Source organism: Chiloscyllium punctatum, chromosome 8, assembly GCF_047496795.1.
Source record: "Chiloscyllium punctatum isolate Juve2018m chromosome 8, sChiPun1.3, whole genome shotgun sequence".
Taxonomy (NCBI): domain Eukaryota; kingdom Metazoa; phylum Chordata; class Chondrichthyes; order Orectolobiformes; family Hemiscylliidae; genus Chiloscyllium; species Chiloscyllium punctatum.
Window position 1 is genome coordinate 47,858,823 of NC_092746.1, and position 211,409 is coordinate 48,070,231.

General features: G+C 40.1%; 1 protein-coding gene across 3 annotated transcripts; it reads right to left on the reverse strand.

Annotated features, from left to right (window-relative positions):
- Positions 1-6,784: 6,784 nt before the first annotated feature.
- Positions 6,785-188,109, reverse strand: vps50 (VPS50 EARP/GARPII complex subunit). Of its 3 annotated transcripts, XM_072575489.1 has the most exons (28): positions 187,981-188,109; positions 178,443-178,514; positions 153,939-154,061; positions 149,934-150,005; positions 146,705-146,758; positions 138,676-138,746; positions 125,726-125,843; positions 125,605-125,640; positions 118,810-118,892; positions 105,866-105,908; positions 104,850-104,948; positions 97,399-97,539; positions 85,897-86,029; positions 77,866-77,957; positions 76,003-76,097; positions 75,799-75,897; positions 72,034-72,124; positions 67,727-67,903; positions 66,286-66,404; positions 59,494-59,600; positions 43,702-43,823; positions 41,083-41,163; positions 18,224-18,372; positions 15,846-15,942; positions 15,519-15,677; positions 11,663-11,784; positions 7,814-8,003; positions 6,785-7,566 (listed from the first exon to the last, which is right to left on the reverse strand). In XM_072575489.1, exons 1-28 carry the CDS (start codon positions 188,011-188,013, stop codon positions 7,447-7,449), a joined length of 2,898 nt encoding a protein of 965 aa, XP_072431590.1. In that variant the 5' UTR covers positions 188,014-188,109; the 3' UTR covers positions 6,785-7,446. The 3 variants fall into 3 exon arrangements, with proteins under 3 accessions (XP_072431590.1, XP_072431593.1, XP_072431591.1); XM_072575492.1 differs by lacking the exons at positions 153,939-154,061; positions 178,443-178,514; positions 187,981-188,109 and having other exon boundaries at positions 125,726-125,839; positions 149,934-150,002; XM_072575490.1 differs by lacking the exons at positions 146,705-146,758; positions 149,934-150,005; positions 153,939-154,061; positions 178,443-178,514; positions 187,981-188,109 and adding an exon at positions 141,245-141,295.
- Positions 188,110-211,409: the final 23,300 nt, after the last annotated feature.

Here is a 211,409-nt window from a genome sequence, read left to right on the forward strand (position 1 = left end):
ACCAACTCCCATTCCTAAACGTGATGGTAGAGAGAACACCGAACGGAGAATTTACCACAAAGGTATACAGGAAAGCCACACACACAGACCAAGTCCTGAACTACGAAAGCAACCACCCCAACACACACAAAAGAAGTTGCATCAAGACACTGTTCAAAAGGGCCACAACACACTGCAGTATACCAGAACTGCAAAAAGAGGAAGAAGAACACCTATACAATGTATTCACCAAAAACGGATACCCGCACAATTTCATCAACAGATGCCTAAGGGAAAGACAACGGAACGAGGACATGCCGCAACCCAAAGGACTAGCCACACTACCATACATCAAGTGCATTTCCGAACTGACAGCCAGACTACTGCGACCACTAGGACTCATAACAGCACACAAACCAACAGCCGCTCTCAGACAACACCTCACCAGAACGAAGGACCCGATACCCAGCATAAGCAAAACCAATGTAGTTTACAAAATCCCATGCAAGGACTGCACAAAACACTACATAGGACAAACAGGAAGACAGTTAACGATCCGCATCCATGAACACCAACTAGCCACAAAACGACACGACCAGCTATCCTTAGTAGCCACACATGCAGACGACAAGCAACATGAATTTGACTGGGAAAACACTACTATTATAGGACAAGCCAAACAGAGAACAGCCAGGGAATTCCTAGAGGCAGGGCACTCATCCACAGATTCAATCAATAAGCACATCGACCTGGAGCCAATATACTGGCCACTACAGCGGACAGCTGGAACTGACGACCGGAAGAGGCAGATTCAAACCACTATAAATGGTGGAGGAAACATCACAGAAGCGCTTCTCAGGAGGCTCCCAAGCACTGAGGATGTCACCTAGACAGGGGATGAAACGTCTGCAACACAAATTCCCAGCTCGGCGAACAGAACCACAACAGTAAGGAAACAGTGCTAACCACTGAACCGCCCCAAAGTAGACGCTTCAAGCGAGAACACGCAGCATTGAATTCATAGCTGCAAACCTGTAGACATCTCATTTTGATCCCCAGCTTTCTTCATACCTCATGCACTAGCCTTGTATTAAGCTTATAACTTACATCCGAAGTCATCTTTTCTGTGCATATCTACTTATGTGATAGGGCTATTATTTCATACCTGGCACTCCCACAAACATCACAAATTCTGTCCAGCTTTGAAATTCTTGCTGCTCAGCATCTTTTATTAATTTGTCTTCTAGTTTGTTCATGGTTACTAAGACTTTCTGATCATACGGGCTCTGCTCCTGTTAGTATTCCTGGTTTGTCTCATATTTTTTAAGTTATATTCTCTATCTTGCTTTCTATGTCTTCCATGACTGCTACCGCTTGACCTCCCCCTCCAATTAATAGGATTCCTTTCAGTGGTTCATGATCTCTTTCTAGGAACATGTTTACTCCCAGACTAATTCTTGAGCTTACATGGCATTTTCTTGTCTTCCATCTTTGCACTTTATGTTTCCTACCTATGGTATCCTGCCGCTCATCCCATCCACATATACAGCTTTTATATTTTCCTGTGTTCTCCACTGCTTGACTTTTAATTGCCTAATTTCTCAACTAACCAGCTGCTTTTGTTAAAACAAATTGATTTTAGTACCACTTTTGGTTGCTGCTCTTTGGGGCCAACGGCTTTGTACAAACCATCAGAACTGACATATCCATCATCAGAAACTGTTAACTGCAGTGATTTGATCCACATTGCTGTGAAACATTTGGATAGGAGGGGTACCTGGCTCCTTCCCAATCTGCACATTTGTAATCCATTTCAAATGACCTAGAAGAGTGGACATCAACAGTCTGATTCCCATTCTGCATAATAATTATTTTTTCATCTTTATCAATAACTTTACCCTTCCCTCTCCATTCTTTAAGTTCCCTTCTTTAAGAATAAGCCAAAACTGCCTGCATTTGTTCTGGTAGCCTTACTTGTATCTTAAGGCTCATCAAATCCTTTCTGAGTCTTTTTTTTTATAAAAGAAAGAGCCTTTCTACATGAATGCTGTGTATTGAAATGCTACAGAAAAGTGGAACTAATTGCTGCTCCTTTCAAGCTGTGGGCTGATTACTTATTACCATTGGAACTTTAAGATTCCTTCCATAGACTACTCGAAACAGACTATATTCTCCATCTGCAACAGATTCTTACCACGCTAGTGCTAAATGCAATGCAGACTGCTAGTGCAGATAGGAATCTGCAGTGTGGCTGATCTGCCAAACTTTTATGAATTTTTTTATTATTACATCATTCCGTTCACAGCTCCCATTGCTAGAAGAGCTTTCTATACTGCCCTATTTTTAAGTGTTGCCTTCTTATTCAGATACACATCTCTAAATTCATCATTAGCAAATTAACATCCAACCCCCTCTCCTATCCCTCATTATCAGGGAGAATACATATCAATTGTCTTGTTAAATTCTGTGATGTGTCTTTTAATATTCCTTAAAAATCTCATCTATTATTTATGCTTTCTGATAGCTTAATGTATGCCCCTTTCCTTACCCTGCAGCCTTTATTGAAGATTTTAACCTTCAGAAGGATGGATGAGCAAACTGCCTGTGTAATTTTAAGATAATTGATTGATATTTTATATTTCTCACATTTAATCATAGAATCATGATGTCAATAACAATTCTTTAATTTTTTTTAGTGGAGAGCTTGTTAGCAAGGTTTTGAGAAGATTTGTAGCTCAGGTTGAGGTTCTGGATGTAGGTTTGCTCGCTGAACTGGAAGGTTTGTTTGAAAATGAATCTTCTATCTCAGTGAGCAAACCTACATCCAGGGGAGCTTTTGTTCCATTAATGGAATACAAGTGTCCTGACTATGTAAATTACAAATTCACACATTTTCAAGTACGATAGTGATATCAGTTTCCATATTCAGTTTCAGCAGTGAAAAGACTACTTGATAATAAGGATATTTCACTAGACACTACATTTGTGCCAGTAAAATGATTGTAAAGTAGCCTGAATCAAGGAATAAGTACTGTCTCCAAATGTTATTGTGCTTTATCATCACCAAATTGGAACCGGTCAGAATTCAAATTCTTGAACTGGGTTCGGATCCTTATTACTCAGACAGTGAAGACAGCATTTTAGTCAATCGATTCCACATACTGTCGATCAGCATCTACATTCTAATATAGCACGTCGGAAAGACTGCCATCTCACATTCACCACTGCGCTGAAACCTCTTGTGACAAAAAAAACGACTTCACTTTGATCTGTATCTCCATTTTCTTTTCCTTGTGAACCTCCTATTTGGTATTTAGTTTGAGTATTTGATTATAGTGTTTGGGACAGGTTATGGTATAATGGTATTCTGAATCACTCCCAAAACATTGAATGACTACACCCTGAGCATTTCTGGGATTAAGTTTCTTCTTGCAAGTCCCAAATTTTCTCCACTGCTCAAAGTTATCTGTAGAGTTTCAGTCCTTAATTCTTTTAGGTATAGTTTTCCTTTCATACTACAAACTATACCTAAATGGTCTCTCCAAATTGTTAACATTGTGTCCTCCATTTTCTGTTCTATTACCCTCATTGCCCTATGAGCATTGCTGGGAAGGAATGCTTTCCTCAGAACCTTTTTCAGTGCTTCTGACATTTGTTCTGGCAGTGTGTCTTTAATTGCAAATTTAGCTCCTGTCAGAACTAGAAGTCTATCTGTATTTGATATTTTGATACAATCTCATAAGTTAAATGCCAGCACAGATTGGGGAATTTCCAAATAAGACTTCTGCAGTCTTGAGTACAATCTACAAAATTCCATTATATACACTTACATAGTAGTACCCTCAGCTTTACTAAATTTGTTAAAACCTAACCATGCCTCTAAAGCAGTCAATAAATTATTGTTCAATTTTGTCCATGAACATTAATAATCTGCTCATCAATTTTTAATACATCAGGATCCAATTCTGAGAAACAAACTTGCTTCTTATGCTGTGTCTGTACAGTAAAAGAGCCAATGCCATACTTTGTGACTTCTTTGGTAAAGATGTGACCCAAGTCCACAGTGTGACATCATTCTTCCACTGATTATACAATTATGCAACCTAAAACTTTCCATTTTGACTCAGTCATCATCTGTTACCAATGGTACACACACTAGAACATAACTATTTTTAAACTGATTCCAAGTTAACATGTAGTGAGTTTTATTTGTTAACCACACCTATTAAGATCCATACACTATTGGTCCCTAGCTCCTTATTTTTAAGATATCTTCTAATCAACCTATTCAAGGATATTACTACACACCTCTGGAGCAGTTGGAATTTCAACTTAGGTCTTCTGGCTTAGGGATAGGGACACTACCACTGTCACAAGCACCTAATCGCCATTTTATATAACCAGTTCAGACCCATTAACCTTTAATTTACAATGTACATCAATTCTCTTATTCCCTTAGGCATCCCTTCAGACCACATTAAATGATAAAATCAACACCAGGTCTTGCTGCAAAAGGACACAGACTGTTTCTGTATCTGGGAAGTCAAAAATGGCATTAAACACTGTGTAATCATCAGGGATCTTGCCTACTTCTAGCCTTATGGACGGAAAGTCATTAATTCAGCATCTAAAAGTGTTTGGTTAAGACACTACCCTTAGAAAATCCTATTGTAATATCCAGAGTGCGAAATCTTTGGTCTTCAATTACCACAGTTATCCTTCTTTGTTTTTGATATTACTTCAGCCAATAGGAAGGTTTCTCCTTATTCCCAATGACTTCAATTTTGCAAAGACTTCTTGGTGCCACACTTGGGCAAATCCTGCCTTGATGTCAAGGGAATTACTCGCAAATCACCAATAGAGCTCAGCTCTTTTGTCCGTGTTTAGACCAAAGATATTGTTCTGCTTCATTGGGGTGCCACAGTGGAAATCAACCCCCACTATTCCAAGAGTTATCACAGGCATTGAAGTCTTTAAAAATAATGTGCATAATCCACAAATGACCTGATTTTCATACCTAAGTTGATAGAAACACAGACCAAGTTTCTGTACTTAACAAAAATCATTATTTATTGCATGTACTAGATTCTGGCTACAGATCAACAATTAAATTAAATAAGGCAACCCCTACAAATTATTACTCTAAATTACTTATAAACCACTACTTCCCACTGACAGAAAACCATAAACAGGAGGGAAAAAAAACCACAAGAGTGCAGGACAAATGATGAACAAGTTCCTAATCCTTATTCACAAGATCTGATGTAATGGAATGTGCAAGTAATGTTGCTCTGACATAGTGGAGCAGGGCAAAATAAGTGAGACCCCCTAACATGTAATAGAGAAGGCCTTTGACACAATGTTAGCGAGCTGCACTCAGTAATATGTAAATATATAAGACTTGAGGAGTGAGCAATTCATACCAGAGGATAAAAACAAATTAGGGATGCTCAAGGGTGGTATTCCGGTAAAAAGAAAGCATCCTCAAAGACTATATGTGAGCATCCAATACCCAGAGATACATAGAAATATGTATCAAACCATAGCAGCATTATATCAAATTATGACGATTGGTATTATAGCATGTGGGTTGATTAAAAATAAGGACTACAAATATAAAATTGATAAAGAGAGCGACAACCAGAAAACATTAGCAGATGAGACGGGCCAATGTGCCAAGGAGTGGCTGAAGTAGTTTGATTCAGATAAATGTGAAGCATTGCAATTTGGTAATGCAACCCAGGGCAGGACTTATACAGCTGATGGTAGGCCAAATGAGTGTTGCTGAATGGAGACCTGGGGGTGCAGGTGTATACTTCTGCAAAAGTGGAGTTGCAGGTAAGCAGGGTGGTGAAGATGGTATTTGGCACGCTTGCCTTCACTGGTCAGAGCATTGAATATAGGAGTAGGGATGTCACGTTGCAGCTGTACAGGACATTAATGGTTCAATTCTGGTCTCCCTGCAATGGGAAAGATCCTATTAAACTTGAAAGGATGCAGAAAAGATTCACAAGAATGCTGCCGAGATTACAGGATTTGTGGTATAGTGAGAATACTTCCCTTGAGGTCTCTAACCCCCCCAATGCATGTTTAAGTAATAAATAAGGAGCATTCTGCTTAAGACATACACGAAAAAGAATTCCTTCTCTCAGAGGTCCATGAGTCTTTGGAAGGAGCTACCACAGAGAGCAGCAGAGACTTACAGACTTTTCATCTACAAACAAGTCAACAGTTGATGGTTAGCCAGGAAAGTGAAGGTCAGGCCACAATTAGATAAGCCAGGACATTAGTGAATGCTGCAGCAGGCTCGATGAGCTGAATAGCCAACTCCTGCTTCTATTTCTTAAGATAATTAAAAATTAGCCCCAAAATCAGACTTTCAAATAGATGCTTCTCATTAGCACAGCACCCATGGAGACTCATTTTTACCCTCTGCCCATTACGAAACCAGTCTCAGTTGCAGAACTATACATACCTGAAAACACAACAAAAAGTGCTGGAAAATTGAAAAAAATACATATAAGGAATATATACCTTAACAGTCATGGAAAAAAGTGAAACTATTAAAAGGGTGGGGTACATCAAATAATGTGCAGCAACAAGGTGGTGGATTAAGTTTACTGTCACACAGTAAACCTAGTGATAACACAGTGGAAGTCTCTGAATGATGACTTATTTTACAATGATTTTATTCTTTTAAAGAAGCTGGTCATATCCATTTCATGAAAATTGTCATGAAAAATCAAATTTTGCTGTCCACACACAAAATCTCCAGGTAACATTATGACTAATTCAACACAAGTCGTTGCAGGGTATAAAAATTCTCCCAGTTTGAGCTTTTTTTATTGTTGAGATACCAATCCATGATACACTTTTAACAAGGAACAACTTAGCTTTCAAATTCTAATATCAGAACAAATTAAATGAGGATGTACAGAATTTAACTTGTGTTTCTTTACTTACAGTAGTTCTGTATGAAGCATAAGCAGCCCTCATTTATTAATATTTACTCTTTTACATATTGAAAAATGATTGTAAAATCAATTTCGTTAACATTTGCTTCAATACAGAGTACTTCACACTTAGTAACACTACTAAGATACGGTTTCCTTCTGTTACAATATATAATCCTTACAACCCATACTTCAACAGATAAAAAAATTATAGCCTGCTCCCACCAAGTATAAGTAGAACATTTTGAATCGTTTTCATATAGATTCTAAAAACAGGATTACTAGGAGGATTGGGCATATCAAACAAGAAAGGAATGAAGCTAAATGTTAACACACATTAGACACTAAAGCAGCAGTTCCCAGTTCATCATGTAACATTGCTTTTTTGATCAGAAAACAAGTAACATGCATCATAAATGCGTGTAACACAAAAAGCCATTATTTATTTATTTCGAGTGGATTTATTTATCCCTGTGCCAGCTTGAACAACAGTGAGCACAACAATTGGTAAGGGCTATCTTTTAGGCCTGTCAGTTTCATCAATAGCTGCCATCAGCTTCTGCCGTGCTTTTTTATTTATATGCGAGCCCAAACAAACATTCACTAGGTTGGTTAGCTGCTTGGTTGAATATTCCTGCACAAAGAAAACAGGTCAGATTTTAGAATGGAAAAAGAGTCAGTCAACTTTGCAAAACAAATTTATGTAAACAGAAAATAAAGTACGCTTACATAAAAGTTGTCGGTCGATATTTAAAATTTTAACAGAAGCATAACGGTTTTATAGGCTGTGAAATTATTCATGTTTAACATCTAAAACTTTGCAGCTGCAAAAATATTTTTGCAGTTGTTCAAGAAAAACTTCAGCCTTTTTCCCTTCTTACCCTGTGTTCTTTAATCCATCTTTCCATGTCATTTTCAGTCAAATAATAGGCTTTAATGTAGGTTTCTACAAATTCTTTATCCGGAATTGGCCTGATGTCTGTCAGCTTCTCCAACTTCATTAAAAACTGTTGAAAGTCCAGCTGCATCAAAGCACGTCCCTCATTACTGCATTTTTTTGCATTTGCGTAACTAATAGTGGAAAGGGAAGGAAGAAAACGACAACTCTGTAAATATAACTCTCAGAAATTATGGAAATGATGAATCGTTCAATTATGACTTGCAGCAAAGTCTAAATTTTGTTGCCCCTCAGCCTTCATTAGAAAGGATTATTTGAAAATATTCTCTAGTGCCAAGTTGATGTAATCTTCTAGTCCGATATTAAAATTTAATTGGCACACCAAATTGTGCACAATTCTTCAAAACAAATTGCAACTTGGTGGCCATGCACTGCAAAATATTAATGAATTGTTGGGTATTAGTCATACTTATTACTGGAATGCAAGTGCGAATTACCTTCAAGGAATTTTCTTGTTTTAAAATATTTTCCCTGGCAAGTGACAGTTTGATCTTAAGGAAAGAAAGTGATCATAGAGGACTTATTTCACAGGAATAACTATTCTTGAATATTCAAAATTGCTTGTTCCCACAATGTTAAAAATCTCACAACACCAGGCTTTAGTCCAGCAGGTTGGACTATAACCTGGTGTTGGGTGATTTTTAACTTTGTCCACCCCAGTGCAACACCAGCACCTCCACATCATGTTTCCACAATGACAGACAGATATGGCAACATCCTTAGCTATGGGTATTAATACATTGAGATTTAATAACTCATGGTTGTAAATACATTAAATAAGAATAATCCATTTCTCTATGCGAATTGATCAATAAGATAATGCAACATTTTCAATAAAATTGATTCATCTCTTCAGATTTAACTATACAATGTTACCAAATTGCTTCACATTGATATACAAAAATATGGGTGCAAAGGCTAAGATGACTGCGGGTGAAAGGAACAAAGTTGATAACTACGTTGAAGGCATTTGAGGTGGTACAGAAGCAGATAGAGGGATGGAATTTCACCCAATAAACGAAAGAATTTACCAAAGACTTTCCACAAGCCTGTTCTGTTCACTGGACATCACCACCTTGATCATCATATTGTAGCTACTGAGACCACAATGCTACCTAACCAATGAATGTTAGTTGTTTCTGTGATAATAATGAACATAATTCAATTCTCTCAAAGCAACTGCAAATTACTAATAGTTTTAATTAACTTCCTATAAATATGTTACAATTATAAACTCCTTGTGTATCAGACTTTAATAGCTTCATATGAAGTAATCAAGTAGTAATTACATTAAAAAAAAAGCATTTCAAAAGTACTCATTAGCTATCTGGGATCTCCACACTATATAAAATTCAAATACCTTTTTTTCTGAAGTTTAAGGGCATATCTATTCTGTTATTTCACATTTTTTTAATCAATGAGTCAAACACTATTCAAATGATTTACTTAGAGGTCTCTCTCATCCAGTAAATTCAGTTTGAATTCAAACTAGTATCCTAAAGTTGACTAAACCGTGTTAAAGCACTGAATAATGTATAAATTTGAATCTGAATTGGGGTTTGTTAGTGAGATTTGAATTTGGCTTACTACCACAGATATATAGTATATGTAAATATATTGCTCTATCAGCCAACTCCGCTGAACGTGTAATTCAAATTATCCAAGCTTACACTGATAGCAGGACTCACCTCTCATCAGCACTAGTTGGACATGCAAGCAAAACAAATATTCTGATTCTTCTTTTTATTGGTTGAGAAATAGCAGTGTGTGTATAACAATTTCTATTTTGTGCTGGTTTTGATAGTATGGACTCAAAATTATCCTTTAAGATAATGAGCCGCAACTGATCCCAATATCCATTATTCTGATGAATGATTACTGATTACCGACTTGTAGTCCACAAAAAAATACCTCTTGTAAGTACTATAAAGTTCAAGTAAACATGATTAACAAAATACAAAATTAATAGACTTAAACTCATTAGCTCTGAAATCTGCAAAGGTTCCCGTCACCTTTGTCTAGACATTGTTGATTCTGGATTAGTGGTGGGAAGAGCACAGCAGTTCAGGCAGCATCAGAGGAGCAGTAAAATCGACATTTCGGGCAAAAGCCCTTCATCAGGAATAAAGGCAGAGAGCCTGAAGGGTGGAGAGATAAGCTAGAGGAGGGTGGGGGTGGGGAGAAAGTAGCATAGAGTACAATAGGTGAGTGGGGGAGGGGATGAAGGTGATAGGTCAGGGAGGAGGATGGAGTGGACAGGTTGAAAAGAAGATAGGCAGGTAGGACAAGTCATGGGGACAGTGCTGAGCTGGAAGCTTGGAACTAGAGTGAGGAGGGGGAAGGGGAAATGAGGAAACTGTTGAAGTCCACATTGATGCCCTGGGGTTGAAGTGTTCCGAGGTGGAAGATGAGGCGTTCTTCCTCCAGGCGTCTGGTGGTGAGGGAGCGGCGGTGAAGGAGGCCCAGGACCTCCGTGTCCTCGGCAGAGTGGGAGGGGGAGTTGAAATGTTGGGCCACAGGGTGGTGTGGTTGATTGGTGCGGGAGTCCTGGAGTTGTTCCCTAAAGTGCTCTGCTAGGAGGTGCCCAGTCTCCTCAATGTAGAGGAGACCGCATCGGTAGCAATGGATACAATAAATGATATTGGTGGATGTGCAGGTAAAACTTTGATAGATGTGGAAGGCTTCTTTAGGGCCTTGGATGGAGGTGAGGGAGGAGGTGTGGGCGCAGGTTTTGCAGTTCCTGCGGTGGCAGGGGAAGGTGCCAGAATTGGAAGGTGGGTCGTAGGGGGTTGTGGACCTGACCAGGTAGCCACGGAGGGAACGGTCTTTGCGGAAGGCGGAAAGGGGTGGGGAGGGAAATATATCCCTGGTGGTGGGGTCTTTTTGGAGATGGCGGAAATGTTGGCAGATGATTTGGTTTATGCGAAGGTTTGTAGGGTGGAAGGTGAGCACCAGGGGCGTTCTGTCCTTGTTATGGTTGGAGGGGTGGGGTCTGAGGGCGGAGGTGCGGGATGTGGACGAGATGCGTTGGAGGGCATCTTTAACCACGTGGGAAGGGAAATTGCGGTCTCTAAAGAAGGAGGCCATCTGGTATGTTCTGTGGTGGAACTGGTCCTCCTGGGAGCAGATCCGGCAGAGGCGGAGGAATTGGGAATTCGAGATGGCATTTTTGCAAGAGATAGGGTGGGAAGAGGTGTAATCCAGGTAGCTGTGGGAGTCGGTGGGTTTGTAAAAAAATGTTAGTATCAAGTCGGTCGTCATTAATGGAGATGGAGAGGTCCAGGAAGGGGAGGGAGGTGTCAGAGATGGTCCAGGTAAATTAAAGGTCAGGGTGGAATGTGTTGGTGAAGTTGATGAATTGCTCAACCTCCTCGCGGGAGCACGAGGTGGCGCCAATGCAGTCATCAATGTAGCAGAGGAAGAGGTGGGGAGTGGTGCCGGTGTAATTACGGAAGATCAACTGCTCTACGTAGCCAACAAAGAGACAGGCATAGCTGGGACCCATACGTGTGCTCATAGCTACCCCTTTGGTCTGGAGGAAGTGGGAGGATTCGAAGGAGAAATTGTTAAGGGTGAGGACCAGTTCGGCCAAACGAATGAGAGTGTTGGTGGAAGGGTACTGTTGGGGATGTCGGGAGAGGAAAAAACGGAGAGCTTGGAGGCCATGGTCATGGCGGATGGAGGTTTTTACTTAGACATTGTTGATGTCAATCATGCATGCCATTTTGTAACTTTGAATTTTAGAAATGTGTTTAATAAAAGGACAACCTACCCTTCGACAATGGTTCTGTTTGCCAGCCGAATACAATGCTCCCAGAGGACATTAGAGACCTGCAGTGGTATACGCACTCGTTTGGAAACCTCAGATAGCTTCTTATTGAACTGCTCAAATTCCTGCAGTGACAGATAACAATCGCAATCATAAACATATCCTAGACTAAAATTATACACATCTTATTAACTTATATATTATCCCACTTTTAGTGCAGTAAAATATCACAAAGCACTTGAAAGTGGTCCAAAGGGGAGCTGGTGGGGTGGGGGGGAGCCGCAGTACACAGGGGTGCAAAGCTATAAGCAGAGATATGAAGAAAACCTTTGTGAATAAACAGATTTTAAACAGGGTCTTTCAGAAGGACAGGAGAGTGGACAGGTGGAGAATTGCCCTCCTTGAGTGGTAATTGAATGTATGGCTACCATTGGTGAGGCAAAGTGCACAAAAGTCAGGTTCAATGGAACAGAGAGCTTGGAAAGTGAGTTGGAGGGAGGGGTGAAACAGCCACAGATAAGGACCACCTTGAGGACACAGGTTTAAGAGTTTAAATTTATGGTGTCGAGAGACTAGGAAATAATGTAGTGATGAAGATTTCAGTTACAGGTAGATACTGCAACAGTTATGATCTTACCAATATAAAGGAAATGGATTTGCAAACTCATTCTTGGGATTGAGAAGGAAATTACAATTATGATCAACCTAGTAACAAAATATATTCATGTAGAACTCTGAGCTCAAAAACTGCATGAATTTATGTAAAACTCTGTTATCTCACTTTTTAGATTGGAATCAATCTAAACATCAGGTCATAGACAGAGAACACAGGGGGCTAACACCTTCAACATATTGTCTAGCTATCACCATTGTTAACAGCTAACCCGAGAATGCAACTTTTAAAAATAAAAGGGTTTTGTGATTTACACATGACAAAAGTGAAACTATCACTGTATTCTAACAGATGAAAGGCTTAACAGACAATCAATTCTTCAATGTATAATTTCAGTTACATCACACTGCAAATTTTTGCTATAAATCCTGTGTTACGATCGAGCCCTCCACAACCACCTGATGAAGGAGCAGCGCTCCGAAAGCTAGTGCTTCCAATGAAACTTGTTGGACTATAACCTGGTGTTGTGTGATTTTTAACAAAATATAGAGTTGTGACAGGAGTTTTCAAATGTTCATCTGGTAGTAATACTGGCTGATTCAAGAATGGATAGAAAAAGTGGAAAGTATCGAAATAGAAAGTATTGGGAATGTAGACTTTGGTGTCTGGTTCTGGATTAGTGGTGCCGGAAGAGCACAGCAGTTCAGGCAGCATCCAAGTCGCTTCAAAATCGACATTTCGGGCAAAAGCCCTTCACCTTATTCCTGATGAAGGGCTTTTGCCCGAAACGTCGATTTCGAAGCTACTTGGATGCTGCCTGAACTGCTGTGCTCTTCCAGCACCACTAATCCAGAATCTGGTTTCCAGCATCTGCAGTCATTGTTTTTATCTTTGGTGTCTGGTGTCATATGTGTGGAACAAATGTAAATTGACCCCTTGTCAGTGGATTATTTCATGAAACGAGTGACAAGAATGAAATTTTGCAAGTCCTTTCATAGAAAGAGCAAGAATGGAAAGGTTGGTAGAGATGCTACACGTGGAAGGTAAAAGTAGAACATTATGCAAACAATGTAATTGAGTCAGACAACAGAGGATAGGTATTGGATGATTTGGTAAATCTCAACGTTTGCAGAAAGATCAAGGGTCAATAATGTGCCTTGCCTTACATGTAAAACAAATATTTGTAATCTTTGTTTGGACAGTTTTAGGACTTCTGGGTATTGGGGATTTGATTAAGGTATTTCAAATAAGTAGTTTGGGAAGAAATAGTTACGGATCTGGGAAGAGGAGCTTGTGAAGAGCCTACAAATCGTAACATAGGTGTATCAGTTGTCCTCTTGGCAAAACAGTCAAAGCTATTTTCCTGAATTAAATATTTGCCTTTGAATGGAGGTTGTATCATTGAATATTTTCAAAGTTGAGTTAGACAGATCTTTGATTAATGCAGAAGTGAACGATTATGGGAGCAGCCAGAGAAGTGGAGTTAAGTCAAGTTCTGCGGTACCTGACAAGCAGGTTCACAAGGCCAAATGGTCTGCTCTTACTCCCATTTCTCAGGTTATGATTTCAAAGGTCCAGCTAGGTCCCCAATGTGGTCTCTTGACCTTTGAAGAGTGTTCCTGCCCTCTGAAACTGGACCGATAGCAGTAAACAGAAGTTCCACCATTCTCTAACATTGGAACTTCAAAATTAAACAGACCTGGTGTATAAAGGTATCAGTCTAATTTCCAGACCAAGTCTCACTGGAGATACAGTGCCAGATTTCTGTACATTGTTTATTACAATTAATTTATAAAGATCCTTTTTCCAGTAACTTATGCTGAAAGTTGCCTATTAGCTAATTGAAAAGTTCTGAATTTGTTACATTGGCGACCTTGAAATTTATCTGAAAGTTTAAACTTATGGATAATCTTCTGTCAGCCTGAATTCTGTAATAAAGTCTCCAGTCAGAGTTGAGTTACAGTTGGAGACTTTCATGAGCTATAACTCATTCACCTGGATAGTTACTCAGCAAAAGATCTGAGAGATTGAAACCTGCTCTATCTCCCAACTATAAAACCGACAACTGTATGGTCCTCACCACGATTGACTACTTACCCACCCTGACCTGCCCTAATCTAATACCCCTTGACTTGACCTGACCTTCCCACTCCCATCAATACAATCCATCCCCTCATCCACTTACAAGATCCAGACCCCTCAACTCTTGGTTGTCAGTTTTATTACCATAAGGCACTTCCATCTCTCCGTAGCTTTTCAATGAAGCTTTGGAACATTTAAATGCTTCACTTACAGGAATAAGGTAGTTAGTGCTGTAAAAAGAAGGCACGGTTTGACTTCTCCCAATGCTCTTACACCATGAGGATTCAGTGGGATTGAAGTTAAACCTACACAGTTAACAAATTGGGCCCAAAAACACACAGTGCCGACGCCGGGTAAGAAAATAGCAACAAACTGATAGTGATTATGGCAGTCAGAAGATTCAGGCTATCGTGGGTTTGATGCAATCACATCACTACACTACAGTAAAATATTCTACTTTGGAATGATTGCAAACCAGCATATACTACAAAAATATTGCATTCAACTTAAACACATATGAAAAGGTATTCTACAGGAATGCACGGGGGGGGGGGGGGGTGGAAGAGAAGGTGGGTGGGGGAGGTTTCAGGATTAAAGAGACTAGTAAAAAAATTATCCTCAAATGAGTAGTTGGGAAAAGGAATAAATGCAATTTTAAAAAAAAATACATTATTTAATTAACTGCCTAAATAAATTGAAAAGATTATGGAAATGGAGATGAATAATTATACAATGTAATTTGTTTCAACCCACAGTCAGTAGTAAATTAGACTACCTGGCTACCTTGCATGAAGGAAAGCAAGTGGATACTCAGCTAGTTATCCAATTTAAAAAAAAACTCATGATGCTTGATTTAAAACTCATTTTCAGTGTTATTTATTTAACATACAGTTGAAATTAATTCACAAGGTATATCTAGCCATTAATTAATAAATACATTCTAGTATAAATTGCACAGATTTTATTATTTAAGATCAAAGCAAGCAAATACTATGTTTCTCATTAATAAGCAACTCAAAACTATTCAACTGTACTGCATTAACTGAAAAGGCAAAGCAGGAGTTCCAGAAACATCCCTGTAATACTGCATAGTAATTTAAATATCGGTCTGATTAATATATTGTAATACTTTGCCATTACAATAATTTTCATGTTTTCACTTACCTTAAGAAGAGTATCAATATATACATTGTGCTGTGACATAATTTCTTTGATATCCCATTTAACATTAGCCATAAGATGCAGCATCTGTTCATAATCAATGGCTTTGGCAGCCACAATCCAGTAAATTGGTTTGCGCAGCTCACTTGCAGTTGACACAGTCTATTTGATGTCAGAGCAGAAGGGAAGAAAAATAGCCAAATATAACAAACCAACCAATAACTGGATGAGATCTTATTTCAGCAGAAATAGGCATTTTAAAATTAGCAAAATTCTTCTCTACATCACAACTGTAGTGCTCTTATTAAGTTAGAAAACTTGAGTCCTGACCTGTGAATAAAACTGCTGCAAAAAAGGCTTCTTGGCTGAAGGCATCATGGCATCAAGATGCGGCTGCAAACATTCAAATTGATCAGCTAGAAATACCCTGAGAAAAGATATAAGGCCAGTTATTCATTAAGCAATTGTTGAAAGCTTTGAGGAAAGTTGATAAAACTGTGGAGATAGAAACAGCACAGCAGGTCCAGCAGCATCAGAGGAGCAGGGGAGCAGCAGCATCTGCAGTCCAAGCTATCTCCGAACACTCTGAGAAGGTATTGTGTCAGCTGTCATCTGGAACATTACAAGAAATTATGGAAGGGGTATTTCTATCTGAGAACTCTGAAGAGGTGCATCTATAAAATACAACTTCAAACTGTGAATTCACCTTCACATTTATTCTCAAAGCAAATCATTAATTCTACCCAATCCAAGAAAGGAACAGATTTCATAAGAATGGTCAGGAGATTTGATAAGAATGGGTTAAAAGGGGCAAATAATCGAGTCATGCTGGTTTGGTTACAGTCCTCCATCTTAACACTGAATCACTGATTTTAAATCCAAGTTTTGCAATAAATATCTTTAGTTGACTGCTTTCATCAATTCTCAATCAGATACATCTGACAATGTTATACAGTTTTTTACATAGTCAAAGTCCAAGAGATTCATACCTCGTCAAAGATACTTCTGAATGGAAGAGATAAGGATTGGGAAGAATCCAGTTGATGACTGAATGAAAATGGCTGGCTACTGCCTCAGCTAAATTATTTACACAGCCTTTACATTTCATCCATTAGACTGCCAGCAAATTTCGTAAACTTACAAAAAAATGTTCATGTAGAATTAGAATTAGAATTTACTGTCACATGTTCTCAGGTACAGAAGTACAGGAATACAGTGAAAAGCATACAATGTCGCCATTCCCAGCACCAACCTAGGCACAAAAGTACCTAGGAGTACAATCATAGGTACACAATCTTAGGTACAAAGTAGAAAAATAAAGAAACAAAGTTAAAAGTTAAACATGACAGTCCTTCTTAATATTAAACAGTAAACAAAACCAAGATAAAAATTCAAGTCTTTCTAAATGCTAAGCTCGCACTCCCTACAAGGGCACGATCTCCTCTACTTTGGCCCATTCTCCAGGAAACCACCGCCTGCCTGCGCTCACCATCACTGCAGATGCTGGGGGGGGACCTCCCTAACCACCGCGCTGGGCTCATTCTTCTAGCGTTGGGCTCGATCTCCAACTGTCAAAGTTCTGATCTAGGGCCCCAGCCGCTGCCACATTCTGGACCTCTAGAAGTTGTGATGCTGTCGCTGCCACCATGATCAAGTTTTCTCTCCAGAAAGTAAGGAGAAAAATAAACTAAAAAAAGAAATACAAAAAGACAAAGAAAAGTAGATGGAGTGGATGAGCCTACTCCACTGTTGCCATCTAAATCTTAATCTCTGTAGGTACCTACGCAGAAAATGGATTTCAAACCATAAAAGGAGAAATTCAGTGATGATCAAAAACTAAATAAACTAATTAGATAGAAAGGATTAAGCAGGAAATTCCCAAAAGTAGAATTCCTTTAATCATTTAAGGCAACACGGTGTGGGTGGCATGGTGGCACAGTGGTTAGCACTGTTGCCTCACAGCGCCAAAGACCCGGGTTCAATTCCCACCTCAGGCAACTGTGTGTGGAGTTTGCACATTCTCCCAGTGTCTGCTTGGGTTTCCTCCAGGTGCTCCAATTTCCTCCCACAATCCAAAAAATGTTCAGGTTAGGTGAATTGGCCATGCTAAATTGTCCGTAGTGTTAGGTGAAGGGGTAAATGTAGGGGAATGGGTCTGGGTGGGTTGCGCTTGTTGGGCCGAAGGGCCTGTTTCCACACTAAGTAATGTAATCTAATCTACAATGCTTAACCATTAGATGTTCATCACTGCTTTAATATCAAATATCCAACTAAGATTTATATTTCATTTGATGGTTATTTACAAAATGTTAGAATACATAATTGTTATTTTTCACGACTCATTAAAAAATTAAACCAAAGGATGATTAGAAATAATCTTGAAAGCACCTTTCTTAATATATGTATTTCTGCCGCAAAGTCTTGCTGAATCAAAGTGTTTTTTACCTGAACTATTTGTAAAAGAGGCACAGTGAAGTACATTAGCAATGAGCATGAAAGGAATTAAATTATATGGTTCATGAGGGGAAAATAACAGGCAGACTAGATAATGGGCCAATTGACCTGTCTGTGGTAAGTGCTCTATGATTCCGTAAGAACCCCTTTTGATGGTAAATAGCTTCGATATTGTTGGACTTTCAAAGCCTCTCTTACAAAGAAAATAAAAATGGTGCTTTTAACCCTCCATCAAAATTTGCCCAGGAACTTACAAAGATTCTGTAGCAACGACCCGTTCTGCAAGACCGTATAGTGTTTCAGCAGAATTTAAAACAACGAGATGGCTGAGGTGTGGGCTTGGAACCTTTTCTTTCCTCTCTTCTGTTGCTGTTAAGGGACCAGCGGTTTCAGGTGGTGCCTCCTACAAAAAGATCAAATTGCATGCGATAAATACAACATATTCATCTACTAGTTTATCGCATGAAAAAATAATGGTCAGAGCTCTGGGCAAGTAAACAAATTGATAATGAAAAAAAACAGAGAAAGAGTTAGGATGAGTATCAGTACAAGGGCAGGTGGACCAGGACAAAACGGAGAACAACTTTTGCATGTTTTCGAGACAATGTTAACAAGATACAGTTCTTTTGAGAGTTTGATAATCCTAGAAAGCATAGTAAGTCAGTAGTAGAAGAACAAGAACAAGAACAAGCTGTACTTTCTTGATGGTGCACTAGCAGGAAAAGCCAGAGACCTATGATTATTCACTTGATGCAATGAAGCATCATCATGGAAGAATTTGAAGGTAGGGTGAGAATGATTGACATTAGACAACAGCCAACAGCAACTTAGCTATAGGGCAGGTGATAGTTTTGTGGGAAAATTCAGTCTACAAATTCTAGACTGATTGAAGTTTGATAGAGGTAGAGGATATGAGAATAACCTTGAATTCATTGTGAAATTAAGACAGTGACAGTGTTAAGCGCTGTTGGTGTACATCATTTATTAAGGTTTTTTGATGCATTTTGCAAGTTTCCCACATTACCTAAAGGTATCCAGGGTAACTATTGTTCAAACAAGCATCCGAGAATTGTGTGGTCATGGACGACTGCACAATAATGCAAGATATCTGACAATTGTAGAAATGCTGACAATAGTAAAGTATGTCCACATATGCTAGAGAGAAATTACAAACAACAGTTTGAGTACTCTGTGTACATTTCAATGAGGTGTACCTAAACTATTCACCCATTTCGTATAATTTGCATGATTTAATCCCATTTGTTTTTTCATTTACAGCAAGATATGCCATAGACCACTGAGCCTGCTCCACCCTTCAATGAGATCATGGCTGATCTGATAAACCTCAAAAGTAGTTTACTGCCTTTTCCCTGTGATCCGCAATTCCCTAATTAAAAATCTCTTTGCCTTGAATATCATTAACAACACAACCTCTACAGCTCTATGGACTAAAGAATCCCACAGATTCACTTCATTTTGAGTGTAGAAATTTCCCCTCACCTCTGTTTTAAATGGATGACCACTTATTCTGAGATTATGCTTCATGATACTAGACTTACTTGCAAGGGGAAATAACCTCTCAGCATGTGCGGAGATTTCAGAGGGTTGTGGGAGTGCTTGAGGTTACAGAGGTAGGGACAGGTGAGGCCAGAGAGGCATTCACATCCTCAAAGAGAATTTTAGCTTGATGCACTGCTCACCTGTAATATACACAAATGTGATGGGTCAACAGAATTTGGCACAAAGAAATTCAGATTATATAAAGGATAAAGATAATAAAAAATGGAGGAAAGTATCAGGTGAACCAAGGCAAAATCAGGCAAAACTACAGGGGGGATACATACAAACAATTTAACTGATGTATGAATGCGTTTTTGCATGTTTATCTCACATTCAAATATGATAAGAATGTTATGAACAATCTTATTTAGTGTGTTAGTTGCCATAATAAGGGATGAAGTGGGTATCTGGGAAATGGAATTTGTGCTGTCAACCAAACAGATTAGGTTCTGTCTTTCCAATGTATGTTGAAGGATCCCAATTTGGATGGCACAAGATGGGCCTAAGAACAGGTGGGTATTTCAGTTGCTCAGTGGATCTATTGAGGATAATGTTGGCTAGGGTTCTGAAGTTAACAGGGTGGCAGTTAATTTTTGGGCAGTGTCTGTTCTGTTACATTAGACAGCCCAGTGAAAATGCATTCAAAGTTTATTAGTACTCACTGTAGACGTCTAAAAGAATGCTGTAAGGGTAAAACAATCACTGCCGATGTGACTGTCCACAGTCAAGCTAACAGGAAATTTTGGCAGACCATCTAAGTATGAAGTTATTATGGAGCATATTTCTGCAATGCCATTAATGCACCTTACTTAAGAATATTCAGAGAAGGCGCCATGAAGTTAATTTGCTTCTCATATTTACCAGTTTTTTTTTCTTCCATGAGAATAATAGTTGATATTGTAATTATGCTCATCATTTAAAGGCCTCTTGCTGATCTCACAGATTAAAATAATATGGAGGGTGGTATTTCCTGTCTTCCTATATTTATTGTCAAGTTAAAAGGCTATAACATTGACAAATTAATTCACTAAGGTGACCACAGTGAAGAATTTAAGAACAAAGAATTTGATTAAAAATAGAAAAATAATCAAATGCTATTATTTCCTATTGCATGCTTGCAATGTGCCACAAAAACGTGAAGATATTTTTGAATGTCTCCATTCCAAAATAAGCAGAAGCAGATGTACATAATTTTCAATTACAAACTGTGCTGTAAAGCTACACTGCCAAAAGTAGGAAATCTGAAACACTGAATGCAAGATGAAATAGTGCGAACTTGAACAGGAATTTGAATACATAAACCAGTTCCTGAAACTATGATCAAAAAACAGATCTGATCCCACTGGAAAATACGTCTCCAGGGAAAAAAAAAAAGAGTTGCAAGAATACAGTAAGTGAAAACAGAGTTGATTAAGCACAATTCCAGAATAATGTGCTAATGCGCACAGCCTTTGCTTGTTAACAGCTCTGCTTGGAGCACATTTTTCTCTACTTATGGCTTATCAATAATACTGGGAATTAATAATGATGAACACTAAGTTAACGTGGACTGTACACCATGATTTATCGTGCGTTTGGTGGTGGGCCAGCAAGAGAGTAAAAACCTTCTTTTAAAAGAAAGAACAAAGTCAAATGTTATTATTTCCTATTGAGTGCTAGAGAAATCCTGCAAATGGTACGGACATATTTCTGAATCTCAGCATTTCAGCCAACCAGAAGAATGTGTTTGTATTTTTTAAATACAAGTCATGCTGTACAACTGTACAATCCTAAAATGTCCAACTGTTTCATTTCTGTGGTTGTTCAAATAGTGACAGTGATTTAATGGTGAACAAATACCACCTGTCAGCTACATCTATAGTTAGTCTAAAGAAAAGGGAAAACACTTCAACAGCAGCCCTCTTCTTTGACAGCAATGTTCATTTACTGGTACAAAACTGTCAAACACAATTTCTGAACAATTTAAGGAGGACATTCTCTAGGCATATCCAAGCATATTAAAAAGTGAATAGGAAATAAACTTGCAGGGCTACAGAATGGGAATGACATTGAATTGATTGCACTACAGTCAGTGGGTTGAAAGGTCGCCTTTGTACTATAACAATTATATTATTTTAAATAAAACTGCGCAAAATGGTGTGTATATATACAGACATGGTACTTATAGTGCACATACACATAAATATAGGCACACCGATATATATGCACTTTACAAGTGTTATCAAATGAAATTGGACACTGAATCACATAAGGGGTGGAATTCCGCCCAGGTGGGGGCCTCACCTACTGGCTGCAGATCTAACAAGAGCCCATATTGTCTCTCCTACAAGCAGCCCATCAAATCAAGTGCCTTTCAGGATTACTGTGCGGAATGAAGCCTTCACAGGTAATTCATTGGGCGCAATTGGTTAGATAACGTTTTCTTGTGAATGACATTTAACCCAGACATACAGCAGTTAGAGCTGAAGCAGAATTTGTCAAAGTTTGCAGGTCCCAAGTTGAAGGAAGTGAAAACATAAAATGCTGGAAATACTCCACAGGTCTGGTAGCATCTGTGGTGGTTTTGGTGGGGTGGGGGTGGGGGAGGGAGAAAGGTTGGAGAAAGAGAGAAAAAGAGGTGGAAGGAGGAAGAGACAGACAGACAGACAGACAGACAGACAGACAGACAGACACACACACACAATCAGAATGTTTAGCTCTCTCTTGCCACAGGTTCTTCCAGAACTGCAAAATATGCCTCACGTTTTCTGCTATTACTTCAAATTTTCATCATCTGCAGTATCTTGGTTTATCAGAAATGTAATGAACTGAAACAACATATTCTACTGCATGCCCAGGAAATGTATTAACCTGCTGTGAAAAAATTGCAGTGCTATTTTATTAATAATTTGAAATGGAAGCAATGTAGGGAGACAAGAGCAGGACCTTGTTTCATTAACCACCAACATTGCATACATTGAATGAGCAAATTACTGGAGATGCTGGAATCTGTAATGAAAACAAATGCTGCAGAACACAGTGGGCCAGGCAGTATCCATGGAGAGAAAGCAAGCTAATGTTTAAAGTCTACATGACTCTTCATCAAAGCCCTGCAAAGTTAACCTAAGCATTGTGCATGGGGGAGGGCACTGAAATGTTATACTAATTAGCAATTCCTACTAAAGCTTTCCTTACCCGACCCCCACCCCCACATTATTCTCTACATCGTAAGAGCTTTTTGCTGCAAAGATGCCATATTTTCTGACTCAATGCCACAACTACCTCAAGGTGATCTGTTCGTGCATTCTATTTTTAAAGCAGCAGAATGAAGTAACTATGCAGATGCTGGAGATAATTCATGAAGATCAGCAGTTTTCGAAGATATCAAATCCATTCCATTATTTAGATGATCTGGTTCTTAATGGTGTATAGCAGGCCATCTGATCCAGATTCCAGGAATAGCATCAACAGAAACTATAAATATCAAATAAGGAGAAGGATTGGGCACCATCAGAAAGCAATTTTCTATAACCTAACCCTTTTTAATGCATTGGCCTGGATATTTAATGCCCCAAAGCTGACATATCTTTCTTGACTAACGTGAGCAATCAATGTCACTCTAAAATTAGAAACGTTGCACTTTTCATGTTTACAGGGCATCCCCAACTGCTATACAACCAGTGATTTACTTTTGTTGAATAATAACTGTTATTATGTCAGTTCATATAACTTTGATGGAAATTTCAACAGCAATGTCTCACATGAAGCAGCTAATCAGTCTTAATGATGCCAGTTGAGGCACGACTGTTACCAAACACATTATGTAAACTGCCTGCTCATCTTTGAATGTCATAGGATCTTTCACATCCATCCAACCAAGCAGACAGATGGATTGTTGGTTAGTACCTGCTCTGAAATAGTGTACTTCCTAACAACCAGCAGTATGTTAAAGTTCCAAACTGGTGTGTTCAATTTCTGGTCAAATAAGCAACCTTACCACTAAACCAGGTTGACAACCAAATTTTTGGAGGTAATGTTAAAAACACGTAATATATTCATAATATTTGTCTCCCCACAATTTAAAATTAAGCATGGACCATTTTACAATAAACTAGTGAATGCCAATAGCCAGTAACTCAATGTCATACCAGTGACATTTATAGAACAATACAGCGCAGAACAGACCCTTCGGCCCTCGATGTTGCACCGACCCATGAACTATTCTCAGCTCGTCCCCCTACACTATCCCATCATCATCATCCATGTGCTTATCCAAGGATTGTTTAAATCTCCCTAATGTGGCTGAGTTAGCTACATTGGCAGGCAGGACATTCCATGCCCTTACCACTCTCTGAGCAAAGAATCTGCCTCTGAAATTTGTCTTAAATCTATCACCCCTCAATTTGTAGTTATGCCCCCTCGTACAAGCTGATGTCATCATCCTAGGAAAAAGACTTTAACTGTCTATGGCAGTTAAAAGTTTTCTACATGAAGAATTTTATGTTCAAGATTTGTTTTAAATATTTTAAAATTCAAACTAAACCAATAGATCTCAACTAAATACTTGATCTTTGACCAACGCTAATTTCAAGTATGCAAGAAAGGTGTCAATGGTTTATCTGGCTGATATAAATCTGCAGAACAAACATACTTAGTGTTGTTTAATTCAGCAGAGAAGCAATCAGAGTACCAATTATATAGCAAACAATAATTTGACTGTCTATTTGAGCTCAATTACATATGGCTCCAGTTATTTGCTTGTTAGTCAAATAACAGGTTCCTTGTTTTTAAATTCCTGCTGTGTCGACATGGGACCCTATTAAACAAACTGTTGCAAGCATTAATTTGCTGATTGAGTTCAGCTCCTTTAATTAAATTAGTATTTTTTCCATAATAAAGCATTTATGTAGATAAAAAGACCAAGCTTTATTTGTTCTCAATGGTTTTAAAAGCAGGATGACTATATAGAAGAGAAATGCACAGATTGTGCTAAGTTGAGTGTCACAGTTTTGAGCCCACTCTGACCTGACCTTCACTTAGTTCCTTCTCTGTTTGCAAAGAACCAAGTTTGATAGTTTCAGCAGAGAACGCTGCAGGAGACAATCTAATGCCTTCCTGCACTGCCCAATGAGGTGACCTTAGAGCTTGATCATCCCAAGCTAGCAGCTAAGTTTGACATACTTGGGATGTGTAGATGCTAAATTCAAGTTTTTTAGAATGCTAGGTAATTTAGATGAAAGTAAGTTTCTTAATTTTGATAGTGAATACTTGCATCTTGAGTATTAGCGTAACATTTTGAGAATGAAACACATTTTCTCTCCCTTTTATATATAAAATAGTTGATCGTTGCAAGATGATTCCAGGAAAAGCAGTTAATGCTTTCGATCCACAGCCTTTAAACAGCTGTATAAATACTGAGCTTGAAGTGGATATAAATTATGAGATTAATCTAGGCTAGATGATTGAGCATTTTGTGGCACACAATGATGCCTAAGTTTTTTGTCTGTGAAAATGGCATGCCAATGAATCCACCAGTGAAGGATGGATAATGCAGGATACAGAATCCAAGATGAACAATTTTGAATAATGCGGGGCAGTAACGACACCAAGTGTGAAGGAGATGAATGAGGAAAGATTTCAAAAGCTTAAGCTAATTTTTTTTTAAATAAGAGAATACATTCAAGAAATTGCACACTGTACAGTCAGATCAGTTCTGTAATCTGGCAAATATTGACCCAATTTAGGATATAGCTAGCTAGCTCTTGGTTAACAAACAAGGTAGCTTCAATATGCAGAAAGGAGGGAGAACATTGGAATACTTTAAAAGTGTAATGTGAAGAATTACAAAGATGTTGATTGGAACTGTGGGGTGGGAGTACACGGTAGCTGTTGAGAGATTCCTACCAGGCTTAGTATGAAATGCTTTACGTGAAATCAAGAGACAAAGATAGTTCTTTTGCTCTCTGAATTGTTAACTCATGGAACATAGGAATTGCCTGATTAAAAAAGAATTCAGATCAATCTTGTTCACCTTCTACGATTCTGATAGTCATATGTGATCTCCCACCCACTGTCATCTTACCACCACGATCGTTATGGGGTTGAGATGGTGAGTATCCCAATTAACATAGCCATCTTCCTTTGTGCTATGTATAACCACATAGTGAAAGTTTCTCACTGCTTCCCAAGGGCTCCTTGAAGCCACATTCAGCCAAATGCTAACTTAAAATTAAAGGCCGTCACAATCAGTTCTAGTCTGAAATGCAGCTATTTATTCAGGTTTGGTTCAAACCTGTAATATGGTCTGGAATCCAGTGGCTCTGGGAAACTCAAACTGAACATTAGTACCGAATAACTCTTGCTCAACAATACTGCCAATGACACCTTCCACCATTTGCTAATGATTGAAAGTGAACAATTCGGACAATAATTGACAGATTGCTCAATGCTTTTATTGGACAGGACGTACAAGGATTTTTCCAATGTGTTGAATGTTACTCTTCATCATATTGAGTATAGGAGTTGTGAGGTCATGTTGCAGCTGTAAAGGACATTGGTTAGGCCACTATTGGAATACTGCATGCAAGTCTGGTCTCCCCCCATAGGAAGGATGTTGTGAAACTTGAAAGGGTTCAGAAAAGATTCATAAGGATGTTGCCAGGGTTGAAAGGTTTGAGCTACAGGGAGAAGTTGAATAGGCAGGGGCTGTTTTCCTGGAGGGTCGAAGGCTGAGACATGACTATAAAGTTTATAAAATCATGAGGGGCATGGATAGGATAAATAGACAAGGTCTTTTCCCCAGGGTGGGGGATTCCAAAACCAGAGGGCATAGGTTTAAGGTGAGAGGAGCAAGGTTTAAAAGAGACTTATTCATTCAGAGGGTGGTGCATGTATGGAATGAGCTGCCAGAGGAAGTGCTGGAGGCTAGTACAATTACAACATTAAAAAGACATCAAAATGGGTATATGAAAAGGAAGGGTTTAGAGGGATATGGGACTAATTTATTTAGGATATTTGGTCAGCATGGGCGAGTTGGACCGAAGTATCTGTTTCTGTGCTGCATCTCTCTATAACTCTATATTTACTTTCATGGGGTTGCGTCATCATCATTGATATTGCTTCCTACTTACATTTGCAGCAGTTAACAAGAGGTAATTAGAGTGCAGGATGAACTTCCAACTCTGATTACACTAAGTCTTAACTGTCCCTTGGTTGCTCTATTCAGATATGTTTTGTGTTTTTCTATAGAAGACAAACAAAATACTTTTTATACCTCTGCCTTTTTTAAATTTCAAATTGCCTCTAATTGATCAACATTTACTTCAGCTACATTCTAGTTTTTACATTTGAGAAAGCCCTCATAACATTTTAAATTTACATTTATTCTATGCTGCTTTCTCATCATATTTTTGTTGCCATTTGCTGATTTCTAAAATTCTATTAATCCTTTGTCTTATTATCGATTATAACATTAAATACCTGTTCTTAATCTAATGCTCTTCATTCTTCGACATATCTTTCCTACTATGCTTTTGATTTTTAATGGAACAATAATCGTCAAACATTTTTTCAATATTTTCTGTTGCTTATTTACTGCTATTGCTTTTAACCTATTTACTCGCTCAGCTGGTCCTATTCTCTCTTCATGACTACTTAATTGACTTTTAGATTCTTGTTTGGAAACTTGTCACACTATTCTCAAATTTAATATGGAGCTCAATAGTTTTTTGATCACTTTTGTCCCCAAATTCTTTTTTCATATGTGATTACTAAGTAAACCTTCATCGATGTACAAAAATGTGTCAAAAATAAGTTGATCCGGAGATATTTACATATCATATTTTACCAGGAAACTGCCACAAAAACAATCTACAAACTCATCTTGCAGATCATTTTTGCCAATTTGATTTGTCCATTCTAAAAGGTTAAAGTCTTCACCATTATGACACCATTCTGTATATATTAATTTTTTGTGAAAATACTACCAGAACTATTGTGGCTATGGTTGTAAAAAAGTCAGGTCAAAACAAATTTCCCTCAAAGTGTCTGATCCATGACACTGTGGGTTTAGCCATGAGGTTCCTCTCATTTTTGGAGCTGAAAATGCTCCATCTAATGGTAAATACATGGAATCTGCATGTGTTTCACAGAACTGCCTGACATACAAAGAACAAAACAGTCACAATGCTGAATATTCAAGACTTTTGTGGACATTTAAGCTTTTGGCTATACTGTAATCGCAACAAACCAAATTTGTGAGATACAATGGAGGAAAAATAGTTTTAAAGTTATAAACATATGTGACACTTAAGCAGTAATGATCTAGATATGAATAAAATTGAAATATCACATAAAATGTTAACACAATGCCCCAAAATATCATGTCTTATTGTTAGAAATCAAATACTCTCAACACTTAAGCATTATTTATTAATATCCAAATATAATTCATAAAACTGAATCATTAAAATGAACTGATATTTCAAATCTCTTCACTACATCAAATTCTCATTTTGCACACTATCTACAATTTTAATTCAAATTATCTGGATTATTGAAACTTTCTTAATACAAAGTTGGACTTAAGGTTACGAGGAATAGATTGATGACAGGAAAAAATGGTGTTCCATGCAGTTATCTGAAAACAGCATAATAATGTAAGAGGTGATGTTGCACATCATCCACTGCTATTTCCACAAGTTACATCGTTGCTTAAGATTGTTCTAATCTGATGGTGATGGATCATGTACAGACAGTCCCTGGGTTCTGAATGGCTTCTATTCAAGTCCGTTTGAAAGCTGGTTTGTACGCAGGTTGGAACACAATGCAGGACAATATACCCATTCATAATGTTCATATGTTGGGACTTTAAAAATTATACTCCTATATCAGATCACATTCATTAAGTATCAGCATTCATAAGTCAGATGTTTGTATATCGGAGACCCCTTTAAAATTCGCTCTCCCCTCGTTTAGCTACAGAACTTATATGGTGGATTGGAGGAAAAGTTAATTTTGTTGTTCCGAATAAGTAGTGATGGATAAATCGATGGTCTTCCTACAAATCAGGTAATCTACTGTAGTACTCATTTAGTCAAATGTAATATCTAGTAGACTGAACAACTGGAACATAAATTACTATGCAAGAAGTTTAAGCCATTATATGTAATGAAACGTGAATGACATCTATATTTGCACATGAACTAAATTCAGATGTTTGGACTTATTGAGAACTGAATGAACATAACTTACAAACCATAAGACCATAAGCCATTCAACTTCTCGGATCTGCTCTGTCATTCACAAGGATCATGGCTAGTCCGAAACCCCTCATTTTTACTGTTCTGCTCTGCTCTCCACAACCCTTGATTGCCTACTGGTCAAGAATCTATCTCAGCTGTAACAATACATGAGGACACTGCCCTGGCAGCTCTCTGTAGGAAAAAGAGTTCCAAAGATTCTCAACCTTCAGAGGAGAAATGCCTCCTCATTTTAGTCTTCAACTGGCATCCCTTAAATCTGAGACTATGTTCTCCAGTCCTAGACCCTCCAAGAGGGGAAACATCCTCTCAGCATTTACCCTTTCAATTCCCTTAAGAATCCTATATGTTTCAATGAGATCACCTCTCACTCTTCTAAATTCCAATGAGCAGAGTCCCAATCTGTTTAACCTTTGCTCAAAAACAATCCTTCCATACCAGGGATCATCCTAGTGAATCTTCTATCTTAAAACTGGCTGCAAAGGAAAAGGAGCAGAGGGTGCAGTGATCCAAGCACAAATTAAAAAAAAAAGAAAAGAAAATCTTCACAATGCTGAGGATTTGCAGAATACTTAAGCCACACACAAAACTGAGTGAAAACACAATTTACAACATTTTACCTTGTGTTATAAGCTAAAATCTTAGTTTGTTTTTAGAATTACAGCTGATGGCAGAAGATCCATTTTTATCAAGTCAGTGCTCTTCAACAGTCAGGGCATCAATTGACCATTCTAGTGTGTGGACACAGCATTAAACTCAAAACTAGGAAACATGACTTATTTTGACAAACTGGGCTCTTTTATACTTATTGGTTGTCAGGATATTCAGAAATCATGGTTTTCCAGAACAATAAAAGATCAACAAGATATTTTTCCCTTTTTTTTGTTAATGTCCTTTAACACTCCCTCATTAACTATGTACAAATTAATCTGCTGTGCATTTCTAGAATTTCAGCACAGTACTTTTAAATCAAATGAGGTGAAACAAAGTAGTTACATAAACCAAAGAGCTATAACTGCCTGGCAGAATTATCCACTGACCTCTTGCTCCATTCCTGCTGTGTTCTATTTCACCTGCTCTTTTAAGCGGAACACTGAACTTCACAACACAAAAGCCAAATACTGCAAATGCTGGAAATATGAAGAATCTTGAGAATTGAACACCTGTAATTTAGATATAAGATACTGGAAATATTTAATGGGTCAGGCAATTTCAATGGAGAAACAACTTTAACATTTAAGATTAATGGTTTTATACCGAAAGGTCCTGATTTCGAGTCACTGACTTCAAAAATGAACTTCATCTGTCCAAAGCTGCTGCCTGACTTGATCATTTATAGCATTTTCAGTTTTCACTATTGAAGTCCTCAAGCCTAATTTACCATTCGGCCAATTACAGCTATTCCCTTAAATCAGAACTCAATTCATCATGTTTCTTTCAATTAATGTCGTTATTTAACAAACTATCAACTTCAGACTTGAAAATTTTATTAAACTGACCAGCTACATTTTTGCTCATCCTTTCAGTATGTCTATGTTCCTCTGAAATGTCTTCTTCCTATTAGCAGAACTTCCTGTGTTGACCAACTCAGGCTGTGCTAAGGGTTTATTAGGCATAAAAGTCATTTCTGATTTGTATATTAAAATAGATGGGTTTTGGTTGGGTCTGAGCGTGTTTTCTTTCAAAGTGGTCAGAAAATCATTTGGAATAGTCACCTAAATACATCACTTTCAAAAAGGCATGTGACGTCACACTGAACACAAGAATTATGAGCATAAGCAGGTATACTGTCAATTATCGATGGAATTCGCTGTTTAAAACACTTTGCACCTCTATCCCTCTTTCCTTCGTAGGCTTATGTGGCTATATGTCTCATTATGCTCTTTACTTTTAACTGATTACACTCCTGTGAAGCAAATTGGGATGACTTACTAAATTAAGGGTGTTATATAAATTCATGTAATTGTCAAAAGCAGTAGCTTGCAACCAGATGTCCTTGAGATTTCCTATGATCAGCAAAAAATAGCCAAAGATATACCAGCATAATGCCAAATTTCCTTCTAAACAGCAATTTGTATATTCCAATTTTGGTGCCGCCGCTGGTGAAATTCATAGAGTCATAGAGATGTATAGCTCGGAAACAAATCCTTTGGTCCAACTTGTCCAGGCCAACCAGATATCCTAAATTAATCTAGTCCCATTGCCAGCATCATATCCCTCTAAACCTTTCCTATTAATATACCCATCCAGATGCCTTTCAAATGTTGTCATTATACCAGCCTCCACCACTTCCTCTGGCAGCTCATTCCATATACACGGACCACTCTGCATGAAAAAATTGCTCCTTAGGTCCCTTTGAAATTTTTGCTGTTTCACCCTAAATCTACGCCCTCTACTTCTGGATTCCCCCACCCCAGGGAAAAGAGCTTATCTATTTACCCTATCAATGCCCCTCATGATTTTATAGAGCTCTCTCCTCCAGGGAAAACAGCCCCAGCCTATTCAGCTGCTGGCTAGGATTGAGGATGATTTAGCAGCTTGGATTAGAAACTGACTTTCAATAAGGAGGCAGAGAGTGGTGGTTGATGGAAAATATTCAGCCTGGAGTCCGGTTACTAGTGGTTTGCCACAAGGATCTGTTTTGGGACCACTGCTGTTTGTCATTTATTAAAATAACTTAGACGCAGGCATAGATGGATGGGTAAGTAAGTTTGCAGATGACACTAAAGTTGGTGGAGTAATGGACAGTGTGGAACAACGTTGCAGGGGGAACTTGGATAAACTGCAGAATTGGGCTGAAAGGTGGCAAATGGAATTCAATGCAGCTAAATGTGAGGTGATTCAATTTGGGAAGAATAACAGGAAGGCAGAATACTGGATCAATGGAAAGATTCTTGTTAGTGTGGATATGCAGAGGGATGTTGGAGTCCATGTACATAGATCCCTGAAAATTGCCACCCAGGTTGATAGTGCTGTTAAGAAGGCATACGGTGTGTTAGGTTTCATTGGTAGAGGGATTGAGTTCCAGAGTTGTAATGTCATACTGCAATTATACAAACTGCCAATGTGGTCGCACTTGCAATATTGTGTACAGTTCTAGTTGCCCCATTACAGGAAAGATGTGGAAGCATTGGAAAAGGTGCAGAGGAGATTTACCAGGATGTTGCCTGGTCTGAAGGGAAGATCTTATGAGGAAAGGCTGAGACACCTGGGTCTGTTTTCATTAGAAAGAAGGCAGCTAAGAGGGGATTTGATAGAGACTAGATCAGAGGATTAGATAGTGTAGACAATGAAAGTCTTTTTCCTAGGATGATGATGTCAGCTTGTATGAGGGGGCATAGCTACAAATTGAGGGGCGATAGATTTAAGATAGATGTCAGAGGCAGCTTCTTTACTCAGAGTGGTAAGGGCGTGGAATGTCCTGCCTGCCAATGTAGTTAACTCAACCACATAAGGGAGATTTAAACAATCCTTGGATAAGTACATGGATGATGATGGGATAGTGTAGGAGAATGGGCTTAGATTAGTTCACAGGTTGGCGCAACATCGAGGGCTAAAGGGCCTGTTCTGCGCTGTATTATTCTATGTTCTACTTATAGCTCAAATCCTCCAACCCTGGCAACATCAATGTAACTCTTTTCTGAACCCTTTCAAATTTCACAACATCCTTTCTATAAGAGGCAGACCAAAATTGCACACAATATTCCACAAGTGGTCTAACCAATGTCCTGTACAGCCGCAACATGACCTCCCAACTCCTATACTCAATGATCCAACCAATAAAGGAAAGCATACTAAATGCCTTCTTCACTATCCTATTTACATGCGACTCTACTTTCAAGGAACTATGAACCTGCACTCCAAGGTCTCTTTGTTCAGCAATACCATCATGTGTAAGTCCTGCCCTGATTTGCCTTTCCAAAATCCATCACCTATGTCCAAAATTATTTAATTTTTGTGATTTTTAATGTAAAAAGAAATCTCCTCAGCCTTGTCATACAGACCCAGTGCAAATGTTTGTGTACAAACTGCAATGGCAAACATCATGCATGCTCGCAATGCTGGATGTGGACAGCAGCATTTGAAGGTGTAGGGGTGGCAAATGAGACGTGTCAGCAGGACACCAGTCTTAAGGTTTGGCATTATGTTTAAGTTCAGATCAGAAGGAACCAGTGCTCATTTGTGTCTGGTATCTATTCCACTGATCCGCAGGTAATTAGGCAAAAAACATTTCAGGAATGAGTTGGTGACAGTGTTATCACTGGAGGAGGTAGAATGCCATCTTTCTTAATGCAATGAAGTGGCATTCACAGTAATTCAAACATTTAAACCAACATAAGTGATTCATTCCCAATGTGAGGTTTACATCATTTCAACATTTTATCTGCCTTCCACAATGCAGCTGGATGTTTGGATATTCCTCTGATTTGAAGAGGGGAGGGATGATTGAGCTTGATAATGTCAGATACGCAAAACCAAAAACCTGTGTGTTTTAAAAACAGTTGAATGGCCAAATGGAACAAAAGAATGAAGTAAACTCAGATTGCACCAGACTTAAGGTTTGACAAAATGGGAACAAATGAAAAGAGGAACAAGGGCACATAAAGAGGTGAAAATAATAAAGAATTGAGAAAAACAACTTAATCGAGAAAGGTGTAAGCAAGACAGGCATTTTGAGACATTTTCTGAGGTGCTCAGGAAGGAGAAAGTTAAACTTAATTAATGAACTAAAACCTGTGAAAATTGTCTATTGATCACGAACATTAAACTTTCGGTTGAAGTTTATAAAGCCGAAGTAACACGGAAAGCCAGATGTGAGCAAGTAGATTTTGAGGGCAAATATTAGTTGCAGACTGGCTGGGCAATGAAAAGCACTAGATATGACGAGGTCCAAAAAATTAACTGATTGTAAGTGATGAAAGCAACAAATCAGATTTCAGAGGAGGTAGCCATAAAACCAGAGAATCTAACTTGGGTTTGCAATCATAGCATTCAAAAGAACCACACAGTGACATATAAACAGTTGAGGAAAGTGGGTATCAATGCATGTTGGAAAGATAACATTTATTAGTTAATTCTTCACTTGGGGTTGAAGTAGTACATGGAAGAGGGAAGATTAGAAAGGATAGTTGAAGGGCATAACAGTGGAATGCTATAAAGGTATAAATGATCGTGTTTTTTAAAGTGGTGCTTTAAAGTTCACACGTACAACATATTAGGTAAAAGAGCAATGTTCTCTGCCATCACAACCGTATTTGGACAAGTAAGTGAAGCTTCCAAAAAAATAAACATGTCAACAAGTAACTGCAGTGCTATCTTCACAAATAATAGAAATACTAAGAATAGTAAGCATGAGAGATAATTGCCACATGAGGATCAAACCAGAAGAAAAAAAAAACTTGAATCACATTCAGATAGCAAATGGAAATAATTTAAGTGAGATAGGGAGGGTACCTTCAAAGAAGGCAGCAAAGGAATGGTTTCACAGTGAAGACTGATCGTAGAAAAGAAGATAGTCAACAAATTAATACCATCAGATATTCCAAGAAATGTATGTGAAGAGGAGATCATAAATAGGCATTATGGTGCTGAAGGGAGAAATTTTGGAAATAATATACACATAATGCTACAACTATTGGAAGCTCCATTTAATGCAGATGGAGGGAAATTCAGTTCACAGCAGTAAGGTCTAACTGTATGATTTTGTCCACCCTAATGTTATCCTCCCTAAAGTTGGGTGTCATAGCAGGGTTATAACCATCCTGTCCCCAACTCTAATGAAAATGCCTGACAACTATGAAAAAATAGATGACAGATATGCTGCTCTTAGTCTGCAGTTAGAACAGCTCAATAAATGAATGCCATATCATAATATACCATAATTACCACAATATGATAAAACAGCACAGAACAAAAAAAAACAAGTTAACTACATTAAACATTTTTACAGGAGCACAGAGGATTATAGTGGAAGAGCCTGCCATTTACACCATATGCTGCATCTGAAAGGCTAAGAGCATTGTGGAAGATTCCATCCACCCCTCCCTCAAACTCTTCTCCCTCCTGCCATCTGGCACAAGATACCAGAGCATTTGGTCTCTCATGGCCAGACTGCGCAACAGTTTCCTCCCCCAAGCCATCAGGCTCGGACACTTTGCCATCTGAAATTTGACACTCGGACACAGTATGCTCGGACACTTTGCCATCTGAAATTATTTGCACGACTTCAAATAGCTGCTGGAAAAATGTCTATTATTTATCGTTCTTCTATTACTCTGTAACTTGCGTGTTTTGCACTCCTTATGCACTTTATGCTGTGTATGATTGCCCATGTAGCACCCTTGGTCCTGGAGGAATGCTGTAGCATTTTTACTGCATTCAGTTGTATATGGTAGAAAGGACAAATGAAAACCTACCCTACTCCAATAATTAACTACATCTGTACTTGCTTTTTTTTTTAAGATTAGATTACTTACAGTGTGGAAGCACTTTGGCCCAACAAGTCCACACCGACCCTCCAAACAGTAACCCACCCAGACCTATTTCTGTTGTCTAACTCAGCCTTGAACCATTGTCTTCAAGAATTTATACAAATTTTGCCTGAGAAGATTCAATGATTTCTGTCTAAACTGCTGTACTCCCTGTGGTAAAACAAACAAAACCACAAGTTAAATGGTGCAACTTCTAACTGTTGCCTGCTCTGAAAACTGGGAAAAGGTGAGGACTGCAGATCAGAGTTGAAAAGTGTGGTGCTGGAAAAGCACAGCAGGTCAGGTAGCATCTGAGGAGCAGGAGAGTCGATGTTTCGGACATAAGCCCTTCATTAGCCGTTCCTGATGAAGGGCTTATGCCCGAAATGTCGATTCTCCTGCTCCTCAGATGCTCTGAAAATTGCCCAATTTTGATCAGAGCAGCTCCATTGAATTTCAGAATGAGGTATGAAAAGCTGACAACACACCCCTCTGCTGTTAACCTCCCATACTCAAGCAACAGGGTAATGCTCTCTGTGGAGGAAAAAAAACATTGATCCTACAGCATATAATGCAAACAGTTATCAATTGCTGGGCAGTAACTTTGTTTTCTTAAATACCATTACTTGCCAGAGCTTTGGAAACAATTACTCAATGGAAAAATAATCAGGTCTGACATCACATCTAGCAAGTCTGGAACTGCCTTATAATCAGTGATTATTTATCAAACACTGAGGTCTTGGCTTTTGGTTCCCATAACAACGTACATCATTGAAGCCCAGAAATCCTCAATCACATTAAACCAAAGATTACAATGAACCTGACTTTTCCAGCCAAAGCTAACATTACAATAGATAATTATTGTAGGAGTTCAGCCATCTGGCTTCAGGTTTTGGCTGTACTATGTTTTCCTGGTTTCAACTGTCACTAAGATAGGCAATAAGTTCTTATAGTGCACTTCATGCATCACAAATACTATAAACAAATATGCACAAGCAGGTGGTCACCAAATCATTGGAAGGGCTTGATTCAATACAAGAAAATACTGCAGATACTGGAGGCTTAAAATAGAACATAATGGTTGAAATTCAAGGTTTTAATTCAAAAATAAGGGTTTTGTACAAATTCAATTATCTTCAGGCTTTTCTGCCCATATAAATCATGAAGCAGATGGAAACCATTTGTAAAAGCAAGCCTAAATAACATCTCTTTAAACTAAAATAACATAATTTACACCAAATATTTCATGCAAAGGCAGAAATTGCTGGCAAAACTCAGCAGGTCTGGCATCACCTGTGGGAAGAAAGCAGAGTTAACGTTTTTGAGTCCAGTGACTCTTCATCAGTCTAATAGCAGTAAGGAAAAACTAGAGGAAGTTGGACAAGGGACAGCGGAATGGATAAGTGGAGATGGAGCCCAAAGAATGATGAAAGGGATAGGCAAATGAGGGGATTGTAGATAGCAGACCAAGACAAAAGAGAGCTGAAAAGGTGTTGCTGGAAAAGCACAGCAGGTCAGGCAGCATCCAAGGAACAGGAGAATCGACATTTCGGGCATCAGCCCTTCTTCAGACAAAAGAGAAGCTGAGTTAGTGATAATGAGAGTTGAGGGTAGTAGAGAATGGGCAGTCTGTAGTGAAAGCAAACCACGTAATGTGATAATAGGCCTAAAAGTGGGTGAAAATGGGTTGTTTGTGCTAAAAACAACCCATGTCATAGCATGACTGGGTATGGTGCTGGGTAAAAAAAAAAATCGGAAGAAATGAATCAAGTTCTGAAGTTATTGAACTCAGTGTTGGATCCTAGAGGCTGCAGGATCCCAGAGTGGAAAATCAAATACTGATCTTTGAGTCTGCGCTGAGGCTTGCTGGAACACTGCAGCAGGTCTGTGACACAAATGTAGGGGGAGTGGGAACATGGTGGTGTGTTGAAGTGGAAGGCAACTGGAAGCAAGGGGTTAATTTTCTGCAGACAGAACATAGGCGTTTTACAAAGCAGTCATCCAATCTGTGTTTCACCTCCCCAGTTTAGAGGAGACCACACTATGAACAGATCGAGTGAAGTGCAGCTAAATCGCTGTTTCACTTGGAAAGTATGACTGAAGCCTTGGATAGTGAGAAGGGAGAAAGTAAGCAGGCAGGTGTTACACCTGTTGTATTTGCATGGGAAGGTGCCATTGGTGGGGGTGTGTGGGAGAGGCTGGTAGTGTTGGGAGTGGCCCAGAGTGTTCCAAATGAAATGGTCCCAATGGAATGCTGACAAAGGAGGGAGGGGAATATGTGTCTGATGGTGGCATTTTGTTGCAGGTGGAGGTGCTGGAAATGGTAACTTAATCCTTTCGATGCAGAGGCTGATGGGGTAATAAGTGAGGACCAGGGACCCCTTTCATTGTTGTGGGAGGGAAGGGAATGGGTGAGGGCAAAAAGGCAGGAGATGGGCCAGACATGGCTAAAGGGTTTAGATCAGAGTGGTGCTGGAAAAGCACAGCAGGTCAGGCAGCATCGACGTTTCAGGCAAAAGCCCTTCATCAGGAATAGAGTCAGGGAGCCTCCAGGGTGGAGAGATAAATGAGGGGGGAGAGAAGGTAGCAAAGAGTACAATAGTTGAATGGGGGTGGGGATGGCGGTGATAGGTCAGAGAGAAGGATGGAGTGGATAGGTGGGAAGGGAGATTGGCAGGTAAGACAGGTCATGAGGACAGTGCTGAGCTGGAAGGTTGGAATTGGGGTAAGGTGGGGGGAGGAGAAATGAAGAAACTGGAGAAGGGCCCTATCGACCATGGTACTGGGCAATCCTTGGTCAAGAAAATGGTTGACATTCCTGAGGCCACCCTGCAGAAGGTGGCATCATCAGATCAGATGCAACAGAGGCAAAGAAAATGGGAGAACTTGTTTGTTTCCCCAAATTAATATTGGGTGCAGGAGTGTAGCACTCAAATAATGCCAACTAAGCCTCAGTAGTTGTAAGCTTGCCAGAGTCAGAAGGTTGTGCTTTTCAGTGTCACAGAGCCCAGAAGCAGGCCCTTCAGTCTAACACATCTATGCCGACCTGGTATCCTAAACTGAACTAGTCTCATTTGCCCGTGTTTCCCCCATATCTCCCTAAACCTCTCCTATCCATGGATCCATCCAGATGCATTTTAAACGTTGTTATTATACCCACCTCTACCACTTCCTTGGAGAAAGGGAAGACAGCAGATGCTGGAGATCAGAGCTGAAAAATGTGTTGCTGGAAAAGCGCAGGTCAGGCAGCATCAAAGGAGCAGGAGAATCAACGTTTCAGGCATAAGTTCTTCTTCAGGATTCCTGAAGAATGACTTATGCCCGAAACGTTGATTCTCCTTCTCCTTTGATGCTGCCTGACCTGCTGCGATTTTCCAGCAATACATTTTTAAGCTCTACCACTTCCTTTGGCAGATCATTCCATCTATGCACCACCCTCTGAAAAAAATTGGCTCTCAGGTCCCTTTTAAATTTTTTTCCTCTCACTTCAAACCTATGCCCTCTAGTTTAGACTCCTCTACTCTGAGAAAAATATCTTGGCTATTCACCTTATCTACATCCCTCAATTTTATAAGGTCACCCCTCAGCCTCCTACCCTCCAGGGGAAGTAGTTTCGGCTTGCCAAGCTTCTGCTTATAACTCAAAACTTACGAGTCTCAGTAACATTCTTGGAATCTTTTTTGCACCCTTTCCAATTTAAGAACATCCTTCCGATAGTAGAGTGAGCAGAATTGTTTGCAGTACTCCAAATGTGGCCTTACCCATGTCTTGTACAGCTGTAACATGACACCCTAATTCCTGTTGTCAGTACTCTGACTGGTGACAGCAAGCAGTGCTATTCCAGAGATTTATACACAATATGTACATTGACTCCAGCACCTGACTAAAAGCGTGTTGCACTGTCCAAGTTATAAGTCTTCAGGGCATCTGATTTGTACTCATACGTGGGAAGAACAAGGTGGTTAAGGTGGTGTTTGGTATGCTTGCCTCCGTTGCACAAGCCATTGAATATAGGAGTTGGGATGTCGCGATGAGGTTGTACAGGACATTAGTGAGGCCACTCTTGGAGTGTACAGTTTTGGTCATCTTGCAATAGTAAGGACCTTATGAAATTGGAGAGGGTTCAGAAAAGATATACAAGGATGTTACCAGGACTGGAGGGTTTCAGTTATAAAGGAGAGGCTGCATAAGCTGGGACTTTTTTCACTGAAGTCGAGAGTGTGGTGCTGGAAAGCATGGCAGGTCAGGCAGCATCCGCAGAGCAGGAGAATCGACGCTTCGGGCATTAGCCCTTCATCAGATTCCTGCTCCTCAGATGTTGCCTGACCTGGTGTGCTTTTCCAAATCTGATCTTCAACAGCTGCAGTCCTCACTTTCTCCTTTTTTCACTGGAGTGTAGGAGGCTCAGAGGTGACCTTATAGTGCTTTATAAAATCATGAGGGGTATAGATAAGGTGAATAGCAAAGGTCTTTTCCTCGGGTAGGCGAGTTCAAAACTAGAGGACAATTTTTAAACAGAGGAGAAAGATTTAAATGGGACATGGGTGCAACTTTTTCACACAGAGGATGGTTTGTATGTGGAATGAACTGCCAGAGGAAGTGGTAAATGCAATTATAATATATAAAAGACATGTGGATTGGTACATGAATAGCAAAGGTTTAGAGGAATATAGACCAAATGCAGGCAAGTGGGACTAATTTAGTTTTCAGAAACTTGGTTGGCACGGATGAAGAGTCTGTTTCAGTCATGTATGACTCTATAATAGATCATCTGTTACTAATTTAAAGAAAATCAAGGGAGTTTGTAACATATTGACAGGTTCAGTGCTAGCCAGGGGTCAGCAGGTAGTGCCTTCAAAAAGTCACAATGTTCCGGGTTCAAATCCCATTTCAGCAATTGCACACAAAAAAATCATGACTCAAACTCCAATGCAGTACTGACAGGATGCTGCACTGCCTGAAATGCTGTCTTTCAGACAAAACATTAAACCCAGACCTCATCCATCTGCTTTGGTGGATGCAAATGATCCCAATGTCACTGTATTAAAGAAAAGCAGGGTGCTGTGCCCAGTGGCCTGACCAATTTTCTCTCTCAATCACTGTCACAGAAACAGATTACCTGGGCATTGTGTGTATGCATGCTTGTGGATATTTGTGGTGTGCAAATTGACTGTCATGTTTCCTATATTACAATAGTGTCTACAGTTGAAAATAATTTAATTGGCTGTAGAGTGCCATATAAGGCAAGTTTATTTTTCCCCTTTTAAGCTGTTAGCATCACGTTAATTTGCACAATTGGCTGTGCTTCCAACATTTCAACTGATATATTGCAGATCATTATTTGGCTGCATTTTGGGATGTTCTGAGGTCATAAATGAAATCCTTTCTTCTACTACTTTCATCATATCACATGTGACCTTTCCAATGATGGCAGGTACTGAGAATATTCTGTTCAGCAGACGATAGAACATTTGCCAGAGGTGTGCGATTTTTATCTACTCAACAAACAAAAGCTGAAGGACACAATATTTGCTCAAATATTCCTTTTCTGTAACAGTTTTAAATGACAGGTTTAGCACTTCTGACTTATTGCAAATATGGCTCTTGTGCTACTTTTCTACTGAACTTCACTGAGTTTATTCTTGCTAAATACTAGTTGAGAATAAACATTCTTTCACCAATCTGTCTGTACAATTATAACTGAGGTGACAAAAACCTTCCCAAAAGATAACTGACCTTCCAGCAAGGAGCTCTAAAATTCAAGTCCAATTCCCTGTGAATGTTGGAGCTTTGTTTTTGCAGCTAATTCAACTAAAACAAGAATTCAGAGATTCATTTCCTTACCAGATCAATAAGGCTCTCTTGTATTCTATTCAATGTGGTTCGTAATCTGCTGCTAATGAGTCCCAGTCCTGTGGATTCATACTGAAAGAAAATAAAGCCTGAAATGTAGATTAAGTAAAATACTTCACTTGTGAACGAACTCACTTACACCATCCATAAAATCTACGGGCTTTGCCCAAGTGAAAAATAATTTAAGTTTGCCAAACTCCACCTACTTGTTCAAAAATCTATATTGAAATAAGTCAAAATGTTACCAATGCATAAATGGTTCTTTGTACTCTTCTACGATTTGATTTTAGAAAATATAAGTAATTGACATAAGAAATGAAAAATGCTTTCCATGATCAGGAAAATGGTAGAGTAATTAAATCAACCTGCTGAATGATAATCACTTTCTCAAAAAAATGTACATTCTTGACTTGTAATTTTTACATTAAAATGTTATTGGGTGCCTTGAACTTCACAAATATCTTCTCACTTTTAATAACTGAATGACTGATAATAACTTGCTGATTTGATTTATCCCCAGATTGCTGCACACATCTTGATTCTTCACTTGCCTCCTGCTTGCTCCTTCACTCCCTGACACTCCTACCCAAGGCCTCTATTGTTCTCTTACTGACGCTCCTGCTCACCGAGCCCACACTTTCTTTCTTGTCCTTGTCTTTGACACACTGCACTGAACCATCTTTCAACAGTCATCAAACTGGTAGCAACTCCATTTACCTCACTGCATTCTTACCAAAACGAATCCAAAGCAGCACTTGCAATAACATCACCTCTGGTGTCCTCCAAGGATCTGTCCTCAGGCCTCCTATTTCATAGCTACCTGCTTTACCTCATCATCAGAAAACGTAGCTTCAATTTCCACAATACTTAACTCTAGCTCACCACATCTCACTAAACCAAGTATTATCTCTAAATTGTTAGATTGCTTGTCTGACATCCAGTGAGGGTTCAACAGAAACTTTCACCAGTTGAACGTATGGGAAGACTAAAGCCATGCATTATCTTCGATATCCATTTTAAATTCCATTGCCTCGCCACCGACTCATCCCTTTCCTCGACAAAAATCTAAAACCAATCTAGACAACACTAGCTTCATACTTGTCTGAGCTGAGTTACCAACCAATTACACATTTTGTCCTTCAATCAGCCAATTTCTTACATCATAACATTACCTGATGCTGTCCTACCTCAACTCATCTAATACTTAATTTGTGCTTCTTTTTTCACCTTAAATCTATTCCAACATATCAAGCAGGCTGCTCATAAACAAGCTTCTTTTAATTTGAGAGTCAGAGATGTACAGCATGGAAACAGACCATTCAGTCCAACTCATCCATGCTAACCAGTATCCTAAACTAATCTGCTCCCATTTGCCAGCACTTGGTCCATATCCCTCGAAACCCTCCCTATTCATATACCCATCCAGATGCCTTTTAAATGTTGTAATTGTCCCAGCCTCCACCATTTCCTTTGGCAGCTCATTCCTTTCATGCATCACCGACTGCATGAAAAAGTTGCTCCTTAGGTCCCTTTTAAATCTTTCTCCTCTCAGCCTAAACCTATACCCTATTGTTTTGGAATCCCCTACCCCATGGAAAAGACCTTGTTTATTTACCCTATCCATGCCCCTCATGATTTTATAAACCTTTATAAGGTCACCCCTCAGCCTATGATGCTCCCGGGGAAAACAGCCTCAGCCTATTTAGCCACTCCCTGTGGCTCAAACTCTCCAACCCTGGCAACATCCACGTAAATCTTTTCTGAACCCTTTCAAGTTTTACACCATCCTTCTGAAAACAGGGCGATCAGAATTGCACACAATATTCTGCCACTCTGTTCTAACTTGTACCAAGTCTGTCTAGCCAACAGACTGAACTGTCTGACAAACAGGCTGACCTGCACTGGCTCTATTATGCAATGTTTAAATTTTAAAATTCTCATCCCTGATTATATCTGCTTAAACAGGTTCCTTACCTTTGTAGTCTTGCCCAGCTATACAATGCTCAGACTTTTCCATTCATCCAGATTCTGGCCTCTTGAACATCCCCAACTTTTAACTGCTCCATCACTTGAAGCCATATCATTAGTCATTAAAGCCCTAAGCGCTGGAATTCCCTCCCTAAAACTCTCCAATCTCGTGCAGTTTTTCCGTCTTCAAGACCCCTCTTAAAACTTCTCTCTTTAACCAACTATTGCTTACTTATTCCCATATCTCCTTATGTAGCTCAGTGCAAGATTTGGCTTTGTAATAAAAACTGCAAATGCCAGAAATACAGAACAGGTTAGGCAGCATTTGTGGAGGAGAAACAGTGTTGATATTTCAAGTCGTGGCCTTTTCATTAGATTCATGATTGCAAATTGAAGAGTTAACACTCTCGCTCGCTCTCTCGATAGATACTGTCAGATCTGCTGAGTATTTCCCACAGTTTACACTTATACTTTGAGATTTCAAGCATCTAGAGTACTTTGCTTCTGCTTCGGAATGCTCCTATGAAATGCCTAGGGATCTGCTAATTACATGAAAGACATCATACGAAAACACGTAGCCATTTGTTAAAATATCGGCATCTGTTGGAGAACTTAACAACTATTATAGACATCAGAACTTACCATGTCCTCCCGTCCAAAAAATGTATATACAGCATACAAGTAATAGTCAAATAGTTGCGACATACAATGGATAACATCAAAAGCAATTGGCTTCAGGATATTCATCATTTGCATGTATTTTCCTAGAAATAAAATGAAAAGGAAATTATAAACAAAAATAATTGAGTATACGAAATTTAGGCCATTCTTTTCAGAACTGCTCCTTTGTTTCAGTAACATTGATTTAATAGCAAAATAAATTCAAAAGGAAGAAAGATTTCCGAGGATGGCTACCATGAATATGGTATTACTACCATGAATACAGAGGAAAAATGGACTTGCTTCCTTCCGAGCAGAAAACACCAAGTGAGATCTGATAAAGGTGTTTAAAATTACAAAAGATTTTAACAGTGTGGGAGAAGAAAGGAGAACCCACTGCATTAACTAAAAGGCCAAAATCCAGAAGGCACAGATTTAAGACAATGTGCAAGAGCAGAGATGACATGAGGGAAAAGGTTTCTGATACACAAATGTTCTTTTTTTTTCCCAGTCTTCTATCACATTAGACAGTGAATTCATCCTGTAGTGGTCAACTTTGTTAAGCATCACTGAAGTGGCTCAGGTTTCAGGAATCTCAGTCTGGCTTGGCAGTCTCTGTCCCATTTGCTTAGAAGGTCACAATGAGTTGGGAAAGTCCTTTGTTCTCTCAAGACCCACTTTATGATCAGGTAAGCCTTTTGTTCCTGCTCACCTCTTTGAATACCTAACCAAGCATTCAATCTTCAGGAGATTACCACTCTAAGAGACTATTTCCCAGCACTTACAGGTGTCCATGTCGCAAAGATATGGATGCTCAAGAACTCATGACCCCAATGGTAAGTTCACTATACAGAATGGAAAAAGGATGGAAGGAGACTTCATGGAAGTAATCAAAATTGTGTGTGTCCTGGGCAATGTAGATGGAGAGAAACTGCTCTTAGTTGTGAAAGAATCAAGGAGGAGAGAGCACGTATATGAAGCAATTGGCAAAATAAGCAAAAATGACAAGAGAAGAAATTTTCAGGCAGTGAGTGGTTAAAGTTTGGTGTTCATGGCCTGAGTGTGGTGGAGGCAGGTTCATTTGAAGCATTCCAAGACTGTTCTGCAGTAAGGAAGATGATCCTTAGTGGAGCTGTTAAGTAGAAATTAATAGCCCATTTAAGGATCTCAATCAGCTCATTGTGGCTGATAGAATTGTGGTGAGAGCTGGTGCAGGCAATACAATCACAAAAGGTCAGACAAACTTCCCAATGGATTTAGAATTACTCTTCTTCAAATCTGCCATCAGACAAGAGTAAAGTCCACCCTGTCATTCTGCCAAGAACTGCTACACATACACCCAAGGCAAAGGCAGAAGCCATTCAGCCTTTACTCCTGCTGAGCATATGTCATCCATGTATGTTCAGGGCACAGGCTTGGCAAACACTCAGTCACGTTGCTGTTGCCCCATGTATTCTTGCTTAGCTTGACATAACAACTGTATCTTGTGTGATGCAGGCATTGCTTTCAAGTGACAGACTGTTGACAATTATGAAGATATGTGACACTATCAACAACCTCCAGTGTCATCTTGTCATTGCAAATCCCGGACCATACCATCTGTCTCCCTGCTGCTAATAGTCAAACTCTCTACCAACATAAGAGTGTCTGTCCATTCACCAATGCATATGTTTTACAGCATGGTCTGTTAGTGTGGCAGCACCAATGCAGGGGAACTCTGATTAGGATTTGGTGTATCTTGGACTTGAATATTAGGCAAGCAAAGTTAGACAGTTTTCCATTAGTTCTGGTATGTAGAGAGACATCCTTCGTCAATCAGCAAGGGCATATGGAAACAGCAAAGAAAAGATTATGCCAAACAGTACCAGTGCCATGACCCAGTTTAACCCTACTTTGGGTCTCAAAGTGTTCTGATGTTGCCTTGCTGTAGCTAACTTTAGCTATTATTCTGACATGGAAGAGCAGTAAGATTTGAAATTCAGTGCCTGATAGGGTGGTGAAAACAAATTTCAACATCACTTTCAAAATTGGATATGTATTTGAAGATGTAGGGAAAGTACAAACAAATGATAGGAAGAATAGAGGCATGGACTATTTTCTAAATCGGGAGAAACATCAGAAGTCTGAAGTGCAAAGAGACTTGGGAATTCTAATCCAGGACTCACTCAAGGTAAACATGCAGGTTGAGTCAGTAGTTAGGAAGGCAAATGCAATGATGGCATTTATTTTGAGAGCACTTGAATATAAAAGCAGGGATGTACTTCTGAGGCTCTAGTCAGACCACATTTGGAGTATTATGCGCAGTTTTGAATCCCGTATCTCAGGAAGGATATTCTGGCCCTGGGGCGTGCTCAGAGAAGGTTCACGAGAATGGTCCCAGGAATGAAAAGTTTAACATATGAGGAATGTTTCAGGACTCTGGGTTTATATTTGACGTAGCTTAGAAGGATTTTTTTTTTGAGGGTGGGGAGGAGATCTAATGGAAATATACAGAACACAGAATGGCCTGGACAGAATAGATGTTTCCATTGATAGGAGAGACGAGGACCCGAGGGCGTTGCCTTAGAGTAAGGGAAGACCTTTTCGATCTGAGATAAGGAGAGACTTCTTCAGCTGAAGAGTGATGAATCTATGGAATTCATTGCCACAGTCGGCTGTGGAGGCCAGGTCATTGAGTATATTTAAGACTGAAATAGATAGGTTTCTCAACCCCATTCTCCCACTTTCTCCTCGTAACCCTTGATACTCGAGAACCTATCAGTCATGATTGAATGACAGAGAAGACTCGATTGGTTGAATGGTCTAATTTCTGATCCAATGTCTTATGAATGGCAATTACGGAGTTCTTTAGTGTGTCAACTGATTTCCTTCCAGTAAATACTAATACAAACATGCCACTGACCTACTGGAACAGCAGTCTTATTTCAGCCAATGAGGTTCAGGGCATGTAGTTTAGATATTAACTCAGATGGCAGCATGCTCCTGATCTGTACAATTGCTCCGGCTCAAACCCTAACATAAGACAGGCATTTGCAGCACTGTTGCAGTAGCTTCTTTAAGACACGTAATAAGACATGTTTGGAAACATAAAAGGTACAAATAATCAATATTACTGCTCGAAAAACAAAGTTTAACCATTGCTCAGCCAATGGCTTGTGTTCAATAATTACTAAACAGTGGACTAACTAACCACTCAAGTCTCTGTTATTTGTGAAACATTGCTGATGTAAATATGACTGTCTCGTTTGCTGATAAAACCATCAGGTGGCACGGTGGCACAGTGGTTAGCACTGCTGCCTCACAGCACCAGAGACCCGGGTTCAATTCCCGCCTCAGGCGACTGACTGTGTGGAGTTTGCACATTCTCCACGTGTCTGCATGGGTTTCCTCCGGGTGCTCTGGTTTCCTCCCACAGTCACAAAGATGTGCAGATCAGGTGAAGTGGCCATGTTAAATTGCCCGTTAGGTGCAGGGGTAAATGTAGGGCAATGGGTCTGGGTGGGTTGCGCTTCGGCGGGTCGAAGGGCCTGTTTCCACACTAAGTAATCTAATCTAATCTAAACCTGTAAACGTTATACATTTTGGAAAAAGTTTTGAAACTGTTCAAGGTAAAAAAAACGTGCATTTTTAAAGTCAGAATCTGAACAATTCAATAAGTTTCTGTAATTGAAGTTTGCTTTTGCAGTAATTACACATTAAATAACAATAATGAGGAAACAGTAGTTAGTTAAAGCTTATTTCACAACCATTTCAGACAACAGAAAGCCTGATGGTGCAGACCAAAGAACACAGTTATATCATTAATTCTGCCTATTTAAATCCCAATAAAGAAGCAATGTTCCTTCTGCTGTATGGGCAAAGAGAAAGGAGTGTGGACAATCTTAGCACAATTCTTATTGGCATAAGCAGTGTACAGTTTCACACCGAACCAAACCTCAAAAATATCCAACAGCAGAACAGAAATGCAGTGTGGGATCCTCAAAGTTGGATTAATTTGAATAGAAATTAACATTTATAAAGTCAACAAGAATGATGTACACATTAGGAAAGAAAACATTCCTTATGTATGGTTGAATGAACAGAGAATTAAAATATAGAGCAATTATCCTGCTATAAAGAATTCAAATAACTTTGAGCAGGTCAAGACATTGGACTTCATTTCATTGAATAGAAAATTTACATTCAAACTTTCATGGGAATCGAGTTTGAGATTAAATTTTTATCAAAAGTAGGGAGCTTTGTTGCATGTGCAGCGTCTTGAATTCTTGAGCTGCTGCACAATTGCTTCTCGCCTGTGCAATTTCAACAACTATAAATTTGACCTGGGCTTTGTATCTGCTGTTAATTCTTGATGCCATATCATATAAGAGAATGGGATCGGTGGCAACACCTGTGAAGTTATAGTCTTGACATAATGTGTTTATTTGTGCAGGAGGAGCTGAACAGCCACCTTCAATGGTACGCTATTTTACAATTCTACCAAGTAGATTTGCACCAGCTGAGTTAAACTGCAGCAACAAGGGAGATTAAATGCAGAGTTTACTATTTTAGTTAACTATTAGGAGTAGGGATAGGAGATACACGAACTATGTAAATAATGAATGATCTTTTGTCCAAAACGAGAGAGACAGTTTTAAACAAGGGATCAAACATTACTTGAGGATAGGAATCAGTTAACTTAGTTGGCTGTTTGTGCTGTAGAGGGAAGCCACTGGCAGAGGTTCAATTCCCACATCAGTTGAGGTCACCATGAAGATCCACCTGATGCGTGTTTCTGAAGGTATGGTGGGCTGTCACTTTAAGAGCCTAATCACATCTTGTAATGATAATGCCAACAACCATTTTGCACAGGAAAGAGCTTGATCTAACCTTGCTCCCTGTAAAGTGAAAATCTAAAGTGAAACTAATAAAGCTCCTGGTATTAAACACTTCAGCCTCCTGGTCACAGGAACATAAGAAAACAACTAGTGTTGAGGTTGGGATCCAGGAAGCATGGAAGAGGCATTTGTCAAATTGAAGATCACGGGTGAGAATTAAGCAAAATGTCGCAAGGCTAGATCAGCACCTAACAACAATCAGACCAAAGGTTAAGACAGAATGGGAGAGGCCGGTCAAGGTGGGAGTCCTTGAAACTGTTGACGAGTGTGATTGGGCCTTGCACATTGTATCAGTGCAGAAGAAAGATGGATCCATATGTTTCTGCGGTGATTTTAAGGTCACTTTAATCCAACGCAGTGTGCTGAGCATATCCTTTGCCTTTAATCAATGATAAATTTGCTGGACTAACTGGAGGCTGGCTTTTCAGTTGAATTCGAGATTCACCTTAATAAAGCCTATCTCCCGATAAATGCTGATTCTGCGTCACAGAAATACTTAATGATCGTGACACAAAGAACTATTCAAATACAAGGGGCTTCCTTTCGGAATCATATCTGCATTATTCTAAATATGTCATGATGTGGATATGCCAGTGTTGGACTGGGGTGGATAAGGTCAGAAGTCAGATGGCACCAGGTTACAGTCCAACAGATTAATTTGAAATCACAAGTTTTTGGAGTGTTGCCTCTGACGAAGGAGCAGTACTCTGAAACTCTGATTTCAAATAAACCTGTTGGACAATAACCTGGTGTTGTTTAACTTCTAACCTTGAATATGCCATGAATTAGATTTTAAGTGGATTGGAACAAGTCTAATGTTACGTAGATGATATTTTAGCCATAAGAAGAAAAGAATAAAAGCATCTCCAGAATTTACTTTGCAATGACTTGAAGATTGCAACCTAACAGTGAGGAAAGACAAATGTGAGTTTTTTTAAACCTTCCATCGAATATTAAACCATGTCATTGATGTTAAGGGAATACATATAACACCTTCAAAAGTAAAAGCAATAACTGAGGCACCAGTAGCTAAACATATTAACCATTTTGGGCTTGCTAAGTTATCATTAAAGCTTTTACATAAGTTAGAGATTTTAATAAAGTCAGAAGTCCTAGCTCATTTGACACTAAGTTACTGCTGTAACTAGCACGTATCACGATATGGAGTGGGAGCAGGCATTTCTCACATATTATCCAATGGTAAAGAGAAGCCAATAACTTTTGTATCAAGATCTCTCCCTAGATTAAACCAATTTATTCACAACCTTGATGTCATAAATGACCCTGAGCTGATCTTCTGACCTCTTCCTTGTGCCATCATTCACTCTGCCTGTTTTCACTGCTATCAACACTAGCTTTGCCCCAGTCTCAGCTCAGCTGTTGAAATTCTCCTTCATGCCTATGTTACATTGAAAATTGGTTATTCCAATGCACTCTTGGGTGATGTCCCACATTCTACCCATTGCCAACGTCATAAAAACAGTTGCCTGTATCTTAATTTGAAGCAACTATTATTTCCTTCTCAGTCTCATGCTTGCTAATGTACACTGGCTCCTGGTCAAACATAACCCTAACTTGATTTTTTTAAACCTAGTTTTCATATCCCTTCATTGCCTGGTCCCTCCATATCCTATAATGTCCACAGCCCCTTGTCTTCTTGATATACAGAGGAATCTCAATTATCCGGCATTCGATCATCTAAATTTTGGATTATCCGGCAAGATCCCGATGCTTGGCTAAACTGTGTTGTCTGGCATTCGATGATCTGAACAAAATACTCCCCGCCTGTGTTGTTTGGATAATCAAGGTTTCTCTGTATATGCGCTTCTCTAATTTTAGGTTCCCATTTATTCAATTTTAACCCACCAATGCTGACCATGCCTTCAGTTCTATAGCCCCAAACTCTGGAATACATTTGGGATGATACAAAAATTGGTGGGGTGGCAAATAGTGAGGACTATAGCCTTACATTATAGGAGGATATAGAAGGCTGATTAGTGCCAAACAAAATTCAATCCAGATTAGTCTGAAGTGTTCTCCTTGGGAAGGACGAACAAGGCCAGAAAATACATTTAAGAGGCATTTGGATGGGTATGTGAATAGGAAGGTTTGGGAGGGATATAGGCCGGATGCTGGCAGGTGGGACTAGATTGGGTTGGGCTATCTGGTCGGCATGGATGGGTTGGACATGATGAATCGAACTGGGAAGCACAAAGGATTAGAACGACCATGCTTTGCATGTCCACTGGTCCCTTAAGGTAGTGGGACATGTAGATAAAGTGTTTAAGAAGGCAAGTGGCATACTTGCCTTTATTAATCAAGGCACAGAGTTAACAGCAGGAAGGTTTTTCTGGAACTGGTTAAAATTTAAATTAGGGCAATGACTAGAATATTGTGTGCAGTTCTGGAATCTACATAATAGAACAAAGAATAAAGAAAATTTACAGCCCAGGCCCTTCAGCCCTCCAAGCCTGAGCCGATCCAAATGTACTGTCTACACCTGTCAGTCAATTCCAAAGCATTTGCGTCCCTCTGCTCCCCATCTACTCATGCATTTGTCCAGACGCATCTTAAATGAATTTACAGTGCCTGCCTCAACCACCTCTGCTGGCAATGCGTTCCAAATGCCCACTACCCTCTGTGTGAGAAGTATTTGCCGTGTGTAAACTTTCCACCTCTCAGCTTGAAAGCATGACCTCTTGTTATTGAATCTTTCACCCTGGGAAAAAGCTTGTCTCTATCCACCCTGTCTAGACCCTTCATGATTTTGTAAACCTCAATCAGGTCCACCCTCAATCTCCTTTTTTCTTGTGAAAATAAACCTAACCTACTCAACCTCTCTTCATAGCTAGCACCTTCCACACCAGGCAACACCCTCGTAAACCTTCTCTGCACCCTCTCCAAAGCATCCACATCCTTTTGGTAATGTGGCGACCAGAACTGTACACAGTATTCTAAGTGTGGCCAAACCAATGTCTTGTACAATTTTAACATGACTTGCCAGCTCTTATACTCAATACCCCATCCAATGAAGGCAAGCATACTATATGCCTTCTTGACCACTCTATCCACCTGTGGAGCAACCTTCAGGGTACAATGGACCTGCACTCCCAGATCTCTCTGTCCATCAACTTTTCTCAAGGCTCTCCCGTTCATTGTATAATTCGGTCTAGAATGCATCACCTCACATTTGTCTGGATTGAAAACCATCTGCCACTTTTCCACCCAACTCTCCAGTCTATCTATATCCTCTTGTATTTTCTGACCGTCCCTTATGCTTTCTGCTACTCCACCAATCTTTGTGTCATCTGCAAACTTGCTGATCGTACCAACAGTGACCTCTTCTCAAATCATTTATGTATGTAGTAACAAAGATGATTGATGAGGGCAGAGCAGTAGATGTGATCTATATGGATTTCAGGAAGGCGTTCAACAAGGTTCCCCTTGGGAGACTGATTAGCAAGGTTAGGCCTCATGGAATACAGGGAGAACTAACCATTTGGATACAGAACTGGCTCAAAGGTAGAAGACAGAGGGTGGTGATGGAGGGTTGTTTTTCAGACTGGAGGCCTGTGACCAGTGGAGTGCCACAAGGATCGGTGCTGGGCCCTCTACTTTTTGTCATTTACATAAATGATTTGGATGCGAGCATAAGAGGTACAGTTAGTAAGTTTGCAGATGACACTAAAATTAGAGGTGTAGTGGACAGTGAAGAGGGTTACCTCAGATTACAACAGGATCTGGACCAGATGGGCCAATGGGCTGAGAAGTGGCAGATGGAGTTTAATTCAGATAAATGCGAGGTGCTGCATTTTGGGAAAACAAATCTCAGCAGGACTTATATACTTAATGGTAACGTCCTAGGGAGTGTTGTTGAACAAAGAGACCTAGGAGTGCAGATTCATAGCTCCTTGAAAGTGAAGGCGGCGTTTGGTATACCTTCCTTTATTGGTCAGAGTATTGAGTACAGGAGTTGGGAGGTCATGTTACGGCTGTACAGGACACTGGTTAGGCCACTGTTGGAATACTGCGTGCAATTCTGGTGTCCTTCCTATCGGAAAGATGTTGTGAAACTTGAAAGGGTTCAGAAAAGATTTACAAGGATGTTGCCAGGGTTGGAGGATCTGAGCTACAGGTAAAGGCTGAATAGGCTGGGGCTGTTTTCCCTGGAACGTCGGAGGCTGAGGGGTGACCTTATAGAGGTTTACAAAATTATGAGGGGCATGGATAGTATAAATAGGCAAAGTCTTTTCCCTGGGGTTGGGGAGTCCAGAACTAGAGGGCATAGGTTTAGGGTGAGAGGGGAAAGATATAAAAGAGACCTAAGGGGCAACGTTTTCACGCAGACGGTGGTATGCGCATGGAATGAGCTGCCAGAGGATGTGGTAGAGGCTGGTACAATTGCAACATTTAAGAGGCATTTGGATGGGTATATAAACAGGAAGGGTTTGGAGGGATATGGGCCGGGCGCTGGCAGGTGGGACTAGGTTAAGTTGGGATATCTGGTCGGCATGGACGGGTTGGACCGAAGGGTCTGTTTCCTTGCTGTACATCGCTATGACTCTATTACAAACAACAGTGGCCCCAACACTGACCCCTGTGGAACACCACTGGTCACCTTTCTCCATTTCGAGAAACTCCCATCAACTACTACTCTCTGTCTCCTGTCGCTCAACCAGTTCTTTATCCACCTAGCTAGAAGACTCTGCACACCATATGACTTCACTTTCTCCATTAGTCTACAACGGGGAACCTTATCAAATGCCTTATTAAAAACCATGTATATGACATCAACAACCTTTCCTTCATCTATCAACTTGATCACTTCCTCGAAGTTGGTAAGGCACAATCTCCCCTGCACAAAACCATGTTGCCTATCACTGATAAGCTCATTCTTTTCTAAATATAAATAGATCCCATCTCTCAGTGCCCTCTCCAGCAAATTCCCCACCACTGACGTCAGGCTCGCTGGTCTGTAGTTACCCAGAATATCTCTACTACCCTTCTTGTACAGGGGGACAACATGAGCAACCTTCCACTCCTCCGGCACCTCACCTGTATTTAAGGATGCCGCAAAGATATCTGTCAGGGCCCCAGCTATTTCCTCTCTCACCTCCCTCAGCAAATTGGGATAGATTCCATCTGGTCCTGGGGATTTGTCCACCTTAATAATCTCCAGCGTATCCAACACATCTCCCCTACTTATGTCAACGTGATCCAGACGAATCAAACTTCTATCTCTAACCTCAAGATTCATCATGTTCCTCTCCTCAGCGAACACTGATGCTAAGTAATCATTCAGAATCTCACCCATTCTCTCAGGTTCAGCACACAGCCTTCCTTCATTATCTTTTAGTGGACCAATACTTTCTCTCGTCACCCGCTTGCTTCTTATATAAGAATAAAATGTTTTGGGATTTTCCTTAATTCTGCTTGCTAAAACTATTTCATGACCGCTTTTAGCCCGCTTGATTCCTTGTTTAAGACTTGTCTAGCTCTTTCGATATTCCTCCAGGGCCCGTTCTGTTCTTAGCTGCCCAGACCTTATGTACGCTTCCCTTTTCCTCTTGGCTAGTCGTACAATTTCTCCTGTCATCCACGATTCATGAATCTGGCCCTTCCTATCCTTTGACTTCAACGGGACATGCCTATCCTGCACTACCATTAACCTATATTTGAAAGCCTCCCACATCTCAAATGTGGACTTCCCTTCAAATAGCTGTGTCCAATCCACATTTCCCAGCTCCTGCCTAATTTTGATATAATTAGCCTTGGCCCAGTTTAGTACTCTTCCCTTAGGACCACTCTCTTCTTTATCTTCGAGTATTCTAAAACTTACAGAATTGTGGCCACTGTTACCAAAGAAATCCCCCACTGCAACTTCTACCATTTGCCCTGGCTCGTTCCCCAGTACCAAGTCCAATATGGCCCCTTCCCTCATCGGACTATTGACATGGGGGGGATGCAGAAGAGATTTAACAGGATGTTGCTTGGGCTGGAGAGTTTTAGCTATGGAGAAAGATTGTATAAACTGGGATCGCTTGTCTTGGAGCAGAGGAGACTCAGGAGGAACCTGATTTGAGATGTTCAGAATTATGAGGGTAGAATTATTCAGAATTATGTAGACAGGGTATAGCGAAATACACTTTACCCTCTGCTGGTCCAATCAATGACCAAGGAGAATAGATTTAAGCTAACAGGCAGGAGATTCAGAGGGAATGAGGGTCAATCTTTTTATTGAGACAAGAGGAAGATTAGGTCAGATGACCAAAAAACTTTGACAAAAATCTATGTTATAAGGAGTGACTGAAGAGAGCATGGGCAGATGTCAGGAATATCATAAAAGTTCCTTGGAAAGAAAAAGTCTCTTTACTCAGCCAATCTGCGCTGGTCAAAAGCAAGGACTAATCATAATCATATTTTCCAGCACTTGAAATTGAAATGTAGTGTATGAGGTGCCAATCAAATGGGCTGCTTTGTCCTGGATGGTGTCAAACTCAGTATTGTTGGAATTGCACTCATCCAAGCAAGTGGACAATATCTCATCATATTTCTGACAGGTGTCTTGCAGATATTAAACAAGCTTTGGGGAGTTAGGTGAGTTACTCAGTCCAAAAGTCCATGCTTTTGAGAGGGATGAATGGGATAAATAGACAAAGTCTTTTCCCTGGGGTGGGGGAATCCAGAACTAGAGGGCATAGGTTTCGGGTGAGAGGGGAAAGATATAAAAGAGATCTAAGGGCAACTTTTTCACGCAGAGGGTGGTACGTGTATGGATTGAGCTGCCAGAGGAAGTGGTGGAGGCCAGTGCAATTGCAACATTTAAGAGGCATTTGGATGGGAATATGAATAGGAAGGGTTTGGTGGGAAATGGGCCAGGTGTTGGCAGGTGGGACTAGATTGGGTTGGGATATCTGATCGGCATGGATGGGTTGGACCAAAGGGTCCGTTTCTGTGCTGTTCATCTCTTTGACTCTATGACTTTGAACTGCTCTTTCAGCTATAGTACTTTGGGGTAAGTGCAATTAAGTTTTTGTTTAATGGTAACCATGCCCCTTTTTGAAAATTTATGGTTTAAGATCACATGCAATGTACAAAAACAAAAGAATTGAGTCAGCCTGGTACTTAGTTTTCTGAGCATTAACTGAATTCAGGTGAAGGGCAGTTAGCATTCTAAAACTCACAACTTGTACTCTTTGGCTATAGATTTAAAATGATCAAATCAAACTATCTTTGGTGGAATCTATGTTTGCAAATTTTCTAAAGTATCAAGATCATGCTTACTCTGCCATAAATAACTTTCTACCACTCAGTCTTACTTTCCAACAGAAGATTGGTTACCTTGAAATAACAGAATGAATCTCATGCAGCATCAATCAATTGAGACAATTGCTCTGCACTGAACAAAAAGCACCTTTAAAACAGCTGGTTGCGAAAAGCTTCATTGCTTTTCGCAACCAGCTAGATTGCTTTTCTGGACCAGTTTTCCAGAAAGTATTTGGGGGAAAGTGTACTAATTTGCTGAATGTGGTAAGCTTAGTACATTCTTGCCAGTAAAATGTTGAGTGCGAGGGAATTGCTACTGAAGATGCTAATGAGCTACATTTGACATTTCATCATTGATTCCAAATAAGTAATTTACTAGTTTCATTTAAGATCATTAAATTTCTCAATTATCGTGTTGGAAATTTTTAAAATCTGAATGGGAGCAGGCAGAAAAGAGGAGACTCACTGAAAGAAACATGCTGCTGCATAGGCAGTCAGACAGTGAAAGACGGAACAAAGAAGCTTCAGCTTTAAACCCGATTAAACTGGCCCCAAACAGTGGTTCCATAGTATAATGGGCTAACTAATCTTTACATTATGACACAAAGGCAACTTTTTACAAGTGGAATTAAGTGAATTTGAGCATAACGATTATTCTTTTGTTGCGTGAAACAAAGTTCATGCCCAGACAACAGATGATGATCTTCTGTTACATCCTCATATTAATTATTTATACAAGTAGATTAAACGGCAGTGAAGTAATTTCCACCATTCTGATCAAGATGCACTGATATGACCAACTTAATAAAGTATCAGCAGCAGAGATGAATTAACTACAAATTTTTCGACTGCTGTTGCTGGTGCCAATGATTATTTACTCACTTCTCGTATTTTTTACCCAAGTGAAGAGACTCCAAGTTCAAATTCCAGGTCAGAACTTGACTTTTTAACCTAAAATGGCACTTTGCAGGGCATGCTATATTTTTCAGGCTGCAACTGAATTATGTCTAAGTCCCAATCTTTGAAACAGAATAGATTTCCTGGTGATCCAGCCAATATTCTGTTCTCAATGAACAGAATAAACTAAATTATTGTTCACTATGCTCTACTCTCTAGGATACCAAGCAGAACAGTCACTGCACCAAGTAATCTCCTCAGAGGATAGGGAAAGCGGAGATAATACACTAGAGGCTGCACACTACAGCAGTAATGAATCACAATCATGCCCAATACTACAGAATTTAGTTCTGAATTTGAGAACAAGTTGGTTCATTGATGATGCTTATCTCTTCAAATAGGTTAGGAAATGTTGTGAAAGATTTAATTTACTCTAAGGGTTGTGAACATTCAGAGTTCTCTCATTCACAGGACTGCAGAAGCTCAGATAATCAGTATATTCAACACCAAGATTGTTAGATTTGTAGGTACCAAGAGAATCAGAGGATTTGGGGATAGGGATGGAACACTGGAATTGATATAGAAGTCAAACCATGGACTAACTGAATAGCAGAGCAAGCTAAGGGGCTGTATGGGTCTCCTCAGTCCCTGAATTCATTAAAATGTCAAATATAATTATGTGAACCACAACAAGAAAAGTGAAACAATTTAAAATTTGCAATGTAATGATCATCCTGATATTCTTCTACGATAAGCCATCAATCATCGCTGAGTGGTTGCACTCTCATCTCAAACATCAGCTTATTGATTTAAGCCGCACTTCAGATGACCGTAAGACCACACAATGTAGGAGAAGTAAGCCATTCAGCCCACCAGTCTGCACCACAATTCAATGAGATTATGGGTGATCTGATAACCCTTAACTCCACTTTCCTATCTTTTCCACAAATCCCCCAACGCCCTTACTGATTAAAAATCTGTCTTAGCCTTGAATATACGTAATGGCCAAGCCTTACAGCCCTCTGCAGTAAATAATTCCACAGATTCCCTGTGCTTTGAGAGAAGATCTTCCTTATCTGTGTCTTAAATGGGCAACCCTTTATTCTGAGATTATGTTCACTGGCCCCAGAGTCTTCCACAAGGGAAACAACTTTTCCAGATCTACTCTGTCATGTTCTCTAAGAATCTTGTATGTTCAAATAAGGTTGCCTCTCATTCTTCTAAATTTCAATGAGTTTAGGCCCAATGTATTCAATCTGTCATTATAAGACAGTCCCTCCATACTTAGGGTGTCAGTCTAGTAGAACCTTCTCTGGCCTGGACTCCAATGTCATTACGTCTTTTCTTGGATAAGGGGCCCAAAGTTATTCATAGTATTCCAGCTGTGTACTAACTGGTACCTTGTGTAATTTTGGCTAAACTTCCCTACTGTTATACTCTGAATATCTCTGAAATAAAGGCCAACATTCCATTTGCCTTCCAATTGCCTGCTGAACTTGGATGCTAGCTTTTCATGCACGATGACTCCCAAAGTCCTCTGTCCTGTTGCTTTCTAAAGTACTTCACTATTTAAATAATATTCAGCTCCACTATTCTTCCTGCCAAAGTGCAACCTCACACGTTCCCACATTATATTCCATCTGCAAAGTTTTTTGCCTATTAACCTGTTTGTTTCCCTCTATGTTCTCCTCATCTCTTGTCTTCCTACCTATTTTTGTCGCATTCATAAACTTGGCTATTGTACATTCAATTTTGTCATCCAAGTTATTAACATATATTGTAAATAATTATGGCCCCAGCACCATCCCTGTGGCATTCCACTAGTTACAGGTTCACACCCCAGAGTCGGAAAAGTCACACTAGACCTGAAACATTTCTCTCAGATATTGTTCCTCCAGCATTGTGCTTGTTTCAGATTTTCAACACCTGCAGTATTTTGCTGTTAAATATATTACATTCCTGATGATTAGTAGATCATTTTAATGTCTACATCGAATTCTGATGAGGCAACCATTAGATCACTGGAGCTCACAGGATCATCAACATTTTCATCATCTGCATGTTGTTTAAAAAAAAAATTTAACCATATCAGAATTCATTATAAATAAAATATAACCCTCCGAAGAAGTGTAAGAAAGAAATACTGGAAGGTAATGTTAGAAAACAAGGAACTAATACACCTTTCAAGTTCAGCTTCCAGTTTCACCAAGTTATTTTGCACCTAACTCAATTAACAGCACCTACATGGTATTAATTGCTTGTCTTATCTAGAACAGCAAATCTTGAATATTAGAAATTGATAACTTTGAACCTGCAAGATGAACACAGAGACTTCACAAAAGAAGAAAGGACTGAACAAATTTGCGGACTGAATCAAGATATTAAGAAGTTTAAAAAAACAAATCAAAGATTTGACCCATTTAGTTTGTTGTTGAGAAAACTTTCAGAAAGAGGAGAATGGGCTGGACAAGGAGTCAGATGCCCCGATAAGTCAGGTTTTGCCATAAACGGTGAAGTGGACTAGGGGAGTATAAAAAGAAAGGCACAGAAAATTACATTGAGGACTGGAGAGCACAGGAAAGTATCCACAGCTAAGGGAAGTTGCCAAGGTAGGCTGGACTAGGCTGTGTAGTGTACGGATGTGTGTAAAGTGCTGTGGGGACAAGGCACCATTGTCTGTCAATTACATTAATTACCAATAAAATTAATTTCATCTCAAAGCTTTCATACTCACCAACAAGCCTTATTACATTCAGAGTAGTGTTTGTTAAAATGAGTGTATTGCCCTTGTTCAGATAGTAGTCCGACCTCTTCCTACCTTTCAGGGTTTCTTTTGAGATGCTATTTAAAAAGAGAAATCTAATTACCATAGGTCTAACGAGAAGTTTAATCGAAAATCTGATTGAATGCGCTGGTTGCAAAACCAGCTGTTAGATATGTGGCATTATCAGGCTAATAGCGTACATCAGTACTTACATTGACAATTACCTCCCAAATGAGACTGAGAGTTAATACAAAAAGCTACAATAAGCTTTGATCAATAGATACATATTATAATGCCATTGCAAATGGTTATGTTAAAAAAAGTCTTTAGATTTTTGAAGGATTCTGTATAAAGTTTTCTTGCATCATTTTAAACATACAAGTCTTTACAACTTAAGTTCTGAACAATATTTTACGGTTAACATTAGAAGTGGAGACCAGAATCAAGTTGCTTCCAAATTATTGGTAGATTCTTTGCTTTGCAATTTTGCTAACATGTAGAGTTGATTTCCAGATGCAACAGTGATTTACCTTTGAAGGATCCTTTGAAAGGCTAGGAAGCATATTTGTTTCTAAACAAAACTGCACCATCCTAATCAGGCACTAAGGCACAAGTTTTCATTCCCGAGGCAGGTATTGTAAATCAGGAAGTTTCGCAGCTCATCATAACAGAGTGATCGTCACTCAAGGTGGGGTGGGAGAGGGACAGAAAGGAAATCAGGGTCATCTTCCCCAGGTAAAAATCAGAGGTGGTGTTTCAGTGTTTTCTGGATGCCAAGGTAGGTTGTTTAAAAGACTCAGCTTGGCCCTCCGGGATCTTGCCTTAGCTGTCTCATTCATTTTTAGACTTCCACCCCTCAACATGGAATAGAGTATTGAGTTTAGATTTCTCTTGGGTGACATGCCCTGCCCCATTTCTCTTCCACACCCTGCACTTCCAGCACATCTCAATGTGGTTTCAACAAGAAAAGGATGGAGGAAATTCTAGGCTTTATCTACCATTTTTGAAGCTTCACAGATACTTCATGACTCAGCATAAATCTGGGCCCAACACTTAATTTTACCTTAAGCAAGATGGGCAGGTTTTGGTTGGGTGTGGGATTAAATCTCAGGGATCCCTTTCGGAATGGCGGTGACCAGTGGTGTGCCGCAGGGATCAGTGCTGGGACCGCAGCTTTTTACAATGTACATTAATGATCTAGCTGAAGGTATTAAAAGTAATATTAGCAAATTTGCTGATGACACAAAGCTGGGTGGAAGGGTGAAATGTGAGGAGGATGTTAGGAGAATACAGGGTGACCTGGACAGGCTAGATGAGTGGACGGATGCATGGCAGATGCACTTTAATGTGGATAAATGTGTGGTTATCCACTTTGGTGGCAAGAATAGGAAGGCAGATTACTACCTCAATGGAATCAATTTAGGTAAAGGGGCAGTACAAAGAGATCTGGGTGTTCTTGTACATCAGTCAATGAAGGCAAGCATGCAGGTACAGCAGGCAGTGAAGAAAGCTAACAGCATGCTGGCCTCCATAACAAGAGGGATTGAGTATAGAAGCAAAGAGGTCCTTCTGCAGCTGTACAGGGCCCTGGTGAGACCGCACCCGAAATATTGTGCGCAGTTTTGGTCTCCAGGTTTGAGGAAAGACATTCTGGCTGTTGAGGGAGTGCAGCGTAGGTTCAAGAGGTCAATTCCCGGAATGGCGGGACTATCTTACGCTGAAAGATTGGAGTGACTGGGCTTGTATACCCCGTGAGTTTAGAAGGCTGAGAGGGGATCTGATTGAGACATATAAGATTATTAAAGGATTGGACACTCTGGAGGCAGGAAACAGGTTTCCGCTGATGGGTGAGTCTAGAACCAGAGGACACAGTTTAAAAATAAGGGATAGGCCACTTAGAGCAGAGTTGAGGAGAAACTTCTTCACCCAGAGAGTGGTGGGTGTATGGAATGCTCTACCCCAGAAAGCTGTGGAGGCCAAGTCTCTGGATACTTTCAAGAAAGAGTTGGATAGAGCTCTTACGGATATGGAATCAAGGGTTATGGGCATAATGCAGGAACAGGATACTGATTGAGGATGATCAGCCACGATCATAATGAATACTGGTGCTGGCTCGAAGGACAAAATGGCCTACTCCTGCACCTATTGTCTATTGACCAAATCCACCCCAACTTCAGCTGAGAGAGAGGCTGGAAGCTGGACAGGCAACAAACTGGATTACAATGTTAAGTAGAGTAGTGAGATGACAAATTTTAAGGTTTTAAACCAAACAAAATCAAAAAATGCTGGAACATTGGTGGAGAGAAAAACAGATTTAACATTTCTAACACTGGACCGGAAACATTAACTGTTTTTTTTTCTCCACAGATACTGCCAGACCTGCTCAGTTTCTCTGGCATTTCTGTTTTGTTTGTTTCACATCTCCAGCTTCCATAATTTTTTATTTTGTTTTGGGATTTTATAACATCTTAATGCAACAAGTCGTCCCAAGTTTTGGAATAGTAAAGTCTAGAGATAACAAAAGAATGAAGAAGGGTTTCAGTACCAGATAAGCTAAATCAGGACAAACTGTATTGTAAGGAACTATGTGTTTGCTTTCAGACTATAAACTGAAATGGAAGCAGGACTGCTATATGGCTAAAATATTAAAATAGTTTTGCAACTTTGAAAAATCAAGTAGTGCACATTTTAGCTGTGGATCCTTCAAGAGCCACTGAATTAAGGAAAGACCTGACGATAGCTCTCAGATTATTGCTGCTGCTGTGTGTCTCACATCTGTAGATGCAGGACAGCCAGGGATATCCAGAGCCTGCAAATTAAAAACATCCTCCGTAAGAAAGTAAACTAACAGCAGAGGGAGCAGGAAATGGGTTTCATGCACATGAAGAACTAGGAAAGAAACTTGAAGAGGGGAGCTCTGTGCAAGGAAAGGGAGAGGTTCTTAGGAATTTTAGTCTGATAGGTGAGGGGAAGGGAGGGAGACAGCTAATCAGATGGTCTTGAAATTTGTGACCAGATCAATGAGCAACTTGCACTTATTGTTTGGGGAGAGTGAACAGGAGTTTCAGAAAACTGTTTGCAACTCGGCAAAGAAGCTGGGCATTGCCTTTGCATTCCAGGACGATCCCGAAATCATGAGCAGCTTTAGCAAATAACAGCAAGACTCCGATAACATTGCATATGGTCAAGCTAGATTTGGCAGTTGATTGTTAAACCACTTGACTGTCATATTCATTCAAATCTGAGCCCCTTGGATCTTTTGAAACTAGAAATTAGGGATTTACTAGTGGAAAAGCAAGAGTGAAAGAGAATAACCATTTTTATTGGGGACTGGACATAAAAGGTGTAGCTATCATAGATTATTGTATCTTTATCATAGATTATTAATTAACCCTGTTTCAATGTAGTGCTCATTCAAAAATATTCTGCCCAGCTGATTTCTCAGTTAAATGCAGGCCTGCTTATTGGAGTTTGTAATTCAATTTCCAGTGGCAAAAAAATGACTTGTTTCAGGCCATCCCTGGTTGATTTAAAATTCACTCCCAACCCTAACCCAGCAGAGGCCCCCAAGCAGTTGACAAAGCAATCTCGTGGTCCACATATAACATTGCATTATTGGAAAGTCAGTGACTGGTTCCTCAAAGGTTTTACTGTGTAAACCACTGAAGTTCAAATCCTTTTTGCTGACAAAACCCTTTTCATTGTCATGAATTTGAAAATTATCGTACCTCAACCATTATTGGCTGTCCCTCAATTCAAAGACTATATCTACTCAGGCTTGCAATTTTCTCCCATGAGTCTTAGTGTGACTGAGAAAGGCAATTCTTTAGCCAGACACTTGGCACGGGGCAGTGCTTTCTTCCTTTTCTTTCCTTTTTGGTCACCACTTTACCGTATCATTACAGTGTTTGGTCTCGATCATGATTCAGTTTGATCAATGTTTTCACCACTGTAAATACTTGGTAACAAACTCCATACAACAGTAACGTCAATACTGCTGCACTTCAGCGTGTTTGGAAGAACTCTCTCTTTCTTCCTGTGCAACGCTGGCCATTTCAAAGTTGAGAGAACACAACTTGGAGGCAGCAATGCTATTCAGCCTTTGAAACACATAGTCCAGCCCACTGTAGTTTATTTTGCAGGAAGTTTACCTGAATGTTTGTGGAACTGGTTTCATGACAGACATGAGCATTTGCTCGACTGCCCTCCCATCATATTCAGAGGATGTGGCAAAATACAGTGCAGGTACAAAGGGCATATGGCCTCCTCCTGCACCATAACAATTCTGTTAATTTCGATATTGATCTTTTGTGAGACTGATACACAGCTTAGTCTCACTGTAGTATAGCGAGTGGTGCTGATAGTTGGTCTTTACACTATGATTTCTGCCGTCTTTCAAAAATCACCATTGCCAAACACACTATGGCATAGGTTGCACAAGGCTGATCTGGTACATCTGATCCAGTGATGAATCTCTATGTCAATGGTTGCCTTTTAACAGAGAGAGATGCCCAGATATGGATGGTGCTCCACAAATTCCAGAGTCTTTCCTTTAACATGTATGGGAGGTTGAACTTTAGCTTCTAAGGGTCCTTGACTACATAAACGTATGGAAACTCTGCATGCAAAGACTGTTTTACTATTGCTTGGTACTTTTTTTTTATAAACATTAGTCAGTGGGCTATGCATGTTCCTCACTGCACTGTCTATTCTTTACAAGAGCATAATTGAGAGGGCATGAGCCTGCAGAGTGAGCACTAAAGATGCAGAGGGATAGGAGAGGCACGAGGGAAGCACAGAACTTTTCTAGTTGCTGTTCACTCATTTAATCTTGAAAATGGCACCTTGGGCTGTTGTCCATCTTTCCAATCTGTCAGCAGGCCCTGTAATGAAAACCCGACGGAAGGTCTCTCCAAACTTCAGTTTGAGTACCATTGATATATTAAGCTGACTAAGAAACATATTCCGCAAAAATTAATTTTGATTTTATCCTTTACAATGAGGATCTGAAACCTGAATACAGGTTGAGGTAACCAGTTGTCAGGAACAACCACTTACCAGATGTTCTTAATAACTTATGTGGCAATAAATGGTGTTTCAATGCAAAAAATATGACAAAATAGCTTCTAGCCTGCAAATTGGCAATTCTGCTAAAAGCTGCACAAAACGGTTTTTAATTCTGCTATAGCTGCATAATTGACTAACTACAGTCTGCTTCAATGGTGATTAGCAGACAATACTTCCCTTACAGCATAGAAATAACTAGACTGGATAAGACATTAATGGCCATCCTAACTGACCTTCAGATGCAGGTGCAATGGCTCGGTTAGTGAGAGAAGGGTGGCCTGAGTGATGGAAAACAAAGTTGGTTCCCAGGAAATATCACTGGACCAAGTAACTGTCAAATAAAGCAATATCGTGTATTAACTGATAATTGTCTGAATGTACTATGGGATCATAGCCTGTACCTTTCTTTAAGAAATGTATAAAAATGTCTTTGTTTTAAGTCATGTGCACAGCTCCTCTGAGGAACACAGATGTGTATAACCTCTGTGTTTCTGCATGCTCTGTGCCCGGCCGTATGAAGAAATAAAGAGTGAAGTCTTAAAAGACCAGACTGATTGCAAGTCTTTATTGACTAATCGTGGAACCGAGACCCACCAGGGGTCCAGATCTTCAACAGAACACAAATGCCATCACTCCATAAGGGTGTCTACTATGATCATCTTTCCACATTTTAGTCTGTGATGTCTTATGTGTAACTAAACCTGACTTAATCATACCCTCGACAATATGACCTGACAGTTTGGATATACAGAACATGGTGGCAATTGTAAGTGACCTTTTGTGTATTATAACATAAAGTAGTAGAATTGCAAGCCCTAAGTCTTCTTATCTGACTGACTCAAAAATCACAACACTGGGTTATAGTCCAACAGGTTTATTGAAAGTGAAAGGTGAACCTGCATTTGCAGGTACATCCTATTTTGTTCAAAAAGCACACAATCTGTAGACAGTCAGTCAATGTGGCATTTTGTAAATTCCTACTGTGGAAATAAAACTAGTCTGACCCCCAGGTTGAGATACAATCAGACTTGAAACATGGCCTCACACCTAAAATGCATTGTCTGACTTGAGATGTCCTATTTATTCTGACAAAACCTTAAGTTATCTTGGGGCTGGAACTTGAAAGAAATTCTGGGATTTACTTATTAATCAATCAAAACCTGCACCTCCATTCTATCTGATTAAAGACCTAGTAGCCAGCCAGGTTTGTTCAATACATTTGCATAAGTTGTATGACCCTTTGATCTTTTATTTATAAATTCTGCGTCTAATGTGTTCTCTCGCACGAGCAGCCTGAGGAAGAAGCAGGGGCTCTGAAAGCTTGCGGTTTAAAATAATCCTGTTGGACTATAACCCGGTGTCACATGATTTTTGACTTTGCCCACCCCAGTCCAACACCGGCACCACCACATCATATCTGACTGACAGCATGCATATATTCTGGCTTTTGCTTACCAGATCATTTTAATAGATTAACCTGGTTATTACGCTGCCAGTGTTAGACAAAAGTATTAGATAACCTGATTTGTAACACCACCCATAAAAAAGCGGAAGTGCAGAGGTGTAAATAATACAAATATTTAACATAACATGCTGGCAAACTATGCAAAAACATTCCATAGACCTTAATTAAGACCAGTGTGTGAAATGCACAATACCTATGAGCATCCAATTAAAACATTTTCAGCACATTACCTTTTCACAGGAATGTCACCAGTTTGCTCATCCACATAGTCTCTTTTAAGCTCTTCTGGAACATCACTATCACTATCATAGTCTTGATAAACACTTTTCTCCAACTCATCAGATTCATACTGTTGACAAAAACAATTATCAGTTTAATTACTTTGAACTTGTAATTCAGCTAATGAAATATCAACTAGAATATGCTGGTTAAACTAACAATTCTTTCATACACATGCTGTACTTGGACATTTTGAGGTGCACGAGTTTTAACATTTTAGGACTGCCTTTTCAATTTAGGGTAACCGAAGAGGGTCACATGACATTTCCTGAAGATTTCTTGGCAGCAGGATTGGGAGATTGTTCAGAGGTTAAAGGTGGCCCAGATATCCCTGGGAAGAAGCTGTAATGGGCTTATATTTAGAGATGATAGCAGCAGCTTGAGTGCTAAATGGATAGATTGTGAAGACTGAAAAATGTTACATATGTAGAATTGTAAGCAGTTCTGTTTTAAACTGTCTTCTGCTCAAAAGACAAGTGGGGTCTTAAGGATAGCTATTTGACATTTTTGTCTCGATACAAGGCCTATCTGATTTACATTTCCACAGAGATGGACTTGGAGCAAGCAGAATCTAGTTCTTCCTGAAAATACTCAGTCAAGATTAGTCTCCCAGAATCTGGTTGGCAAGACCATCTGTAAGCTACAAGACACTGTGGCTAAATGACACAGTACTGTGGATTGAAGCTCATACTTGGTTTGAATTTACCAAAATTCATGAGGAGTTAAAACAAGGCAGGATGATTTACCAGGTTTGTACAGGAAGAAAAATCTAAAAAAAACACCTCACTGTGAAAAACAGCTGTGATCAAAAGTTCAGAGGATGAAAAAGGAGGAGGGGTAAATTTGGAGCTATGAATCACCTAGGACTGACAAAAGTATTGTGTGAAATATGCTTCTAATTGAACTAAAAAAAGTGGAATGTTCTGTTATATGGTATAAATTTGATGTTGCTTCCAGAGATATTTAACCTGTAATGTTTTTGTGTATTGTTACAGTAACAGCCTTAGAAGGTAAAGTCTTGTCCAGTCATCCTTTAGGGGTTCAATATTTTTTTTAAAAAATTATTGATCCTTATAGAGATTGTAATGAAATCAATGTTATCCATGCAAGAGAAGGCAATGAAACTAACAAAAATTCAAACAATATTCCACAGGCTGTAACTTAAATATACCATTCATCTGTGGGAATTATGTTCAACTCTAGATTGACTCGTGAGATAAAAGCACTCTCTGCTAAATGGTGTAAGAATAGATTTGGTGATTCTGACCGTTGACCATCCCAGCACTGGGAACAAAACTGCTTGCATTTAATCACTAACCATAAAAGTGAAAACAGTAATTATGTTTGAAGTAGAAAATAAACCTTTATAACAGTAAACGGACATGGTCATACCCCATTAGCAGCAAGAACATCTTCTGATTCATCATCTTTGATGTCTGCCTGGTGTTCAAATGGATTTCCACCATTTTGATACTGGTCAAATAGAGATCCCGTTGTGGCTGGGGTTGTTGTATATTGCTTGCTGGGTGACATAGAAGGGGAACGTGACTGCCGCATAAATTTAAACTCCTAGAAGCAACAGATTTGCATTAAAATCATGAGAATGGAATAGAATTTAGGTCAATGACAGCAAAAGCATCACACTTCAATCAAAGCAAATAAATAAGGACACAATTCCACAGGATATATGATCAACGAAACAAAACTTAGAGTAACTTGATGCATTGGCAGTGTGATGATACTGTCACTTTAAAAGGTTATTTTGTCTTGGTTTTATATTGAAGAGAGATTGTAAAGACAGAGGTAACGAGCAATCCACCAGAAGCACTGGAGTAAACATGAGAGGCCTTTGGGTTTTTTTTAACAAAAGGTTGGAACACTGGAAACAACCTGAATGGGCGTAGCCAGCTCACACACACCAGGCTTTCTAGTCTTCTTTTAGCTTCAGCAGTCAGAAACTGTTTGGGGTCTCAGAAGAGTTGGAGCGTCAGTGAATATTCCAAGCTACGGCTTCCTCTGAAATCTCTCCATTTTTTTTCCTCTTGGTTTGGAGAACTGCATTAAGAATCTGTGTCTTAATATACCTTTTTTGTGAAGAGGCATGTTTATGGGATCTCTCAATATTGGAACAGGTAATTAGTGATAAGATACTGTATCTATTATTCAGTTAAGTTTTCCAGTAGTTAAGTTATTTTAAATTCCTCATTCTTTTGTTTGCATTTTAAGTATAGTATTTAAATAAATTATATTTTGTTTACTGCCAATAAGTCTGACCAGTCGAATTTGGAACAGGCTCTTCACATCTACCTTTAAAATAAGAAAAAAAGTTAGTGTCTAGGCTACCTTTTTAAAATGGTGAAAAGGCAAAAATAATCAGTATAAGTTTTCTGGCAATCACATGTACATACCAACAGTTAGAATATGAAGTTACGGGTAGAAGATGTGAATGGTACGAAATGATTGGACAATGTAATCATGTGTATTAGTTTAAATATGATTGGATGATATAGTCATGTGCACTAAACTGGTATGTACACTACATGAATCTGGTTGGACAGAGACATGAACGAGTAAGTGTGGAACCTTTTGATTGGAAATTATTTGTAAAGTAATTCATTAGAAGCTTATCTTTAAGGAAAAGTACAAAAACTTTATTCTTGTAATACCCATTTTTTTGGTATAAACATCTCCCATGCACGTCCGAATAAGTTTTAAACAAAGGAACCCAAACCTCATTTGATCTAAGAGGGGATAAAGTATTAAAATCACCGTTTCAATCTGATAAAGACAGTATAATTGTAACTGCTCTTTTAGAAAGACAGACTTTGACATCATGAAGAAACAGCTAATAGAGGAGTGATGTATTTTAAATGCACCATCCAGGTATTCCTGGATAAAAGCACAAGCAGAAAAACACATCCATGTGACAATAGGAGAGTTAACATCATAATGAGAGTGCCCCATAAAGTCTGTGTAAAGACAGGAAGATTGTTTGTTAAGTCAATCAAGAATAAACATTGAAAGAATGATTGCAGTCTATTTGAAAACTATAACTACATCTAAAAAAAGGAAACAAAAAAGCATGACTTTTCAATGGTGCAACAGTATTCAATTACTGAGAAGAGGTACACATCCTGATCATATTGCTCATAAAATGTCATCAACTTCAAATTAAATTACTGACTACTTTCATACTTCAGGAGGGGGGAGTCTTCAGGGCAAGTTTAATTATTGATCAAGATGAAACAAATATTGAAGACAGTTAAAAAGAATAATGTGTTGAGACCAGGTGGGCTGTAGACAAGGAGTATCTTTGAACTAAGATCTTAGTGGGCAGTAACAAAGGGCTTACATTACAAAGTGACCTGTAAAACCTCAAATCAACAAGGAAGCTTGGAGCCAATCATTTCAATTGTGATTTTCACATGCACAATGTGCTGAAATAACTAAACTGTTATGGAATAATTTTCTGCCTTTACAGAGGAGACAGTTTCAGTACAATCCAGGATTGGGGAAAGCAGCATAGTGAAATAGAGTTTCCTGTATTATCAATGAATGGGTACCCAAAGCAGATCACTGATGTCAGATGCTAATACAAATGAAGACAGTCTTTATATCAAAGGTTCAGGGGAAAGGTAAAAACAAACCAGGGAAGCAAACAAAATTTGAAAAGAGACTCGCTGCTAACATAAAGCAGAATCCAAAGGTTTTCTATAATCTTCCAAATAATAAAAAGTTAGTAAAAGGAACAACAGGGCACACTGAAGAACATGAAGTCAATTGACAAAGGGAGGAAAGAAGCTACCAACTGGAGCCTTTAACAAGAAAGTTGATGTTGCCCAAGTTACAGTGAAGGAAGAAATGGTTGAAAGACTGCATGAGCGAAAATTTAAGATGGAGACACTATTAGATAGGATTGCAGTACCTAACAAGTTAATAAATCACCAAACTGGAAGTGATGCATCCAAGGATAATGAGGAAAGTGATATTGGAAACTACAGAGACACCAGACATAATCTATCTTAGGTACAGGGATGGCACAGGAAATTGCAAATGTTATACTTTTGCTCTAAAAAGAGCACCAGGATTCTTACGATCACAGCTGACAGCAATAATGGACATGTGAAATCCCAGAGTAAAACCTGAATTGATGACCATAGTTTTTTTTGCACTTGATTACTGTGGTGGTCAATCATTACACATATTCACAAAAGGCCACCAACATACTGTTAACAAAAGAACATAAATTTAATACATAATAGAAAAAATATATTTGGACAAAGTTAGAAAGGTGTCACCATGAACAGCAAAAACAAAGATTCAACATTTTATCTAGCAAGATTCTTCATTGACACTTAACCTGAGTGAAGTGTCACTCCTTCCATCCCTCTAATTCCTTACTCAACGAGCAATTGCTAGTGTCACCTTTCGGTACTTTACCAAATTATTCTCCAAGACACAGGCACCAACTAATTGATTGTATTTTCCCGCAAGGACTACTTGGAGGCTGCTAAATCAGCACATCTGATTGTATGTTTTTTTTGGAAATTGTAAATGCTCAACTTCATAAAACTTCAGTCATTGCCTCACCAGGTGGCTTACTGATTCATTTAGCTTAAATCATTTGATTTCTTAAAAAGGCTGTTTTGACCCAGTGCTAAAAGTAATAAGATTAGATTACTTACAATGTGGAAACAGGCCCTTCGGCCCAACAAGTCCACACCGCCCCGCCGAAGCGCAACCCACCCATACCCCTACATTTACCCTTTACCTAACACTACGGGCAATTTAGCATGGCCAATTCACCCGACCTGCACATCTTTGGACTGTGGGAGGAAACCGGAGCACCTGGAGGAAACCCACGCAGACACGGGGAGAGCGTGCAAACTCCACACAGTTAGTCGCCTGAGGCGGGAATTGAACCCGGATCTCTGGCAAGTTTCTAATCCTTAAAAAACCATCTTCACAGAAGAACTGAAACCCAAGTACACATTTACTTCTAGTTTAGAACCTAAGTTCCAAAATAAAAATCATGTACTATGTACTTTTATTACAGGATAAGCTTAACAACTACTGAACAATTAGTTTAATGTCATTAGCTGGAAAACATTTGGACAGTATAATTGAGGACAAACAATTTACTTGGACAAAGGAAATCCTGCATGGATTTGTTAAGGGTAAATTTATTCAACTTGCTAGATTCAGTTTTTTTGATGAGGCATGGAAAGGCTTGATGTGGGTAATGCAGTTGATATAGTGTACAAGGACTTCCAAAAAGGCATTCAATAAACTGACAGATAACATGCTTGTCAGCTGAAGTACAGCCTGTGAAGTCAAAGGGAAATCACAGCATGGACACAAATTACCTGAGTTGCAGGAAGCAAGAAATTGTTTGTGAATTCCAATTTTTTTAAAACAGAGGAAGGCACAAAGGGGTTTGCCAAGGGTTGGTGTCAGTGGTAGGGTACAGTGATACATAGTGACACACAGTGATCGAGACTTGTGACAGAGAGAAAAGGATTAAGACCAGATCCAAAGAATCAGTGGGGGGAAAAAAAATCAAAACAGGATTTGAAGCAGAGTAGATAGGAGACAGAGATCCGCAATTAAATGGCAATTAAAATGGCAGAAGCTGAAGAAAGAATTCCTTTGAGGATTAAAGTAGGCTTCCCAAACTCCATTTCTAATCAATCACTTACGTGCAATTGCAAAATACTGAAGTTTGATTTCACAGGACATAGTTCCCAAGTTTCATTTTCTAAAAACATTCGTAGCTCTTCAAGGCGTATTCTACAAATAAAAAGTTAATTATAGTAAATCCTCTGTATGTAGGAAGTCACAAATTTGCCTATCTGCACTAAAAACTAAGTCTCAACAAAAGTCAACATCCATGGACAAAAAACTCGCATGTGATTTTTAACGTATTTTTAAACAATCTCTGCACTCATGAATTTCATCATTTGCAGGATTTCTTAGGAATAGAACCCTTGCAGATATGGAGGAATGACTGCAATCTTTTAATTATAAATTTTATTTTATACAAAGAAAAGGGTTTAGTTTGGTAAACACATTTGGGTTTATAAATTTCTCTCTTCCTTCTTTCTACCGACCAATATTCAAGCTTCAAGCTGAAGCAGTTTTGAAAGTAAACTTCATAGCTGTTTCAACTTCCTTTCACAATATCATCATGCTTCATCACTTTGAAATCCCCCAGCAATGGCCATTTTAAAACGGCACTATATCGTATTTGTATTCACAGAATGAGAACAATTAGGAATGCAGCTTTAAGTGCCTTTTTCTGCACCAAGTCCAAACAGAAATAAAGGCTTGGAAGTGTCTTCACATTTACGCTTAAAGGGTGCTAACACATGTTCAAGACGGTGTAGCTTTTTCAACACAAACATGTTACACTTCTAATAATGTGCATTTTTTAAAATTCTTTTTGCATTTACCCACAGCCTTATTTGAATGAGTTCCCACCCACAATACTGTTCACAACCAACTCCTAAATCCAAGAATCCCAAAATGTATTTGTTTCAGACCTTCTTCAATACTGATAGTTTAGTTTCTTGCTGCACCTGAAAACCTAAGAACATTTTTTTCTGAAGACGATGTGAAATTTTTTTGAGTCTTTATTAAAACAAAAGTGACCCACTGTGCGTTCTGTATTTTCTGAATGGATTTTTGTAACATAAAAGTAAGTAATATTATGAATTGAAGACCTTTCCAAAATTGAAAGTTCCCCAATATGCACTGTCTGATTTCCTGCCGGACCTTCTGGCACTCATGATTTACACTGTTTTGGATACAGGGGCAATAACATCATGAGCAATCCATAATTTAAACACAGAATCACGATCGTAAGGACAGGGCCACGAGAAAATTCCAGAAGATTTTTTGTTTTAAATGAAGAGCCAGCATTTTTATTTGGTCAGTTTTGTCTAATTCTGCATGTGGGAGAAATTGTGATTTTAGAACATAGAACAGTTCAGCACAGTACAAGCCCTTGATATTGTGCTGACCTTTTATCCTATGCTAAGACCAAACTAACTAACATACCCTTCGTTTCACTATCATCCATGTGCCTATCCAAGAGTCACTTAAATGTCCCTAATGTATCTGACTCTATTACCAGTGCTGGCAGTACATTGCATGCACGCAACACTCTCTGTGTAAAGAACCTTCCTCCAATCACTGTAAAATTATGTCCCCTTGTGATAGCCATTTTCACCCTGGGAAAAAGTCTCTGACTATTCACTCTATCTAGGCCTCTCATAATCTTGTACACCTCTATCAGGTCACCTCTCATCCTTCTTTGCTGCAATAAGAAAAGTCCTGGCACGCTCAAACTTTGTTCATATGACATGTCCTCCAGTCAGGCAGCATCCTGGTAAATCTCCTCTCACCCTCTCTAAAGCTTCCACATCCTTCCTATAATGAACCGACTAGAACTGAACATAATATTCCAACTGTGGTCTAACCAGGGCTTTATACATCTGTAGCATAACCTCATGGCTCTTAAACTCAATCCCCCCCGCTAATGAAAGCCAACACACCATATGCCTTCTTAACAATCCTATCAACTTGTGTGGCAACTTTGAGGGATCCACAGACAGGGACCCCAATATCCCTCTGTTCCTCCACACTGCCAAGAATCCAGCCTTTAACCCTGCAATCTTCATTCAAATTTGACGATTCAAAATGAATCACTTCACACTTTTCCAGATTGAACTCCAACTGCGACCTCTCAGCCCAGTTCTGCATCCTGTCAATGTCCAGTTGCAACCTACAACAGCCCTCCACACTATCCACAACTCTACCAACCTTCGCGTCTTCAGCAAACTCACTAACCCACCCTTCCACTTCCTCATTCAAGTCATTTATAAAAATCACAAACAGCAGGGGTCCCAAAACAGATCCCTGTGGAACACCACCAGTCACCGAAATCCTGGCTGAATACTTTCCATCGACAACCATCCTGTCTTCTTTGGGCCAGTCAATTCTGTATTCCATGCCTCCTTTTGATGGAGACGTACCTCATGCTAATTTAAAATTCTATTGTTTGATTGGTTTTGTATGCCGCTATGGTGGTCTTAGCATAAGGAGTAGTCAGATGGTCATGCAGTCCATCCTGGAGGGAGCTACTGAAAGGAGTTAATCTGTGTTTTAAGTGTTACAAAAGAAAAGAACTGTGGATCTGGAAATCTGAAACAAAAGCAGAAATTGCTGGAAAATCTCAGCAGGTCTGGCAGCATCTGTGGAGAGTAATCAAAGTTAATATTTTGGGTTCAGTGACCCTTCTTCAGAATGGAAGGATCTTCTGGAGAAGGGTCACTGAACCCAAAATATTAACTTTGATTTCTCTCCACAGATGCTGCTCAACCTGCTGAGCTCTTCCAACAATTTCTGTTTTTTTTTTCAGTATTACATTTACTTCTAGACGTCTTACATCAATAAGAAAATATTAGCTTGGAGGAGGTATAGCACAAATTCATTGAAGAACACCCAAGGCTAAAATATCAAATTAAGGACATATCACATAAATGAACCTTGATACTCCCTTGAACAGTGAAGGCATAATTGAGCTGTTTGAAATAATTAAACAAATTGATAGAATAGACAGTGAGTAACCATTGTTTCCAAGAGGGAATAACCGTATAAAACTAGGCCATTCAAGTTAACAAGTAGTACTTCACTAAAAGTTAGTGGAAATCTAGCTTTCTGACAAAAAACTAAAGGCAGGACAAACTGAAAATTTCAAAACTTTTCTGAAGTGATATTGAACCAAAGAAAGGAACCAGGGTTAGGATTTGGAATTATGGCTCTTCAGTGCAGAGTGACGTCTGAGCCAAAAGGTCCAGCTTGAAGTTCCACCTGCTCTGTTAATCAGTCTGTTCAGACATGCTAGAACACATATCCAATGTCTACAAATCACCTATAATTGAACAGATTAGCAGAATAGGCATTAAGGGTTGAATGACAAACACTTTATTCTACATTCTTCACAGGTGACAGAACAGGGACATGGGAGGTAGTATGAAAACTTAGAGCACGCAAGGAGAAAAGGTGTTGGTGTGAAGGTGAGAACGTATTATAATTCAGGCAAGCGAGACACCTGTTCTTAGTAAGGAATCATTTCTTTGAGGTTGGTGCTGGTAGGGAGGGAACCCGCTTATTGACTTCAGTTTGCAACTCCATGCTTAATGCTTCCTCCAGTGAAGCTTTATTGCAAAACTATCAGTGATTTTTTCCCCCCTGTCATTTGGTCAAAATTTGGGAGGTCCATCCTAACAACAATGCAGATGTATCTATTCCCAAGGAACTGCAGTAGTTCAAGCAGTTCACTTGCCAACATTGTAAAGGGCAATTAGGATTAGACAACTAAAGATGGCCTAGCCAGCAACACCCAGATTCTATTAAAGAGCAAAGTAAAAAGCATTCATGTAAATGTAAATAACTTTTACCTGTGATAGCTTTTAAAATAATTCACACTTTGTTTTCGAATAGACTCCTGCAACACCTCTGATTTACTGCCACAAAATTCTTCACCAACTTGCATCAGTCTGGTTTGCAAACAAATAACATTGAGATTTTAAATACGTTTAGTACATACAAATACAATACATCAAAAAAGTAGCCACTATTTAGTACAAGTATTGTCCTAATACCTGCTAATAATGTCCAGTACAAAAATAAAATCGTCATACTTGAAACTGGATAAGTCTGTTCCAAGCAAATATGTTTTTGCTTTTAATTGAACATCCTGGAGAACAAGAATATGACAGTCAATATCAGGAAAAGAACTCATTAAATTCATGATTTGGATCATTAAATTCATTAAACATTAACTTCATAATTTAAGAAGTCAAATTGTAAAGCTAAATAGAATTTTATTGCTTGCAGAAATACTTGCAGATTTTTGGGTTAAGTTAGTGGTCATGCTCATGTCAATATTAGACAGACATACCAGTTTACCATATTCCATAGCTAAATCAAAAATGAACTGCATCAAATGAGCATTACACACCTATTCAAATCCATGCAATTGGTTCAGGAATTTATTTTTAGCTTTCAGTTACAATCAAGATCAGTTTGTAGATCAAAAATCTGTCTCTCTCAGCTTGAAATATATTCAACTTTCAGCATTCAATGCTAGACAGGGGAGAGAATTCCTCATGTTAATGACCCGGAAATCTCTGCCTTATTTCTGGAACTATGTTCTTTACTTATAGATTCTCAAGGAGAAATATCATTTTAGCACAAACCCTGTCAACTTCCCTCAGAATTTTATATGTTTGAAGAAGGTCATCTGTCAATGTTTCTCAACCTCAATGAGCATTGGCCTAATCTCTTTTCCTCATTTTCCCAGAAACCAACTTTACAAACCTTCTTTGAACTGCCTTGAAAGCAAGCAAACTGCTCTTTAAAGGATGAGACAAAAACTGTGTACACCGTACTGTAGGGATGGTCTCATCCATGCTCTGTACAGTTCTAACAAGGCTTCCACTTCAGTATTACCATCCCCTTGTATTAAAGTCAATATTGCATTTGCCTTCCTGATTACTTGCTACACCGGCATGTTAACTTGCTAGCCATGAATGACAACACCCAGATCCCCTTTATTGCACTTTTCTGTGGACTTGCTCCATTTAAATAATACTCTGGTTTCCCATTCTTCTTACCCATGTGGACAACCTGATGTTCTGCCACACATTATTCCATCTACCAACTTCTCAGTATTCACCTGAGCAATCTATATCCTTTATGGTTTCCAATCATGGTCTTCACAACTTATCGCCCCATCTACTGATGGATTGTCATCAAGTTAGTCTGCTCTTCCAAAATTATTGATGTAGAGTGGAAAGTTATAGCCCCAGCAATGATTTCAGTGATATCCCAATCGTCATAATTTGCTGATCTGAAAACGATCCATGCATTGAAACTATGCTGTCAGCCAATTTATTCATGCTCATATACTAACTCCAGTTCTTAAAATATTAAGTGGAGATACTCAATGCTCAAAATTAGTTCCAAAACATCAAGTGATAAATGTTCACTCAGTTTCTCTCTCCACAAATGATGTCAGAGCTGCTAAATTTCTCCAGCAACTTTTTAAAAAAAATTTCAATATCTCTAGCACATTGCTTTTCTTTCTCATACACTCGCACCCTCACTGGCATATACTCCCTCACACACACACTCATACGCATGCTCTCACACCTCGCCTCTCAAGCACACACCCACACACTTGATCAAGGCCATGTGCACACGCACACACATGAACACCACTCCCCCCACCTACACAATTTTGCAATCTCATATTCAAGATCTATGTAAGAGTCAATTTATACAAATGGCTACGTAGCAAAAAGGTGTCTGAGATTTTAAGTTTGCAAGACTTTACGATGGAGTAAACAGGAATCTTATAACGAAGTCCTGCAGTTTTAAAACAGCAAAATTCCTAGAGATTTAAAATAGAAACCATCTGGTAGATTGAAAAATAAAAATCTTTCACCAAATGAGGCGCAAACCTGCCAGATCCGAGAAAGGCCATGCTCCAACTTCTTTTTCACATAACTTCGATTAAAGTTGGCATCATCTGTGGAAATCTCAGTGCGGCCATCTGAATAAATAAAAAGCATTTTTTTTTTTACTAAATTCAATTTTTTTTCATATATTATTTATGTAGATTTTAACTTTGCATCCTTTTCAATGCATATCACTGCTGTCATATGGTCTTTTATTCAACCAACCACAGATTTTCTCAGAACTGGGCTAATTGTTTTTCTTATGTACAGCAGATGCCTGATTCTCACCATATTGTGAAAATATCAAATCATAATATCTTATCAAAGCAACTCAGTAACTAAATGGATAGGCAATAAATGCTATAAGATTAGAGAGTTATAATTCACACGCGTTTCATATTTATCCAATGTCTATCAAGAGATTTTAAAGTCACATTTGGCTCCAAAGGTAAGCAGCCTAATAAGTTATTCCATACTTCAGGCTGAACTTGGTGTGTGATTAAGAAAGATGTTATACTACCAGAAGAGAGCAATTGAAAGGGTATAATTTGAATATAATGCTATCTCAATTGACTGATGTATATTTACAGAAGTATGGGAAATAACAAAGTGGATTATTTGTGCCCCAGCTACCATTAGTGACCCTGGTGGAAATAGAAACAATTTGTCGTGACAGATAAGAGAATACTAGAACACTGGCTCTTGCTCCACCACCATATGTATGTGCATCTCTGCCTTATGGAATGCAGTAGTTGAAACAAAAGGTCACTACCACAATTCTTGCTTCAGTAAATGGAACCTTTCCAACATTATATGCATGGAGAAAGTGAGAACTGCAGATGCTAGAGATCAGAGCTTAAAAATGTGTTGCTGGAAAAGCGCAGCAGGTCAGGCAGCATCAAAGGAGGAGAATCGACGTTTCGGGTATAAGCCCTCCTGAAGAAGGGCTTATGCCCGAAACGTCGATTCTCCTGCTCCTTTGATGCTGCCTGACCTGCTGCGCTTTTCCAGCAACACATTTTTAAACATTACAGACATGCCAAGAACAAATTTAAAAAGCTTTTTGTTAAGTTTCCAATTAAGCATTACTCCTTTTCTAAGTAATGCCTTCACCCTCTGTCCTTCCTCCCTTTTCACCTCAATGCTTTCCGACTCTGTTAGCGTTTCAGTTATTATTCAATCTTCGCTCTATTGGAGACTTGGAAAACTTAAATGCCACATTTTCCTTTTGCAGACACTGACTGAGCTTCTGTGCACTTCTGGCATCTTCTTTCATTTCTGTGTTTCAGCTTGCTTATTCACAAAACTCCACAGAAATACTGTCCCTGGACATAAGCTTCCTTGCCAACATCAGTAACACTGGATATATTTAGTGTTGTGTGAAATAATCTTATAATTCAGAGGTGAGAGCGCTTCCAGCTGAGCTAAACTGACATGTTGTGATTCAGCATGTAATTCAGGTTTCTTCCCATTTGTTTGGGAAAGATGAAGAAGATCTGACTGGCATGGAATACAGTGTGCTCGAAAGCACCTTGCAAATGAAAATATTGAATTGCATCACGGAACAATGGTTCTGAAGATGAATACAGTCAAGACTGGCCTTTGTCAATAAAATTTACAAAGCACTGTACTTGCAATTTAGGGCTACATCTCACATTTGTCTCATTACAATGAAACCTATTCTCTATAAATAAACAAAACAGCTTGTTTTTATATGATGACCTTGATTACCTCAGCATCCCCAAAAATAATTTCTCAAGTAGTTAACTGGCTGTGAAGTGTCATTAATTTTGCAATGTTGAAAACTGCAAACTAATGTGGATTAAAATTGCATCAAGTAGCAATAATATAAACAGGCAGATAACTGCCCAGAATTTCCAGTCGGCAGAGCCGTTTCTGTAGCATCAACTGGCAAGTACATGTCGAGATTATACGGAAATCCTGGAGCTGAAACTGAGGAAACTGACCAGGAAATTAACATTTCTGATGGGCAATTCCCTTGCATTTGGAAGCCACTGAGAAAGTCTCTCAAAGTCAAAAATTTCCAAGGGTTTGGACTCACTTAGGTTTAATAGCTACCCAGACAACATTAAAAGATTAAAAACTTACTTCAATTCCTAGCTAACTATCAAGCTGAACCTTCAACTCACCACTCACTTTCTCAATGCTGGAGAGCCTTGCATTTAACAACCCCTGACCTGACTGCCTCCCCAAATCCAAAACTTACAACTCCCAGGTCTACCCATAGAGTCACAGAGATGTACAGCACAAGAACAGACCCTTTGGTCCAACTCCGTCCACAGATCCTAACCTAATCTAGTCCCATTTGTCAGCACTTGGCCCATATCCCTCTAAACCCTTCCTATTCATATATCCATCCAAATGCCTTTTAAATGCTGTAATTGTACCAGACTCCACCACTTCCTCTGGCAGCTCATTCCCCACAGACACACACACACACACACACACACACACAATCCTCTGCATGAAAAGGTTGCCCCTTAGGGCAGCACAGTGGCTCAGTGGTTAGCACTGCTGCCTCACAGCACGAGAGACACGGGTTCAATTCCAGCCTCGGGCAACTGTCTATGTGAAGTTTGCACGTTCTCCTCGTGTCTGTGTGGGTTTCCTCCAGGTGCTCCAGTTTCCTCCCACAGTCCAAAGATGTGCAGGTTAGGTGAATTGGCCATGGTAAATTGCCCGTAGTGTTAGGTGCATTAGTCATGTAGTGGATGGAATGGGTCTGGGTGGGTTGCTCTTCGGAGGGTCGGTGTGGACTTGTTGGGCCGAAGGATCTGTTTCCACACTGTAGGGAACCTAAAAAAAAATTAGGTTCCTTTTATACCTTTGCCCTCTAGCTTTCGACGACTCCATCTCGGGGAAAAGACCTTGTCTATTTACCCTATCCATGCCTCTCACGGATGTCATAAACCTCTAAGGTCACCCCTCGGCCTCAGACACTCCAGGGAAAACAGTCCCAGTCTATTCAACCTCTCCCTATAGCTGAAACCCTCCAACCCTGGCAACATGCTCATAAATCTTTTCTGAACCCTTTCAAGTTTCATAACATCTTTCCAATAGGAAGGAGACCGGAATTGCACACAATACACCATAAATGGTCTAACCAATGTCCTGTACAGCCGCAACATGATTTCCCAACTCCTATATTCAATGCTCTGACCAATTAAAGAAAGCATACTAAACGCCTTCTTCATTATCCTATCTCTACTTTCAAGGAGCTATGAACTTGCACTCCAAAGTCCCTTTGTTCAGCAACACTACCCAGGATGTTACCATTAAGTGTACAAGTCCTGACCTAATTTGCCTTTCCAAAATGCAGCACCTCACATATATCTAAATGACTCCATCTGCCACTCCTCGGCTCATTGGCCCATCTGATCAAGAACCTGTTGTAGCCTGAGGTAACCTTCTTCGCTGTCAACTACACTACCAATTTTGGTGTCAAATTATTTATCTACATGACAAAGAGCAGTGGACCCAGCACTGATCTTGGTGGCACACCACTGGTCACAGGCCTCCAGTCTGAAAAGCAACCCTCCAGCACCACCCTGATTTTTCCTTAGCACTTTACGTAAATAATAGGACCACATTGGCCAATCTCTAGTCTTCCACCACCTCACCTGTGACTATCGATGATACAAATATCTCAGCAAGGGGCCCAGCAATCACCTCCTCAGCTTCAAAGCTCTAGGGCACACCTGATTAGGTTCCAGGAATTTATCCACTCTGTGCGTTTTAAGCCATCCAGCATTTCCTCCTCTGTAATATGGACATTTTTCAAGATGTGAACTTAAATAAGGAATTAGGAGGATCATGAAAAGTCGTTAGCAAATAGAATTAAGAAGAATCCCAAGGCTTTTTATAAATATATAAAATAAGCAAGAAGGTAGCCAGAGAAAGGGTTGGTCCAATCAAGGACCAATGAAGGAATCAATGTGTGGAACCGGAAGAGGTTGGTGAGGTCCCAAACAAATATTTTGTGCTGGTATTCACCAAAGTGAAAGAATTGGTAGAGAATAACCTCAGGGAAGGGCATGCAAACTTTCTAAGACAAATTGCTATTAAAAATGAAGAGGTGCTGTACACCTTAAAAAGTAGTTAGGAAGATAAGTGCCCAGGTCCTGATGGGATCTATCCCATAATATTGAGGGACGCAAAAGAATAAACTGCTGGAGCTGGGCTCACAGACATCTTTGCATCCTCTTTGGCTGGAGGGGAGGTCCCAAAGGACTGGAGAATAGTCAATGTTGCCCCATTGTTTAAGAAAGGTAACAAGGATAATCCAAGAAATTACAGGTCCTTGAGTTTCATGTCAGTAATTAATGCAAAGATTCTCAGGGACATGATCAATACACATTTAGAAGCAAATTTACTTATTTGCGATAAACAGCATGGTTTTGTGTGTTGGGTGGGGGGGGGGGGGGGGGGTTGGGGGTAACAGCTCACTAACTTGATTGAGTATTTTGAGGAGATGTTTAAGATGATTGAGGAGGGAAAAGCAGTTGATATTGGCTCCAAAGACTTCAGTAAAGCTTTTGCCAAGGTTGCTCACAGCAGACTTGCACAAAATGTGAAGTCACATGGTATCGGGGTGAGCTGGCAAGATGGATACAGAACTGGCTCAGTTGTAGGAAACAGAGCGCTGTGGTGATAGGATGCTTTTCAGAATGGAAGATTGTGACTAGAGGTGTTCCACAGAGATTGGTACTGGGACATCTGTCATTCATGATCTACATAAATGATTTGGAGGAAAACATAGCTGTCTAATTAGTAAGCTTGAGGACAATACAAAAATTAGTGGAGTTGCGGATAGTCAGAGGATATAGATCAGTTGGAGGTACGGGCAGAAAAATAGCAGATGAAGTTTAATCTGGTCAAATGTGAGATGTTGCATTTTGGAAGGTCAAGCACGGATGAAAATTACAGTGAATGACAGAACTCTTATGAGCACTGATGTGCAGACAGATCTGGGTGTGTAAATCCACAGATTACTGAAGGTGGCAGCACAAGTAGAGAAGGTAGTTAAAAAAAAAGTCCAAGACCTGCCTGCACTGAGTACAAAGATAGGCAAGTTATGCTGCAGCTTTATACAACTTTAGTCAGGCCACACTTGGAATATTGCATATAGTTCTGGTCACCACACTACCAGAAGGATGTGGATGCTTTGGATAGGGTACAGAAAAGGTTTACAACGAGGTTGCTGGTATGGGGGATTTTAGCTATGAAGAAAGGTTGGATTGACAGGGATTGTTTTAATTGGAACGTAGGAGTTTGAGGGGCAACCCAAAAGAAGTTTAAAAGATTGTGAATGGCATAGATAGAGTGAAAGTATGAGGCTTATACCCAGGATGGAGGGTTCAATTACTAGGGGGCACATGTTCAAGGTGGAACAGGGCAAGTTTAAAAGAAACGTGCAAGGTAAGTTTTTTTTTACACAAACGGTGGTGGTGTACACTGTCGGAGGTGGTGGTAAAAGCAGATAGAAAATAGCAGCACTCAAGAAACACCTGGATGAACATACGAAGAGGAAGGGAATACAGGGATATGGATCTTTTAAGTGAAAACAGTTTCAGTATGGAAGGCAAAATAAGTTAGAGCAGGCTTGGAGGGTCACAGGGCCTGTTCCTGTTCTGTATTGTTCTAAGTTGCTAGTTATTTCCCACATTCTATTATGTTCCATATTCTTCTCTACAGTAAACACTGATGCAAAATACGCGTTTAATATCTCCCCAATGTCCTGCGGTTGCACACATAGGTGGCCTTGCTGACCTTTAAGGGGTCCTATTCTCTCCCTAATTACCTATTTGTCCTTAATGTATTTATAAAATCCCTTTGGATTCTCCTTAACCCTATTTGCTAAAGCAATCTCATGTTCCCTTTTTGCCCTCCTGATTTCTCTCTTAAATATGCTCCTACTGACTTTGTACTTTTCTAAAGATTCACTCAATCTCTGCTGTCTACATCTGACATATGCTTCCTTCTTTTTCTTAACCAAAACCTCAATTTATCTGGTCATCCAGCATTCCCTACACCTACCAGTCTTGCCCTTCACCTGAACAGGAGCATACTGCATCTGGACTATCATTATCTCACTTTTGAATGCTTCCCATTTTCCAACCGCCCCTTTACCTGCAAACAATTGTTCCAATCAACTTTTGAAAGTTCGTGCCCAATACTATCAAAGTTGGCTTTCCTCCAATTTAGAAGTTTAACTTTTAGATCCGATCTATCCTTTACCATTCACTCTTTTAAAACTAATAGAATTATGGTCACTGGCCCCAAAGTGCTCCCCCACTGATACCTTAGTCACCTGCCCTGCCTTATTTCCCAAGAGTAGGTTATGTTTTGCATCTTCTCTTGTAGGTACCTCCCATACTGAATCAGAAATTTTTCTTGTACACACTTAAACTCCCATCCACCCAAGTTGTTAACACTATTGTAGGCCCAGTCTAGTCTGGAAAGTTAAAAGAAACCTGACGTGTGTCCTTTCTGGCCACCAACTTTCACTAACACTGACCTCACCTCACTGGTCCTGATAAAATACAACTGGTCCAATGACGCCATATCCCATCCGACGTGATCATGCTCGACTATACAACATCTGTCCAAGACCCAACATCTCACCCTATATCACCCCATACTCTTCACCATCCTGATATGACCTATCCTGAGCCCTCACCAATTTAACGACATCCAACTCCCTCACCCATCTGCCACCTTGTCCCCCTTACTTACATTACATACATACTTTTCCTCAGGAGCTGCAAAAGTGGTTTTGGGATCCATAAAAAATATTCCAAAAATACAATGTCAGAAAAATAGAGCATGTCTCGGCAGCACTGCTCTTGCACTGAGCTGATTTTGCCCATTTTCTCTAATAGCTGGCACAGGCTAACCTCAGAAATCTGGCAGGATAAATGACTGACAGATAACTAGGCAATCTTAAAGAGATTGCATTTACTCAGACTCGCTCAAACAGTAATTTGAAAATCTGCACTAATCTGTTTTAGCAATGATGATTGAGGTTGTAATATTAGATAATGGGAGAATTATCCCTGACTATCTTAAAATATCACAACAGGATCTTTTAGATCTGAAAGACAACACTTCAATCTCAACAGCATTCCCTCTGAATTGAAGTGTCAGAATCTATTCACACTTGGCATTGAACTTAGGAAAGCTATCATTAAAATGTTAAGTAGTAAACACCAAATCAATGTAATTTTCAAACATTAATCATCTTGTACTGTTATAAAGGATTAAAGACCATAAAACAACAATCTTAAATGTACAATTGTTAGAAAAATTAATCTTTATGTATGAAAATTAACAAGCGTGCCATCATTTGTTGTAGAGGCTATTTTAGGAATAAGCAAGCGGTCAATATTTATAGGATGAAAGTTACCATGGCAATCTTTTATCATTTTGCCATATGGCTTTTACTAAACAATATAATTGTTCATGGAGGAAAATTAAACAGATTTTGCATTTTTAATGTATTTATCACAAATGCTACACCTCAAGTCATACGCTGAAACATCTGTTTTCCAGATTGTGAAGCTGCTGACTAAAATAGATTAAGAAATTTTGTGCATCCTGACAACTGCATACTCACAATTCTGAGAACTTGGGTGAACATCACCTGCCTCTCTATTCATTTTGTGCTCCAGATTTCTGTGGAGCTAAGAAGCCAAACAAGGGAACGTAGCATTGAGAAAGAAATTTCAATGTTTTCTTTCCTCTGCAGTTTTTCTTGTACTTTTCCAAAACACAATTGGAAATTGCCTTGCTCAGTCAGTTTAACAACTTGAATTTTGGTAACAATATCTCTGAGTGTCAGGAAATCTCTGCTCATAAGATTCCATGGACTTCTTTGTGATATATCACTTCGAATGAAACATTCCTCACAATGTTCTGTTGATGTAACAATTCAAAACTTAAAACAGCTGATCAAAGTGAGCTTGTTTGATCTGTTACCTTATAAACCTATGTATTTGTTGTTTTATTTCCTACCAGCAGCTGGGGCAGACTCTTCACTGTCATGTTCATCATGCCACGACATGGTCCGATAGTAGCTTAGCATGACTTCCCACAGAGCTTTGCAGAGGTCAGACAGGCACGGGATGTAGCTGTCAGGAGTAATATGCTGTTGGAAACATAAGAATTGAGAAACATCTCACAGAATTAGTTGGGTATTATGTAGGCATAAGATTTCAATATGGCATCATATTTAGCTGCCGGGCATATATTTAGTGACAACTGCTTTCCTCCCCACCTTTCTGCTCAAGGTCATTGTTTTTCTTAATATGCCAATCTGCCGCAATAGAATAGGGAGGTTTTTACTCCAGCACTTACAACTGGACTGAAACATAATTCCTCAAGAATTAAGGGCATCATACTCAATATTTCTAATCATGTTACTCCCAGATATTCAGTACTAAGTGACAAATTATAAGCCTCACAACAAAGCTCTGCCCATAGCCCCAGATAGGATCAAATGCAACCAGGACATCTGGTGCTTATGTGTTACAATACTGACAAGCTGCAAGACCACATAAACTCAACTGGATAGAGAAGGATTTTTTAATAACTTCCAGTCTAAGACCGAATGAGGTACAGGAAATTAAAATAGTAGTGACATGCTTGGTTTGGAATTGAAGGAAGAAATAACTTGAGTGCAGAAAAGTTAAGGCAATATGAACAGATAAAGTGTGCTTCATAGGAATATTAGAAAAACAAAACAGACAGCAAACGAGAGAGTAAGGTAGGTGACCTAAAGCAAAGATCTAAGCTTTTTGGATACCTTAAAAGGAAGAGTGAGATGAAGGGACAAAGCTTTAAAAAGTTAATTTTATCATTTAGGATCTGGATTCACCTATTCCAATGCAAAAGGGAATGCACTCAAGACCATAGTTGACAGGAGCATAGATTTTGTAAGACTGTAAGAAGTTACCAAGATAAAGGAAGCAGGGCCAATGAAAGAATGTCTGCATAAGGATGGGGATTTTGAATATTGAGGTTTCAGTGTACTAGGAGCAAGGTAATACAATTAAAGACCCAAATAATGGTTGAGTGGTATTTTATGTGTGTGTGTTCAAACATAAGCCACAGTATTCCATATGTGCTCAAGTTTATTGAGGATGGAAGTTCATCCAAACGAACACTGGAATGGTCAAGTCTGGAAACAACCTGCGTGGATGGGTTGGGGAGACTGAGGGGCCGGGGTGCTGGAGAGCAGTCAGCGGCAGCTAACTGATGCAATGGTGGATGCTCCAGCTGGAGCACCTCTGCTCGCCAGTTCCTTTTCCTTTTTTATTTCTTTTTTCCCTCTTTGCTGCTTCTTAAACTATCCCACCTGGAGGGAACGGGGAATGGAGCAGAGCGAGCATTTGTCGAATCCCGAAAGTCTGCCACAGTCAGAGCCTGCAGAGAAAACAGAGCGAGTGGGGGCCAATTCCTGGAAGTGTGTTGTGGTTGGAGATCGCAGAGAAAGCGTGGGCCGAGTCCCAAAAGCAAGCTGCGGCCGGATCCCTCAGAGAGAACAGAGCGAGTATGGGCCGAGTCCTACAAACGAGTTGCAGCCAGAGCCCACAGAGAAAATAGAGTGAGCACAGGCCAGCCGGGTGGACTAGCTCTGGAAGCGAGTTCAGGACAGAGGCCAGCACACAGAGGCAGTGAGGTTTCGTGTTCTGAAGCACATTGGGCACAGACTCAAGGGAAAAGGACTATAACTTGAGTACTTTAAAAGATACTTTTTATCATCATTCTGGATTTGTTAAACTCTATTTCTACGCTAATCTTTAATGCAGTAACAACACAAAGTATCTGTACCTAAGATGGCACCAAGAGACGACATTATACACCTTTCACTGCACTCACTCAAGTGCACGTGGCAATAAAGGCGATTCTATTCTATTCTGTGATGAAGTGGGATACAGGTTGAAAGTTCAACTCAGCTTGGTAACAGATAGCAAATAGGGAAAGGAATGAAATCAGTGGCAAGTGAATATCTCACAAAGGATCACTGGACTTGAAACATTAACTTGTTTTTTTCTCTCCACAGGTGTTACCAGAACTCGCTGCATTTTTCAGGACTTTGTCTCTTATAGAAGGCACACATTGCAGAGGGAGTGAAGACAATGTCTTCGGTCTTCCCTAGATTAACTGCAGGAAATTGTGACTTATCCAAGCCTGGAATTTGGATGAGCAGTCAACAATGCTGAGGCAGTGGAGGGGGTGAGATTGTCAGAAGAGAGATACCCCTGAGGTTATTATCTACTGTCTAATATCTTGTTAAGTGAAGGCATTATGTAGGGATCATAATTGAATGCTAACTGCTGAACACGACTATGATGCTTCATATGAATCTCTCACATTTCTAGGGAAAACAAATTAATCTTTACTGAGACAGTAAAGTGCATTAACAGTTTTTGCAGTGAAAACAAATTCTCTTGCCATTATGTCAGGAGACAGAGTGACAGAGGTGGTTTGCTTTTCAGATTAAAGGTCTGTGCCCAGCGGTGTTCCACAGAAATCAGTTCTGGGTCCTCTTGTGTCTGTCATTTATCTAGGCCAAGTTTTCTCCTTCTCTAATAGGTACACCCACATACTTAATCAGAAAATGTTCTTGTACACACTTTTTAAATTCCTACCCAACTTCCAACTTTCTCTCCTCACAGCCTTGTTCTTTTCTCTTCCTATGTTGTTTGTTCCGAAGAGTCCAGGTATCTCCTGCTGGTCCCTCTCCCCTTTGAGAATATTCTGCATCTTCTCCAAGATATCCTTGATCCTGACACCAGGGAGATAACACATCATTCTGATGTCTTGCTGTCAGCGCCTCTGACTAGAGAGTCCCCTATCACAATCGATCACTTGGAACCTGACGCATCACTCCTTACATTAGAGCCAATCTCGGTACCAGAATACTGGTTGTCAGCGCTATATTCTCCTGAGAATCCATCACCCCCTATATTTTCCAAAACAGCATACTCATTTGAGATGGGGATAGCCACAGGAGACTCCTGCACTACCTGCCAACCATTCCTACCTTTCATCAAGGTAACCCATCTACCCGACTGTATCTATAGTTTTCTACTTCCTAAAATTGCCATCCATCACACTGCGCAACCCCTGTAAATTCCTTATTGCCTCTAACTGCTGCACCAATCGATCCATGTGATCCAACAGGATTCACAACCAAACACACTTCCTGTAGATGTAATCATTAAGAATATGGAAATTCTCCTTAATATCCCACATCCAACAGGAAGAGCACCTCACTCTACTAAAGGCCACCTTTGCACCTTAATTGATAAACCCAGAAAACAGTACATTCTTATTGCCCTGAAAGTGCTGCCCCAGGATAACTTAGTACCTACATTTTATATTTTTAGTTTAATAAAGAGACAGACCTCAATAAAACACAATCAAAAAATTCAACTCTACTCACTATTGTAGATTTACAAAAAAAGTTACACTGAAACAAAAAAAAATCACTTTGTTGTTCCAGTGCTGTGATCTCCCCACACAGTTTTCCCCACCTCCAATATTATACCTGCTTTCTCTCTCTTCCTCCTTTTTTAAAGTGCCATTGTTTTGATCTCTTTTTGTCCAAAGTGCCAATATAATGCTACAGCTTGTAAAACAGTAACTATTGCACCAAGAATGAGCAAATGACAATAAGTTTAAAAAAAGAGCAGCTTTATGGCCACCATTAATTCCCATACTCCATCTTGGATCAGGCAAAGCTATGGATGTTTTTGTCCAGCCAGCATTTTCCTTCACTGTCAAGGCAGAGTTTGGGGAGGTCTCTTGTAGTGCAAAGGTAGTAACCCTATCCCTGGACCAATAGGTCCGGGTTCAAATCCCACCTGCTTCAGAGGTATGTAATAACAGCTCTGAACAGGTTGATTAGAAAAATAATTTTGAAAAAAAACCATTAATTGGATGACCTTTTTAAATTTATCATCAATCTCAGACCTAATTAGCACTTGTCCAACACGGAGAACAAACTTATCTCTATTCAATAGTGCTGAGATTCTAAGGGACTCCACAACTTGATTCTCATCAAGCAATCCACATGGAAAATAGCTTAGCAAATGCTTCTTTTTTAGAATAAGACTGAATATTCATGTTATTTGGATTAGTTGAGAATTATTTAAATCTACAATAAAGATCCACATAAATTGCATAATTAGAATAAATAAGTCCATTTTGTAAAGAGAAATGAACTCTCATGATATGTAAATTCTGGCAAGACCAGTATGGTGAAGAAGTACCTTCTTTGTCTACTGCAGTTCATGTACTGAAGGCATACCCACAATGCTGCTGGAAAAAAATTCCGGCATTTTGACGGAGTCTTATTAGTGTATGACTTAGAAGTTGTGGTACTCCAGTAAGTCTTTGGCCTTGAAAATGGTCAAGATATCCTTTCCAGATACTAACTGTGACAAACTGGCCATTTTGTGCTAAGTATTTAAAAGGCTTCATCCTTTGATTAGGTTACACAAGATGAAGTAACCCACAGTCTCAGGTTGTAATTCAAAATATCGTTGGTGCAATTTAAGCTTAGCATTGACAAAGACCAAAGTTCACTCCTGTCAAATAATCAAGCCTTGCCTTACTGACAAGAGTGATTCAAAATGTATAAGTGACTTGGCATAAGAACATGATTGTCATGCATTTCTAGTTATGTCAGTGGAACTGGTTTTCAGAACAATTTGTAAAAAACATGTAAACTCCACAAAAACCCAAGTTGGACAAACAAAACATGTGCTTAAAATGCTGAGAGCTTTTGCACCAGTCACACCAGTTTCAGGTGAACCTTGTTGAAAAACTGTGCTTAAGAAAATGATATCACTTGGTCATTGGTCTTCAATAATGGATTGAATTGACTGACTGAAGGTGCAATAACTTGCAGCTTCAGATATTGTCACGTCAAGAGACCACATCTCCAGTTATCTCAAACTTCTACAATGTGCACAGTCCTCAAAATGCAATGTCTGATGCTGCATTTCAATACCCTCTGGGCAATGAGGGATGGGCAGGAAGTGCTGACCTAGCCAGTGATGCTCACGTGCCAATAATGAATATTTAAAAAATACAGAGGTCCTCCCGCGCTCTTCAACACCTGACTTGGTTTCTACTGAATCAACCCACATGCTAAAAGGTTACAGCCTTTTTTTTTCAAAAGAACATATTGCTTTGGAAACCAAACTGCATACTTGTCAACTAATTTTGGTCTTTGTAGAAATTCCAGTACCCTCCAAACATCCAGTAATCACTCAGCTGAGGTTTCAAGGAAACCCTGTATAATGGACAATAATCCAAAACCTTACTGGAGAAAGGTATTCACAGAGAAGGGAAACAGTAACATTAAGTATGAGGGTTAACATTTAACATTGCTGGCATTCTTAAAAAATATCTGCAGCATTTAAGTATTGCTCAATATCGCTTCTGAATTTGAAGCTACATTGGGAAAGGGAATAAGCTCCTTCTTTTGGGGCACTCATCAACAATGTAAATTAATTTCTTTCAAGCCTGTCACAAGTACTGCTATTTTTCCTTTCCTTGAATTTTCCTTTTTCAGACCACCCATCCTGGCCTCTCAAACTAAGATCACCTGTTTTGCATTTGGAACTATGCCTCTGAGGAAGCAGTAGATGCTGAATTCCAACTTCTCCCATAGCGAAAGTTTCCTTAACACAAAACATTATCCTATTCTGGGTTGTAAGCCACCTTGTGGAAAATGCTTTGAGTGATACCCTTTCAAAGATTGGCAGTTTGTAGTCATGGCTGTAAATCAACTGAATTCAAGTGCTTAAATTATCAAACACAGAATCAGTTAATGTTTTTATTACAATATGTTGTAGATGAACAACTTCACTTCTATATTTAATTATTAAAATGTACATTTAGAATAATTTACAAATGCGTTTTTTGTAAGGAAGCCAACTAAATTGTGCATATCAATCCTATCTTAAACTAACTCTTATTCTAGTGTTCTTTCACCCAACGCCAATTTCCAACACATTGAAGGATTCAAATCCACATAAGCAATGTAGCAATTCAGCCAACTTAGTAACTTACACAACACAATAATTCTTCAAATTCCACTAATATATTTATGAAGAGGTTGGCTTAGCTGTTCTACTAAGAATATTAAAGTATGTATTACTACATCTATTTCTAGATCATCCTAGATAATAGATAGATAATGCATCACTATGAAATGGAAAACACGTTCTCCATATTGAACAGTTCACAGTTGATATTGATGTCAATATCTTGTCCAACTATGTTTTGAACATGAATAGAATACCTATTTTATAGTGTGGAAAACTCAATACACATTAATCATTGAACCATACATGCAATTAGCATGTTAGTCAACTAGTGGAAAAGATGTGGTGACCATACCTAAGAAAACGGCATGTTAACAGTTTATTCTTTCCTCAGGTTAACCTTAGAAATTATATGTTAGTGATATACTTTTCTTCAATGTTATTGAGTGAAATGAAACAATAAATTTGAAGGAATAAATTGGATGAGCATAATTTGTGCAATTTGTTCAGTAATATAAAAACGCAAATCAAAAGGGCAAGTCCAAACATATCCCATTTTACAATGTAAACTTTGAGCCCAAAAAGCAAGCATCTCTTATGCTCCTAGCAAAGGGATTAAAGTTGAGTGACTAATGCTGCCGGTGACGCTTTCATCCCATGCACAGTCAAAATAACTCCTACACCAAATTTAATACTCTTTTTCTCTCCTTCCTTCCAAGTCAAAAATGTTTCTCATCCTTCTGTTTCAACGAAACTTTCTAACCACAATGTTTTCACCCCTAGTTTGTCCTTTCTTCATGAGCAATGCCACAGGGTGTCAAATTCATATAATTTATTCAGTAAAATTCAGTAAGTTTATTTAGACCTGAACTCAATGCCAAAACAGACAGACACTCTTGTTCATACAATCAAAATATCGTAACTACAATTTGTGCTAGTCAGACAAATTATTTGTATCGTTAGATTTAAGTGTAATAGAATTAAGCCCTTATAAGCCTTAATATAAATATGGTATGATGCCAAAAAACATGCTGTGAACCTGAAACATGATGAAAAAGGATTTTAAAGCAAACTCTTCAAACTGTTATTATTAACCCGGGTATGCATTGTTATTGGCAACTATTAGTAGCGGCATAATCAGACAGCACACAAAGTAACACACATATTTTAATCACCTGCCATTTAAAACCAGCTCTTTGCCAATACCAACTATCACCTACTTGACATTTCTTGGGAATGAATGAAAAATGAACACAACAGCATAACTGAATGTCTCTGGCATTTTTAGCATTGGCACTGAATGTAGACTTGAATGGGAAAGAGAACAATTGGTCCACATTTCAAACCTTCCTCAATTTATTTTCAAATGTACAATATTTTAATTGGGAATATTTTTATTGAAAGGTCAGTTCAATGAGTATATGAACTTAAGAAAAAATTGTGATTATTCTGAAGATGTGCTTATGCTGAGAAACTGACATGATCTAACTTAGCTGCTTAGCTACTCTATGTGATAGCCTACAACCTGATAAAATATGCATTTGAAACACTGCAAAACTTAATTTTATAAGGCCCAAAAGAAGGTCATGCAATTCACCCCCTCAGCACCAGAAAATAATTATCCAGCCTAATCTTATTTAAACCATAGCATTGGACATTACAATACTTCAAGTCCATATTTCAATAATATTTAAAAGACCACATGAAGTAGGTGCAGAAGTACGCTATTTGGCCTGTTGAGTCTGCTCTACCATTCTGAAATCAAGACTGATCTCAAAGTCCTCATTCCACTGTCCAACCTTTACTCCATAACCCTAGATTCCCTTACTGAATACAAATCTGTCTAGCTCAACCCTGAATATACCAAACAACTCAATCCACCAGCATTCTACAGTAAAGAATTTCACAAATTGTCTACTGTCAGGGAAAAACCCTAATCGCTCTCCTAACTGGGTGACCCCTTACTCTGAGATTATGCTCTCCAGTCCTCGATTCCCCACAAAATGTAATAACCTCTATGAAACTACCTGTCCACCCCTTAGAATCCTATATATTTCAATAGTCTTCTCTCATGCTGTGAAATGCCAATGAGTTCAAGAACAACCTAATCAATCTCTCCTCATAAGAAATTCCCTCCATACCTGACAAAGTCACGTCAACCTTCTCTGGAGCACCTCCAATGCGAGTATATTTTTCGCTTGAGAAGGGAAACAAAAGTGTATTGTATTCCACATGTGGTTTGGCTAGTGCCACGTATAGTTTTAACAAGACCTCCCTATTTTAGACTTCATTAAATCAAGGCCAACAGTGGATTTGCCTTCCCTATTACTCACTGAACTTGCAAATCCCTCACTGATATAACTTTCTGCAGTCTTTCTCGATTTAAATAATATTCAGTTCTTTTATTCTTGTTGCCAAAATGCATACCTCATAATTCCCACATTATATTCCGTTTGCCAGGCTTCACCCACTCACTTAACCTGTCTAAAGCTCTCTATACACTGTTCCTAACTATTTTTGTATCAACCACAGACTTAGCAATCTCATATTCATTTTCCTCATCCAAGTCATGAATATCAATTGCAAATTACTCTGTTCCAACACTTATCCCTGTGACACTCTACCAGTTACTTGTCGTCATTCTGGAACTGCCCTTTTCTGCCAATTCTGTCTTGTATTCATTCCCCAAACCTCTACCTACGCTAGTACACAAGTCCCAGCACCACGAGTTCTTAGCTAATGATGTGGCATGTAATTGAATGCCTTTTGGAAATCCAAGCATATTACATCCACTGGTTCTGCTTCACCAATCCTGCTTGTTATCATCTCAAAGAATGGGAATACATTTGTAGGCCTAAATTCCCCTTCGTTATGCCATGTTGACTCTGCTTGATAATATTCAATCCTTCTAAATGCTCTATTGCATCTTAAACAATAGAACCTAAAGTCACCTGAAAAACAAATGTTAAGCTCATTGGCTAATAGTTTTTTTTTGTCTCTCTGCTTTTCTCCAAATTAAGAGTGTTATATCAGCAGTTTTCAAATCCTCTGGGACTTTTCCAAGAAAATAAAGGATTCTTGGAAGATTAGTGCATCTATCTCTGTATCTACTTGCTTTAACATCCTTGAATCCAACTCATCAAGTGCAGGAAATGTTAGGATCGTTAGCCCCATTAGTTTCCTTCATAATAGCGATCACTGGGGAGGAAAAAAAACTGTTTTAGCCATCTATAGCCCCTTAAATTATTTAGTATTTTTGCAACATTATTGAAGTTCTGTACTGTTAACTACTGATCTAACTCACCTGTCAGTTCATGATTCAGCCTTATTATTTCTCAAGCCTCATTCTCTAAGGAGCCAATGTTCACTTTGGCCCTATTATTCCTTTTCATATAGTTAAAGCAAGTTTTACTGTCTGGTTTTATATTACTTGCTAGCTTCTCCCCTAAGGTTATTTTCTCCCTCTTTTCTTAATCTTATGTTGTATTTCAAAACTCTGCTAATCTTCTGGTTTACTACTAATCCCTGTCACTTCACATGGTTTTCCTTTCAACCTGATACTATCTTTAACTTCCTTGGTTAACCATGGTTGTGCTATCCCCTTTATGGATGCCTCACTGGGATATATCTTTGTCAACAGGGAAGAACTATTTTCCAAGAAAGCCATTATCCCTCAACCCTCATTGTTGCTAAACCCTTTCACAGTCTACTTCAGCCAACTCTGCCTTCATTCCTTTGTCATTACCCTGAAATCAATGGAGCACAGTTGACTCTGACCCAGGTGTCTCAAAATCAAACTGAATGTTAAATTATATCTTATTATGATCAATGACTCTTAGAGGATCTTTTACTCTGAGATCATCTATTAATCTTGTCTCAATATGCATTACAAGATCCAAAACAGTGCGACTTCTGGTTGGACCACAACATATTTCTCTCAGAAACAGTCCCGACAAAGCTCTATGAATTCTCCTCATGGTCACCTTTGGCAATTTGATTTTCCCAAGCTACATGATGATTAAAGTTAACGATTGTTAACATAGTGCCCTTTGTACATACCCTCATTATCTCAGGATTTATTCTGTCTGACAAAACAGCTATTAGGGGACCTGTAAACTACTTCAACGACTACATTTTTCCTTTTGTTATTTCTAACCTCCACCCATATGGATTCTACATCAGCCGATTTGGACTAAGAAAGCTCCTTCATCACTTTTCCCTTCCTGCCCATCTTTTTGGAAAGGCACTTTTTTAAAATTCATTTTTGGGATGTAAGCATTGGCTGGGCAGGTATTTATTTGTCTGTAGTTGCTCTTGAGAAGGTGGCGGTGAGCTGTTTTTGTGAACCACTGCAGTTCCATACAAGATCAGGAGACACATAATTCCACTAGGCTGGGAGGGAGCTCCAGGATTTGGACCCAGGAACATTGAAGTAGTGGCAATATATTTCCTAGTCAGACTGGAACCTGACTTGGAGAAGTTGGGTGAATTGCTGTTTACATGGTAAAATTAAGCAGGTTGCTTTGTCCTGGATGGTCTTGGGTGTTGGAGTTACACTCACCCTGGCAAGTGGGGAGTTTTCCAACTCACCCCTGGGTTGTGCTTTGTTGATTAAGGACAAGTTTTGGAGAGAGTCAGGAGGTGAGTTACTGCAGTATTCCTGGCCTCTAACATGCTCTTTTAGCCACAACGTACATAGCAAGTCCAGTTTAATTTTTGATTAATTGTAACCCCAGGATGTTGATGTAGCAGGGGGTAATTCAGTGATGGCAATGCCATAGAATAGCAAGGGACGATGGTCAGATACTGTTCTCTTTAATATGGTCATTGCCTGGCACTTGCCATTTATCAGTGCAAACTTGTATACTGTCCAGGGCTTGCTGTATTTGGTCACGGGTGCTTCAATTTCTTTTTCAATTGATACCACTTCATGGCTGACCTTGCTGCTAAAAGAAATTAGTTCTCCCTGACTGGGCCTTTCAATTTTATGCAATCTCCCTTAGCCACGCTATTTCCAATGAAAACAAACCTAACCTATCCAATCTCTCCTGATAGCTGGATTCTCCATTCCTGGCAATATCCTTGTAAATCTTCTCTCTAGACTCTATACTGCAATCACATCCTTCCTGTAGTGGAGTGGAGGAAAATTAGTATTACTTAATTCAATTTATCATCAACTTTCCTCCAAACTTGATTATGTATATTCATTACAGCAATTTTATCATGGCAAGTTGCTCTGTAACGATATTAAGAGATGAAATTATCAAAAAGCTATTAAAAATAATAATGAAATTTGTATTGGTCTAAATATCATTGATTTAAAGATACAATAAACATTAATTTTGCTGTACTAAGACTTGAAGTCACCTTCAAAAGTAGCATTAATAACTAAATATAAACAGAGAATTTGCTCTCCAAGCAAAGTCACATTACATAACAATAAAATTCATACCGTGCAAAGATCTTTATATTGCAGCTTCTGAAACTTGGTGTCAGAATTTCCTGCACACAATTCCACGTATCCAAGTACAACCTGGAAGACTGTGTTATGGATAGCCTGAGTGAAATGCATGTGTAGCTGGTCCATTGCAGTCTGCAGAACATTTTTAAAAAATGATTTTAAAATGCATATTATAATACCAATCAATAAACTGCTTCATCAGGAATCCACAATTTAGGAAGTTTTTAAAACTCTTTTCATCTCATTGAGAAAACTTTCCTTCAAGCACACAAATAGTGAACTGGGAGTTTTTGCATGAATTCTAAAGTAGTAGTTGAATCAATATTCTTTTCAATTAATATTTTAAATAAAGTCACTCACAACCATCCCAATAAAAAAAAACTAACTAAAGCAATACATTTCTCAATTTATAGAACCATATATCCTGGGTTGCTCTCATATGCTTGCTATCAGAGTGCTGCAGCTGTATTCTGAACAAATAACTTGTCTATCTTATTACTTATAGCAAACCTGGGATGGGGAGGGTCATAGGCTCATTGGCTGGATGGTTCGTTTGCAATGGAGAATGATGCCAACAGTGAGGATTCAATTTTTTTTACTGGCTAAGGTTACCATGAAAAACTCTCCTTCTCAACCTCTGTCACCAGAGGCAGGGTGACCCTCAGGTTAAACCACCAGCAGTCATCTCTCTCCCTAATGAAAGTGCAGCCCTATGGTCCCGTCAAACTATGGTGACTTTACTTTTAGTGCATTTGTCACTGTGGATTAGGATCCTTTGCACTTGTCATTATATAATATGACTTTGGAGTGTTCAAAGTATGAATGAGTGTTATTGAGGCTTGTCACACTCAGCTCATCACAACTACCGTGCAACCAAATGACAATGCTAAAACCTTTGAACATTTAGCTTCATATTTTATCACAAATGGAAGATGAAGAAACGCTGGAGAAATGTCTTGTGGTGACCTGTAAAGGCATCACCATCAGTTTCTCAGTCCTGATGGAATTCATGCTAGGTTATTGGAGTACAAGGTTACTCTAATGACTGCAAAGCTTCAAAAAGAATTAATTCACTTGCATTCACCGAAGTTAAAAGCGAGCATAAAATCAGCCACTGTGCAAAATCAGACATAAATCAGTATTAATTGACAGTTTTGTAAATAAGGTCAAAAAGGAGATTGATGAGAGGAATGGTAATGGTCATTGCTCTTTGTTAGTGCTTAGGTTGCATTTTAGAAAAAGTGCAAGGTCTTGAGGTAGTCTACATATCTTGCCTGAGAGCAGAATATTTGATTTCCAGGAAGCATCCCTCATGCTTGCATCCAGTCAAACTGCTTTTCTCCTTTCTTAAGGAAGCATCATTCTTGTTTAAATAGCAATCTATGTTATCCATTATTTTAAATAGTAAATTGTAATTTACTGGGGGGGGGGGGGAAAAGAGAACAGATTGGAAGATTGGAGGAATTTACTTGCCTTTCACACTGCTGGCTTTACCATCTTCTTCTAACCTTTCTTTCCTGTCATCCTGCTGGGTGTAACTACTCTCACCCGGTTCCATTCAGATCTGTTAAACAGCCAGAGAAGCACTGCAACATATTCTTTTGCAGCGACACTGCCTCCGGTATTACACAATCAAAGTCAAACAGCACAAACAGACCTTTCGGTCCAACCCATCCATGCTGACCAAGTAGCCCAAATGAAACTAGCTCTCTGCAGTTGACATCTTCCCCTCAAAACTTCGCCTATTCATATAGCTATCCAAATGTCTATTAAATGTTCTAACTGTACCTGCATCTACCTCTTCTCCTAGCAGTTCATTCTACATATGAACCACCATGTGTGTGAAACGTTTGCTCCTCAGGTCCCTTTTATGCCCCTGATTTTCAAACTCTCCCAACGTATGGAAAAGACCTTTGCTATTCACCTTATCTATGCCCCTCATGATTTTATAAACCTCTATAAGGTCACCCCTCAACCTCCGATGCACCGGTGAGAAAAGTCCCAGTCTCTCCTTAAAACTCAAACCCTCCAGTCCTGGCAACAGCCTGATAAATCTTTTCTGAACCCTCTCCAATGCAATAATACCCTTTCTTTAGCAGGATGACCAGAACTGTATACAGTACTGCAAAAATGTCCTTACCAACATCCTGTACATCTGCAATATGACATCCCAACTCCTATACTCAATGGTTTGAACAATAGGCAAATATCTAAATGCCTTCTTAACCACTCAATCTACAAACAACTCTACTTTCAAACAACTATGCACATGAATCCCCAAGTCTCTCTGCTCTACAACACTAACTTGGGCTTTACTGTTAACTGTAGATGCCCTTGTTTGTTTTACCAAAATGCAATGTCTCACATTTATCCAAATTAAACTCCATCTACCACTTCTCTGCCCACTGGCCCAATTGATCAAAAATCCTTTGTAAGTTTAGATAACCATCTTCACTATTGACTATACAAGTAAATTTCGGTATTGTCCACAAACTTACTAACCATGCCTAAATTCTCATCCAAATCATTTATAAGAATGAAAACAAAAGTGGGCCCAGCACCGATCTCTGTGGAACACCACTGGTCATAGGCCTCCAGTCTGAAAAAACACCGTTCACCACCACCCTATGTCTCCTACTGTCTAGCCAATTTTGTATCGAATTGGCAAGGTCACCATGAATCCCGCGTCATCTAATTTTACTAATTAGTTTACCATGCGGAAACTTATCCAAGGCTTTACTGAAGTTTATGTAGACAATGTCTACATGCTCTGCCCTCCATCTTTTTGGTCACGGCCTCAAAAAACTCAATCAAAATGCGAGGCACAATTTCCCACACACAAAGCCATGTTAACTATCCCTGATTAGTCCTTGCCTCTCCAAATGTACGTAAATCCTAGCTCTCAGAATCCCCTTGAACAACTGCTCACCACTGATGTCCAACTCACCGGTTTATAGTTCCTAGGTTTCTCCTTACTGCCTTTCTTTAATAAAGGGAAAACATTAGCCACCCTCCAGTCCTCCAGCACCTCACTCATGGGCCTAGATGATACAAATATTTCTGCAAGGGGCCCTGCAATTTCTTCCTTAATTTGCCCCAAAATCCTGAGATACACTTGATCAGATCCTGTAGATTTATCCACTTTTACGTTTTTTTTTTAAGAGGTACCACCTCTCCCGTAATGTGGACTGTTTTCAAGACATCAATATTTATTTCCCACAGTTCCCTAGCCTGCATTTTCTTCTCCACAGTAAAAAGTGATTCAAACTATTCATTTAGTATCTCTCCCATCTCCTGTGTTCCATACATAGCAGACCATGTTGATCTTTAAGGTCCCTGTTTTCCTTGCTCTTAATATACTTGTAGAATCTCTTTGGATTATCCTAAACCTTATCTGTCAAGGTTCACGTCCCCATTTTGACCCCCTGATTTCCCCTGTAAGAATGCCCCTGCAGCCCTATCCTCTTCAAGAGATTCATTTGATGCCAGTTAACTATATCTAATATGCGACTCCACCTTATTCTCAACCAGAGCCTCAATATCTTTATTTATCCATTGTTCCCTCCTCTTACCAGCCTTATCCTTCACTCTACCAGGAACATACTATCTTTAAACTCTCATTATCTCACTTTTGAAAGCCTCCCAACTTGCTAGTTGTCTGTTTACCTGTGAACAGTCTATTTCAATCAAATTTTGAAAGTTCCTGTCTTATAATGTCAAAATCTGCCTTACTCCAATTAAGAACTTTAATCTTTATGCAAGGCCTATCCTTTTCTATAACTACTTTAAAACTAACAGAATTATGATCACTGGTCCCAAAGTGCTCCACCACTAAGACTTTGGTCAGTTGTCCTGCCTTATTTCCCAAGAGAAGGCCAGGTTTTGCTCCTTTTCCAGTAGGTACAGGTACATATTGATCAAGAAAATTTCCTTAAAAACATGAACAAATTCCTCACCATCCCAGCCCTTAATACTATGGCTGTCCCAGTTTATGTTTGGAAAGTTAAAATTCCCTACAAATTACAACCCTATTATTCTTACATACATCTGAGATCTCTCTACATATTTGGTCCTCAATTTTCCACTGACTATTGGGGAGCCTATAGTTCAATCCAATCAAGGTGATCATGCCCTTATTTCGGCTTTCCACCCATATAGCCTTATTGGATGATCTCTCCGATGTATCCTAAACACTGCAGCAATATTTTCTTCAATCAAATCGTCACTCCCCCTCTTCTCTTGCCTCCCTTTGTATCCTTCTTATAGCTTCTAAACCTCAAAACATTGAACTGCTAGTCATGTCCCTCCCTCAGCCATGTTTCTCTAAGCGCTATGATATCCCAGTCCCATGTTCCCATTCATGCCCTGAGTTCATCTGCCTTACTTGTAGGACTCATTGCATTGAAATAAATGTAGTTTAATTCTTCACGGTTGCTCTGGCCTGCCTTTTGTAACTAACTTGCTCTTTTTAAATTCAGAACCATCCTCATCTGTCTATTTTCACTACTACTTAGGATGCCCACCCAGACTCCCTCCACATGCTCCCCCAACACCCCTCTCCATCCCCACCCCTGTAATCCCAAAATCCCCCCACCCCCTCTCCCCTTCCAGCGCTCAGCACCCCCTCACCTCTCCATCCATAACTCCACCTCCCCTTCACACAACCCCCTACCCCAATTTCCCCCCCCCCCCCCCACCCAATTCTGGCCTTCCATACTAAAACCGTCTTCACTTCCTATTCATGCATTCATTTAGGTAAATGTTGCTATTGTGTCTGCTTGAAATACAGGATATCACAGTCACCTTTGTTTTTGATATCTAGGCCCTTACTGACTTTCTCCATTGTGAGTACAGATGAAAAGTACACACTTAAAACATCAGCTTAATTTTACTATTCCACACAAAAATGTGTCCTTTGGCCATACATTTTTCCCGGTTATTCTTTTTACTGAAAACACACAGATAAAACACCTTTGGATTGTCTTTAATACCACCTACCAGTGTTTTTTCATGTGTCACATCTTTGCTCTCCTAATTTATTTTTTAAGCGATTCCCTGCAATTTCTATACACAAGGGCAATTGCTATTTTGGTATCTACCATAAGCTTCCTTTGGTTTCTTATCCAATCCTGCTCATTCTTTGATATCCAGGATTTCCCATCCTTGCTGGTCCTATTCATCACCTATAGGGGAACATGTTAGCCCTGCTCTCACGATGATCCTTTTGAACTACTCCCAATACTCTAATATGGATTTTCCTGAAGTAGTTGTTTCCAATTCACTTTAGCCTGATCCTGTCTTCTCTTATTAAAATTGGCGTTCCCCCAATTCAGAGCCTGTATTTTCAATCCTTTGCCCTTCTCCATATTTACTTGAAATATCACTGAATTATGGTTACTATCACAGAAATGTTCTCCCACCGACACATCTATTACTTGCCCAGCTTCATTCCTGACATTTGCATCCAACACCATCCATTCTCTTGTAAGACCTTTCTACAAGCCGATTTACAAAGCTGACCTGGACACATTTTAAGAATTCCGCCCTCTCTAAGCTTTTCACACGTTAGCTATCTCAGTTGATATTTCCGATTATTATTTGTTATTTTTATATTTCTAAGATTTGATGATACATCTGTCTTTTTATCTCTCCCTGACTGTTTAGAGGTGGATAGTACATCCTCTGCAAATTGACTGTCCCTTTTTGCTTTAAGTTCCACCCAAATGGCATCGTTTGAGGAATGCAAGATATCTTCAATACTTAATGTTGCAATTGACTCCTCGTTAAACATTGCAATACCACCTCCGCTTTTACAGCGTGGTGCCTAAAGATTGTAGACCCCGGAATATTGAGATACCAGTCCATTTCCCTCTGTCAACCATGTCTCTATGATATCACATCCCAAATGCATGAATCATCACCCTCAACTAATCTTCCATACTTACAAGAGTTACTGCATTAAAATAAATACCATCCAGCACTGCCCTGCTCCCATGTACTTTAACGTGGCCACATTAACACTTACTTCTCAACTGCTTTGGTTCTTCTATACATATCTGTGCATTACCCCCTACTGTAATTCCACACTGCACCTAATCCCCTGCCAAATTAATTTAATATCCACCACATAAGGATGTTGGTCCTATTCCAGTTCAGGTTCAACACATCGGACTTGTATAGGTCCCACCTTCCCCTGAAATGGACCCAGTGATCTGAAGCCCTCCCTCCTGATTCAAACTCTTCAAACATGCAATTATTCTGTTCACCTATTCCTATACTCACCAGCATTTTGGTACCAGGAGTAATCCAGAGCTTACAACCTTGAGGTCCTACATTTTAATCTGCTACCTAGCTCCCTAAAATCTTGGCTGCAGGATCTCATCACTCCTTCTACTCATGTCATCGACCCCACTGTGAACCACATCCTCTGATTGCTTGCGCTCTCCCCCTCCCCAGAATGCCCTGCAGCCAGTGATACATCCTAAAGTCATATCTGCAGGGGCAGGAAGAATCCTGGCTGCTTGTCCCAGACTCCAACACATCATTTTCCAACATAGAAAACTTGTTCTTGAGTGAAGTGCTGTCTAAAGGCTTCTTGAGTACCTGTCTGTCACCATTCCTCCGATTGAGGAATGCACTCCCTCTCTGACTGCAATTCCTTAAACTTTTAATATGCACATCTGAAGATATGCTTTGCACATCATTATACTTGATGTGATTCAGTTCTGACCTTTAGAATTTGCTCCCTATGCTTCTTTAGTTCTCAACAATCAGGGCTTCAGGTATCTGACATAATATTTCTTTAAATGGCTTGTAACATTCTTTGGCTTGAAGTATTATTTCATTTTTTTGTTCAGTGAGATGCTATACTACATTAAAGGAGGCATTTAAATACATGCTAAATTTGTTCACTGTTGAATACCCAACAAACTAGTATTCGTAGATAATTCTCACCTTTGAGAGTTGGGGATGCAGAAAATTTTGAAGGTGCAAATTTGTTTAATTTGATGAGAGGGTTTGAGTATGTTATATATGTCTAGAGTTGTGAAGTCTTTTGGTTGCATAACTAGTTTGCATATGATTACACACCTCTTTGGGAGAAAATGCAGATGGAACAACAGACCTTTACCTGGAACAATTACAGAAAGCAGGCGGCCAGCCCAACAGATTCAGGTAAAACACAAAATAGCCAATCCACTCAACTCAGCAGTTTGCAGTCATTTGAGTTGACCACTAACTTCAATGCTTTTTTTAAAAAAAATGAACAAAAGGATTGCCCAATTTTCAAAAACTGTATCATTTGCAACACCATGTTAAAATGTACAAAGCATCAGGAAGTTTCCAAACATTCAAGTCCACAAAATAAATAAATGTCATTAAGTGAATCAAATGATCGAGGATTTTTAAAAATATAAATACCATAAAATTAAAAATGTATTTACCTGGGTTTTTCCCAGCAATCTGTAAGCAAGTTGGACCTTGGTATAATGACTGACTTCAAAGTGCTTGCAGGTTTTTGACAGTGCAACATCTAATTGTTCCTAGATTTTAAAAACGATAATACTGAAGTTCAATGAAATAATAATCAGCCAAGTTGTAGATCAATGAGTATTTTCATTTTCAGTTATGAAATTCAAAAAATATTTGGACAAAAATTAAAATTTAGCTTTCAATTGACTGAAAAAAGTTTAAATTTTATTGAACTGAGCTTTCAGTTATATTGTCTAAAAAGGATTGGAAAGACAGAATAGATGTGACAATGCTACAAATATTTATCATCTACCAACAAGCATTTCTGCTGAATTCCAAATCACAATCAATGAACAATACCAGTTGAATTTCAGCTCAAGATTAGTTTCAAAGTTTATGTGATTCTTTGAAGCATTATTTTTAAATGCTCGTTTCAGAAAGTTAATAAAAATACCAATGAGCAAATGTACCAAGTATTCAGATGAAGTCACAAGTCGGGACCATCTTATAATCGTATCTCAAAGTGGTCAATGGTACACACTGGAACAACTAATTATTAAAGCAAATGTAATAGAAAATGATAGCTTCTGCTAAAACCTTATCAAACTCCTTCTACTGAGACACAGTGAAATCGGAGATTTAGTTCACACTTTTGAAGATGATCATTCAGGAACCTTTACTGGTGAAGTAAACAAAATAAGAAATTACTGTCAAATTTGAGCAATACCAGAATCAGCAGTGCTTCATTTTAAAAGTGGAATAGAGGAATGTTAGCTATAAAACCATTTGCCAACATAGTATTGAGTGATACCAAATTCCAAAAGTGATAAAATTAAGCTTGGATGAAGTCTGGTGTACAAAAATATTTTAAACATTTTAAATGATCAACATGAATTCATGAATACTTACAACATTTGGGAAATAGCTTGTTTTTCTACACAGTCATTTCATAAGCCTTAATTTAAAATATTTTATATAAAATCCCTACCTCTATTTGTTCCAATGTATCTTGTAATTTTGAATTCAGTTCACTAAAAAGAAATCAAAAATGTTAGCTCTTCTTCATGGCCTAATAAAATCACAAATGCCAAGGTCATCTCAATCTGAGGTTTAAATGGAATCACAAACACTATAAAGAAAGGTAATTAGCCATAGTCCATGGAGTCCATAGGCATCTCTTCCAATGGCAAGATGCAATTGGTTATGAAACTTGAGGGGCAGACCTCAGCATCAAATATGGAGCAGGGCAAGGAAATTAAAACTATCTGATTCAACCATTTCTTATGAATATTGCTTGCATATTTTTACTCTTTGCATAATCAATTTCTTTGAAATTCTCAATTGGATTTCTTGACAGCTTATAAACATGGCCTCTGGATATGTTCTTTTCCTAGAAGAGGAACATTTTCTTTGTATCCACTCTCAAAACCGCTCAATTTAAAGGTCTTTCGGAGGTCACCCCTTGACATTCTTTTTCCCCAAAAGAGGTCCCAACCTTTAAATTATTCCATGATATGTATACATATTCATTTCCACTGTCTGCCTTGTAAATCTTCTCTGGAATCTGTAAAGTGCTTTCATATCACTTTTATAGTGTGGTGATCAGAACGGCAAACAGAACTCTTAGGTGTGGTCTAACTAAGGTTCGATACAGATTCAGTGTAACATCCTACTACTTAATTTCATTCCTCTAGAAAGAAATCCTCAAGCCTGATTTGCACTTAACAACCATGCCAACCTGTAGTGCAACTTATGGATACTTTCTCTCTGAACCCCTGTTGGTCCTTTACTCCACCTACACTTTCACCTTTCAAGTAATAAGGGACGTTTCTATTTTTTGTACCAGAATTTGTCAATGGTGGACAAATAATTGGTAACTAAATCCATGTCCATGTTTAATTTGTTGCATTTCTTATAGATACGGACTATCCGCCTCAATTTGGTGTCACCTGCAAATTTAGAAATTGTGTTTTGATTACAAATTCCAAATTTATCATGTAAATTAATCACAGTAGTGGTCTTAGCACTCATGTTTGTGCAGTACAATCTCCTCCTCCAATCATTCCAAAAAACCACCCATTATTGCAATCCAATCCTTTCGGTCTTAAAGCCAGGGAATAACCTATTGTGATATTTGCATCCTGAAAACAAATTACCTGCGTTTATTCAGTAGTCTACTATCGGGAAACTTGACGAAGGACTTTTGAGAATCTACATAAATTATACCGAGTATATCAATACATTGCTGCATCTTCCAAAAATGGAATAAGATCAAATAAGCTATTCCTTTTAGAAACTGATCCTGACTGTTCATTATATTTTCAGTGAGGAAGTCATCTATTCTCTCCTTTTGTTATGGTTCCTTATTTCCCGATCACAAACATTCAGTTGACGAATGTAAAATTTATCAGGCCTGTTCAGCATGCCTCCAACATACTCCTTACTACAGAAATATTAGAAGTCAGTCTTCTGATTCTACACTGTTATCCAACAAACAAATACTGTTTGTAGTAACGCCTTTGCTATTTCTTCACTGCTTTCTTTGAACAGACGTGGATGCAATCCATTTGGATTGGAGATCTCATCCTCTCAAAGCTTGATTAGTGTTTTCAAGACATCACCTTTCTGAAAAAAAAAATTCTCATTATTTATGTCAGCATTCAATTACATATCTACCTGCTCCATTATCCCAGAAAATACTAAAGCATAAAAATTATTTAATAATTCTGCATTCTCAATTGTTACTCAAAGTTTATAGGATCTCTCTCTTAATGGCCCTATTCCAATCAGAGCTTTCGTTTTCTTTCATAAAGTGATGTGCCTATAAAATATTTTATGATGTTGTTTTAAGACCCTTGATAATGTCCTCTTTTGATTCCTCCTTTCTTTACTTCTCATCTAAAGTCTTGATATTGTCCCATTTATTTTCCCAAATTCCATGCTCAGCTCTTAAAAAATCAGCTTTTCCTTCACCAATATCTTGGTCTTTGTCATACTTATTTCCTTCTCTATTATCATCCTAAACCATATTATGAAGCCTGGATGTTCCCATGCTTTTACTTCCCTTGTATTCTCTGCTTCTTTGTCAATTACCGGATCCAATACCGCATCTTCCCTTGTTCAGTATTTTACATGTTAGATGAAAAAGGAGACCAAAGAGTAACACAATGCGGGAAACCTTTCACCTATAACTTCTGTTCAGGTAATGTCCAGATAGTTGAAATTCTACTTGTTTGTCTGGTTTACATTTAGATTGCTTCCAATTCTTGTGGTTTTTTCCCCTAAATGGATCTGTACCCATTAGCACTCCCTCATCCATGACACTGGAAGACTAATGTAAGCTCATCACAAACTTCTAAAATGTTTGACCTGGATTTCAGACTGAGCAATGAAACGGTCATGCCTGTTGTTGATCTCAAAGAAAAAAATATTTTCAGAACTATGTAGCACAAAACCAAGGAGCTCTCAAAGTAATGTGGTTGTCAAGATGGCCAAGTAACTAGTCACATGATTCTTATAGCTAACAAACATGAAGTAAAACATATTGTTTTTCATTTCTCCTAAAGTTTTACATTGAAATAAGTGATTGAGACATACACATGATTAAGGTGGAACCTGTATCATCATAGCCAAACATTCAAACAGAAAGTTCACATTTTACAAGTAATTAAAAGAAAAATCACAAATGCAATATTTTCAGGGAGTAATTATGAACTGGGAAGTTAAAAACCCAGTTAAACATCCTTCAACAAGGTGACACTTTTTTCAAAATAAGTTCTTAACAGCAAGACTGATAGTTGACTATAATCTAGTGAGTGTTCACCAGCAAGTGTTCAATCTGGATATCTCCATTTTAATGGTCATGTGCAGATGTTACTGTCAGTTCCAGAAAGGTAATAAAGGCAAATATCATTATTATTGCAAAATCTGGGTGACTATGTTAGAAAACATGAAGGCAGCAGAAAATTGTTGTAAATAAACCATTGAAATATGCTGGCCTGCAAAACATTTTACATCTATTCGATCCATGAGGCAAAACACATAGGTTAAGTCCCTTGAATATTTTCCAACAATCTAATCAATCTTTCCTGTAGTTATGCTAATTGTCAGTCATTCTTCTTCAATTCACTAAATAATTTATTACAAAATGATTTTGACAAAACCGGTTGCTGTAATAAGTATTAAAAAGCATGATGTTTCAACAAGCCTGAAAGCGAGGCTGTAAAAATAGATTCCCTCACCTACAATCTTTTAAAAGTCATAAGGTGATATTAATCCAGTGATTTTTAATTTATTTGCTCATGGCATACAGGCATCACTGTCATTCCTAATTGTCCTTGAGAAGTTTGTGGTGATCACTTTCTTCAGTCATTGCAGTCCCCATGGTATAAGTACACCCACTGTGCTGTTATGAAGAAAGTCCAGGACTTTGACCCAGCAACAGGAAAGGAACAGCAATATCCCTGTTAGGATAGTGTGTGGCATGAAGAGCAAGCTGTTCTCTTCCATCCACTGCCATTGGTACTTGGAGATGGGAAAGCCTGCAGGCTTGGCAGATGTTATCAAAGATGCCCGGTACAAATCTCTCACAAGAGTAAAACTCCTATTAGATTGAATCTTGTGAGTATTATGATTGATTAACATACGTTTAGAAGTTAAACAAATTCCCTCAGCATAAAGATTCAACATTACCAACTTGTTTAGCACATTTTTCATGTCATGGATAGTCTTAAGATAAAATGTGATACGTGCAGACTGCCATAAAAAAACCTGAATGTCCTCTAGATGAAAATTGCAATCAGTTTTATTTTGGGATGCTTCTTAAATTAGCAAATTAATTTGTTTCATACATTCAGGATCATTTCTACAAACGGGTGTCTTCGCTATCTTCAGTGTTAAATAATAATCAAGTCCTGGCTCAATTCTGAGCAGGATATTCACAAAACAACGTGACGCAGATGATGTTAAATCTTAAAAATACACAAACACCTTTGGCAAAAACCAATTTGATACCTTCATTTGTCTAAATATCAGTCAACTATGATCTATAGTCTGACTGTTGTTGAATTTCTCTTGCTTCTATTTATGTAACCCCTGACCCCATGTGATTTACTAATTAGTCTGACATATGTCATGCTACATTCAAAGATTTATACAAATGCACCCCCAGGTCCCTCTATCCCTATGCACTATCCTTCCATGGCTATTAGCAACAATATGTCCAAAATGAAAATTTGAATGCAAGGGAATAACAAACTCATAATTAGAGGAGAAAAAGCTAGTAATTTAAATTTTAAAACGAAGCTTTTTTCAAGTGGATTCAGAGAGATTTTCTTTGTTTTTGTTGACAAAGAGAAAAACCTGGCTAACATTAATAAGCTCACTTAATAAATGATAAAACATTTACACAATGACAGTCTATGTTCCCCATATCTTTGTTTTCTTTTGCGTGGACCTGTGAGATACGCAGACCCTCTGAGCAGCTGCACAGCTTGGAGGGAACATTTGATGACAATTTGCAAGGATTACAATGGTAAAATAATCCTGAGTATCCAGATGCCTGCCACTTCAACAAACCACTGTGCTCCCATGTCAACATTTCTGACTCAGGCCTGCAGCAGCATTCCAGCAAGACTCAATGCAAGCTGGACGAATAATAACTCATCGTCTGCCTGGGTACTGTACAATCTTCAGAACTCAGCATTGAGTTTAACAAGTTCAGAGCATGAACACATCCTTCCACGTCTATTACCAACCCTCACGTAGCCAGCCTCTCTTCTCCCCTGGCTTGCAATTCGTTCGTCTGCCTGGCTATCTTTTCTCCTTCCTCTCTCTACGCTGTCTTCATTCATCCGCCCGCTCACTCCCCTCATCACCACCAGCACAAATACCACCTCTTCCTAAAGACTTTTAGTTCTGAAGAGGGGGGGGGGGGGGGGGGTGTCACTGGACTCCGTGTTACCTGCTTTCTCTCCACAGATGTTGCCAGATCTGCTGAGTTTCACCAATAATTTCTGGTTTTGTTTATTTCAGATTTCCAGCATTTGCAGTTCTTAATTTTATTCAACAGTCTATCCCACCAATATAATAATATGAAATTATGTTATATTAATTTCATGATTGGCTTTCTTTGGGCATGGTTTTTATGGCATTTTGTACAACAGTTGTCACAGAGTAAAAGTCACAGTATAAAAGTAATACATATCTTTATATGTATTTAGAAACATTTTAAATACACAATAAATAGCCCCTTCTATAATCATGAGACTGGACTTATCAATAAACTTCCCAAAAATTCTCTCAGATCAACAATAACCAGACAATCAACACCCAGACAATATTCAAGGCCGTTCATGAGGTAGGAATTGTTATAATCTCTACAGTGATCACATCATCAAGAAAAAAAAACACTAAGAATTGCAAGCTACACCCATCCTACAAGATGAGTTAGTGACTTTTCATTTACCTGATTGGCTGACCTATTCTGGGTGTTACCTGCAATACAATCCTTTATCTTGACATTATTTACTTCGAGTCATCGAGATGTACAGCATGGAAACAGACCCTTCGGTCCAACCCGTCCATGCCGATCAAATATCCCAACTCAATCTAGTCCCACCTGTCAGCATCTGGCCCATATTCCTTCAAACCCTTCCTATTCATATACCCATCCAAATGCCTTTTATATGCCAATTGTACCAGTTTCTACCACTTCCGCTAGCAGCTCATTCCATACACATACCACCCTCTGCGTGAAAAAGTTGCCCCTTAGGTCACTTTTATATCTTTCTCCTCTCACTCTAAGCGTATGCCCTCTAATTCTGGACTCACCCAAAGAAAAGACTTTGTCTATTTACCCTATCCATGCCCCTCATAATTTTGTAAACCTCTAAAGTCACCCCTCAGCCTCCGACACTCCAGGGAAAACAGCCCCAACCTGATCAGCCTCTCCCTATAAGTCAAATCCTCCATCCCTGGCACCATCCTTGTAAATCTTTTCTGAATCCTTTCAAGTTTCACAACATTTTTCCAATAGGAAGTAGACCAGAATTGCACGGAATATTCCAACAGTGGCCTAACCAATGCCCTGTATAGCTGCAACATAATCTCCCAACTCAATATTCTGACCAATAAAAGAAAGCATACCATTTTCTCCACTATTCTATCCACCTGCGACTCCACTTTCAAGGAGCTATGAACCTGCACTCCAAGGTCTCTTTCTTCAGCAAGAGGTCCTGGGGATTTATCCACCTTAAGGCATTTCAAGACATCCAGCACTTTCTCCTCTATAAAATGGACATTTTTCAAGAGGTCACCTTCTACTTCTCTACATTCTATATCTTCCATGTCCTTTTCCACATTAAATACTAATGCGAAATACTCATTTGGTATCCCCCCCATTTTCTGTGGCTCCACACAAAGGTCGTCTTGCTGATCTTTGAGAGGCCCTATTCTCTCCCTCGTTACCCTTTTGTCCTTAATGTATTTGTAAAAACCTTTTGGATTCTTCTTAATTCTATTCGCCAAAGCTATCTCATGTCCCCTTTTTGCCCTCCTGATTTCCCTCTTAAGTATACTCCTACTGCCTTTATACTCTTCTAAGGATTCACTCGATCTATCCTGTCTACACCTGACATACGCTTCCTTCTTTTTCTTAACCAAACCCTCAATTTCTTTCGTCATCCAGCATTCCCTATACCTACCAGCCTTCCCTTTCACCCTGACAGGAATATACTTTCTCTGGATTTTTGTTATCTCAGTCCTGAAGGTTTCCCATTTTCCAGCCGTCCCTTTGCCAGAGAACCTATCCCTAATCAGCTTTTGAAAGTTCTTGTCTAATAGTATCTAAATTGGCCTTCCTCCAATTTAGAACTTCAACTTTTAGATCTGGTCCATCTTCTTCCATCACTATTTTAAATCTAATAGAATTATGGTCGCTGGCCCCAAACTGCTCCCCCACTGACACCTCAGTCACCTGCCCTGCCTTATTTCTCAAGAGTGGGTCAAGTTTTGCACCTTCTCAAGTAGGTACATCTACATACTGAATCAGAAACTTTTTTTGTACACACTTAACAAATTCCTCTCCATCTAAACCCTTAGCATTATAGCAGTCCCAGTCTACGTTTGGAAGGTTAAAATTCCCTACCATAACCACCCTATTATTCTTACAGATAGCTGAGGTCTCCTTACAAATTTGTTTCTCAATTTCCCTCTGACTATTAGGGAGTCTATAATACAATCCCAATAAAGGTGATCATCCCTTTCTTATTTCTCGGTTCCACCCAAATTACCTCCTGGGATGTATTTTCTGGAATATCCTCCCCCAGTACAGCTATAATGCTATCCCTTATCAAAAACGCCACTCTCCTTCCTCTCTTGCCTCCCTTTCTATCCTTCCTGTAGCATTTGTATCTTGGAACATTAAGCTGCCAGTCCTGTCCATCCCTGAGCCATGTTTCTGTAATTGCTCCAATATCCCAGTCCCATGTTCCTAACCATGACCGGAGTTCACCTGCCTTCCCAGTTAGCTCCCTTGCATTGAAACAAATGCAGTTTAATTTACTTGTCCTATCTTGTCCCTGTCTCAGCCATGCATTCATCTGCTCTATCCTCCTATTCCTGCCCTCACTAGCTCGTAGCACTGGGAGTAATCCAGATATTACTACTTTCGAAGACCTCCTTTTTAAATTCTTGCCTAACTCTCTGTAATCTCCCTTTAGAATCTCAACTTTTTCCCTTCCTATGTGGTTGGTTCCAATGTGGACAATTGACCTCTTGCTGGCCCCTCTCCCCCTTGAGAACAGTCTGCACGCTCTCGGAGACATCCTTGATCTTGGCACTAGGGAAGCAACACACCATTCTGATTTTTTGCTGCTGGCCACAGAAAAGGCTATCTGTATCTTGGACTTGATAGTCCCCTAACACAACTGATCTTTTGGAAGGCGACGTACCCCTTGTTACCTTAGAGCCTGCCTCAATTCCAGAAACTTGGCTGTTCGTGTTACATTCCCCTGTGAATTGATCACCCTCTACATTTTCCAAGACAACATACTTGTTTGAAATGGGGATAGCCACAGAAGACTCCTGCACTAACTGCCTACTTCTCAACTTTCCTGGAGTTATCCCATCTATGTGACTGTATCTGCGACTTTTCCCCCTTCCTATAATTGCCATCCATCACATACCGTTGCTGATATCCAGCGATACATAAATTCAAACAGCAAAGGAAGTAACTGTGAGGTTTTACTATGGTATCAGTTTCTTTCTCTCTCTCTTCTGCACTGATCTGACCAAGTGCTTCCTTTGTCTGTACCTCACCCTTTATAAAACTGCTGTTGTTCTGATTTTTTTTCCCCAAAGTTCAAAAACAATGCAACAGCATATGAAACAGTAATTGCTGCTCCTGGAATGCGAGGAAATCACCTCCAACACCAGCTCTTACAGCCAGAAAGTTTTCCCATCCTCCACCTTCCCTGGGAGGTATGGGCATGTGATTCCTACAGTACTGAACCCAACTGTCTTTATACCAAAACAAATTTGAAATAGCCCACATATTTTAAGAGTCAGCGCTTTTCCATTCAACATCTACGGACGATAATTGACATCCCTAATCACAGGGTGCAAACAAAAAGCCTCTGACCTGTAAAAAAGCAAACCAAGCTATATTGGTGTTCTCTGTAAGAAATGAGCTCAAGAAGCATAGCATTCCAACCGGAATTCTACCAACAAACACATTGACTTGCACCCGATTTACCATCCCAGAGAAAAAGAACAGGAAATGACATCGCCATAGTAAGTGACATCACCAACACAAAGAAACCCAAACATATAAATAGAAAGCAGGAATCATCAGCAATGCATCGTCCAGAGGCTCACTGAAGATGTTACCTGGTGTGTGACGAAACGTCAGAAAATTACCTTCCAGCTCAGCGAGCAAACCTACATCCAAACCCTCAACCTAAACTACAAATCTTCTCAAAAACGTGCTAAAAGTTAGTCTATTCAATAGCGATTGTGCAGCAACAGACCACATATTTTTAAAAGGAAAAAATAAATCACAATCTCCTTATGGATAGATGGTGAGAAGAGGGAGAGGGATTTGTTTTAAAATGCAACCTGTTCATAATATTTGATTACAAATCTAGACTCATTGTATCATAGCACCTTCTATCAAACAAACTTCTGCCCATTTCAAATGCAGTGCATTACAGCACGAGAGATTTATGGCACAAATGGAGACAGTTCAGCACATCATACTGATGTCAGCAAGCACTTTTGTGGAAATCTCATTCCTCTGTTCTATATATGTTGCCTAACAAACTTATTCTCTTGAAATGCCTATCCCATTTTCTTTTAAAATCACTGATTATCTCTGCTTTCAACCATCTTTGTAGGCAGCAAGCTCCAAATGTTTGCAACTTACCACATGAAAACGCTCTACCACATATACATTGTGCATCCGTCGCCCAAAATCTTAAACATACTCCTTAGTTTTTCTCCCACTGGCTAGTGGGAACAACATTTCTTGGCTCATCTTTATCTAAATCTGTCATAACCTTAAAAATCACACAACACCAGATTATAGCCCAACAGGTTTATTTGGAAGCACTAGCTTTCGGAGCATTGCTCCTTCATCAGATAGTGCTTTTAAATAAGCCTGTTGGACTATAACCTAGTGTTGTGTGATTTTTAAACTTTGTACACCTGAGGCCAACAGTGGCATCTCCAAATCATGTCATAATCTTGTGCAATTTAACCAAATCTCCCCACATACTCCTTTGCTGCAAGGTGAACAAACTTGTCCAGCTGTAATTAAAATTCTCCAATCTCTGGAAACATTCCAGTAAATTCTCTTCCACCCTTTGAGACTTTTGCACTGTTGGTGAGTAACAGTGGATAGAACACTCTCCTCATGGAGAGAGGAGCTTTATAACGATTCATGATAACACCCCTGCTTTTACGTTCTGCATCTATTAACAAAACCCACACAATTCGTTCAGGCATTCTAATTACGAATCTTTATTTCTTGTCGCATTCAAAGATTGATAAACATGCACCCCCAGGTTTAACCTTCCCCAACCCAGTACTCCAGAAACACTTTTCCCCAGGGTGAGTCCACTTTGAGGCTTGAAGATTGTTGCAACTCCTCAATCAGAATTGACGTATTGGACGAGAGACTGTGAAAACAAAAAGCGACAAAGGCCTGAAAGAGTAGGCATCTGTCTGAAAGAAAGCACTGCTGTCCTACCTTGGTCAAAGCTCATTGGACGCTATTAACACCACAGAACTGGCAAGCCCAAAATTACAACTTATTACCTCAATTGCCTAATAACAATCCTAGTCTGGGATTCCTGCCCACACACCCTGCTATTGTCTGTACTTCCTCTCACTTCTGCTAAAAAGCTATTACTTCATGCATTTCTTTATTAAATTCCATCCATTACCTTTCTGTCCATTCTGTTAGCCTATTACAGAGTCATAGAGACGTACACATTGGAAACAGATCCTTTTGTCCAACCCGTCCATGCCGACCAGATATCTCAACCCAATCTAGTCCCACTTGCCAGCACCCGGCCCATATCCCTCCAAACCCTTCCTATTCATATACTCATCCAAATGCCTTTTAGATGTTGCAATTGTACCAGCCTCCACCACTTCCTCTGGCAGCTCATTCCATACATATACCACCCTCTGCATGAAAACGTGGCCCCTTTGGTCTCTCTTATATCTTTCCCCTCTCACCCTAAACCTATGCCATCTAGCTTTGGACTCCCCGACCCCAAAGACTTTGTCCATTTACCCTAGCACTGAAGAGCAACCCACCCAGACCCATTTCCCGACCAACACACCTAACACTGTGGGCAATTTAGCATGGCCAATTCACCTGACCTGCACATCATTTGGATTGTGGGAGGAAACCGGAGCAAACTCCCCACAGACATGCAGGAGTCAAATCCAGGACCCTGGTGCTGTGAGGCAGCAGTGCTAACCACTGAGCCACCGTGCCGCCCATAAATATTTTTTGGCCCAACTAGTCCACACCAACCCTCCGAAGAGTAACCCATCCAGACCCATTTCCCTCTGACTAATGCACCTAACACTGTGGGCAATTTAGCATGGCCAATTCACTTGGCCTGCACACCTTTGGACTGTGGGAGGAAACTGAAGCACACGGGGAGAATGCCTGTGTGGAGTTTGCACAGTCACCCGAGGCTGGAATTGAACCTCGGACCCTGGTGATGTGAGGCAGCAGTGCTAACCACTGAGCCACCACACCGCACCCTACTACTCTTCAGTCTGAAATGCAGCCATTTAACACAATTCACTATTTTCAAACCTTAAGCCAACTTTATTCATGTTGATTCTGATACTTCAATTCCAAGAGTTACAATAATGTTAACCAGCTTTTTTGAGAAATAGTTTGCCACTTAAAATTCATACATATATTCAATATATTCTCTTCAACCTCTTTCTTGATCAGAAATGTAATTAGATTAATCAAGCACAACCTAACTTTCATGAATCCATGATGGCTCTTAACATTATTAATCAAATGTTTCCAAATGTCTGTCAATTTTCTCCTTGCTTATTATTTCTCAAACCTTTCCTCATACCAATGTCAAACTAACTGATCTGTAGTTGATAGAATTGTCTTTGCATTCTCTGTTGCATAACAACTTGCCATTCATGTTTTCTTCATCTCATTTGTCTTCTTTTTTTTCCTCTCTCTCCACAGTTATTTGGTAACAGAGTATTTGGGGTCTTGCACTTGAACACTCAATATACTGGCACCAACTGGCAAGTTACTTTCATAAAAGTAAAAGCCTTTCACAATATTAACAAATAGCTGTGGTTGAGGAGAAAACTAAAATGACCTAACTAGACCAAACGAAGGGAAACTGAGGCTCTGAAAAGCCTCTTAGGTATTCTGAAGTTTAGTTAAAGATGCAAACAGTTTCGCTAACACTGAATTTTCTCAACTTTTAAAAAATGAACCAAGACTGAAGAGTATCATGTTTTTATTAATAAGTTGTTTAACTTAAAATATTATCCATGGAATATAACTGAAAAAGATTAGAGAACAGGTATTCAATATTCAGTGACTCTATAGAGATTGTGCCGGAATGTTTCACTTTTTCCCAGTTTTCTACATTTTCACTGTTCTAGATGCTGCTGCTGGGACTTGGTTCCCCCATTACAGTCCATTTGCCAAATAAAGCTGTAACCACAAACCTTGCCAGTGATTGTGACTGATCCATTGATAAACATCAGCATAGTCAGCAAGTACACAAAGCAAAGTGAAACAGAAGTCAAGAAATCTGTTTTTAAGAGCAAACTCTGAAGCTGTTGCACCAGATACTAAAATTGTGTGAAGCCTGAATGACATATGAAAGCTTTTTCGATTTAAAAAAAGCATAGTAACTGCTGTGATATGATTCAAACGACAAGATAAAAAGACCAAGAGTCAGTTTGGAGATCTTGGTTAACATTTAGTATGCCTTGCTCTTATCCAGAATTACTGTCAAAGATATGAATCATATATCCATCTGTCACATAGACAGAGCCCATGAACAGATACTTTTCAAAGTGTCTTGCTATTTTCTGCACCCTATGCTTAAGGCTTTCAGGACATGCTTTGACCATGTAAACTCCAGTATTGCTTTCCTTTGAATAGTTGATGCTATTATTTGAAAATTAGGCCACGAGTTAACAAATGTATTTCACATAATTGTGCAGTTTAACTACACAAAGGTTTGAAAGCCATCCAATAGATTGTCTCAGGTGGTCAGGATGCAATTTCATGCATCAAAACATTTTCAGATTTACTTGTAGTTTACCACTTCATTCAGTAAAGTTCAAGGTCTAGTAAATAAAGATGAATGACAAATAGAAATCTCTTATTTGATTTATGTATTTAAAGATCAGTGTTACCTTATGCAGCTGTAGTGTTTGAATGTGCTAGCTGCTTTCTGACATTCCAAACAGAGTTGTATTGCTCCAGGATAATCTTCTTCCTTAAACAAACAATCATAAAGCATTCAGACCTCAACAAAACCATGAAACCAAATTTTCAGTTGTAAAAAATTCCCAAATTGTAAATAAAACTATGAGCGAATCTACATTAAAATGCTTAGTTTAACCTTGAATGATCAGTTAGTGACAAGGCATACATGTAAGGCCAGGCTTCAGGGCAGAAAGACAAAACATATGAATTATGTGACAATGAGGGCATAGAGCAGAACAGAAGACACTATCCTTTTAATATGATAAGCCAAGCCCTGGTGATTCAGGTGGATGAAGACCATCATCTGGCTCTAATCTAAGTGGAGCTTTGAAGTGTGAGGTTTTGCATTCGCAATAAAGCATAGGAATACAAAATAAACAGGAAGATATTAAGAGGGCACGGGGAGTAAAACGTCTTGGAATGGATCTCCACAGGCTCCTGAAGATGGCAGGCCGAGTCAATGAGATAATAAAGGAACATGGGCAAACCTTTCCCACATTGGGTGAGGTACTGAACAAAAATGCTGGGATATCATGCTGGAACTGTACAAAAAAGCAAGATCAGTATAGAATACCTATAATGTGGAAACAGGTCCTTCAGCCCAACAAGTGCACACTGACCCTCAGAAGAGTATCCCACCCAGATCCACTCCCCCATCACCACTAACAAATGCACACACCTTGAACACTACGGGCAATTTAGCATGGCCAATTCAGCTAACCTGCACATCTCTGGATAATGTTGCCAGAGCTTGAAAATTGCAGATCGGAGTAAAAATTGGATAGGCTAGTGCTGTTGTACTAAGAACAGAAGCAGCTGGGATACATAATTGAGGTGTACAAAATAACGTGGGGTCTTGGATAGTGAAGACCTACTTCCCGCAGTGGAGAGGTCAATTACTACCTGGTACAGATTTAATGTGCCTGGTAAAAGGATTGGAGGGCTCAACAGAAAAAGATTTTTCACGCAGAGAGTGGTGGAATTTCACTGTCCACTTCGACAGCTAAGGCAGAAAACTTTAGGTCATTTATAAGTAACTTGGATCTGCATCTCTATAACCTACAAGGCTGGGGCCCAGGTGCCAGAAAGTGGGATTAGAATGGGCAATTGATTTATTCAGCTGACACTGACATGATGCGCTGAATGGTCTCTTTCTGTGCTGTAATTATTCTATGGCTGTTGCTATGCTTCAGTCAACATCCTTCCTTAATTATGAATTAAGGTGACCAAATAGAGCTGAGCTGCCAATTGACTATGATCTAAGTGAACCATGAAACCATTTCTCAGAATATTGGTTAGTGCATTGAGTATAGGAGTTGGAGGTCATGTGGGGAACATTTGAGGACTCTGGGTCTATACTTGATGGACTTTAGAAGGATGAGGGGGAAGCTAATTGAAAACATACAGAATACTGAACGACCTTGACAGAGTAGATGTTGGGAAGGTGTTTCCATTGGTAGGAGAGACCAGGACCCAAGGGAACAGCCTTACAGTAAAGGGAAGACCTTTCAGAACAGAGATAAGGAGAAACTTCTTCAGCCAGACAGTGGCGAATCTATGGAATTCATTGCCACAGATGGCTGTGGAAGCCAGGTCATTGAACAGATTTAAGAATGAGATAGGTAGGTTCTGGAGTATGAAGGGAATCAAGGATTACAGGGAAAAAGCAGGAGAATGGGGTTGAGAAACTTATCAGCCATGATTGAATGGCAGATCATACTCAATGGGCTGAATGGCCTAATTTCTGCTCCTATGTCTACGGTCATGTTGCAGCTATACAGGACTTTGGTTAGGCACTTTTGCAATCCTGCATGCAATTCTGTCTCCCTGCTATAAGAAGGATGTTGTGAATCTTCAAAGGGTGCAGGAAAGATTTAAAAGGATATTGCCAGGATTGGAGGGTTTGAGCTATGGGCAGAGGCTGAATAGGCTGGGGTAATTTTCCCTGGAGCATCAACGGCTGAGGGATGACCTTATAGAGGCTTATAAAGTCATGACGGCCACAGATAGGATGAATAGACAAGGTCTTTTCCCTGGGGTGGGGTAGTCCATAAGGGCACAGGTTTAAGCTAAGAGGGGATCTAAGGGGCATAAAGGGTGGTGCGTGTATGGAAAGTACTGTCAGAGGAAATAGTAGAGGCTGGCACAATTATGACATTTAAAAGGCATCTGGATGGGTGTATGAATAAGAAAGATTGAGGGGGATGTGGGCCAAGTGCTGGCAAATGTGACCAGATTAACTTAGGATATCTGGTTGGCACAGACGAGTTGGACAGATAGAGATGTATAGCATGGAAACAGACCTATGATTCTAAATTAATGACTTACTCCTGCTCCTTTTGAAATAATACGATCACAATTGGATTAAGTGTTCATTAATATCTGGTGACATGCTGCATAACTTTCTGATGTGCACAAGTCAAAGCAGTCTACTCGATTGATGCTTCACTCACAAGATTAAGAGTTCATGCATTCAATCATGAGCACACTGTGGATACAGTGGGTGCCATCTACAAGACACATTCCACTGAATTACTAAGGCTTCTTCAATAGCACACAAACCCATGATTTCTACCATCTATTTGAACAAGAGCAGTAGGCGCATGGGGATACCCTCCATTTTTAGGATTCCCACAATCTGAATTGGAAAAAATATTGTTATTCCTTCATTGTCACTAGGTCAATATCTTGGAATAGTCAATGTGGAAATACCTTTACCACCTGGACTGCAGTAGTTTGTCAAGGTACATGAATTCTTAAGTGCAATGCTTTTTTTTTTGTTATAAAAATTAATTCATGGAATGTGGACATCATTGTTAGGCCAACATTTATTGTCCATCCCTAATGACAGCTAAGAGTCAGCCACATTGCTGTGGGTTTGGAGTCACACATAGGCCAGACCAGTTGAGGATTTCCTTCCCTACATCGTGTTGTTGAACCAGGTAGGATTTAATCACAATCAACAGTAGTTCCATGGTTGCCATTAGATGAGCATTTAATTCTAGATTTTAAAACATTAATTCAAACTTCAGCATCTAACAAAGTGGGATCTGAATCTATGTTCCTCACAGCTTTAGCCAGGGATTACTCATTCAGTGACATTACCATTACACCATTCCCACTTTGAAATGCATAAACACTTGATAACATTTCGGAGTATGGTGCTGGAAAAGCATAGCAGGTCAGACAGCATCCGAGGAGCAGGAGAATCGATGTTTCAGGCATAAGTTCTTCATCAGGAATGATGAAGGGCTTGATAACACTTGATAACATTCCTAAGGACAATTAGGATGGGTAATAAATGCTAGTCCAACAGCAACACACACATCCCCTGAATGAACAAAGGAAATCTCAACCGCATGGTAGGAAATATCAATGTCTATTTCCAGTTTCCATAAACTCTTTCTTTTCAATCATTATGGGTGTCATTTCAGCTCAAATATCCAGAAACACTCAACATTTCCATCAGTACACCATTGCATCATATTGCTTCTTAAATGATTACAAGATTTTCAAATCCATTTTGGGTTGAACAAACAACATGACAGAATGCTTCCTTTAAATGAGCCCTTAATCTGTCTTTTATACACTTGAACCAGTATGCTTTAATTTCTGTAGATTTCCTGAAATAATCATTCACTTCCTCAAGTTCTCCTCCCCTCCATCATATAGTACAGAGATCCTGGATAGAGGAGATAAAGAAGCAGAGATGGTACAAGGAAACCTGTTCTCATTATAGTTCCAATTTGGAATGCACTACCTGAAAAGGTGGAGGAAACAAGTTCAATACTAACATTCAAAAGTGTAACAGATAGATACTTGAAGAAAAAATACTTTACAACATTATAAGTAGAGAACACAAAGGTAGGATTTACTAGACAGCTCCAAAGAGCTGGAACATGGGCCAAACGGCCTCCAGCTGTGCTATGATTCAATGAATCAAGTCTAAACCAAAGAAAATTAATTTTGCCATCTGCACTTACTAGAAGAAAGCAAAGTACCAACTACTATCCATCGCAACATCTCAAATTAATATTAATTGGGCATGCAAAACATGGAGAAATTGAGGACTGCAGATGCAGGGGATCAGAGCTTAAAAATGTATTGCTGGAAAAGCGCAGCAGGTCAGGCAGCATCAAAGGTGAAAGAGAATCGACGTTTCGGGCATAAGCCCTTCTTCAGGAATGAGGAGGGTGTGCCAAGCAGGCTAAGATAAAAGGTAGGGAGGAGGGACTTGGGGGAGGGGTGTTGGGAATGCGATAGGTGGAAGGAGGTTAAGGGGAGGGTGATAGGCCGGAGAGGGGGTGGGGTCGGGGAGGTTGGGAAGGTCGGGATGATGATTACAGGTCAAGAAGGCGGTGCTGAGTCTGAGGGTTGGGACTGAAAAGGTGGGAGAGAGGGGAAATGAGGAAGCTGGAGAAATCTGTATTCATGCCTTGTGGTTGGAGGATTCCTAGGCGGAAGATAAGTCGCTCTTCCTCCAGGCGTCGTGTTGCCATGGTCTGGCGATGGAGGAGGCCAAGGACCTGCATGTCCTTGGCGGAGTGGGAGGGGGGGAAATTAAAGTGTTCAGCCTCATGGCCTTGGCCTCCTCCATCGCCAGACCATGGCAACACGACGCCTGGAGGAAGAGTGACTCATCTTCCTCCTAGGAACCCTCCAACCACAAGGGATGAATGCAGATTTCTCCAGCTTCCTCATTTCCCCTCCCCCCCACCTTTTCTCAGTCCCAACCCTCGACTCAGCACCGCCTTCTTGACCTGCAATCTTCTTCCCGACCTCTCTGCCCCCACCCCCTCTCCGGCCTCTCATCCTCACCTTAACCTCCTTCCATCTATCGCATTCCCAACACCCCTCCCCCAAGTCCCTCCTCCCTACCTTGTTTCTTAGCCTGTTTGGCACACCCTCCTCATTCCTGAAGGGCTTATGCCCAAAACGTTGATTCTCCTTCTCCTTTGATGCTGCCTGACCTGCTGCGTTTTTCCAGCAAAACATGGGTTAACCTGCAACTAGTAAAAATTTCAATGTGGAAACATTTTGTAAGAATTTTTAGCTAGGTAATTGCATGAACCTCTTTAAAATGAAACTGTTGCAGTTGTAATTGAGATGTTTCAGTTGTCCTTTGGTTTAGACTACATAGATTGGGAAAACACGCTGTTGTCTCTCTGGCAAAACTGAAGCCGCCCTGTTATAAAAATTTTTAATTCCCTAAACAACTTTTCAACTATAGCTGACATAATTCTGAATCCGCAGACCATGAACAAACCAAAATACAACTTAAATAAATAGTTGTATGAATATTTAGTGACTTTAAAAAATATTAAACAGCCAAACAAAAATGACTGCTATAGTCATATGAATGGACTTGGCACTGACCTTGACACAAGTTTCTCAGAAATCAAAGTCAGCCAGATGCTCAACACCACCTGCAGATCCTGCTTGAATGGGAATGCTAACTGTTGCTTTATAAGCTGCTACAGGGAGCATTATCTCTTAAAAAACCCAAGCCTATTAAATAGAGTTACAAGTCACCCCATCCTATAAAATGCTTTATGACTTTCCACTTAACAACTACGATGAGGCAGACCATTCTTTACCTGCTACACAAACCTTCTCTTGACATACATTGTTCTCATGAATAAATTGGTTTTTAGTGATGTTAAAGGTTCATTTCACTGAATGGTAGATTGCTCGGTTGTGAAATGATATGGCGTATACATTTCTTTGACCAGTAACTTAAAACCTGTTACAACAAATCAGTAGCTCTTTTCCATTTTTCTTTTCCACTGACCTTCAATCCAATTGATAAACTTAAACATTTTTAATCCTCTGGAGGCAAGAAAATATACTTGAGTTGAGTTAAGAGAGGAATGAAGAATGCAAAGCAGTATTCAGAGAAGTTCAAAGGACAAACTAAAAAGGAATAGCAATTTGATGCCATAAGAGTGCAGATGACCAAATACAAATGAAAGACAAAAAGGAATTTGTGCCTCTCCCTCAGGTAACGTGTAGGAATCCATGAACTTGTCAAACTACGCCAAACAATAAAACACGACAGATATCAAGATCACCACTATTCATTAGATTTATCAACAGAGAAATGCAATAACACTAAGACACAGATGTAAGAGAGACAATTCAAATTTTGATATCTTCATTAATTTTCCAAGCACAAAAAAAATCATAGGACAATTGTTAGGGGAATCATTTTGCAAAAGATCTCCATGATTCTTCCAAAGCAGTCAGCCACCCTGCCAGGTCCAGGTACCAGCCTCGACATTGACTGGACCGAACTTGTCCAAATATACAGAAAACGTGTTCTAGTTAGGAACAGGATTTGGCCATTCAGCCCTTCAAGCCTGTTTCATTTGTTACTAGCCATTATCAGTAAATTTTGTACAGAGTAATAAACTTAGCTTTGCTTTGTAATTTTGGCTAAGGCAACAAAATTGAAAACAGTTCAAACAGCTATGATGTGTGATAATCATGACAGTAAGTCAAAATGTTGTTTATTGGATCACCATTCATGAACATTGCAAACTTTAACATATTACATTAGTTTAACAGGATGCAACTTTCCAAACATGATATCGATCAAAAAAACTGTATAGAAAAATCATCTTAAGCAATTTACTTCACATTTAAAATTTATGACCTGAAAATACAGTGACCAGTGAATTTGCTTTTCTAGTCTTATGATAATTTAAATCATGGTTGCCTACCTCCAACATTTCACTTAACCGTACGTCCGTCCTTTGCTGTAGAGAACAAAATAAAAACTGTGTCAGAAATATTTCACACAAAATAAAACAAAAAAAGTTTAAGTATGTAAAAAATATATACCAGCGTTTTAATTGTGCGTAAAGACTTCAGTAGTCCAATCAACAGCTGTCTCTTTCTTTGATTCGCAAGCAACCCCAGGCTAGCTTGTGTAAAGCCTTCCTTGGCAATATTTAGCTGCCTGACAAAATAAAACATCACCAAGTCTGTTTCAAACAATTACTTATGGTAATGAAATGCAATCAAAATGTTATTTATCTTCATGATACAATGTTTATTTTCTTATTAAAAATACAACCTAAATTACATCTTTAACATGCCAAAATATCCCATGATGCTTTACAGAGTCGTAAGTTAAAGGAACCCTGGGCCAGAAGTAGAAGAATTCAGACCAAAAACAACTGATCAGAAGTTTTAAGACCAAGTATGAAAAAGAGAGCAAAGGCAAAAGGGAGGCAACTTTAGTGAGAAAATTCCACAGAAATTTCATAGGTTGAAAAAGCTACTATTACAGCAGAGACGGGGGGTGCATTCTTAAACCAAAAGAATTGAATGACAAATGCACAGCACACTCTAAACCAGGAAAGCCACTTCAAAAATCAGATGGTCAGCATCCATACAACAGAATTAACAGTTTCATTAAAACAGTAAATAATCAGCTTTTATTACAGATAAATGAAATTTCTTGTTCTTTGTAATTCTGCAACTTCCTTTTGATTCGTGCAGTCAATAAACTATCTTTAATATCAAGGTATTTTCTCCAAATAAAACAGCACAGCATTAGGCTATTCAGACCAACTGATCGGTATTCTCAATGAGGTCTTCATGTCCTTACACACTACACTTGTTTGCTCCCAGCGCATCCTCTATCCTCTTCACCCTTTGCTAAAATCAATTTACCTAATCTACCATAACTACATTGCAAGTTCCATCCTCTGGGTCAAGGTGATTCTCCTGAGTTCCCTTTTGGACTTATGAGTGACTCTTATGTTTATGGTATTTAGGTTTGAATCCCCATTCAATCATCTATGTCTACCTTCATAACATAGAATCTTATTGGTTTCTAGTTTCCAAAATGAAACCCAACCCATTCTATCTTTCCTGATTTATTTTAATATCTCTGTACTATTATATCACTGTACGTTCTTATATCTTCATCAGTGCCACTGTATGCTTGTTTCAAACATAATGACCAGAAGTGTGCACAAAACCACAAGTGTAGCCACATCTAAAATTCCATGCAAATCAGACATAACTTCTCAACTTCTTCAGTTCTAATCCTCAAGAAATTTTATTGCTTCTTTCTTACATTTTTGTGGCCTTGTTTACCTGATTTACACTAATAATGATCCACGCCTCCACATCTTGAAACATAAATGTGATTTGGATTTTAATTTTCCAATATGTATGCTTTGTTCTTTCAACCAAAATTCACTTTCTTACACTTGTAAGAAGTACTGAATATCAAACAACATTTGGACATGTAGTTTTAATATATCGACTGTTTTATTCAAAATGCTCTTAGCCCATCTCAATATGATGATGAGCATTGAGTTATCAGATGATGACTTGTGTTGAGCAGCCATCTTAGGAAATACTTCTGGCATCTCATCAGCTCCCTGATTTTGACAACTTCAGATTTTCTTTTATCCATCCATATGCCAAGAATAAATTCTATGTCGTTGTGCAAAAATATTCTCATCTTTCTTTGTTCTGAAGTTTATTTTCCAATACATACAAAAAAGTTACATCCCTGCTGAATACTTACCCCACTGTAAATAGACTTTGAACGCAAAATGATTACAGTTAAAAAGTAATTAAAGTGATCAGTGAATATTTGCACCATGTTCGTGCAAATTGAAAAATGCCAAGCAAGCATTAACTGAAAATCCAATTGATTAATATTTTCCACAAGTTCTTTTACAGACTTAATATTTTAGCAGAACTTCAGTGCAGATTATGCAAACATGGAAGAAAAACCCTGGGAACACTCAACAGTTTAGGCAGCTCCTGTGAAGGGAAAGAGTTCCAATTTGAGATTGTTGATGCTTTTTCGAGAGCACAAACTTTATTATTCCTACTTGAAATGTTTTTTGTAGACTTTTGTTTTTGAAAAAAACAATTCAATCAGAATTGCAAGTAGGGAGCAATTCTAACATAGAATGCTGCATTCCTGAAATACAAATTAGTTCTTTAAAAACAAATTAGCATTCATATTTACCTCTGCGATGAAGGAATGGCATGGATGACTCTTTGCCCTGAAATACCATTTGGTTTCACATATACTTGGGAATTACATTTGCTACTTGTTACAAAGGCATAAATTATTAATTTATTTTGTAAATGGGTAGGAGCTCAAGAACCATAAGATTCACAACAAATTTACTAGATTGATATCTGGAAAAAGTTGGTTGCGTATAAGGAAAGGTTGGAAAGACTGGCTTATCTCTATTTGACTTTATAACAGTGAGGGGTGACTTGACTAAAGTATAGAAGATCCGGAACACACTCGAGAGTTTGGATGTGGAAAAGAGGTTTTCTCCTGTGAACATGCCCAGAATCAAGGGACAATGCTAAAAGATTAGAGGTCACCTTTGTAGGGCAGAAACCAACGTGTATTTTTTTCCTAGTCACTGCTTACTAAGCCATTAAATATTGATTAGCTCCACTGATGGAACAGCTGGTTTATGATACTGAGTGAATACAACAATATGGGTTTAATCCCTGTACCAGACATGAGCAAATCATAAAAGCCTCAACAATGATCAAGTTAAAATCATCACGAGTCACCTCCCTTCCAGTCTACTGACAGCAGCCTGTGGGACTATGGCCACTTTCACGGTGTAAGCCAAGAAGGAACAACTTTGAGGAACGACAGGGTACAAGTCTTGAGTACGAGGTAACAGTTCAGCATGGTTTTGTCAAGGGGAGGTCAGGTCTGATCAAGTTCATTTAATTTTCCAGAAAAGTGGCCTGCTGTTTAGATGAGGGCAATGTGTTCAATGTAGTCATCTTGGATGTCAACAAGGCTTTTGGTAAGGTCCCGAATGGGAGACTGCAAAGTAAGGGCTCATGGGATCCAAGGAAATTTGGCATATTTTATCCACATTTGGCTGAGTGGCAGGGAGAAAAGGGAGATAGTTGCTGACTGCTTTCTGCCTGGCAGTCTATAACCAGTGTGGTGCCAGGGTCGGTGTTAGAGCCCATGCTACTTGTGGTTTTCAAGAATGATTCAGACTTGAAAGTTGGAGGGTTGATCAGTAATTTTGCAAATGATTCAAAAATTGGTGGGATGATAAATAATCAGGAGGATAGCCTTTGATTACAGGAGGGTAGAAATGGGCTGACTGGTTGTAAAAGGAATTCAATCCAGAAATACATGAAATGAACACTTGGGTAGGCCGAACAAGGCACGGGAATACATGACAAACTGCAGGACCCTGAAAAGTCTATCAGTATTCCAATCTTGAGTCAGACTAGTTCTATTTCCAAAGTGGGAAATTATAACATGTCACATGGACGGACTGACTGCCTGCAGATTGTGTGCTTTTTGAACAAAATAGAATGAATGTGCAACTGCAAACTCACACCTCACACCTTTAATGCATTGTCTGAGCTGAGATGTCACTTTTTTTTAATAAAACCTTACATTATTTCGGGGAAGTGACTTGAAAGTTCTGGGATTTACTTATTATTGAATTGAAACCTGCAACCAATTCTAAGTGATTAAAGACTTCACAGCAATCTCGGTTTGTTCAATGCATCACAACAGTTGTATGACACTTTGATCTTTTGCTACAAATTCTGTGTCTTATGATCCTCCCCACGAGCTACCTGATGAAGAAGCAGCGCTCTGAAAGCTCTCTCATTCCAAATAGACCTGTTGGACTATAACCTGGTGTTGTATGATTTTTAACTTTGTCCACCCCAACCCAACACCGGCACGTCCACATCATGAACTGGCCAAGGCATAGTTTCTAAGAGCAGGGAGATTATGATGGGACATAACGGTTAGGCCATAGGTAGAGTATTGTGTGCAGTTCTGAAATCAATGTTAGAACAGGAATGTGATTGCACTGGAGAAGGTACAGAAAAGATTTAACAGGATGTTGCTTTAGCTGGAAAGTTGCAAAATTACCAGTTTAATACCTGGACTAGAGAGTTTTAGGAGAAAGTGAGGACTGCAGATGCTGGAGATCAGAGCTGAAAAGTGTGTTGCTGGAAAAGTGCAGCAGGTCAGGCAGCATCCAAGGAGCAGGAGAATCGATGTTTTGGGCATAAGCCCTTCTTCAGGAATGAGGAGGGTGTGCCAAGCAGGCTAAGATAAAGGGTAGGGAGGAGAGACTTGGGGGAGGGGAGTTGGGAATGCTATAGGTGGAAGGAGGTTAAGGTGAGGGTGATAGGCCGGAGAGGGGGTGGGGGCGGAGAGGTCGGGAAGAAGATTGCAGGTCAAGAAGGCAGTGCGGAGTCGGAGGGTTGGGACTGAGATAAGATTGGGGGGGGAAAATGAGGAAGCTGGAGAAATCTGAGTTCATCCCTTGCGGTTGGACAATTCCTAGGCGGAAGATGAGGCGCTCTTCCTCCAGGCACCGTGTTGCCATGGTCTGGCGATGGAGGAGGCCAACGACCTGCATGTCCTTGGCGGAGTGGGAGGGGGAGTTCAAGTGTTCAGCCACGGGGTAGTTGGTGCGGGTGTCCCAGAGGTGTTCTCTGAAATGTTCCACAATGTATAGGAGGCCACATTGGGTGGAGTAAATGACGTATGTGGAGGTGCAGGTGAATTTGTGACGGATATGGAAGGATCCCTTGGGTCCTTGGAGGGAAGTAAGGGGGGAGGTGTGGGCGCAAGTTTTGCATTTCTTGTGATTGTAGAGGAAGGTGCCAGGAGTGGAGGTTGGGTTGGTGGGGGGTGTGGAGCTGACGAGGTAGTCGCGGAGGGAGTGGTCTTTCCGGAACACTGATAGGGGAGGGGAGGGAAATATATCCTTGGTGGTGGGGTCTGTTTGGAGGTGGCGGAAATGACGAAGGATGATGCGATGTATCTGGAGGTTGGTGGGGTGGTAGCTGAGGACCAGTGGGGTTCTAGAGGGTTTTAGGAACATCGACCATTCAGTCTCTCAAGATTGTTCTATCATTCAATGAGAAGATCATGACTGATTTATGGTCTAACTCTATATCTGTCTTTGGTTCATATCCCTTAACATCGCGACTTACAAAACTTTGTCTCAGCTGTAAAATTAGCACCTAATCCAGTATATCTGCTCTTTGTGGAAGACATTTCCAAACATCTACCACCCTTTGTGTGTAGAAATGCTTCCTAACATCGCTCCTAATCCTATGTCCACTGAGCTCTAATTTCCCAGCCACTCTAATCCTAACCAGCAGAAATAGTTAGTCTTTATTATCCGGTCTTTTCCTAGCAAAATCTTCAAGTTTTCACTCAGATCACCCCTTAACCTTCTAAATTCTAGAGAAAACAGGCCTAATTTGTGTAATTCCTCCTTATAACTTAACCCTTGAAGTCCATGTATCATCCTTGTAAAGCTACATTGTACTCCCTGCAAGGTCATTATATCCTTCCTAAGGTGTGGTGCTCAGACCTGCTCACAGTTCTTCAAGAAGAGTCCAACCAGGGTTTTGTATAACTGCAGCATAACTTATGCATCCTCAAACTCCAGTCCTCTAGATAGAAAGACCAGCATTCCTTGAGCTTTCTTGATTATTTTCTGCACCAGTTCATGGCATTTTCAAGATCTATATACCTGAGCTCCCCAAGTCTCTTTGGACATCCACTGTATTTAAATCATCTAAAAAGTATACTTATTTATCCTTTCTCGGTCCAAAATGTATAACTTCTCACTTGTTTACAATGAATTCTATCTGCTACAGTTTTGCCCATTCACTTAGTCTATCAACATCCTTTTGTAATTTAATGCTACTATCTACATTGTCTACAATGCCACCTAAAATTGTGTCATTAGAAAATTTGGATAGATGACTTTCTATGCCATCATCCAAGTCATTTATCAACAACACAGACCCTAATACAGATTCTTGTGGTCACTACTCATCATATCCTACCAAGTTGAGTCTCTATCCATTACTCCTACACAACAACTTTCTCAGCCATCTCAATAATTTGGTGTCAGTTCTATGGGCTTCTACCTTAATTAACTGACTTTTTACCAAATACCTTCTGGAAGTTCATATAAACAACATCCATAGGTGTTTCCCAGCCCACTACCTCAGTCACCTCATCTAACAAATCCAATGAGGTTTGTCAAGCATGACCCACCTGACAGAAATCTACACTGGCTCTGTCAATTACTGAAATTTCTTTTAGCTATGAAGACAGATTGGAGTCGTTTTCTGTGGAACAGAGGAAACTGAGAGGGGACATGATTGGGATGTATACAGTTGAGGGGCATAGATGGAAAGAAACATTTCCCATTTATGGAGGGATTAACAACCAGTAGGCATAGATTAAAGATGAGGGGTTGAAGGTTTAGAGGTGGTGTCAGAAAAAAATCTTTCCATCCAGAGATTGGTGAGAAACGGAAATTCATTGTCTGTAGGGGTGGCAGAAAAACCCTCATAATATTTAAGTAGTATTTAGATGCAAGATTTACAAGGATGTTGCCAGGGATAAAGGGTTTGAGTTGTAGGGAAAGGTTGAATAGCCTGAAAGCTGTTAGCCCTGGAGCATTGGAGGTTTATAAAATCATGAGGGGCAACAACATGGTAAACAGATAAATTTCCTGGGGTGGGGGCGTTCAGAAGTAGAGGACATAGGCGGAGGGTAAGAGGGGAAAAATTTAAAAGGGACTGAAGGGGCAACTTTTTCACGCAGAGGGTGGTACGTGTATGGAATGAGCTGCCAGATGAATGGTGGAGGCTAGTACAATTGCAACATTTAAGAGGCATTTGGATGAGTATATGAATAGGAAGGGTTTGGAGGGATACGGGCCAGGTGTTGACAGGTGGGACTAGATTGGGTTGGGATAACTGGTCAGCATGGACGGGTTGGACCGAAGGGTCTGTTTCCATGCTGTACATCTCTATGACTCCAAGGAGTTAGGATTTGGAATGACCTGACTGGATGTGTGATGGAAGCTAGCCCAGCATACGCACTCAAAAGGGTAGGGCTAATTGTTTGGATAGAAATAATACACATTGGAATGGCAGGAGATTGGCACGAGGTAATGATGCTTATTTAAACATTCATGAACCCCACAATGGACTAAACAGACTCCTTCTCTGCCATAACACTTCAATGATACATCTATTGGGTTCCCTCTACCTGTTCTATTAGACATATTGTCAAATAGTTTTACAGAGGAACAATCCTATATTAACATGTTCTAATTGTGCAAAGCTTTTCTAACAGCATTGTAAAGATTTACTTAACAATAAGTTCCCAATGACTGAAATCAGGCTCACTAACCCATTGTTCCCTTCTTTCTATCTCCCTCCTTTCCTGAATGGTGATGTAATAGTTACTAATTTCCAATCCGCTGTGACAATTTGAAAATGTGGAAAATTGTTGCCAATGCCTTCACCGTCTCAGGCTTACCTTTAGAACTCCAGTTTTAATTATACACACTGGGGATTTGTCAAATTTTAATTCCATAAATTTCTCCAATAATTGTTTCGTCATTAACTGCTGATATTAATTATCTTCAGTTCCTCACTGTTCTTATCTCATCAGTTACCCTCCATTTCTGCGAAGTTGTGCAGTCTACTGTGACATTGAACAAAAATTCTGGGCCTACTGTCATTTCTTCATTCTCCAAAATGCAATCTCTTGTTTCTGCCTTAAAAGCTCGCAGATAATTGTAAAAATTCTTGCAATGTATTTTACTTTCCTATCTCTCTCTCTCTCACAGAATTTATTTTTCTTATTAATAAACTTAATCATGGCTTTTCACTAGTTTGTGAAGCATTCTCAATCCTCAAACTGATGAGTATTCCTTGTAACAATATAAACCTGGTCTTACCTTCCTAATTTTTTAATGGAATGTATTTTCTTGAAAATTTTGAATAGGCTCTTGAAATGTTTTTGATTTTTTATTTAAATGCCATACCTTTTATTCTATTTAGCCATGCAATCTGGTCCAGAACGATCACCCATGCGTGTTGGCTTTTTCAAAGTTGAACATTCTTGTTTGGGACTTGAGTATGTCACTTTTAAACAAAATGTTATCTAACTGTATTATCATCACTATTTCACAGTGAATTTTTGCTAACAGATTGCTAATTAACTCCATCTCACTGCATAATATGTTACTCAAAATAGCATTTTCCCTAGTTGGTTCCACTGTATATTGCTCCTGGAAATGATCACAAATCCATTCTACAAACTCATCTGCCAGACTGCACATGTCGGTTTGTCCAGTCTATGAAGATTTAAGACCCCAGAGATTACACTGCCTCCCATCAGGGCCTACGACCCTGGCTATTCCTAGTCCCCATCCACAAAAATTGTACTTCCTGATATTGAAGCCAAGACCCTTGATCTACAAGGCCCTTATAGCTTCTATTTCTCCTTTGCCATCTGTCTTTTTAAAAGATCAATCTTAATTGTCATTTTAGATTGCATCAAATTGAGGAAAACTTTTCCAAAATACAAAAGCACTTTATTTTCATACCTGAAATCACTCCTATTCTCTTGTAGACAATATACCTGTCCTCATACCTTTCAAAGGCAAAAGATTTGTTGACGTGATTATAAAAATCCTACAAAACAATTTATAATTTCTATTTCTATCTCTGTAACAGACACTAAACTTTTACAGTACAGCTGACAAGAGGATCACATACTGAGAAAAAGCAGAGGTGCACTACCATTGCATGATGTACTAGGGAAAATTAGCATGTTATATTACTTCAAAAGAGGGACACTTCAACAATTTAATGTAAATTCTGCAATAATAACCACTCTATACCAAAAAGAGCTGAAGATCACACTTGGCTTTTACTGCTCTCATAAATTTTCCAATGAAGCTGACTTGCACAGCTTTGAGGGAGCTAGCTCATGGAGCATTTGATCTTCTACTTGCAACCATTTAACTGCAACACCAGAAATACACCTACTAACAGATTATCACAGATGAAAAGCAGCAGGAATGGAAATAAACCTTCAATATAATAGAGTCATAGAGATGTACAGCATGGAAACAGACCCTTCGGTCCAACCCGTCCATGCTGACCAGATATCCCAACCCAATCTAGTCCCACCTGCCAGAACCCGACCCATATCCCTCCAAACCCTGCCTATTCATATACCCATCCAAATGCCTCTTAAATGCTGCAATTGTACCAGCCTGCTAAAGCCAGTTCAGCCTCTCTCGATAGCTCAAATCCTCCAACCCTGACAACATCCTTGTAAATCTTTTCTGAACCCTTTCAAGTTTCACAACATCTTTCCGATAGGAAGGAGACCAGAATTGCACACAATATTCCAACAGTGACCTAACCCATGTCCAGTATAGCCGCAACATGACCTCCCAACTCCTGTACTCAATTCTCTGACCAATAAAGGAAAGCATACCAGGTTTATATTGTTACAAGGAACAGTCATCAGTTTGAGGATCAAGAATGCTTCACTACCCTATATACCTGCAACTCGACTTTCAAGGAGCTATGAACCTGCACTCCAAGGTCTCTTTGTTCAGCAACACTCCTTAGGACTTTACCATTAAGTGTATAAATCCTGCTAAGATTTGCTTTCCCAAAATGCAGCACCTCGCATTTATCTGAATTAAACTCTATCTGCCACTTCTCAGCCCATTGGTCCATCTGGTCAAGATCCTGTTGTAATCTGAGGTAATCCTCTTCGCTGTCCACAACACCTCCAATTTGTTAGAACAAGTATTTTGCTGAGAGTCACTTGTGTGAACTTTTCCCCTGTACCCTCCCACTAGATAAATCTGTGCCCTGCAAGTTGGTAAAACTGCAAACAGATAGTTATGTGGGAAAATCAACAGAGCAGGTGGGACAGTGGTGAATGACAAGTTCATTCCACATTTAAAAATTGAGAGAAAACACAATGAAGGGAGGAAATAAGGTGAACTAGAGTTAAATCCAGTAAGGAAGGAAGAAGGGTGGCATGTTGGCTCAGTGGTTAGCACTACTGCCTCACAGCGCTTGGGACCCAGGTTTGATTCCCACCTCAAGTGACTGTCTATGTGGAGTTTGCACATTCTCCCAGTCTCTGTGTGGGTTTCCTCCGGGTTCACCAGTTTCCTCCCACAGTCCAAAGATATGCAGGTCAAGTGAATTGGCCATGCTAAATTGCCCGTAGTGTTAGGTGCATTAGTCAGGGGTAAATCCTAGGATAGGGAAATGGGTCTGGGTGGGTAACTCTTCGAAGGGTCGGAGTAGACTTTTTGGGCTGAAGGGCCTTTTCCCATACTGTAGGGAATCTAATCAAATCAAAAAGGTGAAGGAAGGCTTGATTGAGAATAAAGAAAAAGGAAGCTTATTAAAAATATTAAATTTCACATATATTTAACAACTAAAAATAAACAATACTAGATGAGCAGAAATTTCCTCCAATTAAATATTGGGAAGACTAAAGTCACTGCGCTTCTATATTGTTATGGATCGAAGTTCAGTCCAAAGACCAGGCAGCCACTTTACAAAGCACTTACATTCTGTCCACAAAAAAGACCCTGAGCTCCCTGTAGCTTGTCACTTTAACACACTACCATGTTCCCTGGACAAGATCTCTGTCTCTGGGCTGCTGCAGTGCTCCAGCAAAGCTCAGCCTGAGGTGGATAAACAGCACACATTTTCCACTTGGGGACCCTGAAGAGCCTTCAGGACTCTATATTAAGTTCATTATTTTAGGGCCTGGACACCCTCACCCATGTCCTCACTCAGACACACCAGGCCTTGTTGTCACATGGGCTGCTACCATAACCAACCTATTGTCAGCTAATGGTAGCCATCAGCATCAATTCATTCTCTCAGGGTGATCTTCACCCATTCCTTTGACTGCCCAATTGACAAAATCTGTGATGAAAAGAGCTGCTCCATTTCATCTGCACTTGCTATTCCTCCAGTTACAGTCAGTCCCTGCATCACACTGACAGATAGAGTTGATATTGTTTTCCAAACTCCCTTGGCAGCTCCAAATATTGAAGCACATGACCAATTTTAAAAACCTTTTCAATCCTTCCGTGGCCTCTTCAGTCCTTACATCTTATTTGCTACAGCCCACAACCCTCTGACATGTCTGTGCTGATCCTGTCCTGGCCTCTTGAGTAGCCTTAATTTCAGCTGGTCCAGAACCTTTAAGGTCCCACACCTCTCCACCCTGCTTTCCTCCTTTAAGCTATTTCTTTGAGTTATAGAATACAAAAGTAAGCAATATACCAGACTTTTACTTTTAAAATTGGTCAAGCCTCAACTGGAGAACTGCACTCACTCAATTCTGGGCATCATGCATAACTAAGACTGCTTGAACGGTATGTAAAATAAATTTACTGAAATTACTACCAAGGCTGAAGAACTTCAGGTCTGTGGAGGGACGAAAGTAGTTAGAGTTGTCTCCTTAGAGCATGGGAAGTTTAAGAGAAGCTTTTGTAGAGAAATCCAAAATTGAAAATGGTTAAGTCCATTAGGAGAATTCTACTCCGTTCAGAAGGCTCAATAATTAGAGGATACAGATTTATGGCCAATGGTAAAAGAACCAGAGACTACGCAATTTTTTTTTTAAAAAACAGTTAAAATCGTAGTCACCCTGCCTGAAAAGAAAGTGAAGGGCACAAATCCAACACATGAGAAAATTGGATAAGCATGTTAAAGAAAAACATTTACAGGGTTATGGAATTAACTGGATCTCTCTAGCCAACAATGCAACAATAAACCTAATGACCTCCATGCTGTGTTCACACTGTTTATGATCCTGCATAAATCAGGTTGTATATTTACAAAGTTTAAAAGCCCATTTCTTGAGTTGTTCTTCATAATTAACCAATCTGAAAACTGATTATCACTGTGCTTTCCTTTTTATCATATCCAAAAGGTCTCAGGTACCTTTCTCACTTCTCAGTGAGCAGAAGAGGTGGATACGGCATTCAGGTGTGGGCAAAACACCACAAACTTTGATCACAACTTCCCTTCAACTCTCTTTCTTGTTTGGTTGATTGTTACTGTGCTATTTTCAGCCATTTTATACCTGAGGTCTGCTTAAACTATCAAATCTATTTTCTCAATAAAAGCAACATACTGTAAATGCTGCAAATCTGAAATGTAAACAGAAAATGCTGTAGAAACTCAGCAGGTCTGACAACATTGGACAGAGAAAAAAAAAAAGAGTTAAAATTTAGAATCTAATGACACTTCATCCTCAGCTGAGAGACTTCAGCCTTGGCTCAGCAATTTCTAATAGTGCCATTCATTTTATGAGCCTTTTGTAATAAAATGCTTCTGCCAATGCACTCTATGTTCTGACTCATGAAAGGTGCCCTTAGACAATACAATGTTGAATTAATCTAGTAACCACAGAGTTGGTCAGTGCTCAGTTTGTGAATGCATCACAGATTTGTTGCAATTCAGAGAAAAGCCATTCAGCCCATTGCACCTGCACTAACTCTCCAAAGGAACACTTTATTCTGTGTCATTCTCCTCCCTTCTCCCCATAACCCTTCACGTGCTTCCTTTTCCAATAATCTAATTCCCTTTTAAATGTTTCAGTTAAACCTGCCATGACTACACTCTCAGGCAATACGTTCCAGATATTAATCATTCGCTGCACAAAAACAGATTTCTACTCACGCCACTTATGCTTCTTTTACCAACTACCTTAAAATTGTGTCCTCCTGGTCTCAATGCTTTTACGAATGGGAACGTTTTCTCCCTTTCTCCTCAGACCAGACACCTCATGATTTTAAATACCTCTATCAAATATATGACAAATTCACTACAAGGCAAAACGCAGTTTCAAAAATGTTTGATTGCTATGGAACCCTTAGTAAAGGCAGTTTTGGGAAAACTAAGTCACTTACCTTCTTGCGTTTGTACATATGACAGCAGCCAGTTGAAGATTGGCCTGCAATGATGTAACTCTTTCAAGTTCCTGCAAGAAACACATTTTTAAAAAGACCAAGATTTAGCTGTTTTTTCCAAGCAGGTTTCTTGCCTTTTCTGTGAAAGCTCTGTTCTTAAAAAAAGTTATACATATGGGTATGCTAACACAAGTACAATAAATTCAGTTATAATATTCTCCTTGAATTTTGTATCCAAGAAATAAAGTCCTAACACCTCTTCACAGTGTCTCTTCAGAAATGTTACCTGTTTTATCTTTTGAAAGCACAACTTACACTTAGCCTCAATTCTTAAAATAATTAAATATTTCCATAATGTCAATGCAACCAAGCTCTACTATAACATTTCTGCTAAATAGCATAGTATTCATACAAATATACCCATATCAAGCGTCCTAAGACAGCAATATTGAAGCACATATTTTGAAATGCTCTCCAGCATTTGGACTAATGTTTTCACTGTTAAAATAAGGTCTCATATGAATTATAGTCCAAGGAATTGATTGGAACATGTGCAATAAAACATAACTGCCACATCTAGGGGTTTTACTGCAGTAGTGGAAATAGGATTCATACTGTCTGATTTTGAAATAGAACCTTCAGCTGTTCTTTTTTGCATCAAGACTATTTGAGAAGATAATTCCTTTATGAACCTAACCTTAAAATTTACACTCATCACAATTAACGATAATAGCAGTATTTGATGGCCTGAAATGATCTCATTAATTTAATTCTCAAACCACTAATTGGTACACTTGTCAAAGTGTTGAAAGCCTATAAATGTAAACAAATTCTTTCATTGACAAAGTTTTTGAATTCCCTCTTGATTTTAACGGGTGAAAATAAACATTTCTTTTGACAAATCCTGGATTACAAGAGGACATGAGTGTCAACTGTTTAAAATCCATTAAAGTCTATTCTAGAAAAGACAGGATTGTGTGGTCAGATGACCCATGAACTCCAGGGTTGTTCCAGAAACAAACATGTTTTTATAAGCAGTGATAAAATCTCAAATCGTGGAAGCCAAGTTTAAACCTAGCCAGATTCTGCAATTCCCAAAATGCCGAACTGGAACACATGGTATTCATGCAGCAAGGCCTTGAACAATCAACTTTCCATCAAAACCCACTCAGGCCTGAAACATGGTTATTGACCTGAAGACAGCTTATACTCAAAACGTTGACTTCTCCATCTACTGATGCTGGCTGGCTTGCTGTGCTCTTCCAGGCCTGGAACTGCCTGGCCAGGTGCTAATGGCATCATTGATTCAGAATTAATCGTTGTTTACAGCTCTAGTGAAGCTGCTTTGTTACAAAACTGCTACCCAGACTTGGTTGCATCAACTCAGTAAGAGGCCAGAGGCACAGCATGACAAGGGCAGCACTTAACAGTTAAAGATTCAAAGCTATGTTTTGCTGCTTCCAAATATAGAGTGTTCATGTCACTGGATCTTCCTGCACATGTCCGATTCTTTGGCATTGGACACAGGTTATAGAATCTTAGAGAAGGATGGAAGTTTGGGGGGGGGAGAGAGAAAGAAGAGGGAGAGAGAGCTGGTGCCTTAGCTCCGCCTGCTTCTGTACTTTCTTAAATGATGTCTCCAGAGAGCCCAGCATCTCCAGCTCCTGGTGCCTCATGGGGAGCATCATCAGACTGACCAGGGCCAGAGACACCACCACAGTGAGACAATCTAAACACCAAAACCAACTCTCAAAGCTTGGGGAAGCCCAAATCAATGACTGCAAATCCCTAGCCTGCCCCAGCCTTGCTGGACAGGTATTGCCAGCCCTTTCAGATAAAAAATTCAAATAGAGTGGTAGGTACCTTTGGATAGAGGGCAGCAAATCCTTGAAAGTAAGTGTCAGAAGAAAATAGCTAGTGTAGATTTGAGACTGTTTACTTAGAGATTAAAGCGTGTTTACTGAAGACTCCTGTGAAAAAAATTAATGGAACTCTATTCAAGTACAACAATAGAGCTTATTCATTTTTTTCCCTTGATAAAATGTTCAATAAAGTTGTGTTGGACCTTTCCAAACCTTGTTGCCTTTGCCTATCTCACTGTGTCATGTGCTCGAATTAAAAACAGTTACTGCAAAACGGTCAAAGTTAGTCAGGGCACATTTACCCAACTTTCACTTTACAGCCATTTGCACTTTGAATTAATTAGCTAGTAATGATCTTTATAAACATCGGGAAATTTTAACAAGAAATTTTGGTGATTGACTTAAGTGACTCCACATGTTTTTTTGACTGAAAAATTAAGACTCTTAGAACAACAAATTCAAATCACTGATTAAACATTACGCGTATGCAAATAACATAGTACACTACAGAAAACAACTTTCCATCATGAGTTAAAAAGGCAAGCTGCATTCATGTACCATATAGTACTCTTTACAGAATGGTTTTATTCATATGAACCAGTACAAAGTTCTAGCCACCAATAGGCTAACTTCTCACTGCTTCACTGAGTCCTAACAACCAACATCTACATACGATAGCTCCCCTCAATCTTCTATGAATCTCTGACCTGTACTGGGCGGCATGGTGGCACAATGGTTAGCATTGCTGCCTCAAAGTACCACGGACCCACGTTCAATTCAGCCTCGGACTAATCCCGATGCGGAGTTTGCATTTTCTCCCAGCATCTGTACCGGTTTCTTCTAGGTGCTCTGGTTTCCTCCCACAGGCCAAAGATGGGCTGATGAGGTGGATTGGCCTTGCTGAATTCCCTCAGTGTTCAGGGATGTGCAGGCTAGGTAGGTTAAGATTACTTAGATTTAGATTACTTACAGTGTGGAAACAGGCCCTTCGGCCCAACAAGTCCATACCGACCCGCCAAAGCGCACCCACGCATACCCATTCCCCTACATTTACTCCTACATCTAACACTACAGGCAATTTAGCTTGGCCAATTCACCTAACCTGCACATTTTTGGACTGTGGGAGGAAACCAGAGCACCCGGAGGAAACCCACGCAGACCCGGGGAGAATGTGCAAACTCCACACAGTCAGTCGCCTGAGGCGGGAATTGAACCCCGGTCTCTGGTGCTGTGAGGTAGCAGTGCTAACCACTGTGCCACCGTACCACCCACAAACTGCGGTAAATACAGGGTAGAGTGGGATGCTCTTCAGAGGGTCAATACAGACCCGATAGGCCAAATGGCCTTTATTTACACTGTAGAGATTCTATGTATTTCCAACATCCAATTACTCCTTCCCCCTGACCACCCCAGGACAAATTTTCCCATGCCTGAACTTTGATTGCACTCATGAAGTTGGATGTACTGTACAGGAATAGCAAATCTCAAGGAGAACAAGAATTTATACTGTTATGAGAAAAGGGTACTGAATGACTGAGGGAGAAGATAGAGTGATATTGAGAGGACTCAGCATCCCTTTCCCACATAAAATAAATTGTTGCTCCCTTTGAAATGCTTCTAATTCTTTCCTGATGACTATTAGACAAAAAAAAAGCTTCAAATGCATGTCTCTTGTTAAATCAGTAGCTTGAAATAGAAAACATGAGTATTTTCCAAAGTTATTGAATCACCACAGGTTCCATCTCAAGCAGAGGATGAGCTCACATTAGCATCCTGCCCAGTGGTGGTCAGACAGCAACCTTCTCTGTTGCTCTAATTTTCCTACCTTTCTCTCCAGAATAGACTCACTTAGTCCAAGGTCTCAGTCAAGTCAGGCAGCAGAGAGGCCAACTACCTCTTCCATGGACTGGTGCTTTAATAAAATAAGCAAATTTCATTCAATAAAACTTGTTCTGGGTTCCTGTCCTCATGGTAACCACATCACTTTGACTTACTGCTGGGCAGAATTAGTAAGGTTTCTTCCTCTGCTTAACTACTTTGTTTGCCTTGAACTGAAGGAGAGGCTAAAACATCCCATGTTATTTTAGCTGCTACAAATGAAAGGTTTTATTTTTATTTATTTTCCACTGCAGAATAAATCTATTTACTCCAAGAAATTAAATCCTACAATGTAGTATTCTTATTAAGCTGAAGTGCAGTAAGGATTGACAAGAACAGAATTATCAGTGCAATAAATTTGAGCACTTTAATTAAAACTATACGCTTTATTTACTGATTGGATACTTTTTTGAAAAGATCATTCAGGCAATGTGGTCTTCATTAGCTGAACTATTGATAACCGCAGGTTGTCATTAAAAAGGTGGAGCTGTCTTCTTAAATCTCTGCAGTCTATTTCATACAGGTATTCCCACTGTGTTGAGAGAGAGGAAGTTCCAGGATTTTAATCCAGCAAAAAAGTGGAGGAATGGCAATATAATTCCAAAGTAGGATTACACGTGGCTTGGAAGAAAACTCGTAAGTGGAGCTGTTCGCACATAATTGCTCCCCTTGTTCGTTCAAGTGGTGGTGATCATTGGTTTAGAAAGTGCTAACTCAGGAACTGTAAATTTTTGCAGTACCTCAAAGATGGCACACACTGATGTAAAGAATGTCACTCTCATCTCACCTCTGAAGTTTAACTCGTATCCATATTTAGACAAAGGCTGTAATAAAGTCAGAAACTAAGTGGCCCTGGCAGAACATAAACTGAGCAGTGAGCAAATTATTGCCAAGCAATTGCTGCTTGACTGTACTATTGATTATATCTTTCATTACTTTACTGAAGATCAAGAGTAAACAGACGGGGTACTAATTGCCTGGATTGGATTTGCCCTGTTTTGTGTGTCCAGGACATTTCTGGGCAACTTTCCATATTGTTGTGCACATCCCAGTGTTCTAACTGTACTAGAACAACTGTGAGATGAGTGCCAAATTTTGGAGCATATGTTTTCAAGAAATTCATGAAATATTGTCAGAACGCAGGCTTCGCAGATTCCAGTTTCTGCCATTTGTGATATGGAGTGAAGTGTATTAGCTGAAGATTGGCAGATGCAATGCTGAACCTCTGTAGGAAGCCAAGAAGAATCATCCACTCACTATTGCTGGTTGAAGACTGATGCAAGTCTTCAACCTCATCTTGAACAATAATATGCTGCCTCCCACACCATTATGCGTGGTGGTTCCTGTGCAATCTCCTCTTCCAGTGAAGTGCTTAAAGTCTATTACCACTGGCCGGACTGCACATCTCAGATCTGAAAATCTCATGGTGTAGGGGTAAACAGATTAACATAAGTAGAAAATTGGCTTGCTGGCAATAAACGGTATTTATAAATCAGTCTTTGTCTGATTGGAAAGACGCGACAAATGGAGTGCCGCAGGGGTCTGCACTGGGGCCTCACCTTTTCACAATTTACATAAATGACTTGGTCCAGGAGAGCAAAGGCATACATGTTAAATTTGCAGATAACTCCAAGAATTGTTTGCTTTGACAGGATGAATAACAAAGCAGTGTATTACTTAAATGAGTATTGATTGCAAAATTCTGAGATGCAGAGGGATTTAGATGTTCCAGTGCAGGAGTCAGTGTGAAGATAGGGCAGGGAAGGTGGTGGGATGCTGTCCTATATTTTGAGAGCAATAACCTCCTAACGCTGCCTGGCTTGCGGCATTCTTCCAGCCTCCTCCTTGTTTACTTTAGATATGCAGGGTCTTGTTGAGGCAACATGTCAAAGTTAGTTTGCATTTTTGGTCTCCATTTTTAAAGGAAGGCTATCAATGCATTGGAGCTGAAAAATGTGTTGCTGGAAAAGCACAGCAGGTCAGGCAGCATCTAAGGAGCAGGAGAATCAATGTTTCGGGCATAAAGCCCTTCTTCAGGAAGGAGGGCTTATGCCCAAAACGTCGATTCTCCTGCTCCTTGGATGCTGCCTGACCTGTTGCGCTTTTCCAGCAACACATTTTTCAGCTCTGATCTCCAGCATCTGCAGTCCTCACTTTCTCCTATCAATGCATTGGAGGCTGTTCAGACAAGGGTCACCACATTGATACCTCGAATAAATGGGTTGTCTTATGAGGATAAGGTGGACAGATTGGACTCGACTCTACTTGAGCTTTGGAGATTCAGTGGTGACTTGACTGAACTGTATAATGCCCTGAACAGTTTTCTTAAGGTGAACTTCAAAAGGATGTTCTCTTTTGGGGTCAGTCTAGGGGGACGTTGTTTTAAAACTAGCAATCACCCTTTCAGGGCAGTGATGAGAATTTTTTTTTCCGTTGCTTGTAAAATCACTTAGCCCTGTATATGATTTGCTGTATGGCAAGCAAGTAGCCCCTTGTCTTGCAGTTTCATCAGCTTGACACCTCCTTTCTTTTTAGTTAACCCGAACCTCTATAGACCTGTTCATGTGTCACATTTTAGAGATAAATGTTAGACAGTTAGTTGACTGCTCTGTGAAACAGCTCTCTCAATTTTGGATCCAGCCCCTCAGATATTAGCAAGGACTTGGTTTACTGTTGTCATTTCCAATATCTGGACCCATGCCAAGTTCCCTGTCTGGTTACTCCCTCTTTGGGGGCTTTTTTTGTCATGAGATACAATTAACTGGCTTACTCGGCCATTTCAGAGGGCAATTAACAGTCAACCGTACTGCTGAGAGTTTGGAGTCACAAAGGTCAGAACAGTAAAGAACAACAGATTTCCTTCCCTAAAAGGACATTAGTGGGGGAATAAGGGCTGAGTAATAAATCTGGTCTTGGTAAAATCCTACCAACAAGCAAAGTCATGATTTTATTGAATGTTGAAGCAGGCTAGAGGAGCCAAGTGGCCTACTGCTGCTCTCAATACATATGTTCATGTGGGTGGAGTAGAACTACGTGTCATTAATACATATGGAAACCTAAAACTTACATGCAAATAATGTCACCAAGAGCCTGCGCTTACCACACAGCTGAACAACAACCTGGGTTGCCAGTGAACATTGGCAAAATAACCACTTGTGGGGAAAATGACAAACAATAAGGACCTTTTTTGACAATCATTTGGGGAGTATCAGGGAATGAACAACCATAGTACCACATCTCAAAGAGTCAGTGTCTTCAGAAGAGGAACAAAGAATGGGCAGGAAGAAAAAAAAATTTGAAAAAAGCAAGAGTTAGAAAATAGATTTCCACCTGAAAATGTCCTGGTGACCTCTCTTAAGGGCATCAGAAACAAAAACAGAAATTGCTGGAAAAGTTCAGCAGGTCTGGCAGTATCTATGGAGAGAAATCAGAGTTAACACTTCAAGTCCAGTGACCCTTCTTCAGAACTGCAGGCCATCTTATAAGGGCATGACTCATATTCAGGTATGGTTCTGGGTTTTCACAACTCTCCCAAACAACCATTTCACATAAGTCAGCGTTAATATCCTCCAAAGTTGACTAAGAGAAAACTCACTTTCAATCAACACATGTGCAACTTTATCACAGTAGGATGAGAAGATAACATTCAAGAACTGGAACAGTGAAAACCCAGCTGTTCTCTGGAGTTCACTATTGTGCTGAGATCACCAAGTTGTTTATAAATCCAGTCTAATCTTTGATGAAAGGTTATTGTTTTGAAATGTTTACTTTGCTTTCCCAATTCACATTTGCTACTTGACCTGTTGAGAATTTTATTTTAAATTATAAAAAAGTTAGGTTTTGCAATGATAAGATTACCATTAAATTTGTATTCCAGATTTCATTCATTTCTTGATCCATTCCCAAAATTTTCCAACAAGGCTCAATAACCAGCTGTTATATGTTGTTAAGTTCAGTCCAAAAATACTAGTCATTCTCTTTTTAAGAATGTGTATCTTTATACTTCCAATGCATCTGGTTGAGCAATAAACTACGTTTCCCCATATTCCATTTATTAAATTGGAATGTAAGTGAATTGATGCAATACTGTACCTGTAATAAATTTTCTATTTCAGCACATAATATATCTTCAATTCTGAAATCCTCCATAAAATTGTGCCAGATCCAGAGGAAATAGTCTCAATACTTTACTGTTCAAATTACATGAGTGGAACAAGTTTTTTTTCCACCTCAAACAAGATTTAGGTTAATTAAAAGTGATTATTTACCAGTTATCTGTGGTCCCTTACCTTCACGTATGCAGCTTGTTTTTCAAGGATTAAATCTGCTACTTTCTTTGATACCTTTGAAGAAATACAAACGTTCAGTTTAATAAGAGTTCTCATGCCTATAGAGACGTCATAATGACTAATTAATGAATACAATTCCTACTGCATAACTTATTCACTTTTAATTTTGATGAAAATATTTACTAAAATGTAAACCTCCATGCTCCAATGCAATTTGAGTCCACTACACATAAATATCCAATTATTGGACCTAACTGTAACAAACTTGGAAGGTTTTGAAATAGAAAATCCAGTCCAAAACCTACTTAATAGATTTTATTAGGGAAATGAAACTGAAAGCTACAATATTGTGAGACCTAATTTCTGCTCATGCTGGTTGGAGACACAGCTTTAATTAGAAAGAAGTGTCAACAGACCTGTTGGTCTATGCACGAAACTGTACTACTTACATTAAAAAGATGATAAAGGGAAGATTCAGGCAAGATTTTTTTTTGCAACTGTATCTTACTGATATTTCACATGGAAATAAATTCATACCACTCCAGTTTTCATGCAAACCATGTGTATAAATACCGGGGAAGTTCCAGATACAAACGCTAACCCAAAACAGGTCAAACAGGACAAAAGTAGAAATTTCTGGAAAAAACTCAGCAAATCTGGCAGCATATGTGAAGAAAAATCAGAGTTAACATTTCAGGTTAAGAGGCCCTTTCGCAGAATCCTCTGTCAGTGTTTGGAGGAAGGGTCACCTGACCCGAAACATTAACTCTGATTTCTCTTCACATATGTTGCCAGACCTGCTGTTTTTCCAACAATTTCTATTTTTGTCTTTTATTTATAGCATCCATTGATCTTTCGGGTTTTATTTAAATCATGCAGGATGTTTATGAAATTAAGTATTCACCACCTTGGAAATGCAGTTGGTTTATTCTAACATTTAAAAATGCATGACATGTTATAAGGATGCTTTCCAGACTTCACCTATGAATTAGGGTTATCCATTTGCTGAGCACCTGCTTTCTCTCCACACACATGATGCTGACTCCCCTGACCTTGGAACTTGTTCTTGTCCTTTCATTCTAACCTGCATAGTGCCAACTCAGTTCAACACAAGATTCAGGAATATTGCAGAATGTTCCAGAGAACAGGAACCCTCTTATCTGAAGAAATCTTACAGATAACTCCAGACCATAATTTATAGCCTCGACTTTCTCTACAGCACTGGTGGAATGTGGTAGAACGTCTAGAATTATATCTGAAAGAAACATCTGGAATTACCGATGACCATAAAACCATTGCCAATTGCCAGAAAAACCCATCCAGTTCATTGATGTTCTTCGAAGAACAAAAACTGCCTTTCTATCCTGGTCTGGCATACATGGGACTCTAGACCCACTGTATTGTGGTTAACTCTCAACTGCTCTCTGAAATGTCCAAGCCATTCAGCCATATCAAATGCTACAAAAGTTCAAAGAAATGAAACCAGACAGACCACCTGGCATCAAATTAGGACCGCAAAAAACAGAGGGAGGAGGAGGGCGCGAGAGGAGTTTTTGTGCCCAGCCACAAACTGTTCAGCTACATCAGAACCAATCACTGATATCGATGGGCAAAAAGCTCTTGTCATTGATAACGGGCCATTAGTCCACAGACCAACCAAAGCTTCATTTGTACACAACCTTTTAGCTCTAGCTCATCCAGAAACTACACTTCAAATACATCCTGGTTAACAAGCAACTGCGTAAATAATGCTTGCAATGAGTATTAAGGTCCCTGTTTTCAAAACATGCAGCAATCTTCAGCATTTAAACAGTTCTTTTCTCATTTCTGTCAAAAAAAGACTTTTTTTTAAACAAAATTTACACCATCTTTTGAAAAAGACATCAAAACCTGTCTTTTCTCCTCAGACAGGCTGGCCAACATGCTGTGTCTATCCGCCATTTTGATTGTTTTTCAACACACATCCATGTTGGTGAAATATTGTCTGAGTTGAAGTATTGCACAGAACACAGAACAAGTTTTAACAGTCTTCCACTGGTCAGTGAACAACTTTTGTTTATATACCTAATTCTTAAATTGTGCAAGTAAAATACTTTAAAATTTAGCTTACGACTTTGAAAACAAGGTGGTCACCAATAAACCATATAGCTTCATTGGAGAGAAAGAGACAGAGTTAACATTTTGAGTTTGGTACGACTCTTCTTTAGAAATGTAGAGTTATATCTGACTCTAAATGTTAACTCTGTTTCTCGCTCCACTGATGCTGCCAGATTTGTTGAGTTTCTCTTACATTCTCAGCATTTCTTCTAGATTTCCAGCAACCCCCAAATTTTGCCTTTATACGTGTAATTTCTATATCTGTCTACCAAAGTCTCAGCACTAAGTTCCTATAAATAAAGAAATTCAAATCAGAAAGTAATAAAGACCTCTCTGGCTCAATAATATGCAGCACATGAAAATTAGTCATGCCAACAAGGAATGCTAAACACTAGACTGATTCAATTGAGTTAAGTATAGCCAAGCAGGAATAGTTTTAAACAGCAACCACAGGGCTTCCAGACTTTCATTTTGATAGAACACAACACCAGAGAGAAGACACATCACAAATCAAGATGATGCTTAGTTCATGTAAATTACCTACCCATCCTAATAGAACATAGAACAGTACAGCACAGAACAGGCCCTTTGGCCCTCAATGTTGCGCCGACCTGTGAACTAATCTAAGCCCATCTCCCTCCACTGTCCCATCATCATCCATGTGCTTCTCCAAGGATTGTTTAAATCTCCCTAATGTGGTTGAGTTAACTACATTGTCAGGTAGGACATTCCACACCCTTACCACTCTGAGTAAAAAAGCTGCCTCTGACATCTGTCTTAAATCTATCACCCCTCAATTTGTAGTTATGCCTCCTCATACAAGCTGACGTCATCATCCTTGGAAAAAGACTTTCACTGTCTACCCTATCTAATCCTATCATCTTGTATGTCTCTGTTAAATCCCCTTTTAGCCGCCTTCTTTCCAATGAGAATAGACCCAAGTCTCCTGGCCTTCCCTCATAAGACCATCCCTCCAGACCAGACAATATTCTGGTAAATCTCCTCTGCACCTGTTCCAATGCTTCCACATCCTTCCTATAGTGGGGCGATCAGACCCGCACACAAAATTCCAAGTGAGGCCGCACTAGCATTTTGATTTCTATTATTAATTAGTAACAAAAAAAGTACTTACAGCAGCTTGCTGTTGTTTCAGTTTATCTCTATATTCTTCAAGGTCTTGTAGATTGAGAACAGAGGGAAGTTTCTGCAGACCATCAAGAAATTAACAAAATCAATTACCCAAAGTTAATATATTAATTAACAAGCATTGAAGTTTAGGAAAAGAAAAGCACGTCAAAATCTATCACTGACAAATGTTTGTCACAATAAGCTTCCCGTGCTATAGGTCATCAAAAAGAATGACTAATTTTAAGAAGATTCAGTATAATATTTACAGAATTATTTTCTTTGTTGCTGTTCTGTTTGTAACATTGAACTACATCCTGGAAGACTTAAATAATACCTGAAATATCAGGAAACAGATAAAAACAGGGGCGTGCATGCATGGGTTATTTGAAGTGGAATGAAAATAAATAGCATGGTTACTAAGGTAAGTAGCATCCTGGGTTTTGTCAGCGAAGGGATGGAGAGCAGGAAAAGGGAGATTACACTGAAGCCGCATGGAACCCTGGTTCAGCTGGAGGTCTGGGTGCCGCACTTTTGAAGGGATGTACATACATCGAAGGGGATCATGGAGATTTGCAAGAGTGGTTCCAGGTATGACAAATGGTAATGTTAAAAAATTAAATTGTACTATCTCTCTGAACATTAATGCAATGTTATTGGGTTAAACTGTATTGTCTTTCTCCAGCTGAACATTCTGGAAGAGGTTGGGGACGACATTTGTGCAGGAATGTGGATGATTCTCAATTCATTTGGCCAGTCATTTACTACTACTGCCCTGCTATTATCAAATTGAACACTCTTTTAGTCCCTTCCATTCAGAAATGCTTTCATAGCCATGCCCTGAAGCTAGGACATATCACATCTACATTGTCTTGGGGAATCACTGAGTCAGGAAATCATTTGCAAAACGATTCCCCAGAATTAGGGCATTTACATTTACATTATCTCAGAGGGAGACCTCATCCAACCATTGTACCTGGGTAACATGGGGAGTGGCCAAAGTACCTGGAAGCATTACCAACTGACCTGAATAAAGGGAATGTATTTCCTTTGTCTCCACTTTGCACGCCTGCGAGGAGGGTCAAAGGAGGGATCACCTGACTTGTACTGGCTTTAATAAACTTTACCTGTTTGCAGAAGTTAGTGTGTGTGAATTGCATCTCGTGTGAGAAACCTCAGGAAAAGAACCTAACAAAACTTCTGTCATTATGATCAACTCAAAAAGTTGGGAACATGTTCCCCTGTAAAAGGGTTGGCTGATAGTGCACCTATTTCAACACAGCAACATACATGACACACTCTGGTTTGTTTCTCAAGGCAATGCCACAATGAGAGTCAACCCATCTAAAATTGAAATAAAGCTTAGCATTTCATTGTCAGTCATTATCTAACTGGTGCATTCTCCATGGCAATACCACCTTCAACCAGGGTCCTTGTGAACCTGCCAGTATTCTCCTCTCACAACATATTAACACTTTTTTCCTTCACACTGATATTTATTGCAAATTAAGAGTACAAAATGAAAAGCTTCAGCAAAATGTCTTTTTTCAACAATACTCAAATTTATTTTTCCTTCTCTCAGATCTGCTGCTTGGAATGTGCTTTTGAAATAAAGCTTGTATATAGTGCACACTCTAGGTCTATCATCTTTCTGAACTGGTAAACTGGCTAGCAACCCTATGCATGAAATCATACACAACTGAATTAAACAGAAGATGCAAATATTTATATTGAAGAATTTTGTGGAAAAATTGCAAAGATTGGAACAATTTGTACATTTAAACAAGGTTTCATCAAGGAGTGAGGTCAACAGTTTAATGTTAATGTATACTTTAAGTCACTTTCTGTTTACAGAAAAACGAGACTTTGCAGAATATAGCCATCCAAAGCTTTCAAGATGGCAAGATGTGGTTTATTGTTTCCAGTACTGGAAAGGCTGATTTTGAAAAGACCATGTAAATCCAATGCTAACATTTGCCAAGTAATCTTCTCTGGACTTATAGTGTTTTTCAGATCCAGAAACCAATATCAAAGACATTCCAGATGTTGCAAGTAAATATCCTGAAATCTCTCATCAGTAGAAGTTATTGAAAACCTGATAAAGTTTCTAAACCTTTTCAGTGTTTCTGACTATCTAATGAAACCAGTAAAGTTGGACAGTGACTATGTTCTCAAGATTCGATGCAGGTCTGTGTAGAACTACACTTCTGATTACAGTCAGCAGCTGTCTACAATTTGATTTCATTGCCAGGAAATCTAATGGATGAGAGAAGCCATCACTTTATATCTTTACTTTCCAGATTCTCAGACAACTGGGGTCATTGCCTTCCCTTGCACTTATTTTAAAAATGCATTTTCACTACAGAGACGTGCCTTTTTATGTTGTGAAGATGAGGAGGTTATAATTTAAATACCAAATCAAAGTTTAGATTTTAACCAGCGTTTGCCACTTGCTTTAAGAATAAAGGCTTGTTTATAATAAACAGATTGTGTTTACTAAAGAAGCCTAAACATCATTTTTATTTGGAATAATAGTTAAAAAAAATTAGCCATTTTGGTTTCTGAATCAACACATTTTTATCCAAATGGCACAATCTGTGGAGCAATGGGATTTGCCCAATCCTCCCACCACAGTCATAACACTGACTGGTGGTGGTGTCTTCTGATGGCTTTATTTATTTCACACGGAACACAAGTGGGTTTCCTCAATGTGAAAAATCACAACACCAGGTTATCGTCCAACCTGGTGTTTGGAAGCACTAGCTTTCAAAGCACTGCCCCTTCATCAGGTGGTTGACTACCACCTGATGAAGGAGCTGCACTCCAAAAGCTTGTGCTTCCAAATAAACCTGTTGGACTATAACCTGGTGTTGGGTGATTTTTAACTTTGTATACCCAGTACAACACCGGCATCTTCAAATCATTTCTCGATGTGGTCACATGACCACTACAGTCATTTAAGCTCCATATTTCTTTCTTTAAAGTATTTTAGTTCATGAAAAGTCTCAGATATAACAATCAGATGATGGAAGTTAAAATTCCATAATCTGCATTCAAAGTAAGTGCACGGCCTGAAAGTGTAGTGGAGGTCAGTTCAATTGCTGTATTCAAATGTTTAGTTAGATTGGTATTTGAAAAGGAACTATGTGCAGGTTATGGAGAGAAGGCAGGATAATGACATTATTGACAAGCTCATTTGGAGAGCTGGTGTAGACACAATGGGTTGAATAGCCTCCCTCTGTACTGTCATAAATCTGAGATTCAGAAGCATTTAAAATAGTCTCAACTCACTCATCACAGTCTTACCCAGACTAAGTAAAAGATGTACAGAAAATCGAATAAGATTTTGCATTGACAGCAACCAGTGTAACTATCAATCTAGTGCTCACAAAAACAATACATTGGTTAAAAAGCAACTTAAATTAGTACAACATTAATAGCACGGAGGCACCCCATCAAAGATAACTGATTACAATCGAAGAGTGAATCTCAATTGCCATGTGCTCATCAATGCTTGGGGTTAATTTTCATCGATTTTCACTTCCATGAAGAGCAATAAAGCAGGGTATAAAATGAGTACTGTAGTCAGTCCCATAAATTTCCAGTTATGTGGGCTTGGTTATAATTAGATTAGATTACTTACACTTCGGCCCAATAAGTCCACACCGATCCTCCAAAGCGCAACCCACCCAGACCCATTCCCCTACACTTACCCCTTCACCTAACACTACGGGCAATTTAGCATGGCCAATTCACCTAACCTGCACATTTTTGGATTGTGGGAGGAAACCGGAGCACCCGGAGGAAACCCATGCAGACACGGGGAGAATGTGCAAACTCCACACAGTCAGTTGCCTGAGGCGAGAATTGAACCCAGGTCTCTGGCGCTGTGAGGCAGCAGTGCTAACCACTGTGCCACCCACCTTGTGTCACATTCAGACAACTCAAAAGCTACTAGTGCATCTTCAGCATTTTTCACAAAACAAAGAGGAAGAAAACATGTTACAGTTACCTCCAGCTCATAGTTCACAACATCAAAAGAGTCATTGTTGAAATAAATTTCTTCAATGCTGTCAATTATTTCTTGCTCCGCTTGAGGGTCACTGGGAATTTCTCTTAATTCTCTTAGTTCTTCCTGAATTAAACAAAGTAAGAACACATTGTACAAGGCAATACATACAGTACCAAGAACTACTTGAATCGTCCATTGAAAACCAAGCAAATAAGATTAAATTCTGCTGCTTGTAAAGAGGAGGATAATTGAATTTCTTTGTGCTAACTAAATTTGAATTTCACTGTAATAGTGGTTTAGAAATGTTCCCATAATAAAATTAGTAGGGATGGCTACAATGCCTTGCTAATCAGCTTTTGTAGAATAAAATCAGTAGGTTAAAAACAGCAGGTAATTTTATAGTTGCAGATCAAGCATTAACATATGAAAAGTGAATACAGCATTCATTCAACCATAACACAAGTATCATCGTTATGCCAATTGTGATCCAAATAAATAGTTACGAATGCATTTCTTGTAGTTGCAAAGTCTTTGACCTAATTGAATTCAATGTTTCTTATGCACATCTCCTGTTCCACAATAAAGTATTAATTCTTAAAACTATTTCTATTCAAGTCGAAAATGTAAATATTTGGCTAATATGATAATAAGTGATAATTCATTTAGGGATACAATTGTTTCTCAAAAGGAAAACAATGAGATAATGATTCAATGATTTTGTCAAGTAAAATGCAATCCTTTTAAAAATATTAGCATCATTCAAAGTAATTCAAAGTGAGACAAACTCCAAGGTTTCAAGCATTCCCTCCCTAGCATACTGCTGGCAACTATCCAAGCCATGGAAAATAAGATGGACAACCTTAAAGCTTGATTAACCTGGCAAAGAGAAATGAGGGACTGCTATATCAGAGATAAAGCTCACCCCTGACTGTGGGGTACAACCTGTGGTCTCCTCAATTCATTGAATGGACTGCTTACATTTTTGGGGAAGGCAAGGGGCAGTGGAGTCTGCCTCATAAATCAAAAATGCCCATTGCTCAGACATTATGACCCTGGTGAGTCGCTGCTCCCCAGACCTGGAATATTTAACAGTGAAATGCAGTCCATACTACCTGCCACATGAGTTCACCTCCACTATCTTGACTGTAGTCAATAGCTCGCCCCATGCAAAAGTGAAGTACTTGAATAAGCATACAATGCGACAAGCACATACAGCAAAGCCTTATCCATCGTAGCCAGTGACTTAAGATTTATAGAGATGTACAGCACAGAAACAGACCCTTCAATCCAAATCGTACATGTCGACCAGATATCCCAACCCAATCTAGTCCCACCTGCCAGCACCCGGCCCATATCCCTCCAAACCCTTCCTATTCATATACCCATCCAAATGCCCTTTAAATGTTGCAATTGTACCAGCCTCCATCACTTCCTCTGGCAGCTCATTCCATACACATAACACCCTGTGCGTGAAAGAGTTGCCTCTGGTCTCTTTTATATCTTTTCCCCCTCACCCTAAACCTATGCCCACTAGTTCTGGACTCCCTGACCCCAGGGAAAAAACTTTGCCTATTTACCCTATCCATGCCCCTCATAATTTTGTAAACCTCTATAAAGGTCACCCCTCAGCCTCCGACACTCCTGGGGAAACAGACCCAGTCTGTTCAGCCTCTCCCTGTAGCTCAGATCCTCCAACCCTGGCAACATCCTTGTAAATCTTTTCTGAACCCTTTCAAGTTTCACAACATCTTTCCGATAGGAAGGAGACCAGAATTGCACGCAATATTCCAACAGTGGCCGAACCAATGTCCTGTACAGCTGCAACATGACCTCCCAACTCCTGTACTCAATACTCTGACCAATAAAGGAAAGCACACCAAACGCCTTCTTCACTTCCCTATATACATGCGGCTCCACTTTCAAGGAGCTATGAACCTGCACTCCAAGGTCTCTTTGTTCAGCAACACTCCCTAGGACCTTATCACTAAGTGTGATTTCAAAGCTCCTTGGATGCTGCCTAAACTGCTGTGCTCTTCCAGCACCACTACTTCAGAATCTGGTTTCCAGCGTCTGTAGTCATTGTTTTTACCTTACCATTAAGTGTATAAGTCCTGCTAAGATTTGCTTTCCCAAAATGCAGCACCTCGCATTTATCTGAATTAAATTCCATCTGCCACGGTCCAGATCCTGTTGTAATCAGAGGTAACCCTCTTCGCTGTCCACTACACCTCCAATTTTGGTGTCATCTGTAAACTTACTAACTGTACCTCTTATGCTCACATCCAAATCATTTATGTAAATGACAAGAAGTAGAGGACCCAACACTGATCCTTGTGGCACTCCACTGGTCACAGGCCTACAGTCTGAAAAACAACCCTCCACCACCACCCTCTGTCTTCTACCGTTGAGCCAGTTCTGTGTCCAAATGGCTAGTTCTTCCTGTATTCCATGAGATCTACCTTGCTAATCAGTCTCCCATGGGGAACCTTGTTGAACGCCTTACTGAAGTCCATATAGATCACATCTACTGTTCTGCCCTCATCAAACTTCTTTGTTACTTTTTCAAAAAAACTCAATCAAGTTTGAGAGACATGATTTCCCATGCACAAAACCATGTTGACTATCCCGAATCAGTCCTTGCCTTTCCAAATACATAGAACATAACAGCACAGTACGAGCCCTTCAGCCCTTGATGTTGCGCCACCCTGTCATACTAATCCGAAGCCCATCTAACCTACACTATTCCATGTACATCCATATGCCTGTCCAATGACGACTTAAATGCACTTAAACTTGGCGAATCTACTACCATTGCAGGCAAAGCATTCTATACCCCGAGTAAAGAAACTACCTCTGACATCTGTCTTATACCTATCTTCCCTCACTTTAAAGCTGTGTCCCCTCGTGTTTGCCATCCTAATACTTGGAAAAAGGCTCTCTCTCTCCACCCTATTTAACCCTCTGATTATCTTGTATGTCTCTATTAAGTCACCTCTCAACCTTCTTCTCTCTAACAAGAACAACCTCAAGGCCCTCAGCCTTTTCTCGTAAAACATTCCTTCCATACCAGTCAACATCCTAGTAAATCTCCTCTGCACCCTTTCCAAAGCTTCCACATCCTTCTTATAATGCGGTGACCAGGACTGTACACAATACTCCAAGTGTGGCCATACCAGAGCTTTGTACAGCTGCAGCATAACTTCCTGGTTCCGGAACTCAATCCCTCTATTAATAAAGGCCAGAACACTATATGCCTTCTTAACAACCCTGTCATTCCGGGTGAAATGTACATCCTGTCCCTCAGGATTCCCTCCAACAACGTGCCCACCACCAAGGTCAGGCTCACCGGACTACAGTTCCTTGACTTGTCTTTACCACCCTTCTTAAACAGTGGCACCACGTTTGCCAACCTCCAGTCTTCCGGCACCTCACCTGTGACTATCGATGATAAGATATCTCAGCAAGCGGCCCAACAATTACTTCTCTAGCTTCCCACAGAGTTCTCGGGTACACTTGATCAGGTGACCAGATATCCTAAATTAATCTAGTCCCATTTGCCAACACTTGGCCCATATCCCTCTAAACCCTTCCAATTTATATACCAATCCAGATTCCTTCTAAATGTTGTAATTGTACCAGCCTCCACCACTTCCTCTGGCAGCTCATTCCAAACACGCACCACCCACTGCATGAAAAAGGTGCCCCTTCGGTCCCTATTATATCTTTCCCCTCTTACCTTAAACCTATGCCCTCTACTTCTGATCTCCCCACATTCCAGGGAAAAGACCTTGTCTATTCACCCTATCCACGCCCCTCATGATTTTATAAATCTCTACAAGGTCACCCTTCAGCCCTGTACAACTGCAACATGACCTCCCAACTCTTGCACTCAACGCTCTGACCAAAAAAGCAAAGCATACTTCCTTTTTCACTATCTTATCTACCTGTGACTCTACTTTCAAGGAACTATGAACCTGTACTCCAAAGATCTCTTTGTTCAGCAACACTGTCTTGGACAGTGTACAAGTCCTATTCTGATTTGCTTTTCCAAAATGCAGCACCTCACATTTATCCAAATTAAACTCCATCTGCCCATTGGCCCATCTGATCAATGTCCCATGTACTCAGAGGTAATCATCTTCGCTGTCCACTACACCTTTAATTTTGATGTCATCTGTAAAACTTATCAACTATACCTCCTACGTTCACACCAAAATTATTTATATAAATGATGAAAAGTAGTGGACCGAGCACTGATCCTTGTGACACACCACTGGTCACAGGCCTCCAGTCTGAAAAACAATTCTCCACCACCACTCTCTGTCTTCTCCCTTCGTGCCAGTTCTGTATCCAAAAGGCTAGATCTCTCTACATTACATGGGATGTAATCTTGCCAACCACCTACCATTGGGAACCTTTCCAAATGCCTTACTGAAGTCCATATAGATCACATCCCCCACTCTGCCCTCATCAATCCTCTTTGTTACTACTTCAAAAAAATTCAATCAAGTTCATGAGACACAACTTTCCACGCACAAAGCCATGCTGACTATCCCTAAGCAGTCCTTGACTTTCCAAATAAATGTAAATCCTGTCCCTCAGGATTCCCTCCAACAACTTGCCCACCATCGATGTCAGGATCACCGGTCTATAGTTCCCTGGCTTTTGCTTACCACCTTCCTTAAATAGTGGCACCACGTTAGCCAACCTCCAATCTTCCAGCACCTCACCTGTGACAATCGATGATACAAATATCTCAATAAGGGTCCTGGCAATCACTTCCCTAGCTTCCCACAGATTTCAATCAGGCCAACCTCAAAAACCTGCTACTGAAATACCACCAACACATCTCCTGTCTGAGTAGTGGTCTGAACATCCTTGATCATTGCTACACAAACAAACATGCCTAATACTCTACCCCCAATCTGCATTTTGAAAAATCAGGCCACAATGCTGCGCTCCTCCTCCTGGCTTATAAGCAGAAACTGAGGCGCGAGGACTCAGTACAGAAGGTCATGCAGTATTGGTCTGAGGAAATAGAAAAGCTTCTATGGGACTGCTTAATGTCAGAGGACTGGTCCATATTCAAGAACTCAGTGGCCAACCTAAATGAGAATGCCACAACCATTACAGATTTCATGAAAAAAAAGCGTGTAGACGAGTGTGCGCTGAAAAAGTTAACCCAAACATACCCCAACTGGAAACCATGGATGAACCGGGAAATCCACTCCCAACTGATGTCCAGGTCTGAGGCAATCAAGTTGGACCTATACAGGGAATCCAGGTACAACCTTCAAAAGACCAACAGGGATGTCACGAGGTAATACCAAACAAGCTTGAAACCAGATTAACCCCACATGCCATTTGTGGCAAGGCTTACAAGATATAACGAGTTATAAAGTGAAGTCAAACGGAATCGCAGGCATAAGTACATCCTGCCTGATGAGCACTATGTATTCTACACTCAGTTTGAACAGAAGGGTAGTGAAATGATGCCACCTATCCCAATGGCCTCGGATGCACCTGTACCGTCAGTCACCACCAGTCATTAGATCAGTCTTCTTGAGAGTGAACTCACGGAAAGCAACTGGCTAGACAGAGTCCCCAGCCGTGCACTCAGATTCTGTGTGGACCGGCTAGTGGGAGTGTTCACAAACATTGTTAACTTCTCCTTATTAGGATCTGAAGTCCCCACAGGCTTCAAAAAAACAAGCATCATCCTGATGCCAAAGACAAATCATGCTGCACGCCTCAATGATTACCAACCAGGGCTCTGACATGCACAATCGCGAAATGCTTCAACAGGTTGGTCATGGCTCACATCAACTCCAGCCTACCAAACTGCCTTGATCCTCTGCAACTTGTCTATTTGCACCTTGTTTTTACCTATTTGCACAACAGGTCCACAGCTGATGCCATTTCCCTGGAATAACTTGATAGCAAGGATACCTATGTCAGGCTCCTACTTATTGACTACAGTTCTGCCTTCAACACCATAATTCTAAACAAACATATCCCCAAACTCCAGGATCTAGGTGTCTGCTCCCACCGCTGCAACTGACTTCTTGATTTCCTGACCAACAGACCACATTCAGTAAGGACGTGACAACATCTACTCCATGATAAACCTCAAAAATGGTGTCCCACAAGCACACCAACCCCATTTACAAGTTTGCTGGCACCACCACCACTGTAGGTCAGATCTTAAACAGCGACAAGATGGGGTACAGGAAAGAGATAGAGTGCTTCGCGAAATAGGGTAAAGTCAACAATCTCCCCATCAATGTTGGCAAAATCATGGAGTTGGTTACTGACTTCACAGTGCTGTCAGTATCAATAGTGCTGAGGTGCAGATGGTCGAGAGCATCAAGTTCCTGGGTGTGACGATCATCAATCTGTCCTGGTCCACCCACGTTGTCATTACAGTCAAGAAAGCACCACACTTCTCTACTTCCTCAGGAGGCTAAGGAAATTCAGCATGTCTATAAAGACTCTTCCAAATTTTTATAGCTGCACTATTAAATCCTATCTGGATGCATCACAGCATGGGATAGCAACTGCTCTTCCCAAGACCACAAGAAACTACAGAGAGCTGTAAACACAGCCCAATCCATCATACAAACCAGTCTCCCATACACTGGCTCCATCTAAACTTCCCACTGCGTTGGGAATGCAGCCAACATAATCAGACACCTCCCACCCCCGTTACACACTCTTCCATCGGACAGAAGATATATATGTTTGAATACACATTCAAACAGATTCAAGAGCAGCTTCTTCCTCACTGTTCTGAGACTTTTGGATGACCACTTTAAAGTTGATCTCTCTCTGCATCTTCGTGGCAGCTAGAAAATTGCATCCTGCACTCTATTCTGTTACCACGATACACTGTATAGTAAGATCTGCCTGACAGGTACATAAGACAACACTTTCACCGTACCTCAGTACATGTGACAGTAATAAATCAAATCAAATTTGGATAAAACAGGTTAGAGAATAGAGCCTGTATTCATCCAACATCTATAACTGATTATCTCTACAGACATCATTGTGAACTGCAAATCAAATCGGAAAGATGACTGTTTCTTTTCCACAAGCAGAAATCTTAAGAGGCAGGACAAGCAGACGACACAGCCTCTTCAGCCTGCTCAGCTACCGAAAATGAATTGGTTGATCATCAACTTAACTGCCACTTTCCCACATTAATAAACTTAATACACCTTTCATACTCAATTTAGATGACTAGACAGAACTTCTTGTCAATACAGATTGTATAGTGACAAAACGTCTGAAAACAAACCTTCAAGCTCAGTGAGCTAACTTACATACAGTTTGCCAACATGGAAGTATATCATTTATTCATGTTTCTCAGTTCCTGCCATTAGTCATTCACCATCCATGCTAAACTTCTTTTCCCATCTCCCGAAACACTTCAGTTAAATATTAACCTGTGGTGGCCACCTTATCAAATACCTTTTGGAAATTCAATTATATTACATCGATTGGTTCTCCTTCAGGTACTCTGAGCTGCATGTTCATAAAATTCCTAATAATTTTTTTAACATTATTTCCCTTTAATAAAATCTTTAGACTCTGATCAAACTGCAATTTTCAAAATGCAATGTTAAGTCTTTCTCAAAAACAGCTTTCAACACTCGGCCTGATGAATGATGACAGCTTACCTGGCAACAGTTCTGAGTTTTTATTTTCTCTCCCATCTTTTTCGAATTGCAGTGTTACATTTGTTTTTGTTTAATTCTCTGGCACTTTTCCAGTATCTGGGGAATTTTGCAAAATCATAACCAGCACGTCTATCATCGCTGAAGTACCACTTGTCAACTATGAGAATGAAGACCATCAGATCGGATGAATTTGTCATAATTCAAACCTGTGAGCATTTCCAATATCCTTTCTCTGCTGATAACTTCTCCCTGACCCCTTGGCTGACACCTATTGCTATTATGGAATTTGCACCTGCTATTGTGAAGTTCGGGACAAAATAATTGTTCAATGTCTCTACCATTTCATCATTCCCAATGATGACTTAGTCTGTCTCTGCTCTCAAGAAAATCAATGTTTCCTTTAACAACTCTCATTTTTATACACTTGTAAAAGCTCTTAAAATCGGTGTTTATATTCCTGGCAAATTACTCTCTCATTCTAAAGTTTCTAATTTCAACCATTATTTTAAAAACATAGTTTTGTGCTGGTTTCTAAAACACTTCCAATCTTCAAGGTTACCTTTGCACTTTCCAACATTCTTTTTCTAACATACATTTTACCATCTTTAGTAAGCGTGAGATGGATCTTGCGAAGCTTTGTACTTATAGTAGAATGCATTTTTGCTGGCCACTTTGAATTGTGTTCTTGCTGCTTATTTGTCATACTTTTAATCCATTTACCCTATCAAGCCCATACTTCTATGTTATCAATTTTAACATTCTTGTTTGGGACTGAAATAACTCCTTCCAAACATAATGAAATTCATTTCCATTTTGAGCACTATTTCCTGGTACAAGTAATTCTGGGATAACGTGTTTCAGCAGCATGATTTGGCTATAACATCGCTGAAGAATTAGGGAACGGTATTTTGGAGAATGCTTACCTCCGTTAGCAATATGCCAGCAAGGATTGGTTCGCAGGCTGCGTTGTGCATGCGCTGATGTCCGTGCCATTCTGCGTATGCTCAACGTCAGTGCTAGTCTTCATGCCATTCTGTGCATGTGCCAATGTCAGCTGCCAACAGAGCAGCTTTCTGCGAGAGGTATTGAACAGAGAGTAGCTTTCTTACATTTTTTTTAAATGTAGCCGTGTTAAATATACTTTTGCTTCATTAATAAACACGATTTCTGGCTGTGCTATACTTTGCATTAGACTATTGGGTGATCTTTGAGCAATCATGACTGATATTGTTTGCTGGTCTGCCCCAACCCCACTTTTCTCACAATCCCCATTATTTACATTAAGCAAGGTTTCGCTGGAATACAACTACATTGTCATAGGATAACTACCTGTTGGTCTTCTCCTGTGGTATTATTAAATCAGCCTACCTCAGTGCATGTGCTCACGTCTAAAATACCATTTTTCTTAGCTCCACAAATTACTGTTTCTAAAAAAGTCACAAAACCATTTTCCAAACTCATTTTGCAGAGCTATTTTGCCACTTTGATTAGTCCAGTCTCAGAAGATTAAATTCACTCACAATTACCACATGGCCTTTGCTTATTTATCACAATTTTCTGTCCAACAGGATTACTACCACAAGGGGGCCTACAAACTACTCTTGTCAGCACCTTCCAACCCTTGTTCTTCCTAATCACCCCACATAGCCAAGATCCTTTCTCATCACTGCCTTTACGACATCATTTCTTTCAGAAGTACTCTTCTCGTTTACCTGTCTCTTTTCCAATGTGGAACACTTGGGTAACTTGGACTACCCAGTAGCCCGGTCTCTATGATTGTGATTATATCTAAACCATGTGCTGCTTTTTTTGTGCTACTACTTCATCTGCATGGATGTATGCTTTTTTGTTCAAATATAGTCTTTAGTTTTATGTATTTATTCATTTGTTTTGGCCTTATTCATTGATGATATTATCGCTAGCTTCCCTGCTTGCCTTTGTCCAAATTGCTGCACTGCTCCATTCCCTCAACTTCTCTTTCTAAAATACCTAAACTTCCCTTCGAATGGACAGCTCTCAATGCTGCCACCCATTACTTCCGGTCACTAGCTCCAATATTGGCTACAAATTGCAGCACTCTGAACTAGTAGCTAAAATCTCTGAAGAACAATGAATGAGTAGTTACCAGATTCAATCTCCAATTCTTCATAGTCTTGGCATTCTTGAATTCACTGATGAACAACAAATATGATGTTGCCTACACCACATTAGTCTTATGCATTATTTTCATAGGATTACCATTCAGACACAGAAAAATGTACTTCATAGGTCTTAACATCACACAAGGTTCTTCATACGCTAAATATCATCCATCTGCAATTCTGAATGTAGAGCAATGCAGTGTCAAACTACTATATAAAAATGCTGAATCCTTAAACTTTACCAATCTCTTGGTCAAAATCACACTGTGACAAGAGATCATAAACAATGAGCAGTTTAATCTTTGGATGAATCAAAGTAAAATAAGTTCTGGACAAGTTACTGTCTCTTAGCTGCTTTCATGCTTTTTATAATGGTTGTTTTTGGCCTACATTGCTTAAGAATGAATATATTGAGAGCTCTCATCTGCACTCAGGGTATGAACAAGGGAGAAAGCGGTATAGAGGTCGTCAAAGAATGGAAAAGCATTCTCTTTCCAAATATCTGGGCCATTAACTAACTCTGTGTGCATTTAAAAATATATGCATTGAATTGAAATACTTTCAATTGTCTTATCGCTGCCTGTTACAAAACACTAATGCTTACATGTAGATCTGAGTGTGTTTCATCTACTTCAATTTGGAACCAGAAAAAAGGACAAAGATATTGCAACAGACTCGCTGAGATGCTTCTCAATTACCAAGATAGCTGTACAACTTTTTTTTGGTTTTATTGTCAACAGAGCAGTCAAATATTTGGAGGAATACACTGTGACTTAAAACACATTTTGAAAAAAAACATTTTCTTCTCCAAAATTCTCTATGGAAGGTGGTCAGAAGATACCAAGATTTGACATTGAATTGAAGGAAGGTTGGAAGTGGTTAGTCCAGTGTTCACTTCTATTCCGAGTAGACAACTTATCTTTCTAATTCCATAATGTGCCTGACTCGACTCCAACTTTGCAAAGTGCCTGTTGCCGAAGTCACCAGTACCTTTACTGCTTCTGTGGTGAACCCTTCTGTTAATTAAACCAAAAACTCAAAAAAAACTCATCATGCCTCGTAATCTGTTAAAATAAGAGTAATAGAAAGCTCCCAAATTCCACTATTTTAAGAAAATAATATCAATTTATTCTTTAACTCTAAAAGTCCCAAAATGCAGCACCTCGCATCTATCAGAATTAAACTCCATCTGCCACTCCTCAGCCCATTGGTCCATCTGGTCAAGATCCTGTTGTAAATTGAGGTAACCTTCTTCGATGTCCACTACATCTCCAATTTTGGCGTCATCTGCAAACTTACCAACAATATATCTTATGCTCACATCCAAATCATTTATGTAATTATGAACGTTCGTGGACCCAGCACCAATCCTGGTGGCATTCCACAGATCACAGGCCTCCAGTCTGAAAAACAACCCTCCACCACCAACCTCCGGTCTTCTACCTTTGAGCCAGTTCTGTATCCAAATGGCTAGTTCTCCCTGTATTCTGTGAGATCTAACCTTGCTAATCAGTCTCCCATGGGGAACCTTGTTGAACACCTTACTGAAGTCTATATAGATCACATCTAACAATCTGCCCTCATCAATCCTCTTTGTTACTTCTTAAAAAAACTCAACCAAGTTTGAGAAACATAATTCCTACGCATGAACCATGTTGACCATCCCTAATCAGTCCTTGCCTTTCCAAATGCACGTACATCCCATCCCTCAGGATTCCCTCCAACAAGTTGCCCACCACGGAGGTCAGGCTCACTGGTCTATAGTTCCCTGGCTTGTCCTTACCACTCTTCTTAAATAGTGGCACCATGTCAGCCAACCTCCAATGTTCCAGCACCTCACCTGTGACTATTGATGATACAAATATCTCAGCAAGGTACCCAGCAATCACTTCTCTAGCTTCCCACAGAGTTCTAGGGTACACCTGATCAGGTCCTGAGGATTTATCCACCTTTACCCATTTCAAGACATCCAGCACTTCCTCCTCTGTAATATGGACATTTTTCAAGATGACACCATCTATTTCTCTATATTCTATATATTCTTTTCTACAGTAAATACTAACGTAAAATACTTGGCTAGTATCTTCCCCCATTTTCTGCAGCTCCACACAAGGCCGCCTTGCTGATCTTTGAGGGGCCCTATTCTCTCCCTTGTTACCCTTTTGTCCTCAATGTATTTGTAAAAACCCTTTGGATTCTCCTTAATTCTATTTGCCAAAGCTATCTCATGCCCCCTTTTTGCCCTCCTGATTTCCCTCTTAAGGATACTCCTAATGCCTTTATACTCTAAGGATTCACGCGATATATATTGTCTAAATCTGACATATACTTCCTTCTTTTTCTTAACCAAACCCTCAATTTCTCTAGTCATCCCAGAATTCCCTATACCTACCAGACTTTCCTTTCACCCTATCAGGAATATACTGTCTCTGGATTCACGTTATCTCATTTCTGAAGGCTTCCCATTTTCCAGCCTTTTACCTGCGAACATCTGTCCCCAGTCAGCTTTTAAAAGTTTTTGCCTCATACCATCAAAATTGACCTTTCTCCAATTTAGAACTTTAAATTTTAGATCTAGTCTATCCTTTTCCATCACTATTTTAAATCCAATAGAATTATGGTCGTTGGTCCCAAAGTGCTGCCCCATTGACACGTCAGTCACCTGCCCTGCCTTATTTCCCAAGTGTAGATCACGTTTTGCACCTTCTCTAGTAGGTACATCCACATACTGAATCAGAAACTGTTCTTGTACACACTTAACAAATGCCTCTCCATCTAAACCCTTAACACTATGGCAGGTCCAGGCTATGTTTGGAAAGTTAAAATCCCCTACCATAACCACTATTATTCTTACATAATAGAAGTAAATTATTGCGGATGCTGGAATCTGAAACCAAAAGAGAAAATGCCAGAAAATCTCAGCAGGTCTGGCAGCATCTGTAAGGAGAGAAAAGAGCTGACATTTCGAGTCTAACTTCTCTCTTCTTACAGATGCTGCCAGACCTGCTGGGATTTTCTCTATTATTCTTACAGATAGCTGAGATCTCCTTACAAATTTGTTTCTCAATTTCCTGCTGACTATTAGGGGATCTGTAATACAAACTCAATGAGGTGATCCCTTTCTTATTTCTCAGTTCCACCCAAATAACTTCCCTGGATGTATTCCCAGGAATATCCTCCATAAGTACAGCTGTAATACTATCCCTTATCAAAAATGCCACTCCCTTCCTCTCTTGCCCTGGCTCCTTCCTGTAGCATTTGTTTCCTGGACTGCCAGTCTTGTCCATTCCTGAGCCACGTTTCTGTAATTACTCTGATATCCCAGTCCTATGTTCCTAACCATGCTCTGAGTTCATGTGCCCCTGTTAGGCCCCTTGCATTGAAATAAATGCAGTTTAATGTTTTAGTTCTACCTTGTTCTCTGTTTTGCCCCTGACTTTGACTTGCTCCTTTCCTCAACTGTATCAGTCTCTGATAGATCTCTTTCCTCAGTATCTCTCTAGGTCCCACTTCTTCTCCCTCCCAACTCCCCCCACACAAACCTTACTAGTTTAAATCCTTCCAAGCAGCTCGATCAAATCTCCCTGCCTGCAGAGTAGTCCCTTTCCAATTCAGGTGCAATCCATTCTTCTTGTACAGGTCACTTCTACCCCAGAAGAGATTCCAATGATCCAAAAATGTGAAACCACTTCCGTGTATCAGCTCTTCAGCCATGCATTCATCTGCTCTGTCCTCCTATTCCTACCCTCACTAGCTCGTAGCACTGGGAGTAATCCAAATAATACTAACTTCGAGGGCCTCTGTTCTAAATTCTCCCTTCAGAATCTCATCCTTTTCCTTCCTATGTTGTTAGATCCAGTGTGTACAATGACCTCCTGCTGATCTCTCTCCCCTTTGAGGACATTCTGCACCCTCTCCGATATATCCTTGATCCAGGCACCAGGGAGGCAATGCACCGTTCTGATTTTTCGCTGCTGGCCACACAAACATCTGTCTGTGCCTCTGGCTAGAGAGTCCCCTATCACAATCGATTGCTTGGAACCACATGTACCCCTCATTACATTAGAGCCTGTCTCGTTAACTGAAATTTGGCTGTTCATGCCTGAGAGAGTTTATTGTCCCCTGCATTTTCCAAAACAGCACACTTGTTTGAAATGGGGATAGCCACAGAAGATTCCGGCACTACCTGCCTACCCCTCCCTCCTCTTCTGGAGTTAACCCATCAACCTCACTGTATCTGTGGCTTTTCTCCCATCTGAGAACTCCCATTCATCACATTCCCTAGCTCCTGCAATGCCTCTAAGGGCTGCTCCAATCGATCCATGCAATATGATTGGATTTGCAATCAAAGACACTTCTTGCAGACATTATCATCAATGACATAGAAACTCTCCCTAAATTTCAACATCCGACAGGAAGAGAATTTTCAGTAGAGTATGACTCCACTGAGAGCCATCTTTGTTTCTTTACAACCTGCAGACCCAGAAGTTAATACCAGCTTTTTGCCCTAAAATGCAATGCTAGGTGTAGGGAATCCTGGATGACTACAGAAATTGAGGTTTTGGTTAAGAAAAAGAAAGAAGCATATGTAAGGTGCATACAGGTGAGATCGAATGCATCCTTAAAAGAGTATAAAGGCAGTAGTATGCTTAAGAGGAAACTCAGGAGGGCAAAACAGCTTTGGCAAACAGGGGTAAGGAAAATCCAAAGGGTTTTTACAAATACTCTGAGGACAAAGGGTAACAAGTGAAAGAATAGTGTCCCTCAAAGATCAGCAAGGCAGCCTTTCAGTGGAACCGCAGGAGATGGGGGAGGCACTAATTAAGTATCTCGCATCAGTGTTTACTGTGGAGAAGGACATGAAAGATACAGAATGTGGAGAAAAAGATGGTGACATCTTGAAAAATGTCCATATTAAAGAGGTGGTGGTGCTGGACGTCTTGAAATACATAAAAGTGGATACATCCCCAGGATCTGATCAGGTATACCTGAGAACTCTGTGGGAAGCTAGAGAAGTGATTGCTGGACCCCTTGCAGAGAGATTTGCATCATCGATAGTCACAGGTGAGGTGCTGGAAGACTGGAGGTTGTCTAACGTGGTGCCACTATTTAAGAAAGGTGGTAAGGAAAAGCCAGGGAACTATAGACCGGTGAGCCTGACATCTGTACTGGGCAAGTTGTTGGAGGGAATCCTGAGGGACTGAATTTACACGTAATTGGAAAGGCAAGGACTGATTCCGGATAGTCAACATGGCTTTGCGCATGGAAAATAATGTCTCATGAATTTGATTGAATTTTTTGAATAAGTAACAAAGAGGATTGATGAGGGCAGAGCGGTGGAGGTGATCTTTCTAGACTTCAGTAAGGCATTCGGAAAGGTTCCTCATGGGATACTGGTTAGCAAGGTTAGATCTCATGGAGTATAGGGAGAACTAGACATTATAATACAGAACTGGCTCGAAGGGAGAAGACAGTGTTGTGGTGGTGGGTTGCTTTTCAGACTAGAGGCCTGTGACCAGTGGAGTGCCACAAGGATTGGTGCTCGGACCATTACTTTTCATCATTTATATAAATGAGTTGCATGCTATCATAGGAGGTCCAATTAGTAAGTTTGCAGATGACACCAAAATTGGAGGTATAGTGGACAGCAAAGATTAGCTCAGAGTACAACAGGATATTGATCAGATGAGCCACCAACTTAGATAAATGTGAGGTGCTGCATTTTGGGAAAGCAAGTCAGAACAGGGCTTCTCCACTTAATGGTAAGATCCAAGGCAGTGTTGCTAAACAAAGAGAGTACAGGTTCATAGTTCCTTAAAAGTAGAGTCGCAGGTAGATCGGATAGTGAAGAAGGCGGTTAGTACGCTATCCTTTATTGGTCGGATCATTTGAGTACAGGAGTTGGACGTCACGTTGCGGCTGTAAAAGACATTGGTTAGGCCACTTTTGGATTACTGTGCACAATTCTGGTCTCCTTCCAATTGGAGAGATGTTGCGAAACTTGAAAGGGTTCAGAAGACATTTGCAAGGATGTTGCCAGGGTTGGAGGATTTGAGCTATCAGGAGAGGCTGAATAGGCTGGGGCCGTTTTTCCCGGAGCATCAGAGGCTAAGGGGTGACCTTCTCGAGGTTCATAAAATCATGAGGGGAATGGATAGGATAAATAGACAAGATCTTTTCCCTGGGATGGGGGGGATCCAGAATTAGAGGGCATATGTTTAAGGGGAGAGGGGAAAGATATAAAAAGAGGCCTTAAGGGCAATTTTTTCATGCAGATGGTGATACATGTATGGAATGAACTGCCAAAGGAAATGATGGAGACTGGTACAATTACAGCATTTAAAAGACATCTAGACGGGCATATGAATAGGAAGGAATTAGAGAGAGATATGGGCCATGTGGTGGCAAATGGGGCTAGATTAGGTTAGGATAACTAGTCAGCATGAACGAGTTGGATTGAAGGGTCTGCTTCCATGCTGTACATGTCCATGACTCTGAGATTGCTAGCTAGTCATCACAACTGTTTGTCAGCTCTTACTTTCTCTTCAAGGTACAGTACACACCTTCAACTTCATAATACTTGCCAATTCTACGGTTTGTGTGTTCACGTGGTCCACTTTCTTCCATGCCTTGCCATTTACTTCTCTTCATCCATTTGCTTCATCAGACCCATTTCCCCCATGTTTACTGAGCCATATTACTTTTTAAGTCTGCCACCAATTTGATTTTACATAGTTATCTTGATTTTCAAATCGCTCCAAAGCCTACCTGCTCCCTTGGTGCAACTTTTTCCAGCCTCAAAGCATCTGAAATATCACTGGCTGGCCTTTTTCACATGCCCACTTTTAAATATTCTACAACTGCTAGTCATATCTTCAGCTGACTGAATCCTTTATTCGGAGTTCCTTCTTTGCCTCTCTTCCCCTTTACAATGTTCCTTAAAAATCTCATTAACCAGGTTGCAGCCACTTATCATAATATCCCCTCATGTGACTCCAAATTTTTCCATTGATAGTGCTCCTGTGAAGCACCTTGGATGGTTCACTTTATTTGGTGCAATATGATGCAAGTTATTACTTTTGTATCTGGTTATGTCTGTGAATAGATACTCCAACTTAAAAAAAAATCACTAAATTCTGACAGCAAGTTACTGATTCCTACACCAAGTACCACAATTTATGACAATACTGTCAGTGATAATCACAGTGTCAAACACCTCCACTATTTAAGGTGTCAATCACAATCGCAAAGCAACCTAAGTAATGAAAGCAAAGGGTGTTCTATTTTTATCAAAGTAAGGACAACATCTCGTAAAAGATTTACTTGCATTGATTTATTAGTTCCGTACCTGAAAGTGAAAGGAGGCAATATTTTCATTTCAGTTTGACTTGAAACTGATCTCAAAATCTAATTAAGGAATTAAGAAAACCTGATACGCATGTATGCTACAGCAAAGAACAACAAATTAGATTTTAAGAAAGACTGAACCTTGGAACCCATTTTTGGTTTTAAAAAAGGATTCATAAACATTGAGTTGCTTTATTTAAAACACAGAGACTTAGTTTAGAATATTGTGGAATTTGTCATAGCTGTCAAAATGTGAGCTGAACTTTCAGTTCAGGTTGTTGGTTGCCAAGTGGATCTGAAGCCTTCACAGTGCACTAAAAGCTCTTAATGAAATAACTTATATTTTTCAGTTTTGTATTTACAGAGTATTTATAGTGCATTAACCAGGCAAGAAAAAGTCTGGAAAAAGAATTTTGCAACTGGAATAACATTGAATAAACACAGCATAGGAAAAGTCTGCTTGTGTCCTTATCACATGCTCTCACTGTGAATTGTACTCAGGAAACAAATCAGACCAGAAACTCAACTGGATTCACCACATAAATACAGTGGCTACAAAAGCAGGTCCGAAGCTCGGAATACTGCAATGAGTAACTCACCCCCAGACTCCGCAAAGCTAATCCATCATCAGGGCACAAGTCAGGAGTGTGATGGAGTGCTTTTCACTTGCCTGGATGGGTGCAGCCTCACAACACACAAGCAGCTTGACATCATCTGGTACAAAGCAGCCCACTTGATTGGCACCACATCTGCCACTGATGCTTAGCACACACTGCTGCTACTGTTTGCAAGATGCACCGCAGAATATCACCCAAGATCATCAGATAGATCCTTCCAAACCCACAATCACTTACATCTAGAAGGATAAGGACAGTACCACCTGCACGTTCCTGTCTGAGCCACTTATCATTGTGACTTGGAAATATACTGCCATTCCTTCACTGTCGCTGGGTGAAAATCCTGGAATTTCCTCCCTAATTGCATTGTGAGTCAACCCACAACAGATGGACTGCAGCGGTTCAAGAAGGCAGCTCACCATCACTTTCTCAAGGGGAACAAGGGAAGGGCAATGAATGCTGGCCAGCCAGCAATGCCACATTCCATAAATGAACTTAAAAAGTACAACACAAACAATACAGAGTGATGGAAATACTCAGAGTGCCAGACACCATCTGTGAAAAGAAACAGTAATTTGCCAGGACAGTTACCTTTCATCTGCTGAAAGTCAGTAAACTGAAACATCAACTGATTTTAAATTTTAAACATAGATAACGCCAAGTGACAAACAAGCACTCATCCAAATTTGAACGGATGAGAGACCGAGAGTTATAATTTCGACATTCTAATACTATTTCTGCAGAAAGCGAAGCTTTGTCAAAGCTTTTCATCTTGAACTCAACAGAACAATTCACAAGAAAAACCCATGGAGAGGAAAACAACAATAACCATGCTGTACAAAAGGACAGTGTTGTTTGGTAGAAACATTACCATGATGAACGAACCAGTTATTTTCCATGGGAACCTGATGAAGGAGGAGCGCTCCAAAAGCTAGTGCTTCCAAATAAACCTGTTGGACTATACCCTGGCATGTGATTTTTAAACTTTGTACACCCCAGTCCAACTCCGGCACCTCCAAATCCAGTTAATTTCAACTGACAGTTAACTGTCAAGCATTATTTAAACTTTAAAACACAGCATTTTAACTCTGGTCATTGCATTGTCCGATGATTTGAACCAGAGAATAGCTGTTACGTATTTTGTTGAAGTGAAATCGGTACAAATTTTGTGTGCATGTTATTTATGACTGTAACAATATAGGGAACATGTTATTTCCAGTACAAGTGTGCCACACAGCAAGCCCTGGCTATTTGTTCACTTTTTTTCTGAAAGATGCTCCCCTCAAACCAAAAAGTTCAGGTGAAAAAGAATGTGCAAGAACATATGACAGCTGAAAAAATGTCATTTAGTGGCTATTTTTGCTAATTAAGCTGCGCAGATCTGTGTATTTCTCTACAGGACATAACCTGAAAAGCAGCTAAGTCTCACAGTGACATCTACATACAGGAATCAGAAGCACAATACCCATCCAGCAATTTTTAATAAACACTGTCCACTGAAAAGAAAGGACACCTTTTCAGAGTGGGAAGAAAATTTATTTTGAAATTATCTACAAATTTCTCCCAATCTAGCCTCGACTTAAACAGTGAATATGCTACACAGAAAATTGAAATAAATATTCTAAACACTGAGCTAAGCATCAACGTACTACATGCCATTTGTGGGAATACAGTCAACCAATTTGTTCAGCGCTGTGCAGGTTAAAATCAACAGAATAGAATCTACATTGAAATGATTGAAGTCTTGAAGTTGCAAGCTAATCAGGTTTTGATTGCTGATATTACACTGCCATCTAGAGTTGAACCAACATTAGCACAATAAGGAGTGTACAACAGAACAACATTTCCCAGCTCTTGCAGTGAACCACACCATAAATTAAATAATCCCAGGCAAGAAAATGCCCAACAATGCTAAAAGTTATTTGATAAACAACCCATGTACTTTGCACAAGCAGATTTTGTATACGCCTCCCAGCATCTAGGTCCCAGGTTCGATTCCAGCCTTGGGTGACTGTGTCGAGTTTGTACATTCTCCCAGGGTCTGTATGGGTTTCCTCCGGGTGCTCTGGCTTCCTCCCACAATCCAAAGTTGTGCAGGTCAGGTGAATTGGCCATGCTAAATTGCCCGTAGTGTTAGGTGCATTAGTCGGAGGGAAATGGGACTGGGTGGGTTACTCTTTGGAGGGTCGGTGTAGGCCGAAGGGCCTGTTTCCACACTGTAGGGAATCTAATCTAATCATCAACCAATTGCATTAGCAGGACTTGACATCAAGTTTAGCTTTGGATTGGCTCGCATAATTTGAGGTAACGTTAGGCCCCAGAAGACAAATCTCCAATCACTTTTTCATTGAGGAATGAAAGTAAATGGATTAAAGATTCACCCTTGACTAAAATGCATCGTAACCACATAAGGTTTGTAACCTCAAACCAATAGCCTTTCAACAGGCAGGAAGGGAAATGAAGGGTGGTGGTGCAGAGGGTGAACCACAGGAGAGGGCCAAATCGTTGATATCAAACACCACAGAAATTCAACAGCATGAGGAGAATAATATTTCACACTCAGCTGCAACAGCTTAATTAAATTTAATCTGTATCAGTCCACCTGATACAGGGGAGAAAACTGCATCCAACCAATTTGAACATTAAATACTGGGAGAAATCTCAAACGTTATTCAAGGAACAGTATACACAGGAACAAGCCCTTTGACCCAGCGAGGTTGTGCTGCCTTTCTAAACTAAAATCTTTTGCCTTTACATGGTTCATTTCCCTCTACTCACTGCCTATTCATATATCTGTCAAGATATTTCTATATCCACCTCCACCATCTCCTCTAGCAGCTCAGTTGCCACCTCTGTATAAAAAATTTGTCTCTCCCATCTCCTTTGAACTTTTCCCTTTTACCTTAAATCTATGTCCCCTAGTAATTAACCTTTCTATCCTGAGAAAAATACTCTGACTATCCATTCTACTAATGCCTCTCTCAATTTTGTATACTTCTGTGAGGTCACCCCTCATCCTTCAATGTTCAATTGAAAACAAACACAATTTGTCCAAACTCTCCTCAGAAACCAGGCAACATCCTGATGAATCTTTTCTGTACACTCTCTAAAGCTTCCAAATCCTTCTGGTAGTATAATGACCAGACTGTACACAATATTCAAAACACGGCCCACCTAAAGTTCTATACAGGTGTGATGTGACATTTTTATATTCTATGCCTTAACCAATGACAGCAAGCATGCCATCTGCCATTGTGACCACCATATCCACTTTCAGGGAACTGTGAACCCAAACACCTAGATCCTTCTCTATGTTGCTGCTTCTAAGGGTTCTGCCACTTACTGCATACTTCTCCCCTGTATAAGATCTTACAGACTGCTTTCTTGCACATTTGATCAGATTAAACTCCAACTGCCATTTCTCCCAAGTCTACAGCCCATCAATATCTTGCTAATCCACCTCACTATTCATGCTTTGTGCCGTCTGCAAACTTAATCAGACCACCTATATTCTCCTCCAAATAATTTATATATATTATAAGCTACAGGAATACGATTGGTCACAGTGATCTCCAGTCAGAAAACATCACTACCACTGCTCTCTGTCTTGTATGACTAAGCCAGATTTATATCCATCTTACCAGCTCACCGTGAATCCCATGTGGCTTCACTCTTGTATCAGCCTGCCATGACAGGCCTAGTTAAAGGCCTTGCTAATCCATGCAGACAACATCTACCAGCCTGACCTCATCAATCGTCTTTGTCACTTCTTCAAAAAACCCAATCAAGTTGGTGAGACATAACCTTCCCCACACAAAGCCATGCTGCCTCTCACTAATAAATCCATATTTTTCCAAATGTAAGTAAATTGTCTTCTTAAGAATCTTGTCCATTAATTTCACTGCCACTAACATAAGGCCCACTGGCCTAGAAATTCCTGTTTTCCTAAACATTACGTATGCCACTTTTTTTTTTCAACTGAGCTCTCAATTTCTTTTGTCATCCTGAAACTTACCACCCTTATCCTTCAATTTCACAGGAACATGCTGGTCCCAAACTCTAATCAATTGGCCTTCAAAAGATTCCCACATGCCACGTGTACTTACCATCATTCAGCTGCCCCAATCTACATTCCCCAGTTCCTACCTACCTTTTGGAAGTTTGCCTTCCCCCAGTTTAGCACTTTCACCCAAGAACTACTCTTATCCTTATCCATGAGTCACTTAAATGTTACATAATTATGGTCACTGCTCCCAAAATGCTCCCCCACTGAAACTTCAATCACCTGGCTGGGCTCAATCTCCAGTACTAGGACTAACATGGTGCTTTCCATAGTTGGATTACTCTCATATTGTTTCAAAAAACTGTCCTGAACACACCTAGTAAATTTTCCCTATTTAGGCCCCTGCATCTATTACCAGTCATGTTGGGGAAGTTAAAATCACTGACTACAGTACCCTGTAGTACAATCCCATCAAAGTGACCGCACCTTTCCTATTCTGGAGTTCTACCCATATGGCTTTGCTGGATAAGCCCCCCAAGGTGTCCTCTCCCAGTATAGCTGTGATATTTTCTATATCAGCAACGTAACTCCCCCACCTCTTATGCATCCTGCTCTATCTCACCTGAAACATCTAAATCCCAGAACATTAAACTGCCAGTCTTGCTACCCTCTCAAACAAGTTTCTCTAATAGCTACATCACCATTGTCATTTGTATTAATTCAGACTCAAAGTTCATCTGACTTAACTATCCTACACCTCACATTAAAACAAAAACACCTCAGACCATTAGTCTTGCGATGTTCAGTAACCTCTCCCCGTCTATTCTTCCTCTTAATCTTACTGACCTTGTCCTCTGACTCATCCTTGGCCTTTTAAGTTGGTGACCTTCTGCTCTGGTTCCTGACCCCCTGCCACACTAGTTTAAACCCTCCCAAGTAGCGCTAGTAAACCTTGCTGCCACAATACATGATGCCCCTACGGTTTAGGTGCAACCTTGTCCTTCCTGTACAGTCCGACTTCAACAAAAGTGGTTTCCTGTTTACCCTCAAATATCGTCAATTACACTTATATTCTAATGATAGGCAAGTCTTGAGTAGACCAACAGTAACTACTTTTGAAAAGATAGAGAGAGGGGAAATGAAGATCAGCAAAAGAAGATCACTTCATTTAGATTTAATTGTCAAACAATAAATGGTCCCTTATTAACTTTCTAAAGGGAACAGGAGATGTTAAACTGACTCAATACTAAAGCCAGAGTGAACATACTGAATTGAAGCATTTACCTCTTAATGAAAACACTCAGCAAAATAATTTAGCCAGAAGATGTACAATTTGATAAAACTAATTTGTGACAATGTGAAGTTTATTTTGTTAATGAACAAGGTTAAGTCATCTGTCTACAAAATTACAATTTAAGAAATCTTCAATACCATAAGTTACTTACAAACGTAATACGTTATTCACATATGAACTGGTTTCTCACAACACCCTTAATACAGATTCACACAGGAATTTCACAGATTACCACAATTTCAATTATAAATAGATGTTTTGAATATTGACATCATAGCTGCTCAATAACTTGGCAAATAAGAACTGGACATATTTAAAATAACTTACATTTCTCCTATATACTAAAGACAGTGTGCTTTTAATATGGCCCCTCCCCCTTTCAGGTGGCTGTTCACCCTTGGATTCTCTCAGCATTTGTTTTTGCTTGAATAGAAAATTACATTCACTTCTTTGTCAATACGTTGAACTTTGCACACTTCATCATCTCAAAGCACCAATATATATACATTAAATTGCTCAGTGATAAAACACTTTGTATTACAAATCTCTTGGTCAATTTTTGAAGGAATGATTCTGAAAACTTTACAACATATTAGGAACCTAAATTAAATACCAAAAAAAGTTTTTTTTTTCTACTCCCTTATTCAATAACAAGTTGATCTTCTGCAAGCATAAAAGGAGAAGAGAATCTTTGGTGAAGGTGTTTAATATCATGAAAGGTTGAGATAAAGCAAATTAAACTATTTTTTCCTAATGTCCGAAAGGCCAATAATCACGATGCACAGATTTAAGGCAGAAATGCTGATGAATAATTATAAGTTATTTCAAAAGGTTTGGATTTGGAACATAAATACCTGTTAAGCTGTGAGATACACATTAAATAAATTTTCAAAAAAATAAACGGATAAATATCTGAAGAAATTAAACTCTTATGAACATGGGAGATTAGCCAGGAAATGGATTAACTGAATTCTTTAAAGAAAAAAAGAGTTGGTACAAACTGAATGGGACAACGGCCAATTTATCTGCGATATTACTCATTATGTGACTTTACTCATTTGTGAGCACCTTTACAATAATACAATAAATTCTCTTTATTAGAATTCACACACTGTAAGTAATCTAATCTAATCTAATCTAATCTAGATTTACTGAGGCTATCAATCTGATATACAAAATAATCCTTTTTTGTGGGTGGGTTGGGAAAAAGAAGGAGTGGTGGTGAAATTTTGCTACAATTCCTGTGAAGTAGTGAATCAGCTTAGGGAGTTTATTGTTCCAAAGTATAAGACTTCAGCTTGCAGGTGAAGAAATGGTAATTTTAAAAAGAGTTGGCTGCACACTTATAAAACATAATTAGACATACTGAATAGATACAAAAAAAAACTATTGGGTGACATGATAAACTTTGACACAATACCTTGCTGGGTATTCGAAAGTTTTCAACTGGAGATTTAACCTCTGTTACACTTTCCTGGGGGCTTTTCAGACCCTGTAATTAAAAGAAAAATAGTTTTACAATGGAAGAATTCCATGGCAATTATAAATAGAAGATGATATAAACCCCTGGACATGCCAACCTTTACTTTGCAGCTTCATGTGAAACTATTAGGACCATTAAAGTCAAAATGTACCAGTTTCAAGGCTAAGTTTCAAGAGTATGTTAAGCCAGCAGCAAGGTGAAGAGTGTTAGTTGGAGCACGGTTGGCACAGAGACACAGCAGAACTGCTGCCAACCAAAACCCAACTAATCAGCACCTGCTTTACAAGCTGTACTCTTTCTCAGGTTGGGTTCTTGTGTGCTGGCTCTGATGAATTCACAATGAAGAGCTTCAATTTCACATCTCTTTTTGGCAATGTATCATTCTGCTCTTATAAACAGTATTTGTAATCCCAGAACTTAATTCTAATATAGAAATAATGCAATAATTCCAAGTTGTCAATTATGGCTAACTTCCTAAACTACATATTACATTTGTATTTCAGAAATACAACATGAATCCTGGGCTTTAAATGTATTTGCATTCAGTGTTTGAAATACTCAAGAATGTTGCCCAATTGTTTTGCCATTGCATTGTTTAAACTGGATTCAAAACAGAACTTGGTAAAAGTGTCCCAATATTTAATTCCTGAAATTTTGAAAGAAGAATTGTTCTAATATTAATTAGAAAAAAAGTACCATGCAACTAAGTAATGCAATAGGTTAGATTCTGGTTCTTCATCTCTGGGACCAAAGTTAAAATTCAACTCAAATTGACAGCCTGCAAGTCTCCTCTACTCATTTCAAACTTCATGGGTCTGGAGGCCTCTAAGAGACTGCCTTTTGATCTGCGGCAAAACAACTCAGCATGAGTAGAACCTTTCACAGAATGGTCAGTACATGGAATGGAAAACAACATTCGAATGTGCGGTTATTGATACTGGGACTAAGGAATGCAAATGGTAGATTTGTTTCTGGCTGTGTTAAACCTAATCGGTGATGCTTGGTGCTTAAAATTATTAGACTTCCAATCACTAAACTAGACTGAGTTAGCGAGAATCTGCCCCTCTTTTTAAACTATGTTTTTTATATTTACTCAGGATGTCTGCTAAACATAATAATAAGACATTAGAGCAGAAGTAGGTGATTCAGTCCATCAAATCTGTTCTGCCATTCAATGAGATCATGGTTGATCTCATAATCTTTAACTCCACTTTCCTGTTTTTCTTTAAAACCCTTGATTAGATTTTTAATTAATAAGTCATTGATCCAAATGTGTGTAATAACATCTCTGAACAGACTGATTTGGGAAAAACCAAAATAAAAATCTGTATATCTCAGTCTTGAATATATTTAATGACCCAATTTCAACAACTCCATGGTTAGGAATTCCACAGGTTCACTACTATGAGAGAAGAACTTCCTCCTCATCTCTGTGACCTCTTATTCTGAGACATGAAGAATTAAATCAAACAAGGCTGTAATCTAATGGGAATAAAATCCCAATTTGTTCAGTGATCTCCTTCAAGGGAGGAATTGGTCACCCTTATTTCATTGATGTGTGATGTCTCCAATCCCACACTATATTGTTTACACTCTGAATTAAACCAAACAAGCTGTGCAGTTGCAAAAAAAAAAGGTTCTAGTTGGTGATCTTCAACTACCTTTTCAGGGAAATAAACATTGCCTTGCCATTCCTGCCTGCATTCAGAGAACATTTTTTCTGATAACACACTGATGTACACAGTTCATGACAGTGTATTCATCAATTGTCAGCACAACGTACCAATTCTTTAAACACTTTAGTAAACAAATTTGTGTATAAACGATTTACATCACACACATTCTCAAACACTGGGCATATTTTTCACAAGGTAACATTGCATGAATAGTGTAAACAGAAATAGTGAAAACTCGCAAAGGCACATTAAAAACCCTGAAAATAGAAAACGTAGAGTTATTTCAGGACAAGTTCATTTCAGGTTTTAAAAATATTGCACACAAATTCACAGTTCCTCACTGGGACAAAAGTACATCTTCTACAAAGAAAACACTTAGTTATAGCATCTGCAAAGTAATAGGACCTAAAATACATTTATCAACATCACTTTAAATGGCAGGATGTTTTTGAAACACTTCAATATATATGTATACACAAACTAGATTAGATTAGATTACTTACAGAGTGGAAACAGGCCCCTTAGCCCAACAAGTCCACACCGACCCGCCGAAGCGCAACCCACCCATACCCCTACATTTACCCCTTACCTAATACTACGGGCAATTTAGCATGGCCAATTCACCTGACCTGCACATCTTTGGACTGTGGGAGGAAACCGGAGCAGTTGTTCAACATTTTGAATTGCTAACTGAAGTTTCATTGTACAACAGAAAAGTTGTGCTCCAAAACATTTTCCCCTTTCCGACCACACTAATCTGCATTAGGACGAGGTAAATTGGTTTTACAAAAGTCAACACCATCACCTCCACTTGGAAATGCATGGCTGTTCTTTCCCATTCACAGGAACAAAATCCTTGACTTCTCTCCCTAAGGACATTGACTGAATCTACAGATGTGGACTGCAGCAGTTCAAGAACGCAGCTCGCCAGCCAGAGATGGCCAGGTCCCATGAATGAATAATTCTTTTTTAAAGTTCACAAGCTCATCTGGTGTCTGCAACACAGACTAAGTCGCCTGATGCAAGCTCTTGGACACAGAAAAAGGCAGAGCCCTCCTGCCCCAAAACACATTTACAGGCCAACCCTTGCATGGTCAGGAAGGAGATCACATCCAGATTGTTTGGGGATGTTGGAGGAAACATAGGAATTCAGTACAAAGGAGGAGGTACTTTTGGCTTGTTTTTGCTTTGGCTCATAGTTCACAAAGTGATTTTTTTTGCACCATCAAGCGAAGCCCCAGGTCAGGGGCCCAACACAAAGAGTGATACGATAGATAAATTCATTGGTTGGTGATAGCTACTAATGTCACTATCTACCATAGGTTACTTTCAGATCAACAGAAAATAAGAAAAGTGTTTACAGGTTACAAAGTAAATGACCAGATTGAAATGCTTAAAGAGAACAGTGGATGAATAAAGATATTGAGGAGGTGCCAGTGTTGGACTGGGTTGGACAAAGTTAAAAATCACAAATCATAGCTATCTGATGAAGGAACAGCGCTCCGAAAGTTAGTACTTCCAAATAAACCTGTCGGACTACAACCTGGTGTTGTGTGATTTTTAAAGATTTTGAGGTTCTAGTCAAGAATAAAAGAGAATCTTACTTTAGATATAGACGACTTGGTTCAATTGAATCTCAATCAATTGAAAGAGTGTAGGGGCATTCTTCAGAGAGAAATCAGGAAGGGAAAGAGGGGATTTTGCATTGGCTGATAAGGTTAATTCAAAGAGATTCTACAAAAACGTTAAGAGAAAGAGGTTAACTAGAGAGAGGGTAGGGCCCTTAAAGATCAAGGAGGTCGTGCATATGTTGAACCCCAGGAGATAGGAGAGATACTAAATGAATATATCGCGTCAGGTTTTACTGCGGAGAAAGAAATGGAGAGAAATAAACTTTGATTTTTAAAAGCAGTTTGCATTACAAAAGAGGAAGTTTGGGAGGTCTTAAGCGAATATAAAGGTGGATAAATTTCCAGTATCAGATCAAACGTAGCCCAGAACATTGTGGGAAGAGAGGAAATTATGAGACCCCTTGCAGAAATATTTGCATCATCTATAACTATGGGCGAGGTGCCTGATGACTTGAGAGTAACTAACGTTGTACCTTTAAGAAAGTTTCTAAGGAGAACTATAGACCAATGAATCTTACATCGGTTGCGGGTAAATTGTTGGAAGTGATTATTAAAAGATAGAGGGTACAGACATTTTGAGATGCAAAAAAATGATTAATGGTAGTAAGCATGGTTCTGTGCAAGGAAAATTGTATCTCACAAACTTCAATGAGTTTTTTGAGCAAGTTCCTACAAAGAACAGTAGACACTGTTTATTTGGAATTTAGTAAAGCCCTGAATGAGGTTTCACATGGTAGACTAATCAGAAAAGTTAGATCACGTGGGATCCATGGTGAGCTTGCCAATTGGATACATAATTGGCTTAATGGCAGGAGACAGAGTAATGGTGGATGATTGCTTTTCACTCAGGAGGCCTGTGGCCAGCAGTGTTCCATAGGGATCGGGTCTGGGTCCTCTTTTGTTTGCTGTTTATATAAACAATTTGGATGAGAATACAGAAGGTACGGTAGGTAAGTTTGCGGACTACACCCAAATTGGTGGCATAGTAGACAGTGAAAAAAGGGCTTCTAAGAAAATAAAGGGATCTTGATCAAATAGGTCAATGGGCTGAAAAATGGTAGATGAAGTTCAATCTGGTTAAATGTGAGGTATTACATAAAACAAGGGTAGGGCTTATACAATTAAGATAGGGCCTTGGGTAGTGTTGTAGAACAGAGGGTCCTCAGGGTGCAGGTACATAATTCTTTGACGAGTGCCTCACATATCGACATGGCGGTTAAAAAGACGTTTGGCATGCTTGCCTTCATTGCTCAGTTCTTAGAGCGTAAAAGTTCGGAAATCATGTTGAGGTTGTACAGGGCATTGGTGAGGCCTCTTCTAGAATATTGTGTCTAGCTCTGATCACCCAGTTAGATGAATGATATAATCAAGCTAGAAAGGGTTCCTAACAGATTTACCAGGATGTTGCCAAGTATGGAAGGTTTCAATTATGAAGGCAGGCAGGATAGGCTGGGACTTTTTTCACTGGAGTGGAGGAGGTTGAGAGGAGATCTGATAGAAATTTATAAAATAATAAGAGGTACAGATAGAGTTAATGGTAGTTGTCTTTTCCCTAGAATGTGGGATTTCAAAACTAGGGGGCACATGTTTAAGATGAGCGGAGAGAGATTTTAAAAAAGAAAAAGAGATAACTTCTTTCGACAGAGGTTGGTTCGCATGTGGAATGAACTTCCTGAGAAAGTGGTGGATGTGGGTACAATTACAACATTTAAAATACATTTGGATTGACACAGGAAAGGTTCAGAGGGATATGGGCCAGAAGTAGACAGGTGGTTCTAGTTTAGTTTGGGATTATGTTCGACATGGACAGATTGCACCAAAGGGTCTGTTTCCATGCTGTATGATTCTATCGAATGAAGTAAGTAGTTAGAGAGGATGTAGGAGCTGGTGGAGTCTAGTGGGGCTCTTTGCGACTACATCTGTAGCAAACATTGGTTTCTTGAGGAACTCTGGCTCAAAGTCAATGAGCTGGAGGTTTAAATTTGAGCACTATAATTGTATCGGTTTCCCAGACCCTGAGACACAAGTCTCAGTCTGTATCAGTGTCCCAGAGCGGGGGAGGGGAATCAGCTTGTATCTGTATCCCAGAGCAGGGAAGTGGGAACAGTTTCTTGGATATTAAGTTTCAGGAGGCTTTCACATCCCTTAGGTTAACTACCTCAGGACAGTGGTCAGAGGCAGGATGGGGTAACTATAAGTGTAGCAGATTAGATTAGATTAGATTACTTTACAGTGTGGAAACAGGCCCTTCGGCCCAACAAGTCCACACCGCCCCGCCGAAGCGCAACCCACCCATACCCCTAAATTTACCCCTTGCCTAACACTACGAGCAATTTAGCACGGCCAATTCACCTGACCTGCACATCTTTGAACTGTGGGAGGAAACCGGAGCACCCGGAGGAAACCGACACAGACATGGGGAGAACGTGCAAACTCCACACAGTCAGTTGCCTGAGGCGGGAATTGAACCCAGGTCTCTGGCGCTGAGAGGCAGCAGATAGAGGGATCCATGAGGTAGCGCTGAATGAGCCTCAGCCCTTGATTTGTCTAACAGGTTTTGAGATCTTCCTCCCTGTATGGATGAGAATGGGGCTGTTGAAACGATGAGAAAACCGTGATATAGAGAGCCATACAAGGAGGAGGAGAAAAGAGAAGTATAGTTGCATAGTCAGGGAAAAAGACACTTTCTGTGGCCGGAATTGAGAGTACCAAAGGCTGCATTGCCTGCCAGATCCCGGCATTTAGGATATCTCATCTAGGCTGCTGAGAAAGTGTGCGTGTGTGCGTGTGCGTGTATATATATATATATATATATATGTTGGGGGGGGGAAAGAGTATCCAGTTGTTTAGGACCACATAGGTACTAATGTACAAAGAGGGAAGAGTTTCTGCTGAGGGAGTATGGCTGCTAGTGGTAAAGTTAAAAAGCAGAATCCAAAAAGTTATTATCTCTGGATTACTACATCAGCCACAAGCAAATTGACACAGGATCAGCAAGTTTAAAAAAGTAAATGTGTGACTCAAAGATTGGTGTGGGAGAAATGGGTTCAAATTTTTCAATTTGAGGGAAGGAGGGAACTATTCAAATGGGATGGGTTTTACTTAAATCATGCTGGGACCAGAATTCTGGCAAGTCCCACTAGGCATTGGATAGGGCTTTAAAGTAAAGAGTGGGGGTTTAGATTCAGTTGCATGGAAAATCAGGGAAAAAGTTAAGGATTGGGGGAGAGTTTAGCAGAAGTTGCTAAAGCTCCCAGAACAAGTAATAGGACAGAGTATAGAAAAAGGTCAAAAACCTAACCTCAGACACAGCAAATAAGGGGACAACAATGAGAGGGGTAGTCAATGCAGGACTGAGTGCACGCGATATATGGAACAAGGAAAACAAAGTATATCAAACAGAACAGAATAGTGGAAGTAAATGTTAGCCTTTTAGAGGTAATGATGGAAACCTCAGAAATGGCAGAGGCACTACACCAATAATTTGTTTGTTTTCACAGTGGAAGAAAATAATTTCTTTTGTAAAACTCCAGTTACAATAAAGGAACTTGGTGAAATTAATATAAGGAGGGAGGAGGTATTAAGTAAACTGAAGGCCTGAAAGGCCGGCAAGTCCCCGGGTACCCAATGACCTGCACCCTCGGATATTAAAGGAGGTGGCAGCAGATATAGTGGATGCATTAGGTATGGTTTTTCAAAATTCCCTGAATTCAGGAAAGGTACCAGTTGATTGGAAACGTGCTAATGTGACACCCTTATTCAAAAAAAGGAGACAAGCAAAATGTGGGAAACTATAGATCGGTTTGTTTGACCTCTGCAGTAGTAAAGTTGCTGGAGTCAATCTTAGAAGAGACAATGAACACTAGGAAAACAAAACTCAATTCACCGGCGTCAGCACAATTTCATGAAAGCATGTCATGACAAACTTGCTGGAGTTTTTTGAGGATGCAACAGCAAGATGGATTAAGAGAATCTGGTGGATGTGGTACATCCAGACTTCTGGAAGGCATTTGACAAGATGCCACATAAAAGACTGATCCAGAAGGTAAGATCCCAGGGTGTTATGGGTAGAGTATTAGCTGACGAATAGAAAACAGAGGGTCCTAAGTATAAATGGGTCCTTCTCTGGATGGAAAACTGTAACAAATGGGGTGCTATGAGTTGTCAGATCTGTAACAAATGGGGTGCTGAGAGTTGTCAGATCTCAACTATTTACAATCTGAATACATGATTTGCAAGCAAAGACAGAGTGTAAGACAGCAATGTTCACAGATGCTACCTAAATAGATAGGAAAGCAGGCAGTGAAGAAGTGTTCAAGAGTTTACAGATGGATATTGATAGGCTACGGGAACAGGCCAGAATCTGGCAGATGGAGTTTAATGTGGCTAAGTATAAGATTGTCCATTTTGGCCGGAAAAACAAAGGGTACGTTATTATTTAAATGGGAAGCAGATTTAAACGTCTGTCAGTGCAGAGATCTGAGCATATTTGTGCATGAATCACAAAGTGGATATGTGGGTGCAGCATACAATAAGAAAGGCAAAACAGAATCCTGACACTTATTGCAAAAGGATTGGATTATAAAAGTAATGAAGTGTTATTATGATTATATAAGGCATTGATGAGATCATATCTGGAATATTATGTCTCGTTCTGGTTTCCTTACTTGAGGAAGGATGTGGTGGCACTGGAAGCAGTTCAGAGGAGGTTTAGAAGGTTGATTCCAAGGATGAAAGGGCTGTCATACATGAAGCAGTTGAATGGCTTGAGCCTTGTACTTGCTGGAGTTCAGAATAATGACAGGGGATCTGATTGAGGGATATAGGATGCTAAAAGGGATTGTTAAGGTGGATGTGAAACAGATGTATCCCTTTGTAGGATAGTCTCAATAAGAGCACATAGATATAGAATGACAGGAGGTAGGTTCGAAACTAAGATGAGGAGAAACCACTTCTCTGAGGGTTGTCAATCTATAGAACTCACTATGCTCTAGACTGTAGTGGAGGTAGAATCGATCAACAGCATCAAAAAAGAAACAGAAATGTTTCTGATTTAAAGTGGAATAAAGGGCTATGGGGAGCGGGCAGGATAATGGAGTTGACATCAGGGTAAGATCAGCCATGATTATGAGAAATTGCAGAGCAGGCTGGAAAAGCTGAGTTGCCTGCTCCTCGCTCCTACGTGAATGAGGTGGTCACACAGATTGAAACAGGCAAGTACAACGTTGCAGGTATCATAAAGATGTGACCCTAAACGGTTGAAGGCTGAGAACTAAATGTCGAAGGATACACATTCTATTAAAATGATTGGCAAATGGGCAAAAGGGGCAGTTGCCCTAGACCACAGGTACAGGCTCAGCACCCTCCACAGATCACATATACAGTTTATCTGGATTACTGTTTATCTATAAATCTATACAGGCAGATATCCTGCCCAGGCCTTGCGGCACCAGTACAAACTGTGCATCCAACTGCCACAGGGACAGGTGGAACCCCGCTATGGCCCAACGGCATGGCCACAGGCAGATTCCCCCCACTGCCACAGTGCAAAGCTACAGGCGGAGCCATCCCCACTGCCACAGGAGGGCACAGCTACAGGTGGAGGCCCCACACACTGCCCCCCCGGACACAGGTACAGGCAGACACCACACCATGACACAAGTATAGGCAGACCTTCCCAATGTTCTGAGACCAGCAAAGCACCCAAGCTCACTACCCGTGGACATGGGTACAGGCAGAGCCCTCGCCACACTGCCCAGGGACACAGGTACAGGCAGAGCCTCCACCCACTGCCCAGGGACACGGGTACAGGCAGAACGGCTGCCCTACTGCCCAGGGATATGGGTACAGGTGGAGCCTCCCCCCCCCGCACTGCCCAGGGACACTGGTACAAGCAGAGCACAGCCACTGCACAGGAACACGGGTACAGGCAGAGCCTCCCCACATTGCCCAGGGACAAGGGTACAGGCGGAACCCCTGCCCTATTGCCCAGAGGCACGGGTACAGGCAGAGCCTACCCCCGCTGCCCTGGGACACGGGTACAGGCGGAGCACCCCGAGGTTCATGTCCCTTTAAACCGCTGTCCCCAGGTGCTCCTTTTTCCTCAGGCCCTGTAATAACCCCTCACTGTAATATCGGTAGAGAAAATCAGGAACATTGCACTGTTACCTGGCGGGACATCAATGATTTTATTTTCTGCATGTCTCTCTCTGTATCCCGGCTCCGGGCCCAACCTCAAAAGCCCGGCCCTGGCCTCTTCCGAGCAGCTCCTGCCATCTCCAGGTCATGTGATCTCTGTCTCACACTGCACCCTGGGAGCTAGAGTCCGGAAACGGCCGCGCAGTCTCAGTGTTGCCGCCAGCAGAACTACAATTCCCAGAATTCATAGGGTGTGTTCACCCTTACCCTGATGGCATTGGGTCTTGTATTCATTGGCGAAATATTCTGAATGTTTGACACTTTCTCAGTTTCGACGAATTGAAATTTAATGTTAGTCTCCAAATTGTTACTGTAGATAAGTTTCTTAGTGTTCCTCGCCAGCAATGAGAGAAACAGACATTATAGCACCACATGAACCACAGCTCTAAATTTCTCACTGATGGGCTGTCAGTTCCTCAACGTTGGTTGGATTTCAGTCCCTTGCTCCTAATCAATATCCAAATTTTGCACTGTGCGATTTGAGTTCAAAAAAGACTAGTTGAGGAAAAATCAAGGTCAAAGCCTGTCTTTAGGCTTACACTTTAAAGTGACATGATTATTATCCATTAATATTAAATATTTAAAACTGTGATGTTTAATCATATATCCAATTAATCAGATCTTCTATCTACCATCAAATATTAATCTACCTTCTTAGTGTGTTCACATTATTCAAAAAGGGAAGGGCACAACAAAAGTCACTCTAAGCCTGTTAAGCTTAACATCCCGTCCTGGGAAAATACTAAAATATTGAAAAGGTACACTAGCAAGACATTTGGAAATACATATAACCAAACAGAGTCAACATGGCTTTATGAAGAGAAATCACATCCAACAATTTTAGTAGAACTCTTTGAAGAGGTTTTGAGCCTGTAAGTTTCATAGAGTCTCCCTTCAAATTATTCTCATCCATTTTTCCACCACTTGGCATTGATTTTGAATTAACTGCACAAAGGCCAGTATCCTGTCACCCAGTCACCCTTTATTTACATGAGCTCTGACCAGCCAACCCAGAATCAGTCCTTTAAATGAAAGGGCTTATTCAATCTCCTGTTTATTTATTTTTTCTTCTTACTTACTTTAATTTCATTTTCTCAATCGAAATAAGTCAATAACAGATTCAGCTTCAATTTTTTTTTAAATGCCTCCAATTTATATTATGGTGTTGTGCTGACAGGGACTGTGAATAAAAATATACGTTATCATAGATTCTTCACCAGCCTCTAAAAAGGACTTTTAAATGACTGTTAATTTCCTGTTTATATCAGTCAGCCCAGGCTCCCTGATTGACCCAGGTTAACAAGCCCAATCAAGGATCTCATAGTCAATGAGATCCTCTTGACCCTCGCTCCAATCACTACAGGTTTATTGTCACATGTATTCACATGAGTGCAGTGACAATTTTACAAAATTGTCAATTGCAGCGCCATGTTATGTACAAGGGTACCTAGGTACAGGATCTTAGGAATAAATTAGAAAAAATAAAGAAATGAAAACTTCCAGCATTACATCATCCAGACTGCGGGATCTCGTCCCTTCAGATCACGTCGGGCCTCACCTCCAGTTTATGCCGAACTCAACCTGAGGCTGGCTGTTCTCACCACCACTTCGGACTTCCTGTTCCGACTGCTCTCTCAGGTTGCCTGTTCTTGGTAGTCATCTTGAACTGCCTGTCCTCACCGCTGCATCGTGCTGCTTATTCTTGCCGCTGCCACAGATACTGGGTGGCGTGGGGGTGTCCTCAGTCTCCACCTCTCTGGGCTCATTATCCTCTGCAGTGATCTCCTCTGCAGATGTGCACAAACTCACTCTCTACAGAAGGTAAATAGATTAAAGTAAAAAAGAAAACAATAAAACAATGAAAGAAGAGGAAATAAAAGTAAAAGTGGATGAAGCAGATTATATCCAGGCAGGAACCCACACGCTGTGCTGCTACTCCGCCACCATCTTACACGGCCTATAACCTTTGCTATGTATGTAATAGGGGGGTGCTGCCCTTAAAGGGAGCTGGTCAGGTGACCTGGAGGGGCAGAAAATGGTATGGTACTGGCAGTGGAAATGGGATCATTATCAATAAAATATTCCTGTTCAGATTTAGTATTTGTCTACCTGGTATTTTATTCCTGATTCTAAAAAAAGGAAGCACCAATATAACAACTGACGATGAGAGTGGGGTCTGGCCCACAATTTTTTTTGTTGTTTGCCCTGAGTAGACATCACATTGCAAAAAGCATAAGAGGGAAACATTGACGGAATTAAGTGCAAAATGACTTGGGTCACGGTTGGTGCCAAGAAAGAAGGTACTCACCAGGAATCAAACTGAGAGCAGCAGTTGTGGAGGGATTTGAGCTGACAGCTAAAAAAGAGATTCTGGATTAGTGGTGCTGGAAGAGCACAGCAGTTCAGGCAGCATCCAAGGAGCAGTACTGCTGTGCTCTTCCAGCACCACTAATCCAGAATCTGATTTCGACATCTGCAGTCATTGTTTTTAACTAGCTAAAAAGGAGAGTACACACTTTGGAGCTATGGAGTCACCATGACTGCAAGGAGACTTGGGCTTAGGGTGGCATCAGGGAGGAATAATATGCTGGCACAGCTGGCAAGGAAGTGGCCAATATGGGAGTGTTCACTGAAGAGACTCAGGCTGCAAACTATGAGATTAATTTCCACTGGCAGGAGAACAAAATGATGGGTCAATTTGGAGTGATAGAACCATTTGCTGAAGAGTCAAAGAATTGGATTTATACACAGAACACTTTAATTCATTTTTAAAGGCATACAGGGAGTCAGCCAGGACTGCAGAAAAAGCAGAAGGCCCAGAGTCAGCAGGGTTTTGGTTAAACATACTGTCAGTACAGGGTGAAGCTGATCACTTCTAGGTCCTTCCTAAAGTAGAAGAAAACAGGAAAGTCAGTAAAGATTGAAGTGGATACAGATAGAGAGAAGTCGAAGGCACTACCATTGACGCCTGGTGAGATGACTCGACAGGCATAAGCAGCACCACTGGTGGACTATATATTGACGAAAGTAGAGTTAAGGGACCGCTGCACAGAAATGCCATTTTACACAATAAAAGGCAAATGTTCTGCATTATTTGGCTGATCCTGGTTACAAAAATTAAGTTTGAAGCGGGGCATGGTTACTCAGCTGGCAGACTTAAAAATGAGTTTGCATGAGATCCTGAATAAGTACAAAGATGTCTTCGAAGGACCCCTGAGGGAAACAACAGGAGTTCAGAGTAAATTTCAGCTTAACCCAGAGGCTCATCCTAGGACTGTGAAAGCATATCTGGTAAAAGAAAATGGCATCCCGCCCAAAGTGAAGATGGAACTGAAATGGATGGTGAATCTGGGAGCATTGGAATGAATAACCATCAGTGAATGGGTCACCAGTGAATGGGACTTTCACTATTGGAGAGTCATAACTGAAGGAGTGCTGCACTGTCGGAAAGTCAGTACTGAGTGAGTGCTGCAGTGTCAGAGAATCAGTACTGAGGGAGTGCTGCGCTGTCAGAGAGTCAGTACTGAGGGAGTGCTGCAGTGTCAGAGTTAGTACTGAGGGAGTGCTGCACTGTCGGAAAGTTAGTACTGAGGAAGAGCTGCACTGTCAGAGAGTCAGTAGTGAGGGATTGCTGCAGTGTCAGAGAGTCAGTACTGAGGAAGAGCTGCACTGCCAGAGAGTCAGTACTGAGGAAGAGCTGCACTGCCAGAGAGTCAGTACTGAGGGAGTGCTGCAATGTCAGAGTTAGTACTGAGGGAGTGCTGCACTTTTGGAGAGTCAGTACTAAGGGAATGCTGCAGTGCCAGAGAGTCAGTACTGAGACAGTGCTGTGCTGTTAGAGAGTCAGTACTGAGGAAGAGCTGCACTATCGGAGAGTCAGTACTGAGGGAATGAAGCAGTGTCAGAAAGGCAGTACTGTGGGAGTGCTGCATTGTCGGAGAGTCAGTACTGTGGGAGTGCTGCACTGTTGGAGAGTCAGTACTGAGGGAGTGCTGCATTGTCGGAGGTTCAGTACTGAGGGAGTGCCAGTCTTCAAAGCAGATGGTGGAGTGAGGATTTCGGTTGACTTTAAGGTCACACTGAACACATTTCTGAGCACAGATCAATATCCACTTCCACCCATTGAAGACCTATTCTGTAGACTGGCAGTGGAAAAAAATTTTCAAATCTGGATCTGCCACAGGCCTACCTCCACACGAGTGCCACCACTGACGTGAGTGACACAGAGCGGACTGTTCTACTGCAAGCAATTTCCTTTTGGCAGCATGTCAGCACCAGCTCTATTCCAAAGGGCCATGGATCAAATATTAAGTGGATTACCAGGAGACAAGTGTTATCCATACGATATTTTGATGCTGGATCCTCCGTAGAGGAGCATTTGAAAAATTTAGAAGGAACTCTAAAGAGGTTGCAGATATGTGACCTGCAAGTAAAAAGATAGAAATGTGAGTTTTTTTTAAAGGCTTCATAGAGTACTTGAGCCATGTAAATGAGGGAAAGGGATGACACAAGGCACCCATGAAGTTGGAGGCTATCATGAAGGCCTCTGGACTACAGAATGTGCCTCAAATAATATCATTCTTTGGGATTTGTAAACTACCATGGCAAGTTTGTATCTGACCTGTTAATCATGCTAAAACCGCTGCATCAGTTGCTGGGAAAATGGTCTTGGTGGAACTGGACCTGTCAATGCAGGGAGGCTTACCATCAGGTGAAGAAAGCCTTAATAGGGTCAAACGTTTTAACGCATTTTGACCAAAATTTGCAACTACGTTTGCCATGTGGTGCCTCACCTTATGGGGTTGGTGCTCTACTCTCACACTCCTCAGTGAAAGGAAAGGCTCATCGTGTTTGCACTGAGGTCACGAATGAAGATGGAGGAGAATTATCCTCAAGTCAAAAAAGGATTGAGCATCATGTTCAGACGTTCACCAATTTCCTTTACAGCAGACACTTCGTGCAACTGACTGACGGAAACATCTAACCTCCATTTTTTGTCCTTATATAGGAATACTGTCAATGGTGGCAGTACACCTTCAGAGATGGGCACTGGCTCTGTCAGCCTATTTATATGAGAGCTGAAAATGTGTTGCTGGAAAAGCGCAGCTGGTCAGGCAGCATCCAAGGAGCAGGAGAATTGATGTTTCAGGCATGAGCCCTTTTTCAGGAATGAGGAAAGTGTGCCAAGCAGGCTAAGATAAAAGGTAGGGAGGAGGGACTTGGGGGAGGGACGTTGGAAATGCGATAGGTGGAAGGAGGTCAAGGTGAGGGTGATAGGCCGGAGTGGGGGTGGGGCGGAGAGGTCAGGAAGACGATTGCAGGTTAGGAAGGCGATGTTGAGTTCGAGGGTTGCGACTGAGACAAGGTGGGGGAAGGGGAAATGAGGAAACTGGAGAAATCTGAGTTCATCCCTTGTGGTTGGAGGGTTCCTAGGTGGAAGATGAGGCGCTCTTCCTCCAGCCGTTGTGTTGCTATGGTCTGGCAATGGAGGAGTCCAAGGACCTGCATGTCCTTGGTGGAGTGGGAGGGGGAGTTGAAGTGTTGAGCCACGGGGTGGTTGGGTTGGTTGGTCCGGGTGTCCCAGAGGTGTTCTCTGAAACCTTCTGCAAGTAGGTGGCCTGTCTCCCCAATATAGAGGAGGCCACATCGGGTGCAGCGGATGCAGTAAATGATGTGTGTGGAGGTGCAGGTGAATTTGTGGCGAATATGGAAGGATCCCTTGGGGCCATGGAAACCACCCAGAATTATAGCCTTACCTGTCCAGGAGGTGAATTGGACAGCATTGGACAGATATCTAACATAGGGAATGAGAGTTTTTATTCCTCACCCAGTAAAAGGAAAGGTGCCAGAACCAGTGCATCAATGGCACCCTGACATAATACGTGAAGTCCACATGTTTGGTGTTCGAATGTAGACTTCCAGATTGAGGAGAAAATGAGATCTTGTAAATCCTGTGCATTAGTAAGGAAGGCCCCCCCACTATCACCCTCTCGTCCATGGGAATAGCCTCAAATAGTATGGCACTGCATTCATGTCAATTTTGTGGCACCAGTCAAGGGACGAATGCAACTAGAGTTTGTGGATGCCCACTCCAAATGGGCTGAAATGGCAGTTATGGAGTGGCAGAAGCAATAATAGACCAACTGGATAAAATATTTACCAGGTTTGAGAACCCTGAACAAATTGTAAGTGGCAAGGGTCCACAGTTTGTGGTGCAAGAATTGGAAGAGTGTCCAGAAAATTTCAGTGTCAGTCATGTGAGGTCGGTTCTGCATCACCTGGTGACAAACAGCCTGGTGGAGAGATTTGTTCAAACCTTGGGGCAGGCGTTAGAGGCCTCACTGGGGAGGGTTCACTCGGACGGTGAATTAACAAGTTCCTCAGCATGTACAGGAACATGCCACACGTAACACAACAGTGCTCGCCAGTGTCCCTAATGTTCAACTGCCAGCTGAGAACCATGTTTGACTTACTGCAGCTGGAAGAGACCAGAGAGGTGGTAGAGCAAAATCACAAAGGACAGAAAGTCAGAGGGCAGTATCCATAGTTGACATGAGCCTGTTGCCACCTTCATGTTTCTTATCAGCATTTCTTTATTTTCCATTTTCTTTCATATGTTCATTATACTTCTGCTATTGCATTTGTGGATTTACCTCATGCCCCATTTGGTGACATGCTTCACAATCGAACTATCCTTTGGGCAAAGAAGTTTCTGCTGAATTCCCCCTTTTGGAGATTTGTTACAGACAGACAGGAACCCAGTCATTTGCAAGAGATTACAAATTCTAGAGGATACTTTGGAAATATTTTAGTGTCAAGTAAGATGACCATTGTTAGCTCATGTCATATGTTCTTTATTTTGCTTTATTAGGTAAATATAAATGAAATAGACGGAATTGGCTGAGCCTGGATGAAAATATAAAAGTATATTTTACCGGAAGATATAGACTGTTAGACTGTAGGGAAATAGATGGTGATTTCTTACAAAATGTCCAGATTACAGAGGAGGAAGTGCTGGATGTCTTGAAACGATTAAAGGTGGATAAATCCCCAGGACCTGATCAGGTGTACCCGAGAACTCTGTGGGAAGCTAGAGAAGTGATTGCTGAGCCTCTTGCTGAGATATTTGTATCATCGATAGTCACAGGTGAGGTGCCGGAAGACTGGAGGTTGGCAAAAGTGGTGCCACTGTTTAAGAAGGGTGGTAAAGACAAGCCAGGGAACTATAGACTGATGAGCCTGACCTCAGTGGTGGGCAAGTTGTTGGAGGGAATCCTGAGGGACAGGATGTACAAGTATTTGGAAAGGCAAGGACTGACTAAGGATAGTCAACATGGCTTTGTACATGTGTAATCATGTCTCACAAACTTGATTGAGTTTTTTGAAGAAGTAACAAAGAAGATTGATGAGGGCAGAGCAGTAGATGTGATCCATATGGACTCCAGTAAGGCGTTCGACAAGGTTGCCCATGGAAGACTGATTAGCAAGGTTAGATCTCATGGAATACAGGGAGAACTAGCCATTTGGATACAGAACTGGCTCAAAGGTAGAAGACAGAGGGTGATTGTGGAGGGTTGTTTTTCAGACTGGAGGCCTGTGACCAGTGGAGTGCCACAAGGATCGGTGCTAGGCCCTCTACTTTTTGTCATTTACATAAATGATTTGGATGCGAGCATAAGAGGTACAGTTAGTAAGTTTGCAGATGACACCAAAATTGGAGGTGTAGTAGACAGCAAAGAGGGTTACCTCAGATTACAACAGGATCTGGACCAGATGGGCCAATGGGCTGAGAAGTGGCAGATGGAGTTTAATTCAGATAAATGCGAGGTGCTGCATTTTGGGAAAGCAAATCTTACAAGGATTTATACACTTAGTGATAAGGTCCTAGGAAGTGTTGCTGAACAAAGAGACCTTGGAGTGCAGGTTCATAGCTTCTTGAAAGTGGATTCACAGGTATATAGGGTAGTGAAGAAGGCGTTTGGTATGCTTTCCTTTATTGGTCAGAGAATTGAGTACAGGAGTTGGGAGGTCATGTTGCGGCTGTACAGGACATTGGTTAGGCCACTGTTGGAATATTGTGTGCAATTCTGGTCTCCTTCCTATCGGAAAGATGTTGTGAAACTTGAAAGGGTTCAGAAAAGATGCGGAAGATGAGGCGTTCTCGGAACACTTCAACCCCAGGGCATCAATGTGGACTTTTTTCAACAGCTTCCTCATTTCCCCTTCCCCCACCTCATCCTAGTTTCAAACTTCCAGCTCAGCACTGTCTCCTTGACATGTCTGGACTTGTCCGACCTGCCTATTTCCTTTTCCACCTATCCACTCCACCCTCTCCTCCCTGACCTATCACTTTCATCCCCTCCCCATTCACCCATTGTACTCTGTGCTACTCTCTCCCCACCCCCACCCTCCTCTAGCTTATCGCTCCACGCTTCAGGCTCACTGCCTTTATCCCTAATGAAGGGCTTTTGCCTGAAACATCGATTTCGCTGTTCGTTGGATGCTGCCTGAACTGCTGTGCTCTTCCAGCACCACTAACCCAGTATTTGCTTTCCAGCATCTGCAGTTATTGTTTTTACCCCACTATTCAATTGCAGACTGTCTGTGCACTTTACACATGTGCTTTTGGAGTATCCCATAATCTTAGAAACAGCTATGAGGAGGTTCATTATCCTGTCACAGGCTCACCAGGTTCATAACTGCCCCTCAATCGACTTTTAGCAAGTGAACTTAGTTGTGTCTGTGGTCCACAAGTGTCATTTTTAATAAAAACAAATATTGAAAGACATCAGAGTGCAGTACATACTGATCGACATAAATTGAAGATATTTACTACATAATTATTTAATACAAATAAAACCTGGTGATACCTGTATTTAAACCATTGACACTTGTTCTTTGCAGTCTGTGCATGTCAGGATTTTAAACGTACCAGTCTAAATTGGTCCAATTACCACACATATCAACATGTTCTTAATTTGTCACACAATTTGAAGCTGCTAGTATACAGAGAAGAAAATTTGAATACGAATTTAAATATCTCCTAGCAATGAGTGGTAGATTATCTTGAAATAATTCCCTAATTTTATATTCAAAGTAGTCATGTCTTGCTGAAAGATCTGTTCTGTGAAAAATGTAGCATCTGGAGATCACCATCCCTTTAAGTTTTACGCTTAAGTAACACAGGTCTCGAAATTGCCAATGCAAACTGTGCAGAAAGTGTGCTTTCTGAATGAGTTGGCCAAGACCAGACTAACCCTGAGCCTCGAGACCCGGTTAAATCAAACTGGTAAGCAATACCAACACACCAGGTAGTGGAGAGTTGTGGGCTGCTGCCGCCATTGAATGTCAGCCTTGAGAAAAAGATGATCAGAATGAGAAGAGTAGTCAGGAGAAGAAGGAAGAGGAACGACCATCACTAGCAGGAAGGCTAGTGATGGGAGATAAGGAAATAGCTGAAGAACTTAATAAATACTTTGTGTCAGTCTTCACAGTGGACGTCATGTGTAGTAACCCAACAATTAAGGAGAGTCAAGAGGCAGAATTGAGTATGGTATCCAGAACAAAAGAGAAAGTGCTAGAAAAGCTAAAAGCTCTAAAAGTTGATAAATATCCTGGCCTGGATGGGCTACATCCTAGAGTTCTCAGGGAAGTGGCTGAAGAAATAGCGGAGGCGTTGGTTGTAATCTTTCAAAAATCACGAGAGTATGGGAAAGTCCCAGATGATTGGAAAATCGCCGTTGTAACCCTCTTGTTCAAGAAAGGATCAAGACAAAAGATGGAAAATTATAGGCTGATTAGCCTAACCTCGGTTTGTAGATTAGATTCCCTATAGCGTGAAAACAGGCCCTTCGGCCCAACAAGTCCACACCGACCCTCCGAAGAGTAACCCACCCAGACCCATTTCCCTCTGACTAATGCACTTAACACTATGGACAATTTAGCATGGCCAATTCACCTGACCTGCACATCTTTGGGCTGTGGGAGGAAACCAGAGGACCCAGAGAAAATCCACGCAGAAATGGGCAGAATGTGCAAACTCCACACAAACAGTCACCCGAGGCTGGAATCAAACCTGGGACCCAGGTGCTGTGAGGCAGCAGTGCTAACCACTGAGTCACTGTGCCGCCCCTAACTGGTTTTGCCAGTTGTAGGTAAAATTCTAGAATCCATCATTAAGGATGAGATTTCTAAATTCTTGGAAGTACAGGGTCAGATTAGAACAAGTCAGCATGGATTTAGTTAGGGGAGGTTTTGCCTGACAAATCTGTTAGAATTCTTTGAAAAGATAACAAGTAGGTTAGGCCAGGGAAACCCAGTGGATGAAATCTACCTAGACTTCCAAAAGGCCTTTGATAAGGTGCCTCACGGGAGGCTGCTGAATAAGGTGAGAGCCCATGGTATTCGAGGTGAGCTACTGGCATAGATTGAGGATTAGCTGTCTGACAGAAGGCAGAGAGTTGGGATAATTGGTTCTTTTTCGGAACGGCAGCTAGTGACAAGTGGTTTTCCACAGGGTTCAGTGTTGGGGCCGCGGCTGTTCACTTTATACATTAATGATCGGGATGAAGGGACTGGAGATACTCTGGCGAAGTTCACTGATGATACGAAGTTAGGCCAACAGGCAGATAGTTCTAAGGAGGTGGGGAGGCTGCAGAAAGATTTAGCAGTTTGGGAGAGTGGTCCAAGAAATGGCTGATGAAATTCAATGTGAGCAAATGTGAGATCTTGCACTTTGGAAAAAAGAACACAGGCATGGACTATTTTCTAAACAGTGAGAAAATTCATAAAGCCAAAGTACAAAGAGATCTGGGAATGCTAGTCCAGGATTCTCTAAAGGTTGACTTGCAGGTTGAGTCCGTGGTTAAGAAAGCAAATGTAATGTTATCATTTATCTCAGGACGGTTGGAATGTAAAAGCAGTGATGTGCTACTGAGACTTTATAAATCTCTAGTTAGGCCCAATTTAGAATTCTGTGTCCAGATTTGGGCCTCACTCCTCGGGAAGGACATACTGGCCCTGGAGTGTATCCAGCAGAGATTCACACAGATGATCCCTGGAATGGTAGGCCTATCATACGATGAACGGCTCAGGATCCTAGGATTGTATTCATCAGAGTTTAGAAAGTTGAGGGGAGATCTAATAGAAACTTATAAGATAATGCAAGGTTTAGAAAAGGTGGACGCTGGGAATTTGTTTCCGTCAGGCAGGGAGACTAGGACCCGTATGCACAGCCTTAGAATTAGAGGGGGTCAATTTAGAACAGCAATGAGGAGACATTTCTTCAGCCAGAGAGTGGTGGGCTTGTGGAATTCATTGACACAGAGCGCAGTGGAGGCCGGGACGGTAAATGTCTTCAAAGCAGTGATTGATAAATTCTTAATCTCGCAAGGAATTAAGGGATATGGGGAGAGTGCAGGTCAGTGGCATTGAAATGCCCACCAGCCATGATTGAATGGTGGAGTGGACTCAATGGGCCAAATGGCCTTACTTCCACTCCTATGTCTTATGGTCTTATGGACCAGTTAGGAGATGCTAATGGGGGAGTGTCGAGGTCGCGATTGGAACAGGGTTCAGAAAGTAATCAAGAGGAGCCAAGTGGTGGCTGGTTGTGACCCACTGTTTCAATGTCAAGTTGGGTGGAGAACTCCTGTACCATAGGCAATTAGTAATAATCCATGAGGGACCACTGGCATTCCTCTTCATTCAAGACAATTAGTTATATACCATGCTGGGCTCCACCCCACATCAAGCATGAGGCACAACAAAGACATGGCCCTCCATGATCAACCACAGCTCGGACAGGAATTGTAGCCATGCTGTTAATGATGTTGTTCCATGGTGCATTCTATCCATCAAGCTTAATTGATGTCCACATTCCTGTACCTTTAAGCTCCACTTGTTATCATTTGCTCATAGGAGTGGGATTGCGGGATAGGCTAATATCAATTGCTCATTGCTAGTTGCTCTGGGAAAAGTGGTAGAGAACTTTTTCTTGAACTGCTGTACGCCTTGAGGTACAGAGACACCCACAGAGCTGTTACAAAAGGGGTTCTAGTCCCAGCAACAGTGAAGAAATAATACTAAATACCCAAGCAAGCTGATGTGCGATTTGGAAGGGAACTCGCAGGCTAGGAACATCAATACCCACGTCAGCTGCCCTCACCTCTCAAGGTGGTAGAATTGACAGATTCGGAAGGTGGCATGAAAGGATCCTTACTGATTTGTTGCAGGGTACATTGTATATGCATAGCTGCCACTGTGAATAAATAGCAAGGGAATACATATTGAAGGTGGTGAATGGAGTCCCAATCAAGCAGTCATGGACGATTTCAACTTCTTGAGTGTTGCTGGAAATGCTCCATTTTGCCAGAGCAGCGAGGACAGAAGCAGTGGTGAAGTGAGGGCTGCCGGGAAGGGTGAGTTTTCCCGCACCAAGAGGGACTTACCTCGTGAGTCGGGCCTTCATTTTGCCAGAGCGGCGAGGAGAGAATGAGTGGTGAAACGAGGGCTGCCGGGAAGGTCTATTTGGGAATTTAGAATTGTGGGAATGGCGGTGAGGGCAGTTGAATGTTCCTCCTGCAGAATGTGGGAGGTAAGGGTCACCACTCGTGATCCTGCTGACTACATCTGCGGGAAGTGCACCCAACTCCAGCTCCTCAAAAACCGCGTTAGGGAGCTGGAGCTAGAGCTGGATGAACTTCGGATCATTCAGGAGGCAGATGGGATTATTGAGAGGAGTTACAGGGAGGTAGTCACTCCTCAGGTACAAGAAAAAGGCAGATGAGTTACAGTCAGGGGACGGAAAGGGAACCGGCAGGCAGTGCAGGGGTCCCCTGTGGCCATTCCCCTCAACAATAAGTATACCGTTTTGGATACTGTTGGGGGGGACGACTTACCAGGGGAAAGCAGTGGGGCACAGGGCTCTGGCACAGAGTCTGTCCCTGCTGCTCAGAAGGGAAGGGGGAAGAGGAGCAGAGCAGTAGTCATTGGGGACTCCATAGTTAGGGGGACAGATAGGATGTTCTGTGGGAATGATAGAGACTCACGGTTGGTGTGTTGCCTCCCAGGTGCCAGGGTTCATGATGTCTCTGATCTTGTTTTTGGGATCCTTAAGGGGGAGGGGGAGCAGCCCCAAGTCGTGGTCCACATAGGCACCAACGAAATAGGTTGGAAGAGTGACGGGGTTTTAAGGCAGAAATTCAGGGAGCTAGGATGGAAGCTTAGAGCTAGGACGAACAGAGTTGTTGTCTCTGGTTTGTTGCCCATGCCACGTGCTAGTGAGGCGAGGAATAGGGAGAGAGAGGAGTTGAACACGTGGCTACAGGGATGGTGCAGGAGGGAGGGTTTTGGATTCTTGGATAATTGGGGCTCTTTCTGGGGTAGGTGGGACCTCTACAAGCAGGATGGTCTTCATCTGAACCAGAGGGGTACCAATATCCTGGGGGGGTTATTCGCTAAGGCTATTGGGGTGGGTTTAAACTATTCCAGCAGGGGGATGGGAACCAAAATTGTAGTTCGCGTATAGAAAAGGTTGAGAGTAGGAAGGTCCAAAATCAAGTTTCAGGACGCAAGATGGCACCGGCAAGCAAGAAGTTGGTTTGAAGTGTGTCTACTTCAACGCCAGGAGCATCCGGAATAAGGTGGATGAACTTGCAGCATGGGTTGGTACCTGGGACTTTGATGTTGTGGCCATTTTGGAGACATGGATAGAGCAGGGACAAGAATGGTTGTTGCAGATTCCAGGATTTAGATGTTTCAGTAAGAACAGAGAAGATGGTAAAAGAGGGGGAGGTGTAGCATTGTTGGTCAAGGACAGTATTACAGTTGCAGAAAGGATGTTAGGAGACTCGTCAACTGAGGTAGTATGGGCTGAGGCTAGAAACAGGAATGGAGAAGTCACCCTGTTGGGAGTTTTCTATAGGCGTCCGAATAGTTCCAGAGATGTAGAGGAAAGGATAGCAAAGATGATTCTCGAAAGGAGTGAGAGAGACAGGGTAGTTGTCATGGGGGACTTTAACTTTTCAAATATTGACTGGGAACACTATAGTATGAGTACTATAAATGGGTCAGTTTTTGTCCAGTGTGTGCAGGAGGGCTTCCTGACACAATATGTAGACAGGCCAACAAGGGGCGAAGCCATACTAGATTTGGTACTGGGTAACGAGCCCGGCCAGGTGTTAGACTTGGAAATTGGTGATAGCAATCACAATTCTGTTATGTTTACTTTAGTGATAGGAAGGGATAGGTGTATACCACTGGGCAAGAGTTACAGCTGGAGGAAAAGCAACTACGATGCGATTAGGCAAGATTTAGGAAGCACAGGATGGGGAAGGAAACTGCAGGAGATGGGCACATTAGAAATGTGGAGCTTATTCAAGGAAAAGCTCCTATGTACCTGTCAGGCAGGGAGGAAGCTGTAAAGCGCGGGAGCCGTGGTTTACGAAGGAAGTGGAATCTCTGGTCAAGAGGAAGAAGAAGGCTTATGTTAGGATGAGATGTGAAGGCTCAATTAGGGCGCTTGATGGTTACAAGGTAGCCAGGAAAGACCTAAAGAGAGAGCTCAGAAGAGTCAGGAGGAGACATGAGAAGTTGTTGGCGGATAGGAGCAGGGTAAACCCTAAGGCTTTCTATAGGTATTTAAGGAATAAAAGAATGATGAGAGTAAGGTTAGGGCCAATCAAGGATAGTAGTGGGAAGTTGTGTGTGGAGTCAGAGGAGATAGGGGAAGCACTAAATGAACATTTTTTCGACAGTATTCAGTCTAGAAAACGACAATGTTGTCGAGGAGAATACTGGGATACAGGCTACTAGACTAGGTGGGATTGAGGTTGACAAGGAAGAGGTATTAGAAATCCTGCAGAGTGTGAAAATAGATAAGTCCCCTGGGCCGGATGGGATTTATCCTAGGATCCTTTGGGAAACCAGGGAGGAGATTGCCGAACCTTTGACAATGATCTTTAAATCGGCATTGTCTACAGGAATAGGGCCAGAAGACTGGCGGATAGCAAATGTGGTTCCCCTGTTCAAGACGGGGAATAGAGACAACCCTGGTAATTATAGTCCAGTGAGCCTTACTTCAGTTATTAGTAAAGTGTTGGAAAAGATTATAAGAGATAGGATTTATAATCATCTAGGAAAGAATAATTTGATTAGCGATAGTCAGCACGGTTTTGTGAAGGGTAGGTCGTGCCTCACAAACCTTATTGAGTTCTTTGAGAAGGTGACCAAACAGGTCGATGAGAGTAAACCGGTTGATGTGGTGTATATGGATTTCAGCAAGGCGTTCGATAAGGTTCCCCACAGTAGGCTATTGTACAAAATGCGGAGGAATGGGATTGTGGGAGATATAGCAGTTTGGATCAGTAATTGGCTTGCTGAAAGAAGACAGAGGGTGGTGGTTGATGGGAAATATTCATCCTAAATACTAGTGGTGTTCCACAAGGGTCTGTGTTGGGTCCACTGCTGTTCGTCATTTTCATAAATGACCTGGAGGAGGCCGTAGAAGGATGGGTTAGTAAATTCGCAGACGACACTAAGGTCGGTGGAGTTGTGGATAGTGACGAAGGATGTTGTAGGTTACAAACAGACATAGATAAGCTGCAGAGCTGGGCTGAGAGGTGGCAAATGGAGTTTGATGCGGACAAGTGTGAGGTGATTCACTTTGGTCGGAATAACCGGAATGCAAAGTACTGGGCTAATGGTAAGATTCTTGGTAGTGTAGAAGAGCAGAGAGATCTCGGTGTCCAGGTAGACAGATCCTTGAAAGTTGCCACCCAAGTTGACAGGGTTATTAAGAAGGCATACAGTGTTTTAGCTTTTATTAATAGAGAACCATGAGATTATGTCACAGCTGTACAAAACTCTGGTGCGGCCGCACTTGAAGTATTGTGTACAGTTCTGGTCACCGCATTATAAGAAGGATGTGGAAGCTTTGGAAAGGGTGCAGAGGAGATTTACTAGGATGTTGCCTGGTATGGAGGGGAGGTCTTACAAGGAAAGGCTGAGGGACTTGAGGCTGTTTTCATTGGAGAGAAGAAGGTTGAGAGGTGACTTAATAGAGACATATAAGATAATCAGAGGGTTAAATAGGGTGGAGAGAGAGAGCCTTTTTCCAATTATGGTGACAGTGAGCACGAGGGGGCATAGCTTTAAATTGAGGGGTGATAGATATAGGACAGATGTCAGAGGTAGTTTCTTTACTCAGAGAGTAGTAAGGGTATGGAATGCTTTGCCTGCAACGGTAGTAGATTCACCAACTTTAAGTACATTTAAGTCGTCATTGGACAAACATATGGATGTACATGGAATAGTGTAGGTTAGATGGGCTTCAGATTGGTATGACAACATCAAGGGCCGAAGGGCCTGTACTGTGCTGTAATGTTCTATGTTCTATGTACTTATTCAGGTGGGTGAAATGTGCTTTGGAGATGGTGGACGTGTTCTGAAGAATCAGGAGGGAGTTACTTGCTGCAGAATTTCTAGCCTCTGACCAGTGGAGGATTCAAATGAAGTATTAAACAACGGTGGACTCAGCTTAGACGTCTAAAACCTCAGGACTTATAAACTGTGGAGGCTTTATCCTTTTTCCCTAGCTGTACCAGATAACTCTTCTGTTTGAAACATTTTACTCATGCGTGTGTTTTCACTTAGAAATCCATGATGGGTCTTCCTGATCTACCAACATTTTTAAATGCAACTAATAATTGTATACAAAATAATTATTTCTCGAGGTTTCCATTCCACTGAAGTTAAAATAACTGGTCTATTAGATTAGTTCTAAACATAGTTACTAGGCATACACAAAAGGACGTATATTGTTCAGAGTCATCAGATAACATGGAACTAGAGTCTGAGTGTGTCAGGCTCCAGATAAGGTAATCTCTATAGTCATCGTTGATAAATATTAGTGTTCAATAAAGCCTATCGCTGTTTACTCACATGTATGGATCTCATATTATTATAACTTGGTCCTATGCGTGCATCTAACATGAACATGTGAAAAACATAAGGTACAAATAATTCCACATTCTAAACAGGAATTATTTTTGCAATATTTTGTCTTACAATAACTAACCCAGCAATTTCATTTCAAATGGTAGGTTTACATCTGTCATAAGATGATGCCATAGTTTACAGAATTATTTTTAAAATTTAATTTTCTATACAAAATGTATTAATATATCCAGTTTCTACTGCAGAGCCTTTTCTTCCAAGTAACTTATGCTTTTGAAGTTTATTTTATATTTTACAGCATATTATACTTGCAAAATTCTAATTTCTTGATACAACAGCTGAATGGTTCACAAACAAAAGGTTCATTGCAGTGAAAGTTGTCCCAAATCTTGTTGGAATAACAGTGAAGCTCTTAGTCCTCACCACCATTACTTTTGTCACGAGGCTCTCTCCCTCAAATTTAAAAATATTTTTAAAAACTTTTAACTGCTTAGAACTGCATCAAATTCGACTGAGAAAGATCCACTATTTCTCTTAGAAATGTACTCTACAGCCATTGTTTCAAGTGAAGTTATGAGAGGTTCTGAGGTTCTGAAATTATTGAGAGGAAGCTGCCGTTTACTAATATCCTGTTGTCAAAAATAAAGACCCAGCTCCCACAGAAGCAATTCCAGAGAAGAAACATCAGGGACCTGAGAAATTCAAAATTGAATACAACATTCAATATTGTTGGCTCTATCCAAGAAACCGGCTGACCAACTTTAACCTTAAATTAATATTTCACTTCTCAAAGTCAACCAAATAATCCTAAACTGTATATTGACTACTGCTTAAGAAAGATGTGTTTGTCAAAGCAATATGTCTCTTAGCAGCAAATCAATTTCTGTACTACCCAATGACTGAGCTGCAAGTTCTCTTTTCTTCTTTGTAGCAGTTGCCATCCTCTTTAAGTCAATGTGAGTGTATACGTGCAAGTGCAAGTGGCTGAACACAGGCCTCAGTGTCACATTTTTCATTATTTATCTTAGATTTGACTTGTAATAAGCTAGTTGTGTATTTAACTCAAGAAAACCTCATTGATTAACAGTTAAAAAAACGTATCTACATTATAACCGGAGAGATATAGCCTCATACTAAAAATAACTTTAACTTTTCATCTCAACAAATAAGAAGACTGGAAGGACGAGAATCAGTTTGCACTTTATGCTCTGGTTCAAACACCACTCTGAAACTAAAACAACTTCTGGCGTTTATTAAATTCAGATATCAGGAAGTTGCTGTTCGCGATCATCCATTCCTTCACATTTACATAAAGGGCAAAAGACAGGCAAAAGTGGACATTGGGCAGCTGGAGCGATAGTACTGGGGAACAAGGAAATGGCTGAGGGACTGAATAATTACTTTGCATCAGTCTTCATGGTGGAAGACAGGAGTAATGTCCCAAAACTTCAAGACAGTTTGGGGTCAGAGCTGAGTATGGTGGCCATCACCAAGGAGAAGGTGCTGGAAAACCTGAATGGCCTAAAGGTGGATAGATCACCTGAACCAGACAGAAACACCTCAGTGTTCTAAGGGAAGGAGCTGAGGAGGTAGTGGAGGCATTAGTGGCGATCTTTCAGGAATCGCTATAATCAAGGAGGGTCCCAGAGGACTGGAAAATCACTAACTTGACACTCCTGTTTAAAAAGGGAGTAAGGCAAAAGACAGAAAATTACAAACTGACTAGCCTAACCTCAGTCATGTGAAGGATGAGATTTCTGAATGCTTGGAAGTGTATGGCAAAATAGGGCAAAGTCAACATAGTTTCATCAAGGGGAGGTCATGCCTGACAAATCTGCTAGAATTCTTTGAGGAAGCAATGAGCAGGTTAGACCAAGAAGAGCCAATGAGTGTTATCTACCTGGACTTCAAGAAGGCCTTTGACAAGGTGCCACACAGGTGGCTACTGAGTCAGATAAGGGCAGATGGTGTCAATGGCCAGGTGCTAGCATGGATAGATGATAGCATGGCAGAAAGCAGAGAGTGGGAATAAAAGGCTCTTTCTCAGGATGGCAGCCTGTGACAAGGTGTGTTCCGCAAGGCTCAATGTTGGGACCACAACCTTTCACTTTATATGTTAACGATGTAGATGAAGGAACTGAGGGCATTCTGGCTAAATTTGCAGATGATACAAAGATAGGTGGAAGGGCAGGTAGCATTTAGGAGGTGGGGAGGCTGCAGAAAGATTTGGTCAAGTTAGGAGAGTGGGCAAAGAAATGACAGATGGAGTACAATGTGGGAAAGTGTAAGGTAGGAAGAAAAGAAGCATTGACTATTTTCTAAATGGGGAGAAAATTCATAAGTCTGAACTGCAAAGGGACTTGGGAGTTCTAGTCCAGGATTAGAACATAGAACAGTACAGCACAGAACAGGCCCTTCAGCCCACGATGTTGTGCCAACCATTGATCCTCATGTATGCACCCTCAAATTTCTGTGACCATATGCATATCCAGTAGTCTCTTAAATGTCCCCAATGACCTTGCTTCCACAACTGCTGCTGGCAACACATTCCATGCTCTCACAACTCTCTGCGTAAAGAACTCTCAAGAGCATTCCATACTCTCACAACTCTCTTACAGGTTGAGTCAGTGGTTAGGAAGGCAAATGCAATGTTGGCATTTATTTTGAGAAATTTAGCATAAAAGCAGGGATGTACTTCTGAGGCTCTATAAGGCTCTGGCCAGACCCCATTTGGTGTATTGTACCCAGTTTTGGGCTCCATATCTCAGGAAGGATATATTGTTGCTGGAGCATGTTCAGTGGAGGTCCATGAGAATGGTTGCAGGAATGAAAAGCTTAACATGTGAGGAATGTTTGTGAACTCTGGGTCTATACTTGATGGAGTTTAGAAGAATGAAGGGGGTTCTAATTGAAACTTACAGAATACTGAAAACAGGGCCTGCTCAGAGGAGGTGTTGGGAAGATACTTCAATTGGTATGAGAAACTCAGAAGTACGGCTCAACTTCTTCAGCCAGAAAGCGGTGAACTTATGGAATTCATTGCCACAGAAGTGTAAGGTTAAAATTGTGCAGAATAAGGGAACAGGTGTTGCTTCTGCAAAAGCTTACATTATAAAATTAGGCTGTGCATGCCAATACTAAACAGTGAGAAGTGAAAACAGGTAGAATTATCTATGACTAATAACGCAGAGCAACCGTGTAGCAGAATGTACCAGGCATGGGAAAACAGAAGAAGCGAAAACAGGTAGAATTATCTATGACTAATAGGGCAGAGTGACCGTGTAGCGGATGTACCAGTAACAGGAGAATAGTGTGCCAGTCTCAGGAGGGATGTGGCCAACGGATGGAATTTAGCTTGGCAGGATGTTCGCATGAAGACAGCAAACTATGCCAGGATAGTCACATATAAGGAATGAGATAAATAAGAGTCAGGGGCGACAGGCTTAGAGTAATGGGAGAAGTAAACAGAGGAGGAGAGAAGCTAGACAAAAGTGGAGTGAAGCTAGAGATTGTGATAGGCTACGCGCTACAGCAAAAGTAACCAGTGGGGTGAAAGGGGAAGACGAGAAACGCAGCTGAACAGCATAAATCAGAATGTAATCCTCAGATCGGGGTGTTTACCTGTTAGGCATCCATTCTTGCAAGTACGTATCAATAAAATTCACTGCTTCAGAATTTGACTCGGACTGAAATTTATTAATATATGAGTTTTGTTTCTCACAGAAGGCTGTGGAAGCCAGATCATTGAGTATGTTTAAAACTGAAATAGATAGGTTCTTGAGAATCAAGAAGATTAAGGGTTACAAGGAGAAAGCGGGAGAATGAGGTTAAGGAACATATCAGTTATGATTGAATGGTGGCATAGACTCGATAGGCTGAATGGCCTAATTTCTGTTCTTATGTCTTACGGTCTTATGGATGCCCAATTGAACTCTCAGTTGTCAGCAATCAAACAGAAGTGAGCATATCAAAGAAATCTTCTCTCTTATATCGTAACATCACCATTAAAACTTCCCTCAAAGGATACACCTCATTAATAAGACATATGATTCTTCACAGCATTATGAATCAGAACATTTTTCTAATATTCTGTGAAAAATTCCAGGTATTTTAGCAAAATATTCAAAAAGTTTGTTGACAATATTTCAGATTCAATGTGTATGTCTGAATTTTTTTCTCAATTTCTGTAAAATTGAATGCACAGTTTAGCTCCTGCTTCTTGTCTGAGAGTTAACTTCAATGAGATTGGCTGTCAATCCTGCTCAGTGTTCTGTTGATATTGAAAACCTACTGGACACAAGGTAACTTGATGTCAGGTTCAAACTAATATTGAGGAAGTGGAAATACATACCAGAGAAATTGCTAGATCTTTGTGTGCAGTGTTTTTCAGGAAGAAGAGTCAACCATTTCTTTGCTGCTTATTGAAAATTAATGACCCATACTTTTCTAACTGTTCTTTGTCCCCCCAGCAGACACTACTTCTAGCTATGTTGGAAACCCTCAGTACGATTCCATTTTAATTTCTCCCTTCTTTTCTTTAGTAAGTACCCAGTATTGATTCAGTAGATAGTTCTGAGATTAGCCACTGAGATGAAGAATGGACTGTCGGTACAAGCTCAAACTTCACCATTCTACATCATTGTAAAAGGGTTCCATTTGTGGTGCAATTGGGACTCGAGATCAGCTGATGTGGTTTGAATTCCAAGTACATGAACAAATAATATTTGTTCTTTATCTGCTTTCATTTCTTCTTCTTACAGCTCCATCTACTGGTGCTATCCTGTATGGCTCTTTCAATGAAACAATATACCTGTATATAAATTGCAGACACAAAGTGCTGCAATGCTGCACTATTCGCACAGGGAGATCAACACTGCAGGGTATTTATTATGACAGCGAGAAAAATTGACAATCGAACAAAATGACTATATTACTCTTTAATTTAGAATCACTTTTAATGCCAAAATATTGTCTCTAAACTTATTTATATGATCCAAAATAGACTGATTCATTCATTAAGAGACTTCCTGGCAAACCATTCAAAGGAGTTTACATTTACAGTGATCTTGTGACACCAGCGATGTAAGATTAATCTAACCACTGGATTAATTTATGATAACCTCAAAGCACACGACTGCAAAACATGCAATGTCATGTCCATCATCTCTCAAATCTGTCTGCTTGATTCAAGTTTGTGAGGACTGGTGCTTGGCTAATCTGAGACAACTCTGCCAATTTGGCATTAGACCCCAAAGGTTACCAAGCGGGATGTTGCCAGGTTGACAGGGCTGGGTTTGTCATTCTTATTTCTAGTGACTGACCTGATGTGAGCTGCTGTATCTAATTTCATCCCTTTTGACATAATTCCTTCAGTATTATGGGTCAAAACCCTGGAACACCTTCACTCATAACATTGTGGGTGTAACTGCACTAAAATAAACTGTAATGGTTCATGAAGTCAACACATCACCACCTTCTCAAGGACAACTAGAGATAAGCAATGAATATTTCCCCAGCCAGAGGTGTCCATATCCCATGAATGAATACTTCTATTTAAAAAGATACAATGTCAGCTGCTACCTCTTTCCATCTGTTCTAGCCAACCTGCTCCACAATACAGAGGAACCTCGATTATCCGAACAAGATTGCAAGGTCCCGATGCTTGGCTAAACTGTGTTATCCAGCATTCAATTATCCCAACATTCAATTATCTGAACAAAATACTTCCCGCCCATGTTGTTTGGATAATCGAGGTTCCACTGTATATAAAAAATACAAATCCATTTTTCAGGATACTGCACTTTTTTAGTTACCAAACATTAAGATTCAAATCAAAGGTACACGCAAATAATGTAAATTGCTTAGCTTCTTTGAAATTTTTACACTATTTACAAGAACAAATAAAAACTGGAGAATCATTCAGCCCACTAATATTCATCCAGAAAAGGATGAAATTACAGTTCCCTGCTCATTACCATTTAACTGCAAGGTCTTTGTCTCCACTAAGCTTCTTGGAAACAGTTTAGTGATTATTTCTGTGAAAATATTCGACCTGACATTTGTCATATATTGATATTTTAGAATTTTGAACAAGTCCCCCTTATCCTTCTACTGCAGTTTACCTTCAATGATACTCCACAATCATTGTTTTCAGTTCTCTTGAATATCTGCATAGCATACCTTTTTTTGTGCTTCTTCAATTTGCAAGAGTATACTGTTCCCTCATAGCTCACTCTTTTGAAGCTGAGGAAGGCTTTCAAGCTTTTTAAAAGACCATTTCAGCAGGTTTAATGTTGCTCTGAATTCTTGGTGGTCAAATGGGACTCAGTACTAAAAATGTTGATCTGGATTTTCTAATGATCAGACAGATAGTCATTATTCCAGCATAGATGGAAGTTGTTCCCATTGTAGCAGACTTCAAAGCAGCCAACCTGATTCCCTCT

Bases quoted from the DNA above. Each gene is read 5' to 3' on its own strand.
- vps50 (XM_072575489.1), bottom strand. From the start codon at position 188,013: ATGCAGAAAATAAAATCATTGATGTCCCGCCAG. The intron at 43,824-59,493 runs GTGAGTATGAAA...TTTTATTTCTAG, and splicing joins GAATGTAATAAGGCTTGTTG to GAAAATACATGCAAATGATG. The intron at 11,785-15,518 runs GTAAGTGAAAAC...CTGTCACTGCAG, and splicing joins ATATTGATACTCTTCTTAAG to GAATTTGAGCAGTTCAATAA.